This window comes from Ochotona princeps, chromosome 17, assembly GCF_030435755.1.
Source record: "Ochotona princeps isolate mOchPri1 chromosome 17, mOchPri1.hap1, whole genome shotgun sequence".
Lineage (NCBI taxonomy): Eukaryota > Metazoa > Chordata > Mammalia > Lagomorpha > Ochotonidae > Ochotona > Ochotona princeps.
In genome coordinates this window covers 52,450,701-52,704,569 of record NC_080848.1, presented here as the reverse complement: position 1 = coordinate 52,704,569, position 253,869 = coordinate 52,450,701, and the positions used below count along the sequence as shown (strand labels likewise).

The 253,869-nt window shown below is 51.7% G+C and overlaps 2 protein-coding genes across 6 annotated transcripts; one reads left to right on the top strand and one right to left on the bottom strand.

Moving 5' to 3' along the window:
* Positions 1–8,212: 8,212 nt before the first annotated feature.
* Positions 8,213–74,032, bottom strand: PIK3R5 (phosphoinositide-3-kinase regulatory subunit 5). Of its 3 annotated transcripts, none has more exons than XM_058676739.1 (19): positions 73,815–74,032; positions 28,406–28,521; positions 26,646–26,746; positions 23,211–23,279; positions 22,452–22,590; positions 17,853–17,922; positions 15,890–16,064; positions 15,382–15,535; positions 13,728–13,811; positions 12,771–13,518; positions 12,468–12,630; positions 12,111–12,236; positions 11,714–11,839; positions 11,456–11,549; positions 11,182–11,258; positions 10,787–10,880; positions 10,623–10,705; positions 9,895–10,007; positions 8,213–9,765 (listed from the first exon to the last, which is right to left on the bottom strand). In XM_058676739.1, exons 2-19 carry the CDS (start codon positions 28,506–28,508, stop codon positions 9,615–9,617), a joined length of 2,670 nt encoding a protein of 889 aa, XP_058532722.1. In that variant the 5' UTR covers positions 28,509–28,521; positions 73,815–74,032; the 3' UTR covers positions 8,213–9,614. The 3 variants fall into 3 exon arrangements, with proteins under 3 accessions (XP_058532722.1, XP_058532720.1, XP_058532721.1); XM_058676737.1 differs by having other exon boundaries at positions 11,714–11,843; positions 12,112–12,236; XM_058676738.1 differs by lacking the exon at positions 73,815–74,032 and adding an exon at positions 40,268–41,181 and having other exon boundaries at positions 11,714–11,843; positions 12,112–12,236.
* An 18,239-nt stretch (positions 74,033–92,271) lies between these two features.
* On the top strand, positions 92,272–252,517 carry NTN1 (netrin 1). 3 transcript variants are annotated; one of them, XM_058676184.1, is made up of 7 exons: positions 92,272–92,516; positions 108,135–109,211; positions 196,277–196,465; positions 205,709–205,858; positions 208,009–208,062; positions 242,971–243,045; positions 252,173–252,517. In XM_058676184.1, exons 2-7 carry the CDS (start codon positions 108,197–108,199, stop codon positions 252,502–252,504), a joined length of 1,815 nt encoding a protein of 604 aa, XP_058532167.1. In that variant the 5' UTR covers positions 92,272–92,516; positions 108,135–108,196; the 3' UTR covers positions 252,505–252,517. The 3 variants fall into 3 exon arrangements, with proteins under 3 accessions (XP_058532167.1, XP_004594806.2, XP_058532168.1); XM_004594749.2 differs by lacking the exon at positions 92,272–92,516 and adding an exon at positions 107,262–107,606; XM_058676185.1 differs by lacking the exons at positions 92,272–92,516; positions 242,971–243,045; positions 252,173–252,517 and adding exons at positions 107,262–107,606; positions 208,172–208,395.
* Positions 252,518–253,869: the final 1,352 nt, after the last annotated feature.

Below are 253,869 nucleotides of genomic sequence, written 5' to 3'. Positions count from 1 at the left end.
TCCCTCTGCCCCCAGCCAAGCAGATGCAGAAAGAGCTGAGGAAGCTGCTGTGCCTTGTATGTGTTGCACCAACTCCAGATGGCCTAGTCTAATGATAGGAATAATGCCTTCCTTGAGTGACCAATGCCAGACACAAAAGCAGAAGGCTTATCATCTGATACCCCTCCTCCTCCTTCTGCTGCCAAGTGACAGTGCCATCCACTCTCCCCAACCCCACCCGCTTCCCCTCGGGGGACTGATTGGCAAAGATTCTCCCATTGGTCTGTGGCAGCCTGGGCATTTAGAAGCCTGTCCATGCGACTCACCTGCTGCTTCTGGAGTGACAGACCTTTGCTGCAGAGGATTGGTTCTGGTTTTTCTCATTTCTCTTTCCAGAAAAACATGAGCAAAGCCACAGGAAAATGAGACACGCATGTGGCACCATGAGTTCTGGAGGGCAAGGTCCTGGAGTCAAGCAAGAATGGCTCAGTGGCTAAATCCTTGCTTTGCACATGCCAGAATCCCATATGGGCACCAGTTCATGTCCTGGTTATTTCACTTCCCATCCAGCTCCCTGCTTATGGCCTGGGAAAGCAGTGGAGGACAGCCCAAAGCCTTGTGACTCTGCACCCATGTGGGAGACCCGGAAGAAGCTCCTGGTTCCTGGCTTTGGATTGGATCAGCTCTGGTCCTTGCAGGCACCTGGGGGAGTGAACCAATACATGGAAGCTCTGTTTCTCCTTCTCTGTAAATCTGCCTTTCCAAACAAACAAACAAACAACAAACAAACCGATTTGCTTTGGGTACAAGGAAACTCAGGATTCCTGCATCTTACCTTCAGTTCTACCTGCTATTGGGTCTGGGTTCCTCTTACTTCCCCTTGAGATCAAGGCCAACTGGATCCTCCTCCCCTGGCCCAAACCTATGGCTTAAAATTCCCTAACACAGCGGCTTTCCCCCTGGGCAGGTTCTTGCAGGAGCTGTCTGCCCACTTTTGAGTAAAGTGTGCACCAAGGGGTGGGAGTTGTGGCACAGCTGGTTAAATCCATGCTTGAGCTGCCTATATGCCATATTGGAGTGCCTGATCTAAGTTGATCTCCACTTATTCTGCTCCCAGCTAATGTGCCTGAGGTCAACCTGGACATCAGTGAGAAAAGCTCAAAGACCCAACCTAGTGGGCACATGGCTAAGTGGTGGAGATGTAGGTTAAGATGCCTATAATCTGTATCAGAACACCCTGGTTTGAGGCTTGGTCTGGCTCCTAGCTCCAGCTTTCTGCTAATGTAGACAGAGGGAGCTGGGTTCCTGCCATCCTGGTGAGAAAGCTGGATTGAGTTGCCATCTCGATTTCAGCCCAGTTTAGTCTTGGCCACTGAAGGCAGCTGAGGTATAAACCAGTGGATGGGAACATTCTCTTTGTGTGTCACTCAAATAAATATACCTGGATCTTCTTCCCCACTCCCTAGGCGAGGGAGATGCCAACCTTTCTATAAAAATTTCAGCTGTTTGAATCACTCTGTGACTTGAGATGCATGTGTGTTCTGCATTCATTGGGTGAGATACTTGATACATATGACAGGTCAGAAAGAGATTGATGGTGTGGTTTTAGCTTTCTGTATCCTTGCTGGTTTTCCTTCTAGTGGTTCCATCTGCTATTCAGAGCAGAGTTTGGGGATCTGCAGCTAGTTTTGTTGTACTGTCTATTTGTCTTTCAGTGTTGTCCATTTTTGCTTTGTATATGTTAGGGCTTTATTCAACGTGCATACTTTTATAATTATCTTCCTGATATACTATTAGGGTAACGTTCCTCATCATCTTAAGTAATATTTTTCTAAAGATTTATTTATATTGGAAAGGCAGATTTACAGAGAGAAAGAAAGGTCTCTCATCTGCTAGTTCACTCCCCAAGAGGCCACAATGGCCGGAACTGAGCCAATCTGAAGTCAGGAGCCAGGAGCTTCTTCCGGGTCTCCAACATGGGTGCAGAGTCCCAAGGCTTTGGGCTGTCCTCCACCGCTTCCCTAGGCCATAAGCAGGGAGCTGGATGGGAAGTGCAGTAGCTGGGACATGAATTGGTACCCATGTGGGATTCTGGTACATGCCAGGCAAGGATTTAGCCACTGAGCCATTGTGCCAGGCCAACTGATATTTCTGAAAGTCTGTTTTATCTGATGCTAACAGTCATTCTAGCTCTGTGTGTTATCATTTGCATAGTTGATGTTTACCACCCTTGGATTTTCAGCCTTTTTGGGTGTTGGAATCAAAGGTGCAGCTTTGTACACAAGATACAGTTAGATCTCTCACTGTTGAATATTTATTTACATTCAATGCAGCTATGACATGGCTAGATTTACATCAAAATTTTTATTACTGTATTCCATTTTTAGAACTTCATCTTTTTTTGCTTTTTTTTTTAACCGCCTTCTTTGTGTTAGAGGACATTTTAAGAGTATCACTTTGATTCCTCTATTGATTTTGCATTTATATATATTAATTTGCTTTTTAGCACAAAGATTCAGTAACAATTTCTCTCCATCATGCCAGAGGAATAATTATTTTTGATCATTAAACCATATTCTTTTTTAGGCCTAGAATAAATACTATTTGATATATTTTTTAATAAATATAAGTACATAGAGTTGAAGTCAAATACTAAGAATCTTTGTATCTAAGCTTCCGAGAGAGATGGAGAAATTATCTTCTTTTCCAGTGAAACTGTTAGGATGCTTCAACTGGCAGCTGACCTAGGGCTTGATTCGGAGCTCTGAGTGCTGAAGTTCAGGTTCTGACTGCACTCCCAATTCCAGCTTCCTGCTCCTGCACACCCAGAGGGGCAGCAGGTGGATACCCAGGCACTCGAGTTCTTGGAACATACATGGGAGACCTGGGTTCCGTTCTTGCCCGCTGGCTTTGGCTTGGCCCAGCCCTGCCTGGCTGTGAAGATGCTTGGGGAGTGAACCAGTGGATAGGTGTGCTCTGTTTCTCATTTCTTCCTTTTCAAAATAAAAACAAATAAGTAAACAGAAACTCTAAAAGAATGATTTCTTCCCCAAGTACTTGGAGAACATCACTGGGAAATCTGTCTGAGCCTGCAGTTTTCTGTGTGTGGGTACATGGATGTGAGTCTTAGTGAAACAAGGAGTTTGTCTTCCAGTTCTCAGTCCTGCCTGCAAGAGCTTGGTGGCTGACACTCCATTCATACCATGAAAAAAAAATGCAGAATCAACCCCAAATCCTCTACATCCCTTAGCTCCAGCAGAGATCTGCAGAATCAGGATGAATCATCACTTCAGAACTGGATGAGACCCACAGACAGGAATGGAGCCGCACAACACAGCAGAAGAGTAGCCCATGAGTTGACGCCTCCATGGGAGCTAGAGCCAGGGTCACAAAACTCAATGTGGTCATTGATGAGCGTTGGGAGCTCCATGCAGAGAAGCCTGGGCTCACACATCTCAGTGGCACCCCAAGCACCCCGTGGGGTCATGCACAGAGGACAAAATGGAGGGAAGCAGCTGCTCTGAGATCTGCCCAGAGGCCTGCCCGCAGAGTTGCACCAGAGTCTAACCCAATGGGGTCTTACCCAAGACCTTACCACTCTGGGGGAAAGGAAACGCTCAACTTTCATCTCCCTGAGCGATCCTGTGCCACCTCGGGGAGCTCCAAACGCAGCAGCACTCGGGGAGGTCACAGTGCAGCGACACAGGCTATCTGCAAACCTGAGACCCCATCAGTAGATGACAGAGCACTTCCCTTCTCCACACTCCCCACTCAGGTTCCTGGGCAGCAGGCCACCCAACAAGGGACAGCAATGGGAGCCTTGGGCCTCTGACACTGATGGTTCCAGCCAATCTGACTCCCAGCCAGACACACATACTGCCGCATGCTAAACACCCAGCGAATTTCATTTCTTTCAAATATTTCAACAGGCTGCTTACAAGGGCTCCTAAAAGATGTCCTGAGCTTTCCAAATAATAAAAAAAAAAGTATACCAATTTATAAGGGGCTAGAATGAGCATGCAGACCAGGATATGCCAGGAATGTTGGAACAACTGGAGTGGGTCCTTCGAAGAATGAAATGATTATGTTAATGACACCAGATGAACACGTGTTAGGGTAATGCTGGCAGAGATGTGGAAACGGCTTGGAAGAATCAAAATGAAATAAAAACCATTGTAATAGGGCTAAGTGCCATGGCACAGGGGGTTCAGCCACTGCCTGAGACTGGCAGTCCTATACAAGAATGCCATTAAGCAATTTAGCTGCTCCACTTCTGATCCAGCTCTTTGCTAATGCACACAGCAGAAGATGGCCCAAACACTTGAGTCCCTGGAACCCACGTGGGAGACTCGGGTGGTACTCCTGGCTCTCGGCCTCCGCCTGGTTCAGCCCTGGATGTTGTGGCTATCTAGGGAGGGAACCAGTGGATGAAAGAGATATTCTCTCTCTCTTTCTCTACCTCTGCCTTTTAAATAAACCTTTAAGAACAGACAAAAACAATGTGATAGAAATCAAGAATGCCTTTGATAGGCTACTCCCACAGATTGGACATCACCAGGAAAAGAACTTGTGACGTTGAAGAAGTATCAATGAAAACTCCCCAAACGGAAAGGCAAACAGGAAGAAAAAAAAGACTGAACAAAGCAAACATGATACCCCAATCCCGGTGGGGAAACCATGGAAAGTGTTACATGCATGTCATGACACTCCTAGAAGGAGAAGGAGGAGAGAAAGGTACGGAAGAAGCGTGTGAAACAACAGTGACTAAGAATTCCCCAAAATGAGTGACAGACACCCAACCACACACCCAGAAGTTCTGAGTACGCCAAGAACAAACGGCCAAGCATTGGAAGCTGCACACAGTCTCTCCCATTACAGACAATCCTGAAATAAACCCGAGGGGGCAAATGCCTTACCTGCATAGAAGCAAGGCTGAGAATTACTCATAACTTCCATCTCCTCCGTCAGATTAAGCAACTTCTCCATTTTATCCACATTGTCAGATTTCTGTGTGCAGTTACTTGTGACATCCTGTTATCTCTTCAAAGTCTGAAGGGTGAGGGCTTCTGTCTACCTCATGATGCTGGTAATTCCTTCTCCCTCCACCTGCTACTCCCACTTCCCCTGCGTCTCATTTTGCCAGTGGCTTTACCAGTTACTATGCTAGCTTCCTAACTCAATGATTTGGCTCTTGTATTGATTTGCCTTCTTCCAGTTTCCTTGAGTTGATATACCAGAGTCAGCACTGGGGGTGCAGCCAGTTAAGCTGCTGCCTGCGGTGTCAACATCCCTTATGGGCCACCGGTTCAAGTCCCAGCTGCTACACTTCCAATCTAGCTCCCTGCTAATACACCTGGTAAAGCAGTAGAGGATGGCCCAAGTGCTTTGGCACCTGGACCCAGAAGAAGCACCAGGCTCTTGGCTTTGGACTGGCCAAATTCTAGCCACTGCAGACATTTGAAGAGTGAACCAGCAGATGGGAGATGTCTCTTCTCTCATTGAAAATCTGCCTTTCAAATAAAAAATATAATATAAAAATTTATATAGTCTAGTTTCCATTCACACTTGTTTTCTGAGCCTTGGTTTATTTAGAAGTGTAGTGCTTAAGACTGAAAAATGGAGTTGAAAATTTATATCATAGTCAGTGAACACACTGATTCCTATCATTTGAAATATGACATCCTGTTTGCACTTAATGTGAATTCTGCTGCACTTAGGCACAATGTTCTATTCAATGAGAGCAAACTTGCTAACTATGTTGTACAGATTATATCTCTATTGTTTTTTCCTTTCTAGTTATCGACCATCGAGAGAGGTACAATAAAATCTTCCACTATGGCTATATAAAGCTCTAATCATGTCAATTTTGCTTGATATTGTTTAAAACTATGCTGTTTGGTGCACACAATTACTTACTGTTGCACTGGTCCCTGACCCTTCTACAGATGTGTCTGTCCTTTCTAATGCTTTTTAAGTCTTTTGATTAGTATAATGATAGCATTACATGTATATGTTAATATATATTATATATGTGTGTGTTAATCTTTTGGTGGTCTTGGGTTTTTAAAGATTTATTCATTTTTATTGCAAAGTCAGATATACAGAGAGGAGGAGAGACTGGAAGATCTTCCGTCCGATGGTTCACTCCCCAAGTGAACGCAATTGCTGGTGCTGAGTTGATCCGAAGCCAGGAGCCAGGAACCCCTCCAGGTCTCTCACATGGGTGCAGGATTCCAAGGCATTGGGCCATCCTTGACTGCTTTCCCAGGCCACAGGCAGGGAGCTGGATGGGAAGCGGGGCCACTGGGATTATAACCAGTGCCCAAATGGGATCCTGGCACATTCAAGCCAGGACTTTAGCTGCTAGGCCACCACTCTGGGCCTTCGGTGGTCTTGTTTTTAAAGGTCAAATGGCCACCATGACTGGGGCTGAGCCAGGCAGAAGAAGCCAGGAGCCAGGAGCCTCCTCTAGATTTCCCATGTTAGTACAGTGACCCAAGGACTTGGGCCATCCTCCACTGCTTTTCCAAGCATGTTTGCAGGGAGCTGGATAGCAAGTGAAGCAGCTTGGGCTCAAACTGGTACCCAAGAAGATGCTGGTACCGCATGTGGAAGCTTAACCCACTGTACCACAGGATCCATTCCAGGCAGGAGTTTTTAATTAGCACTTTAGAACAAGTCATTTTGTTGTCTTCTGACCTCCATTGTTTGAGAAGTGAGTTCTCAATTCAACTGTTGATACCTTGAAGACAAAGTGATTATTATATTCTTCAGGTTGTCTTTAGGATCCTATTGGAATTTCACTGGTTTTTCCATTAATGGCTTCTTCCTGTTTGAGCATCCAATCCAGGGTGCCACGTGGAATTCATTTTCCTCTAGTAGGCTGTTTCTTAGTCTTTTCCTTGTTTTTTTACAACCCTGACAGTCTCCAGGACTGTTCAGGGTATCTGATAGAATATTTCCTGGTTAGACCATGGTTATGGACAATCAGAGGGCTTTTCTTACTTTATCTGGTATGAGATTTCCTGAGCTTATCAAATCCCTGCGGGTGAGGAGCTTCATTGGTTCGGGCCATGTGAGTACTGGCAGAAGAAACCTTGGTCTATCTCCAGGTCCTAGGCCCAGGAGGCTTCTGATGTCCCTGCTGTCCCCTCCTCTTTTGGCACCCTGGTCCTGCGGTGACAGACCCACAGAGTAGAAAGGAGCCCCACCTACAACTTGGCTCTGAACTTCTTCTTTTTTTTTTTTTAAAGATTCATTTATTTTATTACAAAGTCAGATATACAGAGAGGAGGAGAGACAGAGAGGAAGATCTTCCGTCCGATGATTCACTCCCCAAGTGAGTGCAACAGCCGGTGCTGCACCAATCCGAAGCCGGAAACCAGGAACCTCTTCTGGGTCTCCCATGCGGGTGCAGGGTCCCAAAGCCTTGGGCCATCCTCGACTGCTTTCCCAGGCCACAAGCAGGGAGCTGGATGGTAAGTGGAGCTGCCCGGATTAGAACCGGTGCCCATATGGGATCCCGGGGCGTTCAAGGCGAGGACTTTAGCTACTAGGCCATGCCGCCAGGTCCGAACTTCTTGACATTGTCCAAGATCAGGTGATCCCTCGCTGCCGTGTAGATGCTCAAGCAATCCTAAGTCACCAGAGTTTGTCTACTGAATTACAGGTGTACTGCCAGGTGTGCCCCACGGACTGTGCTGGAGCTAGAGTGGCATCTCCATCCACCCCCATCCTAGGTGGTTCTTCTGCCAGCCACGGACTCACCTTCCTCTCCCAAGTCACAGGCACGCTCGCCACCCCTCCACTTCCTTTCCGCCCCCTCTGCATCATCTGAGTTGCAGAGCAGCCTTGGACCCAGAGGGCCATTGTTGGAGCTCTCATCCTTTCCTCTTAGCTGTGCAGCAGCTCCAGAGTTAGGTCCATCTCGCCCTTGCAACCCCCATCCTTGGGGCTTGGGGCCTAGGTAGCTACTGGATACCGCTCTTAAGTGGAGTTGGTACAGGCAGCCTAACTGTAGAGTCCTTTCGTCCAGGGTGTTTTGCTCTGCGGGTCAGCAGGGTGACACTTCTGCAGAACTACTAGGGAGATGTTAACACAGATACCTTTCCTATTGAGTGCAAAATCACGAAAAGGTCAATCATCTTCCCTCCAAAAGCCTTACTTCTGCTATGTATGAAACAACTTATGTAAATAGTACAACAGGTCACCGTGATATGGAAAAACAACTGTAGGCTGTTAACCAGAGGTCAAATCCATGTTTATTTGACAATCATCTTCCATCCCATCCATCAGGTCCTTGGGTCAGACAACCCACTCACACAGCACAAAGTACTGGAGGTACATAGTTAACCCCCGTTGTTCTGCAGCCTAGAGCAAGAACAGAGGGCTGGGACAGAGAGGCCCCACCCACTCTCCAATACACCTGCACTGTGGGCTGGGATCCTCGGTTCCTCTCAGCCTAGGATAGCAGGACGGGCCAGCAGGAGGTAGGAATGGCCCAGGCAGGACCTAACTTGATGTCTCTGTGTCCATCAGCCCACATTCTGGTCCTGCCATTCGTCTCGTCACCCTCGCCTACATCTGTATCCCGCGACTCAAATCATTCCAACCTTTGACCTCAGGCACTGCCATGTGTTCATTGTGCCCCAGGCAGGAGTCTGTTTTTCTCGAGTTAGGCCCTAAGAGTGTGAGCTCAGCCAATCCACCCTCCATTGCACTGGGCTCTTCTCGGACCACACAGTGCCAGTGAGCTTGGTTGAGATGCAGGAGTCTGCAGAGAGGTGCCCCAGCCCAAAGACTGAGACAGCAAGTGGTAGGCACTGGGGCCAGCTGGATAGCGGGTGGGGCATCTGAGCCACTCGACCCTGACCTTGACCAAGGAGAGGCCTCCCTGGGGAGGCCCCTTTCATAGCCTTCTACCCTGTTCTGTCAGGGTTCTGCTGGGGAACAAGTGACTATGGAGTATTCAAAGAAGTGAGAGGATCCCAAGTGGCTAAAGAAAGACAACATCCATGTTCAGGGGGGTGGGGTGAGGCACTTCTCCCCCAGGAAGGAAGTCTTGTCTCCTTCTCTTCCATTTTAGTGCTGAGGACACAGAAGCTCAACAAAGTTCATGGTCATCCTCAGGTCACTTAGCTACAAGGTAAATGAACTGCTAAGGAATTCAGGCCAGTGATGTGCACCAGGTTCTGCCAGTGGCCAGGCCAGGCTTTAGTGCTGCTTCTCAGGGAATCAGGGAGGAAGTCGGCACGGGGGCAGGATGGTGGTGGAACCAAGGCTCAGGAAGGAAGGAGACGTCAGGCCCACTTCTCCCCACCAAGAAGCTCCATACTCTGAGTTCCCCCTCAACATGTTTAACCGGACAGGGCAAGGGTTGGGAAAGCAGAGCTAAACCAGATCCTGAGCCCACAGCGTCAGATCTTCCTTCTAGGAAGGGTTCCAGACCAGCTCACCCACGCCTCTCTAGCGCAGCAGCTCCACGGCCACGCCTCTTTCTCTACTAAGGCCCATTTCTTTCCCAGATCCCTGAAGCCCCAGAGAAATCATCCACCTCCCGTCCCCCATGCCAGTCACAGGGCCACTCAGAGAGGCTGGCCTCCGGGCTTCCAGTTCAGTCTGTTGCCAGGGCCCCGCTAGGGCAGGGCTCCACTGAAGGTCATGATGGGCAGGCAGAGGAGGGAGCAGAGGTCATGTGTAGTAGCCTGGGACGGCAGGTCAGGGGTCCTCGGGGGTGGGGGGCTCAGGCTGCTCTTTTCCGGCTTGTAGCAGGGAGAAACCTCACACCTGTGGACCATGGCAGGGTGAGGGAGGGCAGGCAGCCCCATCCCTCCAGTTGCTGCCAGATGTAGGAGGTGGGCGAGCGGAGACTGAGCTGCCTCTTTGCCCCCAGGGAGCCTCCGCCCTGCTCCCTACCTGACCACGCTCTGCAGGATCTTCCTCTCGTCCTGATCTAGACACACGGCGAAAGGGCAGCTGCTGGAGCCGATGATCTGCACCTTGTCCACCTTGGTCTGCGACGTGCTAATCTGCAGGGGAGGCCTCACCCACATCAGCCAAGCAGGCCCCAGGGACACAGCAGCAGTTCCCTCCCTCGGAACTGACTGTCTGGGGATGCCAAGGGGGCCGGGGGCAGGAATTAGGCTAGCGGCTCTCTCCAGGGTTAATAACCAGAGCAGGGCCGTGGGGCAGAGGGGGTGGAGGGAGGGAAGGAAATCCTGAATCTTTCGGCAGACCCTGCCTCCTCTCTACCCCTGCCCTTCTCCGAATCTGGAAGAAGCAAGTTGCTCCCTTAAAGCGATTTCCCTGGCCCATCCACCACAGTGAGAGTCCTGGGGCTCCAGGATACAACTCAGGGTCCTCCTAGCACCCATCACACAGCCTTCACGCACAGGGCACCCTCTCTGGTCAACACTGCACCACTCCATACCCACACACATCCCAAATTTCACACCTCACCTTGCTCCGTCTCTCCCTCTATGAGCCCCACTGTGAACACTCCTCTGTGTCTGTCACACACATATGCTAGCCACATACATGCATGTGTGTGTATGACCACACAATGCATACACACACAGGCGTGCACACACACTCTCCCAGGTCCCCTGCAGGGATGGCTTTAGGAAGGTGAGGACAGCCCTCACCTGGTTCAAGCTCTTCTTGGATTTGGGGTTCTGCCTTTTCACCACTTCCGTCAGGTGCAGCGTCAGAGCCTCCATGCTGGAGTCTGATGGGCAAGGTGGGCTCAGGCCATCTCAGCTCTCCTCCCTGCCCCACCCTGCCCCACTCCTCAGCCCACCCGGCTCACCTAGCTCTTCCTGCTTCCGACAGGCCTTGTGGAGATTGACGGAAGTACAGACCTTCTCCAGGTTAATCCAGCGACTCCGTCCACTGATGACCCCCTGTGAAGGCAGCACAGCCTACCTGCTCAGCCCAGCATTGTGCCTGCTGCCTCAATGTGCGTGTGTGTGTGTGTGTGAGTGTGTGTGTGTGTGTGTGTGGAGGGTGGTTCTGGAGCCCAGGGGGCAGAGGTGTCCATTCTGTCCCTCTGCCTCCCTTGCTCAGCACCCAATTGGTGGAGTGGAAGGCAGGGGGAGCCAGGGATCTAAGAAGCCTGTTACAGCCTGCCAGCCTCAGGATGGGGGGTGCAGACGTAAGAGTCCAGGGCTGGTGGAGGAAGGCTGAGCCACGAGGCAGTCTTACCTTGTTGTAACGTATCTGTAGTGTTAGAGGGATGGCTTCCCTGTCGCCATCAATGCCCAGCCGCTTGCTGCCAGGGCCTGTGCCATACAGAGAGCTCCTTCAGTCCTGCCCACAGATGCCATGGCTCCACCTCCGTGTGCCCTGCCTCCCAAGGTCCCTCCTCCCCAGGATCCACTTTCCTAGGCCCCGCCTCCCCCGTAACTCCTCCTCCCAGGCCCCACTTTTTAAGCCCCACCCCCTGCCTTTCTCTGCCTGGGGCTCAGGCAGTACCCACCAGCAGCCTTGATGGCCCGTGTGGCGGCAGAGTGGCCCAGCTCCAGGGAGTGGATAAAGATTTCTGTCATCTTCTCCCCAGTGATGAAGGTCAGCTGGAGAGGTTACCAGGGTGCATCAGGCAGGGGTTGCTGGTTGCATGGTGGGGGTGTAGGGATAGGGGAGTGTGGCTGGCAAGGCCAGCAGGATCCAGGCTGGCACCTGGGCATTGCTGCCCAGGAGCCTGGGGACAAAGGTGGCATGTATGTGTGGGTTATACCTCTGTCTGATACACCTGCAGCAGCACTGGCCGGGCGGCAAAGCGGCAATAGTAGAGCAGCATGTCAGCCAGGATGGGCAGCTGGGTGGGTGAGCCCTCCAGGGGCCGGGGCTCAGCTTTCAGGGACTGCGGTGCCCCGGGATGGTGGCCACAGCGTGGAAAAAAGAGTACATGAGAGGCCGGGGAATACAGAGGCCCGTGGCCTGGCCTCCACACCTCCCTCACCTGGCAGAGCTGGACAAGCCAGGAACTGCAGGGAAATTCCATGTCCTCCACCCTTTCTGAAGGATCCTGCCTCTGGGTCCCTGTCCGGATTCAGGCCCCGTCCTGCTTCTCACACACCCTGCCTGCTCTACTCCCAGAGCTCTTCTACATGAGGCTGCCAGGGGTCACCTACCTGGCATAGGACTTCCGGGGGCAGGTGCATGAGGCCCAGCACGTTGCGTTCGTACCAGGGGTCGAGCATGCCGAGGTAGTGGGAGATGTCATTGGTGCTTTCTTCCCACGAGGCCGGGCCCAGCTCCTGGGGCAGGGGTGAGGGGAGCAGAGTCATTCCTGTTGTTCTTTGCTGAGTCTCTCCCTGCCCTGGGGGAAGTCTGGCAGCTTTCAGTGTGCCACTTTGGACAAGTGTCCCTCCCAAGTGTAGGTGGGGGCAGTGGGAAGTAGCCGCTGCTGATGTCCCCCCAAACCGCCTCCTCTGGGCGGACAGTGGCTAACTTAGGTGCACTCTAGGCCCCAGGGCTTGGGGACATACTGCAGGGTTGGGGTGTCTTGGGCAGTCCATGGGCATGGGGGGTGTCTGGCTCCGAGGGGCTGGACAGGTGCCGGGGCTGGTGGCATGGTTGCGCTTCACGGGCACGTAGAAGAACTGCAGCTTGAAGAACCGTGTAAGGAGTGGGCAGCTGGTCTCCAGCCTCCTGGCGACAAGAAGCAGGTGAGAAGGGAAGGGAGGGACCCTCAGTCCTTGCGTGCACCTGCAGGCTCAGGGCCCTGGCAGCATCCCCGGACCCCGGGGGGGTGGGGGACTACAGAGCCACGCCCAGACCACCACCCTTACCGGAGTTTGCTGTAGGCTCGCGCCACCTTCCCTGAAATGCGATCGGAGCCGAAGACCACGACACGGAGCGTGGAAGCCTTGGGGTCCTCGTCGCCGCTTAGGAAGGGGCGGCGGCGCTGGGGACGTGGGGTGGCAGCGGGGTCCAGGAGCCAGCTGGGCAGCTGAGCGTCGAGCTTGGGCTGGGGCAGGGAGCGAGAGCGCTGGGCTCGGGATGGGGGTGTGGCGGGGCTGTCCAAGGGGTTGCAGAGACTCCCTGCCCTCCGTAGGGGCACGGCTGAGTCCGGGCTGCCCTCCAGGCTCCGGGAGTCCCTTCGTAGCACCAATTGGCTGGTGGTCTTTAAGAACCTGTAGATCGTGTTAAACTTCTGCCCGGGCCTGCGCTGGGTCCGGCGCTGCTGGCTACCACTGGGCCTCCTGGGCCACTCTGAGGAGCTCTCCTCACTGTCCTCCACATAACCGCTGTCCATGCCATCCGAGAGGCCCGACACGAACGAGGTCAGCAGGTGCTGGGACAAGGCTGGCCCTGAGGTCTGGCAGGAGGCCAGGGACAGGGTGGAGTCACGGGAGGCCAAAGAGCTGGTGGACAGCAGAGAGTCCCTTTCAGCACAATGTCTGTCTGCTTTCAGATCCTCCTCTTCCTCCTCCTCCTCTTCCTCCTCCTCTTCCTCTTCTTCCTCCTCTTCGTCGTCCCCCAGGATCCCTGGCTGCAGCAGCTCCTGTTCCTTGAGCAGGATTTCCTGTAGGATGTCTGTGGGAAAGCAAGCGGCAGCAGGGTTTGGGCATCTGGGCCTTTGAGCCTCTCTTGTGCACACCCTTAGCAGGATAACAACCCCCACTAACAGGCTTCTGGAGGTGGGGGAGCAGGAGGGTGGTCAGCCCAGGTCAACACTGGCCTGAGTCTGCAGGTGGCAGGTTCACAGGGGTGGGGTGTTCCCAGGGTCCCGGCCGGCCCCTTACCAAAGCTATCCTGGTTCCAGCTGTAGGTGTAGCACCTGGCAACTGGGAGGGGGATGGTGTGCAGCTTCCCGGCTCTGGGAGTGTCTGTAAGGACAGGAAGAGAAGTAACCCTGATGAAAGGCTGGGTCTGTGCTCCTAGGGGGCTGAGACCAGAGCTGGGAAGGGGCCTGCCCGAGGCCACACAGCAGGGTGGGGGTGGGGTGGGAGGGGGACTTGGTTCCCAGCCAGTAGACCCTGTGGGCACTGTGCCCTTCACCAGCAGGGCAGCTGTGGTCAAGTTCACTTCCTCTGTGCCTCATTTGGGGCCGGGGGGGAAGGGAGAATGGGGGAAACCTGCTCCATTTGCTAAGATTTCTATAAGGAATGCTGCCACGGAGGATTGCTAATTGTTCCTTCAGCTCTGAGCTCCAGAGCTGGTGTTGTGGCACAGGCTGCTGAAGCTGTCACCTGTAGCGTCGGCGTCCTATATGGGCACGAGTTCAAGTCCTGGCTGTTCTACTCCCGATCCAGCTCCCTGCTGATGCAGCTGTGAAGGCAGCAGAGGACGGCCCAGGTGCTCCTCCCGCGGGGGAGACCTGCATCTTGGCTTTAGCATGGCTGTTAGGCCATTTGGGGAGTGGACCAGCAGGTGGAGGTTTCCTGCCTGCTTATCTTTCCCTCAGTTACTCTGCCTTTTAAATAAACAGATATTTAAAAATTCAAAGAAAAAAAAATCATCTGTGCTCCAGTCTGCCAAGGTGGGACAGACACTATGTGGCCATGTCACTCAACTGGATCCCAGGGCGAAGACATGAAATGATGAGTACAGTTTCTGTAGATTTTCTTCCTTCCTTCCTTTCCTTTCTTTCTCTGACCCTCTCTCTTTCTTTTTTTTCCTCCTTTCTCTCTTCCTTCCCTTTTTTTAAAACATGTTTTTAATTATTTGAAAGGCAGAGTTAGAAGACTGAAAGAGATCTTCTACCCAGTGGTTCACTCCTCAAACGGCTGGCATGGCTGGGGGCTGGGCTAGACAGAAGCCAGGAGCTTCTTTGGGGTCCCTGAGGTGGGTACAGAGGCCCAAGTACTTGGGCCATGCACTGCTGCTTTCCCATGCCCTTTAGCAAGGGGCTGGATTGGCCTCACAGGCAGAGGCTTAGCCTGAATCGTCACAACGCCAGCTCACCGGCAGCATCTTAGAAAATATATATATAACTTATTTGAAAGGCAGAGTGACAGAGTCAGAGGGGGAGAGATCTTCCATCTTTGGGTTCATGGTCCCAGACTCCTGCAACAGCCAAAGCTAGGCCAGGCTGAGACCAGAATTCATCCAGGTCTCTGGCTGCAAGTACTTGGGCTATCGTCTGCTGCTGCCTCCCAGATATGTTAGCAGGAAGCAGGGTGGGAAATAAAGGAACTGAGACCAGAACAGGTGTCGCAGCACCTGCCCCTGAAGCTTCTGCAACAAAAACCTCAAGTCCCCCCGGTCTCCAGTGACCCCACAAGCCACCGAACCACCTTAACCCCGTGGATTTGAAGATGTCCCAGGGGATGGAGTGACAAGGGGCTGAAAACTGTGAGAAGTGGAGCTGCCAGGTCAACATGGTCTGCACGCCTTGGAAACAAGAATGGGCAATGGGACAAGTGGGGAGAGGTTCCCTTCCCCCAAGAACCTCACCTAAGACCGCAGGGAAGCCGGCTTTTTCTCCTACTGCCTGCAGCTTGGTCCTGAGCCACTGCCGCGCCTTGGCTGCATCCCCAATGCCAGAGGCCAGCTCCTGTGCCTCCGTGGTCTCCGTGAAGATGTCCTCCAGCTCAGCCAGGGTCTTGGACTGAAACCCCAAGGGAAGATGGGGTCTGCCCTGGTCTCACGGCCCGGCTACTAGCCTTCTCCAGCTCCCAGGGTCTGCCCTGTCCCTGGCTTCATTCCCTTCTCCACTCACAGTTGGTCAGTGAGTCAGGCCCCACTCTGCACCCTTTCTCAGAGATGGCCAGGACAGAAAGGCCTGGAGGCAGAAGTGCAAAGCTTATTCCCATGCGAGTGTGTGACAGGTGCCATATTCTAAGGCCTCAGATCCCAGTACCCTGTCTATGACCCAGGTGCCACTAGAACCTAGCACCGACTCTGCTGTGTTGTTCGGAGTCATGGTACTGACAGAGCTGGCCTGGGGGAGTGGAGTCCCTACCTGCAGGCTCCGGTGCAGGCCTGGGATGTCACAGTGGGCCCCAAAGGTGGCTTGGAAGGCATGCAGGAGCAGGGTGGTGTAGGTGCCATGGGGCGAGTGCCCAGGTGTGCTTAGCTTGTTGGCCACGGCGAGGAACTCAGCCTGTACCTCCACAGGGTTTAGCAACAGCACCGTGCTGGGGGCACAGAGGGTTGGCAATGGATCCCGGGGCTGGCAGCCACACCGCCCTGGCCTGCCCCTATGTGCTCAGTGATCCCCACCCTACCCCATCTCACCCCGAGACTTGTACCACCTTTCCCAGCCTAGGTAGGTATGGCCTGAGTCAGCGTCGGTGCCAGTAAGAGAGCAGCAGGGAAGAGAAGCGGAACCCTTTCTCCAAGGGGGAATATCTGAGTAGACAGCATTTCTCAAAGGGGTTACAGTTTAGGATGCAGTTTAAGTGATGCAGTTCAGGAAGTGGTGGGGAGCAGGGTGACCCATGTGCTGCCAGGCAGGGTGGCCTGGGACTTCACAGTCCCTCATGGTGTGAGGGTGACATGGCAGGGCTGTCTCTGACCTATGCACTCACAGGGGGACATCTTTCCTAGGGACCCCAAGGTTGTCATGACAACCAGCATCCTTACGCAGGGAGGGGTGCACACGTGTGCCTGGCTTCCTCCCTCTCCCTGCTCACCATGTCCGGTTCATGTCATTCAACGTCTACTATGTGATGGCGTTTGGTTTTGTTTTTCCTAGAAGGCACACAAGCAAGGTCGGCTCTGTGGTTGTGGCTGTGAAACAGCCCCTCGGGCCAGGGAAGGGAGGAGCTGAGGCTGAGGGGAGTGCTAAGGGGTGTGTGTCCACAGCTAAGCAGGTGGAAAGCAGGGTCTCCCTGTGTCAGGGCGGAGTGGTGCCCACCACGCAAGTGCTTCTGGGTCTCCTGTGGATCCTCAGCAAGCTGCAGGTATAAGGGGAGTTGCAAGCAGAAAATGGCCTGTGAGTGGAAATTTAGAATAAACTAGACTAGACTAGACTAGAATAGAATTGAATAGGGCTCATCCTGTGGGTAGGGTAAGTTTGGTGTCATGGAACTTGTTCAGCTGTGTGTGTGTGAGTGTGTGAGTGTGTGTTTGTGTGTGTGTGTGTTTCAGGCTGCCATGAACAATGTATTACACCCTGGTTAAAGACACTGCAGAGAGAACATGGCCCTTTGAGGTTCAAGCTCCAACTCTGACACTGACTTGCTGGGTAGCTTCTCTGAGCTCCAGGCGGCTCCTCTGGGAAGGAGGGATGAAGGGGGTCACGGGGACCTGACCCCCAGCAGGACTGACAAAGCCCCATCACCAAGCTGACGAGGGACCCACAGCCCAGAAATACGACCTTCTGCACAAACCACTGCCAGGGCTCCAAGGGTGCCAGATCCCAAGGAAGCCTGGATGGTGGCTTGAGTGATCACTTTGTGTGTGTGTGTGTGTGTTTATGCAGGCGTGCATGTGTGACACGTGTAGCCTGCATACATGTGTATGTATGTAGCATGTGTGGGTGTGTTTCTGCATGTATGCTTGTGATGTATCAGTGTGTGCATGCACACATGTGTTAATGTGTGTTATGTGTTGTGAGTAGCCTGTGTGAATGTTTGTGTTTATATGTGTATATGGGCATGAGTATGTGCATGCATGTACACATACAGCCTTGTGAACGTGTGTTCTTATGTGTGACTGTGTGAATCTGTATGTAGCATGTATGAATCAGTATACGTGTGTGAGCGCTTGAGTCTATATATGTATTGTGTGAATATGTATACGATCACATATATGTGTGATATACGTAGCATTGTGAATGTGTGCACGTATGTATACATGTGTATTACGTTTGCACATGTGTATGTGTGCAGTGGTGGAGTGTATGCTGCATGGGAATCAGGGTGGGGGTGAGGGGAGGGGGTGGAGGTCCTGCCCACTGTGTCCCACCCCAGGGCACTCACACGGTGGAGCTGCGGTGGCTCCTGACAGACAGGCCCTGCTCCGCCCTCACCAGGCGCTGGTAGGAGATTCCTGTGGGCCAAAAACGAAGAAAGAGTTTAGGGTCCACTCTTACAGCAGTTGTGGCGAGCTGGGCCCTAGATGACCAGGCTGAAGTTCCTGTGGTTTATGGGGAGAACCAGGGTCTCCCGGTGCACCTATCACTGTGCTCCGGGGCCCCATCAACTGCTCACTAGGGCTGCTGCCACGCCATGACCTCACCTCCAATTCCCCAAATCGCCCCTTTCCCCCTCTGCCAGGCCCCACCGCATTAAGACAGTAGCGATGACTATCCGGACCTGGGCCACCATCTAGTGGCTGTTCCCATGTATTACAGAGAAAAATTTCCCTTCCTACCCTGAGGAGCTTCCCCAGCATAATTCTGCACTGGATCCAAATTGGACGTCCCTACTGACCCCAGCCTCCCCGATCACAAAACACATGATCAAGAACCATCTGCCATGACCCTTCTCCTGTGCTATCTGCTGTTTCTATTGGGTTTTCCCACACCCCACCGACCTCAATTCATCCTCGATTCTGTCTATTGGCCCAGGACATGAAGCTGGTGACATTCCAGACAGGAAGTCACTCTCGCTCGACGTCTGGTTCTTTCTAAAATGCCCAGCTGTCAGCTACCCATTCCCCTGAATCTGTCCCCAAACATCCCCACCAAAACTTATCAGTATCTTCCCAGTCTCCAAAACTCAGTGTTTCACCCACTGTCCTTAAACTTCTGATATTTGGAATATTTAGTACCATGGGCAGCTTTCTCACTGGAACTGGTGCTTTCTCTCCCTGACAAGGAACATTGTCAAACACCTGAGTATCCCGGGACACCTGAGTATTCTCGCTTGGGGACTGTGGCTGCTTTAGACAAGCCACATGGACTCTGTGACGGTCTGTCTTACTGTGTTGCATTCGTGGGCGACACTTGGGACATCTGACCTCTTGGTACTGCCTGACCTGGAAAGGGTTGTTCTCCAAGCTGATGGGCTCTTGCTGGATTGTCTGAGACCCCAGCAGTCCCCACGCATTGCACAGGTCACCAGAGGACACTCCCTGACCCCACCCTGAAAACCCCAGCATTTCCCCCAGCCCCTTCAGCCTGACATGGTGACGGACTCTGTTGCAAGCCATGGAGTGTGAGGTTTGCTGGAATTAGATGTCAAATAGATGAGATGAATCAGAAAGACGATGCCATGTGGCTGGGCTTGGATCCTAGAAACAGTTGTGCAAACTGTCTGAACCAGGTTTAGAGACTGGATAACTAATGCCACATTGGCAGGTGGGTACTGTGAAGCTGGACACGCCTCTCAACCCGCACAGCTTAGGGACCTTGTTTATCACGGTTACCAGGTGACACCAAGAATGCCACAGCTAAGAGGGATTACTCCAACACAGTCCTTAACTCCTCCCTCCACTCCTGCCCTAGGGAAGCGGCACGCAAGAGGAGGAGGCGCTGTGGGTTAACAGGTGCCTCTTTGTCCCTTTACACTTGGATCACATCTTTCCGTGTCTACCTTAGAGAAGATGGAAATGTTTTGGGATCGTGTCTTAGTCCAGGGTTGCCCAAGAGCTGAAGAGAAGCCTTGCCGCGGGCAAAAAAGGAGTCCCAGCACTAGGTGAGTGTGCAGTAAATACTCCCGGTGAAGCTCAAACTCACTGTCCAAGTATACAAGACCCCTTCGCCACGCAGTCTGGTCTGCCCATCTCAGCCTCCACTGTTTTTTTAAAATTGCCAGTAGAGGGCTCCCTTTGCACGGAATAGCTCATTCTGAAGACCAAAGGTGCATAGCGGTGGCTGCTATCATCCTGCAGGAGTTGGCTCTGGGCGGAAACACTCCCACACATGCCCACGGTGAGGATGCCTGTCCTCTGCTTTGGATGAGGAAACTAAGTCACAGTGTGGCTTCTTGTTGCCTTTCTCACATCTGACATTGTAACGTGGCCAAAGGATACTGAACTGCACTGTGCCTTTCTCTCACATCTGAAGTAGGAATGCCACGGTATTCCCTTCTCCCCTGCAGGACTGCGGTCTGGGGGAGACGTGTGTGCTTTGTAAACTGCAGAGTGACTCACCTGGAAGATGCTCATTGTTCACCGCCTGCCCCCCATGCACCCCCGGAGGGACAGATACAAGCTTGGAAGGTAAGTGCTGCGGTCTGCACAGCTGGGCCAGCCTGGAGTAAATGCTCCATAAACACGTGGGCTGAACCCAGGAGGGCTTCCTGCCTGCCTCCCCCATCCCCCTACCCAGCCAGGGTGCAGACGGTAGGCCACCCTGCTGGAGGCAGAGTCAGGAAGGAGGAGGAGTACCCCCACCCTCTGCATCCTCCAGGCTTGATAACTAGCCCACTTCCTCTGCCACTAGCCACGGTCTCCATGGCAACGGGTCCCTAAGGTTCCACGGGTGGTGGAGGGCCCAGTTCCTTATCATTTTCTCCCTGTTGATTCTTACAGCACGCATCTCTCGGGTTAACAGCACCCCAATGCCCACAGCCTCCAGCCACACCTCCAGTGTGCAGCCTCCAGAACAGCCAGAAGGCAACATGATGAGACTCCCATTTTACAGCCTAGGAGACTGAGGCTGACGGATGTCCAATTTCCTGCTGAAATCTTCCCCCTCCTCCCCAGCAAGGGAGTAGCTGACCCAGGCTCCGAAGGCCCAATGGCCTCAAAGGGTTCCAGCGTCCAGGGCTCCACGTGAGCCCTCTATGTCCCACTGCCCTCCACACCCTAGCCTACACGAGCAGGATCGGGAGCGACTTGGGAGGCAGTATCACCAGCAGTCACATTAAAGCACGACAGGACTCACCCATCCCCAGGTGGCACACAGGCAGGTGATTTTAATTTACATTTTGTAATGATGTGAGATCAGTAAGTTGCTGTGATTTTTGTTTAGTAGAAAAGGTAACCCCAATGGTCCCAGTTCTGTTCCCCTAGCAATATATTTTGCAGCTAACTTTGCAATCTTCGTCAAGAGACTTGAATACATTCTAGCAGCCTCACCCTATAGTTTTATGAGTTTTTTTTAACTGTTTGAAAAATGGCTCCCCAATAGAAGGGTGAACTCACAGTTTCCTATGTGGGTTCTGAACTTCCCTGGCAAAGGAGAGGTCCCTGGCACAAGCAACTAGACCTGCACATCCCTGCCCTTCCCCACAGTCATCAGCATATTGAGGCCTCCCTTGGTCTGGGGTGGCAATGCTGAAGAGAAGCTCTTGGCAGCGAGTGATGGGTTCCCAGGGTCCTCCCTTGCTCTGGAGCCACAGGACCTCACGCCGCGAGTTCATTGCCAGCAGCTGTAGCACCTGCTCTCAGTCCCGGCTTTGCCGTCCCTTCTGTCAGAGCCTGGGCTTCACCATCCAGCTCTGAATTGTAGCTGCCCAGCTGCCCCCCAAAACATCTCCAGGTACAGGGTACACTCAGCCCCACATTTTAAAATCCAGTGTAGATTTTTAGTTGCTGTGGTGAATGGCTACTTTCCTTCTCTTTGCTGTCTTACTGGTTAATGTTGGTGTCTAGGACAAGTCCATGTTACTTGTCCCCTGTCTCTGATGGATCTTCCTTTGAATATGTCACTACATTGTAACAGATACATAATTCTGTGAACTCCAAATAATGAAAATTTCATCTTCAGCAGAAGAGGAACTATTTACTGTTTTGTTTTGCATAGGCAAAATACCTATAACCAAAAAAAAAAAAAAAAAAAGAGGAAGATCACTGGCTGTCATGAATTCAGTAAAGGCCTTAAGCTGCTGCCATGTTAAAAACTGTTCTTTCTGAATGGCTTTCATTTTCTGAGGAGCAGTGACTATCAGGAATGGGTATTTCATGTCTTAGAGGCATCGGTGGAGACACTGGGTGACTGAGCAACTCATGTCATGAATTACAATGAGATTCACTACTCAATAAACCTCGGTTCAAGCAAGTTTTCTCTTGCTCTTCTGTAGTTTTCTCAAACCTCCTTCCCATGACTGTAACAGCCTGTGTCATTTTCCAAGAATGCCCGCTTTTTAGACCCCACCTTATGGAAACTCAATCCCCAAACTCTTGTCCTCATTCCATCATGGCACCATTCACCTGTCAGTTCCCAGCCCCAGCCACCTTCCCCAGACCCCAGAACTGATTCAAACCCATACATGCAATGTCCCATTTACTCCTCAGACAAAAAGAACAAGCGAGGACCTCTTGTCCATTTTCTGCGGGCTTTTCTTTTCTCACCTGGGCAGTCTCAGAGATGCCTGGCTAGCCAAAAAGAGGCACAGCTTACGTGGTGGGAATGCCTTAGTCCTAAAGGCTTCCTCAGTTTCCCTTGCAATCTCCTATCTCCCACTCGAATGGCTCTCCACTTGCGTAGACTCAGCTACCTGATGCTGGGTCCCACCACGACGAACAGCAGACTCCCAACATTTGAACCCAGGACACAGGAAGAGATAGAGTTAAGGCAGCAAGGCAGAGAGGGGTGCCAGCCATGGAGTGGCTGGAGGAATTGGAAGCACTGAGACCGTTCCAGCCCCGTCCACCCCCCTGCTCTGCCAACCAGTGGCCTCACTGTTCACCTGGAGCCTTGAGTTCAGCATCGATGAAGGTGAGTAGCTCCTGGCAGATGCTGCAGTAAGGGACGGGCCAGGTCAGGAACCGGTGGTAGGTGCTGGCCGCCTGCAGAAGGAGGTCAGAGTCTGGTGGGAAGTGTGGTGTCTGGAACAGAACAGGGGTGTAGATGACAGAAAGCTCATGGACATCTCAGAAGAGCTTCTGTTCCTTTTCTGGAATGTTCTACAAAAGACATACACAAGAAGTGTATGGCAAGACAAGGTCAAGAAGACCCAGAGGGAATTATAGGTGGACAAAGAGAACACGGTAGATCCAACAGCTGAGAGAGCCTTGCTATACATGCTACCCTGGCTCCCATCTCCTGAGGCAGGGAAGCCTTCAGGTACTTAAAGTACTGTCACCTTGTTCTGTCACCTTGCTAAAGGCACACAGTACTTCCTGGTGAGTAGCCGGACTCAATGGGCATGGAGCCATCTGGTGGCTCCTGTGGGGTGAACACAGAGGGTGATCACCCCGGATGAAACCAGCCACTGCGGGTCTAAACAACAAGACAGATATCAAATCTCAATGGACTGCCTCTCTTGGCTTGGGACAGGTGGTGGCAGCCACGCGGGACAGCTGGGAATCTCCAAGTTGGCACCTTGGAAACCACCAGAGGGTGGAAGTCTGTGTCAACATGTCCTCCTGTAACAGAGGTGTGCAAATCTGTCGCTCACAGAGCTCACCCCACCCTTCCTGCCCCCACCTGGCTCCCCTGCACTCACACAGAGGACGGTCGAGTAGAACAGCAGGGCCAGTGGCGCCAGGAGGTCATAGGTGCCCTTCTCCTGGACCTGTGAGAGGACAAGAAGAGTGAGGAGATGAATGCAGGCGCCGGGGCCCAGCATGCCGCGGTACCTTCTCATTCTATTCTGTTCCCTCTCTATCTGTGAAGAGCAATGGAAACACAAGGCAAACAATCAGAAAAAGAGAAGGAAGAAAACAAAAACCATTTAAGAGTCGCTCTCCAACCCAAGCACAGCTGATGCTCCCATGCCCTTCGTACATACCCCACTTGCCCCGTGTTCGCCCCCATAAAAATATAATCCAAGGGTGCATTATATAGTATGCTAAAATACATGTCCTATGATAAATACAGTGTGTATAACTTAAGTCACATTACAATCATTGGGGGTCTCTTTTATTCTTTATGTCTTTTATGTGTAATATTACAAGTGAATTTCTGTTGAATTACTGGGCCCCAAAGACCACCTGGTCTTCCTTCCTATTATTCATGCCATATGTTTTCCAGTTTGTTGCTTGTCTTTGAATTTTACAGTTTCTTCTTTTTTATGCACAGAAGTTGAAAGTTAACTTTTCCTTTATTCATTTTTGTTTTTGCATACAAGGGTCACATCAAAGGGCCAGCACTGTGGCACAGTATGTGAAGCCACCACCTGTGGTGCTGATATCCTACATAGACACAGGTTCAAGTCCTGGTTGCTCCACTTCCAATCTGGCTTCCTACTAATGCTCCAGGGAAAGCAGCAGAGGATGGTTCTAGTGCTTGGGACCCTGCAACTATGTGGGAGACCTGGAGGAAGCTCCTGGCTCCTGGCTCCTCCTGGCTTAGATCTGAAGGTTGCAGCAATTTCAAGTAAACCAGTGGATGGACTCTTCCCCGCCCCCTCTCAACTCTGTCTTTCAAATAAAAAAAAATTTTTAAAAAGAAGTACATCAAAATCCATATTTTTTTTCAAAACTTCATATTCTTACAGATAAATCTGGAATCCACCTAGAATTTTACCTGCTATATGTTGTAAGTTGGGTATCTCACTCTATATTTTTCTAAGTGCTTAGTTTCCCCTAAACAATGAAACAATATTACTGATATAATTTTGGCACATAGCAAATTTTGTTTATATGCTAAGGTAATGTCATTTTATTGGCTGCATAAAGCAGCATAGTTCATTTTAGTGTGGACATTTGAGATTATTTTCTTGATTTTTACATAACTCTGCAAGGAACATCACCACGCATTCACTTTCCTATAATTTGGATCATTTATATAGGAGAGATCACAGATTATAAACATGAGAGGTCTCCCAGAACCCAGGTATATTATTTAAAAAAGAATGCATCGCTTTCCATTTTTTGGGTACCAAAATAAATATGCCTTTTAAAAATGTGTGTAATTTCTCATTTATTTTCACTTTACTTGAAAGGTAGAGAAAGAGGGAGAGACATCGCCCACTCCTTGGTTCACTCTCCCAGGTGCCTGCAACAGCTAGTGTTGGGCCAGACTGGAGCCTGGACCCCCAGTGTGGGTCTCCCACTCGAGTAGTTCTAAGGCATCACCTGCAGCCTCCCAGGTCGTGTAAGAACTCGAAGCTGGATCAGACACGGAGAAGCCAGACTGAACCAGGCAGGGGTCACGAGGCGTGACGTCACTACTATGCCCCAAACTGTCCCCAAACCAACTTATCATTAAGTCCCATGAGTTTTCTGAAATAATCTCCCCTTTGAGATATACTTCCAGATCATTTTCCAAAAGGATTTTGCCATTTCTATTATCTTTGTTGTGTACAGTGCCGATTTTACCATGGTCTTCCTGCATTGGTTGGTTATCGCAGGTTTGGGGAGGTTTTTTTTTTTTTTTTTTTGGCTAATTAGCTAGGCAAAGGCTGTCTCTTTATGATTCCCATTTGCATTTATTTTCTTACCATGGAGGCAGTGTTTGTTTTCCTGTTTGTGACTTCCATTTCTCCTTTTATGAGTCTCTTTGATAGAGCCTACCACTTTACATGTGTGCACAGAAAATGGAACTGAAAGATAAGCTTATTTGGGGGCAGAAAATTTTGAAATCAAGGCATGTCAAAAATGTTACTGCACCAAAATAAACTTCTCTGTCAACTTTGTCTATGACCTGTTTTTGTTTAAAATTTTTTAAAAAATGCATTTATTTGAGATGTAGAGAGAGCCAGGAGAGAGGGTACTTCCACCTGCGGGTTCACTCCCCAAATGCCTCCAAGGGCAGGGCCCACAACAGACTAAAGCCAGGGGCCAGCAATGCAAAACTCAACAACTTGAGCCCTCTCCTGCTGCTAGCAGGGAGCTGAAGTCAGGAGCCCAGGCCGGGAGGCCACCACAGGCTCTCCCTGCAGCATGCAGGGGTCCTAACTGGTGTGTCTTAACCACTAGGCTGAACTCTCAGCATGAATGTTGTGAAACACTTTCGCACACACATGTGCATATGTAGTGTCAAATCCTTTGGTCAGAGTGCTGAAGGTCCCCTGGATCTTTCTGGAACTTGTGCAAGTTGGAGGCACAGAGGAAACATCAGCTTTTATTGTACGTGGGAAGACCTCAGCAGGTTCTCTTAGGCCTCTGCCACCCTATGGGAGACCTGTTTGGCGTTCTGGGCTCTTGGTCTCAGCCTTGCCCAGTCTTAGCTGTTGCAAGCATTTGGGGAACGAACTAGCACATGAAAGATGGAACTCTTTCTCCCTCTCTCTCCCCGTGTGTGTGTCTTTCAAATACACACAAACAGTTATTAAAATAATAATAATAATAAAAAAAAGAGCCAGAATTCTCTTTCGGGATTCACAGGTTTTCTGAACGCTCGCCCAGTCAGCATTGAGCATGCTCTTCAGAGGTGGGCATTTTGGCCCAGGAATTCAGCCTCTTGCCTCCTGCATGGGAGGGCTTGGTTTTAACACCTGCCTTTGTTCCTGCCTCCAGCTTCCAGTGTATGTGAGTTCCTAAGCAGCAGCAGACAGTGGGTTCCTGCCGGCTACATGGCAGACCTGCACTGAAGGGTGAGAAGCGGACCAAGAGGTGGGAGCCCTCCCTGAATAAAGAATGAACGAACAAACACATCCCTACTTCCTAAGAATCCGATCAGAGGCAGCCTCAGTTTACCTTTCCAATCCACCTTCTCCGTCGCTGGGGCTGCGGCTCTTGGTGAGGGGAGGAATTTAGGGCAGCTTCCCTCCTGCTTTCTGGCTGAAACCTCAACTCACAATGCCGTGTCCCAGCTCAGAAAGTCACTTAGGACCCTGGCTCGCCTCCTCACTGCACATCCACTTGAAAAAGAATTCATCCCTACCCGGAGACCTACAGGTGCAATCAAAACCCATGTGGCTTCCAGGGCCACAGCCAAGCACCCTTGGGTGGTGCAGAGAGCTCTGGAGCTGGATGCACCCCTGGGGCATAATCACCTCTCGAGTTTTCTGCAGGATTTGTTCCAGCAGGATGAGGAAGTGGCCAGGGTCCCTGCTGACCAGTTCCTGGAGGCTCCAACAGTTCAGACACAGCCCAGCTGCAAAAGGGAATGAAGAAGAGTTAGCTAAAGTCTCTCCTGGCTGCCTTCAATCGTGAAGCGGAGACTGAAGCCAAAATGTTTCTTTCCAAGGTCTGAGCATCTCAGAAGAAAAAAAAAAAAAAGTAGGGTCACCATTCAAAGTCCCAGTAGGACTTCAAGACCTATTTTCTGTTCCTGCAACATGCAGCAGGCTCAAGAAACCCAGGGAGAGCTGCAGATCCAGGCTAGGGTCCCCTTTAGAGGTCAATGAATCGCAGCACTTGCGGCTCCTGCACCTCTGGGGGGCACCCAGTTTGCCCACAGCCTCCCTGGCCCGGGCTTCCTGTAGTGGGCACTGGTGCCTACGCAATGCAGAGGCAGACACAGTTGAAAGAGCAAAGGGATCAAAATCAAGTCCAAGTCTGTGGCAGCTGTAGGGCTTCCCAGGACAGCCCGGCCCGTAACCCAGGAAGGAGAAGGATCTAAGCGTGTTTACCGCTTACTAGCTGCAGGGAGCGCTTCGTCACTCTGTAACTTCCCCAGACTTTCCGAGATCGAAAGTCTCCTTTTCTCTGAAATGGGAGAGGGCAAATCCCTAAAAACTAAAGGTGTGATGAGTGTGTTGTGTGCAAACGTGTGTGAATGCAGCTGCATATGTGTGTGTGTGTGGTGTGAGTACATGTATAAGTGTGTGGGCTTCAGTGTGTGTGTGTGTGTGTGTGTGTGTGTCTAGGGGAACGTATAGTGAGGAGCAAGTGTAGGTTTGATGGAAGTGGGTTGACCATGAATCTCACGAAACTTAAGTTCCAGGGCCCCTCTCGTGTCTGGAACTGTCTGGCTCCTCCCAAGCCCAAGAAGTCCTGAGCAGTGTGCTCCTGTGGTCCTCAGTCCGTAAAATTTGCAAAATCCTTGACATTCTTTTACTTAACGATATCTGCTTCTTCCCAGCTCCATGAACTCTCAGCCCTTCGAAACCCAAGCAGGAGGCAGCAAGGAAAGCTATCACTTGTTGACCATCTCAAGGTGACATTGCAGATTCAGATGAGAAGGAGCCAGCTTGTGCAAAAGCCCAGAGGTAGGAAGGAATGAGGCATGTTCCTGGCACAGAGGGTTTCTAAGCTCACGGCTTTCTTCTGGAGGAAGTGAGAAACAGGATGTGACACATTGTTTCCATCATAAGGAATGACTATGACCAGGTTGGCATCGGCCATCGGAGACATGATGGCCCCAGCTGGCGCACAGCCTGTTTCACCATCCTGGGCAACTTGGGACACTTTCAAGGCCTCTTGTTCCTTGGAGTTGAGGCTGTTGGGGTGTGGGGAGCGGAAGAAACTGGAAGGCATTAAAGAGAAAGATGCTGGGGAGAGCCCCCTGTCAGTCCCCAGTTGCTGTCTTGAACCTGTGGCTGTGCAGTTTCTCAGCAAGTTCAAGAAGCTATTTTTCTAGTTCACACAAGAGAGATGGAAGACTTCCAGAGGGAAGGGAGACCCGGCCACACACACTGAAGTCTTACTGGATACCAGGGGAGGGGCTGGGCTTGGGCGCCCACCCAGGGAGGAATCCAAGTCCTTGCTCAAGTTACCCAAGGTTTGGAGTCATCCCCAGTGCCCAACTGACCCTGGGCTGCCTCCCCAACACTCCTCTCCCCCCACCCACACACACCTCCCGCAGACCTACCCGACCAGGAATTGGAGCGGCAGCCGAGGCTGAGTCCATGCAAGCAGCGTTCCAGGGCATGCTGAATACGGTCCTCTGTGCACGTCGTGGCCCCTGGCTGCATCCTGAGTCATCGCCTGCATGAGGCACAGACACCACCAGTCAGTCTGGGGAGCACCAGGCCCCAGGGTGCACCTGCTTCAATGGCGTAGCAGGTGCTCACAGGCCCCATGGGATTAGTCCTGCTCCAGCTGGGGTTCCGTGGGTGTCTCCGTTCCACCCAGACTGTGCCTGAGCAGCAAGACAGAGCAGCCTTCAGCAGAAAGGCACAGGCTCAGGGATGGGACTCGGGCAGCATAGAGCGAGGCCAAGAGCCCAGGGAGTGCCCAGAAATGCCCAGGGAGGGAGTGGCCAACCTCCAGGGGCCTGGGTAGGAAGACCCCAGTGGGGTGGGGTGGAAACCAGAATCCTTCAGGGGGACTTTGGCTGAATTTCCAGGCATGCATGAGTCAGCTGCCCATGGATGGAGCTGCCGCAGTGTCGCTCCAGCGTGCTGGGAACTGCAGCTCTGAAGCAACAGGGGAGGAGGGGAGTGTGTGCCACAGCCCTCGGCCCTCCTGTCACACGCTCCACTTGGGTGCCCAGCTCCCAGGTACCCATTTCTTGTCGACCCTTGCCCTTCACTCCCATCATTTTTGCTTTCCTTTCCCTGGGGATCGGCCATGTTCTCGGTGATTTCAAGACCCTGCCCAGCTACTCTTCTCCTTCTTAGCAAGAAGAGACTCGAGGCTGCTTAGCCCAGCTTGTGGGAGAGGGTGTGTGGATGTGTGTGGAGTGTTGACTTCCTAAGGGACTGTAGGAGGCTCCTCCTTCTTGATTCTGCATGAGGGTCGCCTGTGGCTCCTCCCACACACTGCCCCACCCCATTCCAGGAAATCACAACATGCATTTTGGCACAGTGATTAGATGCTTGCTCTGGCATTCAACAGACTGGGCTGCAAGTCTGGACTCTGCCATTTGCTATCTTTGCGACTCTGGCAACTTTCTGAATTTTTCTGAACCTCAATTTACTGATCCGTGGAATCGGGTGGTCATGGGACTGAGGGGTGCTGTCATGCTAACAGCCCATGTGGCCATCAATGCTGCCCACAGCTATGTCAACGCTTTCACTGTTTCCAGGCAGACCCTGTCACCAACCAGTCGGGTCAAAGTCATATGGGGGTGCAGGAAGCTGAGCAAGTAGCGGTCTATCAGTCCAGTTGGTCCAGCTCCGTGGATTTGGGGAAGGACCAGGAAACCAGAAGAGGAAGCTAGGAGCACAAGGCTGAGCAATGCAAATGACACGCAAAGAGACAGGAACTCCCAGCTGTAGGGCCAGTGCTTCTGCTCATGGACATCCCCACAGGCAAATTCTCCAGCTCCCCTGGGGCCTGGGAGAGGCCTTCTAGCTACAGCAAAAGTCAGCCCGAGTGAACCTTCAAGCACCCTCTCACAAATGCCCCTGGGAGCCCAGGTGTTATGAAGCTGGAATGATGTGGTGATGGGTGGCATGCAGGCATCCTTTCTGTCACTGATCTATTGATGACCTACTAAATACTAGGCAGTAGGCATACAACAGGTATGGCTAAGACAGACTTGTATAGGTAGGCAGGCCAAGTCCTGGCTATCTGTGCACAGTAAGGTGATAGTAGTCAACAAAATGGTGTCGCATATGGCTAACTAGCTAGACGGGATTTTTGAATGTTTCACTCCAAAGAAATGACAAGTGTCGGGGGTGCAGAGTATGCTAGTTACCTTGATTTGATCCACTATGCACATGTATATCAAATGAAACCCATAAATTCATACAATTATGATCTGTCAATATCAAAAAGAAGAAAAACGGTCAGCATTTGGCTCAGTGGTTTGGCTGCCCACATCCCATAGTGGAACTGTCTGCATTTGCTCCGCTCTTGCTTCTGGCTCATGTATACCCTGGGGGACGGTAGGCAATCACAGCCCAAGTACTGGGATCTCTGCCACCCACACAGGAGGCCTGGCTGGAGCTCCTGGCTCCTGGCTTTGGCCCGCCCCAGCTGTCGTGGGCATCTGGGGGAGTGAACCAGCACAGCGAGTATGCACACATGTTTTCATTCCCCATCTGAAATAAATTAGTAAACAATATTTTTTAAAAGATGTATTTATTTTCATTGGAAAGTCAGATATACATAGAGGAGGAGAGACAGAGAGGAAGATCTTTCGCCCACTGATTCACTCCCCAAGTGGCTGCAACAGCCGGAGCTGCACTATTCCAAAGCAAACAGCCTGGAGCCTCTTACAGGTCTCCCACAGGGTGCAGAGTCCCAAGGCATTGGGCTGTCCTTGACTGCTTTCCCAGGCCACAAGCAGGGAGCTGGCTAGGAAACAGGGCTGCCGGGATTAGAACCAGCGCCCATATGGGATCCCGGCGCATTCAAGGTGAGGACTTCAGCTGCTAGGCTACCGCGCCAGGCCCAGTAAACAATCTTTTAAAATAAATAGATAATCACAGAAGATGATGCATATTAAAACATACGCATATAGAAGCACAGGTGGAAAATCCACTCCAGGTTGTTGTGGAGTTTGGACGCGATTTAGTTTTACTTGGGAGGTGGAGAGAGACTGCCCACCTGCTGGTTCACTTCCCAAATGAGTACAATGGCCTGCACTAGACTAGACCAAAACTGGGAGCCAGAAAACCAAAGCTTTGGGACCCTGCACCCACGTGGGAGACCTGGAGGAGGTTCCTGGTTCCCAGCTTCAGATCGGCGCAGCACCAGCCGTTGCGCTCACTTGGGGAGTGAATCATCAGACGGAGGATCTTCCTATCTCTCCTCCTCTCTGTATATCTGACTTTACAATAAAAATAAATAAATCTTTAAAAAAAGAAAAAGAGTGACACTGGAACATTAACAGCCTGCCTGTTAGCTCACGCAGGAGCAGACAGGCAAGACGTCATCAGTCCACTTTTGTCCTCACAGGTGGAGTTCTCCCTGATCAGTCCCCAGAGCATGGTTCTGGAAGGAGCCCACACATATCCCTGTAAGTCCTTCATTTTACCTAAGCACAATGTCTCATCCACACAGGACTGGGGGGCTCTTCAAGGCAGTCTGGCACGGGACAGCGACTGGGCAGCGTGCCCATCATGGATCAGAGGCAAGTGCATCAAGCAGGACTTTTCTGAGTGCCCAAATTGTGACTGAGGGTCAAGACCAAGGCCAAAGCCGCTTAGTGCCCTGCATTCTAGAATCCTGAGAGTCAAAGCAGGCTGTCAGGGTTGGAGCCTGCCCGTGCTCCAGCGAGCTCAGGTAAAGACATCAGGCCAGAGTCGGTCATGGGCCTGGACAGCCCTCTCCTGACGCACCTGAGATTAGATAAAGGGCTGCTGACCATTCTGGAAGATTCCCCTTTTTTCTCCCAGGCACAGATGGGCAGTGAGAGAATGAATCCCTTACACAGACTGGGCAGCCGGCTCTGTGAGGGTGCCGCTGTTTGGTCCTTAGCTCCCCGGCTAGTCACTCACCTGCCCCTGTGCTACCCCTGAGAGCTGGAGGGCTGAGAGAAGCAGGATGAGCAGCTTGGGCAAGGAAAATAAAACCAACAACAGAAGCATCAGGTCATAGGAGCTGGCTACAATAGGTCTAGACCTTCAGTTGCTAGGGATTTTGAGTTCTAGCACAGCTCTTCCTCCTCCTCCACAGTCGGCCAGAGAAGGGGCACATCCAACAGCGCCGTCCCCGTCTGCACTGGACAATGACAGTGCCGGGACCCAGCTACCTCCAACCTGGACCGTGGCCAGTAACCCCAGAGATGTGGGTTCCATTCTCTCTCTCTTCCTGTATTATTTAAACAATATGAGTGTGCCCACGCCTTGGTTCACTCCTCAAGAACTGGACCAAGCTGAAGCCAGAAACTCCCCTTGGTTCTCCCACTTGGGTAGCAGGGGCCCAAGTACTTGAGATTCACCTGCTGCCTCCCACCTCAGAGCCTAACACTGGGAGTGCAGGTAGGAGCTGGGGGGTTGAAGTTAGGTCCTCCCTTAGGGGACATGGGAGTCTTAACCGTGAGGCCAAACACCTACCCAGGAGCTGAGTTTCAAGACACACCTTCCACCCTGTCATCCCCTGACACACATTGGACTGAGTCACTGCCCCCTGTGGCCTCTGCTCGCACAGATGCAATCGCAAGACGAAAATGCACATTGCCAGTTAACACCACGAGTGTCCTTGGAGGACCCTGAGGGCTCCGTGCTGACCCCAGCACCCCTCGAGTCCCTGCTGCCCATGGCTCCTCCCTCCCTTCTCATGGTCCCAGGAACTTTCCATCTGCTTGCCTCAGTGTGCCCCCATGCAGTAGAGGCATTGTAAAGGAAGGATCTGCTATACTCAGGCCCCAGAGGCATCCTGGTGACATAGAAGGCTTGTTTCAAGTTCCTCTTAAAGGCCAAGACATGCCCCTGGCCTGCACCCTGGGAGCCTGTGACACGTGCCCAAGGTGGAGAAGCGGGGTGGCAGGGACCCTCAGGGGAGCTGACCTGGGAGTGTGCCCAGTATAGACACGGTGCATACCCAGACATACTCTCTTCCATGCCATGAGCCATCAGCCGTTGCTTAACACTTCTCAGGGCTCAGCCCCATCCCCACCCCATAGCTTTGGAGTGGGGTTGAGGGGGATGATGGCAGCATCCTCCCCCAGCTCTCTAGGATGGAGTCCTCCCCGGCTCAGTCCCCATGGCCCAGTTTCCCATCAGCAGCCCCCTCTAGGGCCTTCTGCACCTTGTCCATCCGGAGGAGCTCATGTTGTGAAATCCTGCCTGCTGGTAGGAATGCCCCCCTGCTCCCTGCGGCTGGGTGATGGCGAAATGTCAACAGCAGAGCCTGAGTTCCTCTTCTGAGCCCGCCAGAACCACTTATAGTCCTCACTCAGGAGCCTGGGCAGGGCAGAAAGGCCTGGACTTGGGGCTGGACTGGTAGCATCCACAGCCAGCTTTGTTTTTACCTCCCTGCCCGAATTCCTGTAGTGGTGATACTGTGCTGCAGGAGACCCAGTGGAGGAGGAAGAAGAGTTTTTTCCTTAAGGATCTATTTATTTGAGCACCTGTGCTGTATAGTAGTGGGCTAACCTGCTGTCTGCAGTGCCAGCATTCCAGGTAGGCGCCCATTTGTGTCCCAGCTGCTCTACTTATGAACCAGTTTCCTGCTGGAGTGCTTGCGGAGACAACATAGGATAATCCAAATATTTGAGCCCCTATACCCGTGTGGAAGACCTAGAAGAAAAACCTGGCTCCTGGTTTTGGCCTGGATCAGCCCAGGTTATGGTGGCCATTGTGGGGAATGAACTAATGAATGGAAGAACTCTTTCCTTACTGTAATTATCTGCCTTTTAAATAAAGAAAATATATCTTTAAAAAATATGTGTATTTGGGGCTGGGGCTGCAGTGTAGCAAGTTAAGCAACCCCCTGCAATGCCAACATTCCATATGGGCACCATTCTCACTCACACCAGCCTTCATATGGGTATTGCAGGTGGAGGCTTAGCACGTTGCATCACACCACACTGGCCCCATGGGAGTTTCTTTTCCTGGAATGCTTCTGCAGCAGTGCTGAAGGCTGAACTTATGGGTCCACATCTCATGGGGAGAGAGACATGGGTCTCCAGGCTCTAGTTTACACATTCCTTATGGCTCTTCTATTCTGGAATATTTCAGATTCATGCTCTTAAGCCCCCTGATCCCACAGGTGGCAGGGGACCAAAAAATAGGCTACAAACCACAATCGAATAAGCTAACTGTATTATGCATCAACACAGCCACATGGAAAGGAAGGAAAGACAAAGTCTGACTGGAGTAACTTTGGCATGCAAGGGTCCTTCAAAATGTCATGGGAAAATGCAATCTCAGAATAAGTTTATCTTGGTACAAAACAAATTTGAGGACTGAGAGTTTGGCGTAGCAGCAAAAGCACCATTTGGTGGTGGTGGCGGCGTCTGGGGGAGGGTGTGCATCCCAAACCAGAGTGGCTGACCCCAGACCCCACGCGACTTCCCATCACCTGCTGCCTCTTGTTCACGTACCTCCTACGAGGCAGCAGGTGATGGTTCAAGACGCTGGTCCCTGATACCGACTTGGGAGACCCAAGTGGAGTTCCGGGTGCTCTGGCTAACACAGGCATGTGGGGGAATGAGCCAGTGGGTGGGAGGTCTTTCAGGGTGTGTGTGTGTGTGTGTGTGTGCATGTGTGTGTAAGAGAGACAGAGAGATTCTGCCTTTCAAATAAACAAAGAATACATAAAAAGAAAAATTTTGGAAATGTAAGTTTTTTCCCCCTGTAGAATGCACTTGTCCATGAATGCTTTAGAGAAAATAAAAATCTTACAAAGTCCTATAAGATTGCAAAAAACAAAACAAAAGCAAAAAACAAACCAAAAAAAAAAACAAAAAAACCCAACCCCCCAAAAAGTCCCTATACATAAATACTGTTTTCTAAGAATCAAAGCTATAGGGAGCTTTTGTTCATTTTGCTTGGTTTTAGGCCATTTATACACCGTATCTCACAGGCCACACAAAACCAGCACCTGAACAATCAGCCTGATGTATTGAATTTCAAACCCTACCTGTGACTGCCTTGGCAAGACCAGACCAAATGACATCACGGGCCCTGTATGGCCTACAAGCCAGATGTTCCCCACCCCTGGCCTAGCAGTTTAGCTGCCAGCAGACACACATGGGCCACATCACACTGTCTGGAATCCATACCCAGCTCCAGCTCCCAAGTCCGGCTTCCTGCTAAGACATATCCTGGGTGGCAGCAGGTGGAGGCCCACGTAGCTGGGTCCATGCCACCCACACGGGAGACCTGGCATGAGTTCCCCACTCCTCGCTTCGGCCCTGGCCCAGCCCTGGCTGTTGTGGGCATTTGGGGAGCGAAGGAGTGTGGTGGGTGGGAGGTTCTGTCTCTCTCATTGCCTCAAAAGAAAAAAAAAACCCTATATTTGTAGTTTCCCCTTAACCCCATTCCCTTTATTTTCTTTCTCTCTCCTTTTTTTAAAGATTTATTTATTTTTATAGGGAAGGCAGATCTACAGAGAGGACAGACATAGAGAAAGAAAGCAGCCACAATGCTTAGAGTTGAGCCAATCTAAAGCCAGGAGTCTTGAGCCTCCTCCAAGTCTCCCACACGGTGCAGGGTCCCAAGGCTTTGGGCCATCCTCTACTGCTTTCCCAGGCCACAAGCAGGGGGCTAGATGTGAAGAGGAGCAGCCAGGACACAAATTGGCACCATTACGGGATCCTGGTGCTCGACGGGGGCGGGGATTAGCCAACAGAGCCATTGTGCCAGGCCAAATCCCATCCGCTTTCATTCCTCTCCCTTCCAGCTCCCACATCCCCTAGTGCTAACTAATCTTTCATGTCTGGTATTCCCGTTCCGTATTAGAAATGAGCATTCCAGGTCTAGCACAGCAGCCTAGCAACTAAGGTCCTCGCCTTGAATGCGCCGGGATCCCATATGGGCGCTGGTTCTAATCCCGGCAGCCCTGTTTCCCATCCAGCTCCCTGCTTGTGGCCTGGGGAAGCAGTCAAGGACAGCCCAATGCCTTGGGACTCTGCACCCTGTGGGAAACCTGTAAGAGGCTCCGGGCTCCTTGCTTTGGATTAGTGCAGCTCCGGCTGTTGCAGCCATTTGGGGAGTGAATCATCAGACAGAAGATGTTCCTCTCTGTCTCTCCTCCTCTCTGTATATCTGACTTTCCAATGAAAATGCATAAATATTTACAAAGAAAAAGAAATGAGCATTCCTTTTCCCTTGGGTCACATGTCCTGAGCAGGCAGGAGGAGAGATGTGGGACACAGATGGGCAAACCTTGCAGGATCAGGGAGGGAAGGTGGGCAGGGGTGGGGAGAGGGTCAGCCAGGACAGCGGGCCCTGCCCCTCACTGCATTGGTGTCACCTAGAAGGTGTGTGCTTGGGGATGGAACAGGTCAGGGTCGGGTAAAGCGTGACCTGATACAGGGGAAGGGACTAATCAGATGCACCAAAGGCACTTGTAAATGTTCTCTCAGAGCTGCCCAGTTCAGCCGCCATGGAAATTTGGGCCAAGAAACAGAACATGCCCTTTGTATGCTTGTGGGGCATGACTGGGTTTGGAGAGCAAGGTTCTATGCTACAGGTACCACAGTCCAACTCTCCAATGATGCAGAGAGAACCGAGGTTTGGGGCATCAAAGCAGCTTGCTCATGAAGACAATGGCAAATCTATGCCCGGCATCTGAACACAGAACCCATCGCAACAGTCCTGGGGTCCTCTTTCCCTGATGGTGGCCCTGCACCAAGACCCGGCTCCTTAGAAGATTGATTTCATGTTTATTGGAAGAGTTACAGAGAGAGAAGAACGAGCAAGAGAGAGAGAGAGAGAGAGATCTTTCATCCACTGGTTTCACTCCCCAAATGACTGCAATGGCTGAGACTGAGCTGATCCAAAGCTGGGAGCAAGAAACCTCTCCCAGGTCTCTCACCTGGGTGCAGGGGGCCCAAGGTCTTTAGCCACCCTCCACTGCTTTCACAGACTGGGAAATCCAGCAGGGAAATGGATTGGAAATAGAGCTGCCAGGATTCTAACCAATGCCCATAGGGGATGCCAGCGCGGCAGGTAGAGGATTAGTCAGCTACACCACAGTGCTGGCGCTTCCTCAAGATTATTTTTGGATTAACTTTGCAAATGCCTTGCAGAGCTGTGTGGGTCTACCAAGTATTTGCCTTTACACGTGTCCATTGTGCGAACTTAGATTTTCTGACAACATGGTTCGTACGATGTGTTAGATCAGATCAGGAATTCCCTCATGATGTTCACAATGACTTCTGAATCTGTAGTTTTGGCCTCTTGCAATTCTGTAACATTACATGTTCTTGTAAAAATCTGAAAGTGGCTGATACCATTGTCTGGCATACTGACGTTGGGGTAGGCAGTATAAGAGCAGTTTTCTTGGATGGGGATTCAGATTTGACTCACCTCCCTAACTCGCTGTCTTGTTGGTGTTTGTGCCTTGCCACCCCTGTCTGCGAGTCCCTTAGTTAGGTTCACTTCTGGCTCTGCTCGAGTGCGCTGAGTGATTTCGGGACAGGCGTGTGGGTGGGGTAGTTTTCAAGACTTTCTATGTCACTCAGGGAGGCTCATGAACTACAGCTTTGCTGAGTTGGGATAATTCATAATTTCTCAACCTGAAAATGTATCATAAAGGCCATAAGCAATCCACTGAAGCATGGCTATCACAAACCCCAGAGGTGAGTCAGGCCATCGGGTACACATTAAAAGAGAAATGAATATTACTTAGCTCTAAAAATGAAAAAAAAAATTGTGTTGGGAAAAGCACCACACTTCATAGCATCAAAAAGCTGAAACTTTTTTTTTTTAATCTTAAAAACATGCAATGTTTCAATAAAGAAAACTTCTGGGAGGCACAAATAAAAGGTAAAAGTAGATTTAAAAAATACATATCTTGCTGTTAGATACGAAGATTCAGTATTACAAATAACTCAAAAAAAAAAAAAAATGAAAGGCCTAAACATAACTAATACTGTGAAACTCTTAGGGGAAAGATCCTGGCTACCCTGGACTCACTGGTGACTTCTTGGATTTGACAACAAAATTATAGGCAACAAAAAAAAAAAAAGAAAGAAAAAAAAGAAGTGGGTTCTATCCAGACTAAATCTCTATGCATCAAAAAATCACAATCAACACAGTGAAAAAGCAACCTACAGAAGAAGCTGCTTGGAAGCCATGCATGCTTGATAAGGGGTTAATATCCAGAATATATAAAGAGTTCCCACAATTCAACAATTAAAAAAGCAAACAGCCCAGCTTAAAAACGGGCAAAGGATTTGAATGACTATTTCTCCTTGTAAGACACACAAATAGGCAAGAAACACAAAAAAAGCCACTTTTCAACAAGAATCAGTAGAGAAATGCAAATGAAAACATCCATTAGGTTCCACCTCACACTCATGACAATGACAAACAATTTTAAAAAAGAAAGAAACAAACAAACAAAAACCCCAGAAAATAAGACAGTAAAATGACGGTTGCCCTAGGGCTTTAAGGAAGGGACGCGAAGTTGTTTCCTGGGCACAGAGTTTTAATTTTGCAAGACGAACAGAAGTTTTTAAAGGCTGGTTGCACAGTCATCTGTCCTTCACAGTCCTGCTCCGTGTGCTTCACACGGCAAGGTGTTATCTTATATGGAGGTCACCACAATGTTTACGAGTCAAATAATAAACAATTGACATGTTTGGGATGTTACCTAGGAAAAGCCAGTTCTCTCCAAGTTTCATCTATCCTTTCTAAAGGGAAAGAGGGAGGAAGGCGAGGGCGGGGGGGTAGACGGTCACTGAGAGGTAGCTCTCTATCAGGCACCAGGCTGTGCATTCTCACTTAATTCTCCAGTTTTATGATCATAATAACCCCATGACAGAATGGCAATTATTCACAACTCTGGAGGCTCAGGAAGGTCAAGTGCTATGAACTGAGAGAGCAGAGCAGCAGAAGCTGGCCCAATCCCACGTCCTTTCCTGCACTGTGTTCATCTGCTCTTCCCCAAACCCTGCGAGGCCAGAGTGGGATGAACCTCTGAGCACTAAATTGAGGCTCCCAAAAAGTCATCCTGCACAGCAAGTGCTCCCATTTCCACAACCGCGAGTCACACCCCACGCACCAGAGCTCCCGACTTCCTCTGTTTGGGCCTTTTCTTCAAAAAGTAAGTTTCCTGGAGGGACATGCAGCCATCAAACGAGGCCGTGGGACAGTAGCAGGTGGGTAGCAGAAGGATTCCAGGGCCCAGAGAAGGAGGCAGTGGTGTCAGGGTCTGGGGAGGGAGGAGGATGAGTAGAATTGTGCCCCAAGCAGGACTCTGTAAGAGTCAAGCCAGAGACAAGCCTTTGTCTGCGTCCCAACTTTTCCCAAGCCTTCTTTCCCAAAGCAAGCGTATACGACTGCTCAAGAAGGTCAGGGTTGCCTGGCATGGTAGTCTAGTGGCTTAAGTCCTCGCCTTGCTTCTGCAGGGATCCCATGTGGGCACCGGGTTCATGTCCTGGGCGCTCCACTTCCCATCCAGCTCCCTGCTTGTGGCCTGGGAAGGCAGTAGAGGACGGCCCAAAGCCTTGGGACCCTGCACCGTGTGGGAGAATCGGAGGAAGCTCCTGGTTCCTGCCTTCAGACTGGCTCAGCACTGACCATTGCAGCCACTTGGGGAGTGAACCAGCAGATAGAAGATCTTCGTCTCTCCTCTCTGTAAATTTGACTTTCTAATACAAAAACAAAATCTTAAAAAAAGAAAAGAAAAGAAAAAGAAAAAGAAGAAGACCAAGGAGAAATCGGGTGGGGCAGAAGGCAGGAAGCAGACACATGCCCACAGCACGCTCCTCTGGGCTAAGTACCATACTTTGGGCTTGAAACTATGACCTCATTTATTTGGAGCAAGTCTAGGGCTCTCTGACCACACAAAGGAGAGGGCACGTAGCAGCTGGTGGCCGAGACTCTCAGCTAACAAGTAGCACAGAGAGAATTCAAAGCTAGGACTGCATGATTCTCTTTTACCTATAGTGGGGGATTGAAAACGGGGTGCCAAGATATGGCTTGTGCACCTTGTAATACCACCAGCAGAAGCTCACTGAGGACTTACTACACACCAGGCATTCATCTTTCCTAGGAATTAAATCCCATTATGCAGGCAAGAGACTGAGGCACGGCGCACCCAAACAGTAAGGAATGCTACCCAGGGCAACACAGCCTCTGATGTACATGAACAGGCTATGGCAGAGCCAGAGCTGAGGGCACGCTGAGGACAGGGGAACAAAGGGCAAACAGCAATCACTCACCAAAGTGTAAAATCCAGACAGCAACCCAAGCCTACGGGTCCCTCAGCTGAGCTGTGGGCAGCCGGCACTGGAAGCTGCTGAATTCTGCCCCGTCCCCAGTGCTGAATCTGTCCCACCTGCTAGCAAATGCAGGCAGAGTAATAAAGCAGCAAACGAACACACATGTAAAATTCCACACAGGCCAAGGACATGTTGCTGGGCAGTCTTCTGTGTTTTCTGGATGAGAAGAGGAAATCACAGCTGGGACATATTCCATTCATGACAGGTGTTTCTTTTCCGCAGAGTTGTCTGCAGGGAGCAAGACCCGTGTCACGATTTCACAGCTTGGACCAAGAAGCTGCTCTTTCCAGGGCACGGGGTCTCTTCCTACTTCCACCATCTCTTCCTACTGCGATGGACCCCTTACTGCCCCAACTTCTGGCCAGGGGTATCGCTCTGGGTCATCAGCTCTCCCATCTCCTCCAGCGCCCCCTTGCAGCTCATGCCTGCTGACAAATCTAGCCGTCTCCTTCTGCGTCCCATTCATGAATGAAGCTTATTGGTGTCAGTCAAGCTTCTCTAACAAGAAGAGAAACCAGCAAGGGTTGCGGACGGAACTGAAATCACTCACTCCTCTTTTATACTCGGCCAGGTGTGGCTTTGTTTTTTTTTTTTTTTAACAACTTTTTGTGAAATAGACACTGACTTCAAGAGTCCTGTTTAGCCCAATCTGCAGCTGTGATGCATATACGCTAAACTGGGAAACAAACATGGACAGGCAAGAATCAGGGGTTAACATTGTATCTAAGTCAGATGAAAACGGAGAAAGGAAATGCAGGTTCCTATCCAGGCTACACTTTCCACAGCAGGTAGATGAAAGGAATGGCATTGCACAGCACAGTAGGTCAAGTCATCACTTGTGACGATAGCATCCCATATGGGCGATGGTTCACCATCTTGGCTACCCCGCTTCCAATCCAACTCCCTACTAAGGCACCCGAGAAAGCAGCAGAAGATAGCCCAAGTGCGTGGGCCTCTGCCACCCAGGTGGGAGATCCGGGTAGCGCTCCAGGCTCTTGGCTTTGGTCTGGCCCAACTAGAGGATGGACAACCTCTCTCTCTCTCTCTCTCTCTCTCTCTCTCCCTCTTTCGGATAAACGAATGAATCTCTAAATGCGGAAGGCAGATGGAATGTGGATCGTAGCCCAATGAAGTTATCCCAAGCTGGATGAGCATTTTGTATGGCAATTTGCTCACTTTTCATGTTTTCCTTCAACAAGGACAGATGGGCCACATTCTCCAAGACAGACAAATCTGGGAGGAGAAACAGTTATTTGCCACAACTCTCTCTCCTTCCGACCCCAAAGGAGAGACCTGGGTGATAGTTGTATATTTGCTGGTTTGTATTGTCCAGTGGTGACTGAGGCCCTGAATTGTACAATGTGGTGGGAGGGAGGAGCTCAGGGACTTATGCCCAGGGCACCGCATGCTCAAAGAGCTGCAGGGCAAGGATCAGCAAAAGAAGGGGGTGTGGTCACAGGAAGGGGGCCTGGATTGGGTGACAAGGAGGGGTTGGAGATCACAAAGGCATAGAAGGAGAGGCCTCCATAGCCAGGCAGAGGGGAGAGAGGGAAGGGACTGAGAGATGACCCCCTCCTGCCTGGAGGCACCGGATTTTATGAGCAGCCCCCGTAACCATCTGGTAAACTCCTTACTTTTTTCTTACCTAGTCCAAGTTCACTTCTGATCAAAGGAATCCCAAGATTAAAAATGAAAAAGTTTACATTTACAAAGCTTGATACAGTAACATGCCAGTGTGCTTGCAGTTGTCTCCAAGAGGCAAAATATATATTTTATGCCTTGTCTTTTTAAAATCACACAAACAATAGGCAGTAAGTCTGTAAAAATTAGCATATCGCTCTGGAAAGTGGAGTAGCTGTACTTTGCTCCGTTTGTCCGGGAAACATGGGCTTACAACCCTGGACGTTACACAGTCACACCAGCTGACAGGTGAGGAGAGCGGAGAGCTGCTCGCAACGTGGGCAATAAGGCATGCATGGTGGGGAGTCCGCTGGCTGCTGTTTTAGCTTCAAACATCCCAGAGGTGAGTGAGTTGAAGAGCCAGCAAGTTGGAAAAACTTAGGGGTGCAGATTAAAACACACCTGCTCTCTCTAGCCAGAGGCTGAGGTAGTTCAGCAAGATAGACAACTTTTAGACAATAACCGCTCTATTCTAGCCAGGGAAAGTGAGAAGCCGAGACCCTCACCCTGGCTGGCTAGGTTATAGTGAGGCTCCTGCATTCCCAATCCTGCCATGCCACGGGTAGTACCAGAGAAACCAAGAAAGGAACAGGGTCTTTCATTCCACCCCATGGTGCCAGTGGACACTGGGACTTGGACTTGAGCTCTCACATTCCTACTGTGGAATGATGGCCAGACAAAGTCCCATGGGCATCAGGCTTGCAGCACCGCCCAGAGGTAATGAGGTCATGGCCACTGCTTGTGTTGACAGCAGGGCAGTGAAAAGGCACTCTCACTGCTCCTGGCCAGACAGCAACCAGGAGGCTAGAAGTCCCCCTCCACGTAGGAGGAACTGTTCTCAGTGTCAACCGAGGCTGAGTGTGGAACATGTCCCCCAGCCCCTGCGAGAGAAAATCAGCCAAAACAGAAGGTTTCATTGAGAGGTAAATACGATTAAGAGCGTAAATCCAAAAATGTGCGCATTTCCAGCAAACGTAATGTCACATCGGGAACAAGGAAGATCTCCAATGGAAGACAATCAAGAGATGCCTATACCGAGATGCCAGGTGGCAAGAGTTAGCTAACCCAGATGGTAAAGCAGACATCAGTCAAAAGGCTTCCTTGAGCAGCTGTGAACTCTGGGCAAACCTGAAGAGCAAGAAAACCTCAGCAAAGAAAGGTGACCAAAGCAAGCACCAGATGGAAGTTTTTTAGAAGTGAAAACTAAAATAAAAACTCAATGAAAAATATTCAGCAGCACCCGCGTGGGAGACCTGGAAGAGGTTCCAGGTTCCCGGCATTGGATCGGCGTGCACTGGCCATTGCAGCTCACTTGGGGAGTGAATCATCGGACGGAAGATCTTCCTCTCTGTCTCTCCTCCTCTCTGTACATCCGACTTTGTAATAAAAATAAATCTTTAAAAAAAAAAAGAAAATATTCAGCAGCACCATGCAAGGGGAGACAGAAACACAGGTTGATGAGGCTGAAGAACTAATAAAACTATGAAATCTTAACAATGAAGAGGAAAAATAAACCTAGAGAAATGAACTGAGCAGGGAACTGTGGGGCTGTTGAGAAAGATCTAACCTGCACATCATTTTGTTGTTACCATGTGAGAGGAGACAGAGGTATGCAGGAGAAAAAAAAAGCATTCAAAGAAACAATGTCTGAGCACTTGGAAGATTTGGGAAAACACAGAAAGCTACAGATTAAAGAAGTGGAGTGAGCTTCATTCAGTAAGCCAAAGCCAAGAAATTCACAACGAGCTGACGCGTAGTCAGACGCAGGACAATGAAAGGTAAAGGAAATGTCTTGAAAGCCACATCAGAAATGACAGCCTCACCTAGAGGAAAAAGCCTTTGAGTGACAGTGGCTTTGTCCTTAGCGATCACCCCAGACCAAAGTGAAACGGAAAAAGCTTTCCAATGCTGGACAGAAAGAACCATCAATCTGAAATCCGACGACTCTCCCTGAGGAAGGCAAATGAAGAAAATGGTCAACTATCCTCAGAGAGCAGAAAGGAAAATGTTCTACACAGAGACGGCGGTCCAAGAAAAATACGTTAGGACAACAGGAAGAAAGAATAACGTAGGAATACGTCTAGGTAAATAGAACAGATGTTCCTGTTAGATTCTCTAAACCATGTTTGATGGGTAAATAAAAATGTGTGGCACCAGGGCCGGACAGAGGAAGCCGCCACTTCTGACCACAGCAGTCCTTAGTAGACTGCCAAGTCCCAGCTACTCCACTTGCGATCCAGCTCCCTCTAACGAGTCCAGAAGGCAGCCAAGTGAGAGCCCAAGACTCGGGGGACCAGGATGGAGTTCTTCATTCCTAGCTTCAACTGGCCCGGCCCTGACAATTTGATCAGTTACAGTATGAAACAACAGATGGAAATTTTTGTTCTCTCCTTCATTTTTTATGAGAGAAAGCTTTTTTTTTTTTAATATAACCTTGGCTTTTGTAGTTTAAAAATGTATTTAGATATTTAAGCACATTATTACTAGGGATGTATAAAGAAAAATAAAGGGAGTAGGGCTTCTATATTTCACTAAAACTAGTAACATACCTAAGATTATAATCATTAACACAGATATAATGTCACAGCTAGAATGGCCACTTAAAAAATTTGACAAAAATATGTTCACAAAAACACAGATAAAATCCAAACGGATTCTTAAAAACAGTCAAGTAATTATGGAAAGACAGTAAAACAGAAACTACAAAAAATACAGGTGCACATGTGTAGCCGCACACACAAAAAACAACAAGTAAACAAAAAAACCTAGGACACCAGTAATAGCATGCTTCAGCCCTGGCAGGTCAGTAACTATATCACACTTAAAAGAGGCATATTGGCAGTGAGATACTAAATGAGACCCGGTCACTTCTTGTCTGTCTGAAAGTTACTTCCAATACAATGTTATCAGCAAGATGTAAGTTTAAAAAGTGGGAAAATTGGTATCACGCAAATATTAATCAAAAAAGCAGGAATGACTCGACTACTATTAGATAAAGGAAGAAATTTCAGAGCAAAGAAAACCACTAGAAACAGTAGGGAATTGACAAAGGGTCAATTCACTAAAATCAACAACTACAACAAAAAACACAGCAACCTTGAATGTGTTTGCACGAAACAGGGTTACAAGATATAGGAATTGAAACCCAAAAGGAGACATAGATCACCCCTTAACACACTTGGAGACACTCACTTCCCTCCCTTAATCGTTACTCCAGCTACAACAAGAATTATCAAGGAAACCCAAACATTCAGCCGCACCATCACCTGACTCCACACTCAAACACCCAGGGGACACAGACCAAGGCAGACCGGATCTTGGACCTGAAACTCCACCTCAGCTACCCAGAGCTGAAAGCACAATCATTTCAATTCCTTTTTTTTTAAAAAAAATCACTGGACTCTCACACAGCAAATTCTACGCCCACAAGGAAAGCAAATCAAAAACCAGTACAATTAAATGTACTTCTAAATAAATTAGGGGTCAGAAAGGAAATCTGAAGGGGAAGCCCACAAATTCATTGAAAGCATACAAACGACTACACCATGTGCCAAGATTGGTGGGGCACAGTTAACAGTTCTGAGAAACGTACAGCACTCACAAGGCACACACAAAACAGCCGCACGACCCAGCAACTGCTCAGAGAAATGAAAGGTTACGTCTACACAAAAACCCGCACATAAATGCTTATTTCAGCTTTATTTATAGTAGCCCCAAACTGGAAACAACACATGCGTCCTTCAGTGACTGGTTCAACAAACCAGTTAGGGCTGGTCTTGTAGTGCTGCAAGGGAAGGCGTTCCTTACAACACCAGGATCCCATATTGTAGTGCCAATTTGAGTCCTGCTCTAGGTTCCCATTAATGCACCTGGGAAGGCAGAGGATGATGGCCAACGTGTGTTGGCCCCTACCACCCATATGGGAAACCTGGATGGAGTTCCAGGCTCCTGGCTTCAACCAGAACCAATTCTGGCCACTTTTTTTTTTTAACCTAAAATAACAGAAGCCACATTTGGACAAAAGGACTTGTAGAATAATGTTCCTTGCCGCTTGACTCATAACAGCCTTACACTGGAACCAACATGATCCCCAATAGAGACGGTAAAGTTATTCGGTGTACTCAAATAATGAGTTACTTCTCAGTAAGACAAGGAATATAAAACAACAAACCACTAATGCAGGAGATAGCATGGAAAGGATATTTAAAAAATGTGAATGAAGCTGGACATGACAAAATATAGCTACTCTGTAGTTCCATGAACAAGACATAGAACAGGCAATGCTAATGTACATCGAAGTCAATCGAATCCACAGATACCTTTTGGAAGGTACAGGAAGAGCTTGACCAGGAGGGAGCATGAGAGAACTTTCTGGAAATACTCTACATCCTAATAGCAGTATGAATTTCACGTTTTTATTTTATGTTCTATTTGAGATAAACAGAGCAATCTCCCATCCACTGACCTGTTCTGCAAATGTTGGCAAAGGCTAGGACTGGCTATGTCAAAGCCAGGAGCCAGGAACTTAATCCAGGTCTACATGTAGCAGGGGATGAACCATCTGAGCCCTCAGTGCTGCCTCCTGGGGTCCACATCAGCAGGAACTGAGAACCCCAGCACTCCAACACGGAACACAGACATCTCAGCCAAGGTTCCACCTGTGAGGACAAACACCCACTTCTAGGTCTATATCCCTCCTAACTCCTCAAACCATACAAGGAGATGTGTGTGTGTGTGTGTGTGTGTGTGTGTGTGTGTGTGTGTGTGACTGAACACAAACCATCTTCAAAAGAAACGTCATGTAGTGAGTCTTCCTGCGACAGACATGAAGGTGTTGGGAAAACCTTTGGGATACTTTCCACCGACTTATCTGCCAGTGCTGGTTTCCCCTTTTGAACCCATACATCTTCCCCTCTGTGGGATCTGCTCTTCAACGTGTGTGTACAAGGATTTCAAAATCTTGGGTGAGAAAACCAAAACTGAAAGATTTTGGTGCAAAGAAATTTCAAAATTTATGCAAAATTTTTCCCTAACATGCATTTTCCTTGAGCTCCTCTGAACCCTCTCCTCAACCCAAGCACTATTCTACCTAACCAGGCTCACCGCCTGGGTACTGTTTTATGTAAAGTGGTCCTGAACTAAGCATGTGTGATGACAGTCGGCCCCCCCATATCTGAAAGTTTGCCTCTTTGTATCCCTAACTGCGCAAGGATCAAACACAGGAAGAAAACATTTTTCTTAGGATTATTCCCTGCAGAATACAATATAGCAAATATTTACACAGCAGTTACATAGCACTAGGTATTACAGGTGTTTCAGAGTTCATGTAAAGTATATAGGAAGAAGCTTGTACATTATATACAAACACCATACCATGGTAACAATCTATTTATTTGACAGGCAGAGTTAAGGAGCTGCACTGGTTCACTTCCCAAATGGTCAGGCCAAGCCAAATCAAGCCAAAGCCAGGATCCAGGAACTCCACCCAGGTCTCTCACACAGGGTACAGGGGCACAAGCACTTGGGCAATCCACTGCTGCTTTCCCAGGTGCATTAGCAGAGAGTTGGATTGGAAGTAGAGCTGCTGAACCAGTGCCCATATGGGACACTAGACCATATGGGCCTGCTGCCACATGATACTGGCCCTAACAATACCATTTTATGCAAAAGACTGGAGCAAATATGATCCTTGATTCAGCCCCCTGAAGAATCCACGGGGTGACTGAATGCCATCCCTCCCAGCCCACTTACACTTTTCCAGGGGTTCTTCACCTTGTCTTAATTCACGGCCATAACTGGTTTGGGGATTCACTATTTGTGTTGTACAGTTCTATGGGTTTTGTCAAATGCATGCCATGAGTACATTAGCACAGTACCAGAATATTTTCACTGCCCACTTACACTTCGTAGGACAAAGTTCAGACTCCTGACACATGTGACAGGACCCAGAGGGCCAGCCCCTCCCTGCACTGTCAGTGAACAGTCACCCCTCTCCCTTTCCTCCGAGCACCAAGCTTCCCTGATCCTCACCCTCAAGCTTCCCCTGCTTCTGCTCTCCATCCTGTCACCCGCCTCCAGACCTCCGGAAAATGCCTTCTGACCGCCAGGCTGGGTGGGCCTCCCCAGCCCCAGGCCCCCTCACCTCTGCTCCCAGCTTCTTAGCCTCTATGTTTCCCCGATGCCTGCATCAGAATTTCCCACTTCATCTCCTGGGCTTTTCAGCTGTGATGACACTGACCTATGTACCATGCTCACAGCTCTCACCCCCATTCCTGGCATAGCATCTGAATAGTCTCCCCAGACAGTGACATGAGGGTGCAAACCTCAGTCCCACCCAAATACACACCCATGATGTTAGAAATGCATGAGCAAGAGGGGACATTCCTCGGCCCCAAGGGGAAATCACGTTGAGTATAACAGTCGCATGAGTCAGTCCTGAGAGGTGTTGGTCGCCCTCACTTCTGGCCACCCACAGTGTGAGCAGGTTGCCCTGAGTAATTTGCTTCCTCTTCAGGGTAGGGTGGGGGCAGGAGCAGAGTCTTAGAGAAGCTTCGGGTCAGAAGCAACGTTTCCCAGGAGCAGCTCCTGAGGTCACGAAGTGTGAACTCAGGCCTAGTCCTGATGCCGTATCCTATCACCCATCCCCGTGCTAAGAAGGCAACAGAGATAGAGGGTTTAAAGCAGAGAAGTGAACAATCCTGAGATCATGGCTAGCCAGAGCCTGGAATTCCAAGTCTCCCAGATGAGTGGCAGGTACCCAGATACTTGGGCCATCTTCCATTGTTTTCCCAGGCACATCAGCAAGCAGCTGGATCAGAAGTTGAGCAACTGGGACTGGAATCGACAGTGCTAAGGATGTCAGCATCAGAGGCAACAGCTTAACTCTGCTTTATCTTACAGGAACACTGAACAGAAGCACCGCGTGTGAGAGGGCCTATACACCCCTTCTCCTCCCCCACCCCTGCCCACAGTTTCCTCTATTATTAATATTTTCCATCACTGCAGCACATTTGTTAAAATTGGCGACCCAATATCAACACCTTTGTCTTAATAAACGGTCATAATTGGTTTGGGGATTCACTATTTGTGTTGTACAGTTCTATGGGTTTTGTCAAATGTATGCCATGAGTAACATTAGTACAGTACCAGAATATTTTCATTGTCCTGAAAAAAAAATCCTCCAAACTTCATCTGTTTTCTTCTGTCCTCTGGCATCTACTGTTTTGTTTGTTTATTTTTACTGCAGTTTTCTCTTGTCCAGAGTATCACACAATTGAAAGTATATTGTGGGCCCGGCGGCATGGCCTAGCGGCTAAAGTCCTCGCCTTGAAAGCCCCGGGATCCCACATGGGCGCCGGTTCTAATCCCGGCAGCTCCACTTCCCATCCAGCTCCCTGCTTGTGGCCTGGGAAAGCAGTTGAGGACGGCCCAATGCATTGGGACCCTGCACCCGCGTGGGGGACCCGGAAGAGGTTCCTGGTTCCCGGCTTCGGGTTGGCGCGCACCGGCCCGTTGCGGCTCACTTGGGGAGTGAGTCATCGGATGGAAGTTCTTCCACTCTGTCTCTCCTCCTCTGTGTATATCTGGCTGTAATAAAATGAATAAATCTTTAAAAAAAAAAAAAAAAAAAAAAAAAAAAAGAAAGTATATTGTCTGTAGTCTTTTTAACCTGGCTTTGCTCTCTTAGCAGTATGCGCCAGTAGTTTCCCTTGATCTTTGACTATTATCCCATTGTAAGGATGTCCCCATTGGTCATCCACTCACTTATGGAAAAAACATCTTGAATACTTCCAATGTTTAAAAATTATGAATGAAGCATTCGTGCACGCTTTCTCTGTGGACACAAGTTTTCCATTCATTTGGTTCCAAGTGGCTGAGAGCAGGACTCTGGAGCATACGGCAGAGAAGGCTTAGTTAATTGCATTAAGAAGTTGCCTAATTGCCTTCCAGAGTGGTTGTGCCACTCTGCATTTCCACCAGCAGTGAATGTCACTTCCTGTTGCTGATTTCAGCCAACTCTAGGTGTGTGCTGGATTCTCATGGTTGTCTTAATTTGCAACTCCCGAAGGGTGCAAGAGACTGAGTGTCATCTCACACAGCTTTCCATCTGCCTGTCATCTTTCATGAGTTGGCTGTTCAAAATACTTACTAAAGATGTTTTTTATTATACTTTTGAAAGGTTTATACATTTTTATTGGAAAGGCAGATTTACAGAGAGAAGGAGAAACAGAGAGATCTTCCATCCACTGGTTCACTCTCAAGTGGCTGCAATGGCTAGAGCTGAGCTGATCTGAAGCCAGGAGCCAAGAGCTTCTTCCAAGTCACCCATATAGGTGCAGGGTCCCTCCGCTGCTTTCCCAGGATATAAGCAGGGAGCTGGGTGGGAAGTAGAGCAGCGAGGACACAAACCGGGGCCCATATGAGATCCCAGTGCTTGAAGGGAAAGGATTTGCCAATTGAATGATTGTGCCAGGCCCTTAAGATTTTTTATTTTTATTTTAAAGGTATATTTGCAGAGAGAAGGAGGGACAGAGAAAAAGGTCTTCCATTTCCACTTGCTGGTTCACTCCCCAGATGGCTGCAATGGCCAGAGCTGGGCCTGTCTGAATACAGGATCCTGGAACTTCTTCCAGGTCTCCCACATGGGTATAGGGGGCCCAAGCACTAGGGCCATCTTCCGCTGTTTTCCCAGGTACAACAGCAGAGACATATATCAGATTCAAACTGTTCCTCTGATATAAGATGTCCATGTTGCAGGTGGTGGCTTAACGCACTGTACCACAGCACTGACCCTAGGTATTGTATTTTTGTCTAAAAAAATTTCCCTGCATCTATTAATATTGTCATATAATTTTTCTTCCTTAGCTTATTTATATAATGGACACTGACTTGCAAATGTTGGATCAGTCTTGCCCATCAGAAGAAATGAGTCGCTTGGTTACGATGGATAATTGTTTTGACACATTGCTGGATTCAACCTGACTTTTTTTTGCTGAGGATTTCTGCAACATCATGTAGGAGACATACTGAGCTGTGCTTTTCCTTTCTTGGGACATCTTTGCCTAAATTTGTATCCAGCCATTGTTGACCCCAGAGAATGAGGCACTGAACTAGTCAGTATCATTTTTTTCTTAAATGTTTGGTAAAATTCACCAATGAGGCCGTCTGACACTGATGTTTTCAGTTTTGAGAAGTTATTAATTATTGATTCAATGTCTATAATAGAGTTAGACCTGTTCAGATGACTGAATCCTCCCTGAGTGAATTTTAGTAGAAATAAGGAACTAGGCCTGGCACAAAAGCTCCATCAGCTAAATCCTCCCCTTTCAAGCACTGGGAACTCCTATGTGCGTTGGTTCGTGGCCCAGCTGCTTCACTTTCCACAAGCAACTCCCGGCTGTGGCCTGGGAATGCAGTCAAGGATGGTCCAGGGCCTTGGGACCCTGCACCCTTGTGGAAGAAGCTCCTGGCTCCTGGCTTCTGATCAGCTCAGCTCTGGCCATTGTGGCTGCCTGAGGAGTGAACCAGTGGATTGAAGATCTTTCTGTCTCTCCTTCTCTTTAAATCTGCTTTTCATATATATATGAATCCTTTTAAAAAAAGAAAGAAGGAGCTTGTGTGTTCCATCTAAGTTATCAAATTAGTGGACACAGATCTGCTCATAGTGTTCTATGTTATATCTTTAACATCTACAGAATAGGGGCTGGTGTTGAGGCGTAGCAGGTACCCCGCTGGGTGCCAGTTCATGTACTGACTGCTCCACTGTCAATCCAGCTCTTTTCTGATGTACCTGGGAAAGCAGTGGAAGACAGCCCAAGTACCTGGGCTTTGTAGGAGACCTGGAGTAAGCTCTGGGCTCCTGGCTTTGATCCGGTCCAGCCGTGACCATTTTGGCCACTTGAGGAGTGAACCAGCAGCAGATGGAGACATTCTCTCTTTCCTCCTCTGTAACTCAAATAAATAAAAAAAAATAAAAATAGAAATCATGTTTTTCGAAAGTTTGTATCCATAGAACAGTGAAATTTTTACCCTTTTTATTGAGATATAATTTATGTCACACAAAGTTCCATGTTTTAAAGTGATTTCAACCTTTCAGTGGTTTTCACTCCCCCAGTGTCTGTGACAGCCAGGACTGGGATGAGGTCAGCGCCAAGAACCAGGAGGTTCATCCAGGTCTCCCACAAGGATGGCAAGGACCCAAGCTTTTGGGGCAGCACCTCTGGCCTCCCTGGGTGTACATATGCAGGAAGCTGCAGTCAGGAGCAGGCACTGACTCCATATATCACAATGCAGGATGTTGGTGTCTTAAACATAAGACACCCCCTGCATCTCCATTTGGTACATGAGGATGACAGTTCGGAGAGATCAACTCCCCTTTCCTAGGAACGATTGGCAGACCAAACAAAGATTCTAAGCTCAGGTAAGCCCAACCCCAGGACCCTTTTTAAGCTACCAGGGAACACCTAGAATTCTTTGCCTGATTGCTCCAAGCAATTTTTTTTTAATGCTCTGGGCCCATGTGGTAACCTGTAGAAGTCCGAACACTCCAGAATAAAGTTTTAAAAAGTTAAAGCACCCAGAATCACAAAGGAAATGACACTGAAAGTGGTGAAATGATTTTTTACATTTACAATGTTTAAATTACAAAAACAGTAATACACGTCCTTCTTAGACAGAAGAGAAAAAAACCCAGCAGTAACTCTAGTTGCTTTTCAAGAGCCCAAGTGACATTTGAGGTTCCTACCACCGTGGTAAAGCAATCAGAAAACATCTGGATTTCTGTTAGTGACGAAGTTGCAGGTGCTACTAAGATGACTGGTTTGAAGCCTGTGCACACCATGGAAGAAAACGCTAACCTTCAGTTAGAAGTGAGTGAAAACAATAATGTCACACATTTGTCATCCATGTTTGGGGCCCCATGGCTAAGCATCCCAGCTCCACAGAATCCATGCAACCCAAAGGCATGGGGCTAGGAGCCAGGGCAGGGAAGAGGGAAATCTCTCCCCTTCCCTGGGCCCCCTGCCCTCTCTCCCTGCCCACGCTCATGTCCTGGTCCACAGTTCCTCAAATCTGCTTCTTTCCTAGGCAGCGCCTTCAATACACTGTGCTTTCGATCCTAAGCTGGTCCTCTGGCTCCATGTGGTCTCATACATCCTTTGCAGTTGAATTTCTTTGCAAAACACCCCCGAGAGACACAGAGTTTCTAATCTCTCATCTCATACTTCTCTGGATGACTTCAGAAGGGCATCCCCTCTGTCCTGCTCCCCTGGGACAGTCCCGCCACCCCCTATTGTACACCCCCATCCCCCACCACGACTGAAAACCCAGTGGCAGGGTCCAGCAGGGAGAGGGGTGGAGGGACCTCCATGCAGCTGGCAGCCACTGCCGTTCTCATCCCATGGGGGTCTGTGTGGTGGATGGAGGCCAATGGTTAAACCATGGTAACCTCCCCAGTCCTCAATTTTCTGCAGCCATAAGAGATAAGAAGGTGGACAATTATGAGGTGCAGGGCTGAAGATTGGTGAGGAGCACCCTGACCAACCCCAGATACTCCTAGGGCTCAACAGGAGACCCAGGAAGACCTGTGGAAGGACATCAGGGAGGGGCAGTACCTTCCTGAAGCTCCAGTGCCCACCCTCCCGCCAGCTGTGTTTCCGGGCCCCTAGGAAAGTCAGCCTCAGACTCCTCCCCCCCTGCACCCACTCCCCCAGCTTTCCAGGATTCTCCTGGGACTTGGAATGGGAGGCAGGATTTTCCATCCCAGACACATTGCCCCACCTCACCCCATCCCTGGTCAGTAGCAGGACAGCCAGAACTGCTCCAGCAGGTGCCGTGAAGAGAGACTTTGCTCCCTGTGTCACCACGATGGAGGTGGAGGGCAGAGGGGAGACAGGCAGGTGCCAGGGGCCCAGAATCTCAGAAGCTCATGCCCAGAGTGACACACGTCACATCACTGAGTTTCCATGGTTCCCAGATGAAGTCAGCTCTCCAGAGCAGCGGCAGTGATGCGGGGACCAGGTGGCAGACACGGGGGTGATGGGAGGGGGCAGGAGAGGAGGAGTCTCCACTGGCAAGACTGAGCAGAAACACCCCTCCAGCAACCCCTCAGACCGAGACAGATAAAAGGAGATGAAAAACAAAAAACAAAAACGTCGAAATGTACACCAGCAGCACCAATGTTTCCTGTTTTTCTAACAAATCGTCGATGATTTCCAAGAAAAGCAAGCTGTGCCGCGCTCCGCCCGGGCACAGCCGCAGAATTTGCACATCTGGCCTGTGCTTCGACAGCAGCCGGGGCGCCCAGGGCACAGGATGTGGCAGAGCAGTCGCTGCGGGGGCTGCAACGCGAGAATCCCGAGGCCGGAGCCCTCCGGGGAACCGCGGGGCACCCCTGCAGCCACTTCATCCCACGGTTTCCCCCAGCATGCAAGGCAGGAAGACGTGGGGTAAACAGATGTGTGTAGTTCTGGCCAACTCGCGTGCGTGCAAGGCTTGCCGCGCCCGTGTTGGCTCTGTGGACACCCGAAACTAAGGGTTTCAGGGCAGGTGTGGCCACCAGCTCCCCTCCCATCGGTGGCAGAGGCCCTCCTAGCGACCTGGGCTCTTCCAAATCCCCTCAGAGGATGGGCAGACCCCAGCGGTGGCTGAGAACCAAGTGACCCCAGGACCCCCACCCTTTCTTCTCAGCTCAGGGGCTCCCCAGGAAACCACGCCCTAGGCCTGCCCATGCAGACATACACAAAGACCAGAAGAGCCCTTGCCCCGCCCTCTTCTCCTCCCCCTACTCTGCCCCCTCACCCCTAGCTCAGCCACCTTCAGGCAACCCCTCCCTCCACCCCTCATCCTGGGTGGTGGTGAGAAGGAAGCACCCATCTGCCGACCAAGGCAGCCCGGGACTTCCCTGCACCTGCTCAGGGCACCCAGCCCACAGGCACCCCCAAAGCAAGAAGGCTGGAGGCGGGCTAGGTGGGAGACCCTGGTGGAAGCCAAGGGAAGTTCCTAAACTTGCTTTTAGGCTGGATTCCTGGCACCACTGCCTCCCCAGCTGGGCAGACCCATGCTCAAGTCAGCAACACACACCCATGTGCAAAAATATGTGCACATGAGCTTGCACTAGCACCTGCGTGCACAAATACTCACATATATGCCAATACATGTGCACAATGCTGTGGCTCACATACATGTGCAGACACATACTCAACCATACACATGATTTCACATACATGCACACATGCTGTCGTTTACACAGGTACACACATGCGCAGAGTGCTCTCACGCACATGTATGCGCACTCGCATTCATGTGTTCTCACATTGCGCATGTATGTGCAACACTCTCATCTTCACACACCTGTGCAAAACGCATGCTCTCACACATGGGCATACACATATTCTCATACAAACACATACACTCACGTACACACATGCACATTCTCACATTCACAGATAACTGCTTACACTCACAATCATACACTCCCACGTTCACATGCACACATGCATGCAACTCCCATGTTCACATGCACTGACTCAAACACATGCACACATGCTCATATATACCCACACTTAGTTGAACCAGCTGAAACTAAGCTGCAGGCTGCAGACATTGCACTGCGACACATTGCTCCTAAAAATTAAACTGTGTGATCCAAAGCTCTTCGCAATTTTGCAGAATTTCTTTCTAAAACGTTATGCACATTTCTCCTTTTAAAGTTTTAAGATTAATTTGAAACACATGCAGAGAAAGACCAGAGAGATTTCTCATCTACTGATTCTCCCTTCAAATGTTCCCCTCAGCTGGGGATGAGTTAGGCTGAAGCCAGGAGCCAAGAGTTCCATCCAGGTCTCCTACATGATGCCCAGGACCCAAGTACTTGAACCATCACTCGCTGCCTCCTAGGATGAGCACTGACAGAAAGCCAGAATTGCAGTGGAGCCAGGAAGTGAATCCAGGGACTTTGCTAAGGGGATACAGGTGTCCTGGGCAATGTCCCAACCATGGTGCCAAACACCCACCCCCCCATGTCCCTTAAGGACAAGGATGTCCTCCAACCTGACCATACTACAACAACTAGCGAGCTGCTAACGATTCTGCCAGCTCTTCTGTCTTGCTTAGCGTCCCCCAGACTCTCTCCACAGGGACCTCATCTGGAAATGGGGCAAATTTGCATTCATCTGTAACTACTAAGTCCCCACAGTCACGAAGACCTGGGGTTGTTATTTTGGAATGAGGTGGCACAGCGTTTCCTTCCACGGGCAGTAAGGGGACAGGACATGTATTCACTAATGACAGGGAAACATGGGGCCACTCAAGACCCTATCCTGACTCCCCAAACCTGCCTATGGTCTTCCAAGGCACTGGGCCAGGGCAGGAACTTGGGGGAATCTCACAAGAACCAGGATAAGGAGGTGGTGAGTTTCTACATCTCTTCAAACACAACCCATGCCCCCTCCCGCGCATGTGCGCATCAATCCTGCACCCAGGAGCCTGTCAGAGCAGCACACAGTGAGGACATCCAGAGGCAAAGTGTCTACACTGACACCCTTGTGTGTCAGCTCTACAATCTCCTGTTCCCAGCTGTATAGACAAGCAGCGAATTCACAGCACAGCAGATGGGGGTGGAGGAGGCTCTTCCTCCCCCTGGGGGACAGTGTGATGCTTGGGGCGCAGCCCAGTGAGCCTGCAAACACTCCTCGCCCTGACAAGCCCCAAGAAAAGACCTGGGTCCTGCCCAGTTATAGGAATGCTCACAGGATCAGAAGCTGCTAGATCACTGGACCAGGAAAATCCCAGAGGAAAAAACTACTCAGAAATGGTGCCATCCCCTCCTGTGGGTATGAGGCAAACGCAGTGAGCCCTAGGGAGGAGGGCCCAGGGAGGAGGGCCCAGGGAGGAGGGCCCAGGGAGGAGGGCCCAGGGAGGCATGCTGTTTGCATCCATTCAAAGTAAAAAGCCACAGGGAACTGAATGGTACTGTAGACACCAGGAGTGTGAGTACACTTCCTTCACTCCAGTTGCAGGGCCTGGCAGGTGCCAGCGTGGAAGTCGTCACATCCCGAGCAGCAAAATGATCACAGCAGCACATCAGGAAGGCTCCGGGTCCAACCTGTGCACCTGCTGATCCCTCTGCGCCAAGGACTCTCCTCCCAGATGTCCCCTTGGCTTATTCCTCCTACATACTCTATGTCCAGCGCATGTTAGTTCCCCTCTCTTCCACACCCACTACTGACTGATGCCCTCCACTTCCTTAGGGCACCCATCATTGTCATCTTCATCATCATCATCATCATCAGTGTATGCCTCACTCCCAGCCCCCTTAGGATATGGGCTTCTAAGAGCAACCAGAGCACTGTTGCTGCAGGAATGAGTGAATGGATGAGTTGGAAATAAAGAGGTGTGAATGGAGGCGCACCCACACCCAACCTGGTGCTGTCTTTGTGTGTGTGTGTTTAAGGATGTATTCATTTATTTATTTGAAAGGTAGAGTAACAGAGAGAGAGAGGGGCTGGGAGAGATTTTCCTTGCATGCCCTGGTTCACTCCCCAAACAGACACAACAACCAGGATTGGGTCAGGCTGAAAACAGATGGCAGGGGCTCCATCCAGGTCTTCTATGTGGGTGACAGAAACTCAAACAGAGGTCAATTTCCACTGCTTTTCCAGGAGCATCAGTAGGGAGCTGGAGTGGAAACAGAGCAGCTGTGTCTTGGACCAGCGCCCCAATGTGGATATTGCAAGCAACAGCTCAGTGTGTTGTCCTGTAATGCCTACTTTTCCAATGCTGTTTTTATCACATGGTCAAAAAATTGACCCAGGGCCAAATTGGGGGCATAAGCAGCGGACTTGGGTCACTAGGTTAAATGGGGCCCCTGGGTGAATCCCGCCCTCTTTGGTCCTGTCGGCTCTTGGAGGGTCATGGGAGCCAAGAGGGAATTGCCTCTTCTGCACAAGTGAGAGGAACAAGGAGAAAAACGATAGCATCACCCCAAGGCTCGTAGTAAGCAAAGAAGAAAATGCCCAACACAAATGCCAGTCGGGGAGACCAGGAGTCAGGAATTGGTGACCATGACACCCCGCAGGCGCAGTCCACCACACGAGGGAGAACAGGGGGAGGGGTATGGGAAGGAGCTAGGGGGACTTTCTGGGGTAGGTATGATGACAGAAGCATAATCCTCACACACAAACAGCAACAAATGAGTGAGAGTGAGCCAGTCTCCGGGAGGCAGATCAAGTTCAACAGCAAGGAGCGGCCGCCATCCCTTGCCCTGCTGTGGACATAGGAGGGGGAAAAAATGGAAACATCTGTCTCATCCACCTTCCTCCATACCACCCCACGCTAATCAGAGACCCACGTTGGCGTACATCCCTCTCAACTACATAAACAATACTGAACTATAAAATAAATATTTTTAAAACAGAGAATGAACCAATCCCAAAAGCAAGGTTTGGGAGAAAAAAAAAACTCAAGGCGTGAACAAGGGGCCTGTGAAATTCCACCCAGGAGGCATCCTTCGCCAGCTCAGGGCAGGTGCAGAGGCCAGCAAGAGAGCACAGGCTACCCCGACTCGACCTGTATCATTTTTCTCAAGGACCAAAGGTTGTCTTTCTGGAAAGAACAGATATGTTGACTCACTCAGGGAAGAGACAGAGGTACTCAGGGGTCCTGGGGTCCTGTGACCACCCCAAAGTTCAGAGTCAGGAAAAGAATGGACTCTAAGGGCTTGCCACTCTGGGACAAAAGCTACCAGAACAATATGAAAAAGGCAGCCACCTCCATGGAAGAGTGGGCAAAAGTTTGAGTAGAGGGGCCAGCATTGTGGTGTGTTAAGCCATTACCTGCAGCATCAGCTCCAGTTTGAATCCTGGCTGCTCCACTTCCAATCTAGCTCCCTGTTACTGCACCTAGGAAAGCAGGGGAGGAGGACCCAAGTTCTTGGGCTCCTGCACCCAAACGGGAAGGGATGAAGCTCCCGGCTCCCAGCTTCCGCCTGGCCTGGCCCCAGCCATTGCAGTCATTTTGGGGGATTGAATCACCTGATGGAAATCCCTAACTCCACCTTTAAATAAATAGTATATATCTCTCTTTTTTTTAAAAAGATTTTATTATTGTTATTGGAAAGCCGGATATACAGAGAGGAGGAGAGACAGAGAGGAAGATCTTCCATCCGATGTTTCACTCCCCAAGTGAGCCGCAACGGGCCGGTACGCGCCAATCCGATGCCGGGACCAGGAACCTCTTCCGGGTCTCCCACGCGGGTGCAGGGTCCCAAGGCTTTGGGCCGTCCTTGACTGCTTTCCCAGGCCACAAGCAGGGAGCTGGATGGGAAGTGGAGCTGCCGGGATTAGAACCGGCGCCCATATGGGGTCCCGGGGCGTTCAAGGCGAGGACTTTAGCCGCTAGGCCACGCCAGGCCGTATATATCTCTTTTTTAAAAAATTATTTTATATTTATTGCAAAGGCAGATTTATAGAGAAGGAGATACAAAGAGAAAAATCTTTTGTTCACGGATTCACTCTCCAACTGGTCACAATGGCCAGAGCTGAACCCATCCAAAGTTCGTAGCTAGAAGCTTCTTCCAGGTCTCCCACATTGGTACAGGGTCCCAAGGCTCTGACCCATCCTCTACTGCCTCTCCAGACCACAAGCAGAAATTGGATGGGAACTGGAGCAGCCAAGACACGAACCAATGTCCACATGGGATCCCAGCACATGCAAAGCAAGGATTTAGCCACTAGGCTATCATGCTGGGCCCAATATAAAAAAACAAATGAATGAATAAAATTTATTTAAAGAGAGTTGACACTTCGCAAAACAAGACATCCAAATGGCCAGTGCTGCATGTCAAGGTGCCCAACTGTATTAGTCACCAGTGAAAAGTTAATTTAAACCACAACACCAAACCACAACACACCCATCAGGATGGCTAAGACGACCAAGATGGAAAACAACAAGCATCTGTGAGAGCCCAGGGAAGCTGGGCGAGGAGCCGCAGCTGCCGGTGGCCGTGGACGCCGCTAGAACCGCCTTATGAATGGATAACCACGTAGCAGGTGTCACGACCCAGCACTTCTACACCCACACATGCACCCCAGGGAGATACACCAGGAAGTTCAAAACAACCCTTACAGGAAAAACTCCGAGATGGGTTAGGGGTCCCGGCCAAGGCGAACACGGGCAGGTGCACACCAGCTAGGAGCAAGAACAGCAGCTTACGGCTAAGCAGCTCCCCAGGAGGAAGTTCCCCAGATGAGATCCCTGGGGGGTGGGCAGAGGCCTGAGACAGTCCTCTTGGGGAATGACAGCTGCTCAGCCCTGCCGCTGAAGATTGGTGTGTACCACGGTATACTCTGGGAAGACGCGGGGGTGGTGGACAGTGACCGGTTTCACGTGCTAAGTGCTTTGGGGTTTACCACAGCGCCATATTCAAGGTAGAGGGTTCCCACTTGGGCTTGGGCCATCACACCAGCTATGGGGTAAAAGTTGGTGCTGGAGAGGGGAGGGTCTGAGGTCACATCAGGAGCCCAGCACCTCAGTGTGGCAGGATAAACAGGCCATGGAAGGGAACTGTCCCCCAAGAGTCTTCGGAGAATTGGAGACAAGGAGAGACAGAGATAAACAGACTCATTTGGGGGATGGAAAATGATTGGATCCTGGGAAAGGCGTCTCTAAGCTGCAGGTCCCCGACTAGGGCACTCTCCACACCCAGTTAGGAGGCAGTACACACACGCACACACACACACACACACACACACGCACACACACAAGCCTCAGGGATCCCACCAGCAGCCAGATGGGATGAATGCATTCAGCGATTCCACGGGGAACCAGGGCAGGAGTGGGCGTGCAGCCTAGCAGTGTGTTCCACACTGCAGGACTGGGAACAGACACCTGGCTCCGGCTCCGGCCTCTACCTCCCTGGGAAGCAGCAACGACAGCTCAAGTACTTAGGCTCCTGCCAGCCCGATGGAAGGTCTGGACGGACGGAGTTCCCGGCTCCTGGCTTTGGTTTGCCTGAGCCCTGATCCTCGCAGGCCTTTGGGAGTAAACACTGTTCACAGAGGGGAGTTCTCTCTTTCTACTCCTACCTCTCCAAAGAAATGAAATACAAGCAGGTGATAGAAGAAAATGCCGTCCCAACAGCCTGAGTTTTAGCAAGCCTAGCTGTGATGTCATGACAACGCAAACGGTGGAGCCACATAACAACACAGATGCCTTTATCACTGGCTTCACAGCCACAGCCTCAGCCACCACCCAAGGGTGCTGACTTACCTCCTCCTGCGGAGATGCCTCCCCTAGAACACAGACCCTACCTTGGCTCCTTGCCAAGAGCGTGCCACTGGCCAAATCCACACCCTGTAAGACTGATTACTGTGAACACACACAAGGCATCCATTCTCACCATCCGGCTCCAGAACTTTCTGCATCTTCCCAAACTCAAAGTATCCAACAAAGACAAACTCCCACAGAACTAGCCCCCAACATACACACACACACACACACACACACACACACACACACACACTGGTACCCTCACATCTACTGCCTGTCTCTACTTCAACTCTAGCTGCTTCACCTATGTGGAATTGTACAGAGCGTGTTCTGCTGTATGTGGTTCTTTCGCTTAGCACCAGCGCTTCCACGTGACCAGGGCTGAGCTGATCTGAAGTCAGGAGCTTCTTCTGGGTCTCCCACACGGGTGCAGGGTCCCAAGGCTTTGGTCATCCTCTCATGCTCTCCCAAGCTACAAGCAGGGAGCCAGATAGGAACTGGAACAGCCAGGACATGAACCAGCACCCACGTGGGATCCCGGCAGATGTAAGCTGAGGATTCAATCACTAGGTCACTAGATTTTCCTTTTGTAAAGATTTATTTTTATTTAAAAGGCAGAGTTACAGAAAGAGAATGAAAGAAGCAGAGCAATCCTCCACTCGCTGGCCACAGCTAGCCACTCCAAAGTCAGGAGTTTCCCCTGGGTCTCCCACATGGGTTCAGGGACCATTCTCCACTACCTTCCCAGGCACATTAGCTGGGACTGGGCTGAAAATGCAGCAGCTCTGGGGTCCAGAACGATGGCTCAGTGGCTAAATCCTCGCCCTTGCAAGCACTGGGTTCCCACATGGGTACTGGTTTATGTCCCAGCTGTTCCACTTCCCATCCAGCTCCTTGCTTGTGACCTGGGAAAGCAGTCGAGGACGGCCCAAAGCAACCACTGAGAAGTGAAACAGCATATGGAAGATCTTTCTCTCTGTCTCTCCTTCTCTCTGTAAATCTGCCTTTACAATAAAAATAAGTAAACCTTTAACAACAACAAAAAGAAAAGAAAAGATAAAGAAAGCACAGCATCTGCGACATGGTAAGGAGAGTGAGAGGGTGGAGCTGGCGGGGGCAGGGGTGGAGATACTTGGCCTGTGCGGGCCCAGACGGGAGATAACACTGGTTTAGTGCATGAATGAATCTGAGATCACCATGAGAATAAATCATGAATAACACTAAACTCCTTAAATAAGCGCAAGTTTAAGGAAAAAATCATGTTCCCGGGACCAGTTTGAGTTCTGACTGCTCCACTTCCCATCCAGCTCCCTGATAATGCTCCTAGGAAAGCCGTGGAGGTTAAGTGCCTGGGTCCCTCCACCCACGTGGCAGACCCAGAAGTAGCTCTTAGCTCCTGGCTTCAGCCTGGCCCAGCCCTGGCTCTCACAGTCATCTGGAGAGTGAACTAGTGGATGGAAGATCTCTCTGTCTCTCCTTTTCTCTTTCTGTAACTCTTTCAAATAAATCAATCTCTCTTAAGAAAAAAAAAAACAGTCATGCTCCTACCTTCATCTACGGCGCGGGTATTCGGGGGACGCAGCCAATGAGAAGGTAGAGGATGAAGGCGCAGGGGACTCGGAGGGACCAGATACAAACGACAGCCATGCTCACGATCACGCGCTGACCATGGCCCCAAGCCAAGCCTTTCAACAAGGCTCTAGACAGGAAGTTGGATGGCAGCCCAGCAGCCGGGAGCCACAGTCTGACTCAGTGAGCTCCACTTGTCCCGGTGGACAGCATTGGTGCCACACTGCCCCCCGCCCAGGGTAGTGGGACAAAGAGAAAGGCGACTTGGTGGCATCACCTCTTTGTCCACTGTAGTCAACAGTGCAGTCTTGGGGTCCGGTTTCTCCCTGTTCCTAGGAGTTCTCAATATCTCATTCTGCTAGCTAATTCAGGTTCCTTCCAGAACAATCTCTGGACCTAATCCCCAAATTATCTTGCAAGCTTGAGCCCGGGGACCCTTAGCTTCATGGTCTCAGACTCTCCGGCTCTACCCCTCCTATTCCTTCCTCTCTCCCCCTCCCACTCTCCTTCACATGGCCCACCCACCATGGCTTCAGTTCCTTTCAAGGGTAATAACCTTTTCCCGTTTTCCACTTTTATGATATATGAAAGCCCATCTTAGCGCCTCATGACCACAGGCTAGTGTATATATGGTTGTCACAAGCGCCTGTGTCCCTTGGGCCTATGGCTGGGCAGTTTACCCTCTGCACACTCCGTCCAGTGCGTTCAGGGAAGGGGCTCCCATGGTGTGCCTAAGTCCCATCCCTCGACCACTAATGAGGGAAGGTGGCACCAAGGCAGACTGAAGCCCTTTCCAATATGTGCTCAGTCGCCTGTCCTGGGACCCCCACACAACCAAGGGCTCTGCACACGAGTTCGTGGCCCTGTGAGTGCCAGGAAATGGTGCCAGGCGGGCAGTGGGTGCCCCCAGGGTGCTACAGCCCTCTGAGGAGACAAGGAAGCCAGCAGCCGCCTGCTCAGCCCATTTCTCAGACACATCATGGAGAAAAGCGTTCCTTTCATGAAGGCTCTCACTTCTGGGGAAGCCCTGCCACACTCCCACCCCAAGCAGGCCCTGTCTGCTCCCCAAAGTGCAGCTCCCTTTCAAAAAAGAAGGGGCTGGTGTTGTAGCACAGCCAGCAATGCCAGCACCCCATAGGAGCACCAGTTCCAGCCCCGGCTGCTCCGTTTCCGATCTAGGTTCTTGCTAATGTGCCTGGAAAAGCAGTCCAAAATAGCCCAAGCACTTAGGCCCCCCCCACCACGTGGGAGACCCGGATGGAATTCCAGGCTTCCGACTTCACTGGCCATTATAATCATTTGGGGAATGAACCAGCAGATGGAAGATCTCTCTCTCTCTCTCTCTCTCTCTCTCTCTCTCTCTCTCACTGTGCCTTTCAAATAAATAATATTTTTTAAGAAATAATTAAAAGGGGGCCCGGCGGCGTGGCCTAGCGGCTAAAGTCCTCGCCTTGAAAGCCCCGGGATCCCATATGGGCGCCGGTTCTAATCCCGGCAGCTCCACTTCCCATCCAGCTCCCTGCTTGTGGCCTGGGAAAGCAGTCGAGGACGGCCCAATGCATTGGGACACTGCACCCGCGTGGGAGACCCGGAAGAGGTTCCAGGTTCCCGGCTTCGGATCGGCGCGCATCGGCCCGTTGCGGCTCACTTGGGGAGTGAATCATCGGACGGAAGATCTTCCTCTCTGTCTCTCCTCTGTGTATATCTGGCTGTAATAAAATGAATAAATCTTTAAAAAAAAAAAGAAATAATTAAAAGGAAAAACAAGGGGATAACATTTTGCTTACTCTGACCCATATATCCTGCTCAGGAACAATAAAAGGAGATTTTCCTCTTGCTCTAACAGGATTCACACTTATGGAAAATGCTTGGTATGCCTGCAGGCAATAGAGGACATCATACAAATTCATCGCAAGTATTCCTAATACTCTGAGCCCAACTTAGACGCCTGTTTGTCCAGGGTCAGGGAGGCTGGGCAATCACCGGGGATATCTAAAAATTTCCTCCAAAACTCCCAGCCAGTGCTCCCTTGCCCCCTTAAAAGTCCAGCTCCCCATTGCCCCACAGCCTGTCCAGGAGGCAGGACAGGAAGTCCCCTCCGCTGTCCACCTCCCTCCTCCCCGACCACGTCATGTTGCAAACACTTCCCCAGGCTCCTCTGCAGAGGCTGTGAGGGAAGGGGAAGGCAGCCCAGGGCTTCCCTGGCTGACTCACTCCTCCCCAAACTGGATTGCACTGGAAAGCAGTAAGTGGCTTTCCATGGAGCAGGTCCTCAGCGCATGCAGTCAGCAGTAGAAGACATGTACCTTGTCCCCTACTGATGGCAATGATCCAAGGTGTCAGAAGCCCCTTGAGATGTCCCCTCTAGCATGCCAGCAAAATACTGGTGCATACAGACCCTGGATGGGGGACAAGATGACTGGACCCCATAAATGTCTCAGTTGAAGCGGGTACAGCCCAGCCTGCAGGGTCACCTGACACCCAAGGCTGAAGCTTAGGCCTCTTGCCCTGCTGGCCACTCTACTGGGTCATCATTCATTCATTCATTCGGCAACACCCACAGACGCTTCCAAGGGCACATCCCTTTAACGCACTGGGGAGTCAGCACTAGGTACAGTGGTTGGAGGTTTCTGCATTGGTAGGGATGAGAGAGGCACAGAATGCTTGGGTCTTGGGGGCACAGGAGAGGGGGCAGCCCGGCTGGTTGGGGGAGAGGGTGAGCACGGAGCTCAGACATGCCCTGTGTGCAGGGATGACCTCAGAGGCTTCCAGGGATGGGGACAGAGGGATCTCCATAGGAGGGGCCTCCCGGGGAAGCGAGCAGGTAGCGTGGTCCAAGAGGCCCACCTGCAGGCGGTTAACAGTGAAGAAGGCTGAGGAAGTGAGAGGAAAAACAGGCAGCAGAGAGCTGGCACGCAGTGACCAACACAGACATGACTTGGACCTTGTGCGTGTGGTGTCTGGTGGCAGCGAGGACAGACACAGGGAAACCTTCAGAGGCAGGCTGTACCCTTTGCACACGTAAGCAAGGCATCCCAGTGACGGCCCCATGTGCATCCTCAGGTGCCAGGGAGACAACCTCACTGGGCACAGCAAGAAGAGAAGCAGATGGGGTGTGGCTGTGGGTGCAGATGGCCAGGGCAACACGGGTGACAGCGTTGGGCATCAAGTGCCACAGAACTTCAAAGAGGCAGGTTGGTGAGACACCATTCGGATTTGCCAGAAAAAGGAGCTGACACCCTCAGAGGAAGCCACCCTACAAGGCAGTGTGGGCTGGAAGACAGGTTGCTGTCACTGTGCCCCCAAGAGAAACTTATGGCTGCAAGAGTCCTGGGGGAAAGCAGTAGGTCCCCTCTCCTCTCAGCCATCAGAAGCACTCTAACAAAGCTATATACTCAGAGGGCAGGCTTGGGAAACTCAAGGAGTAGGGGATCCGCATCACTCAGGGCATTTGGTCCAGAGGGCAAGAGGCTCAGGAAATGAGGGTAGGAAGCGGGTACCGGGGCAGCGATCACAGCCCCATGCCCCCTTCTCTCCCCCTACTGCTGCAGCCCCCAGCCCTATTTCTCAAGCACATGCACCAAACAAGCAAAGCTTGCAGCTTCTGGTTGTCTCAAAATCAAACTCTAGTAACACCGGCCCCAAACCCCAAGGATGAGAGGCCCATTTCTCACCAGCTCCACCTGCAGGGGAAGGAGGTTGGTCCTGAGAGCTGACCTGAGATACCCACAGAGGAAGGTGATGGGAAAGTGGAGCTGAACTCACACATTTCTACAAGGGTCCAGAGGAGCCAGGAACCAAAGATGTGGAGAAAAGCCCACACTGCAAGCACAGGATACAAAGGAGAAGCCTGTGTCCAGTAGGAGCTAGTCCAGTAAGCTAGGCCTTACTCTCTCTCTCTCTCTCTCTCTCTCTCTCTCTCTCTTAGCCGTAGCTCCCAGGACAGCTATGGCTCCCCAACAGCTAAGGTGGCCCTGCTCTGGGGAACAGGCTATGTCTGCTTTGGGTATTCAAGGCCATTGCACTTTATTTAAAATTTATTTGGGGCCAGTGCTGTGGTAGAGTGGGTTAAACTCCACCCCATACGGGCATGGGTTTGAGTCTTGGCTGCTTCACACCTGATGCAGCTTTCCTGCACTAGGAAAAGCAGTTGAAGATGGCCAGGTCCTTGGGTCCCAGCACCCACATGGAGACCTGGATGAAGTTCCAGGCTCCTGGCTTTCAATGGACCTAGCCCCAGCCATTGTGGCTGGTCTTTTTAAAAAGAAAGTGTACTCACTTATCTAAAAGGCAGAGACAGAGAAGGGGAGGGGGGGAGAGGGAGAAGTGGAGGAGGAGAGGGGGACAGTGAGAATGAGAGAGAGAGAGAAAGATCTTCTATCCACTGGTTCACTTCCCAGATTGCTGCACTGGCGGGGGCTGAGGCCGTCTGAAGCCAGGAGTCTGATCTGGAATTCCATTCAAGTCTCCTACATGGGTGTTGGAGGCCCAAGCATTTGGACCATCCTCCACTGCTTTCCCAGGCATATTAGCAGGGAAGCTTTGATTGGAAATGAAGCAGCCAATACATGAACTGGTGTTCACCGGAGATGCTGTATCGCAGGTGGCGCTCTATCATACCACCACCTCCTTACGGAACTTCTTACATTGAAGTCACACTTTTGCAATAACCACTTATGTATCCATTCAGACGAAGCCAACCTCCTTCCCCCTCCTTGCTGATTTAGAGAACCAGAGGTGTTTGGGAAAGGGACTGTCTCAACTCTGTCCTCCCAGTTATCATAGCTGACACGGCTTTTACCATTTCCCCCCATCCGGTGCCCCACAGCGGGGAGCTCCCTCCCGCACGGACATGCGTTCCAGTGTTGATCTGCTTTGAATTTTTCCAAGATTGACCCTCCCACCCCCATCTGCTCCACAATGAGCTGAAGTCTATTTCTCCACACTTCCCCTTCAGGAGCCCCTCTTCTACCCTGGGGTGTGGGTAACCCCACAAAGTCTTCAGCTCTTCTAAAAGACGCCGCAAGGTAAACATGTAAAGACACTACTTCACTCCTGCCTTATCTTCTTAGAAACAGCTCCACGTTTTTAATCGTTGAGTAAGATGTCACCACCATCTTGTTCCCTTTCTCTAGGTGTAAGGGAGTTGACAGTCAGGGGGCAGATGTTTGATCTGGCAGTTAAGACACCCACACCCTACACTGGACAGCACACCTCAGTTTCGGATTCGCCTCTGACTCCTGTCCTCAGGTTCCTGCTCATGCATACCCCAGGAGCCATGGTGATGGCTCAAGACCCTGGGTTCCTTCCATCTACAGGGGAGACCTGTGTGTTCCCAGCTCCTGGCTTTGTCATAGACATTTCCTTCTCGCTCTCTTTCTCTCTCTCATTTTCCCCCTCTTCCTATCTCTCTCTCTACATGGCTGCCTTCCAAACAAATCAATCTTGAAGAAAAAATGCTGGTGGCAGCCGCACAGATACATAAAGCAGATAGCCACGGCTTGGGCATAGAACGCCAACATCCTAAAGAAATCACAGCAAACCAAAGCTACCGTGAAAGTAACAGAGTAAAACTTCTGGGCCAAAGGGAGATTATTCTAGAAACATAAGGAGGGTTCAATTCTCAGGCATCGGTGATGGGCTGTGTCACATCCGCCTATGACGACAGAGGCTAAAAAATCCTGGAAAGTGCTTTAGAAAGTGCTAGACAAACTGAGCCTCCATTCATGCTTACCAACACCCTCAGCCAGAGGGGAGTGAAGGGCCCTTCTTCCACGCACTCTGCCTCCAGACAGCGCCCACATCAGAGACACAAAGCCCCAAGTCCGCCACTCCGATCCTTAGCTCCGGTCTGTGTGTGAGCATGGGCAGCAGCACCTGTCCTCTCTCACTCCCAGCCTGTCCTCGAGGACCCCATTTGGGAGGTGGATGTCGGGCAGGGAGTAAGGGGATTCTTGCCAAGACTCCAGCGCTTAAGTTGAGGCCCTTGCGTCATCCTGGAAATGGGCTGAAATCACAAACCGATGAGCAATCCGGAAAGCAAATGCCCACAACTGTGGCTCAGCACATGCCCCCCACTATGCATCACCCCAAGTTCTCATCAATGAGTCACCAGGGCTGTCCTCATTCCCCACCCCCACCCAGGCTCTGACAAACAGCTTCCTCCCACAAGGAGCCCTGCGGGGGTGGTGGCGAGTGAGAGAGGAGGGGGAAATGAGACCAGCATGGAGGAGGTCAGACCTAAAAACTGAGTCATGAGTTGCGGATCAGGGGGCCAGATAGGACATGGGGGACCTCCAAGGCCAGAGCCTTCGGTGGATGGGGACTGCTTTCCTTGGGCACGAATAAAGAGGATCTTGAAATGGGAAGTTGGGGAGAGGGGCTCCCTCCGTAGCAGCATGTCCATCCCAGTGTCCACCAGTAGGACACTGGAGTGTGGGGACGGGGTGAGGAGACAGGCAACGAGTCCCTGAACCACTCCAGGCACTGCATGAGGGATCTGTCCGCAGTTCTGATGTCTAATTCTCACAAAGCTGCAAGTCCATACACCCCACACCCCAACACCCCCCCACACACCCAGAGCTGTGAAAAGATGTGTGACAGCGCACACCCCAAGAGCTTCTAGCATCTGCCATGTTCTTGGGATTCTGACAGGCACAGCTGTTTCCTTTTACTAAGCAGCTCAGCTCAAATATGACTTCGGCGATCGGCACTATGTCTACATGGCTAAATCCTCACCTTGCAACCACCCAGCATCCCATGTCGGCACTGGTTCGTGTCCTGGCTGCTCCACTTCCCATACAGCTCCCGCTTGTGGTCTAGAAAATCAGTCAAGGTTAGCCCAAAGCCTTGGGACCCTGCACCTGTGTGGGAGATCCAAAAGAAGCTCCTGGCTCCTGGCTTCAGATTGGTTCAGCTCCAGCCATTGCAGCCACTTGGGGAGTCAAGATGGATGGAAGATCCAAGAGTCAAGTGGATGGAAGATCTTTCTCTCTGTCTCTCCTTCTCTCTCTGTAAATCTGTTCTGCCTTTCCAATAAAAATAATCAAATCTTTAAGAAAAATATGACTTCATCAGGAAGTCTTTCCTTGACCCTCCCCATCATTCCCCTCCCACAAAGTATATTTTGCTTCCTTTTCCATAATGGCATGACGCCCCATAATTCTCATGTGACAAATAAAAGAATACCTGAGCTCGGTGTCTGGCTCCCCATTCCTACAAAGTGCTGAGCAAACGAGTTGAATGGTAGAGGCTAGGCGGCTAGGCAAGGACTACAGCAAGCATCAATGTTCACACCCACCCGTTCTACAGATGGGAAAACTGACACTCAAAGGGCATATGGTTCATCAAGGTCACGTGGCTGGGAGTGGAGGGGTCGGGCAGAGACAAGCCCTGCTCTTCACCCTTACCCCAACCCTACCCAGCCCCACATTCCTGGACACCTCCCCAGGCCCTGCCCGGGGAAGGAAACCACACAAGCTCATTTGCCTAGGACAACAACTGCACAGCTCATGCTCCCGAGGACATGAAAATGAAAAGCTCACCCCTCCCTCCTTGTCCCCACCCCAGCACAAACCCTCCAACCCCCACTCTCCGCCTAGGGCATCCTGGGTCCAGGGAGCTTCCACCGTTGGTGTGCGTGGGGGTTTCTCGGCAACAGCATGACCCCAAGAGGGCCACAGCTGTGCTGTCGTTGGGTAGTCCCTGTAGGTCAAGGCGACCCACGCTAGGAGCCACAGAAAGGAGCAGACAGTGAGCATGTGCAAAGGCCCAGGGGTCTGCCGGAACTTGAGGCAAGGAGGCAGGAGCTGTGCACCTGGCCAGTCATGCTGATGGGGGACTCAGCTTCACTAGGTTTGTTGATCTCACAGCACCATGACAGTGGGACAGTGGCGGAGCCTACAGGTAGGGGTTCTCCACTAATGCCAAATCCTAAAGCTCAGAGTCTAGTAAAGTCCCTGCTTCAGCCTCCTCCTCCTCCTCCTCCTCCAGGGTGTACCTCACTACAACTCCATCTTACCTATCTGGGAGCCATTTAAGTGATGACCTGAACTCTCCAGAGCCCAGAAGCAAACAGAGCGACACGAAACATACTTCTGTAGAAGCCTCTGACGCCTGCAGATGCCAGCAGGTTGTCGCTAAGCCTTGGCCATCCCTGGTCAAGGGCAGACTTCAGAGCCAGCCTGGTTGTAGCACCTTCCATCCTTGTGCACTCAGCCTGGAGCTTCCTTGCACAGAAAATGAGGGCAGACATAACTGTGCGGCTAAAGGGCATCACATACTTTTAAGCCCAGTACCTGAATCCATGCAGGCATAGTCAAGAGGAAACAAATAAAGGCCAGAAAGAGAGATGGATGATGGGGCCCAGTGTGACGGCTCAATCAGCTAATCCTCACCTTGCAAGTACCGGCATCCTATATGGGCACTGGGTCATGTCCCAGCTGTTCCACTTCCCATCCAACTCCCTGCTGTGGCTGGGGAAGCAAAAGAGGATGATCCAAAGCCTTGGGATCCTGCATCTGTGTGGGAAGAACCTGGGTTCTGGCTTCAGATCAGCTCAGCTCCTGACACTGTAGCCAGGGGTAAACCAGTGGATGGAAGATCTTTGCCTCTCCTCTCTGTAACTCTGTTATTCCCAAAAAAATAAATCTTAGAAAAAGAAAATGATGAATGACAGAGGGAGGACCACAATCCTGTCTCAAGCAGTCCCAGGGTGCACGAGAAAAAGGCATGCCAGAATCACAAACTCTCCAACAAGAGCCTCAGCCGGGGCCTAAGGGCTAACCATGGAAAGGCAGGCAGCATAATCCACCAAGATCTCTCTTACAACGGAATGCAATAGGACACCAGGGAACGGAGTGCAAGCTGGGCAAGATACTGTGTGCGAAGCAGTAGCAGCAGGCTATGCATCCCTCCAGAGCACACCCCTAAATACAAAAGCGTGGAACAGAATCTAAGAGGCCATGTCCCCTAAGGAAGAAAAATGGCTACTACTGACAACTCCCAAGGTCTTAGCACTGACCTTGGGGTCAGCACTGCAAGTAAGGCTTAGGAAAACAACCTATGGCAGAACGGACAGTTGCTGCCCGGGGCATCCATCATTCAGTCTTTCAGCCCAACCAGCTGAGACCAAAAGATGCTTTCTGGCCCACAGGCATCCTACAGAGCCCAGCCCGTGGGGAGGAGTAGGCTCCTTCAACACAAGCAAGTCCCTTCCACTCCCAGGCTCAGTCAAATCCCCTTTCAAGCAGCAACAAGTCCTGGGATCACTGGATACCCTGTGCCTGCAGAAGAGCCTGCACCCCACCCTAAACACGTTCCTCACCCAATAACCTCCAGGGTGTGGGAGGGAGGAAGAGGAGGTGGTCCTGCTTCCCCTGCAGCTTGGGGGAGGGGAGACCACAACCAGCACCCACTGGAGCTGGAAACAAGGGGAGGAGGGCTCCCCCAACCCCAGCACAGACAGCTTTCAAACCTTTCTGTACCCCAAAGCAGGAAGAGGGACGGACCCCTCCTCCTCCCCGCCCCCCATAGGCCCCTAACTGGAGACTCACACCATGGAGGCCACGCTTGGGACGCCCTGGATGTCCGAGTCCTCGTTCTGCAAATAGTCACGGGGCAGCTTCCACACGCACCTGCCTTCATCCCACCTGTTCCCATTTGAACTTCCCACACAGCCCCGTGCGCCAGGTCTCATGTCTCAGCTATGGAGACTGCGGCTCGGACAAGGGCTTGTAAGAGGCTGACGCTCACACAGCCTGCAGCTCAGCTGTCTTTTCCACATCACACATGGGGTTCCCAGGCGGTGGCCCTGGTGTCACCATTTAGAATTCATCCCCCTTAGCCTGGCTGATCTGTGTGTTTATACACACTGACTATGGTCAGCAGTGGGAGCCCAGGACAGGCCAGGAGGTCCTCACAGCAGAGGGAAAACAAAGTGTCCAAACATTTTATGGGACTTGGAATTAAAAGTTGGGTTTGAAGGTTGGTGCCATGGCATAGCGGGTGAAGTTCCCGGTTGTCTGCCTGCCATGCTGGCATCCCACAGGGGCTGCGGTTGGAGTCCCGGCTACTCCATTTCCCATCCAGCTCCCTGCTAATACACCTGGGAAAGCAGCAGAGGCTAGCCCAAGTGCTTGGGTCCCTGCACCCACGTGGGAGACTTGGAAGAGGCTCCGGGCTCCCGACTTCCACATGGTCCAGCTCCTGCTGTTGCAGCCATTTGGGTAGCGAACCAGCTGATGAAACATCTCTTCCTCTTTCTGTAACTCTGTTTTTCAAATAAATAAGTCTTTAAAAGTGGCTGGGCTTGTTTTGGTGCAAAAAAATGGTTGCAGTCCATGCATAGCTTCTTCATAAGCCACCTCCACCAGGACCAAGGGAACCAGAGACCAGCTATGGGAGGGGAGCTCCCAGCCACACTTGGCCTATTTTCAAGCCTTCCTCTCCTCTACCCACCCACCACCATCCCCCTCACTGCAGGAGCCTGCTCACTTCACACCACATCCTGCGGCTTTCATGTCGCCTGCTGTCTCCCATTCAGCAGCCTGTCTTTCTACTACAAACTCCAACTTCTTGGCGGGTGCACCCCCACCCCCGGCGCGCACGCGTACACACACACACGCGCGCGCGCGCACACACACACACACACACACACACAGATATGCCTTCATGCCAGGTCCGAAGATGCAGCCCCGCACCCACGGCAGCCACAGTCCCGGATCGGTTGGCTAGCGAGGGGGCAGGAGGCTCCCTCCAGGGCACACCCAAGACCCCCAACTCCTGGCAACCAAGGGACCCCGGCTGCCAGCGCGCACAGACAGCAGCGCGCGCGAGCTCCCAGCGTCCCAGCGACTTCGTGAGGTACAGTCCCAGGCGGTGGCGTCCTCCTCACAGAGCCCAGAGACGGCCACACCTGTCCAAGGCCACCTCTTGCAGCCGCTCCTCCCCGGCCTGTTCCCGCTCCACACACCTGCAGTCCCCGGCCGGGCACCGAGCCCCTCTCCAGCGGCGACTCCCCGGGGTTCGAGTCGGGACCACCGCGCCCAGGGCTGGAGCGGCGCAAGTCTGCATCAACCGGCCAGCCCCGGGGCTCCCGAGGCTCAGGGGTGGGACGAGGCGCCCGGGGGCGTGGGCAGGCGGGGCCAGGGGCGGGACTGCCTCTCGCCGGCCTCTGGCGCCACCTTGTGGTGGGGGCAGTATCAGCCAGGTACCTGCCCCAGCCGGGATGTTCCAGAAATCCCGCCAAGCGCCCAGAAGGCTTCGAACCCTGGGAAAGTGAAGCCCTGGCAAGATGCGCGGCTGTGGCAAGTGGATTGACCCCAGCGCCAAGCACCGACCAGCGACTCCCCAAGCAACAAAAGTGAGGTTCGGCTGAGGGGGGCGGCAGCGTGGCATCGGGTTGGGGGCAGTGGGTGGAGCAGTGTGTGTTGGGGTGGATGGGGGTGGGCCTGGGGTGGGGGCTTCGGGGAAAGGGGAGAAAGAGGAAGCCCTGAGGAGCTGCTTCCTCCTCGGGCCTAACTCAGAGCCCCACTTCCTCCTCCCACTTCTATTTTCTTCGGGTGCTCTTAACCCTAAAAGTGCCCGCACGCGTGCTGGGCCAAGGGCCCTGGCCCCCCAAACCGCCGCAGTTTCTGGGAAAGCCAATGGGCCCAGAGACTCTGAGCGCTGCTCCCGCAGCCCCTGGTCTGGCCTGGCACCAGGCTCCCTGTCGCTCAGCTGCTGTCCCCCACTTTTTCTGGGCAGTAGGACGCTCTTCTTGCCTCTGCTCCTCCCCAGAGGACCCGGAAACTGTGGTTAACCTCGGAAGGATATCTCAGAAGACAACCCATCCTCCCCCGCCCCCCAATGAAGGTGCTGTGTGGTGCCTCAGTTTCCCCATTCACAAAATGCAGGTATGGCCGCTTCCCCCCAACCCCCAGCCCCCATCCTGCAGTCCCCCGCCGGGGTGGGGGTGATGGGAGACTTTATTTTAGGGCATCCCTTTCCCACTCTGTCAGGCTGTTACCTGTCAGGGGCATCTCAGGCCAGCCTCGAGGTGCTGGACCTGGCCATGGTCCCATGTGAGGCCCTAAGCCCTCCTTCTTGGTTCTGGCTCCCTAAATACCAAGGAGAAGCAACTTCCTTAAACACTGAGATGGATGGAGACCGAGCTCCAGGGGTTGTCCGGCACCCTCCTCCTCCGCGTGCCCCCCCCCCACCTTGCACTCCTGTGCTGGGAGCCGAAGGTGCTGCTGGAGTCTTCCGAGAGGCAGAAAGCAGTCGCTTACTCCAGTGGAGCCCCCTGGGTCCCCTCAGAAATGGAGTCAGGGGACTCGCCTTGCACATGCGTTGTTGCCTTAATCATTTGAGAGGCAGACACATCCCGTCACACACACACACACACACTCACACACACACACACACATACACCGCCACCTCCCCACCTCCCCACCTCCCCACCTCCCCACCTCCCCACCTCCAATGCCAGTAACATCCAGGACTGGGCCCATCTGATGCTAGGAGTTGGGAACCCCAAGCTAGATCTCCCACCTGGGAGGCAGGAACCCGGTTATTTGGGCCATCTTCTGCTATTTCGTTACGTCTGTGTTAAGCAGGATGCTGGCGTCAGCATCCACAGCTGGGCATCAACTCCAGACACTCCAATATGTGGCTGGAGGGTCCTAAGCGGCCTCCTAGGAGCTTGTGTGGTCCTCCTCCCTGGAGCCCAGTTCCACCCAGGACCCCCCCATAGGCACGTGGCACCTGTTGGCCACCTCCTCCCTCTCCCTGCCCCAAGCTGTGTTTGCACTGCTGGGTTGGTCGGGGCGGGCATGGGAGCGGGAAGGCGGGAAGGAGTGAAGGCCTGTCATTCATTCAGACCTGTCTGTGGTTGGACACCTGTTGGGTGCGATCTGCAGCAGAGCGTCCCTTGCTGTGCGCTGATCGTCTGTGATCACACGTCCCTTCCTCCTCCTGATGTTTTCAGACAGGAGTCTACCCCTGTCTCCACTTCCTCATCTTTCTTGCCTCTGCTCCCCAAGGCTGTGAAATAAGGTCACCAGGAAACCCCCAAATGTCCTACCCAGGGTTCTCACTTTCTTACCTCGCCCTGTTGCTTCTGACTCACCTTTCCCTGAAAACGCCCTCCCACCTGCCGCCCGGGGTTTCTGAGCCTTTGCCCCGGTGGACCACCATTTCGGTTTTCTTTTTCTAGTTTTGTTTTCTTCATCTGTGAAATGGCTTGTCTTCTCACTGGACAGCCTCAGCCAGCCCCTCCCAAGTCTGTAACTCAGGCCTTGCTCTTCAACTCCAAGTGCTTTCTGCATGTCTCTTCCCAGGTCATCAACCCACAGGCACTTAACTTTCTCTGTGTCCCAAAATGAACTTCTCGTCTCTCCCCAGTGGACATCTTTACTGCCCACTCAGTTTCATGCTGAAAAACATGCGACATGTCCAGAATAACCAAATAACTCTTACAGACGAATAGAAGTTATGAAGATAAACTGTGCAGTTTTCAAACAGGCATAACTCAGAAGTTCACGGAAGACAGCATCCAGCAAGACAGTAAGCACAGGACAGGCGGCTCAGCATCTTTGCTTAGTGGCAAACATCAGTGGCCAAGGACCAGCAGCACTGGCTACTCTCCACGAATAAAATGAAGTATGGCCAGGGAGAAGGTAGAAGAGGATGAGCTAAAGCTTGGCTTTGACCCCTGCTAGAGGGGTGGGTGGAACACAGGGCTGGCACAACCCTGTGGAACAGAACTCTCTCTACCTCTCTGCCTCTCCGATCAATAAGCAGATACAACTTTGTTTAAAAGAAATGAGGGCCTAGCACAATGGCTGAATTGCCTAATCTTTCCCTGGCAAGCACTGAGATCCCATATAAGGTTCATGTTCCAGTTGCTCCACTTCCAATCCAGCTCCCTGCCCGAGGCCTGGGAAAGCAGTTGAGGATGGCCCAAAGCCTTGGGGTCTTGCACCTGCATGGGAGAGCTGAAAGGAACTCCTGGCTCCTGACTTCAGATCAGCTCAGCTCCAGCCATTGCAGCCATTTGCGGAATGAACCAGCAGATGGAAGATCTTCCTCTCTGTCTCTCCTTCTCTCTGTAAATCTACCTTTCCAATAAAAATGAATAAATCTTTTTTAAAAAGAAAGAAGAAGAAATGACCCACTGAGATGAAGAAGCATCCTTGACTAGCAAGGTGTAAAGCTCCACAGGGGAGCAAGCAGAAGAGTGGGACCTGGAGGAAGCTGAGGGGGTGCGTTAGGGCACCTGCTCAACGGTGCATCCCCCAATTCACAGCAGAGACAATAGAGGATAGAAACCAGGCAATACCAGAGAGGCAGCGGGCACCAGGGGCTGGGGGCAGACCCAGACAGGCACAGTGGAAGTTTCTCAAGACAGGGAGAGGGGCAGCCCAGAATATGTGGCAGATAAAGTTTTCTCTGAACTGAACATACTTCCATGCACTACTCAGAATCTTAGCTTTTTCTTTAAAAAAAAAAAATTTGAAGGGCAGACCTACAAAGAGAGATCACCTGTTCGCTGATTTGCTTGCCATATGTTCGAAACCAGAAGCCAGGAGCTTCTTCTAGGTCTCCCATGTAAGTACAGGGGCCCAAGTACTTGGATCATCTTCCTCTGCTTTCCCAGGTGCATTAGCAGGGAACTGGATTGGAAGTGGAGCAGCCAAAACTCGAACTGATACCCATGTGGGATACTGGCACCGCAAGCAGCAACTTAACTAGTTCAGTACTAGCCCTTAAATCTTAACTTTCTTTGGGAGATGTCAAGGACTTAAGCCTGACTTAAGACACATCTGCGTAAGCCACTGAGCATGGAATTTTATGAGTTATTCAGAAAGGGTCTCTCTTAAAAGTCATCATATCCTGGTGGTTTCATGGATGACTTCAACAAACTTGATAGGACAGAGTTGAACTATGGTTTTAAAAAAGTGACAACAATGAAGAGTAACTTTTGGGTAAGAAAGAGGGACTGTAAGACACATACATGTGGGTCCGGTGCAGTACCCTAATGTCCTTTGCCTTGCAACCGCTGGAATCCCATACGGGTGCTGGTTCGTGTCCTGCCTGCTCCACTTGCTTTCCTTGTACTTGTGTCTTTTAAGGACAGATCCCTTGGTAGAGCCAGCGAAGCAGGTGGCTAGGTGTGTCCTACTTCTAGCTGCTGGAGGAGCCTGGAATGACAACATCCCGCTGGCCAGGAACACTTAGCTCCTAGAGACCCTCCAAGGAAAGGATCCGCTTTGAGAAGTGGCTGGCTGCAAGGGCTGAGTCAGGAAGAGAAAATGCAGCTAGAGCTTCTCATGGCACTGGAAATGGCCAGTGGGCTGGAGGTTGGGGCACAGGAGGTGAAGCCACCGCATGGGGTGCCTACGTCCCCAATCAGAGTGCTTGGTTGGAGTCCCAGCTTCTCTGCTTCCCGTCCAGCTTGCTGTGAATGTTCCTGCAGGGCAGCACATGATGGCCCAAGTCCTTCGGCCCCTACTAACCACATGGGAGACCTGGATAGGGTGTCTGGCTCCTGGCTTCAGCCTGGAACAGCCCCAGCTATTGTGTGTATTCTGCGGTGAACCAGAGGATGGAAAATCTCTCTCTCTCTCTCTCTCTCTCAGCCTTTCAAGTAAACATATGTTTTTAAAGGACTGGGACATGGCACTGGTGATCTAATGTTACAGCCTACATCTCATACCACTATTGGTTCAAGTCCCAGCTGTTCTGCTTCCGATCCAGCTGCCTGATTAATGTGCTAGGGAGGACTCAGATAGCCCCTGCCAGCCATGTGGGAGACCCAGAGGGAGTTCCGTGCTCTTGGTTTTAACCTAGTCAAGCCCCAGCTACTGTACCCATTTGGGATGAAAGATAGCTCGCTCTCTCCCTCTCCCTTTCCCTCTCTCTCTCTGCCTTTCAAATAAATAGATTTTTTTTTAAAAAGACTTTTATTTTATTTTTATTTACAGAAAGACGGAGAGTCAGAAAGAGAGAGGAGAGAGCGTCTACACACTGGTTCACTCCCCAAATGCCTACAATGGCGGGAGCTGAGCCAATTCGAAGCCAGGAGCTTCTTCCAGGTCTCCCACGTGGGTGCAGGAGCCCAAGGATTTGAGCCATCCTCCACTGCCTTCTCGGGCTACAAACAGGAAGTTGGATCGAAAGCGGAGCAGCTGGAACACAAACTGGCACCCATAAGGAATGCCGGTACTTGTAGATGGAAGATCAGCATGATATGCCACCATGCTGGCCCCAAGAAATACTTTTTTTTTAATACAACAAGTCTTGTCAGAAGACACAGGAACCAACTTAAAGGTGCCTGTCCTCCAGAACCCATTGAGGCATCATGTAACTTACAGAATAAATATGCAAGAGTCCATATGGACATAAACATTGAATTAATAAATAAATAGAGAAAAGATCCCCTTCTTTATGGTCGATGTCCAGTGAGTAACTACTGAAGAAATACTATATGGTGAAAATGACCATTTGCCAAACTTCACGGTGATGAAGAATTGTGAACAATGCCGAGTGCAGTGGCCCCGTTGGCATGAAATGAGGGTCTTTGGTCTTAGTGTCTATACTCCGCCCCCATCACCACCACCAAGACCATCATGTCGAGCCCTAGTCTGCAAGGTGGGAGTGTTAGAAGGGGCACGGAGGTATGGGGAGGTGTCTGGGTCTTCAGGGCAGAACGTGAGGTTAGTATCCTTGTAAACGAACCCCTCCACGAGCCATGGTCACCCCTCTCCATGTGAGGGCTCAGGAAGGTACCTGCTAAAACCCCAGGAGGCACTGGCCCTCGCCAGATACCAGGCCAGTCAGCGCCTTGATCACGGGCCTTCTCAGTCCCTGAAATCAGAATCAATACAAATTTCTGGCATGTAAAGCACCAAGTATAAAGTATTTTTGCTCTAGCATCCCAAATAGAGTCAGTCTAATAGGACTCCCCAAATAGCTCCTCCACAAGGTACTTCCCAGTGATTAACAGGAAATGGAAACTGCAGGTGGAAACTGAACAGATACTTCCTTAATCCCGTACACACAGTCCCCACCCTCTCACCATTCACCCTGGGGTGCACACACTGAGCAGGGCACCTTGTGATGTTCTGGCCAGGCACATCCAGCCTTGGCTTAACCTGTGAGCAACCCACCAGCAGTGGTATTCTGCAGGGTCATTAGGGGAACTCAGGCAGAGGGACTCCCCCCAGATGGGCCACGAAATGTTGTCATGAGGCCTTCTGCATTGGAACCTGATGTTAGCAGAGCTATGGACAAGGAGCCAGTGTTGTGGCATAGCGGGCGAAGCCACCGCCTGCCATGCTGCAGCCCCATCTAAGCACCCGTTCGTGTTTCAGTTACTCTGCTTGCTTTCCAGCTCCCTGCTAAGGGCCTGGAACAGTAGTGGAAGATGGCCCAAGTGCTTGGGACCCTGCCCTCCATAAAGGAGACCCCAATGAAACTCCCGGCTTCCTTGCTTTGGCCTGGCCTCAAGTGTTGCTGCCATCGGAGAAGTGAACCTGCACACGAACAATCTCTCTCTCCCTTTCAAAGAAATAAATGTTGAGGCAAAACAAACCAACAAAAACCTCCGATGTCCCAAGGGCCAGGTAGGTCAGTCTCACAGTGGGGACTGGTCCTTGCTACGCTCTGCCTCCTCCTAACAGCTTTATGTAGATTCTATACCACCAAAACAAACCCGACATCTCAGTTCTTTTGTCTTTGCAGATCCACAAAGCTTCCTTGCCCTTCCCAGCTTTTCCATATTCGTCTTGGGCTTTCTTTTCTGGTGGCATCTTCTGATTCTTTCACCAGACACACGCTGCATATTAAACACAAGGGGGAAAGCCTTCTCTTTCGCCATATGTTTCCCCCATTCTTCTGGAAACACACAGCCCCTTGGTCTCTCTTATTTTTTTTTTTCACATTTGCTGGAAACACGATTACAAGAAATCTTTCACTCTCACCCAGTTCTGTTCTAAGAAAAGCGATTGCACATACACACAAAAAAACCGGGCGACTGACCCTTGACCCCAATGTCTTGGGGGACAAAGACGAGTGGAGACAATAAACCCAGGGATGCTAATGAAGGGGGCCCCTGGGGTTCAGGCCAGCCCACAAGGGAGGGGGAGGCAGTGTGGCCGTGCCTCACTGGCGGGGCGGGCGCCTATCTTAGCCATTTTAAAGATGAATCGGAAATACAGAATTCTTATCTGAAATCTCCCCATGTTTTAAATATGGGCGAGTAATTCAAAACAGCATTTGCAAGCCCCTTGCGGGCCAAGCTAGACGTGACCTCCCGGCTTTGGACTGGCGACATCTGTTCTGTGTGACACAGGTGGGAGTGCGTGCCAACGCAACCTGAGTTATTTCTGTTAATGTGAGCTAATCCCCCCGTCCAGGGATGGGAGACCTGGGGCTTACACACAGCAATCGAGGTGAAAAAACAATGTATTAGTGTTGTTTATCACCACGAATGGCCCGCAGGAGGAGAGCTGTCTAATTATCCCAGTCAGATGCCCCCTCCACGCCATCCCAGAGAAGGAGCAGGAATAAAAGGAGATTTTGTCAACGCTAGTAATGATCTCTGTCTCCATGCATCGGATGGCTCCTAGGTGCCAAACAGTGACGTAGTGTGAAGAGCCAAGTGTGCCATGACAAACGCAGGCTGGTTAAAAAAAGAGGAGCAAAATGAAGGATGCTCACCCGGCGAACGCTCCATCAGGACAAGGAAACAAGAGGCCAGTTGAGTTTCTCACCCTTTGCCAAGGGCAGGGTCCACTGCAGGAGAAATCTTCGCGAGCGGACTGAAAAAAAGAAGTTTAGAATCAGAGAGTTCAGTGAAAAAGATCGCTAACATTTCTAACCAGTCAAATGACCGAAGAAATAGAGATGACTTACCCCAGCAATAAAAATGCCCAAGGATGAAAAACTGAAGGGGCCTAGAATACCGACAGCAACCTCAAAAAGAACAAAGCCCTGTGTACCCAAGGATGTGTCCCCCAGACAATGTGCTCCTGCAGACAGGGGAGGCATCCGTGTCCGCGTTTTGAAGTGGCGAGTCCAGAATTGAATCCTCACACTTCTAATTGATTTATTATTATTATTATTATTATTTGAGCAAGGATGCTGGACAAAGGGAAAAGTAGTTGCCTTTTCAATAAATGGTGCTGAGACAACTGGTAAACCACGGACAAGCTGGTCACCTGAGGTCCTGGTTGCAGCACCATCAACGCAGAGGCCAGCTGCTGCTCGGGACTCCTGGGCTACCAACTCCAGAGTCCCGGCTGTTCCGGTTCTGATCCAGCTTCCTGCTGAGGTTCCTGGAAAGGCAGTGGAGGATGGATGGCTCAAGTCATTGGGACCTTGCCACTTCAGCCAGAGAATGGCAAGTCTCTCTTTTTCTCCTCTCTCTCTCACTCTGCCACTCTGCCTTTCAGATAAATCTTAAAACTTGCACATGAATATTCATGTCAACATTATTCATAAGAGCTCAAAAGTGTAAGCGGCACAAATGCCATCAGGTGATTGAGTGAATGAATAAAAGGGAATTGTTCCTAGACAGAGCTAGCATGTGGTCGTGAAGAGACGTGAAGTGCTGGGGCGTGCTGCAGTACGATGAACCTTGAACACATGCCGCAAGGAGGAGCTCAGCCGCCCGGAGCCTCCTGTGGTAGGATTCCATTCACGTTAAGTGCCCCTCTCAGGTGGCTTTCTAGAGACGCAGAAAATGAACTAGTGGATGCCTAGGACTGGGATGCTGGAGGGATTAAAAAAACACTGAAGTGGGCTCATGCATATGCAATTGTTTCTCTCTCTCACTTTTCTTTTTTTGAGAAGCAAGGAGAGAGCCCCCCCCCGTCTCCCCCCAGATGACCAGTACTGGCTCAGTGAGCCACAGCTGGTCCACGGGGCCCCAGGCTTGGAGTCAAGGCTGGGAGTCCGTCCACACCTTCCACCTGCAGGGCTCAGCTGCAGTGTCCTGAGCCCCTGCTTCTGTCTGCCAGCATCTGGGTCAGCAGGAAGCTGCAGTCAGGAGTTGGAGCTGGTCTCAAACCCGGGGATTCCAGAGTCTGGTACAGGTGTCCTAACCACTAGGCCAAATGCCCACGCTTAGGTTTGGGATTTCTTTTGAAGAGATGGGGGTGGAGGATGGGGAAAAGGAAGGTGTGTTGTGGCACAGCACGTTAGGCTGCCCCCTCTAAGGTTAACCCCCCTCCCAAATAGGAGCGTTAGTTCAAGTCCCTGCTGCTTCACTTCCCATCCAGCTCCCTGCAATGTAGCTGGGAAGGCCTTGGAGCATGACCAATGGCGTGGAACACTGCCACCCACATGGGAGACCTGGATGGAGCTCCAGGATCCTGGCTTCAGCCTAGCCTGGCTTAGACCCTTGCTGCCTTTTGGGAAGTAAACCAGCAGATGAGAGATGGCCCTCTCTTTCTCTGTAACTCTGTCTTTCAAATAAATCAATAAGTATTTCACGACAACAGTCTTAGAGATCTGTGGCCATGCCCACTAAAGACCTTCCAAGGCCCTGATCCTTCACCCCTGCTGGTCTGGAAGCTTTGCTCATACAGAGAATATACTGGCTTCAAGAATTTCAGGGAGGGCCCGGCGGCGTGGCCTAGCGGCTAAAGTCCTCGCCTTGAATGCGCCAGGATCCCATGTGGGCACCAGTTCTAATCCCGGCAGCTCCGCTTCCCGAAATCCAGCTCCCTGCTTGTGGCCTGGGAAAGCAGTCAAGGACAGCCCAGTGCTTTGGGATCTTGCACCCGTGTGGGAGACCTGGAGGAGGTTCTTGGTTCCTGGTTCCTGGCTCCAGATCGGCTCAGCACCGGCCGTTGCGCTCACTTGGGGAGTGAATCATTGGACGGAAGATCTTCCTCTCCATCTCTCCTCCTCTCTGTATATCTGACTTTGTAATAAAAATAAATAAATCTTAAAAAAAAAAAAATTTCAGGGAGCCAGTGTGTGGGCTCAATTGGCCAATCTTCCACCTGCAAGTACTGGCATCCCAAATGGATATCGGTTCATGTTACAGCTGCCCCACTTCCCATCCAACTCCCTGCTTGTGGCCTGGGAAAGCAGTCGAGGACGGCCCCAAAGCTTTGGGACCCTGCATCTGGAAGAAACTCCTGACTCCTGGCTTCAGATTGGCTCAGTTCCCACTATTGTGACCACTTGAGGGAGTGAATCTGCGGACAGTAGATCTTTCTCCCTCTCTCCTCTCTGTATATCTGCCTTTCCAATGAAAATAAATAAATCTTTTTAAAAATTTTTCAGGAAAGTTCTATATAATCATTAGCAGGTCACTAAGCTAACTGAACAAACTGGTGCCCATATGGGATCCCGGTAAGGTGAGGATTTAGCCACTGAGCCACTATGCTAGGCCCCTCTCTTTAAACTCTTGAAGGGACTTCTCAGCCAAGCCAGCAGGCCTGGAGTCTTCCTGGTGGTGTTACAACTTTTTTACAGTTTTCTTAAGGTCTAACTGACATGGAGCACACACACAGCAACAGAGAAGTTTCGCTGTACTTTCAGAGCCGCGGGGACGTCTCGCCACAACCATGGTGACAAGCATAGTGGCCGCTCCCTGGAACCTGCCTGTGCCTCTCTGTGGTTCCTTCCCTCCATCCTGTGCCTCCCGTGGACCCCCTACTCTGTCCTGATCTTCATGTTCTAGAGTCTTCTTGATTGCTTTTATTTACTTGCAAGGCTAAAGAGAGAGAAGGAACGAGGTCTTTCATCTACTGGTTCACTCCCCAGATGGCCACACATGGTTGTCATTGAGACCGTCTGAGGGAGTGACCCAGAAGATGGAAGATCTCTCTTTCTCTATGTAGTTCTCTCTCCTCTCTGGCTGTCATTCTGCCTTTCAAATAAATAAATCTTTTTAAAACATATATTATAATTGGCACAGTTGTTCTTAGTTGTTATAATAGAAATTTGCCACTGTCTTCTTGGAAGTAGAAATCTCCCAAAGGAAGAGTTTTTGTTTTGTACAAGAATAGCATTTTATTTTAAGTGTGAAAGGTATTTAAAATTTGAAATGAAAATATAGAAGGAGCATATTTGTATGACATTGGGTTTAACAAGATCTTCTTTTTTTAAAAAAAATTACTTATTTTTCTTATTGGAAAGGCAGATTTACAGAGAGAAGAAGAGACAGAAAGATCTTCTGTCTGCTGGCTCACTCCCCAAGTGACCGCAACGGCCACAGCTCAGCCAACTTAAACCAGGAGCCAGGAGATTCTCTTGGGTCTCCCATGTAGGTGCAGGGTCCCAAAGCTTTGGGCCATCCTCTGCTGCTTTCCCAGGCCACAAGCAGGGAGCTGGATGGGAAGTGGAGTAGCCAGAACATGAACCGGCGCCCATATGGGATGCTGGCGTTTACAAGGTAAAGATTTAGCCACTAGGCCATAGTGCTGGGCCCTAACAAGGGTTTCTTAAACAAGACACACTTTCATCATAAAATTAAATTAGTTTGGACCACCTTAACATTAGGGAACATTAAATTATTTGAACCACCTTAAAATTAATTTCTATGCATTAAAAAATAAAGGGAAATGAGAAGAAACCCTTCCCACTTAGAAGATATCTTTCCGACACTAACATTTAGTCTCTGGAACATGTAAACTACCCTTAGAAATCTATGAGAAACAGAAAATGTGTGAGTTGAAAGTGAGCAAAAGCCTTTACATTTGTTGCTGAGGAAAAAAAATCATAGCCAAGAGCTGTAAGAAAAGATGTACAGTCTCATTCTGGCAAGTAGAGTGATTGGCTTGCTCCCCAAACGCCTGCAAGAACCAATGCCGGACCAGGCTGTCGCTGGGAGCCAGGAGCTGACTCCCAGTCTCCCACGTGGGTGGCAGGCACCCAGCTATTTGACACAAGCACTTGCTAACTCTTAGGGTATGTCATAACGTGATGTAGTGGGCAGATCCAACAGTAACTTCCAAATAGTGACAGGTGGCAGGCAAAATCTCAGTTATCTCCGGCAGCAATACCGTGATATGAAAACGCCCGTTGATTTCGGGTGACAGAAATCACAGGAATTGTTTGTGGACGCCACTGTGACGAGTGTGGAAAACCCTGCGTTTCAGCTGAAGAAGGGAGAACTCGTGGGGATATGTGTTTTTCCCTGCCGAGTTGATGGTTAAGAAGGCTGAGGTGTGAGTGGAGGCTGATATCCACTAGGGGGCGCTATCACACCTCAAATCTCACAGTCCTGCCAGATCTCCCGGCCTCCCTCTGGAGCCCTGGAGGGCTCAGCACTTGGTGGACTGTCCAGAACCCATCCAAAGCACCTGTTGGGTGAGTCACACCTCCCAAACCAAGCACTCAGCGGGGTGAGCCCATCGTGAACTCAGGACTCCCTGGGCCCAGGCCCCTAGCGTAAGGACAATCAGAACAGAAAGAACCCAGGACAATCTCCCCGGCTCCCGTTCCAAGCCGGGCTGGGCCATGCTTCCTGCTCTGCTTAGTGGACAAGTACTGTTCCTGGTGCATTCTGAGGAGGGATGCAGGTCTTCTGGAAAGTTCTTCATGTCCAGAGCCCTTCAGGACAGAACAATGCTATGTAAGTGAACTTGTGGTGGTCAGAGGGGCCTGTGGCTCACAGATCCGTGCAGGAGGAGGAGGAGGGACAGATGTTGATGGTGTTATGGTGCTATGGTGCTGTCCTCGGAAGGCCGCACAGAGGAACCTCCTCCTCCTCGTCATCCCGCTGCTATAGGGGTCAAGCCATGACCATGCTGGGGGGCAGTGTGGTAGAGTGGTCGAGGACGCTAACCCCAAGGCAGGTTCTTGGTCTGTTGGTCATGCCACACCTGGGTTTAATTCCAGGCTCCTGCTAATGCAGACGCCGACGGCAGCTGTGACAACCCCTGCGTCTAGGTTGCTGCCGTCCTCCCATGATTAGCTTCTCAGTCCTTGCTGTTGAAGGCAATCAAGGAGTGAACCGGCGACTGGGGGATGTCTTTCTGTGGGTCTCGCCTTACCTTTTTAAATAAAGCTGAAAAACATTTTTTAAAAAGTTTCTGGACCCAAACTTTCTGGGTCCAAGGGCTGGGTCCTATGCCTGTTTCCCCACTCATACGATGAGGGTGACGGGACCTCAGGCCGTGGCAATGTAGATGTTATAGAAGAACTTGAACAGAAAAGTGGTGGGAGGGCCTGGCGGCCTGGCCTAGTGTTTAAAGTCCTCGCCTGGAACGTTCCGGGATCCCATATGGGTGCTGGCTCTAATCCCAGAGGGATCGGCACAGCACCGGCCGTTGCGCTCACTTGGGGAGTGAATCATTGGATGGAGGATCTTCCTCTGTCTCTCCTCCTCTCTGTGTATCTGATTTTGTAATAAAAATAAGTACATCTTTAAAAAAAAAAGTGGTGGGAGCAGGTGAATGCATAGCAAGCCAGCAGTTGTTGGCTGTGATCAGCTCGGCTGCAGCCAGAAGCTGTCAACTCCATCTCCAGCTTGGGTGGAAGGGACTCACGTGACTGATCTATCACCTGCTACCTCCCAGGCCAGACATTGTTAAGAAACTGCAGGCCCGGTGCAGTAGCCTAGTGGCTAAAGTTCTCACCTTGCATGTGCTAGGATCCCATGTGGGCACTGGTTCTAATCCCAGTGGGCTTGCCTCCCATCCAGTTCCCTGCTTGTGACCTGGGAAAGCAGTTGATGATGGCCCAAAGATTTCGGACCCTGCACCCGCGTGGGAGACCCGGAAGAGGTTCCTGGCTCCTGGTTTCAGATCAGCTCAGTGCCAGCGTTTGTGGCCACTTGGGGAGTGAGCCAGCAGACAGATGATCTGTCTGCTTCTCTCCGTAAATCTAACTTTCCAAAATAAATAAATAAATAAATAAATAAATCTTAAAAAAACAAAAAGAATTTGGCAAGAGAGAAAGAGATCTTGCTTGGCTGACCCAGCTGAATTCCAGGAATACCGGGGAGGGGTTTGGGTCATGTCACACCTGCCTCACAAGACAAACAGGTTGAACGTGGAGAGATGGACAGGCAGGCTCAGCACTGCCCGGAGGAAGGACGAGCCTGAGGCACAGACCCACAAACCCTCATCACAGGTATAGCTGGCCAGAAATCCCGGGGCCTGGAGCTCGAGCCGATGCAAGTTCCTGCATCAAGTCCTCATCCCTAGTGTGGGGCTGGGGAAGAGCTGGCTGGGGAGGAGCTGGCTCTTCCCAGCCCCCACTCCAAAGAAAGCTTGAGAGCAACCTCTCAGACAAACAGACAGCAGGAGACTCTCCTAAGACAAGAGGTTGGTGATCCCAGGGGCTGGCCCCTGTGGCTAAATCAGGGTTTGTTTCCCAGCTGGGTAGCAAGAAAAGGTCACAGAAGGACCACTGGGGGGTGCTGGAGATTGGTGAGCAAGGTGCTCAGAGGCCAGCAGGGCCTCTCTCTGGAACCCTCTCTGAGCCACCACCATCACCAACCACTCATTCCCACCTCAGATGTGAACCTGAGAAAGCCCAATGCTGTCTACGCATTGAACCCTAGGCAGAGCAAGTGCCCACTTGAAATGCCCAACGTGGGGCTAAGAGCTGTGGCATAGCAAGCTAACTGCTTTCAACACCAGCATCCCAGATGGGTGCCGGTTTGCATCCCAGCTGTTCCACTTCAGATCCAACTCCCTGCTAACAAGCCTGGGAACACAGTGGAAGAGGTCCAAGTACTTGAGGCCCTGTGGCCATGTGGGAGACCCGGAAGAAGCTCCTGGCTCCTGGCTCCGGCCATTGCAGCCATTTGTGGGGGGTGACCCAGCAGCTGAAAGATATCTCTCTCTGTGTCTCCTTCTCTAACTCTGCCTTTCAAATAAAAATAAAATTTTTTTTTAAAAAGAGGAACCGTCTAAAGTGATATTGATGCTGGACCAAGTGGTTCTCTGGGATTGGAGGTTTGGGGGTGCTCTGCAGTGCATGGAAGGGATACGATTGTCTCTCTTACTATACAGCTTTTAAAAGTTCCACTCAACACGTTAACAAAACAGCATGTGTGCTCAGAGCCTAACTGTGGTTTTGTTTTCACAATTATAGTATCTGCTAACACCTCCAGGAAGGCGACTCGACCAAGAACTGTTGGCCACTTTGGAAAAATCACATCGGCCCAGGTGTGTGTGTCGGGGGGTGGGAGGGAGGGACAATGTCACTCAAGGCTTTTGAGTCACGCCAGAAGCAGCGTCGTCCCTGGGACAGGTTGCTGGTTTCTGGGTCATTCCACATGCATCGTGCGGTGTTGTGTCCAAGCAAATACATCTGTTAGTCATCTGAAGAAGAAGAAGAAGGAAGAGGAGGAAGAGGAGGAGGAGAAGAAGAAGAAACAACCAAGCATCATGAGGCATCAAGCACCTCAACAGGGCATTTTGATGACATGGCGTGGGGAAGGAGCCGGCAGGTGCTGGATGGCTGGGCCATCTACAAGCTTCATTGCAGGTGTTATTAAGAGGACGATGGTGCTATGGGAGAAATCCATATGCTTGCTTCGACTCCTATGTCCTGAGCCCTTTGGGGGCACTTGCGTGGTCCAGAGGCAGTGCTCAGGTTGGGTAGCCAGGCAATGATTGCTCTGCATAGGAGACATTTTTCTCCACTGGGTAGTATTACTTCAGGACTACAATGAGAAATTTGCTTCCTTACAGGGGAATATGGTTGCATGCAACCCACTGGGGAAAACAGCCACAGCCCTAGCAAGTGATTTGAACTGGTTTTGATTGGAGTCACCAAAGCCCAGGCCAGAGCGCTTACTCTGCACACCACCCAGAGGCCATTTTTGCCGCCTGAGGTGGTGCACCTGCGCCATCTAGTGGACTCAGAGATGGCACCCAGCCTGCGTGATGGGGAAGCCGTGTTGGGCAATAAATTATAGCAAAGAGTCAATCAGCTCATGCCAGTCTCCTATCTCACACACTGGCGTGATGCCTCCCCACCATCATCACTTTAACACAGTAATTCACTTGCTGCTCCCCAAATCCCCAAGTCTTGTTATGTCCGCTTTGCCAAGAGGAAACTGAGGCACGAAGAATGCCCATGAGTAACAGCGAGAAATTGGGCTGGGGGTTGGAGATGGGCTGGGGGTGGAGTGGGCCTGAATCCGACATCACCACTCTGAATCATGCTCCGCAGAGCTGGCAATGGTCTGCACCCATGGAGACGCTGTTCTGAGGGTCCAAGTGCCCACCTTCAGTTACTTGCAGGGTGGTATGACTGGGGAAGTGGAGGCAGAGAGGAACCCTACTCCATTGTTGGTGGGAGTGTAGGCTCGTCCAGCCACTACGGAAGTCAGTATGGAGAACGCTAAGACAACTGAAAATGAATCTACCATGTGACCCGGCTATCCCATTCCTGATAATATATCCAAAGGAGGTGAAATCTGCATCTGAGAAAGTGATCAGCAACCCTATATTTATAGCAGCACAGTTCTTAACGGCAAAGACGTGGAAACAATCCAGATGTCTGTCAAAAGAGAGTGGATAAAGAAACCGGTACATCTACTCCATGGAATACTGTTCAGCCATTAAAAAGAATGATATTTGCTCATTTGCAACAAAATGGTGCCAACTGGAGACCATTACACTCAGTGAAATAAGCCAATCCCAAAAGGATAAATATCATACATTCTCTCTAAGGCAACATTCATGCAAAATACAAAACAAATAGATGTGAGGTAAATATGTGAATATATGATCACAGATGAACTGTATAACGCAGATGAGCACAGCAGAAAGTGAACACATAGTGCAGTGTGCATTTCCGCCACTCCTGAATGAGAGGGCTCCCCATGCTAAACAGACCTTGGCAATAGGATACTAGATTTTCTACCGTTGTCTATACCTACAATGCCACAATACACTACATAGCAGGATGTTGCTGCTGAAGGACTATACTATTGTAATAATATGGGGGGGGGGAATGGGAATGGAGGGAGGGGAGATGGAGGGGGAATCCGTGTATCTATAAAACCACATCATTATCTGCCTGTTTATGGTCAGCCGGCCCCATTGCTATGGTGTGTTCATTTTGGTAGGATTAGCAAAGCTGGATGGGACCTCAATAATCCCGTGGCCCCATTTGTGCATGTTGTGGGGCTAGCATTGAAGGTGGCGGGGAGAAGAGTGCTGGACCAGGGGCACATTTAATAACAGAGGTAGTAGCAGAATCACCCATTTGGGTGGAAACAGAGTAAGGAAAACCAAAGCCGAACCGGAGACTTTTCTGTAACTACGAAACCAGAAGCTAGAGAATCAAGTAAACTCTTTCTTGAGAAACTAAAGTATCAGTAACAAATACTAGTCACTTGATGTTCTCAGAGTTTATGTATTTTGAAAGCAGAGAAAGTAGGATCTTCCATGCACTGGTTTACTCCCCAAATGGTCACAAATGTCAGGTCTGGTCTCCCATGTGGGTGGCAGGGGCCCAAGGGCTTGAGCCATCATCCACTGCTTTCCCAGGCTGTTTGTTAGCAAGGAGCTGGAATAAAGTGGGAGGCGGCTGCTTTACTTTCTAAGCCACAACCATTGCCGGTGGAATAATAGTCAAAAACAGTTACAGTCAGGAAACCTCTTCTAAGTCTCAAGGTAAGCTGCTTACCTCGGTTTCCCCGGGGGGCCAACAGAGATTTGTTGTAAGCACAGAGTTCTGAGCTTGGAACCCTGTGCAGCCAGGGTTTCTGTGCAGGTTCACAGGGACACGCTGAGAAACAGAACACAACCAGGCCCATCCGTTTCTCTCCCCAAGGCTCATTTCAAGCAGCTCTGCTTGGGTGTGAGAAATTCACCAAAATAAGGAACTGAGGAGTGAGGAAGGCTTCCACATGGAAGACCCGGCAACAAATGATGAGCACCGGAAAACACAACTATGAATGAAGGTTGAAATCTCAACGTGGCAAAAGCAAAAAACACCAAAAGTTTGCTTGAAGGACAGAAAAGATAGTGATCATGGACTGTTACTGGAACCCTGGTTCCTGCCAGCAACTCCTGGTTCCTGAGCTCTGCCCAGAACCCAGAGCTCAGAGGAGGAGGGAGGGAGGGGGTGGGCAGGTGGCTGTGCGAAGTGAACTGTCTTCTGGCTTCCCGCGGGTCCGCTTCAACTTTGCTAAGTTTCAGAAGCGTGAATGAGGCACCTCCCTTACCTGACGTGGTGACGCTATCTCTGGCTGTCAGGTGGCAGCCTGTGTCCAGGTAGCAACGGACCTGAGGCTTGCAGCGCGCTAGGGTAAGCAAAGCGCACGAAAGGACCGCCCCCCCCCCCGCCAGGCTTACAACACTCCCCCCACACACACACCTCGCGGTCATACAAACACCCTCCATCCAGCCACAAGATCCCTCCCACTCGCACAGGCCGGAGTGGGCGGGGTGGGTGTCCGCCTGTCCCCAGCTACGTCCATCCCATCCTTCCCCTGCACCCCGCCCCGTTTCTGGTTCGACTGGGCTGGAGCCCGCGCGGCAGGCGAGTGGAGGCTTGGAGAGGCGGTGCCCGCGGCTGGCAGGGAAGTGAGGGGCGGCCCGAGGGGCTCGGGAATCGCCTCGCGAGGGCCGGGTCGGCCTGACACCACCTGGCGGAGTCTCGGGGAAGAGTCTTAAAGGCGCGCTCTTCCGCGCCCGGCGCACTCGAGCCGCAGCCGCCTAGAACTCGACTCCCTCTACCGCCCTGTGCTTGCCTGGGGGAGGTAAGTGCTACCCGCGGGTTGTGAGTCGTCACCCGGCAGGGGCGACCGCGGCTGCCCCGCTGCTCCCCAGAAGCTCCGACCCGGGGGGGACTGCAATCGTAGGGCCAAGTTTTTTTTTTTTTTTCTCAAGCCCGCGGTGGGGACAGCTGAGGGCTAGGAAGCGGGGTATAGGGTAGTCGCCCCGGGGCAGCTCTCCCGGGCTGTACATCCAACATAGGCACCCGTGCGCAGCGCGCGGCGCACGCCCCAACCAACGCCGAGTCTCGCACGCGCCCCTTAAGCACTTGGCGCGCTCTGGTCCGCAGCCTCCGGCGAACCTCGAGGCTGCTGCAGCCCGCGACCCTCCCCGCCCTGCGCTTTCCTGCCTGCGGGGTCCCTTGCCGATCCTCCCGGCGATCATTCACGGTCTGGCAGTCAGGTTGCGCTCGGCGGCCGGCCAAGCCCGCCCCTGGCCCCGCAGCGCCCGCGCCCTGGCCACCGCGCCCGGCCCTCTCGGCTTTGCGCCCCTCGCCTTCTCCATCTTCAGGCGCTCGCTATTTTCACAGCCCCCAGTGCCCCGGCCCCGGCGCCCTGATTCAGTGCTTAGTAATTAATTTGGCGTTTCAGAATGGTCAGCGGGCTGGATAATGGGCGCATTCATCCCGCGGGGCTAATCTCAACAGAGGTGGGAAGAAAGGCTTTCACAGACAGAAAATGCCATTCGCCGAGCGCTCAAAGGGGCTGTCAGTCCCGGAATAAATCGCTGCCGCGCCCGGCGGCTCCTCGGGCCATTTCCATACCAGCCCTGGCCAGTGCCGGGGACCCGCCGGCCTCGCTCTCGGCTCCCGGGGAATCCCTCACTTGGGTGCCTCCGACGGGGAAGTCTGGGCGAGAGGGGCTGGGGTATGGGGGGGTGGAGAAACCGGGAGTCGGTGCTCGGGGTTCAGGCCGCAGGGGACAAAGAGATGGATTTGGAAAATACCAGGCTCAACTAAGAAGGAAGCGCAGCTGCCTCCGGGCGCGCACGGACGGTGGCGCCGGGGCTCACTTGCGACCTCTGTCCGAAACCCGGCGGTGTGCCTAAGGGGTTCCCGCGTGGTCCCGCAGGCTCCCGGGACTGCGCCTGGGATTCACGCACTCAGCGCGGACCCGAGCTGTGCCGGGCCGACCTGCACCTGACTTGCGACTGTTTCGCGCCCCGGGGGTGCGCATAGCGTTCTTGGCGCCGGTGGTGGGTTCCTTCTGGTACCTAGACCCTAGGATCTATCTGGGGGACATCGGCTGAGAGGGCGCGACAGCAGTTTACGGTTGTCCGCGATTTCCTGGAGCGTGGGGTACTGGGGGAGAGGTGTTGTCTTAAGTCCGGGGCCTTCTCCCCACCCCCATGGCGACTGCCGCCACCACCGCTCTTCGGCGGAACCAGGCTGGGCGCACCTGCTGCAGCCGTCGTCCAGCCTGCAGCGCCCAAACAGCGACAGTGGGACGCTGGCTCGGAGTTTCCTTGGCATCGAGGTTCTATGTGGATGTTCCGCGTGAGCCCTGGGACCTTGTGCACCCTGGGCGGTGGGGAGCTGGGGCACTCTGCCGTGGGGGACTCTCTTCCAGGACCGTGCCGACTGCAGAAGGGAAGTGGCCAGGGTGGAAGAGCCGCTTGGGGACCCGCCTCGTGAGTGCACAGGGTGTATCAGGCGGGTGGATTCCCGTGCCCCGCATCGGCTTCTGAGGGGAAGTCGCTCCTCCCTTAGGAGTCCTGGATTCTTCATCTGTAGGACAAGGACAGATTGCGAACCCACGTGGTCTTGGGAGTCAGGTACCCTCAGTAGAAGGAGTCCCCCACGCTTGGGGCCAGGAGCCCTCCTTAGAAGGAGGCCGGGTATCACTCACATCTCTAATCCCTGGCATCGCTCTGCTATTCTTCCTTCTACTCAGGACTTCTAAACCCATCCACACTTTTCTCTTTTAAGATGTATTTATTTTGATTTATTTGAAAGTCAGGGTTACAGAGAGAAAGGGAGAGAGAGAGAGCGATCCTTCACCAACTGGTTCACTTCCCCACGTGGCCCCAGTGGTCAGGGCTGGGCTTCACCAAAGCCCGGGAGCCTGGGAACCTCACGTGTCTGGGTCTCCCACGTGTTCAGCCCCTTCCCCGCTGCTTTGCCTCGCTTTAGCTGGATCGGAAGCGGAGCAGCCTGGACTCAGGCTGTGGAAGGCCAGTGTGGCTGGCCTGGGCGCCTGGAAGCCATGCTTTCCAGGGGCCTGGAACAGCCTCTTGAAACTCCTAGAGCTTTGGCAGAGGGAAGGGGTTCACAGATGGCACCCAGCTCCTGGGGGTGTCTGGTGGCCTTCGTAGTTTGAGCATGGCCAGGCTTGGGGAGGGCCGGGGAGGCTGCATCTTGGACAAGTTCGGCTGAGGGCTTTGATACCCGGTTATGCAGGCAGCCTATTTAGGGAAGTTCAACCTTAAACGGGGCTCTTTGCCCAGCCGCTCCTTCCCTCTCAGCTTCAGCTCTTGGTCTCCAGGACTCCCAGCTAAGCAGCGCCCTCCCCAGGTTGCAGGCTAGGGATTGCCTGGGGACCCCCTAGAGTGTGCAGCCAGCAGGGGGCAGCGGCTCTGGAGTGGCCTGCGGGGCCCCAACCCAGGGGCTTATCAGCTTGCCTCGTCAACTGCCGGACCTGACACAGCATCCTGCAGGCCCCTACGCAAACGGCACAGACCTGCCCAAAGGCCCTCCTCCTTAGCAAAGTAAACCTGTCCCTGCCAAGGACAAACCAGCCAGCCTTAGAAGCACCTGCAGGAACCCAGGTGCCAGCTGTGGTCTGGAATACCCAGCACTTGCCTTTCTCACCCTAGAGGGGCTTGAAAGAAGGTTTGAAGGTGGGGGTCAGACCGGGAGAAAACTGGAAGAGCTGGGGAGAAAACCCGAAAGCTGATAGGGGGCGGAGACGCTGTTGTGTGAAGGAGAGAAAGAGAAAGGGGGCAGGAAGGAGCGGGGCTGAGTCCCTATTTATGCAAGCCATTTGTAGCTGCGGACTGTAAAACTGGGCAGGAGCCTCTGGAGTAATTCATAGTGTTTGGACAAGACAAACATTGTTCTGCTTTAAACAAACCTCCAGAAAGGTCAGCTTGGTTCATCCCTTTGCTGCGAGTCGCTGAGACAATCCAGATGATGAGAAAATCAGATCGTAGTGGCAGGAGCCCAGCCAGGAGGCAGCCGTGGTCTCCCAGAGGCACCCCCCCCCAGGAGGCTGGGCGAGGATGCCCAGTGCCAGGGCCAGGGAGGGTGTGTGGCTCCCTTGGAAAAGGCCTGGTGCCCATTCGGCAGTCAGAGACCGGATGCATGGTGTGCACATGACTGATAAGGAAACGTGACCATTGTCAAGCCTGACACGGCTGGCAATGTGTGTCTTCTCTGATGACAAGTGACAGTTTATGGATGCTGCACCCTGTCTCGCGCCTTGCCCACCAAGGCCTGGGTACCCTCAAGGGCTGGCTGGCATGTCCCCTGCAAGGGCAGGTTTGCTTTGCTAAGGGAGGAGGACCACCTGCTGTGGCCATGGAACCAATGGTGTCTTGCTTGCCCACCCAGGTGCCATGCTCTGTGCTAGGTGTTGGGATGCAACAATGACAAGAAGGATGTTGGCAGCCACCATGGTGATGATGAAGATGATGATGGTGTCTGTGAACATGAGACTCCACTTGGGAGGGAGGTACCAGACGCTTAGCTAAAGCAGATACTTCCTGTTGATATTTATGCTGCAGACACAGCGTTGTTTGATGCCTGTTGAAACCAAAGCTCTGGGCCCCTGGGGTCTGACTGACACCCACGCCTATATGATCTCCAGTGGCCCAGTGCAGTTTAGCAGCTTCTCCCTAGATTCTCCCTGCAGCTGACCTTGGAATAGGGGAGTAGCACTGGGAAACTCATGCAGGGCTGTGGGCACACCAGGGTCTTCTGTAGTTTTTTTCTCTGTACTCCTGGGGTCTCAAGAAGGGAAGGGAAGGGAAAGAAAGGGAAGGAGGAAAGCAGAGCATAGATGGCTTTTTCCAAAAAGGATGTAGATGCTGCTGGCCAGCAGCCATGGCGGAGATGTGAAGGGGCAAGACCAAACAATCGCACTGCAGCACCACCCTGCTGACCACCCAAGGAGCTGGTGCAAACAGGGCTTCAGTTCCCTGGGAGACCCCATAAACCAGGTGCTTGGCCAGAGGCTAGGAAGTGGCACCCTGGGCTCGGCCATGGCTCTCGGCCGGCCCTGTGTGTGGTTTCTGGGGGCTGGCATGGCGGTGCTTCTGGCCTGACGTCATCTCCCCTCTCCCCTCCCCGCCCGGTTTCCTTTGACACCTTGTTATGGCTGGGTAATCCCCGCGCTTACCCAATGTGCTTGGAATCAACGACCCAGGTCTGTTTTCATCCCATGCCACCTCCCGGGGTTAATGTCCTCCTCATTTCCTCCTGGTGTGCTGGATAGGCCAACAAGGCCTCGTTTTACTGATGTCTGGGGGAGAAGAAGCTGTTCCACCTAATTGATTTTTGCAGTGAACAGAAGTTTAGTTCTTGGAGTACAGGCATTTTTTGGGCTTAGTCATTGTTTTAGGAAAAAAATTTTTTTTTTCATAAACATTAGGGCTTTTTTTCTTTCCACCTAAGTTAACAGAACCAGGTGTAGCAGGTGTCTTCTGGGTGCGGCCCAGTGGTGACCCATGAGCCAACTCCATGGCTCACAATCATCTTTGGGATCTGGGCCTCTCTGGTGTCAGCTTCCTGGCTTGTCATCTGGGAGGTTGAGGCATCAGATGAGAACTTTTTTTTTTAAAGATTTATTTATTTTTATTGGAAAGTCAGATATACTCTCCTCTCTAGGAGGAGAGACAGAGAGGAAGATCTGTCATTTGTTGGTTCACTCCCCAGTTGGCCATAACGGCCAGAGCTGAGCTGATCTGAAGCCAGGAGTCATGAGCTTCTTCTAAGGTCTCCCATGCAGGTGCAGGATCCCAAGGCTTTGGGTCATTTTCTACTGCTTTTCCGAGCCACAGCATGGACTTGGACGCGAAGCGGGGCCACGTGGATACGAACTGGCATCCATGTGGGATGCTGGTGGGTGCAAGGCGAGGACTACTGTGCCAGACCCAGATGAAAACTTTTTAGAGGCCCTGCTGTGGCCTAGCATCATTCCCCACCCCCACCCTTGATCAAGGCTGTTCATCGGTGGCTCTCTGTTCCCCTGGAGGAACAGACAATTCCAGAGCCTCTGGAAACCTGAACTTGCCTGAGACTGTGGCTCTGGCCCGAGACACGATGACTCCCTTAGTTCAGGGCTGTGTTCTAGACTGGAAAGGGTGTGGCAGGCTTGGCCTTCAGCGGAAGGCCTTAGCACCCACAGCAAGCGCTAGGCAAGCTTTGAGCTAGGCAGCGCTAAGCTCAGTGTTGTGGCATGCAAAGGACGGTAGCATGCGGTCACTGCCCAAAGTAAGACTTCAGGGAACACTTGTGGTTTCTTTTTGGGTTCCTTTCAGGAACCCCCAAACTTGCCTTTAAAAATAATTTATTTCAAAGGTAGAGTTATAGAGAGAGGCTGATCTTCCATCTGTCGTTTCACCCCCTGCCCCGCCCCCAGATGGCCACAGCAACCAGTGCTAGGCCAGACCAAGGCCAGAAGCTTCATCTGGGTCTCCCCTGTGAGTAGCAGGGACTCAGCTACTTGGGCCAGCATCCTTTTTGTCCAGGGAGCAAGTAGGATTTGAACCTGTCCTCATCTGGAACATAGACGTTGCAAGTGCCGTCTGAACCTGTCACATCTCCAATTGATCCCTCAAATGTGCCTTTTAAAGATTTAAGCAGGAGCGTGTTAATTCTGGTATTTGCAGGTGGATAGGTCCTTCTGGCTGTTGTCACACATTTGCACACCCTTGGTGCTATTCTTACAGGTCGAGGCCCAGCTCTGCATCCCTGACTTGTGCCCAGAGGCTGGGCATCCTCCCGAGACTGCGGGGGGAATCTGTCTCCTGAAGGCGCTGTTTCTCTGACCTCATGTGGTCCCACTGTCTCCTGTCCGCCCTGTGAGTTCTGCCTCTGCCTCACTTAAAATGGCAGTCGGGTTCGCCTGTAGGCCCCCTGCCAATCACCTGCCGTGGTCCCCTCATCTGAAGACCCTGAGCGGCACCCCATCATCTACCAGGATCGCTTTTTGCCATATAAGGTCACGTTCACTAGCCACAGGGATTAGGATGTGAATATCTTTCGGGAGGCACGTTCCAGCCAACCACAGCTGCCCCCCAACCCCCGCAACCTCCCACTGTCTTTGTCACCGCTGCCTTGGCTCATGGGCTGTGTGCCCAACTTTCACATCCCAGGTAGGCTGGAAGACATGGAAGATCTGGAGGGGCCAGACCAATGCCACCCTCCAGGAGCTCGCAATGAGTCAGAAGACAGGATGAGCTGAAGGAGCTAAGGGAAAGGCCAGCCTTGGAAGCCTGGAGGTGCCCAGGGTAGAGCTGGCCAAGGTCAAAAGCCTGATCCCAGCGGACAAGGTGCTGCATGTCTAGCTCCTGCCCTCTTCCCTCTGCCTGTTCAGGTCTCTCCCCAGGTCCCACCATGGCAGCCTGTTCCTTACAGCACCAAACTCTGGGTCTTGGCCTGCCATTCCCTCTCCTGAAATGCCATGCTTTTCCCACCTACTCACTGTCCTTTTGGCTCCCTTCCGGCTTCCATTCACTCTGCCATTCACATCCTTCTTTGAAGGATCTAGAAGCCCCTCGAGTGTCCTGCTGAGAAGGTGCCTTCCCTCTGGCCACTCTCTGCTGCCGTCTTAGCATCCATGTGTGTTCCAGGCACACTTCAGTGGAGTTACCTTGACCTTGGGCCATTTGCCTGTTTACATGCATCTTGAGGTGGGACAGCTAGAACCTGCTAGAAACCCTTAAATACATTGCTCAGTCCATTTGCTGTTGCTGGAACAGAATGCCTGGACTGTCAACTGTTGAAAAGAGAGGTTACTTCTTATTCCAGGTCCTAGCGGCCTAAGAGGAAGTGCTGTCATCCTCTTGGTGTCTGGTGAGGGCCTCATGGTGGAAGAGCTCATGGGAAGAGAGGCAGGGGCAAAGGCTTTGTAACACCCTATTCTCATTCTCTTGGAAGTGACTTTAATCCCTCTTAATAACCTAGCATTCAACCCAGTCAAGTTGGCCACCAAGTTTTGACATGAGTTTTGGTGGGAACAAACCACACTAAGACCGTGCCATGATTCCCTGTTTTGTTTCTAAACATCTTCTCTCTTTCCACTCTTTCTTTGCCTAGGAGCACACTGAGATAAATTTCATTTTTAAAAAAGATTTATTTATTTTTATTACAAAGTCAGATATACAGAGAGGAGGAGAGACAGAGAGGAAGATCCTCCGACTGATGATTCACTCCCCAAGTGAGCGCAACGGCCGGTGCTGCTCCGATCCGAAGCTGGGAACCAGGAACCTCCTCCAGGTCTCCCACGTGGGTGCAGGGTCCCAAAGCCTTGGGCCGTCCTCGACTGCTTTCCCAGGCCACAAGCAGGGAGCTGGATGGGAAGTGGAGCAGCTAAGATAAGAACCGGCGCCCATATGGGATCCCGGTGCGTGCAAGGCGAGGACTTTAGCTGCTAGGCCACTGTGCAGGGCCCCAGATTTCAAATGGATCATAATGGGAGTCGAAGGTGCCATTTACAAATGGGAAGAGGACGCTTTTTTAAAGTACAACATTTAAAAAATCTCTATTTGAAAGGCAAATACGCACACACACATACCTACACACACACCTCTACACCACCTCCCCCCCCACACACACACAATTTCCCACCTACTGATTCACTCCTCAAGGGCCCACTACAGCCAGGTCACAGCCAAGAACTTGATCTGGGTTTCCCTTGTGCTTGGCAGAAACCTATCTCCCAGGGCGTAGATGCCCAGGGTAGAGCTGGACTGGAAGTGGAGTAGCCAGGACTTGAACCAGGCACTCAGACAAAAGAATGCAAAGGATCCCAGGGGTGTCTTAACTGCGTTGCCAGAGGCCCTCCGTGAAATCCCTTTTTTGATGGTCATAAGCTTAGGTGTGGAGAGTGGGATTGGAACCCCCTGGCAGTTAAGGGCCAGGGACCTGCTCCGTGGTAGACAGGACTATCCTGCCCTGTCCTGCCCAGGGAAGCGCCTTTCTGCCCCAGATGCCACTAACACCTCTGTGGAAAAAAAGCTCTCTTTGGGAAACACTTTGAGTTGGAGGCCTAAAATAACAATTTTCCACTCTCCACTGATTACCTTTCGTGGTAGGAGACTATTTCAGGGGTGGATGTGGGGTGGTCAAATCAGCACTTGGGATGCCTGTATTCCATATCAGAATGCCTGGGTTCTAGTCCTGCCTTTGCTTCTGATGTAGCCTCTTGTTCCCCAGGGAGGTAGCGGGCGAGGGTCCCTGCCACCCACATGCGAGACCTGTGACCCCAGCCTGGTCCAGTCCTGACTGATGTTTGCATTTGGGAATGTGAAGCAGCAGGTGGGAGATCTCCTTGTCTGATTCTGTGTGTCTCTGCCTTTCAAATAACATAGAAAAGAATTTTTTAAAAAATCCAGCCACCTAAAGTGACAGCGTAGAAAGACTTAATAAAGAACAGGGTGAGAGCAATCAAAAAAAAATTTTTTTTTGGAGCATTTCAAGTTGTTCTCTCCCTAAATACATCACCTACTAAAGCACTCTATGTCCCTGGCTCACCTCTGCGAGACCCTCTGAGTCATCTTCTTGGCCTCACTCCAGGGTCATGGCCAGACCTGGAGCCCTCACCCAGAGCACTCCCTCCTCTGCAAGTGTTAAGTGAGCCTGGCTCCCCCAACCACACCCCACAACTCAGAGCTCAGAGCACCCCACTATTACCTACTTTCCTTGGCACCTTCGCTTTGCTCTGTGCCTCAAGGCCGCTCTACTCATGACAGACTCCCCACTGGGGGATCCATTTTCTTGATTCTAAAAGCATCTGCCATAATGGGACCTTGTGGAAAGAATTCTGCTGATACAGACCAATCAAATCAAAGTCCAGGGGCTGCCCTCCTTTCTCCACAGGCATTTTTCCCCACTCCTTCAAAGGACCCTAGTAGAAGAAAGGATTTGGGCTTTGTAGGGACTTCTAGGCCCAACTCCTAGACCCTCAGCCAAGCCTGCAAAGGGGGAGTCCTGAGCTGAAGAAGCAACCGTGCAACACCAGGATGGTGCATCTGAGCATTAGTAGTGATTACACACACACACACACACATACACACACACACACAATTTTTCAATCTTGGTGTCTTCCAGAAGTTCACAGAAGATCCCTATCAAGAAAAACACACTATGCATGGGTCTCAGAATTTTTTGTGCACCCAAAGAAATTTAGTTTTCCATTCTAGTCTTCCCTAATTAAAACACTTCTTTTAAAAATTTTCATCTTCTTGGGGCTGCAGTACTGGCATCTCATAAGGGTGCTGGTTTGAATTCCAGCTTCTCTGCTTCTGATCTTGTTAATGTGCCAGCAAGGCAGTGCAGGAGGGCCCAAGTACAACCCAAGTGGTAGACCTGGATGGATTCAGGCTGTTTCTGCCACTTGGGGAATGAATCAGTGGGCAGAAGATTGGTCTCTTTCTCTTCCTCTCTCTCTCTCAAGTGAGAAGAAAAGTCAATCTTTTCAAAAGTAAAATAAATAATAACAAGTAAATCCTTTGATCATCACCTCCACGACGAAGGTCACGCAGGTCAGCTCATTTCATTTAAGCCCTTAATCTCTTCTGGCCTCCTTCCAAGCGGAATGCAGAACATTGTTGGATTGGACCTGGTGATGCGGTACGGTGGGTTAAGCCTTCGCTTGTGTTGCTGGCATCTCATAGTAGTATTCTCAGGCCTGGCTGCTGTACTTCCGATCCAACTCTCTGTTCACGCACCTGGGAAAGCAATGGGGATGGCCCAAGTGCTTGGGTCTGAACCACTAGAGCACAAGCCGACTTCTTTGAAATCCTGTAGGCTGCGAACTTGGGGCCACTGGTCCCGCGGGCAGCAGCATGGCTTTCTCCATGTCCTCCTCTCACCCTTGTCCTGGTCTCCTGCTTGGTCTCGCCTCTTGAAAGACACCCTCCCCTCTAGCATAATCTCGATCTCTCTCTCTGTCTAGGACCACATGTGGGCCGCTGGGTGCTGGGGACAGGACAGGGTATGTCCCATGGACCTGTTGGCCACCGCTATTTCTCACAGGCAGTCATCTACCTTGATAGGATCTGGTGTTCTGCCTAGCAAGCATGCTCCTCTTCTCGGTACTGGCCACACCAAGGCCTCCCTTCTTTCTGCAAACCTCCAGGCCTCCTGGTTTCCTCACCCTGCTCTTGGCAGACCTTGTCACTTCCTAGTTCATGGAGACCAGAGGCCTGCCAAATAGGTGGTTTTTAATCTGTTTTCAGCCCCTCTGGCTCCCTACTCCCTCCACTGCCAGCTCCTTCCTAGCATGTTCAAATACCCTTATCTTGTACACAGCAATAAAAAAAAAATACCCCTGCCTTCCCTCCATCCTGTGTCACCTTCCAGCTGGCCTCTCTCTTTCCTGCCACTTGTATTCACACTTCTTGGAAGCTGTCTGCACTTGCTGTCTCCACTTTCTCACCTCCCTGGCACTCCACAGCCCCGGGGCAGTCTGACTTCTGTCCCCCGCCATCCTTCTCTGCTCTGACTGGTCAAGGTCGCCTCCTGACTTTTCGGTGGTTTAATCCCAAGGACTCTTGGCAGATCTTATCTTGACCTTTAAAGGTGTGTGACGCTGCTTCCGGCCCCTCCTTCCTGGACAAGTTCTTGTTTCTGGGACACCTGAGTCTCTTAGTCCTCCTCTTCCTCCTCTGGCTTCTCTAGCATCAAATCCACCCACTGCTCTGCTAGGCTGATCCCTCTGGCTTCACAGGTAAGACTGTGTGCCGGCCACTGCCCCCTCCTCAGGCATTCCTTCTAGGGAACACCTGCATAGACTTTTTGTGCCCACCATGGCTGTGTTTGGAACTCCCAGTTTGTCCACGGATTCTGCTGCTCCGAGCCTGACCCCGCCTTGCAGGGTGTGTATTTATAACCCCTGGCTCCGAGGCACTCTCGTGACACTTACACATCTGTTTTTTTCATTTTGTCTCTTCCAAAGGCAGCGGGTGCTCAGCCAGGGACACTGACAAATGAGAGGGCCCTGGGAGAGGCGGCAGAGAGCTCAGAAAAATCATGTCCCGAGAGAGATCCGTCAAGGAACCGGGAATATCTGGGGCCTGGAAGAGCTAACACGGGGATGACAGAGGTCTGGCGTCCCAAAATAGGAAGAAGGCAGACAACATCCATCTGACCTGCATGGTCAGGTTGGAACGGGACCAACTGTGGAAGGGATTGAGAGTGTTTGGTTTTTGCATGGAGGTAGAGAAGGTCTCTGGTGTTCCAGAAGTTTCTGGACTGCCCTGCCCAGCGGGAGCTACTGAAGGTGACAGGCTTAGACCTACATGAAAAGTAGAAGCTGCATCTCTCCTGCCCTCTAAGGTTGGTTGGCTCCAGAGAGAGCAATTGCAAATTGGCTGCCAGACTGGATCCACCAAACGTTCAGTAGACAGAAAGCAGGCCACGCGGCAGGGGGAAGGCTCAGATAGCACTTGGCTATCTGAGTGCTGGAGATGCTTCCAAGGCACTGCAGGCCAGGTGGGCAGAGGGCTGGGCACCTGTTTGCCTCCTTCCAACCCCACCTGGCCACAGTGGCCTTCCTCGCTTGGTCTCTGCTACTGGGATGTTTCCCTGGGAGATTGTTAGGGATGGATGGGTGCTCATGACCTCACACTATGGGGGAACCTCATCCCCCACCTCTAGAAGAAATTCCTGTCTGATTGTAGCACTAAGACTAGTCAGGATTCTCTTGAGCAATGGGTCTTTTGGATGAACTGTGTAAGGGATGTGGTGGCCTTTCATTTGGGGGACAATTCTGTACCCCACAACAGGAAGAGGTGATTGGGCATTCCAGGGTGCAATGGACGTTTTTTTAAACCCCCATGTCCATGTTTTCTTTTATCCTGGCCTTTTCTCACCTCTCCTTCCTGCCTCACTTTACAATAGTTAGGATGCCCAAGCCAAAGTGCATACAATCCACCTGTCACCTCAGTATCCGGAGAGAACCATTGTAACAATGTTGGCTCCTGATGCACACTTTAAAAATATACATAAAAATGAAATTTTCCTATGCATGTTTTTTATTTGCTTTATTCCTTTTTGTGATATGGTGTGAGCAAGTTTTCGCATGATTCCAAGTTCTTTCAATGATTTCAAATGTTTATAATACTGGTCACAGGGGCTGGCATGGTGGTATAGTGAGTTATACCACTGCCAGCAGTGCTGGCATCCCATATGAAAGCAGTGGTTTGAGTCCCTGCTGCTCCACTTCTGATCGAACTTCCTGCTAATGTGCCTGGGAAAGCATCCGAAGATGGGACAGAATGCTTGGGCTCCTGTACCCAAGGAGGAGACCAGGCTGGCCTTGTGGCCATTTGAGGGGAGTGAACCAGTGGATGGAACATATCTCTGTCTCTTCTCTATTTCTAACGCTGTCTTTCACATAAACTCCTAAAAAAGACTTTTCATTCACATTTCTATGTCTGCTTACTACATGAGTGGCTTCATGAATATTTACACATGCAAGGAATCTTCAAAAAGCTCACGAAACACGTGTATTATAGGAACATGTTGCATGGGTTTCACAACTTTTTACACCACTATGTGTTTATCTGCCATGCCATTTTCACAAGCTTTTTACATGCAGTCACATTCTTACTGCATGCCGTAAGACTGACATGTGCCCATTCAGCTGATGCTCACAGTGAGGTGGGTGTGACTATCACCCTAATACAGATGAGAAAACGGAGGGTCAGGAAGATGCTGTCACCTGCTGGAGCCCCACATGACCCCGGCAAAGTCTGAGCCCAGGCACACTGAGTCCATGCTATGTGCTCTGCTGCTTGTCCGTGGACTTGACTGGGATCCTGCCATGCACAGTGTCTTCCCTCTCCTTGTAATTTATGTTATTTTGCCATATTTTAAGTACCCTTGTAAGTCACCTGAAATCCTCCCTGCCACAAGGCAAGGTATAAATAAACAGATCAGGGAGTGGAAATGGGGGTGGGGGTGTGGGGGTGGACAGGAGAAAGCAAAGCTGGGAGAGCTCCCGGTTGGACAGCTTGAGTCTAGGCTGCTCTGCAAAGGAAGGCGGATTTATTTCCCTGGGCTTTGGTGAGCATCCCCGCTCCCGGGGAAGAGCTGGCCTGGGTGGCCCGTTCTTGGATGGAGGGTGTGCCTCCAGGGAGCCGGAGCTGGGCCAGACTAGCTTTGGAGCCCCTTGGTAGTTTCTTAGGCTTTATAAAAATTCCAATAAGGCAGAAGAAGACACTTAAAGGGTTTGAGGCATGGAGGGGATGGGGGTGGCAGCGAGGCAGCCTGCTGGGCCGGATCCAGAACCTGGGGCTTCTCACCCTGCTCTAGCGCTGAATCACACATTTAAAGGAATAAGTAATGGGTAGAAGTTAGGTGCCAAACTTCCAGCCAAGGGCTATTCTTGTCCCAAAGCTCTTGGGTGGTGGCAACAGCTGCTGGGAGATGGTCACAGGAGGTTTGTGCCACTGTCCTCAGGCCTTTTGTGAAGGTGACACGGAGGGAGGTGACGGTTCTGTGTATGCCCTGGGAAGCTCTACCTGGGTGTGGCTGATGCTGAGAGAGGTGCACAGGCTTCCAGCCCGGAATGGGATGGCTACTGGCTGGGACACTAGGGGCAAGTTTCTTCAACCTTCCTCAGCTGCCAGATGCAGCCAGGAGCTCCTTTGCACAGCGGTTGTTGGGGGTCCTATGAGACACTGTAGCGTGCAGTACTCTTGAAATAGGTGAGGAAGCACCCGAAAACCCCCGGATCCTGGGGCCACCCAACGACTCACCGCTGGGGATTTGTGCCCATCCCAGCTCCCTGCCAGCAAGAAGGAGTATTCTCTCCTGGCAGCGCTGCCCCCTAAACTCCCCTTCCACCCTCCCTCACCACCGCTCCCCGGCATGGCAAGGGGACAGTCCCCTTCCTTGTCAGGTCTGCTCAGGAGTTTCGGGCCAGGGGAGAGGGAACAGGCCGAGGTCAGTCTTTCTCACGCGGCCCCGGGCTGCGTGCCCAACAGGGGCACGGCCCTACGCGCGGTGCCACCGAGGCCAGCCGCCTGGGTTAGAGGAAGGCCCGACCTCGGCGGCGCAGCAAAGAAAACAAACACAGATGTGTTTGGAGGGGACCAGGAACCGGCAAACCGTCCCCTCCTCCTCTGCCCGCCTACCTACACGCTCCTCGGGGGGCGCGGGGGTTCCCCGGGGGGAGCTCGGAGCGCTCAGGGGAGAAAGCTGACAGTCCCCGCGCCCCTCCTCTCCTGCTCGGGGTGCGCCACCCCCATCCCCAACCTCACCCATCCTCCTCCTCCGGGGTTTCCCCCCGGGCGCTCCCGTCGCTCTTTCTTTGTTTCTGCTGCTCCTCCTCGGGCTGCCTCCCCCCCACCCCACACACACACCCGGGTGCCACCCTCTCGCGTTCCCGCAGGGCCGGTTCCCTTTAACTTTTCCTCTTTCCCGGGGTTCCAACTTGGCCGGCGAGCGGGCGTCCTGCTCGCCGACGTTATTGGCCGGCGCCCCGCCCGGTGCCCCGCCCCCCGCCCCCGCGCTCCCCTCCGCCCCCCAACTCCCGGGCGCGAGTGGCGGCGGCGGCGGCGGCGGAGCAGCCTTCGGGGGCGTGCGCGCGCGTGTGTGAGTGCGCGCCAGCGGGCGGGAGTGCGTGTGTGTGTGTGTGTGTGTCCGTGTGTCTGTGTGTGCGCGCGCGCTCCGAGCGCCGGCAGGGCGGCGGAAAGCCTGGCGGCCGCGGCGTCGTCTCTCGCGCGGCCCAGAGAGGCGGCGGCCGGGACCCGGGCAGCGGCAGCGGCGGCGGCCGCGCGGGGCATGGGGCTGGCAAGCCCGCGCTGAGGCAGGACGCGCCTGCGAGCAGCCAGCGAGCGAGAGGCTCTCTGGCTCCACGGCCGCGTCAGCCTTAACTTTTCTTTCTCTTTTGCCCTCACCAGAGGTAAAGTCCTCCGGGCAGACTCCTCCTGGCCGGGATGCGGTCTTGGGGCTGGGAGGGAACTCCGGGTAGTGGGAGAAAGGGGACGTGGAACTGTGTGTGTGTTTTTTTTCGGGTGGGGGGGAGTTGAGGGTGGGGTGACCGACGCTCTCTCTTACGCCCAAGACTTGGGGTGCGAGGCTGGCTGGCTGGCAGCAGCCGAGCGGCCGGCCGGGCACCGGCAAGGTCCTTGAGGAGCGCGGAGGCGGCGGTGGCGGGGTAGCCGAGCGTACGCCCGCTAGCGCCCCGGCTCGCCGCCCGACCCGGGAGCGAGGGAGCGCCTGTGGTGCGGGCCAAGACGCTGCTAGAGTCCCTCATCCCTGAAATTCTTAGGGGGAGCTAAGGGGGTATTCGGCTCGCGGGGTTTGGTGTCCGGGAAAGAAGCTCGGCGGGTGTTGGTGGCCCGCGCCCACCCTCGGATCGCCACCCCGGCGAGGGCCCGGAGGACGCGGGGCAGATGGGCTGAGCGTGGCTGCCTTCTTTCCTCCGCAGGCGTTTTCTGTGGCGGACGGACAGACTCCTTGTCGGCGCCGGGCCAGGCTGGACGCAGCAAGATGCGCACCGTGTGGGAGGCGCTGGTGGCGCTTGCAGCCTTGGTGTGCCTGGTGGGCGCGGTGCGCAACGTGCCCGGGCTCAGCATGTTCGCTGGCCAGACGGCGCTGCCGGACCCCTGCACGGACGAGAACGGCCACCCGCGCCGCTGCATCCCGGACTTTGTAAACGCGGCCTTCGGCAAGGAAGTGCGCGTGTCCAGCACCTGCGGCCGGCCCCCGGCGCGCTACTGCGTGGTGAGCGAGCGCGGCGAGGAGCGGTTGCGGTCGTGCCACCTCTGCAACGCATCCGACCCCAAAAAGGCGCATCCGCCCGCCTTCCTCACCGATCTGAACAACCCGCACAACCTGACGTGCTGGCAGTCCGAAAACTACCAGCAGTTCCCGCACAACGTCACGCTCACGCTGTCTCTCGGCAAGAAGTTCGAGGTGACCTACGTGAGCTTGCAGTTCTGCTCGCCGCGGCCCGAGTCTATGGCTATCTACAAGTCCATGGACTATGGGCGCACGTGGGTGCCCTTCCAGTTCTACTCCACGCAGTGCCGCAAGATGTACAACCGGCCGCACCGCGCGCCCATCACCAAGCAGAACGAACAGGAGGCGGTGTGCACCGACTCGCACACCGACATGCGCCCGCTCGCCGGCGGCCTCATCGCCTTCAGCACGCTGGACGGGCGGCCCTCGGCGCACGATTTCGACAACTCGCCCGTGCTGCAGGACTGGGTCACGGCCACCGACATCCGCGTGACCTTCAGTCGCCTGCACACGTTCGGCGACGAGAACGAGGACGACTCGGAGCTGGCGCGCGACTCGTACTTCTACGCTGTGTCCGACCTGCAGGTGGGCGGCCGCTGCAAATGCAACGGCCACGCTGCGCGCTGTGTGCGCGACCGCGACGACAACCTGGTGTGCGAATGCAGGCACAATACGGCCGGCCCCGAGTGCGACCGCTGCAAGCCCTTCCACTACGACCGGCCCTGGCAGCGCGCCACGGCCCGCGAGGCCAACGAGTGCGTGGGTGAGTGGGGGACCGCGCGCGCAAAATGCGTGCAGGGTCGGGAGATGTGTGTGTGTGTGGGGGGGGGGTGGATGTAGTCTGCCTCCGAGACTCGCGGGCCGTGGGACGGTGCTTGTGCGGGGAGGCTGGGGAGTGGGTGCGCGTCCCGTGCCCTGCACTCCGCCTCGGGGAGAATCCAGAGCGGGTTGGCTCGCCCTTGCTGCAAGTTTGCTGCGCCCTGGGCTGCCCAGAAACAGCGGGAGAAGGGCCGGTGGGAGGGGGAGGACGCGGGGTCGGGGGGCGCGGGTGACGGCTCGGGCTGGGGCCAGGGCTAGGTGGGGGTAGGGGGTGTGGGGGAGTAGGGAGCTCCCCTGCTGAGCATTTGCGGCTCCGAATCTCTCCCTTGCTCCGACCCAAACGCCAGGATTCACTTCCCGGCTCTGCGCAAGACTACAGCCGGCGCGCGATTGGAAATCCCGGCTCCAGTCCCGCCAAATCCCCGCCACCCCCACCCCCAGTCCCTTGGGAGGCGACAAAGAACTATTTGCGATTTACACCCAGCCTGGTTCCCGAGGAATATCACTGCTGAGTGCTCTGCTAAGTCATTTTCCGGCTTTGGGGCGAGGTGGAGGGATGGGGTCGGGGGAGGCGATTGATTTTTCCTTCTCCTTTGAAGGGTGTTTGTGTTTGTATGAGCAAAAAGAAGTGATGTGATTTCAATGACTTTCTTTCTACAGGTGACAAAGCAGAGTTCAGGAACTGTTTTAAAACTAATTCAGTCTGGCTCTAAGTAACAACACCAGATGGGTGGCAGTGGTGGTGGTGGTTAGCTCTTGAAGATTTGGCGAATTGAAACAGTTTGGAGTTCGCCAAGGGCCTGGCTTCTCTTAATGGAGTTTTAATTCGTGGGAGAGAGAAATCTGGCAAAAGCTGGTGTTGGTGAAAAGGCCCTGGATGAGAAATGAGGCTTAGCAAGAAAAAAAAAGGAAAAAGCGGGGTGGAGGGAGCAGGGAAGAGGGGAGGGCTAGGTAGGTTCTACTTGTAAATTGCTCAACTTTATGTTGCCAGGCCGGCAGCAGGTCAGTGTATTGGAGGTCTTCTTCAGAGATGTGGTGTGCACACCAGACTCTGGTGCCTGTGAGAACAATCTGAAGCTGATGCACCCACCGTAAGCTGTATCTCTTTTGTGAACTCAGGAGCCGCTTATGTTCCCCTGCTCCCCCATCCGTAGAGCAGCCTCTGTGTGTGTGTGTGTGTGTGTGTGTGTGTGTGTGTGTGTGTGTGAGGGGGTGTCTCTTCAGTGGAACATTGCAACGTTGGCTGGTCCTCACAGACACACGTGTTGCGGTCTGGTTCTGATTAATTGTGTCGTGTTGTTGTCGGATACTTTGTGCCTCATGACTTGGGGATGCAGGCTTTGGAGCGAGCGAATGGAAAACATGTCTTGGAGGCCCACGCAGGCGCCCTGGGCTGCAGGCGCCTCCTGTGGCGTGGCGGCGGGGCCTCCATTTTCACACTCAACTTGTCCCTCTCTCTTGCAGACCTGGTTGTTCAGCTCCTTTCCTTCCAGGGCCACGAGGGGTTTTCAGTCCCCGGAGATTCCTCAAGGTCCTGCGCTCCCCCACCCCCACCCCCTCCCCTCACTCCTGCCACCCCCCCAGAGAGGCAAGTTACACCCAGATGTAGTGGCCTTCGGGATAAAATTCCTTTGATCTGCTGCATGGCCTCCGAAATGTTGGTTTTTCCCATCTCTTCTCTTTTCCCCCCTTCCTCTTTTCTTTTCTTCCTTTTGTGCGTAAAAACCCTTTATCGACATTTAAAGGGCTTCCCAGGGTTTTGCTATCAGTTTTCGTTTGTACGTGCAAAGAAAAGATGACTTTGTGTTGTCCCTGGCCTGGTCTAATTGGACAAACACAAGTGAGCACATTGAGGCGAATCAACTTGCTGGGGTGTACAGCTCCGCGGCTGGAGGATCTGTCCCCGCGTGGTATTGTTCAGATTCACACTTTGCATGTGGCCAAGTAACTTGCATTTTTTCAAAAGATGGTCGTGCACTTGAAATAATCTCGCCAGTTTAGGATTTGTCTTTTGACCAAAAGCATTTGCCGTGCACACAAATTGGGTTGGCTTTTTTTTTTTTCTGGGTTGGTTGTTCTGTTTTTTGGCCAAATTGAGCAATCAACATATTAACTAATGTAATTAGTAAGCTTTCTCTCTCTCTCTCTCTTTTTTGGTTCAGAAAGTTTAATTAGGCCTAATAAGTACATAATCTACATGACAAATGGTTGGCTAACAATATTTTTTTCTGGTTTCTTTTTTTTTTTTCAACTGAAGTTATTTTAATTCTCCATTGTTAAGTCTCTTTAAATCTTGCCAATTATTCAGTCATCTCAGAAAAGCAAAGCCAATTCAACGAGGTTGAAGTTATTTATAGTTTCCTTTCTGAATAGGTGTTCTAATACCTCATAGATATAACTAGAAACATCAAGTTGATGTTGCCATAAAGTCTTAATTGAAGTCCTAGTGATTTTTCCATCATTCTGTAAAGGAGAAAACCAGCATGGACAGTTTAGGACTGATTTACAACGAAAGGTCAGACGTTTATGAAAAGGCCTCATCGTGCAGATATGTGAGTGAATTAGTATTTAACAGGTGTTTGCAGATCCTGTGGGGCACTGGGCTAGGGAAACGTACTAATAAATCCTTCACACCCTAACTTTGTGCTATCTGGGACTCGGATTGTTCCCCGACATAATCCTATCTTGTGAATTTCACACTGTTGACATGAAGTCAGGCTACCAATAGTACTCACAAGTAAGGCATGGAGAAGAGATTTTTTTTTTCTTATTCCAAAATCCAGTCTGTTGTTCTTCCTGTGTCATTCTGTCTTTTCCATTATAAGATCATAAGACGTGATTTATAACAGAAGAAAAAAGTCACACTGCCTTAGGGGAAGCCCTACTCTCCCTTTCCCCCAATGACCAAAAAAAAAAAAAAAAAAAAAAAAACCCACCACCACCACCAACAACAACCAAAAACCTCCAAAAAAAGTAAAAATGTGTGAATAATGTTTGACCCGGAACCGTCACTTCCAGAAAAGGCCGGAGTGTATCCAGACGGGAGAGAAATGTTCAGCTTCCGTGTGCTCTCTTTCCGGTCTTGTCTCAAAGACAAGCTCTATACAGAGAAACGTGGACTTTAGAAAAGTGCAGTTTTATTTGAAATGTAATTTTTGGATTTTTTTCTTGGGGGAAAATATCCTCCAAGCAATATGAAAGACAAGAGTATGTATAATGTTACACAGTCTCAACAGTTCTCCAGGGAATGACTAAACACTTTGTTCCGCCTGCGTGTATCGGCCGAGTTCGTGTGTTTTGACACACGTGTGCCTTGAGATGCACGGTGCAAAGAAGCACCCATGCGTGATGTGGAGGTCATAGAAAGAGAAAATGCATGAACAGTTTTCTACCGCCTGGGTCGGTGGGCCCCTTTCCCTCCTAACTTTTTTTTCTCAAAAGCTCATCTGAAGACCATACTGTGTTTCATAAATTATTGACATCACTTTTAATCAGTGTCCCCCTGACATGGGAGCTGTGTTAGTATTTAGTGCCTGACGAAGCATGCTGTTTAATCTTACTGTGCGAGTGTCGGTGTGAGCTGCTGCCTGCTCTGTGACAGGTCCAGCTTATGAAAACTTGTTTTGCGACTTGCATTGCCCAGCTGTAACCCAAAACCCCCATAAAAAATGCCTCTGCAGGGTGAATGCAGTGCCTAGCATACCTCCAACCAACGGTACCTGCGACATAATGTTCATAATTGTTTAAACATGGCTTTGCGGAGCTCAGGCATGGCTCTGGGGGTGAGGCCCACCCTCAGTATAGAGAAGGAGAAAAAGACCAGAGGGTGTGCCGAGATATTGTCCTGAGAAATCCAATGCCCCAATAAAGACCCCTGTAAAACCAGAGGGCTAACGTTATTTGCTGCCTAGTCCAGAATCTAGTCTACATGGGTGGGGACAAGTGGATGTTTTCAATAGTCATGGTAATTAGAATAATTCTTGTCATTAGGATGATTAACCCTTGAGGGCTTTTCCTGTGCCAAGCACTCACATTAATTTAATCATCGTGACTGTGCTAAAGTCATGGGCACTGTTATTGCTCTTATTTAGGAGGCTGGGGAAAAAATATAGACTAAGGGCATCAAGTGGTTTATCCAGAGCCACAAGTTTGTGGTGGAGCTGGGATGGCAGTGCGAGTGTGCTTTGTTTTATTCTGTTTTATCTGTTTTATATTGTTTTATCTGTTCTGTGGTGCAGCAGAACAGATAGATGGGAGGGTGGGTGGATGGGAACATGGTTGGCTGAATGGATGGATACATTCTCCTACAGGAATAAAACTGAGACAATGTGTTACCTCTTACTAGAGCTGGAGGCAGTTTCCTACTCGAGTTGCCCGTTACTGACGTTACATAGTGTTGCTATATTGATACTTGGTTAAACATGAGGCTGTGAGGGCCAATGTTGTGGTACAGTGGGTTCAGTTAGGCTGCCGCATGCTATGCCCTATCTCATGTCAGAGTGCTGGTTTGCGTCCCAGCTTTTCCTCTTTTGATCCAGCTTCCTGCCAATGAAGCCCCCGGCTCCAGGTTACTGTCCAACTCCTCAGCTGGTATGGATATTTGAGGAGTGAACCAGCAGATAGAAGATCTTTCTCTGACTGCCTTTCAGATAAATGGAAATTAAAACTTTAAAATGTGTATTAAAAATATGAAGTGTACCTGGCAGTGGGAATGAAGCTGTGAGGAGGGTTTATTATTTTATAAAAATACTTGTTTTATCTAAAAGGCAAGAGGGAGAATGAATGAATGAATCTTCCATGTCTTCCGTGTGTTGACTGACTTCCTAAATGGCAGCGATGGGTGAGGCTGATTCGGCCAAACAGGGGAACTGGAACTCCATTCTGGTCTCCCACATGGATGGCAGAGACCAGGCACTTGAGGCATCCTGCTCTGCTGCTTTCCCAGGCGCCTTAGCTAGCAGAAAGCTGGATGGGAACTGGAGCAGCTGGCTCCTGAACTGGTGCTTTGCTGTTACAGTTAGTGGCTTAGCCCGCTGGGTCACAACATCAGCCTATGAATTGTAAGTGTACACAAGTGTGACTGATGCCAGGCTTTCCTTTCAGCACTGTGGTCACTCTCACAGGTGGTCAAGTTGAACTGAGAATCCCCTTTAAGGAGTTCTCTTTCCACCCTAGGGTCACCCTCCCACCGCTTCCCTAGAATATATTGGAAAAAGTCAGGAAGTGGCTAGAAGTGTCTCTGCAGAAAGAGGAGCTTGCTGGGGTGCGACCCGTTCTCTGGTGTTGCCATTGGCATTGGCTCTCCGAGGTGCAGCTGGCATGAGTCAGCAGACTGGGCCTGGTCTGTGTGTCTGTTGGCCCGCGGGAGGGTCTCCGCTGGGATCCTCATGAGCACTTGGTGGGGACGAGGAGGCCAGCCTGGGAGGTCACACCTCTTCCTGGAGGTGGGGGTGTGCTCCATGCCTCTCCAGGCACTGCCCGGCTCTCCCTTCGCCATGGCCAACCTTCTCCCTGACTTCCTTCTCCTGTTGAGAAATGAGATCCTCGGAAAAGTATTTGAGACTTTTATGTCCAGAGTAAATATTGGAAAGGCACCGGATTGGAATTCAGATGTTCCCTGGAAGGAGTCCCCTCATTTTCTGCTCACAGCTGGGGTGGATATTTCCTCCTGGACATGAGTTGTGCTTTTCATTAAGTAAATTATTTGTGTGTGTGTGTGTGTGTGTGTGTGTCCATCTTGGGATTAAACTAACATTGTCTGCTTAATAGACTTTTATGTTTACACTTAAGATGTCCACTAGGCTGCGATGCGTGTTATCTTGATGACTCCTATAGTGTCTGCTCTGCATACTGACCTTGAAAGAAAGAACAGGCCCCCTGGGGAAGCGGCTTGTCACACCGACTTAGCTGTGGATGTACAGAGATGGAGGTTTTGCGGGTTCGGATTTTTGCCTTGCTTGTGGGAGGGCTCCCCTGGGCTTTTGGAACCCCCCAGGCCTTGCAGCTTGTAGCTGTGGAGTGGCCCGGGTGGCAGGGAACAGCTGCGTTTCAGACATCAGTTCAGGGTAGTTGTCAGGTGTTATCGTGATGTCAGACCACGACACCCTTCAGAGTGCCAGGGGCAGTTCTGGGTGCTTCTGATGTGTTCATTTCCTTGCATCAGAAGACTACAGGAAGTGATGTTGCTTTGCAAACACAGAGGTCTTTGCCATCTCAGGGCAGGTTTGACACACAGCCCTAAACAAGGACAGCTGATTATTATTTTTTTAGAGGTTTACTTGTGTAGAAGACAGAGGTATTGAGAGAGAGAAAGATTGAGAGAGATTTTTCTTCTTCTGATTCACTTTCCAAATGGCCACAATGGTCAGGACTGAGCGATGCCAAAGCCAGGAGCCAGGAATTCCTTCGGGATCTCCCATGTGGGTGGCAGGGACCCAGGTGGTTGACCCGCCTTGTGGAGCCTTCCCAGGGCATGAGCAGGGATCTGACCCTGCTGCATCCCAATGCTGGATGTTATTGAAAGGGGCAGCTTTTCAGGGAGTAAGTAAATTTGTGGAGTGACAATCTTGAAAGGCAGAAAATAATACCATAGCTCACTCTATTTTTTTTTTTTTTTTACGATTTATTTATTTGAAAGGCAGCTTTACAGAGGGAGAAGTAGAGACAGATTTTCCATTCACTGGTTCACTCCCCAAATGGCAGCAATGCCGGAGCTAAGCCAGGCTGAAGTCAGCAGCCAGGAACTTTGGTGAGTTCAAGGGCCCCAGCACTTGAGCCAACTTCCACTGCTTTCCCAGGGCCATTAGCAGGGAGCTTGAGTGGAAATGGAGCAGCCCTGGTGGGATGTCCCGGGGCCACCCCTGCCCAGGTCACTACTCACTCAGCAAGGCTGAGAGGAAGGTATTGGAGCCGTGTTTCCCTGGAAGCGTCAGCGTTGGCCCATAGGAGGTCTCAGCTGTCTGTGTACATGCTTGACTCAGGGCCCATCTGTTTTCCCTGCCAGCAGGTGCTGTTGCTAGATTTTCCAGATTTTCCTGTGGGTCCTTTTACCTCTGATAAGGGAGAAGATTGGCCATGGAGTCTGATTTTCACACATTCCAAGGGCTCCACACTTAAGTTAGACAACCTGTAAGGACCCCAGGAACCTTTAAAGGGGATAATGTTGGATAACCAAGGACCAGATAAGGAAACGAGGCCGACTCTGTGGGCTTCCCGAAGACCTCTGTGTTGTGCTACATTCCACACTGAGAGTCCCAAGGTGGTAGACACTTCTTGTCTGTTTCCGTTATCATGGTCAGGGCTTCTGGTTTTGTCTGTCCCTGCTTTAAGTGGCGCTGAATTTGGAGTGTGCTGGCCCCAAACATGATTTTTCCTTCCTGCGTATGTGTGTCTATTGATGAAGTTTAGAAATCAGCTTCCATAAGAGAACGTGGTTCTAATAGTCACGTAGAGCAGATTGTACCAGAACTCAGGTGACTGTGCCGTCTTCTCTCTCCATATCGCCTGTTGTCTGTGGCTTTTAGCAGCCTGAGCTTTCTCCTCCCTTTCCTTCATTTGAGAACTTTCCCTTTGTGATTCGGAGGGAGCCTTCTACTTCTGTGTATCTGTTCCAAGCGTCTCACCACTCCTGTGCCTTGTGGCTGTTGATACTTGTGCCCTAGCATTGCCATACCCTGCTTGCCTACCAGTTGCTGAGAGGGTGACTGGGCGACTAGGCGAGCAGTTAGCCTGTACAGTGTGGAGTCATGTCCAGGGGTTGGGGTTGGGGTGGGCGACAGAACCTAATGGCGTGAGTAACATGCTTCTCAGACGAGGGCCCAATTTCAAACTTAAGAATTGCTTCTTTCTGGGGGTTTCCATTGATTCTTTTTCTGGGTAACTGAAACTGTAGAAGCCAAAAGGGCAGGTAAGGCAGGACTCCTGCACCCAGCAATTGTATCACCACACCCCCACCATAATTCTGAAACCAGGGCAGACATTACTAATGGAGCTCAGCATGCTGCCAAGGTCCAGAAATGATCCGACTGCGTTAGGATCCGTTTCAATATCCTTGTCATCCCTCAGGCAGAAGACGCTTGTGAGATGCAAGTCCGTTCAGAAAGAAGAGCCAGCCCTTTACCCTTCCCCCAGTCTGCAGACAAAGAAGTACCTTGTAAGAGGGCATTTCTAGACCGTTCACCACACAGGTGGCTCTGTCAAGAAGTAGGAAGCAGGTGCCTGGATGGGCAGGTGGAATGTGCTTCTGCATGTGTATGAAGAGGTGAATGGTGTATGCACCTGTGTTGCCCCTTGCACAGGGAGGGGCCCCAGTGTTGGGGACACAGGAGAGGGTAAAGGCGTGTCCCATTGGACTCCTGTACCGAGGAAAGATTGGGTTTTGGCTCAGGACACAGCTCTGCCTGCGTAGGTCCATTCGTAGTATTTTCATTTTCCTCCACGCCCACCCTTAGGCAGTTCCCTAGAAGGAGTGTTTACTGCAGGGTTCCCTGGGCAGGTTTCCTGCGCAGAGCTGCCTGGGATGTTGAGACAAAAGCTTAGCTCGGTCCCAGCCTGGGTCAGGGGACCCCGGGAGGCCCAAGGCTCCCTAGGGCTTCTCCTCCTCTTGGGAAGGTTGTTCCCTGGACTCTACACTGCAGCTGTCCGTGTGGCACGGAGCCCCAGCTGCTCTGCTTACTTTGGGGCCAGCACAGAAAGTGCAGGGTAGAACAATAACGGCCCCCATCCCAGCGTGGAAAAGGAAACACATTGTGTGTCCAGATACAGAATTTGGCGTCCCAGAACATCAAAGGACCTTGGGTTGGGCAGCCGCAGGGCAGAGCCCTTGGACACCGGCCCCCTCTCCTGCCGCCCTCAGCTCTGCGGCCAACTTGTTTTCCTCTTCCCTGAGCCAAAAACCTCAGAGGTGGGCAGGTTGGCCTCAGCCAGGGCTTTCTTCCCAGCCCTAGCCCCAGCTCACTTTGTGGCTCAGGCTGGGAGAAAATTCACGGTGAGAAAGTGTTTGGCTTTCCCAGCTGCCGTGAGGAAGGAAACAGCGTCTTGCTCCAACCCACAGAAATCAAGCTTTCTGAAACCACATGTTTGGGCAGAGCTGCCTTCGTGGGACCCAGAAATGCTGCGCGTTCCTCTGTTTCTCTCACCCCCTGGTTTATTGTTGGAGCTGGGTGTGGCAAGCTGCCGGTATATGTTTTTGTTTTAATCAAAGATGCGTGTGGTGGAATATTATTGACATGTAAATGAGAAGAGCTAGTTCTGCTTTTCCTGACTGTACCATCTCAACTGAGATCGGAGGGTACAGTCTTTCATTCCATAAGGTAGGGGTTGTCATGACAGCACCCCTTTCTGAATTCAGGGGCCTGGGCTGGCTCGTTTATGCCCTTGTTTCTATTTATTTGAAAGACAGAGGGACAGAGCGCACATCTCTCTACTGGCTCACCCCCTGCCCCCGCCACCCCAGATGAGAGAGCTGGGCCAGGCTGAAAGACAGGAGCCAGGACACCCCTCAGGACTCCTGTGTGGGCGGCAAGGACCCAAATACTTCAGCCATCCTGGCTGAGACAGGAGACAAGGGAGCTGGCATTGTGGTATGGCTCATCCCATATGGGCACCAGTTCGAGTCCCAGCTGTTCCACTTCCTATCCTACTCCCTGTTAATGAGCCTGGGAAAGCAGCTAAGATGGCTCAGGTGGCTGAGCCTCTACACCCACGTGGAAGATCCTGGTGAGCGTCTGGCTCCGGCTTGGCCCCGTGCCAGTCGTTGTGGCCATTTGGGAAGTGAACCAGTGGATGGAAGCCTCTGTCTCTCCCCCACCTCTCTGTAACTGTGCCCTTCAGATAAATAGATTAAATAGATCTTTTTGCAAAATGAAATTGAGAAAATGAGATTGGGGTGGGCATTTGGCCCAGTGATGAAGACATCCATCCCACCCCCACTCCTCCTATTGCAGTGAGTGGGTTTGATACCCAGCTTGACTCTCGGCTCCAGCCTTTTGCCAGCGCAGACTCTGGGAGGTAGTGCTAATCACCCAAGCAACTGGGCTCCTGCCACCCACATGGGAGGTCTGGATTACATTCCCAGATCCTTGGCACTGCCCGGCTCCGACCATGGTGGGCATTTAGGGAGTAAACCATTGGATGGGATCTCTCTGTGTCTGTTATTGTCTTTCTGCCTCTCAAATAATTTTTGTTTCAAAGCATGAGTTTATTCTGGTGCAAAAAAAAAAAGTTTTCCGCCGTATGTGGAAAGTGTTTATGATGAAAAAAAATATGCCCGAATTAAAAAAAATGCACCAAAATAAATTCATACTTGGAATTTCATTTTCCATGAATTTTTTGAATTGCCCTTGTATGCTGGTGTGGGTTATTTACTTAGTATGAATGGAATCACCTTCTGGCTTCTTTCACTCCATGCTTGGTGTGTGATATTGATCTGCGCGTAACATCAGCTTGCTAGTGCCAGCTGCTGTCCAGCGTTCAGGAATGTCAGAGCCACACGGTGCCTATGTGCATTCCTGGGGTAGCAAAGTTTCGTGAATTTCCACGCTTGGGCTCTCCGTGCGTCTGGAGTTCCTCTGGTAGTCAGTGTGTGTGACCTGTTTCAGAGACGAGTTCCCTGCAGTGTCCCTCTGTCCTCATGTCCTGGAAGTTTTGCTGTTTTTCTTTAATCTCAAGAATGTGTGGAGCACTCATGCCTCACCAGTCAAAATGTACAGTTAAGAGTTCTTCTGCTTGGAATATTCATGTCATGAATTGCCTGATTGATTTCTGAGATATAACTCATGTTCAATTTACCCATGGGAAATAGATAATTCAGCGGTTTGGGCTGTGCTCATAGGCGGTCCAGTCATCACTAAAATTAACTTGACGTTAAAATTAACATTTTTGTCATTCCCCCGAAATAACTCTGTATCCATTGGTCGTCATTTCCCATCTTCCACCCTCACCCCCGCTGGAGGCCATTAGCCTACTTGTGATCTCTCTAGATTGGCCTTTTCTGCAAAATTCACCCGAATGAAATCGTAGACCACAATGTAGTTGAACACAGTATGAGGCCTTTGTGAAGGACTTCTTCCAATCAGCATAGTATTTTTGTAGTTTATGTCAGTAACACATCTCAGTTTTCCACTCCACTGTGTGGCTGACTAATACCCCATGGGATGGACATACCCATTCCATGCCTGCATTCCTCAGTGGGTGGGTGTGGGAGCTGCCTGCACTCTGGGGCTGTTCTGTGTGATGTTGCTATGAGCATCGGTGCACAGGTTTGCCTCCGTTTCTCCTGTATGGAGAAACGTGTATGGAGGCGTGGGATGTAGTGAGGATAGTGCTGGGAGCTCATGCTGAGCCACAGGGTGATGCTTTGCTGAGAGCTGTGTGAGCAGCTGCCTGCATGCGGTCCAAGCCGTTGCACCATTTTATGTCTCCACCAGCAACACGTGAGGATTCTAGTCTCTCTTCATCAACCTGTCCTCTTAGCATTTTGATGGTAACCATTTTGGTGTGTGTTTTATGATTTTCTAAATCTGGAACTCTTTTCCTGTTTGTCATTCTTAGAATAAAGTCTGTTTAGTGATGTACTAGTTATTCTGTGCTTGCATTTTATTTCAGATTTTTCAAAAATATTTATTTGAAAGGCAGAATTATAGAAGAGAGAGGTAGAGAGAAAGAGACAGAGAGAATCTTCCGTCTGTTGGTTCACTCCTCAAATGGTTGCAACAGGTGGGGGTGGGCTGATCTGAAGCCAGGAGATTCTTCCGGGTCTCCCATGTGAGTGCAGAGGCTGTCCTCCACTTCTTTTCAGGAGCATTAGCAGGGAGTTGGATGGGAAGTGGAGCAACCGAAGCTTGATCTGGAACCCATATGGGATGCCAATATCACAGGCAGAGGCTTTTCACTATGCCACAGTGCCAGACCCATATTTCAGATTTCTGTATCTGCTCAAGGGGGAGATATTTGTCTGGAGTCTCTGCTCTCTGTCACTTTGGTGTCAGGGCTGTTCTGCCTCATAAAATTGCGTGGGAAGTTTCCGTGATCTGTGCTCTGAGTGAGTGACAGTAGCTGATGCTTGAAGCTCTGCTGGATTAGCCCATCTAGGCCCGGTGTCATTTTAGAAGGAGTTATTTGCTAACCATTTCAATTTCTTCCATGCTTATATGTCGATTCAGGAATTTTTCAGCCACTTCTTGAGTTAAATCTGGCAATTCATTTTCTAAGAAAATAATCATCTATTTGGGCTTTCCTTTTAAAGCATAGCATTGTATAGGGTAAGCACTTAAAACATTTTTTAACAATTCCCAAATGTGGCTGTGTGACCTTTCTGATTTTTAATAGCGACCTTTGTGTTTTCCCACCCTCTCTTTTCTGAGGTTCGACTTGCTTCCTCGACATTTGTGATTGTGATAATAATGACCTTGGTCGGATTTGTTGAGTACTTGCCGTGTCCTGGCCCTGTGCTCAGTGCTTCACAGCAGGCTCTAGTTTCACAGCATGTTAACAACTTTGTGAGTTGAGAATCACAATTCCCATTTTATAGATGGCTGAGAAGTGAAGAAATGTGGCTTGGGGCTGATGCTGTGGTGTGGCAGGCTACAGCTCTGCCTGCTGTGCCGGCATTCCCTATGAACGCTGGTTTGTGTCCTCACTGCCTCGTTTCTGATCCAGCTCCCTGCTTGTGGCTTGGGAAAGCAGTGGAGGATGGCCCAACTCCTTGGGCCCCTGAATCCATGTGGGAACTCCAGATCTACTCAGCTCCGGCCATTGCAGCCATGTAGGGAGTAAGCCAGTGGCTGGAAGAACCCTCCTCTCTCTAACTCTGCCTTTCAAATAAAAATAAATCCTTAAAAAAAAAAAAAGGAGAGGAAGAGGAAGAAAAGAAATGTGGTTTGCTACCAGATCCATTTGCTCCTAAGGGTGTCTTTTTGTTTTGTTTTATTTTTTTAAAAAAGATTTATTTATTTTTATTGGAAAGTCAGATTTACATAAAGAAGGAGACACAGAGAGAAAGATCTTCTATCTGCTGGTTTACTACCCAAGAAGCTACAATAGCTGGAGCTCAGCTGATTTGAAACCAGGAGCCAGGAGCTTCTTCCGGGTCTCCCACGTGGGTGCAGGTTTCAAGGGTTTGGCCATCCTTTACTGTTTTCCCTGGCCACACGCAGGGAGCTGGATGGAAGTAGAGCAGCCGGAATATGGACTTAGACCTACATGGGATCCCGGTGCTTGCAAGACAAGAATGTAGCCACTAGGCTATCCTGCCGGGCCCTCCTATGGGTGTTCTTATCCATGTGCCTGGGTTCCTCCTTATTTTAGAATGCTTTTATTGTTTTGTAATTCTCTGATTTTTACCTTTGTTCATTTCTTAGTTGTGGTGGCCCCTCACTTTTTTTTTTTTTAGTTGAATGGTCAGTTAACTGGAATTTTTTCCCCATTCTTGCTTAGCAATAGCACATTTAAAGCCATGTTTTCCCTCTCTCTAGAGCACTTGGACCACTTCCCATAACTGTTGATTTATACTCTTCTCATTGTCACGGAGTTACAGAAGGACCTGGGCCGGGACGGGGAGTAGGAACAGGGATCTTCCATCTGTTCATCTTCTCTCCACATGACCACAGTGGCCAGGACTGGACCAGGATGAAGCCGGGAGTTAGCGGCTCCATCCATGTCTCCCACACGGGTGTTAAGGTTCCACGCACTTGGGCCATCCTCTTCTGCTTTCCAAGGTGCATTAGCAGGAGCTGGATCAGAAGTAAAGCAGCCACACTCACAGGGATCTTGACGTCACAGGTGGTGTTCTTCAGGTGCTGTGTATCCCTGTTTTTGTTTTTTTTTTTTTTCTGTTGAAGGTAAAACCAGTCTGTTGCTGGAAGCTGGTAATCCGTTACTCTCCCTCTTTGACCAGCTGAATCACCACGTTTTCTAATCTTTCAAGGATGCAGAAAAGCAGGTAAGGCAAGAACACAAAGAAATTACAAAACTTTGCCCAGAAAGATGCATACAGAGCTGGTGGTTATTTGACACGGATGCCAGGAACAATGCAGTTTCCTGAATTTGAACCTGTGATCTGGGCCTTAGTCTCTCTGCCTCCGGTGGGGACAAAGAGGTGCTCTCTTCCCCAGGTCCTGTTCAGCTGATGCTTTGGAGAGGGGTGGGTTCACTAGCAGGGAGGGCCAGGGACGAAGTTAATTGGGAAGGAGGATTAGAATCAAAAGAGCAGGAGGCTTCAGAGCCCGAAGCTGGAACCGTTCGAGCCGACAGCTGGGGCTGAGTTTATTGCTTTGGCTCCTTCCCCCTCTTGACAGGAGCTTCTGCCCTCTTGCCTTCTGGCCTGGCAAAGGAGATATGCTGAGACTGCAGTCAGCTTGCTAGGACAAGATGGGGAGCCCACTGGGCCACCTGCTGCGGGTGCCACCTCTGGCGGTCAGTGGGGAACCCCCGTGGCTGGGTTTGACTCTGGATCGTCCCACCCCTTCACCTGCCAGTGCTTCTGTGTTCCTCTGAGACAGGTTCCGAGAGGGGCAGGCAAGCTGCCCAGCTCCATGCCTGCCTTTGTAGCCCCTCATCCTCCTGCCAAGCGGTGATGAGTCTGTGGAGGAAAGAGGAGATGCTGTGCAATGTCTCAGAGGGCACTGAGGTCACAGGGAAGGCTGAGAGGAGTGTGCCAAGGATTTAATCTAGGAAATCAGGAAAAAATTTAAAAAGCTGGACAAAAGAAGCCAGAAGAAAAAAAAAGAGGAGGTGGGTAGCAGTGAGGCAGGAGAGATAATAATAAGAGCAGAACTGAACTGCTGTGAACTGGGGATGAGCCCAAGCCGAGGGAGCAGTGAGTTGTAAGGACAGGATGGATACAAATAAACAAGTGTCTGGATAGAGTGTTCAAGGCAAACCAAGGGGGTGACTACAAGGTATCAGTATGGAGAATGCAAAAGAGAGATGACTGGAGATCCGGAGACTAAAATATAAAATCAACTGTGGTCATACTGTGAACCACTTTATTCTTGTACATTCAGAAAGTGCACCTGCCATGCATATCAGATGTGTAGAGAATTTCTCATAGAGCCATCATGCACTATCTGCGTCAACATCTGGTGTGGAAACCAAATTAAAGCAGATAGATTTCATCAATGTTTAAAACACATGTGTCTGGGGCCAGTGCTGTGGTACATATAGCCAGTTAAATGGCTCTCTGTGATGCTGGTATCCCCTATGGACAACAATTCATGTCCCAGTGTTCCACTTCCAATCCAGCTGCTTGCTAATGTGTCTTGGGAGGCAGCAGAAGATGGCCCTTGGTCCCTGCATCCGTGTGGGAGACTTGCAGGAAGATCCTGGCTCCTGACCTCAATCTAGCCCAGCTCTGGCAATTGTGGCCATGTGGGGAGTGAACCAGTGGATGGAAGATCTATCTGTCTGTCTTTGTAATTCTGACTTTCAGACAAAATTAAGTAAATCTCTTAAAAAAAAAAAAAAGCCATGGCCTGTAGCATCAGTCCTGGTTGCCCTACCTCTGACCCAGCTTGCTGCTAATGCTCTGGAAAGCAGTGAAGATGGCTCAACTCTTGGGCCCCTGTCCCATGTGGAGTTCCAGGCTCCTGGCTTTGGTCAATCCCGGCTCTGCCCATTGCAGCCATTTGGGAGTGAACCAGCAGATGGAAGATCTCTCTCTCTGTATGTATGTGCAACCCTGCCTTTCAAATAAGTAAATCTTTAAAATAAAACCTCTTGCTTGAAAGGACAGTCCCAAGAAAATGAAAGACAGTCCATAGAGTGGACGAGAATATTGGGAAATAGTTTCTGATAAGAGCAAACAAACGTTAGAACTCAACAACAAAGGAACAAGTCCATTTCAAAACAGAGGAGGACTTGAAGAGGTCTGCCTCTCAGCATATAGACAGATGAGGGCCGTTGTTGTACAGGTGCAAGTCCTGGAGACCCCCTTCCTGTCCAGCTTCCTGCTAATGCCCATGGGAAGCAATAGATGATAACTCAAGTGCTTCAGCTGGACTCTGGTCTCTGGCCTGTGCCGGCTAGATCTGGCACTTCCTGGCCTCAGTTTTCTCAACTGTGAAATGGGTGTCTTTGTGGCTATGTCCCAGGATTGTTGGAGGGGCCAATTAAGCCACACGTGGGATGTGTAGAGAGTGCAGAGCCAGGATCCCACATGCCCAGGAAATGCCTGCCTGCCTGCCCCAGCAGCTCAGGTCTCAGCTCTTGCTCCCCCTCCTGCCTTGGGATGAGGATATTAGGCTCCTAGGCACCCTGACCTGGCTGAGAAGAGGTGCCTGATGGGAAAGGAGGACTGCTGGAGGCTGGGCTGGACAATGGTCCTGGCAGGCACAGGGAATGTTCTCTGGCCCCCCGGGAAAGTGGTCTGGCCTGGGAGCTTTTCTCACAGGCTCTCCTTGGCAGGCCGCGGACAGTCACAGCGACTTCAAACACAAAGTGATTCCAGACACAAAAGCAGGCTCAACCTGGCCGCTGCCAGGCCTGGCTTGGCATCTGAGCTCAGATGCCCTGCTCCTCCTCAGAACTCTCAGACCCTCCCTGGAGCTCTTGGGCCCCCACTGCAGGAATGCTGGAGCTGCGGTGGGGCACTCCTCACTGACCCTGGGTCTATTCATCAGGAGAGAATCTAAGCCAGCAACCCAGGGAGCTGGCCCTGCTGACGGCCAAAGCCAGGCACCAGGCCCAGGGCCCGGGATCCTTGCACCTGTCTGCAATCCCAGCCTGTGTCCACTATGCAAGTGTTGGGGGAATGTGCTGGGGTGGTCTCTTCATTGGCTCCTTTAGTTCCCCTCACCAGCTTCGCCAGCTTTATTGAGGTATAATTGATAAGCATGTTAGTTTTTTTGTGATATACATACATCTTGATTTTTTTTCCTTGAAAGGCAAAAATACACAGAGATTCACGCCTCGAATACCTTCAACGGCCAGAGCTGGGCCACGATGAAGCCAGGAGTCAGGAGCTCTGTCCAGATTCCCCACGTAGGTGCAGGTGCCCAAGCACTTGGGCCATCCTCTAATATGCTTTTCCAGGCATATAAACCAGGAGCTGGATTGGAAGTGGAGCAGCCGGGACTTGAACTAGGCATGTGGGATGCTGGCATCTCAGGTGGAGGTTGAACCTGCTGTGCCCACGGCATGGGCCCCCATCACGACGTCTTGATCAGCGCTATCTAAGCATAGTTCTGCATCTGTGAAGTCGTAGCTTTTGAGAAGAAAACTGCATCTGAACTAACCGTGCACAGATTTTTCCTCCTGTCATCATTCTGTGAACAATATAACACCAATTCACACAGCATTTAGGCTACATTAGGTACTGTTAATCATTTGTGGTGTAAGTATGTAATCGGGCATACATAAGAATAACATATAACATGGGGCCCATTCCTTCATGGCTTCCTTAGGGCCAGGTTGTAAATTGTGAAATGGTTACCGCATTAAAGCGAATGAACATGGCTTCTCTGGTGTGCATAGTGGGCATGTTTGAGATCCACACTCCCAGCGGCTTTCAGGTGTGCAGTATGTCACTGCTAGCTGTCCGTTGGCATACCAGAATGGAATCCTGTCTGGCAGGTGACTTTGTGCCCTTTGTCTTGTCATTTGCTTCCCCTGATTTTTTATTACTTTTTAAGATTTTTTATTATTCTTTTTGTGAAAGGCAGTTACAGAAAGGACAGACAGTGAACTGGTGGTTCATTCTCCAAATGGCTGCAATGGTTAGAGCTGATCTGATCTGAAGCCAGTAGCCAGGAGCTTCTTCCAGGTCTCCCATGTGAGTGCAGTGGCCCAAGTACTTCAGCTGTCCTCCACTGCTTTCTCAGGACACAAGCAGGGAGCTGGCTCAGAAGTAGAACGGCTAGGACATGAACTGGCTTAGCCTACTGTGCCATAGTGCTGCCCCTTCCCCCGATTATTTTACAGTGAAACAAAATAGGGATTGATGTGATGGCATGGTGGGTTAGGCAGCCATTTGCAATGCCTGCGTCCCATCTTGGAATAGCGGTTCAAGTCCTGACTGCTCTGCTTTGGATCCAGCTCCCTGTTGATGCTCCTGGGAGGCGAATGGTGATGGTTTAAATACCTGGGCCCTTGCCGATCACATTAGGAACCTGGATGGAGTTTCTGTCTATTGGTGTCACCCTAGTCCAGTTCTGACTGTTGTGGCCATTTGAAGAGTGAACCAATGGGTGGGGGGAAAAAGCTCTCCCTCTTTATTGCTCTGCCCTGCAAATACATAAATAAACAAGTCTTTTAAAAAGTTACACAATAAAACAAAACAGCACAAGTAGTTACAGCATGTTGTCAGTCCCTATTTTATGTAGTACCTCCCTCTTCCCCTGCTGTGGCCATGAACTGTGACTCAGGTCTCCAGGATTGGGAAGAGGGTGAGCCAGCCTTATGGCCGTTGTCGTAGGATGCTGGTGTGTCCAAGTGCTTGTTAAGTGTGTGCTGTCTGTGTTGCCCAGTGACTCTGCCTCTGAATGCCGTGCCTGGAGAAATGCATGCATGCCAGACTGAGTAGGTGGTAGATCCATTTGTCTGTGTCTCCAATAACTGACTGTCAATCTGGCACTGTTGGCTGGCACATGTGTCTGTCTGTACTACATATACACACATATATATGTATACACACACACACACGAGAGTAAGAGAGAATGCCCTCATTTTTTAACACTAAGAAAATGGCCTAAGAAACCACTGTAGTTACACCCTAGACTCCAATGCTTAAGTGTGCTCGTGGATGGAACCCTGGCACAGCTACAGTGTAAAGCCAGCTGTGTCCTCGCGTGGAAGGACAAGGGCAGGAAGACTTGTCCTGGTCACCTCCCAGCTCCCATCAGCTCTGGCCCATCCTGGACCCTCCACAGCTGTATTGGCAATGGCTTTGGTTTCAGGAAATCCTTGGCTTCACTCTGTTTGTCATTATCACTGGCTTGTTCATGTAATTCATTTGGTGTACGAAGAGGGGGACCCTCTGCTGTTTCATGTTCAGGGCTAAACTGGAGGACCATGTTCTTGGCAAGCTGCAACCCTGGGCCTGGGGCCCACCCGCCGCCTGTCTGTGTTTGTGGATCTTCTCTTACTGGAAGCCGACCACGCCCTTCTGTTTACACGCTTGCTGTCTGTGGCTGCTTACGCCACTAGAGCTAAACTCAGGGGTGGCAACCGAGACCCTGTGGCCCGCAAACCCTAAAACCAATTAGGATCTAGCCTCTTTCCAGAAAACTCTTGTTGACCTCTGACCTTTGTCCTCAGCCCTTCTTTCCCAACGATGCCCTTCCCTCTCCTCAGCCTTGCTGCTGCTGCTGCGTGGCTCAGTGGAGGTTTGGAGGAGCTGCTTGCACAAGCCGGCCTTCATGGTGGCTTTGTTAGGAGCATCAGTGCATCTCCTGACTTCTGCAACACACAGCTAGATCCTTGCAGAGGTCCTCGGTGGGCAGCAGCCGTGGAACTTCCAGCAGAGGACCCCCCAGTCTCCTCTACTCCATGGAACACAGGTTCCCTGATGCTGTTGTCCTGTGTCCTTCGAGGGTGGCAGGATGGTGTCACCAGTGTGTGCAGGGTGGATCAGGGCATCGATGAAATGCACATGGTGTTATGACAACGGTGAAGAGCCTAGAAAGCAGTCCTTTCTGTCTCCTCCCCCCCAGGCAGCCTATTTGGAAACAACTCGCTAGAAATGATGGACATCTGTTAACCCAAAGGACGTGCATGACCAATTGTCCACCACCTGGCAAATGGCTCACGGGAATAATGGCTTCAAGGGTGGAAAAGGGAGTTCTTGGCCTCCTCATAGCCAAAGGGCTCATGAAGTCCTTCTCCAACCCCAGCTCCAGGCACCTCTGAGGGTGCTTCCAGATGTTTGTGGCGAATGGGATTAAAAGATAAGGGGTTTTTTGGTGCCTAAATTTTTTTTTTATTTGGACATATGTGGGATCTTCAAAAAGTTTGTGGAAAATATGTTTCATGGGAAAAAAAGAAACACAACTGGGTGAATTTCAAAACTTGTGAGCACCAAAGTGAACTTTATTTGTTTGAAAGACACACACACACACAGGGGTGTTCCATTCACCAGCTCATTTCCCAAATGACTGCAACAGCCAGCGCTGGACCAGGTTGAAGCCAGGAGCCAGGAACCTCATGCGTGGCAGGGACCCATTAGCAGGAAGCTGGGTCAGAAGAGGAACCTGGACTGTATTGCACACTCCCACATGGGATGCCAACATTGCATGTGTCAGCTTACCCGGCTGCACCATCATGCTGACCTGAGCGTCTCCTTTCCTTCCAGTTTTCTGTGAACTTTGAGCAGTGCCCTTGTGTGTCTGTGTCCTTCAGAGTTGTCATGACTCCTGTCCCAGGGGCAGGCATTTGGCGCAGGGGTTAAGACACTGGTTGGAAAATGGTCCCAACTGGAGGCCGTTATGCTCAGTGAAATAAGCCAATCCCAAAAGAACAGATATATGATGTGTCTGATATAAGGCAATCTCCATGCAAAATACATAGTATAGATATGTAGGTAAACATATATATATATTTATAGATAATATATTCTCATAAATGAACTATATAAAGGAGACTAGCATACTGGGGAATGAAGGTAATGTTGCACTATGTACCTCTACTCCTGAATAAAAGGAGAACTCTCAATGAAACGGTTAAATATAGGATACTATATTTAACAATAGGATACTAGGTTTTCTACCATTGTCTATACCTACAATGCCACAATACACTAAACAGCTGGATGCTGGACTTGGGACTGTTGTTGAAGGACTATACTATTGTAATAATATGGGGGGAAACAGTAGAATGGAGGGAGGGGAGATGGAGGGGGAATCCGTGTATCTATAAAACCATATCATTATCCGCCTGTTTATGGTCAGCCGGCCCTGTTTTTGCTATGGTGTGTTCATTTTGGTAGGACTAGTTGCTTTAGGATTAGCGAAGTTGGATGGGACCTCAGCAATTCCGTGGCCCCATTTGTGCATTTTATGGGGCCACTGATGATACCAGACAGGCAGCTCCAAGCAGGTGCACTGTGTGGAGGAGGGATGGGCTGCTGCTGTGATAAGCAGAGGAAGAGAAGCCAAAGGACTGGAAGAAGTGGGTGGGCTTTCATGGGATTTGAGGCTGAGCTGGTAGTGAGGATGCAGAGACCCAGCGAGACATCGTAAAGAGAATGCCCTTTACACCTGTTGTGTGCCCCTCTCAGCTATGTCGAGACCCCGCAGTGACATTATCAGGGTTGCCCTTTTACCCTACCTCCTTTCCAAAGTTTTTTTTTTTTTAATTGGAGTTGGCACTGTAACATATCAGGTAAAGCTGCCACTGTTCAAGTCCCAACTGCTCCACTTCTAATCTAGCTCCCTGCTAATGTGCCTGGGAAGAACCGCAGAAGGTGGTCCAAGTGCTTGGGCAACTGCCACCTATATGAGAGACCTGGATGAAGCACCTGACTCCATTGTGACTTTCTAGGGAATAAGTCAGCAGAAGACTCTCTCCGTCTCTCCCTCTCTCTTTATTTTTAAGCCATCCTCTGCCGCTTCCCCAGGTACATTAGCAGGGAGCTGGCTCACAAGTACAGCAGCTGGGACTTGAGTTGGCATATATATGGGATGGTGATTCTCTCTCTCTTATAAAAAATAAGAAAGAGAGAGACTAAGAGCAAGAACGAATGAGTTTCCATTCACCCAGTTCATTCCCCAGATATCTGCAGGCAACCAAGTCAGGGCCAGCCCAAAGCTGGGAACTCAATCTAGGAATCCCATGTGGGTGCCAGGAACCTTCACTGGTGACTCGAACATTCACTGATGCCTCAGTGGGTCTGTGTTATTAGGAAGCCAGAATTGGGAGCTGGATGTGGGCATCATGCCTAGATATCCTGATGTGGGTATTTAAACTTGGATCTCAAGGGTGGTTTCTACTGCAAATGTCTCACTTTTCCCCCATTGTTAAGAGGGAAAACACATCAAACCACTGTGAGTTGGGGAGAGTCTGTATTTTCAAGCCTAAGAGGGTCATGTCAGGACGACAGGAATGACAGCTGTCAGAGGAAAGTGGACACACAGCACACTGTGCATGTATGCAGATGTGTGTGTGTGTGTAATACAAAGCGCTGGGTGCTCAGGTTAGGGTAGACTATAAGGACAGAAGCATAGAGAAGAGAGCTAGCAGTCCAGGGCGGGCCCTTTAACAGCTGTGTGTGTGTTACCAGCTGTGGGCTTGGGAACACACGTAGCAAGGAAAACATAAAGCTTTTGTGCAAAACACGATGTGGTCTCTCTGCTTTGTTACATAGCACTCCAAGTGGAATGGCAAAGAGAAGGCAAGAAAAACTTTATAAAAGGGGCTGGTATTGTGCTACACTGGGTAAACTGCTGCTTGCTCCACTTCAGCCCAGCTCCCTGCTCGTGTACCTGGGAAAGCAGCAGAGGATGCCCCAAGTGCCTAGGCCTGAGCACCCATGTGGGAGATCCGTATGAAATTCCTGGCTCCTGGCTTTGGCCTGGACCAGCCCTGGCTGTTGAGGCCTTTTGTGGAGTCAGTCAGCAAGTTGGAAGATCTCTTTTGCTCCCTCCCTCTCTTTCTACTTCTGCCTTTCAAATAAATAAATAATAAATCTTTTTTAAGCATAAAAGGAAGAAAATGAACTTCTCACTGTGACAGCAGGTGAGTCACCGATGCTGTTATCTTGAAGCTAAAGAAAGATTGCGTGTTCTCTTGGAATAGGACAATCTTGGGTCCAGCTCAGAGCCCTGCTGTTCCCAGGGAGATGGGGAAAGCCTGGTGGGGTCGGGGAGGGGTTAGTTTGAGGAAATCTTTCCTCAAAATGGAAGATGTGAGTGGCCATAGAAGAATGGGGTGGTGTAGGGAACAGATCCCAGGCGGGTGAATGGAACGAGTGGCAACGGACCGAAAGAAAGGGGGCCACCAGTCAGTGAGGCTACCTGGCTAAGACCTGGAGTTTCCAATGGGAGAGTAGAGGCAGGTAGAGCAGGTGGCATGGGCAAGGTGACCACCAGGCCGCAGCAGGTGTGATGGATCTGTGTGAGTGGTTGTCTCATGTTGGCTTGTGTCAGGGTCACATGGCTGGGCCTATCCTTAGAGATTGGTGTTCTGGGGTGAGCCCAAGCGTTTGCTCCTCTGACAGGTTTCCAGCTGGTCTGGGAACCACACTGAGAAGAACTGATGGGCAATGGGCGTAGTTTTTAAAGTAGGAGATAAGCCCGGTAAAATGCAAGGTGGGCACAGAAATAATTTTAAGAACGCTGGCTTGTAGGGCCCGGAGGCGTGGCCTAGCGGCCAAAGTCCTCACCTTGAACACCCTGGGATCCCATATGGGCGCCGGTTCTAATCCCGGCAGCTACACTTCCCATTCAGCTCTCTGCTTGTGGCCTGGGAAAGCAGTCGAGGACGGCCCAATGCATTGGGACCCTGCACCCGCGTGGGAGACCTGGAAGAGGTTCCTGGTTCCTGGCCTAGGATCGGCACATCACCGGCCATTGCGCTCACTTGGGGAGTGAATCATCGGACGGAAGATCTTCCTCTCTGTCTCTCTTCCTCTCTGTATATCTGACTTTGTAATGAAAAATAAATAAATCTTAAAAAAAAAAAAAAAGAGCACTGGCTCGTGAAACAGGTGGTTTAGTTGCCGAATCCATCTCATGCCTCAGCAGAATTTTTTTTTTTTAAGATTTATTTTTCTCAGAAAGTCAGATTTACAGAGAGAAAGATCTTCCATCTACTAATTCATTCCTCAAATGGCTGCAATGTCCAGAAACTGAGGCAATCTGAAGCCAGGAGCCAGGAGCTTATTCTGGGTCTCCTGCACAGGTACAGGGTCCCAAGGCCTTGGGCCACCCTCGACTGCTTTCCCAGGCCATAAGCAGGGAGCTGGAAGGGAAGTGGAGTAGCCAGCATCAGAACTGGCGCCCATATGGGATTCTGGCACGTGAAAGGCAAGGACTTTAGCTACTAGGCTACCACGCCCAGCCCATCTCAGTAGATTTTTTTTTTTAGCTCCTGATGTCAGTTTGTTAACAAAAACAGTAAAATTAAGTTTTAGAGGAATTTTTTTAGTCCTTTGCAAGATAGAGTTTCAGAGTGAGAACGAGAGAGCTTATTCACTCCCCAAATGGCCACGATCACTGGAGTGGGCCGGTCAGAAGCCATAGGCTGAGAGCCTCCTCTGAGGGTGCAGGGGCTTAAGTACTGGAGCAGTCTTCTGTTGATTTCCCAGGCTGTAAGCAGGGAGCTGGATGGGAAGCAGAGCTGCCAGGACTGGAACCGGCGCCCATACGGGGATGCCTGCACATCAGTTGGCAGCTTATGTGTTCTGCTACAGGGGAGGGGGAGCCTCCAACAATAAAGAAATCTTGCAGGTTGTTAGGTTTTGATGCACATAGACTTTCTTGGAAAGAAATTCTCTCAACACCAAATTAGGGAATAACAAAGATTTCTATTTCCCTTCCTGGACTGGAGATGCCATCCAGGAAAGCGTTATTTTTGTACCTAGCATGCTGGGATTTGCAGCGTTGTTTTTCGTGAATTATGGGAGCATCAAGCAGAACGTTTGAACTTAGACCCTTTCTGGAAATTTGAGGCCATTGATTCGGAATTACTTTTCAAGCTTGTGGACACCTGTTTTTTTTTTTTTTAAGATCCCTCTGCAGCATTGCTATCCAGAACTGTGACGACTCCAGGTGCGCCTGTAGCACTTGCCTCATTCAGTAGCAATCTGAGCCTTTGGAGGAAGGGATGAAGCCCTCCCACCCGGGGTTTCAAAAGGTTTTGAAATGCTAATTCACAGCCAAGAGAGATCCTGACAGGCTGGAATGCTATTCAGGGCAATCAGGCACCTTGATGATTACGGCAGTGTGAAGGGTAAATTGCTCTATACCCAAGAAGTCAGCGGCGTTTCAGGAGAAAGCTTGGGGGAAAAATAGCACCATACATGATGTTTGCGGGGGGGGATTACTTTTCTCAGCAGCGTAGGATGGGGGCAATCTGACACCCGTTGTATCTGCAGGTGTGACAACGTCAACGTGTAGTAAAAATCAAACAGCCTTCCCTAACATCACGCTCAGGGAAGACAAAAAAGAAAGAGAGGTAGAGGCAAGCATTTTCAGACCTCGCTGTGTGTGCCTGTCTAAATCCTGAAGGCACATTTTCCTCAACTGCCTTTCCCATTTTCTGCTGAGAAATCCCATCCCAGAGATAATCAATACTTTTTTCTTTAAAGACATCTTTTCCATCCATCCCATAGTGTCTTATGGGTATTGTCATGCCTGACTTTTAACGCTTTGTCATATCTTTGCCTCAGCACGTCATGGTGTTTTTCCGTGGCCCAAATGCGAAGGCAAGGTTGAATGCCAGCTATAGAAGAGGTTAGTACAGGTTTAACCAGAGCCTCACACATGCTTGGGGAAGCAGCTGATGTCATAACTCCTTGCTTACGGGAGAGAAAGGGACACCCATGCCTTTCACTTGTCCATCCAGAAAGGTGTGTTAATTATTGTGTTTTCCAGAATGGTGTGTTAATTATTTCCCTCGTTGGATCCTGGCTGCTCCACTTCCAATCCAGCTCCTTGCTAATGCGCTTGGGAAAGCCGTGGAAGGTGGCCTAGGTGCTTGTGGGCCAGCCCTGGCCGTTGTGGCTATGTGGGTATAGTGAACCAGTGGATGCAAGATCTCTCTTTCTCTGTCACTCTGCCTTTCAAATGAATAAATCAGTGTTAATTTTTTTTTTAAACCAAAGTGCAAAATATCTTAGTTCTAGAGTTCTCTCCAGAAAGTCTCCCTGTTGCTTGCTCAAGGTTGAATGGGCAGGAGTTGCCAGTTGCCCTCCTTGGAGGAATGGGACAGAGGGGGTGATATTCAGTAGGTGAATGAGGACCAGACAGGCAACGGGGAGGAGAACAAGAGTGCTGGGTCAGCTGTCTTGTGGATGATGAGAAATCGGTTGAGGCTGTTTGCACGTCAGCCCCATCAGGCCTGCTTGCCTGCCTCCATCCCTTGGTCCCTACCTTCTCGCTGCTGGTTGCTTGTCCTCTGTGCAGTAGCTCACCTCCGGCTTCTCCCCAGTCTACTTTGTACACCTGCGCTCTGCAGACATCCTGCGTGTTCTCGTGGAGCCACAGAAAGCCAGCAAAACCTCTGTTTGACCTCTGCAGCCTTGGCCTCGCCTCTGAACTACAGACTCCCAACTCACTTCCGTTTCTCATTTCCGCTTGGATGTCTGATAGGCAGCCTGCCCTGCTAGGGCCAAGTACTGGCAAGAATCAGCCTGAAAACCTCTTTTTTTTTTTTTTTTTCTTTTTTTGTTATTATGTCTTCCCCCAGCCCCTGCCCCATCAGTGTGCATGTATCTCAAGCATGATCAGTAATATTACCCACTCCTGTCAACATCTGGCCACCTGGAACGGCAGTGGGAACTGCCTTTTTGGTCCCTGCTGTATGTGTCCTGTTTTGGCCCATTTTTGCCCATCCATCCTAGGACAAAAGCAGCCCTGCCTACTGTTCAGCCATGAGCAGGTGCTGAGTGGTAGGTGCAGCAGCGAGGACACTATTAGAGATGCTCCACATCACCAGGTGTTAGAGTACCTGGGTTTGAGTCCTGTCTGCTGCTTTCTGCTCATCACGCTCACCCCGGGAGGCAAGGCAACAAGTGATGACTCGGGGACTTGGGTCCCTGCCACTGACCTGGGAGACCCGGGTTGGAGTACTAAGCTCCTGGCTTTGGCCTCACCTGGCTTTGGCAGTTTACAGGCATTTGGAAAATAAACCAGCCTTGGAAGATCCCTGTCTGTGTTTTTGAAATAAATACATTGAAGAGAAAAAATGCCCAGTGGCTTCCATTACAGTGTGTAGTAGACCCCCTTCCCCGCTGAGCTGGCCCCAGCCTGCTCGTTCCTGTGTCCTGCTCACAGTACCCTCCTGTTCTTCTCGCTTACTGTTCATCCCTCCTCCTTTGCCTGGTCCAGGTTCCTTCCCCAGGCTTTGGCCATGGTCTGTGACTTTCACAGTTGGCTGTTGGCCCATTTGTGTTTCACCCAGTGAATGTCTGCCTGTCTCCCTTCCCTAGAGTGTAAACTGCAGGAGGGCAGGCACTGAGTCTGTTTTGTGGTTACTGTCGCCGGTCCCCCTGGCACAGCTCTGGGGTGCGGGTGGGAGCTTAGTCACCATTCTGTAGGGACGTATGGACAGCCAGGAACAGGACATGTGGCTTAGCGCCATGGCCTCGCCCCCTGTGGATATGTTTCAATGGAAGGGAAAGAAGTGGAAATGTGAACACTTTACTGTCTGCTGGCAAGGTCTGAGGAAACAGGAGAGCTTAATGTAAACCAGTTAGTCTAATTAGCAGGTCTGACCATATAGTACGCAAACGCCTCATTTATCATTTTCATCCTAGCTTTTCTGTTAGACTGTCTACTATCAGCCTGAGATGATACATTCTGGTGTGTGTTTGAAAAAAATCTATAAAATATGTATGTACAATGTATACACATAGAGAATGCAATAGAATGGATACTGCAAGGGGATGTATTAGTAAGATGATAAAAACACTGATAAAATGCTCTAACAGATATTACTGGTTGCGATGATCACCAGCTTTGTGATAGTTTTGCCTTGTTTGTTTCTATGCGAGTCAAACAGAAGAAATTTGCTAGCAGATATGTAGAATGGTAGGATTAAACCTGTGGGTCACCTGAGAAGTTTAGAAGGGTGATACATGACTTTTTTTTTATATTCAAAAGAGTGACGGAGAAAGAAATATTCCATCTACTGGTTCACTTTCCAAATGGCAGAAGCAGTTGGGGCTCTAGGTTGAAACTAGGAGCCAGGAACTCCAGCCAGGGTTTCCACATGGGTATCAGAGGGCCCAAGTACTTGGGTTGTCTTCCCCTGCCTTTCAAGGGACATTAGCAGGGAATTGGATCTAAGTTGGGCAGCCAGGACCTGAACCGGTGTTCTGTTATGGGATGCATGTGTCACAGACTTCAATTTAATGTGCTGCGCTACAATGCCAACAACAACAAACAACTCTTAAAGATTATTGAATACTGGAAGGGATGCATTTCAGAGTAAGCCCTAGGAGATAATGAACACTCGGGTCTTAGTTCATTGAGCCTCCAGCCACCACAGGAGAATGGTTTTCTTTGTATTTAATGCATTTATTAGTGGCATAAGGTCCATTCATTTGAATGTGCTGTGGCTGCATTCATTCACACCCCCTGGCACATTGGCGCAAGGCCACCAGAGCTGTCATCCTTGTCTCTGCAGAGCTTGTCTGGGTCTACCTCAAGGCACCCGTCTTTCAAACCCATTTAGTTGCCCTCTTGAGTCCCATTCTGTTTGTCCTGCACAAGTTCCATTGGGCTTGGGTCTGGAGTTCTTCCAGGCATCACCATCTGTCCATCCCTTCAACAGGTGAGATGGACAGAAGCTCTCCAGGCTTGAGGGACAAGTGCCAAGGCATCTCTCATCAGCCGGGAGACCACCCTCCCTGCTCAGGTGCCGAGTCTTCTGGCTCCAATCCACTGCATCTTTGCCTCTGCCTCATAGAGTGTCCAGCTCACTGGAAGCATATCACAGATGTGTCGAGGGCTGTGTGAAGGAATAAACCACTGGGATCGATGAGGTTAGGGAAGTTATCGTCTCTTGGATGTTCTTTCTTCTCAGAGGCTGTTCTTTCTTCATGGGGTCTTGTTTCGGAAGGAACATGGTGTCAGCCTCCGATTTCCAAAGCAGGGACCTAAGACACAGGAAAAGGAGCAGCAGGCTTCCAAACCGCAGGGCAACGGTCCATGCTGACCCTCACCTCCCTTCCTGGCTGGACACTCCTCCACCCTTCCGTAACTACAGGGATAAGTTCATCTGCTCCCCGGAGGAGGAAACCGGATTTTCCTATTCTTGCAAATTAGCCTCTGGCTTCCCTGCCTGGTGTCCTCCACTGTTTATGAAGGTGCAGGACCGAGTGCATGGCATTGAGGAGCCTTGAAATCCTGTAGAGCCAGTGGGTGAGCTGCTAAAACACATTTCTCAGCTGCTCAATTGGAACCTCTGAGACACCAAGGTCTCACTTCCCCTTCCAGGAATTTTCCTATTAAAATGTTTGGAAGATCTCCTCATCTCATTTATAGTTATGGGAATTTTAAAAAAAAGGAGTGGAAATGAAGTTTTAGGGGTGTTTCTTTTTCTTTAATAATCAGTTTAATTTCCACTTTATTGGCTTTCTGTTATTCCAAAGCAGAAGAATGAAGTTAAGTTTTTTTTTTTCCCTTTTCCTATGTCGTAATTAGGAAACCTCAGCAGACTGTGTGGAAGCTATTTTGGTTGTCCACGGATTAATCACTTTCACTGTGTGAAAAACAAATTCCTGGGGCCAAGAAGGCCATTTCCTTCCCAAGAGAAGTGAGAGTTGGCTGATCTGAGTTCTCTCTGGAAGGCATTTGGCTTCTCCTCACAGGTCTCCCCTGGTCTGCATCTCAGGGACTGGGTTGCTTGTTCTGCTTGTCCCCAGGTGGGATGTGGGAAGTTAGAATGGGAGGAGCCCAAGGAGTGGCATTGCACTGAAGCTTCTGGTTGATCTCAAGACTGGTGAGAGATGGACTGTGTGCTAACTAACCATGGGTTGGAAGATTTGATCTCTGTGGCTCTGTTGCAGCCCACCATTGCCTGCTCGGTGAATGGACCAGGAAGAGGCCTGGTGGTCCTGCTGCAGCTCATCCTCCTGGGAGGGGCTTGGCCATTACCCAGGGGCAGGTGGGTAGGCAGCCTTCAAGAGGAAAGGATGAGCTTACCCAGTGACACTCCTATGTCCTATGTAGCAGGTGAAGGAAGACTTGGAGTTCAACCTTGTGTCTTATCAGGCAGGTGTCTTGGCCATGTGGGTGTTTCTTCCTGTTAGAAGTGATTATTTTAAAAGGTGAGCATCATGCTTATCATCCCAGTGGTGTTATCATGCCTCTCTGCAAGGTTGCTGTTGGAGGACTTCATCCCAGTGCTGGAAATGCTGTTGGGTTTGTAGCAGGTGCTTGGTGCAAGTTGGCTGGGACAGCTTACCTGTGCATGTTTCTGACTTCATGTGACTTGTATCTACGCGCAGCTCACCATGGAGAGTTGACACAGGAATGACACACAGTGGCACAGGAAGCAGATACAGGGCGGTCAGGCTGTGCTCTTCAAGTCCAACCCCCTTGAGACAAGTGGGAGTGAGATGAGGAGGCTGAATCAGAACCTCCGTCTCCTGCTTCCTGGAACGCACCTTTAAGGCACTACCTCTGTGGGGTCAAGCTCTAAGAGTCTTGAGCATCAGGGGGCTGGACCCGCAGTTTACCCTTCCCAGACCCAGTAGGAGATGTTAACCTAGACTCTTCCTCTCCTGTGTGCCAATCACGTGACTTCCTGCCAAAGCCTTTCTGTCAACCTAGCTCTCCCCATCTCCTGCAGATCTCATCCTCCCACCCCTTTCTAGAACTTTCCGTATGGAGAGAAGGGCCACAGTGCTTGAAGACTGCATTGCGGGGGTCCGGGGCAGGTGGTGGCTTCTTTCAGCCCTGTTGGCTGCCAGGGGTGGGGGCAGAAGAGCTGTTCTCTCTGGGGACACTGTTTTTGATGCAGCACGGATCGGCTGGGCGCTGATACCCTGGGATGGAGAGATTGTCTTTAGCCTTTCTCCAGCTTTGAAAGGGCAGCCTGTGGAACCACCGCATTAAGCTGCTGCTATGGTCCAAGACTTGCTAAGCCCATTTTGATCACTTTTCTAATATCATGATATTTCTTCGCATTCTCAGTAATTAGACTCCTTAATCCCTTCATTCTACTCGGTTTGACCTTTATCTGAAGTTAAATTTTTTTTTTTTTTAAATAGGAAGGTTAAAAAACAAACACCTCCTCCTGCCACAAAAATGTGCTTGGGAGGAAAAAAAATGACGTATTCCAACGAATGACAATTTCTAAGTCCTGGACTGTTACACCTCATGGAGGCTGGAGAATTTGACTCAGACCCAACTCTGGGGTGTGTGCTCCAGCAGTAGGTCAAGGGACTGCTCACCTGCCTGTTCGGACCTAGGGAGGCCCTTTCCATCTGCCCTGCAGCCACCAGCCTTAGATGGCAGCCCTGGGGGTGGGGGTGGGGAGTTTGTAGTGACTGATGACTCTTGGGTAGGTTTCTCTTAACTCCACAAAACGGACAACAGCGGTCAGATGTACCTCTACAGCCATGTCCAGGGACTGTTTCTCTCCAGAATTCTTAAGGCTTTGATCTCTGAGTGCGTGCTGGGTTCTGCCCAGGGGTGCGAGCAGTTGCCTTGTATGGTGTCACAGTGCCTGGCAGGTGCTGCAGCTCCACTCTCCCTGAGGAAGGATCTTCACAGCATCTGAACAGCCAGGCAGCCCCCAGTACACGAGAGTGGAAGCTGGGTTGGGAACCCAAGCCGAGTTCTGGCCAAGGCACTTCTAGGGCTGGAACCCTGTGTATGTGTGTCGGGGCTGGGGGCACCTTTCCTGTGTGCCTCATCATGTCCTAGGGGGTCCCCCATGAAGTCCCACAGTATTTCTCAGCCTCACTGGAGCCCATCCCTGGTGGCCCTGGAGCCTGGGTTATTTGCTTTTTTTTTTTTTTTTTTTTTTGAGCAAGCACCACACCCTTGCACTGTCTGCCAAGAAGGACCATTGTTCGTGAGAATTTCTCCCTGGCTCCAGCTCACCCAGCGATGCACTTTCTCTGTGGCCTGAACGATTCCTTTTGCTTTTCAACCCCACCCTCACGTTGCACATTCACCGCCACCCCCCACCCTGTCACTATTTCTGCCTCTTCTCTCTCCACCCGGGGCTTCTTAATTCTCTCGCCCAGAGAGCTTTGCGAGGTGGGCAGGAAATCTGAGAGTAGCTGGCCACTTGACCTAATCTCCAGGTCTGCATCCTGGCTGCAGCAGGGGTCACCCAAGTTTGGGGAGGGGGCAGCGATGGGGACAACCCAAGTCGACTGTATTTGGGGAGGGCAGCGTGGGATGCAGCCACCATGGGAAGTGGGGTGGGAGGTGGGGGGGCGGGGTGGGAAGGAGAGGGAGGGGAAGGTAGGGTAAGGAATGCAAACTGATCTCTCTGCCCCCACAACTGAGCTGATTAACCTGCAGACGCCGGGGGCCCTGCCAAGCCCGATTTCCTTGTTTCCAGAACCCTTGGCACAGCGAGGCCCTGTGTCTGGCAGAGGCCGTCCTCATCAGGGGAACTGTTGGAGCAGCTGCTGTGACGTTGCTTTTCCTCTCTCTCCTCTCTCTCTCTGTCTCTCTTTGGCAGTCCCGAATGAGGCTGTTTACTTTCTTCTTTCCCTTTCCTTCCCCACCCTCCCGTAGCAGGGAGTTGGTTCTGGTTAATGTTGAAGATCATAACATGATTACCCCAAAGTCTCATGAAATTAAATCACTTTGCTTCAAAGAGCAAGGGGGTGGGGGCAGCGTCTGGCTGGTAGGCCGGCGAGAGACAAGGGCGGGTAATGAAAGCAGGCTGGCAGCTGCACTTGACTTTGCACAGCGGAGAAGGCCAGAAGGTTGGGGGTTTGCAAACAGTGGCTCCCTGGATGAGGAGGAAGAAGAGGAGGAGGAGTGGGAGGGCTCCCACCTGGGACCACAGACACCTGTCTCTTGTGTACAAGGACTTGGTGGGGTGAGGGGTGGCTAGGAAATGGGAGTCAGAGTTGGAGTAAAGGGGGTAGATGCAGAGAGTTGAACCTGATCATGAGTAGGCTGGGAAGAACTTGAACTCTTGGAGCAAGCCCCTGGAAGAGAAATCTGCATCACCTCCCACCGTGGGAGCACATTGCCTCCAGGAGCGGAACATCCATACCCTGGCCACGCCAGCTCTTGGAGAAGGATTCTGGGAAAGACACCTGTGCGTCCTTAAGTGGTGCCTGCCAGGGATGTAAAGTAAGGAGCAGGTGTCAAGCTCAGGGAAGGGACTGGCTTTCTCTATGGCCAGGGTGTGCTTTCTCCGGTGGGTCGGTTCTGAGTTTTTGTTGCCTAGGGCCATGCACCATTCTTGTCCCCAAGGGTTCTAGGACCCTGGGGCTCTTGGTTTGGGGACAATGACCAGCCCAAGAAGTTTCTAGAATCAGTGATCTGTTGAGTGAAGACTTTAGAGGGGATTTATCTGTTAGTGTAGAAACCCAGCAAAAAAAAAAAAAAAAAAAAAAAAAGCATCTAAGAGGAGGCACTGGGATTGGCCACTTGTGATGTAGAACTCCAGCTAGTGCAGAAAGCAAGTGTGATGTTGTTGCGGTAGCGTACCTCAGGACCATGCAGGGTAAGTTCTGCGGCTACATTTTTCTCAGGGATCAGGGATGGGACCCGGCCAGCTTGCTCTGGTTGGAGTGTGGTGCTATGACTCATGCTCCTTCAAGGGTCACCGAGCGTCTTCTCTACGCGTGGCCTTGGGCTGAACCCCTCACCTGGCTGGCCTTCTCGAAAATGTGTGTCATGCCTTGAGAGGCAGAGCTGTGGAGAGGGCGTGCGAGGGTGCAGATCAGTGGAAACTCATCTCCACTGCTGGAAAAACAGCCCCCAGGTTCATGGGTTTCAGAGGTGTGCCAGGGAAGGATGGAACCGGCTTCTCTGTTTTTCTCTCCAAACAGACTCAAGGGGGCAGATCCAGAGGGGCATCCTGCCCACTTTTGTAGCCTCCTGGAGACAGCGCATTTCTTCCAGAGGCCCCTTCTCCAGACCCCTGGGAGAGGAAGGGGAAAGTCAATCTTGTTACTCTACAACCACAGTCAATTTTGACCCAATGCAACATCACCCAAGCTTGACCCTTCCCCACCCCATGGGGCTTTTTGCCAGATTTGACACCCAAGATTCGGGACTGGCTGTAGAAGTCCTATTTGGGTCCATGGTGGGAGGAGGTGGCCCCATCTGCGATACTCAGATGTCCCTGAGGGCAGTTCTCAGAGACTGGAAGGTTTGGGACAGTGGTGTTGTTGGTGGTGGAATCAGCAAGCAATATTTCTCACTTGGCCTATTTCCCAACTCCCAAGGGAGCTAATCAAAGGTGTGTGTGTGTGTGTGTGTGTGTGTGTGTGTACAGGGATGTGGGCTGTTCTGGCTCATGCAAAAGTCTACCTTACTGTGTATGTATTCAGGTTTGATTGATTTGCATGCCAGAGGCAGAGACTAGAGCCAGAGGTCTGAGTTCAAGGCCCAGCTCTACCACTTAGAAATGGCCTCAGGACATTTTTCTGCTCCTCAATGTTACCATCTTAAAAACTGGCCTCTAGGGGAGTGTGTGTATTAGCTAACTTTTTGCTTACTATAAGAAACTGCCTAAGACAGGCTACTGAGGAAATTCTTCTGGAGGTTCAATGTAGATGAGACCAAGTGGACCCCCTCAGTCTGGCCAGCTGGTGGGACTGGGGGTTGGCCGTGGAGGGGCGGGTACAGAAAACCCTCCCATGGCAAGCCAGAAGGCAGTTTCATCTTTCGCTTGTAGAATCAAACTTCACAGAACTACACATGAACCTCCCATGGGACCAACCTCCTACACACCATACTTAGATCAGACCTCCAGTCTCCCAAGACCGTGAACACAGGCCTTCAGGGATTCAATGTTGGCATGAGTTGGGGAGGCTAGTCATGCTTCAGCCATAGCGGAATGAAGCCTGTAGGTAAGGGAGAGGGCCTATGTTTCACTGCTCACTGTCATTGTTCCCTTGAGAGTTGGGGTCCTTGAGAAGCTCAGGGACTTTCCTGGGTGGCCTCAGCGGAGGGCTCTGTGTAGCCTCACTGCCACCAAGCCTGGAGGGGCAGCAATGGGGGGCCAGTGCTGTTGTAGCAATGGGGGAAGAGTCAGGGAAAAGAAGCTAGGGTTCCCTGGATTGGGGGTTGGGGACATTTAGAGCTGCTCAGTGATTGGCAGTTTCTCTTTCAGCTGAGAAAATCTGGTTTGGCCCCTGCAACAAGAAAACATAGTTGCTTGGGTTGAAGTTAAGGGAGGCCTTTTGGGCTAACCCACCCTTGAACATCAGGATGGCTTTTATGGTGAGGTCATCATGTCCTGGGCCCACTTGGCATATTTTTGAAAGAATTTATTTTTATTTAAAAGGCAGATTTACAGAAAGAGAAGGAGAGATAGACAAAGAGAGATCTTCTACCTGCTGGTTCAATCCCAAAATAGTCTCAGTGGCAGGAGGTGGGCCAGTCTGAAGCCAGGAGCTTCTTTTGGGTTTCCCATATGGGTAAAGGGGTCCAGGGGCTTGACCCATCCTCTGCTGTTTTCCCAGGTCACAGTCAGGGAGCTGAATCTGATGTGGAGCATCTGGGACTTGGACTAGCAACCTGTTTGGGATGCTGGTGGCACAGGCAGAGGCTTAACGTATTGCACCATGGCACTGACCCTGACATTTTTTTGTTTTAATTGCTGATTAGAAGTTCCCTAAGGTCACTCAGCTGCACTTTATGGGAGCTGATCTGAGCCTGAACCTCATGCAAGACGCACAGCCCTACTGCTACCCTTAATCCTCGTTATAGCCACAGCCTTTGCCTGGACAGGGGCCAGGCCGGGGAAGGGAGGTTTCTCTCAGCAGGAAAGCCGAGGTAGATCCAAGGTCATTGTCCCAAATGCTGGCAATCTGGAGTGCCTGGATTGCTGGCTTGGAGACACATCTCAGGGTGGGAGGAGTTGCATGTTTGAAGTTAAAACCCTAGCCCTGGGCACGGTGCAGTGGCCTGGCAGCTAGAGTCGTCACCTTGAGCTGGGAACCCATATAGGTGCTTGTTTTGATCCCGGCAGCCCTGCTTCCCATCTGGCTCCTTGCTTGTGGCCTGGGAAGGCAGTCGAGGGCAGCCCAAAGCCTTGGGACCCTGCACCTGTGTGGGAGACCTGGAGGAGGTTCTTGGTTCCTGGCTTCGGATTGGCACAGAGACTGGCCATTGCGGTCACTTGGGGAGTGAATCATCAGATGGAAGATCTTCCTCTCTGTCTCTCCTCCTCTTTGTATATCTGACTTTGCAATAAAAATAAATAAATTTTCTAAAAAAAAAAAAAAAGAACTCTAGCTCTGCAGCCACTCTGGCTGGCTTTTGCTGGAAATATCCCACCCTGTTCAGTCGCAGGTGATGGATGGTCAGACAGCGACATGCACATCAGGCTGTCCATGTGTTTGTGTCTCTTTCCTGTTGGGAGCATCTTGGAATTAGCAGTGGAAAGAACTGATAGCGGCTGGAGATACAGGGTCTCTGAAACGTGGGCCACCTCTCCCACTGGAAATGGCAAGGTTCAAAAGAGAAAAGGGGAAAGACAAGGCGTGGAAGCAGTGATGTAGGTTTTGGCCAGCAAGAGGGACAGAGTTTGGGGCTGTGGAGCCCAGGAGGACAGAAGTTCAGATAAATGGGAGGTGAGGCGGAGGCCATCCAGAAGTAACAGGACGTAAGAGGTGGGGCAGTGGGTGGGGAGGCTGAGGCAGGATTTCTAATCCAGGCTGGCTTTGCTCTTGGAGCGAGTCACACCATCCCCCTGGGCCTTGCCTCCGTGTCTTCCTGGCTTCCTCACAATGTGGCAGAGGCCTAGGGAGCTGGGGGCAAGTTCTACACAAAGTAATAGCCACAATACTCATCAGTGTGAAATATCTGTTAGAAGATGAACTCTCACTGCTAATAAAATAGCCAGGGAGACTGGATAGAGAGTAGAGAGGCAATTGGAGGCCATTGAAGGCAGAATAAATGACGTACAAACCAGTCATCATTTTATTTTTAAATTTTACCTTTATGGGACCCAGCATGATAGCCTAGTGGCCAAAGTCCTTACCTTACATGTGTCAGGATCCCATATGGGCACTGGTTCATGTCCCAGCTGTTCCACTTCCCATCCGCTCCTTGCTTGTAGCCTGGAAAAGCAGTTGGGGATGGCCCAAAGCCTTGGGACCCTGGAGTTGGGGACCGGGAAGAAGCTCCTGGCTCCCAGCTTCAGATTAGCTCAGCTCTGGCCATTGCGGCCACTTGGGGAGTGAGCCAGTGGATGGAAGGTCTTTCTTTATCTCCTTCTCTCTGTAAATATGCCTTTGCAATAAAAAAAAAACTTACCTTTATTACCTTTTTAAAAAAGATTTATTTCAGAGGCAGGGAGAGAGGGACAAAGAGAGATCTTTCAAAAGGTCCCAAGAGCCAGGACTTGGCCAGGCTGAAGCCAGGAGCCATTGAGCTCTCCCACATGGGTGACAGGAGTCCAAGCCCTTGGAGACCTTTCCAAGCCACAGGAACAGGAAGCTGGATTGGAAGCAGAGCACTCGAGAGTCAAACTGGCACCGAGAGGGGTATTGCTAGACAAAATGTGTAAAGCCCCAGCATGCAGGGGAGCTCAGAGTCCCCCAGAGGATGTTGGCAGGGCTGATGCTCAGTGAACACCCGCTGGGCAACAGGGTTGGAGTAGGCTCCATGTTGGGAGTATGGAGGTCATTCCAAGGAAAGTTTTTTTTTTTTTAAACCACTGCTCAACTTTCTGTGTTCTCATCCACAGGTGGCAGTTAAGCACTTCCTCTCAACAGGACTCTGCTTATCCTTCTATCCATCCATCCATCCATCCATCCATCCCCCTATCCACTCATCTTCAACCCATTCATCCACCCACCCACCTATCGATCTATCCAGCTGTCTATCCCCCTACCCCAGCTCCCACCTACTTGTCTTCAACCCATCCATTCACCCACCCTTCCGTTCATCTACCCAGTCTCTGCCCACTCATCTTTAGTTTATTCAGCCATACATCTCATCACCCATTCATCCAGCTGTCCATCTATCCATCTACCCACCCATCTGTCCAACTGTGCCGTCACAAATACTGCATCTTGACTCCACTGTGCTTGGGTGATGGAACCCAGGGTCCCTGTGTTCATGGGGCTTGTGGTTTAGTGTGGAACTAGGTAACTAGACAAACTGGTGACACAACAGGGAAGCACAGGTTGCTATGCAAATGCCAGGCAGCAGTCCCCTGGGGTGTGGGGGGGTAGGGGTAGTTAAAGCAAGTCTCTGAGAGGAAGGATGAGGAGTTGGCCAAGTGAAAGGGGCCTGTTGGTACAGAGATCCAGAGGTGAGAAGGTTGGTCCAGCTCAGAACAGGTGGGGGATATAACACCAGCATCTCTGGCTCCCAGTTGCAATTTCAGGAAGACAGAGAAGTCCTTAAATCCTGCCAGAAGCTTTTTAAACTTCAGCCTTACCACCCTGCAGAAAAGCTTCTCTTCTTTTGTTCTCCTCCCCCACCAATGATGTATTTGTTTGAAAAGCAGAGCAACACAGAGACTGTGGGTGGGTTAAGAGATCTCTCATCCATTGGTTCAATCCCAAGATGGCCACAATGGATGGAGCTAGTGCAGGTTGAAGCCTGGAGCCTGGAACTCCATCTAGGGCTCCCATATGGGTTTCAAGGACCCAAGGACTTGAGCAGTGTTCTGTTGCTTTCCGAAGGTGCATTAACAGGGATCTGGGAAAGAGAAGCAGAGCATCTGGGACTCATACCAGCATTCTCTTATAGGATGCCAGGGTTGCAAGCTAGCAGCTTAGCTTATTTTGTCACATTGCTGATCCTGGAAGCTTCCTTTCTTAACTCTTCCTTATGGCTTAAGTTTCATGCTGTAGACACAACTTCCCCAAGGTCTCCGTCTCTAGAGCTCATCTGGGCTTCACCCCAGGGCAACTTGCAGGAATCAATAGGATAGAAAGCTGAGATCCTGTGGGATTGTGGGGTGGATAGACCTCCCCTGGCATGTGCCCAAAGACAACTTGATCCCCTGAGTCACTCTTTTGAACTCAGAGAAGTGCCCAACTACCTGGCGTATCATCCATGATCCTCCAAGGCAGGCGCACTGCATGGCCTGAGGACTTTGGGATTGGGGATGTGTGGCTGGGAATCCCAGCTTTTCCAGTTACTAGGCAGGAGACAGGGAAGGTTTACCTGTCTCAGCCCTGTTGACACATCCACAGGATCTTTGCATACCAGACCTCCCGCCTTCCTAGCTGGTCTTCCCAGTGCCCAAATCCACCTGCTCTGTGGATCTTTGCTTGCTGCTTTCTGTCATGGCATATCAATTGGGCAGTGCACCTGCTGGACTAGAAAAAATTCCGGTTTCAGGCCTGACTGCCTCAGTGTGTGTGCTGCTTTGGGAGGAGGTTGCTGGCAGGCTGGTGAGGCTGTGAATGGCAGGAAGCTGGTGGTGTATGGGGTGTGGAGTAGCTGTAGAGGAAGCTCTTTAATGTTCCACAGTGGAAGGCAGTGGTTGGCTGGATAATCACAAAAGTCAGGTAAATATTTAAATCCTCAATTTCTAACTGTAGATCAGGAAACATACCTCTAAGTTGTCAAGCTTTTGATGCAAGGCCAAGGCATTTTCTTTGAGTCTTGGGGCTGGCTGGGTTCTGGGTTGTCAGCTGGCATCAACCTTGCCCACGTCACGATGTCTGGAGCCTCATGTTTGTTTTGTAAGACTGAAGCAATTGGTCGTAGCAGCCCCGGAAGTTCCTGGAGTTTCCAGTCTTCTGTGTCATTGCAATAATTCCCTAAAGTCTTTCTCAGGGAGCTCCCATGCCTGCATCTCAAGGGACGTTGCTGGTTTTGGAGCAATGTCTGTTGCGAGACTTCAAGAAGGACTGGTGGTAGAAAGCAGAAAGAAACAGAGAAGAGAATGTGGGCACAGGGCGCATAATGTTGGAGCTGGGGTCACTGGGGTCAGTGGGGTCAGTGGAGGATCCTAAGGGGCCATGTGTGGCTGGAGTGTGGTGTGTGAGCAGAGAGGTGGGTCTGACCCGTACCCTGTTGTTGAGCTTGTCTTATACTTCACCTTGACGTAGGCTGGAGCAGGAGAGGACAGGGTTTAAATAGGAGGGGCCATGTTGAGAGTCATCCTGGCTGGTCAGTGGACCACAGAGCTGAGGAGGGAGAGACCAAGGCAAGGAGAGAGCAGTTGGGAGGGGTGTGGACTGTGGTCTCAGTCATCCACTACTTTCCCCCTCCACCCCAGCACAGAGAGCTGAGCCCTCCTTTGGGTTCCCTCCAGGTGTTCTTCCCCCCTCCCCAATGTCCAGAGGATGTACTCCAGCTGGTGGTGGGGCAGGGAGATGAGGGTGGAGGTGGGCAGAATTCACAACTGCCCTCCATCCGGGGGCACCCCTGAGCCTGTGCCAATGTGTTTAGTAGCTTTTGAGAAACACATTTGCCTACAGCCAGGTACCCCTGGTGGAAGGCTGTGTGACCTAGGCAGATCACAGGGCGGAAGGGTTGAGAAGTCAAATCCTCGCTGGAGTGATCTGAGTGGGGGTCTGGGCTGCAGGAAGAATGTGTGCCTCTGGGTCCCTCCTACAGTGGAGGATCCAAGGACCGGTGCAGTGGCATAGTGGGCTTATTCTCCACCTGCGGTGCTGGTATCCCATATGGACACTGGTTCATATCCCAGCTATTCAACTTCCCATTCAGCTCCCTGCTTATGGCCTGGGAAAGCATCAGAGGATGGTCAAGTGCTTGGGCCCTTGCACCCAAGTGGGAGACCCAGAAGAGGCTCCTGGCTTTGGATGAGCTCAGCTCAGGTTGTTCAAGCCATTTGGGAAGTGACCCAGCAGATGAAAGATCTCTCTGTCTCTTTCTGTCCCACTCTCTATTACTCAGACTTCCAAGTAAAGTCAACAAATCCTTCAAGTGGAGGTTTCAGCCCCAAGGCCCAGGCCAACAAAGCTGGCTCAGAATGGCATTGTCCCTAGCCAGCTTACAGTCCATTCCAGGACAGAAGGATGAGGATTCTTCAAAAAGTTCTTGGAAAACTTATCTTGTGGGTAATAACAAAACAAAACAAAAAAATCACATAGGCTTTGAAGGATTTTGGTGGCTCCATTTGCCATGAAGTTTCTGAAGTAGCCTTGGGGAAGTCCCAGCTCTGCCTGGAGGCTGAATGAAGAAGCCACTTGGTCTGAGGCTCCCTGCTGCTTTCTTTCGTCTCTCGAGGTGGCCATGTGGCTGTCAGTGAAGCTCACGTCTGTGCATCTGTGCACTGCTGTGTTGAAGGAGGCCAAGACCCCTGTTCTAACAGCAGAGGCAGCAGAAAAAGGGGCCCAACACCCCAAGGCCGTGCTGAGGGGCTTTGTGGGGTGCCTGGGTGCTTCAGGGGGGTCTTTGGGTATTCTATTGGATAACTTGTGTCTCCCTGCCACCCACTTTGGATGATTTCCAGGGATTTGAATGGGTTGGGATCAGGAATTCTGTGTTGTGGGCCAGCTCCCGAGATCACCTTAGGCCAGGGCCTTCTTGTTTCTGGACTTTTTTGTCTCCTTGCTTGCTGCCCTCACTCAGTAGACCTAGCACCCCCAGGAACGAGTACTCAGTCAACCTTGCAGGGAGAAGGTTGGAAGGAACCCCATGCATGACCTCCACGCCGTTTCCTCAAGGAGGCTGTGAATTTGAGGTCTGAGGCCTGGGGGACAGCCCCAGAAGCCTGGAATACATTCAGACATCGCAGATGGAAGTTTTTTCTGCTTCAGCAATCTCTTTTAGCAGGTTTAGGGATTTTCAGACAGGCACTGCAGCTTGGCTGAGCCACAGTAACCATTTCTGAGTTGGCTGGCAGCATTGAGTGGAGGAGGTCCTCAGGGTGGGAAATCTGTCCTACTCCTTCCAGGACCGAGAGTTCTGGATGATTCCAGGCACAGAGAGTGGGGGATGCTGTCTCTGAGTTCCTTCCGGCTGACGGTCATGTGCCTTTCCACCTGTTCACCCTGCAAGGCGGGATGTGTCTGAGCCATGTAAGTGGTTGAGTTTACTGCCTAATTGCTCTCCAGCCTCCTGCCTGGGTATTGGGAGCCTGCCGTCCACAAGGGGCTGACAGATGCGGGGTCTGTGTCCCTGGGGCAGAGAACAGCCGCCCCACACTTGTATCCCTCCTCTGTGTTGTGGAGAAACCGGGAGCCAGGCACAAGGGCATTCTGTGGCATGTACTTTGCTATTCAATGAGCAACATATATTGTGGCTTCTCTCCAGTTTCTGCTTTTTTTTCCCCCCCACTGTGATAAACACGGTAGAGCAAGATCCGGGATGGCAAGGATCGCTTGTTAATCATGCACGAGGTTGGCTCAGATCACCCCCATGCTGGCTGCTGGCAGAACATCCGTGTTAACTCTGAGAAACTCTGCTTTGTACCTCCCCTTCCTGCTCTGGAACTTTTCACGCTTGCTGTCCCCACACACCACATCCCTGATGATGCAGCTTCTGTGTTCACAGCTGCAGCCACTTGCTTGTCCATGATGGTCTTTTTCCAGCCCCGAGGTTTCACATCGCTTGGACAAGCTGGGGCTCCAGCCCTGCCATTCCTGGCACTGACTTGACACAGCGACCAGTGTCCATGCACGTGTTGGATGAGAACGTTAGCAAAGTGGTCTGGACCCAACCCAAAATGCACCTTGATGCCAAGGACTCAGGCAGGCCACGGCTGAGTGGGCAGAGGACGGTGGTGGCACCTGTTTCCCTGCTGGTTTCCTATGTCAATCACCATTGTGGTAGGAACCAGACTCTTAAGCCGTGACCTTTTCTCCCTTTGCAAAAAGAGCAAGTGGTTCAGTGCCTTTTGCCCTGGAAGAGCAGAAAGCAGTACAGACTTATTGACATTGCCTGGGGTAGCTGTTCAGGAGACCTGGCTGTGGTTGGCTCTTTGCTGCCTGCCTACTCTTGGCTTGGGTAGGGAAACCAGGCCGAGTGCCTGAGGGAACATTTAGCTTTTTGTTGCGAATAGGGGAGAATTAGAAAGTCAAATGTCCTGCACCAGGAGCCAAGAGAAGGGAGGCAGGGAGGCGGAGGACCTTGAGGGGGCCCAGCCGCACTTGGGGTGCTAGCCCATCCTGAGATTGCTGTCTTTTCCCTGGGCTCTCCAGCTGTGGAACCCCTAGACTCAGGCTGGCTTGGGGAGCATGGGTTATGCGTGAGAAGCTGGCCCAAGGAAGAAGAGTGGAGAGAGAGCTGGCCTGAACAGGACGCGGAGTGCTAGGTGAAGGGGTGGCACTGGTTGTGTCCCAGTTCTGCGGTGATCCCTCCTTCCCTTGGCATCGAGCTGCTGCCCTCCATGACTTTTCTAAAGAACTGGTGTTCCTCCCCCATCCCTTGCAAAAAGCTGAGCCGTTCTGTGTGTGAAACTTTTCTAAATTATTGTTCTTAAGTTATTTATTTGAAAGGCAGAGTGACACAGAAGGCGGGACACAGAGGCACACACACACGTAGAGATGACATCCACTGGTTTACTCTCCAAATGGTCCCAATGGCCGGAGCTGGGAACCAGGAGCTCCAGCCGCCTCTCCCGCCTGTGTGGCAGGGGGTCCAAACACTTGGGCTGCTTGCCTGCTCTCCCAGATGTGTTTACTAGAGAGCTGGATTGGAGGTGAGCAAGCAGGGCACAAAGCAGCGCTCATGTGGGATGCCAGTGTTGCAGGTGGTGGCTCTGCTTGTTGTGCTATGACTCCAGCCCTTATGATTTGTAATTGTGGTGAAATGCATGCAGAATCCGCTGTCTTCACCCTTCTTAGATGCACAATTCAGCGGCCTTCGAGTCCAGCCCTGTGGATAGGCCACCATCCTCGCTCCTGCCAGTGCCGGAGCTGTGGCATTTTCTCCCAGCTCTGCTCACCCCACCCTACTTTCTGCACCTGTGAAACTGATGATCACAGAGCTGTGGAGTCAGAGCACGTGTCCTTTGGCCATGGACTGTTTTGCTTGGCCTCGTGTCTTTGTGGCTCATCTGTGTCATAGCAGGTGTCCCAGCAGGCTCAGTGAATGCTGTTCCCTGTGTGACTGATCAGCATTCATATCCATGGACACCTGGCCTGCTTCCCTCCTTGCGTTTTGGGAAAAATGTTAAGATAGGTCTAAGGTTTAGTTTTTTTTTTTTTTTTAAGATTTATTTATTTATTTTTACTTGGAAAGTCAGATATACAGAGAGGAGAGGAGAGGAAGATCTTTCGTCTGCTGGTTCACTCCCCAAGTGACCACAGCACCCGGAGCTGCACAGATCCGAAGCCAGGAGCCAGGAGCTTCTTCCGGGTCTCCCAGGTCTCCAAGTGGGTGTATTTATGAAATAAGAAAAACAATGTTTGAAAGTTTCTTTGTATAAACCAAGCCTTACCTGGTACAGTAGCCTAATGGCTGAAGTCCTCTCCTTCAACGCGCCGGAATCCCGTATGGACACTGATTCTAATCCCGGCGGCTCTGCTTTTCGTCTGGCTCCCTGCTTGTGACCTGGGAAAGCAGGTGAGGATGGCCCAGTGCCTCCTTGTGACCCTGTTCCTGGCTCCTGGCTTCAGCCATTGCGGTCACTTGGGGAGTGAATCAATCATTGGACGGAACATCTTCCTCTCTGTATATCTGACTTTGCAATAAAAATAAAATACATCTTAAAAAGAAGTGCAGGTTTCAGAAGTAAATGTTTGGCGCACTGGTCAGTGCTCTGCTTGGGACACCCGATTCCCATAGCCAGTGCTTGGTTCAAATTCCAGCTCTGCTTCTAGTTCCAACTTCCTACTGATGTACTGGGAGGCAGTAGGTCACGTTCTTGGGCCCCTGCCACTCCTGTGGGCCATCTGGGTGTGCTTCTGGGCTCCTGGCTTTGGTCTGTCCTACCCCTGGCTGTTGTGGGCATTTAGGGAATAAACCAGCAGATGGAAATTTTTTTCTTTGTCTGTCTCTCTGCCTTTTAAATAAATAAATAAAAATACTAAAACAATATTTCTGTAAGTATGCATTTCCTTTCAAGTTTTTTTTTTTTAATGTGTCTGTAAGCCATTTGTGTTCCTTCGTTTTGGAATGGCTTATGTGTGACCTCTGCGTATTTTTTCCACGGAGGGATGGATATTTTGTTATTCACTTGTGAAAATTCTCTGCATATCAAAGATGTAAGTGATTTGTTACCTCACCTGCTAGCAATTTCCCCCAATTTGTCTTTTGCCTCTCAACTTTGCTTCCAGTTCTTGTGGGTGTAAAAATTTTTATTTTTATGGACTGAATGTGTTCTTTTTTTTTTGTTTAAAATTATTCATTTATTTGAGAGACAGAGCTCCTATCCACTGGCTCAAACCCCAAGTGCTGGTAACGACTTGCAGGTGGGAGCTGGGAACCCAGTCCAGGTCTCCCATGTAGATGGCAGCAACCCAGTTACTTGAGCCATAACTTCTGCCTCTCAGGCAATAGCAGGAAGCTGGGGACAGGGACTGGCTGTGGGCAGTGGAGCCTGAGTGCTTAGATATGGGGTAAGGACATCATTGCTGGTGAGCTGGATACCTGGCCCAATGGTTCCTTTGGACTATCTGCCTGTAGTGGCATTCTTAACCTTGGCTTTACTTTGGGCATTTAAGTTTATTCTAACACTTGGTGTTACATCATTTGTGTGTGTGTGCTGAAATCTTGAAGCCAATCCCATGTAAGGTGAAGAATATACCCTGCATTTTCCAAAAATGGTCTGCTCCTTTCCTCCTGGCTGGAGATGTCTTGCTTGTCACGTGTGAATTCTCAGATAGTCTTGGGCCTGGTTCTGCAGATTTCTCTGCCCAATGATATGGATCTGTGTTCTGTTGCCAGTGCCACACTGTTTTCATATTTTAATAGTTTTTAGGGCATGAATCCCATGATTACAAAATTTCTTGGCTGGTCTCTTGCATTTTGTTTCCAAATGAACTTCTAGAATGATTTGGTCAACTTATGAGTGAAATTGCCTGATGTTTATAGTTGAGTGCAGAGGGAATTGGAATATTTTTATTGCAATGTTGTCACCTGGAGCTGTGGTGTGTCTGCCTGTGGTGTGTCTGCGAGGCTTTCTCAGGATGATCCTTGAGTATTGCTTAAGTTGAAATGTGGGCAGTTTTCATTGTTTGCAGCTGTGAGGACTGGGTCTGGCTCCCTGGCGTTGTTTTCTGCTTGCTGGCAGTATGTAGGGAGGAAATGGATTTTCCTGTGTTTACTCAGTAAAGATTCTGCTACCTGAACTCAGGAGCTGTCCCTCTGGGTTTGATGGAAAGACTGTTACAACCTCAACAGTGATGCTTCCATATCTCCTTGCTAGCATTCCTGCTGCTTACTCTTTTTTTCTTGTCTTGTTGCGTTGGCTACACCATCTAGAGCAGATATTTATTTGAAAGAGTGAGCGAGATCTTGTAGATGGGGGAGGAGGGGAGTATATCTCTCCAATGGCTGCAGTGGCTGGGGCTGGGTCAGGCACAAGCCAGGAGTCTAGAACTCCATCCAGGTCAACTCATGTATGTGACAGGAGCCCAAGTACATGGGCCGTTACCTGCACCTTCCCAGGTCTGGTAGCTGGGAGCGGGGTCGGTAGTGGTGTAGCCACGATGTTAATATTAGATGCTGGCATCACAAGGCATAATCCCCTTGATTACAATGTCAGCACTACCTTCTGCAACGCATTCTAGAATTTTATTTATTTGTTTCTTTAAAGGGTGGTTAGGGAGAGAGTGTGAGCGCTTTTCTATGCTGGTGACTCCTTAGAAGCCCACAGTCAGTGGGACTGGGCCCAGCTGAAGCTGGGAACTTCATCCAGGTCTCCCACCTGGGTGGCCGGACCCCCATCACTTGAGCCATCCGCACTGCCTCTCAGGGTCTGTGTTAGGAGTCAGTATCAGGCATGGAATCCAAGTTCCTGGTGGCAGACCTTGGGCATCCCGTCTTAACCACTAGGCTACAATCTGTCCCCTGAACCATCTGAAGTCGTGGGGATGAGAGCCGGTGTCCTTGCCTTAATTCTCCAGTCTTTCAGCTCTCCTTGCCTAGAGAGTGTTCAATGCAGCTTAATCTGGTTGAGGGTGTTGCTGAGGCATTGTTGAAATGTAATTTAAATGATTCTACTTACAGTCAAATGGTTGGGCTTCAGTGGGGCTTCTCTATTTGCCTTCTCTTTGTCTTCCACCCTCCTTTCTCCTTGCAGTATAGACCTCATGCAGCCTTTCTTGTAGCTCTTCCCTTGCCCCCAAATTGTCTGCTATCAATTACTTCTGCTTCCAAAAGTAATTTTTCTCCCCCCCTTTTTTTTTTTTGATAAGCCATTGATTTAATTGAAGCCATCATTCATGGATGTGGACAACATGGCAAACACTAAAAGAGTGAAAGTCCAAAAGCCAGTAATTGGAACTCTGCTGGAAGATGTGTTTCCTCCTACACAGCTGATCCCAGAAAAGGTGAAGGCTCTGCGTCCTTGCCAATAGGCCAGATGCACCTGCAGGACAGGTGTGATGATGGACATGGGGGCCTCACACAGCTCATGATAATGTGTTAGAAAAACTGTAAGGGATCAGCCTTGTAGAGCAGCAAATTAAGCTGTCACCTGCAACACCAGCATCCCAACTGGGCACTGGTTCAAGTCCTGGATACTCCAGTTCCCTGCAAATGCACAGGGAAGGATGACCCAAGCACTTGGACCCCTGCCATCCATGTGGAAAATCAGGTGGTGTTCTAGCTTTGTGGCTTTGATCTGGCCGAAGCCTGGCGATTGTGGCTATTTGTGGAGTGAACCAACAGATGGAAGATGTCTCGCCCACCATCTCTCAATCTCCCTGCCTTTAATATAAATAAAATAAATCTTAGAAAAATTACACATGTATTTCAAAATATTTTGACCCCCAAATGGATATCTTTTAATGCCTTTTCCCATAAATTAATTTATTTTAAATTAATTAATTAATTTATTTGAAAGGCAGAGTTACAGGGAAAGAGAGAGAAATACAGAGAGGTTTTTCCATCCGCTGATTTATTCCTCAAAGCAGCTGGGCCAGTCTGAAGTCAGGAGCCAGGAGCTTTTTCTGGGTTTCTCTTGTGGGTACAGAGCCAGACCAAGCACTTGGGCCATTGTGACTGTTTTCCCAGGCATGTTAGCAGGGAACTGGATTGGAAGTAGAGCAGTGGGACTCAAACTGGCGCTGCAGGTGCCACTTAACGCACCACACCACAGTGCTGACCCCCATTTTCCATGAACTTTTAAAAGTACTCTAGTGTCTTTTTTTCCCCATACAAATATGGAGGTCCACTTTTCATAAATTAGGTGTTTTTCAGTTTAACGTGTCTCCCTAAATCAGCAAGTGTCATTTCCTGAGTGTGCCCTTGAATGCATGCAACATCATTGAAACAGCTCCCTAAGTGTTAGGTTGTCCAGTGTTTCCCAGCTGTAGTGACTATCTATATAACTAGGATGACTCTGCTTAAGTTCTTGCCTTCGTTAGCTTACTGCGGTCTGAAAGCGGAGAGACTGGTGAATGTGAACTGAGAATCAGTCGATTCTTGACAAGGACTTGACATTGTTGGTTAAGACTGCAAGAGTGGACATGTTGTTCACTCCTTTGTCCTAATCTGACGCCATTGACTTCTGAGGGTGCTGTACAGGCTCCTTCCCACCCCCAGTCCCAGACCCAGCAAGAAGGTTGATGCCACATGCCCTTGTGACCTCACTCAGCATGGTAGCTCGGCTGTGAGGAATGCCCAGCTGTGCCTGCAGCTGCGGTGCCTACGAAAGGGTGGGGGATAGCCAATCCGTCTGGGGGAATGTTCATTCCGAATGAGTGGACTGCGAGCTATGGGATACATACAGGTGAATGTCTCCAGGAGCCTGCAGCCGGGGAGTCCTTGCAGTGAGGCCTTTCCTGAGCAACAGGTGGAAACAGTGAGACTAATGGGGCCACAATGCCAGGCACGACCCTCACCTGCAAGGGTGCTGTGGTACTCAGAGCAGATGGGCAGGTAGAGTGGAGGATGTGGTGTCACCAGGCACACCTGCACCACCCTTTGTACCTGGGACATGTGGTAGAGAGGTTGGGCAGTTATAGCAGCTGCTGTGGCTTTTGCATGCAGAGCAGAGCAGGCTGGTTTTTTTTTTTTTGTTTTTGTTTGTTTGTTTGTTTGTTTTAACCTTGCCTTGGCGGAGCCAGGCAGTTTGGGTGTTCAACCCCCAACCTACATCTTCTCTCTGATGCTAAAAGGAATGTGTGCTAATTTCAGACACCTTAAAAATACAGAAAAAGACGAAGAATAATCTGAACTGTTGCCCTCAAGAGAAAGTATTGGCACAGTCTTGGATTCTTTTCTCCTGTTCCTTCGCACATGAGTTGTTAAACAAAATGGAATTATCTACATTGTGTCGTAACATGAGCTGTCTTTGGCTCTACTGAAAACACCTTCTCTGCATTACGCAATATTCTTTAACAGTATTTCAGTGGTTTTCTATCATAGGATACTTTATTTAACCCACTGTCTGTTGGTGAGAACATGAACTGTCTCTTTTGCTGTCTCCTCCCAGTCCCCCTTTGGTTACTACAAAGTCTACAGAAGGGACCAACCTTGTGGAACAGCAGGCAAGGTTGCAGCTTAGGATGGCAACCCCATATGGAAGCGCCAGTTCCAGTCTGGGCTGTTCTGCTTTCCATTCAGGTTCCTGCGGTTGTACTTGAGGAGGTAACAGACGATAACCCAAGTGTGTGGGCCTCTGGCACCCATTGTGGGTAATCCACGTAGAGTTCCTGCTTCCAACCTGGCTCTGACTTCAATCAGGTATTTGGGTTCATTGGAAGGAGTGGACCAGTAGATGGAAGACTTTATCTCTGTCTGTTGTTCTGGCTTTCATATAGAAAAAGACAAATAAATAAATACACTTAAAAAAAAGAAGTCTACAGTAAACATTCCAGATGTATGTTTGTGTAAATTCAGAGTCCCTTGGAATAACTTCTGGGTCTGAGCATATTTTAAATGTAAATTTATTTTCTTCCAATATGACTAAAGGAATCCTAAAAGCAGCCTTTGTTTACGAAGTGACTGTTATCAAAGCATCTTTGCTTATGAAATACCTGCGTCACTTTTAAAATAGGGAGTCTTTTTTAGTGAGCTGAAAGCCACGTTTGTTAAACTAACAACATAAAAAAAAAGGCATAAAGAAGAAAAAAAGTCTTCAAGCAATCACTTTGCCCTAGAAATAATCCCTGTTCCTGTTTTGGTGAAGGCCTTTCCTGACATCTTATGCTAGGCATAATTTCGTGTGCGTTTTACTCAATGTTGTTTACGAACCTGCTTTTTCTGCTCCACAGCCTGTCATGAATCTGTCCTCTGGGCAGAGAGTAGCGCTACATTATGATTTTGTGGATTGCTACAATTTAGGCAAACCATCTCCTTCACTTTACCTGATGATGGCAAACTTTTTTTTCCCCAGGGTGGTGTTTACCTTCTAATTATGTTTGTGGCTTCTCTCACTCTCTCTTTTTCATCTAATTTTTTTTTTTTAATTTAGAGGTTCATTTGTTTTCCCTTATTTCCATTAGTATCTCGGTCTTTACTTACTTTGTTCTTCCTAAGGCTGAAGCTCTCTCCAGCTATCCTCCTCTCTGCTAGCCTCTGTTCTAGCTCACTCTGTACCCTCTCTCTAGAAGGCCCACCCTCACAGTCTGTACTCTCCTCCCAAATTCCTCTTCCTCCAGGAAGCCTTCTTGATTCTCTCTGATCTGAGATTTTCTGTTCACTGGCCTTCCTTGCACCTGCTGGAATCGTTCTCTGGTGTGTGAGCTCTAAGCTGCTGAGGGCCGGACTCAGACACAAACACCTTCTGTGTCTGCGACCAGAGTATCATTCAGCTGAAGACCTGGCCCAGAGGAAGGCGTACAGCCAGCTTGAATAGATTGGAGTTTGGCTCCAATGTCAGATGGCAAGACTCTGGGTTCCTCCTGGTTCCTTCTCTGAATGTTAAACTCTTGGTGTCCGTGGTGTGTCCCAAAGACAAGCTTGTGGTTCCCAAGAATGGCACACCCTGTATTTATGGCATGGCTGGTGTTCTGCCTCAGTTGTTGCTGACCAGTGCCATTGGCACAAGGCCTGATCCTTGGGACACAGTTATGAGCAAACACAGTGACTGAGGAGCGGGCCAGCCAAGTCTCATCTGGCCCAGGGCCCTGACAATGACCCAGCCAGGTGAGGGGAGCATTTAGCCGTATCTCGTGCGCCACAAGCCAGGATTTCAGCATGCATCCTGGCTAGGCAGGAGGCCTGGGGAAACTCAGGCATGTAGGAGGTTGAGAGCATTGCTTTGCCTTCTTGGTGAGACCTGAGGCCTGTGCCTAGGATATCATAGGAGATAAGAAGGGTGTTTGGTGCCGTGATGAAATGCCCCTGGGGATACTGACATACTCTAGCAGAGTACCTGGGACCAGGTCTTGACTGTGTCCCTGTCTCCAGCCTCCTGCTCTGTGCACGCTTGGAGGCAACAGGTGATGGCTCAAGTCGTTGGCAGCACTGTTTACAACAGTGACAGATGTAAGCAACCCAGAGGACCAGGGATGAGTGGTGCCTTGGCAAAACGTGGTCGATGTTCACAGTCAGAGAAAGCAGACAGTTCAGTTCCTATACCTGCTATACCTTGAGGATATTCTGCTAAGTCAAATAAGCAAGGTGCAAGCAAATAGTGTCCGTTCGCACTCAGAGGAGGTCCCTGGAAGAGAGAGAGAGAGAGAGAGAGGAGACTGGAGGGCAGGCAGACAGGAATGGGTTAGTGCAGAATGGAAGAGAGTTCTGGAGGTGAGTGGTGCTGATGGTTGTGTGAGATGTGGATGTGCTTACGGCACTGGAAGATGGAGTTGAGTTTTCTGATCATAAAACAGCATACATCTGCAGGTGCACTGGGCCTTGAAGCCCAGCAGGGGTGCTTTGGCAGAAGAGTGATGTGGAAAGGACCCTGTGAAACCTTGGAGGTAGCTGTAGGGTCAGATCTGACCCTGCCAGGCACATGGGGTGGCACAGGGGACCCAGCATATTGCAGGGGGCTCATGACAGCCAGAAAACAGCTGACTTGGCTGGCAGAACTGACTGGCCGCTCAGTCTCATGGCTCCCTGGGTCTGGCTGCTGTTTGAACTCGCACAGAATGCCCACCAGATCATACAGGTTTTTGCCCCCCACAGAAGGGAGGGATCGCCCTGGTGGTGTTCAGTCTGTGAAGGACGAGAAGAGACCACAGTCATGGCTGGACAGCCAGGGACCTGCTGTCCGTGGAACACTCAGGGGTCACATTCCTCAACTCTCACATGAGGCATTTCTGTGCCTCTGAGTGGTGTGGGGAGGGGCTGGGGTGACCTATGACTGGATCTCACCATGACAATGAATGTTGTGGTGACTGCCTGATGCCAGCAGGTGTCTGAATGAGAAGGTGGGGTGTGCCCACTGGCCTCCCAGAAGGGGACGATACTGGAGAATCCATGGCTTTGAGGGGAGTGCCTTCTGGAAGGTGCTGCCCCTGGGCCTGGGCTTCTAGGGTCACAGTCCATGGCGTCGGATCAGGCTACCCTGAGCTGCTGCCCCAAGGGATCTTCCTTCTCCATCACCTGACTCCTCCCTGCCTCCTTCTGTAGACCAGTGTGTGTGTGTGTGTGTGTGTGTCAGCCTTGGAAGACTTTTAGAACATTCTGGGGCCACGAAAAGAAGGCAGCAGCCAGCAGGTGAGAGTAGGCAGTATTCATGAATCCAGATAGATTTCTCCTGCTGAGGTGGGTTTTGTTATAAATCTTGTTGGATGTGGGAGTCTTTCCCACTGTCTGTGGTATTATCTTTAGCTTCCGGGGGGAGAACGCGAGTGGGCACAAGGGCTCTGTGGATTCAGAGGCAGAATTTATTTCTAAAAGGTGCTTAATGCTTAGCTCCTGGCAATCTGCACCCTCACCCCCACCTCACCCACACGCACATGCACACTCACACTCTCTGTTAGCACTGGGTCTACCCCAACTGTGGGAATCCCCCCCCTGTCCCACACTGGTGGGGAAGAAGAGCAGGCAGGTCAAAGACAGATGAGGGGAGTGGGCTGAAGAGGAGGTGAGTGGGAGGTGGATGTGCCCTGGTGACCTGAACACAGAGTGGGGGAACCAAGAAGTTACTCTCTTGTGGTTCCTGGAAGAGCAGCCCCAGCATCACCAGGGAACTTGTTCAGGATGCAGACTCTTGGAGACCCTCCCTCAGCCTCCTAGACCTCCAGTGCAAGCACCTGCGGTTTCACAGGATTCTGTTCCACAGGTTATTTTGCAAGTGCATGTGCCAGCATGAGCTGCACTCCGTGGTCCAGAGGTGGAGAATGGCTTGTCTGTGGTTGCACCTTCTGTGCAGGGCAGATGAGGCGGATCCATACCCAAGGGCAGGACCCTTGGCCCTGGGTCAACCCCTTTGCATTTTGTCCTGTGGGGGTGGGGTTTCTGTGGAAGTTGTTATGGAGCTGTCCCAGGGTGAGCATGCAGAGCTGAGTGCCTGCAATGCTGTGGCTCTTGTCCTGACCCTGGATCTGACACTTGCTTACAGCAGCAGCAGCCTCATCCTCAGCCTCATCTTTATCTTCATTTTCTCAGCGCTGACCCTCATGGATGCTTAGTCACGCAGTGGAATCCCAGCTCTGGGTGAAGCGTTGAGGTCATTTCCTGTGTCACACCAGCTATATCCTTGGCACGGGGAAAGCTGGGAAAGCTGCGAAAGCCAGAGCTCAGAAAGATCAGGAACACGGAGCCAGAGTTCGGTGCAGTGGTTTAGACACTGCCTGGAACTCCTGCATCCGTGTGGGTTCTGTTTCCGGCTCTGCTTCAATTCCAACTTCCAGCTAAATGCTGGGGGACACTGGGTGATGGGCCAAGTATTGGGTCTATGCCACCCTTGTAGGAGACCCAGATGGAATACTTTCCATCTCCTGGCCTTGGCCTGTCCCAGCCCTGACTGTTGTGGGCATTTGGGGAGTGAGCCAGAGGATGGGAGATCTCCCCAGTCTTATCTGTGTGCTTCTGTCTGCCGTTCAAGTAAAAAATAAAGTTGACAGTTTAGTGTTTAAAAAATTTGCACGTGCTTTAACACAGAAAGATGGATAGCATGATCTTGGTTCCTCATCGGCTGGATAAACAAAAAAATGGCATCTGGACTCCAGCAGCAGGCTTATGGGGGGGCACGGGGAGGGGGTGGGGCGGCGGGGAGAGGTTGGGCCGAGTTGTGGTACATTTGTGTTTGTGACACTCTGCAGATTCTGGAAGTTGCCCTCTACGTGCCAAATTTATTTAGCTATTATGACCATATGCCAGAGTGTTTTAAGACATTCTGTAACACAATCACAAATGTCTGGACCGGTTTAAGTTCCCACATGCATTTTAATAGTCTTTTAATTAAAGACTGAAATGGAAATTTTGTGCATCTCAGCCTGGTTAGAGGAAGGACTCTTAGACGCTCAGATAAAATGCTGGTTTCTCCTGGTGCGAAACATACGAGAGACATGTGGGCACTCATCCCCAGGTAGAACTGTTTCCAGATCCTTACAGCTCAGGAGAAAGAGAAAAGTGGAGGGCGTGTGTGTGTGTGTGTGTGTGTGTGTGTGTGTGTGTGTGCCCTCTGTGAGCCCTTGGCCCTTCAGCTGGGGAGGGACTGTCGATTCCCGCAGCACACAGATGGCTCCAGAGTTTCCCTTAGCCTGGCATCATCTTGCTTCTTGGTTCATTGCATTTTTTTAGCCTTTTGTGGACCGTGGTTTGTAAACTCTGGTCCAAGGGCAGCATGGACCACCTGTTTGGGTAAATAAGGTTTTACTGCCAGAGAACACGCGTTACAGCTATACTAGTGTACAGTGGTGAGGTTGGATTGCTGGGACAAAAAATCTGTGGCCAGCCAAGCTGAGCGTGTTCCCTGTCTGGTCCAAGCCCTGGGCCTGATACCACCTTTGTGGATGAGGTTTACTAAATCTCTTTTTAGTTGTAGGTTGTAAAGGTTTGAAGCTCATTTACTCACTGGCTCACTCATCTTCCAATGTCGGGTGGTCATGGTGGTAAGAACCTTAGCTCAGGGGTTCTGTGGGCTCACAATTAAAACAAAAAACAAAACAAAAGCTTCATGAAATTTGTGTATGTTGGGTTCTTGACTAAGCGATGGAATTCACTGACTCAAGGAGAAAGTGTTTTATGAAAGTTAATATTTTCAAAAGATTTATTTAATTTATTTGAAATGCATAGTGATGGCAGGAAAGAGAGGGAGATGAGAGGGATGGGGAGTTAAGGAGGGAGAGAAAGAGAATGAATCTTCCATGTTGTGGTTCACATTCCAATGGTTGTAAAGACTGGGTTGAACCAGGCAGGAGCCAGGATCCCAAAGTCTCCCACGTGGGTGGCAGGGCCCCAAGCACTTGGACCATATTCTGCTGCCTTCTCAGGAATATAAGGAGCTATATCGGAAGTGGAGTAATTGGCACAGGAACCAATATGGGATGCAGCATCGCATATGGCAGCCTAACGTGCTACACCACAACACCGACCCCATTGACTTTCTTTCTTAAAGTCATTTTTGCTCATTGCTGGTCATTTTGATGTAACTGTCATTCTCAGGTTGTATTCCATTGCTCTCCTCCCAGAAGCAAACTATAGTCAACCGCTTGTTTTCCATTTTCCCCCAGCTGGGGGAATGCCAGCACAACACAGCATGTTACTTTGTAAGTTCGTCTGTGTCCAAAAGCTTGGCTACCCCGCCTAGCCTTGTATTTCTTGCTGTTTCTGGTTGGAATCTGTGAGACTCCAGAGAACGCTGGCTCCCCTTCATTCATCCTGAGGGTTAGGAGGTTTGCTGGGGAATAAATAAGATACAATGTATCAATTCACTTCCTTTTGTTGGCCATTCGACCTTTCCCCCAGTTTTTCCCCTCTCTCTTATTAGCAGCATTGCTGCCAGGAGGAGCCCCCTTTGAGTCTCCTGGGGTCATGTGTGGGATGTCTGCGGGAAGACGCTAAGAAGTCTAATTGTTTGGTGGTTTCCAGCTTGACTGGGTCCTGTCACATTGTTGTCCCAGGCAATTGCACCAATTCCCACCAGCTGTACACGGAAGCTTTCATTTCCCCATATTTCAACTAACACTTGGTATTGTCAGACTTGTGTATTTTTTTTGCCAGTCTGATGGGTGTGTTGTTCAAATTTGCATTGGCATTGTTGTTTCAATTTGCATATGACTATTGGTGAGGTTAAGCATCTTTTCATATGTTTATTGGCTGTTTAAGTTTCCTTTTCTGTGACATGCATATTCATAGCTTGGGCGTGTGTGTGTGTGTGTGTGTGTGTGTGTGTGTGTGTGTGTTCTATTGGGTTGTCTTTTTCTTATTTATTTATTGTAGTCCTTTGTATGTTCTGGATACAAAGTCTCGCTTCTCTACCCAGTTGTTATTTTCTCTCCCTCTCTGACCTTTGTCTTGTCTGGCCTGGTTTTTGCTTTGGTGCACATGCTTGAGTGAGACCAGAAGGATGCTCCTCCAGCAGGTGCGACCTGATGTCAGAGCCTCAGACTCCGTGTCCATGAGACTACCCCGAGATTCCTTTAGATGCTGTCCTGTGAGGTGGGAGCACCCACCTCTCCCAGTCTTCTCATCAAGGTGGGTTGGCCTCCTGGGATGGTCAGGACAGATTGTTACAGATGGGGAAGCTTAAAACAAAGACATTTATTTTCTCACAGTTCAGGAGGCCAGTGCCCCAACATCAAAGTGTTGGCAGGGGCAGGTGTCTTCAAGAAGGTGATTTCCTCTCTCCCAGCTTCTGCTAGCTAGCAGCCAGCTTCCCCTTGCATCTCCCGGGCTTGTCTTGTCGCTTGACTTGGCTGTCTCTGCCTCAGGCTTTATGTGGCCTTCCCCTCTCTGCATCCCTGTGTCTTCTTGATATAGCTCACCTCAAAACTGATTGGAGGAGTTTGCTAGAGAACCTCCAGAAAACCAGAGTCACTTTTCCAACGTGCAGAAATCTGATCACTGCCACATGAATGGTGGACGAAGGCAGGGGTTTCCAATGGCAAGGGTCGGAGCAAGGAGCTGGACAGCCTGAACTGATGCTCCCAGGCTTTCTGAGCCGTTGTTGGGGGAAAGGTTCTTAGACACTGACGTTGGGGCCAAGAGGTTCATGTGCAGCTTCCGCAAGCTCCTGGTTGGTCTGCTGTCCTCCTTCAGTTGGTCAGCCAAATCATGCTCTTTAGGGAACTTTGGTGATGACCATGAGTGCTTTAGTCAGTCTGTGGGCCATGGAAGGTGGGGGTTACTTTTTCTTTCCTGGCTTGCTTTTCCTGGAAGAGCCACAGTTAGCAGGAAACTGAGACTGGAAATACGGCAGCCAGGGACTAGACTGGCATGCTAATAAGGGAGGCTGGTGTTGCAAATGGCGGCTTAACCTGATGTGCCACAAGGCCAGTCTGGAAATATGCATTCTGAGAGAGTCAGCATGTCCCAGCCATGCCCGTACATCACGATCATAGTAGTATTTCGTATTTTTCATTATTTACTTGGAGTCCCTAAAAAGCGCACAGTGAGAGTGGAGTGACGATGGCTCCCTAAGTGAACTACAGGAGCCAGCCACACCTGGCTGTGCCCATCCACATGTCCTGTGTAGGTGGGTGGTCCTGCAGCTCTGTGGACTGCAGGGCAGGCAGTGGCTGCTAACAGACACCTTGTGCAGGTCCTGCCTGAGTAGGGCTAAGAAAAACAGAATGGAGGACAGAGTTAGCCCCGGGGACTTTGTACTGGTGGGTTCTTTCTGCGTGAGTTCACCTGCTTGCTAACAAATAAAGCCTCATGGCAGTCTCGCCGTTGTTCCTGACAAGCACAGAGGAGTGAAATCTTTGAGGCCCAGCGGAGATACAAGTAGGACAGGCTCTTGTGGTTCTTGTCAGAAATAAGTGTTCTCTTCATGATCTCCAAGGTATCACATTAAAAAAAAAAATATTTTGTTATCTTTGGCAGAGAGGGGCTTGATGTTTTGATTTAAAATGTCCTCCAAGTTCAGGCTGATGTAACCTCTGAGTGTCCCTAAGGGCAAGAAGGTTGTGTGTGATGTGTCTTACAGAGAAAATAACAGGTCAGATGCACCTCATTCTGGCACTGGTTACAGGGCTTGCTGTTAAGCCACGAGTTCAATGCTAATGCATCAGTAATATACATGGAAGCTTCGAAGAGCTGAGGGAGGGGCCCAGTACAATGGCTCAGTGGCTAAATCCTCACTTTGTATCTACTGGGATCCCACACAGGCGCCGATTCATGTCCTGGCTGCTCTGCTACTCCTCCGACTTCCTGCTCGTGGCCTGGGAAAGCAGTAGAGGACAACCCAAAGTCTTGGGACCCTGCATCTGCATGGGAGAACCTGGAGGAGGCACCTCACTTTGGATCGGCTCAGTGCTGACCATTGCTGCCACTTGGAGAGTGAACCAGTAGATGGAAGATATCTCTCTGTTTGTCCTTCTCTCTGTAAATTTGACTTTCCAATGAAAAGAAATAAATCTTAAAAAAAAAAAAAAAAAAAAGAGCTTTTGGGCCTGGCACAGTTGCCTAGCAGCTAAAGTCCTCACCTTGAATGCACCAGTATCCCATATGGGCACTGGTTCTAATTCCATCGGCCCTGCTTCCCCTCCTGCTCCTTGCTTGTGGCCTAGGAAAGCAGTCGACAATGGCCCAATGCCTTGGGAACCTGCACCCATATGGGAGACCTGGAGGAGGCTTCAGGCTCCTGACTTTGGATTGATGCAGCTCCAGTCATTACGACCACTTGGGGAGTGAATCAGTGGATGGAAGATCTTTAAAAATTTAAAAATCTTTTTAAAGAGCTGTTGGAAAATGAAATTAAAATAGAAATGTACTTGAATCCAAAAAGATGGATATCTGGTTTTCTCATAACGTATGTTTTCCATGGACTTTTTGAAGACCCCTTGTAGGCAATGAATTTCAGACTTCTGCACAAAATAAATTTACCTTTTCATTCCTGTTTTTTTTTTTCTTTTCACGAACTGTAGGAAATGCCCTCATATATTAATGAATTCTGGAACATTTATTTATTTCTTTGAAAGGCAGCTTTATAAAGAGAAATGAGGACAGATAACATACAGAGGAAAGGTGGGGAGAGAGAGAGAGAGATCTCCTTTTCATTGGTTCAGTCCCCAGATGCTTGCAATACCTAGGGCTGGGTCGGATCTGTGTAACAGGTAGTGGCTTTTATTAAGGGAGGTGTCTTTAATTAGAAACACTCACAGACCAATGCTCTGCTTTGATTGGTTTGGGAAACTGTTGTTGCCAAAGGTTTGCAAAGATTTAGCTTTCTCTTTGCCCAGGAGCATGGCTACAGGACTCCCTGAGTGTTTGTGGCAACAATGTCCCCAGTGTTTGGGGGCACCCTGCTGCCTTTTCTTCTCAAAGCTCCATGTCAGAAAAAGCCAGGTTGCGGGTGGGCTTGGTGTCCCTGTCTGCCTGAGGATTCTGGAGTCGGACAGAGCCTGACTGAAGTCTGGTTGGAGGAGGATCTGATCGATGCTCTTGGGATACCCACGATGGCTGTTGCTGCTGCTGTGGTGGCATTGCAAACCAGCTGCCCCATCTGGTGTCCGCAGAGGGCAGACAGAGTGGACAGGAGCCGAGCCCTGACTCCTCCAGCCAGCCAGGGCGCTGATGAGGCAAAACTGTGACATTTCCCAAGGCCACAGCTCCCCTGGGGGCAAAGAATAGACCAAGGGCCTAGGCCCCACCAGGGATGGAGCCTGCCTTGCTGCTCCTGACCACCCAGGGGCAGCCTGGAAGAGTCTGCAAAGGGCGGATGTTGAGAACTGAAGACCTTTCCTCCTGAGCCTGCAGGAAGCGGACTGCGTGTCTCCTGTGCATGAACAGCCAGACACTTCTTTTGTAAACTAAACCAATGTGAAGTCAAGGAGTGCAGGCCTGGTGGCTGTCTCTTGCAACCTGCCAACGTTTGTTTCTCCTGGGGGCAGATGGTGGCCTGTGGGCCTCTTCATCTTGTTTGGTTAAAGGAGTGCCTGGCCTCTCAGTGCCCAGCAGCCCTGTTGTCCTCACAAGGGAGACTGGGAGCCGTTTAGATCCTTGGGGCAGCCATGGCAGCCCACCTATCCACCCTCCAGCCAGCTGTGGCATTTTTTTCCTTGCCTGGCATTAGCTCCGCCCACCTTTTTGCTCTGTCTTGCGGGGTCTCTCCCAGCTATGTGATTCTGTGAATAAATGTGGGGAACTGCTGTGACAGTGGGGCGCTTTCCTTCCAAAGTCCTTTCCTATCTGCTTCGTTTTCTGCCTTCCTCCATATCTTGGCTTTTCCCGTTGCCTTTACAAAGCTTTGCATGGAGCGCGGGGCCAGTCAATACCCCCTTTCCTAGTTGTCATGTCCTCAGTGTCACTCAGGGAGGCCCCAGGAAGTCAGCATCTCATCTGCCCCTCAGAAAGGGCTGCTTCATGTTGCTTGGGGAACTCCTGCAAGATTCTTGCACTCTTCAGTGGAGGTATTTGGAAGGTTGACCAGAAGTAGGAGGTAGAAGCCTTATCCCATTCCACTTTGTGGCTGATGAACCAGATTGGCTGTGTATATTCTGACACCTGCCCCCAAATGGGGACTGGGATGGACCCCCACCCCACTCCCTGAGCAAAGTAGCTGGGGGTTGGGAGGGGGCGTGACACCCAGGGAAGTCATGCGACCAAAAAGGATGCTTTTAGGAAAGTCTGAGACAGATGTGATCTTATAGGAGGGAGAAAAAAAAAAAAAAAACCAGCACAGCATCTGAGGCTGTCACATGTGCCCAGAGAGAAAGCCTGGGAGAAATAGATAGGGTGGCAGAGGCCACACAACTACAGGGTGGCCAGGGTGGCTAGCTGGCAGGATCCCTTTTGAGTGAGGAGTGAAGGGATGGCTAGTAACCGTGGTGCCTTGGAGTGCAAAAAGTTCTGTGATGGAGCTGTCAGCCCTGGGTCTATTAGGAGAAGCCCATGCCCTCTCTGCCACAGTAGAGTCTGTAGTAGGAAAGAGAGCCACCTTGCCCAAGCCACGTCCCCACCCGATGCAGACACACACACACACTGGAAAAGGCTGCTCCTGTTTTGCTCCCTCCATGCTGGGCTACAGAGCCTTAAGCTCTGGCTGTTCTGCTTTCAGACTGTGTGACCTTGGGCAGGTAGGCCAGTCCCCACCTGGCCGTCTTTGGGGATGACTTCAGTGGTGTATGATATCTGGGCTCTGTTCATGCACGAGCGCCCCCAAGAAGCCACAGGTGGGAGTGTCTGTTGATGCACGCACAGGTGCTGTGTCCTCAGGACGCCCTGCCCTCCATGGCATCGCAGTGATGTCTGCCTGGGCTCGCTGCGCGGGCATCGTTCCCGTATTACTTTGCACCAGCTGCTTGCTGCGCAGGTGGCGCTTGGGCTACCTCTCCCCTTCATTCTCGTTCATTGATTCACAGCTGGAGAATGCTCCAGTGCGACCAGGAGGGAGTGTGGGGCTCTTGCTGGGATTGAGGACCTTGCGCTTTGAGGAGGGCAGGTGAGGCAAAGAACTGGAGGATGTCATAACCCCCTGACAGCTGGCCTGGCCTGTGTGTGTCCCCCCTGATTGTGCTAAAACTCCCATTTCTTCCCAAGGGACAGTGCTGTTCTTTTCACAGAGGCCAATAATATTGTGAATGCAGTCTCTGCGGCTCTCACATCTCCTACTTTGAACAACCTTTGCCTGGCCCCTGCCTCTGTTTCTCCCCAAGATATAAAACCTGCCAATTGGACCCCCTCCTATTTTGGCTCTCACTTCCTAAGGCATGCTTCCTCTGTGCCTCCTTGCTCTCTCTCTCTCTCTCTCTCTCTCTCTCTCTCTGGACCTGTTAGCAGTGCCATGCATACCTGGAATGATTCTGACTTTGCTGTGTGTGCTTTTGCTCACGGGTGCTTGGTGGAAGTCCTGCTACCTCCCTCACCCTGCCCTTTCTGTGTGTCTGAGCCGTCCAGCTCCCCCACCAAACACACCACCACCTCCTTATGGAATGTGGTCTCCCAAGTGGTCCCTCCCCTCCCCAGCTGGCCAACCCCACCCAGCCTGGAGGGAGGTGACAGCTCTGGTCACTGGCACCTTTTACCCTGGGTGGAGCTGCCTGGGGGCCCGTCCACCGGCCCCCGCCACCACCACTACTAGGTGATAGATCTCACACCTGCTTTCTTCCAGGCCTGTCTGTGTCGCAGTCACCTCCCCTGACACCCTCCAATTTGTCACTGCTCCTCTGGCTATGAGAATATGATCCAGTCAGTGCAAGGGGGATAATCCCTGTCTCATGTATTTGGGGGTCACTTTCAGAATTACAGGGTTTTTTTCTTCTAGGCAGCAATATTTTCCCCAAGCCCTGAAGTGCCCTACTGTCTAGCCCTCAGCCACTTGGAGGGGAGACTTTGAGGCAGGACAGTGGCCTTTATGCCTTTATTTCCCAGGGGTACTCCTGTGTCACATGCAAGAGGTACTACGAAGTCTGACCTGCAGGAGAGGCCTGGAGGGGCTGTTCAATAACAAGGCATAGAAGTCATCAAGGCGTAATCCCAGCCATCAGCCTTGGGTTTCTGTTTCTGATTAAATGAGGGTATGGTTCATTTTTCATATTGCAAAAGCAACGCCTGTTCGATGCAGAAAAATTAGGGAGATAAAGATTAGGGGGGGCGGAAAGGAAGAAGCAAATGCCATGGTTTACTCCACCAGCCAGCATGAGTGCTGGCACCTGGCGGGTCTCTGGCCTAGGGGCTGGTTCCTGTGTGTTGTGTGTCTGTTTCTGTCCTTTGCAGTCCTGCTGTTTTCTTAATACAGGGTTGCTGTTCTGTGTTCTTCAGTAGCCTTCCTCTCTGTAGCTTCGTGTAGCTGCCTAGGACTGCATCTCAGGCTGTAGACTGACTGTTGACTTAACATTTTAACGTAGGCATTTGGGGTCTTTTCAGACTTTTTTTTGCTTATTTTTTTGTACTCTAACATTTGCAGTTGATTCTCCGTTAGTCTTTTTTTTTTTTTTTTTAAGATTTATTTATTTATTTATTTATTTATTTATTTATTTATTTATTTATTTATTTATTTATTGGAAAGGCGGATATACAGAGAGGAGGAGAGACAGAGAGGAAGACCTTGTGTCTGATGCTGCATCCCCCCAAGTGACCACAATGGCCGGAGCTGAGCTGGTCCGAAGCCAGGAGCCAGGAGCTCTTTGGGGTCTCCTAGCCATTGTAAGGCACTGGGGAGTGAACCAGTAGATGGAAAAAGCTCTCTCCCTCCTCTTCTCTTTCTGTCATTCTGCTTGTCAAATAAATAAAATGTGCGTGTGTTTAAAAGGATAATGTGGGGGGTGCGCTTTTGGCCTGGTTGTGAAGCTCTTAGTTGAGACACCTGGACTGACCCATATTGAAGTCCGTAGGTTCAAATCCTGGCTCCAACAGCTCTGATGGCTCACGCAAGTGAGTTCTGCCACTCACATAGAAGACTTGGATTGTATCCCCAGCTCCTAGATTCCACCTGGTCTAGCCACGGAGCGAATCAGTGGATGGGAGCATGTGAGAAAGCTTTGTCTCTGTCTCTCTATGCTTTCCTATGAGCATTGAAAAACCTCCTCATCTGTTAAATTTTCTTCCAGTAATTTCTGCAGTTTTACCTTTTTTTGTGAAAACATCTTGGCACCAGGCATGGAGTGAGTGGAGTCTTCACTCTTACTCTTCAGCAGTTGGACAGTCCCACTGCACCACCGATAACCCCATCTGTCATTTTCTCCCAGTTATATCTCATTTGCTATCCCACAAAGGAATCTTTTTCAGCTGTCTGATTATGTTTTCTCTTTCCTTGTCACACTGGTTTTAAATTCTTGTTCTATATTTTAAGAATCCATTGGGGCTGGTATTGTGGTATTCCATCTTTAGCCACCATCTGCTATGCCAGCATCTCTTAAGGAGTCCCGGTCACTCCACTTCTGAACTGGCCCCCTGTTCATGGGCCTGGGAGAGCAGCAGCAGTTGACCCAAGTGCTTGAACTTCTGCACTCACACGGCGGATCTGCAAGAAGCCCTTGGTTCCTGGCTGTTGTGGTTGTTGTGGCCATTTGGAAAGTAAAACCACAGACTAGAACTCTTCATCAGGCTTCTGAAGGCTTTGTGGATAATAAGAACACTGTGAAAAACCTGCAAGAAATCATGCATCCTTTTTCAGGCTGCTCTTGCCCCCACCTCCCCGACACTGAGCACAGCAATTTTTATCTTAGGATAAAAGCCTTGCTCAGGTCTCATTGACAGGGTTGCACCTTGAGCCTCGTCCCAGACCTGGCACCCAGGAGAGCCCGGGTCCAACTCCACCAGGGTCCCTGGGTTGCCTGACCGCATCTCATCCTCATATCCGCTTTTCTTCAAAGTCAGCAGCCACACTCCACTGCTGACTCATGCTCCCTGACGCCGGGACACTCAGCTTCTATGGCAGGGTGTGCCCGGCACACTCCTTGTTTTTTTTTCCCCTGTCCCAAGGTGGGAAGCCAAGGATGGAAATGTGGTAGAGAACACGGAGAGCCGGCTGGGGCAGGGCTGCTGGGAGGGCACCGCTTCTCTACTTAGGCCCCGGCTGTTGCCATGGCAGTGGGTTAGACACTGGCATGGCTGGCCAGGAAGCCCTGCTCCTCACACCCCGTTTCCCCCTCCCCCCCAGCTCCGCCCCCGGCTTGGAGCTAGCCTGAGAGTGCTTGTGGGTGGGGAGCCTGCTGGGTGGTCTACCCAGACTTGCAGCAGTCCTGAGCCACACCCGGCTGGATGAGGATGGTGACAGTGACGACAATGACAACGAGGCAGTGTTGGGATGACGACTGACTGGCAAACCCTGTAGGGGCCTCCTGCTCAGAACTCAAAGGGCTGAGCTTTCTCGGTGTTCTGCAGGGAGCCAGGTGCTGTGGGTGCTTTACAGGAACCTGCTTGTGCAATGCCTGATCTGTTGGCCAGGGTGGTAGAGTCAGGTAGCTAAACTTCATGTACCCTGGGACCCAAGACAGTGTTTGCTGTGTTTGTCTGATCTCTGGCTTTGACCTGCTAGCATACCGTGACGAATTCCTTAACTTCTTGGGGCCTTGGTTTTTCCATCTGTAGGATGGGGAAGAGTGCTTTGTGGGGTGGTGTGAAGCAGAAAAGAGTCTGTTTGGCAATGCCAGGCACATCTGTGTGCTTGCGGTTAAGTCACAACTGCTATGGTCGTGGCTGTGTCTTTTGTGTAGTTCTTACACTTGTTTGTTTCCATCATTCCCATCTTCTTAATTTTTAAAAGATTTTATTTATTTATTTATTTATTTATTGGAAAGGCAGTTAGAGAGAGGGAGAGACAGAAACAGAGAGATAGAGAAGAGAGAATCTTCCATCTACTGCTTCACACCTCAAATGGCCATAAGAACCAGCATTGCACAGGTGGAAACCAGGGGCCAGGAGCTCCATCTGGGTCTCCCACGGGAGTGGCAGGGTTCCAAGCTCTTGGGCCATCTTTTGCTAGTTTCAGAGGTGCATTATCAGGGATTTGGATTGCAAGTGGAGTAACTGGGACTCAAACCAGCGCCTGTATGGGATGCTGGCACTGTAGGCAGTAGCTTAATTTGCTGCGCCCCAATACCAGCCCTTCTGCAGTCTGATTGTAGGTTCCCTATCTAGGAAAGTATAATCCTAACATGAATTACTACCGTCGCCTACCGTGTGGGGTTGCTCTTCAAGTGTTGCTTGTGATTTACTTGCCCCGCAAGGCCTTTAAACCAGACACTAAGGACCTTGTGACAGGGAAGGCATCCTCCTTGGCCAGTCGGCCTGCAAAGTCCAGTGGGCATGAAGTTGAAGAGGATCCAGGGGAATGGAGGAAGGTATCAGAGTTGCCTCCTATGCCATTGGGTTGTTAGAGACATAAGAGAGATGTGTGGGGTGCGATGGAAAGTGATTGGCAGATGGAAGGGACTTAAGCAACCAGTGTGGGCCCTCCGGGCTGGTACCTTTTGCCTGGCTCCCACTGTCCTGGCTTTGGGCAGCTGGGGCCGACTGGGAGAAGGCTCCAGGAAGGTAAGAAATACTTGGAGTTGGGCACTGATGACTGGCAGGGGCTGGAGAGCTGTGATCAAGCACAGATGGGAAGCAGGTACACCGTGTGTATGGGAGCCACAACCTCAAGAGAGCATTGATGTGTGGAGACAGTGCTGTCAGTTAGCAGGGCTTGTGGTTGGCCAGCCTAGCCTTGGGATGTGGATTACTTTTTACCTTTGGAAATAAATCTGTGTCCCATGTGCATCCTGGGCGAGACCCTCTAGAGAGTGGCCATGCACAGAGCGGGGTAGGCACAAGGGGGCCTAAGGAAGAGGGCCTGGGAGCAGCTGGCATGGCTGTGGTGGGGCGAAGACAGGTAGGCACTTTGAAATCCAATCGGCACAGAAAAGGAAGCTAAGGGTGGGTGTTCAGCTGAGGAGTAACATATTTAATAAGGTTTAACAAGATTACCCTGGCTGGGACCTGGCATTGTGGCACTATGGGTTAAACTGTCACTCGTGATGCTGGCATCGCATTTGGGGACTGGTTAGTGTCCCAGCTACTGCACTTCCCATCCAGATCCCTGCTAATGGTTCTGAGAAAGCAGTGGGAAGATGACCCAAGGGCTTGTGCCCCTGCACCCGTGTGGGATATGTGGATGGCACTCCTGGCTCCTAACTTTGTCCTGGTCCTGGGAAGACGATTGTTCTGGCTACCCCGGTAGGGACAGGGGCGGAGGCTGTGGGCATTTCATGGTAAGGTGGTGGTGGTGTGGGCACACTGGGGACCCACATGGGAGGTGATGCCCCCAGGACTAAGCATGTTGCTGAGAACAAAAGGAAAGAGGGCAGTTACCCATGAGCCTGTTCCAGGCATGAGTGCCCCTGGAGATCCAGCATGATGGCTACTTTTTTGGCTGTTTGTGGCACTGGGTAGTGCTGAGGGTGGCAGGTGCAGAGGAGAAGAGAGCAGACTTTGTTGATCTCAGCCTCTGCCGGGTGTGCGTGGCACAGGTGGATGGAAGTAAGGGGCCAGACAGCTCGGCCTAGGGACCAGAAGTCCTCTGTGAAGACACATGCCACCACCCAAGATTCTACAATTTACTGAATTCAGTGGCTCAGCATGGGGGAGAGCTAGGGTTCAGGAGCAGATAGCTCAGGTTCTTTGAAGGCTACTCTAGGCTGGTCCCAGAGGCAGAGGAGGGAGGAGGATGGTGCCACCTGTGGCCATTGGAAGCGCTTTTCTCCCACATCTGCTCCCCCCCACACGTTACCATTTGGGGGCTCATTTTCTCTACCTAAACCTAAAGCAACACCTGGTTGTTTTCCTTGAATCTAAATCATGAAGAGAGGAAAACTTGGCAAGCCAGGTCCTTGTGTTCTTCCACGAGGTTCCTGTCCCCGAGTAAGCTCCCTCCTGGCCCCATTCTCAGAGCCATGTGGCTGCTGTTCACCTGACCAAGTACAGAGTGGTGACAAGTATCAGCATCTCCCGAGGATGCCCAGGCTCTGCGAGAACACAAGGAAATGGTCCCCAGAGTGCCACAAAAAGCCCATTTGCTGCTACTTCTCGTGAGCGCTATGTAACAGAAGGAGAGTTTGCTAGTGAGCTGGGGGCCTGCTGTGTGTGATGCAGGGGCAGGGCCTGCCTTGCTTCATGCATGCAGCATTCAGAGCTTGCCTCTCTGATCCCTGAGTCCTCCTCTGGGGTAACACTATCCCATACAGTGCTCGCTCTCCCTGCCTCATCCAGCAGAAGGAGCGGGCTGGGATTCACGCCCTCTGCCCTCCTCCGTTCTGTCTCCTGCACAACTCAGCCCTCCTGGAAATGCGAGGGACACCTGAGCCAGCATATGACTGGGTTTCCAGCAAGTTCACTTGCTTACTTGCTCATTTTTTCCCGGGATTGATTGATTGATATTTGAAAGGCAGAGTCACAGAGACAGAAAGAGAGACAGAGAGGAAGATCTTCCATCTCTTGGTTCATTTCCCCAGATGGCCACCACAGTTGGAGCTGGGCTGGTCCAAAGCCAGGAGCCAGGGGCTGTTCTAGGTCTCCCATGTGGGTGCAGGGGCCCAAGGCTTTGGACTGTCCTCTACTGCTGCCTTTCTAGGCCATAACCAGGGAGTTGGAACAGAAGTGGAGCAACTGGGACCCAAACCGGCACCCATATAGCATGCCAGCACTTTAAGGCAATGGCTTAATGCATAAGCCATGGTGCCAGTCCCCTCGCTCATTATTTTCACTCTTCTGATTGCTTTTCCTCTCTGGAAGGCAGCTATCTCTTCCAGCCCCAGCACCATGTGCCATGGATTGAGTCTCAAACCACCTAAACTTCTGTGCAGGTATGTGCCATGGTCCCATGGAACCTAGAAGTGGGTTCGGCTGCCGCCTGGCTATCTGTGTATGCCTGCCTCCCCCCACCTCCCACGCAGCCCCTGACCCTGCTGTGCCCCAGGCCAGCCTTCCCGCCCAGCCAGGCTGCTGGCTGCTTCTAGCCTCTGAGCCTGTGCACGGCCCGCCCCCTGTTCTTGGAAGACTTGGCTTGGTCCCCAGTAGTCGCTGATTAGCCAAGCTCGCCTGCAGGAGCCAGGACTTAGTCGTTCTCCATCATCAGATCCTCTTAGGACCTAACCCCTTCCCACCCACACCTCCTACCCTGCAACCCTCTCTGCAACCAGGCAGAGGATTTAGCTAGAGGCTCATGCCCCTGGGGGCTGCTCCATTCTCTCTGGAGGTACATCCAAGCTGGGTTCTGAGAACACTGGAGAAGCCCTGCGTCTGCAGCAGCATCGGGCTGGAGCTATTGTCTCCTTCCCAGAACAGGACCCTGCCACAGACACAGTGGCTCCTTACTCCTGTTCCTGGTCTCCCTTACTAAATTTTAGCAGGCGGTTGCACCCTCAGCTCCCTCCCCTGCCTTCTCTACCCAACTCATCCCTGCCCCCTAGCCTCACTTGTGGCTGAGACAGAGGAAGCTCAACAGTCATTCCCAAACTCTGGCATGTGCCAGCAGCAATGTGAGGTACACACAAGATAAATAAAGGGACTCCTTTTGCAGGTTGCCTTCTAGGTCTCGAGGCTTGGGAGAGGGGCCCTTGATATAGAGGCTTGGGAGAGGGGCCCTTGATATAGTGGCTCTTTTATCTGCCCAGAATCTCACTCTCTTCGCTCCACCCTCTGGTTCTTCACACCAGGCTCTGCTCTGACCTTCAAAGCCTGGCTCAGATGTCACCTTCTCTGTGAAGGCTTCCTGGCTTGCCTCTGCATTCTCTCTCCCCCATGATCGGTACGTGGGATCTAGGTTTTGTCCAGGCTCCGGGTCTCTCTCTGCACGACCTTGTGATCATGGTATCTCCTGGCCTTTATGCAACCCCACATTGCCAGGAGGATGTGTGCTGCAGGAATATTGTTTCTGATTACGTCCCCAGCATGCAATGGATAAATGGATGGACAAACATGTGTCTCTGTAGTAGGAACAGGTGGACATCTCCAGTCTTCCCTCTGGCTGGACTGAAAGCTTCCCTGTGTCTGATTTGGGGATTAAGGTGGGCATTTCAGGATACCTTGGGCAGGGAATCACATCCTTGCCATGAGTCTGGGGTGGGCTCCCTTCAGGTCAGCTGTATCAGTTCATGGGCAACTGGCCTCGGCCCACATCCCCTCCCCAGCCTGACTTCTCTGCCCTCCCTCTATCCCCCATCCCCGCCGTGAGGCCCGCTGGTTTGCATGAGTTCTAATGATTATTATTAGTAGTATTACTATTATTTTCCCAGCGAGTGACTTGCAATCATCCTTTAAATGATTGCTCAATATGAGAGCCGCTCCAGGCGGGTGTCTGGTGCGGTTTGGATGCAGCTCAGCACTTCATTCCTGTCCCCAAATTGCTCATTGTTGCATTTGCCCAAGTTTTAGTGGCAAGATCCTTCCCTGGGGCCTAGGAAGCTCGGCTAGACCTCTTTATGGGGCCGCAGGGACCCATGATGGGATTCCCTCCCCTGCCTCGTCTCGCCCAAACGCGTGCATCTACAGTTTTCTCAGACGCTGCCCTCAACAAGAGTGTGCCCTGCAGGAGGATGAGAATGTGTTGTGGTCAGAAGGCCTGTGTCCATCGGAGCCTTAGCGACTGGACTGCAGACTTTGCCTCTCTCTCTCTTTCTTTGACCTCGGTCTGGGACATCTCTCACTCTGCACGTTGTCACTGGTGGCCCTTGGAGAGCAGGAGACAGAGCCCAGGGGGTCTTCCTCTCTTCCACCTGGTTCTGGCATCTCTGTTGTGTCAATCAATCCATCTACACCTGCTCATTGGGCAAGGCCTCTAAACTGACAGTTGAGGGCTGGGTGTAGGCTGGGGCAGGGGTGGGTGGACAGAGCCAGGAGACATAGGAGATAAGGCGAGGCAGCTGTGTCAGGTGCCTGACCAGGGGATGGCAGTCCAAGCTGAGGACCACGAACTAATGACAGGAGCAGAAAGAGGGTCTTAGAGGTTGGCTGGGAGCTGTCTGCAGCTGAGCAGCTTCCCAAGGGATGCTCTAGGTCGCAGGTGTGCCTCGGCCTTAGGGGCAGCTGGGCAGGGTTTGGGGAAGATATCTCTAGAAACTGCCTTTGGTTGTACCTGAGTATGTGTCTGTGGGCCTGGGGTATGATGGAGAAAGCCAGGCAGGCTGACCAAGGGGTACTTGAGAGGATACCATGGAGGAAGGTTCTTGGGCATGATGTTGGCTGGCACAAGGGGTTGGGGAGGCTGTGAAGAGCCTCAATGCCAGGCTAAGGCATCAGTACTTGTGTTTGAGGTGGTGTGGGGCCAGGTTACAGTCAGGCAAAGGGGCCTCTTAACTTAGACCCTTTGATTGGGCAGTGCAATGGGCTTAGGAAGAAAGGGCAGGACAGGAGCTCACGCCTGAAATTTGGTGCAAAAAGTGCATAGACTGAGGGTACTCGCCCCATCAGCATCAGTCTCCTCACGAGGCCATGCATGCACTGTGGGAAACTCTGCTGGCCTGAATCTGGGCAGGGTCAGAGCAGGGGCTGCGGACAGTGCTGACTCTGCCTTCACCTGATCCCATGCTGTGACCTGGCAGGAGAAAGGGCTCCTGCCCCCCGCCCCCAACTGCTGACCAGGGCTTCGGTTCCTGTGATCCCCTCACTGTCTCCAGAAAGTCAGGCCAGCCCCTCCTAGTGTTGCCACGAGGCTCCTAGTGGCCCAGCAGGCTTCTGTGTCTGGAAGAGAACAGGAGAGAAAGTCCAACATGGCCCTCGTCCTCAGGCAGTCAGTCACCCAGCTGCATGTGGTTTTGGTCTAGGACCCATGCTAAGGATGTATGTGCCACTCTGAATCATGACCCACTCTGCCAGCTTGCCCATCTATCAGTATCTCATCTGCCCATCCAGCCAGTCATCACTCTGGGTATGTATCCATTCACTCATCCATCTGTCAGTCATTTCTGTCTATCCATTTGCATCCATCCATCCATCATCTAGTTCATCCATCCATCCATCCATCATCTAGTCATCCATCCATCCATCCATCATCTAGTTCATCCATCCATCCATCCATCATCTATTTATCCATCCATCTATTCACCCATTGGCATCGATTCATCCATCCATCTATCCATTCATCCATCCTCCATTAATCATATAGTGTTCCATTCATTTTTCCATCCAATCTACCTATCATCCATCTAGCATCCATCTACTTGTCTATTTGTTCATTCACCCATCTGTATCTGTCCATCTCTCTATCATCCACTTGTCCATCCATATACTCTTGTATATCCATCTGTTCATCTATCTATTCATTCTTCAGTCATGTACCTATCTATCCATTAGGCCACATCCATCTATCCATCTTATCTATCTCTTCATCCATCAATCATCTGTTTACCTACCTATCCATCTATTCACCCATCTCGGTCCATCCATTCATCTGTCCACCCATATATCATTCATTTTTCCACCCATCTTGTCTGTCTATGTATGTATGTATGCGTGTACGCATCTATCTGTCTGAAACAAAAGCATAATGAATTCTTACTATATGTAGTCCACCCTCATACTTCCTATTTGCTTCTGTTTTTTTAGTTGCACCCATGATTCCCTGAATGGGTCTCATGACCAGCAGCTGTCCTACATGTAGTTTGGTAGGCGCTGGCCACACTGGAGATTGGAAACCAACACTCACTAGTTAGCAGGTGGCCTGGAAGAGCTGTGTGTTACTGACAAGGACTTTGTGTGCTGTGGGCCACCAGAGACTGTCATGTAGACCCAGGAGTTTGGGAGCCGGGGTGGCCCTGCATTCCCAGTCCTTGCTGGGTGTTGAAGAGGATGTGTGGCCTCCGCAAATAGCAGAAATAAGAGTTAGGCGGAACTGCCTGAGACATAAGAATTGCTCTCTTGAGCTGGCATTGGTGGGTGTTCCCATGGTTAAAGTGGTGATCACAGAGTGTAGGGTAGTGGTGATCACCACTGTGCTTGAGGGTGTAGCTCAAGCCCTCGTCCCCTGAGGGAGCTTGGGGGACAGGCAGAGGCAGGGGTCCCCCAGAGAGGTAAGTCTAATGGGAGATGGCTGCAGGAGGCTTGCACCCTAACAGATGAGATTCTGGCTTCCAGGGCCAGTGAAAAATGGACTTGCTTTGCTCAGGTAGAGATGGGAAGAGGCTGGTGGACTTTCACATCTCAGATTCTATAACCATTAGCCAGTCCTCACACCTGCAACCCCTGTGCCAATCCAGGCCACTGCTGATTTGAACCAGGAGAGAAGCAGAAAGATTTGGGAATGAGATGTAAAAAGGGTCCGGCCTTAGATCAGGTGGAGTGCGGTTGCAAGATGAACTCTTGGGTTTCCAGTTAGCATGCAAGGGGTGGTTGAACGGGTCATCTCCCAGTGGCAAGACTGAGTTTGGAAGGAAGTACCGCAACTTTGATCTTGACCCCCACAAAGAATGGAAAGTGCCTTTGAGTGGTCGGAGATGTAGATTAAATAGCTGGAGGTACTTGTCAGGAGCCCAGAGGAGCTTTCTGCACCGGAGATAGAAGTTTGGGAGTCATCACATCCTGAAAAGAGCCAAATTGAACTGGAGGAGATGACCAAGAGAGATAGTAGACCAAGGGAGGGGGGTGGGGGAAGAGGAGAGAAGGCTTCTCCTGGAAGAACTCCGGATTTAATTAAGGGGTGGAGAAGGTCAAGGGCGGGAGGGAGAGAAAAGCCAGACATGTGTGCTGCTAGGGAAATCAAAGGAAGAGAGAGCAGCCGTCCCTGAGTTTATACTGGGCTTGGTTCCTGGACCTAGAGCAGACACCAGAAGTCCTCTACATAAAGTGGTGGAGAGGTAGGCATTGTGCCCAGTGGTTAGATGTCACATTCCATGTGAGCACCTGGATTTGAGTTTTGGCTTACTCCACATTTCAGCTTTCTGCTAATGTACACCTTGGGAGGCAGAAGGAGATGGCCCAAGAGATGTCAAGAGATGGCTGTGTGTAAGGGATGAGCGAATATAACCAGCCAGACTGCCAAAGTAGGTAGCATACAAGCAGGTGATGAAATAAACAAGATCGCATGTAAAGTGCCCACGTGCTAGTGGATGACATCATGATGTCAGTGGGTAATAGACGTGTGTGCTCTGAGATCATAGGTGCTATGGGAAAGCAAGCGCAGGGTAGAAATCCCAGGGAGGGCTAGGGTGGTAGGATAGGGGTTTTAAAGCGTATTCATTTATTTGAAAGGAAGAGTGACACACACACAGATGTATCTGCTGGTTCACTCACCAAATGCCCAAAACAGCTGGGGCTGTGCCAGGGCAAAAACAGAAGCCAGGAGCTCCTTTTGGGTCTTGCATTTGGACTGTCCTCCACTGCTTTCCCAAGTGCATTAGCAGGGAGTGGAAAGTGGAAGGGAGGTCGGGTTTGACACAGACATCCTGCCTGGTAACTTCACCTGCTTGGTTGTATGTGCAACACCTGTCCCTGACTGGAGGATTTTTTTTAAAGATTTCTATATTTGAAAAAGTTACACAGAGAGAAAGAGAGATCTTCCAACCACTGGTTCACTCCCTTCGTGGTCGCTACAGCAGCCAGGGCTGGGCCAGGCCAAAGCCAGGAGCCAGGAACTTCTTCCATAGGGGTTGCAGGGACCTAAGCACTTGGGCCATCCTCCAGTGCTTTCCCAAGCTGTTAGCAGGGAGCTGGATTAAAAGTGGGGCAGCTGGGACTTGAACTGGTGCCCATAGGGAGTGCTGATATTGCAGGTAGAGGCTTTTCTAGCTACACCACAGAGCTGGCCTCTATCAATTGAGTGGTCAGGACAGGCCTCTGAGCCAGGGCTCGGGAGTGATGAGTGGGTGAGCAGAGCAGCTGGGGAGAAGAGCAGCCATGGGCTTATGGCCGTGTCCTTCTCCCTGGGCTGTGACTCTCGGTGTGGATGGGAGTAGGGGAGGGAAGTGAAGGTCATGGCGACAGAGAGGCCAGGGACCTGAGAGCCAAGCCCTTGGCTTGTGCCGCATGTGTGTGCTGGTGTGACCCAGGATGGTGTAAATCTGTGGCTGGAGAGTCAGGAAGAGGTGGCCTAGTCTGGGAGCTCAGGGCGTCGGGCACACAACACCACCTGTGAGGACCCTGCGAATGTCCAGCGGCAGAGACCACCGAGGCAGGCTGGCCAGCTCACCTCTCCTCTGGAGCCCTCCCATCGCTGTGCTGTTTGGGGTCTCAACGTTACCTGTTGTGTCTTTTCCAGCTTGTGCCGTAGGAGCCCTCCCCCCTTGCTGTGCTAGAGCTGTGCAGTGGAGAGAGAACATCTGGGGAAGGGGCCTCTTGGGCCAGCTCTTCTGAGAGATGGTTCCCTTCTGTGTTGCTCTCGATGGTGTCCCAGAGAGGAGGCTCGGGAGACCATTCTGACATGGTACCTGTGATCCCAATCAAAGCATTTCAGATCAGAGGTGTGGGCATGCCCCATGCCAGGCCAGTGTTGGAATAGTTGCACCTCAATTTGCACAGGCTCTTAGGGGTGCACCAGCCTCACTTCCTCAGGGAATGGGGCTCCCCTTGAGTGGCACAGACACTGCAGAGTACCCATCTCACCTGCACACTGTGACATGAACCCAGCCAGTGACTGGCCCACCTCAGAGCCAAGCCGGTGCCACTGGCATCCAGTAGATGGACCACCAGGAGACCCAGAGAGTCACAGATACACCAAAGCCACGGGCACTGCACTGGCCCAGGGCCAGATGGGATCCTAGCTCATGCACACTCGCAGCCTCCCCTCCAAGTTGTAATGAGGCTGAAAGTGAGGCTGCCACCAGGGCCTGAGTGTTTTATGAGCCTTATCTCATCTGATAGCAGGGGTGCTTGCAATTACTCTTTTGTTATTGACCAGGAAGGGGAGCCAGGAGAGATCAGGTGACAGGCAGCACAGGTGAAAGATTAGACCTAACCAGGCTGCGGGGTCTCTCAGTGCCCAGCTCTCTGCCTTGGTGGCATGTTGCCTGGTGAAGAAGCCAAGTGCCCGGAGGAAGACCATTCCTGCTCAGGATCTTGCTGTCGCATGCAGCTTGCTTGCATTTATTAAGTGAATTCCCTCTCCAGACAGAACCACAGACCAATGTGTCCCTGCCTCCGCAGGAGTGTGTCCCCCACCCCTCCCGCGGGGTCCTGTCTGTCCTCTTCTCCCCCCTACAGCTATTTCTCCAAATCCAGGCCAAAAAGGACCAGTTAAGGGGGTGAGGGGAGGCGAAGGGGCCTGCGGCTGGCCAGGTCCAGGACTATGGAAGGGAGGGTGTGGCGGGCACATGAAAACCAAACACTGGAGGAAAATTTACTGCACAATAAAGAAAGAATGGGCCGCTTTGGGGACAATTAAAGCCACATTACTGTGGAATTACAGAGGACGCCTGGGGAATGAGCCCCATCCAAGGCAGCCAGAAGCTCCAGGGCCAAGAAATGTGGGGCATTCGTGTGCGGCTGGGCCAGGAAGCTGTCTGGTTCCCAAGCCCCCTTAGTTGGAGGGCAAGAAGCAACATTTGCAGGGATTACCTGCCAGGAGACAGGGTCGTAGCATACCTTCTTCCAGCCCGGCCCAGCCTAACCCAGCCCGGCCCAGCCTAACCCAGCCCAGCCCAAGCCAACCCAGCTGGAGTGTCTTCTGGAGTCTCAAGACCAAGCAGGTCTCTGAGGATGCAGGTCAGGGGGAGAGTGCTGGGTGAGAGAAAAGCATGTGTCCCTTCCGGTGCCCTCGGAGGCTGTGTGAGTTCGTCCTGGGCCTCAGCATGCTCCCTTGTGAAGTGGGGAGATTTCAAAGCAGAGAAGTTGTGTCGCTGTGGCTTTTCCATCAAAGGCTTTCCTGGTGCACCTGAATGGGAAGACTGAGACTGTGCTAAGAACAGGGCGGGAGGTTCTGGAAGCTTCCCAGGCAGGTGATGAAGGCTCGTGGCCCTTAGAGGGCTGACTCTTCCCCCGCAACAGCCAATGAAATGCCAGTGGCAGGTGCTGCCACTCCACTTGCTTCAACTCCCATCTCCTCCTTGCCTGTCACCCCCTACAACCTCGAGCCAGGTGTGCTGTTTGCCCTCTGCTTTTTCTTCCTTAGGGCTTGGGCACACCATGCTGCTAGTGTAGAAGCTGCTGCCCACTCGGCTGGTGGGAACAGCTTTTCTTATGAGCACCTTGGGCCTCAGGCCCAAAATGAGAGGCCAAAATTTGATTATCTTTCCTTGGACTGCTAGGATGAAGGGATCTCTGTCACCCCTCTTACCACCAACCATGGTTCCCTGGATGCAGGGATCAAGCTGGGTGGCAGAATTCCTTGTGATGCACATTGGCCAGTGTGCTAGGTGTTAGTACCCAAAACTATTTAGGGGAGGAAGGTGAGGGCTTGTACCCACACACGGTTTTTACCTAGGGCCTTCAGTGTGATGGAGTCAGTGAGTTGCTGGGATGGTGGTCTGCAGCTCCTGGGGAGATGTTCAACATCCTCAATAGCTGATGCCTGGTGGCATCAACCCAGCAGACCGGACCGCTGTGAGCTTTGGAAACGCTTGGAGAGCAGCTGGATTACAGCTGAGCCATGGTACCCCACCCCCCGCTACCCCCACTGCCATTGCCCTGTCCCCAAGGGCCTGCTCAGATGTCCAGCTGGAGAGCCACCAGGAAGAATTTGCAGCGGCCCAGGCCCCGGGCTGTTTTCCGCTATAACCAGTAACTTAGGACATCCTTCCCGAAGGACCGTTTGGATTGGATTTCCAGGAAGAAATCCCCCGTGTTGGCCCACAGGCTAGCTCTGCTGCTGTCTCCTTGCTGAGCAGTCCTCCTCCAGCTCCTCTGGAAGAGTGGGAACAGGGCTGTGGGTCCTAACCTTACCCTGGGGCTCCATCTCCCTGTCTAAAGCCTGCATCAGGACCCCTCCAAGGCCCTGTGTGTAAGCCACCTGCATTCTTCAGTAATGTAGGTTTTACCTAGTCATAGTTTTATTTGAACGGCACAGAGAGAGATTATCTCTCATCCACCAGCTCACTGTACACATGCCTGCGACAGCTCAGGTTGAGCCATAGCTAGGACCCAAGAACTCAGCCTGGATCTCCGCAGGCAGGTGGCAGTATCCTGAGCATTTGAGTTATTCCCTGCTGCCTCCCAGACTGCTCATTGGCTAGAAGCCGGATGGGAAGTGGAGTAGTTGGGATGTGAAACCCAGGTACTCCAACAGGGAATGTGGTAATGGTGAAGATCCCAGGCGGCATCTGAACTGCTTTCTGCCGCAAGCCTGCCTGGTGATAGGAGATTTAGTGAAGTCTTTAGCTGCGTTCTCGTGCTTTCTCCAAGTGCTTATGAATTGCCCCTACTGGTTTGATTAGAGTAACTGGATTCAGGTTTGGAGTTCAGAGTTTGATCTGTTCCCACACAGAGCAGGTCCTGATGAAAATGACTTTTCTTTGGGTGAAGGTTTGGGGTCTCTCATGTTTGTTCTCCTTACTGCTCCTGGCACAGCAGTGTGGTCCCACGGGGACATCTGTGTGTGCCAGATGGGGTCTGCCCCGGGATAACAGGGCCTGGGGTGGAGGCAGCAGAGAGTGGCCATCTGCCCACCCAGCATTGATGGGGATGCTATGCATCCACCCAGGAGATATTTTTTGGGTCATCCAACAAGCTCTTCCCATTTTCGCACATCTCCACATGGTCCCTGGCATGGGGTTCCTCTTCTGGGTTAGCAGGTCTAGAAGCAGAAGAGGCTGATATCCCCTCAGCCCGCCGTGGCCCCAGGGCTGCTGCTTGGGGTGGGGCCCTGTGCAGGGGACACAGCCGAGGAAGAGGAGGAAAAGTCAGCAGGAGTGAGGAATAATGGCAAGATGCAGGAGGCGGGTGGAGACGAGGTAGGGGAGTCACCCCGCAAGGAGGAGAGAGACAGAACCAGGCTGTAACACCGGGGGCCTCTGCCTGGGGCTCAGATCCTGCTCTTGGCAGAGACCTGCCAGGATTTGAGTTCATGCGTCTGCTTGGAGGAGACAGTCTCTCTCCCACCCTCCCTCAACACTTGAGCCTTATCTTGCCACCACTACCCCCAACCTGATCCCAAGAGGGTCTGGCAGGTGGGGGCGGAGCTTCGGCAGCTCTTTTGTCTGGATGGAGGCTGCAGGTGTGAAGGACTTGCGACAGTAGTGTTTGCTCAGCCCTGTTAGGGGCCTGAAGGACTGTTGACAGAGGGTCCCTTTGTGTTCAGACTTGGCTAAAGCGTTGTGAGCCCTGGACAAACACAGGCCACTTCCCTCAGAGTGGGGGTGGGGTGGGGGGGAACTCTGTCAGAGGCCACCGAGAGGCTGGTCTTGGCCAGGCCTGGAACTCCAACCCCAACATCCACCCCTTTACCTCTCCCATGTCCCCTGTCCCCTGACTCCCGCTTCCTGCACCTTAATGGGCTCCATCCATTGTTTCTGGGGGCAGAGATAAAGCACAGGTGGGGTGGAGGCAGATTCACGCTTCTTAAAAAAAAATTATTATTATTATTTTTTTTGATTACTGGCATTTTATTTTATTTTTTTTTTTTAATTATTTATTATTTAACTTCAGTAATTACATTGTATTATGTGACACAGTTACATAGATACTTGGGTTCTCCCCACCCCTCCCCAAACCCTCCCACCATGGTGGATTCCTCCACCTTGTTGCATAACCACAGCTCAAGTTCAGTTGAGATTTCCCCATTGCAAGCGTATACCAAACATAGAGTCCAGCATCTTATTGTCCCGTCAAGTTCAACGGCTTCTTAGGTATACCCTCTCTGGTCTGATGACAGAGCCAGCAGAGTATCATCCCAGTCAATTGAAAGCTCCAACATACCATCAGCAAAAATTTACATCATTATGGAATTATTGGAAAGGCAGATTTATAGAGAAAAAGAGAGAGACAGAAATATCTTCCATCTGCTGATTCATTCCCCAAATGGCTGATCCAAAGCTAGAACCTGGAGCTTCTTCTGAGTCTCCCATGTGGGTGCAGGGTTCCAAGACTTTGAACCATCCTCTGCCTTCCCAGGTCATAAGCAGGGAGCTGGATGGGAAGTGGGGCGGCTGTGACACAAACCGGCACCCATATGGGACCCTGGCACATATCAGGCGAGAACTTTTTAGCCACTAGACTTCTACACCTGGCCCTGTCAATGGGTTTTTGCCATCCATGTGATTGGATTAGAACTCGCGGCTCAGGTCAAGGAGGAGGGGGCAGGTGTAGCCATGTCCACCCTGCACCAGCCATGCTTTTCACCCCTGAGCCCAGCACTGCCCATCAGTGAGTGACTAAGCATAGAGGCCACCGAGCACTACAACAGGAGCCAGTTCTGCCCCTATTTCCTAGCCACAGATAGCACATCTTCCCTCCCACGGGGTCCTGTGCATGGCACACACTCCTGTCACCTGGACCCTCCCGTGCCCCAGCATGGAGGGAATCACTGCCTGCTAATTCCTTGCTTTTAGACAAGAGAGTCCTCCGTTCCCATGACCCTGTCTAGAGGAATGCTTGTTCGTGTTTTTGTTTTGTTTTTTAAGAAATCAAAGTTGAAATGGCTAATGTTGTGGCACAATGAGTTTAGCCACTGCTTGTGACATAGACTTCTCATGTCAGAGTGTTGGTTCGAATCCTGGCTGCTCCAATTCAGCTTCTGGGGAAGAAAGTGGGTGATGCCTCAAGTGCTTGGGCCCCTGCCGCCCACAAAGGAGACTCAGATGGAGTTCCAGGCTCCTGACTTCAGCCTGGCCTAGCCCTGCTGGTCATGGCCATTTGAGGGGGTGAACCAGCGGATAGACAATCTCTCCCTCTTACACTCTCTTTCTCTCTGTGACCTTGCCTCTCAAACAAATAAATCTTGAAAGTTGAGTAAGGTGCTCCAAATGATTGCAAACTTTGGAACTCTTAACTAGACTGGAACTGCCCCCATGCCATGTCCCCTTGGGCTGGTCATCCTTGTGTTGGGTCTGGCCAGGTGCTGTCTCTAGGTTTAAACCATGTGTTTGGGAGTTGGTGCTGGGCCGTACACCACAGTGGCAGCCTCCTCCAAACTTCCAGTATATCCAGGTAGCTCCCAGATAGGTCCCTTTCAGGCCAGGGACCATGAGACCTTCCCAGCTTCTGGGATGGAGGAGATGCCCAGTAAGTATTTCATGGCTCCGGGGACATCAGTTGGTGCTTCTCTCTAGATCAGCAGCTGTGGCATCACCTGGGAGCCTACATTTCCTGCAGCCCGATCTTCACCTTCTTGTTCCCAGAGGACCCAGTAGAGCAGCTTCTGTGACCATTAGGTCCGGTGGTGCTGGTCATGGTTGCACGTTCCAAGTCCATCTTGAGGTTGCTAGACAACCACTTATCTTCTCCTCTGACAATGGCAGTGCCCTGGGAGTAGAACTCTGTCTTGGATGACATGGTACCCTGAATTCACACCAGCATCTGGTTTTTCAAAGCCTGTCATGGAGCATTTGTGGCAGGGCCAGAGACTAGCGCTAAAGAGGCCACTACTGAGAACAGAGGGGAATGAAAACCTACATAGCCCAGGAGCAGGGGTGGTTACCATCAAACCCAAGACTTTGGCAGCTGGGGCTGAACTCTCTGTCGTAGGAGCTGCCCTCGGCTGGGTCTTGGCAGGGTATTTGGCAGCCACTCCTTTCCCTCCAGCTGTGATAACCAAAAAATACCTGTGGGCAGTGCCTCAGGTCCACTGTCCCTGTCCTTCCCTCCTTCCATCCCTCCCTGTGTCGGAATACTTTGTGCATGTTGAGCAGCTGCTCTGGTCTTTCTTCAACAGCCAGGGAACTGCACAGGGAAGAAGCAGCAATTATATTCCCCCTGCTCTGGGACCTGGACATGTACAAATGCCCAGCTGCTAGCCATTGCCAGGTCCCAGAGAAGTTGTGCCCAGATGTTGCAGGATGGGAGGTACGACTTTCTTGTGTGCAAAGTGCCTAGCCTGCCCAGAGTATATGTGTGGGTTGGTTGGGTCAGTTCCGCTGCAGACACTTAGGTCCAGTCTTCCATGGGATAACTGCTCTTAGAGGGAGGACAGAGAAGGGGCCCTGGGCTCAAGACCCCTGGCCAAATGGCCTTCTCATTACACTGAGTTCCCCCCACCCCAACAGGACCATGTGGCATTTGGAGGTCCCAGGGTCAGAGTCCCTAAGAGATTGGGCCAGGATGTAGCTGCTCCTCTCTGGGCCTGGGATAGTCCTGGCAGATTGGGGGTTTCATTTATGAGCCTTTTGGTAAGCCAACTCAGAGCTGCAGACATGGGCTTCCATGCAGTATCCTGGTGGGGGCAGGGGAGATGGAAATCCAGGACAAAACACTGCAGTCTATTTGAGTGGATGGGAGCTCAACTGAAACGTTAAAGCAACAACCTGAAAGGCATTCAGAGCAACAATGAAGAAATGCCACAGGGTTGCATCTTGTCAGAGCATGGTCCAGGCAGTGACTCTTCTGTCTTTCCTGCTTATCTGCCTACTTAGATAATTTCCCTTTATCCACCCATCCATTGTCCACTCCATCATCCATCCATCCACCCCCATCATTCACCCACCATTTGCTTCCTCGGTCCACTCTCTCATCTACTTACCTATCCACTCCCCATCCATCCATCCACCCCATCCATCTTTTTCCCCATCCACTCATCCAAACACCACTAACTCTTTACACTTATCTATCCATCCGCCCTCTGCTTCGCTTCCCACTCCATTCATCATCCATCCATCCATTCCGGCATCTACTTACCCATCCACCGATTCTACCCACCCATCCACGCTCTTCTTTCTCTCATTTGTACAACAAAAGATGCTGAGGAGGACATACGAGCCAATACTGTCCCTGTTCTCTGTGAATCAGTTGATGGGAGCATTTGTTTCCTTTGATCAAGTAGCATGTGGATTTGAATGTTTGTCCCCAGGAGCACAGCCCAGAGTGTATTCTCTAGCTTCATATCCTGCAGAGCCATGGGTAGAACTGCACATAGCTAGAGCACTCAGAATTTGTGTTGCATTGAGCTGTGCTGGGTGGTGGTAGTCATTCTGAGGGATGTCCGGAGCTAAGAAGTGGTCCCATGCTTGGATTAAAGTAGTATTTTCTAGTGGAAAGCCACTCTCTCTTAGGCCCTTCTTTCTGTTTGGTCTGGTTGAGTGGTAGACAGAGGACCTTCTGCAGCTGGGGCCACCTTCTCTCTGGCCCTCAAAATGGTCTGGACCTACAAGGTGTCATGCATCCTTGGTGGTCTCCAGGTGGTTAGCAGAGTGAGGCTCAGAGCAAAAGCAGAGCCCCCCCTTGGCTGGGCTGGATCCCTGACTGGGCAGGATGCGCCATCCTGGTCATGCTGGTGGTGGCTTGGGCTGTCTGTTCTACTCCCTCCCCTCCCAGGCTGACCTCTCTTCTCACAAAGCTGCCCTTTCCTTCCCTCCTTGAAATCTGATCATGAAACTAATACCCCATATTTTTGCCTGCGAGAGAAGCAGGAGATAAACAGGAAGGCATGAGGGATTAAGGTGCCTTTCTGAGGAAGGGGCCGGGGACAAGCCGGGCATTGGGTGACACCTCTGTGGAGCCTGGGGAATCCAGATGTGAGCTGTTTTGCCCAGTGCATTCCCTCCCCACCCCCCCATTTGTGTAGAGAAAATAAAACAAAAGGAGAAGAAACAAGCTGTAAAACACTTTGCACAAGTCTGAGCGTGGGCAGTTATCATTTGATGTGTCCCTGACAGCCAGGGGAGCCCAGCCTTTTGATGTTGGGCCTTGGGGTTTTCTTTTGTGTGACCAGTTGTTTGAGAGGCACCTTTTGTTGGTGTCAGGTACATATGGGAGACAGATCCCAGCCTGCGGGAGGCAGGGGGCTAGAGGGGATGCTGAGCTCCCTGGAGGGGCTTGGAGGCCAGGCCCAGGTTTGGGGATGTGGGACAGATAGTGGATGGAGGTTATTTCCAAAGGGGGACACAGGATTAGCATCTGCCATTGAGAAGAACCGGCAGATGCTATTATCAAGTTTCCTGTGATACAAGGAAAGCCTGACACAGTGGGACCTGTGCTTGTGAGCAGGCTCTGTGATGGCTGTGCTTGCAGGAGGGACCCAAGGAACCTCTATAACTGGGAGACACAGGCCTGGGCCTCCACTGACTGGGTCTGAGGTCCTGGACTGGCTGCTCACTCCCTGTCAAGGAGCAGCTCCTGACACCCTTGTCTGGTCCAGTCCAAGAAAACGGTGAAGGTGAAGCAGATGTGACAGTTGTACGTGTGGACGGCGGCGTGCAGAAGAGGCTTTCTTCTTTGTACCTGGTTGAGCTCAGTCCTTGGGACTCCTCTGTACAGCCTCTGCTGGCATTTTCTGGTCTGATTTGGCTTCGAGCTGCTCCCAGGCTTCAGGGCGTGACCCGAACCACTTCAGTGCCTCCTCCAGAGCCTTGTCCATTTCCACTTGTAACTGAGTGACTCATGGGAGAGTCATTTGGAGGGTGACTCTAAAAGAACATTTAATGAAGCTTATCATAACAGCAGAGAGAAAAATTAAACATGCAGATCTTTTAAAAATCACAAATAAGAGTAATGTATGAGTAAGAAAATCAGGAGTGCTCCTTGCATCTTGTAGGGTGGAAAAGACAAATGTTTTTTAAGCCATTGTAAGAGCACTAGCCAGCACGAGGAGGAGGGAAGAGGGAGGCGGGGAACCCGCTCTGGAAACTGAGCAAATGGCGTGAACAGGCAATGCACAAAGGAGAAATATAAATAGGAAAATACATGGAGAAGTCATTTGGCCTCCTTCATCATCAAAAGACATGCAAATTAAAATCATGTGCATGCTTCTCCTCCAGACAGATTGGCAAAGGCTTAGTAACAAAGAATGCTGATACCAAGTGCGTGTTGTTATTCTTTGCAAGGGTGTGGCACGTCCGTGGAGCTTTCATATCCTGCTGGTGGGAGGCGCAGCTAAAACAGACTTTCTGGAGGGCACTTGGGATGCCAAGTGCAAAACATGTGGATGCAAGATTTAACCCAGCAGTTCTGTCTTGAGGAATCTGCACAGCAGCCATCAAAAATAGAGTGCAGATGGGCCTGTTTGAAGACAGTCCAAATAGGGTTCAAGGTGGGAACCACAGTGTCTAAAGGTGTCACCTGATCTGTGGTTCATAAATGGGAAGCAGCCCAACTGCCCAGCCCTGGGAGGAGACCCTACTTTTAGCATTATTTTTGAAGATTTACTTTGTTTACTCGAAAGGCAGAGTTACAGAGACACAGAGAGAACCTTTCTGTGAGGGCATGCAGACAGGAGGGAGAAAGAGGGGCACAGCCTAAGGTCAGCTATAAAAGGCACAGGGAATGCTCTAGATACTGCAGCTGAAGTCTCACCAACAGGAGGTGGATTAGCTGAGCCATAGGCAGCATGGGAGGCAGGAGCGGTCCTGAGGGCTGGGTACAATGATGGCAACTTCAGCACCATGGACGCCCTTTCCTTAGAGCCTGGAATTCCTACTCTGGCTAAGGTCATCCCCTCAGTGTGGCCGTAGGGGATTGGTTCCAGGCCTGCCATGTATGTACATGGACCTGATCCAATGCACCTGCTACGTAAGGAGTTGTTGGACTCATTGTTTTGGGGGATAATGATAAAGACAAAATTCTGTACGTGTTCAGTTCAGATGCAGTTTGGGGAATGATCCTATCTACCTGTGATTGGTTGGATCTGCTGATGTGGGCGGGTGGACATAAGGGGCCTACTGCATGGTGTGGAGGGCAGCCTGCGAGCCTCCGGCCAGAGCGAGCAGATGTGGGGGAGGTACTCTGGGCCCCAGCCAGAAGCTGGAGACAAGAGGCTGCTTCCTAAAGTCTGCAGAAAAGGGAGTTAGAAGATGAGTTTGGTGCTTCAAGTTCGGAAATCCATGCATGTCACTATTTTAAAATGGAATAAAAAAAAGTGTTTATTTGAAAGCCAGAGTTACAAAGAGAAAGGGAGAGACAGAAGAGAGAGAATGTTGCATTCATTGATTTACTCTTTATTTTTATTACAAAGTCAGATATACACAGAGGAGGAGAGACAGAGACAAAGATCTTCCGTCCGATGATTCACTCCCCAAGTGACTGCAATGGCCGGTGCTGCGCCAATCCGAAGCCGGGAACGAGGAACCTCTTCCGGGTCTCCCACGTGGGTGCAGGGTCCCAAAGCCTTGGGCCGTCCTCGACTGCTTTCCCAGGCCGCAAGCAGGGAGCTGGATGGGAAGTGGAGCTGCCGGGATTAGAACCAGCGCCCATATGGGATCCTGGCGCATTCAAGGCGAGGACTTTAGCTGCTAGGCCACGCCGCCGGGCCCTATTGATTTACTTCTTAAATGATTGTAACAGCCAGGGTTACGCCAGACTGAAGTCAGGAAGCTGGAATTCCATCCAGTTCTCCCACACTGATGCAGTGTCCCAAGCACTTGAATCATCTTTTGCTGTCTTCCCAAGTGTATTAGCAAGCAGCTGGATAGGAAGTGGAGCGTCTTGGAATGGAACTAGTGCTCATAATGGATGCTGGCCTCACAGGTGGTGTCTTAGCCCACTGCACCATGGACCTGTGTGTGTCAAATGCCTACTATTTGATGTGTGTTATGTCATGAACTTTGTTAAAATCCCCTTCTATGTATGCATGTATTTCAAAACTTTTTACACCAAAAATAAACTTGTCTTTTCACTCAATGTTCGTGAAGTTTTGTAAGTCCCCTTTATTAAGGTTGAGAGTCAGGATTCCGGGATGGGGAGGGAGTGCCAGAGACAGATCCCAGAGAGAGACATCAGGATGGCTGGGGTGGGGCGGTGGATGCTGAGTCCTGAGGCACTTACACAGGCAGGAGACAGGTGGAAGGAAGCAAGGCTGGGAGAGGACACAGAGGAGCGTCCAGGGCAGGACAGGGTGGGACCTCCACGGGACTCACCCAACCACGCTGGCTGTGGGAGAAAGGTGGTGCATCTAACCCCAGAGCCCGAGGGTAGGGGGAGTGTGCAGGCTGACGCCAGGGGTCTCGAGGGCAGCTGTGTGATGGTCTGCTCAGCCGCTGTGGCAGGCACCCGGGATTTAGGGGTGGGGGAAGTGTGAGGAGGGGTGGTGGTCCTTACACGCCAGACTCTTCTTACCCTGCCAAGCAGGGGCAGGAAGACTTGATCCAGCCAAGGGCCATTAGGGTATTTACAATGTTGTTCGCAGGCCACACACAATTATCAACCTAGAAATTAGCCTGCTGTCTTAGGTTTATGGAATTTCAAGTCCCGCTTGCAAGTTGCCTTGGCAGAAGGGCCAGACCAAATGAGTGCTTGTCCCCGTGGGCCGGATATTCCCCACCCCTGCTCTAGAGGCTGGCAATTCAAGATGAAGGTGTGGACTGGGTTGCTGCCTCCTGAGGCCTTGGTGGCTGCCTTGTCTCTCTGTCCTTGTGTGGATTTTTTCACTTGGTCACTTCTTTAGCCACCATGTCTCCCAATGCAAATATTTTCTGAGGTACTGGGGGGTTTGAATGTCAACGTGCAAATTTGGGGGGCTATACGCCAAGGGATGCTGAAGGAGGAACCAGGGGACGGCTCCTGGAGCCAGCGATCGCCCTCTCCCCCATCCAGCGGTGGAGAAGAGAGGCAGGGATTGTGTATGCATGTGGATTGCTGGGGAGCAACATCGCTTCCTCCAGGTTCCTTCTGGTGCCGGTCCTGCCAGTACCGCAGGTTGAGTGCTTCTCCCTGTCTTCCTCCACAGCCTGCAACTGTAACCTGCACGCCCGCCGCTGCCGCTTCAACATGGAGCTCTACAAGCTTTCCGGGCGCAAGAGTGGGGGTGTCTGCCTCAACTGCCGCCACAACACCGCCGGCCGCCACTGCCATTACTGCAAGGAGGGCTATTACCGCGACATGAGCAAGGCCATCACCCACCGCAAGGCCTGCAGAGGTAGGCAGGGCTGGTGTGGCCACACACACTGCTCCTCCCTCCTTCCCTCCCTTCCCCTGCCCTTCACCTGGCTGCTTTTCTCTTTCTAGAACCACCCCCCACCCCAACACAATCCTCCTTTCCCTCATCCCCCACCCTATAACTTGAGTGGAGATTGAGATCATCTGTGTCTCTTACACACACACACATACACACACACACACACTCGCTGGTATTTGGAGGTGTCAGCCCAAACAAAGGGGCGAGGGAGACATGGCTCAGGGGGGAAGAAAGGATAAGGTGTGATTCCCCTGGGAGGGGGCCCCGGACTCCCCACCTGCCCCGCCCCCTCCCAGCTTCTCCACACAGGTGTGCCGCATACCACAGGGACGCGCTGGAGTCCTGTTCGCCAGGCTTAAGGTAGGGGACAAAGGACTCTCTTTTCCCCAGCCCACGCGGTCAGTCTTGCTTCTTTGGAGGTGGGCCCCCGCTGCCCCAGCCCCGGCACACACAGGAATGGCGTCTCTGACGGAACATATAATCCACCTGCAGAGTTCTACTTTGAAAAAAAAAAATACGGAGAATCTCTTTCTGTTCACTGAAGCAAGTGCGTTGTAACTCTGGACTTTTTTATTTTTTGTCTTTTATCTCCCGCCAATAAAAGAGGAAGCCAGAGCCAGCTGACTTAGGCGCCGATGAAATGCCAGGATGCAGTAGGTTGAGGGATGCTGGGGGCGGGTGGTGAGATATAGGGTTCCCCCCCAACACACATCCCCTCCCTTTCAATTTTGGGAATTCTGGGAACCAGGGTACTTGGCTTCCCAAGAACACAAGCTTTTCTAAGGGGGTCAGCATACAGGGTTGGGGGACGTTACCTGGATGCCACAGACCCTGATCCAGGAGGGTGGTAAAGCTGTGGGCAGACTGAGGCCTGGGTGCTAATCTGCAGGAGGGATGCCCTCCCGGGCCACTGCTCAGCCGACGGAGGAAGGGAAGGCATTACTTTCCTCACAGGTGCTTCACCACGTGTCACAGTTGTGTATAGGACTGATAGTGTGGTCTGCAGGAGGCTGTGCATTCCAGAATCATGAAGAACTTCCTGAGCAGCGACAGGAAGACTTGAGCCGGGCCTGGGGCCCATGAACCGGCCCTGCACACAAATACCCCTCACCCCAGGCTCTCGGTCTGCCTCCTCCAGGGGAGCTGTCAGTCTCAAAGGCACAACAGGGATGAGAAGTGTGGCTCCCAGAACAGCAAGCAGGCTCTTGGTTGCAACTGCTGATGGCTGCCTCTGGTGGTTACCGAGCGAGAACTGAGTGGAAGGATGGCCCGAGCTGTTTCCCCACCCAAGCTGACCAGCGGCAACTTCAGGTGAGAATCTCTCAGCAGGCAAAGAGCCGGAACAGAGAATGGGAAAGGCGGCCCGCAAGACAACGCTTCATGGAACCTGTCTTCTGATTGGTGAGGAAACGCGCTACTTCAAGGACCCTAGCTTCTGATTGGTGGGAAAAGATACTGCTACTTCGAGGACCCTGCCTTCTGATGGGCGAGAAAAGAGCGCCTTAAGGATTCCGACTCGTGGTTGGTGAAGAAGAGCCCTTGATTGTAAGGCCATGTGCCGCAGGTGTGCTCTGACTGGGCAGCTGTTCTCTGTTCCCCTCTTCTCTGGAGTCACCCTCTTAGGGGAGGTGAAGACTCCCCCTGAGGGATGCCTCCCACCCAAGAGAGACCTGAGACCTTGCCGGGAATTGGATTTAGGGGGCATTGGGATGCCATTGGGGCAGAGTATCCATCTCCACTTGAGACCTTCCCACGGGGGGCTCGGGATTGCCTGCACCTCCATCCCTGCCTTGTCTTCCCAAGCCTTAGGGAAGTAAACACACTTTGGTCCTAGCATCTTGCTCTTGAAGTCTGGGCTCTGTGTAGAGACTCCTCACCCCAAGCCTTAGGGAGCTCTCCTCTCCCCCCACCAACTTCCCAGCCATCCTAGACCCTTTGGGGGCTGGCAGGGGAAGCTACACCTTCCTCTCTTTGCTTCCCAGGAAAGAGCTGGGACAACTTAGACTCCCAAGTTGGCGTGGGAGTGGCCATGATGCCCTGTGGGCTCCCTTATGTCTCAGGGCCTGGGAGGGGCTCTGGGCAGGGGGCCGAGGCCACCCATACACTGCTGGCGATTGGCTGCTGGGGGCCTTGTTCATGGTCAAGCAGGGGTGGACCCAGACAAGGCCAGCTTGGAGCAAGGGCGTTTGGTTGCAAGGGTGATTATGCCGTCCCTCATTTGGGAAGTTTCACAGCAACAAATTTGTTGGGTTTCTTTCTCCCCTCCCCTAGTTTCTGAAGCAAACTGGGGCTGGCAAGGCCGGTGCATACAAAGACCCGTAATAAACATGCCCAGGGAACAGGCGGCTGCACTCTCCGGCTATTCAGGGCGATTTCACAGCACTGGGAAGGCCTCATTATGGTGTGGGCTGTTGTCCCATACAAAGTCAGATGAGATAGATTTCTCCCTTTGCTCCGTGAAGGCTCTGTGAATGATACTTGCCTTGGAATCTGTCACAAGATAGGAGGTTTTGTTAACCATTTGTCTCCTTTGTGGACTTGGGGGAGACGCTCTTTCTTTCCAGAGGGGCGCAAAGAAGATGTTGGGCCATTGCACCATTTCAGCGGCCGAGTCCTTTGATAGCGATATTAATTTATCATCTTCCCAAACCGTCTGTGATGGATAAAGACATTCTGGGGGAGTCTCCCGTGAGCCGAATCGCGATGAGAATGAAGAAATTGACCGGCGCTTCCAGGCTTCCCGGACAAAGGACTGGCGTTCCATATCGCTGAGCAGCTCTCGCTAGGTCGGCTCTCTCGTGGCCCTGCCCCCTGCGAGTGTGAAGTAATGGCGAGCTGGAAGGAAAGCTGCCGAGGAGGAGGAAGGTGTCTGCGTCCTCAGACGAGGAGTCATTAGCCAGGCCCAAGCGCGTGGTAGCCCTTGCAGCCTTTTCCCTGTGTTCCTTCAGTTTCCAGCCACCGCTCATTCCTCCCCATAGCTTTGCCATGAGTAGCAAAGGGGAGGGGAGGAAATAAGTGCCTCGGTGCTGTGCCCATGACTCCCAGGGCCACTCTGTGCTCATGTCACTCTCATGATTCTTCTCCTCCTTCAGAGAGAGTCACGTAGTGGTGGTGGTGGTGGTGGTGATGGTGGGGAGATCTTCCATTCACTGGTTCACTCCCCAAATAGCCACAATGGCCGGAACTGGACCAGGCCAAAGCCAGGAGCCTCCTCTAGGTCTCCCACATGGGAGCAGGGGACTGGCCACTTGGACCATCTTCCACTGATTTCCTAGGCACATTAATTAGCCTCTCTAACTGGAAGGACCCAGCCCTGGCTGGTGTAGACTTGGCGGCCCATTCCCACACAACAAGTCGGGACACTGAGGGTTTGCCCTAATGTTGTTGTGTGCTCTAAGGACCTATGCATGTCAGGAGCTAAAGGGACAAACAAGATGTAGGAGCTCAAGCCTAGCAGCTGGATCATGGTTAAACACCTGCATCCCACAGTGGGGTGCCTGGTTTTGGAGCTGGCACTCTGGCATGGTGGGTAAGGCTACCACCTAAGGCACTGGCATCCCCTATGGGCACTGGTTCGAGTCCTGGCTGGACTACTTCCAATCCAGTTCCCTGGTAATGTGCCTGGGAAAGCAGTGGAGATTGCCCAAGTGCTTGGGCTTGCACCCATGTGGGAGACCTGAAAGAAACTCCTGGCTTCCAACCATGCCAGCCTAGATCGATGTGGCCATGTGGGAAGTGAACCAGCAGATGGAAGATATCTCTCTTTGTCCTCTCTCTATTGGTTACTCTGAATTCTAAACAAGTAAATAAATCTTAAAAAAAAGAAAAAGAGAGAGAGAATACCTGGTGTGTGACCCTGGGAGGCAGCAGTGATGGCCCGAGTGAGCCACACACATGGGAGAGCTGCATTGAGTTTCTGAATCCCAGCTTTGGCCTGGCCCTGGCTGTTTCAGGCATCTGGAGAGTGAACCAGTAGGTGAATTTTCTCTCTCTCTGACTTTCAAGTTAGTAGTCAGGCTGGACACACCCACACAGGGTTCTGAAGATGCCAGGTGACATCCGAGGAGCTCCGTGCCCTAGCTGGACTTGGATCCAGATGGAGTCTTGAGGAGGCCCAAGCTCCAGCCCCTGCTTGCCTCAGGCCTGTGGATGTAGACACACGTGCACACATGTACAAACACACACACACACACTTGCTGGGAATGATTCAGCTCTGCAACAGGTGCAGGAAGCCTCTGGCTAATTAGATCACCAGGAGTCAAATCACCCAGTTTAGGATTGACAGATTCTTCCACCCACCTGCACTACCACCACACACCCTTGCTGTTCTCCATACCATAATGAGAGGGACAGGGGGCAGGCAATTTGAAATATGCATTCCTTTGAACCCCATTAGCAACTGCTGTGGGAAGGCAGGCCTGGTTGGGGAGGAGGATGATACTGATAGTTCAAGTGTGGAGTCTGGGGATGATGGTGAATTTTGGCAATCTTTACTCCTCCTTAGCATGGATAACGCAAGCGTGGAGATTGTGGCTGCTGAGCTCAGATATGTGGGGTTACAGGGCCTGATTGCCCCCTGCTTCTGTCCTGTAGGTGTGCAGGTTCAGGGGGCAGCAGCTTGAGCTTAAGCTGCGAGCCCATTGGGTACGAGTCTTGTCTTTGAGTCCCCAGATGTTTGTCAAGCACCCAGTACCTCTTGGACCCTGGGTTGCTATGGTAACCAGGAAAGACACAGTCGCTTGGCTCTCTGATGGAGGTATGATAATCCACTAGAGAGAGAATGCTAGAAGGCAGTGAGCGAAAGCATAACGGGGATCAGCAGGATGCTGCTCACCCTTGTGGCTGTGGAGCAGCTCTCGGAGGCCAAGATATTTGGGAGAAGACCTGGGGTGTGAGGTGAGAACAGCCAGGAGGAAGTGGGAAAGAGGAACACTTTCCAGAAAGTACTGGAAAGGCTAGAAGCAGAAAGGGTTTGGGGGAGGGGAGCTTTAGGAGGAGGGGGGCAGAGCTAGCTCACAGGGGTCTGGAGAGGAGGTGGCATGCTGAGAAGGCTTGCAGCCCTCCGAGGCTTGACAGGGAAGAGTGACTGGAGGGTGCGCCTGACTCACCTTTTCCTCCTGTCAGAGTAGTCACAGGAAACACTGGGACCATCCCATGGGGGATGTGCATCCAGACTATACTACCAAAAACAGCAGAGAACCAAAACAGCAACAACTCTCTCAACTCAAAAGAAAACAAACAACCCAATTAAAGATGGGTGAAATAGGAAGATTCTTCAAAAAGTTTATGGAGAATGGAATGAGAAGATAAGTTTATTTTGGCACAAAAACTTTAAAAAAAGGTACAAACTTTAAACAAATTATTTGAAAGGCAGAAACAAAGAAAGAGAGAAGGGGGAGAGAGAGAGAGATCTTCCAACCACTGGTTCACTCTCCAAATGGCTGTGACAGCCAGAACTGGGCCGCTTCGAAGCCAGGAGTCAGGAGCTTCTTCCAGATCTTCCATGTGGGCGAAAGGGCCCAAAGCTTTAGGCCATCCTCTGCTGCTTTCCCACGGGAAATGGAGCAGCCAGGCTGCCAGTGCTGTAGGCGGAGGATCAGCTAAGATTTTGCCCATCACCCTGGGCCAGGTAAGAGGCAGGGTGGGGTTTATGGCCCTGGGGACTGGTGCCATGGCGGTTTTGCCTCGCTGGGCTTCAGAGAGGTTGGTAGCATGCTGGCTTCCTGTTCCAACACAAGCAGTTGCCCCTAGATTGCTACCGTGTTAGGGTCCGGTCACCCGCACAGGCTGCAGAGCTAGAGCCTTCAGGGAATGGTGTGAAGGGGCAGTGGTAGGAGACAGCCTCGGGCCTGCAGCTCTCCCAGCACTAAGAAGCTGCCACATGGGCACAGGAGCAGGAGGCAGTACCAGCTGCCTCTTAGGTCAGCTTTGCTTGAGGCTCTCAGAAGCCCCCTGAACAGTCTTCTGAAACCAAACAATCCAGTCTCAACAGGGAAATTCTAGCAGAAGGCGGGCAGAAGCTCTGGGGCTGGGCTGGGCAGGGCTATCAGGATGTGCATGCAGGAGCCGGGGGTGCCCTGTTTCCTGCCCTTGTGGCTGGATACTGCAATACATGAGTGACAGTGCTGGCCGCAGGCAGCAACGCCCCGCAAAGCTGTGGACTGTGAGGTTGGAAGGGACATCAGTGGGGGTGCTGGCCTCTGTCCCTCCACATGAGCCACCTGCTGCCGTCTGCAGAGAGCAAGGTCCACAGGCAGATCGCCAGGCCTGAGTCCCCTCAGCTGTTCCCGTGTGACCACCTTGAGCCAGGCCAGTCTGGGTTCCCTGCCTCACGGGGAGGCTCGTGGGAAATCCACTCCTGGTGCCTTCTCAGGGACTTGGGCTTCCGCCTGGTCTTGCCCTCCGCTTGATGGAAAAGACCTCAGGGAGGTGATTTCCCATGGTCAGGTGCTGCCTGCTCCGGGCACACAGGGTGACCTACCCCCCGTGGTGGGGTTTGACCCTTATCAGAAAAACGTGGCTGACTTCCAGAGACCTGGAAGTCATCAATGGGCTCGCTTGCAAAAAACACAGGCTATGCTGTGTTCTCTGACTCAGGCCATGCCCACAGAGGAGCTGGGAGACTGTTCCCTTTGCCAGAGCCCCTTGCAAATGGAGAGACCCCCACCTGCCTCACTTCCATATTTCCCCATTCCCTCAGCCTGCCAGCTCCCTGCCCGGGTCTGTGTGTTTTTGTGTGTGAGGCAGTGGGAATCTATACATTGCATGCATATGTGTGTGCACTGTGGGCAGAATGAGGCCTGATGATGCTCACGCCACCCTGGAATGACTCAAACAAAACTTCTGTGACCCCCACCTTGTTCTTGGGGACCCTGATGACTTCTTCTCCTACAAGGATTTGATAACTCTGCTGGGTCAGGTTCTTTGGGAAAACTTTGCAGAAAAATGTTTAAACGCATTGGGCAGGCTGGGCTCACATTTGATGAGGGGAGGGGCCCAGAGGAAGTATCTGTCGCACAGAACAGATGCAGAGGGACCTCTGCTGTGCCCAGAGCTGGTTCTTGGGTCTGGCAAACCTCAGCTGGCACCTGACTCTTCCCGGCAGTGAGCCAGCTTAGGCAGCTGGGAAGGCCTCCACCCGGGAGAGTTTGCTCTGGGCCAGCTCCTGGACTGGTGGTGCTGTCATGGACTGGTGGGCTCTGAAACCCCAGCTGCTGATGCTGTTGCCTCTCCTGACCCTGCTCTAGCCCCGTCTGAGGATCCAGAAGTTAAGAGTGCACAGCTGTGTTCTGTCACCACCCAGGGGAGGATGCTCTGGCATGGATGTTGGGGTGACCAGAAGGTCAAAGGAACTCAATTGGCCTGGACCCCAGGACCTGCTTGTAGGGGCTGGACAAGGCAACCTATGCAGTCATCCTTACATCATTGTGAAAGATCTTGGAGACCACAAGCAGGTGGCAAAGACCCTCTCCAGCCATCTCCACTGTATCACCAATGTTCTCAATGTGTCCCCGTGGACCACCAAAGCTGGATCTTCTCTTTGATTAAGTAAAACAGCAACAACAACAACAACAACAGGGGCGGGGTTGTGGCCACCACTTGAGATGCCCACATCCCATGTGCTGGTTCAAGTCCTGGCTACTCTGCTTCTGATCTGGCTCCTTGCTAATGTGCCTGGGAAGGTAGTGGGAGATGGGCAAATCATCTACCAGGTGGAAACTACGCTCGCGCTCTCTGCCTTTCAAGAAGATGAAAATAAGCCAACATCAAAATATGTGTATTCTGGTACATTCAGCAAGACATAATGGGGCAAGAATTTGAGTGTATGACAGCTTTAAGGGGTCAGGTTTCCCATCTGTAAGGGACGAGATTGGCACAACCCTACTTATCTTACTGTTTCCTCAAATGGTGTCCCCTGTCTTCCTGTAACCGCAGGGTCATCCATAGCCAGGACCCTCTCCCTGTTTCTAGGAACATTTGCTCATGTAGACACAACTGTCACAAACAAGTCCATTCCTGCTCCTCTTTCCTCCTTTTCCTCGATCTTCTGATTGTCCGCTCCTTTCACCTGCAGCCCCACTCCCTTACCCAGAGCTGGACTTGCTGGAAAAATTCTATTTTAACTCTTTTTAGGATCTCTGCTCTCATGGACTTTCCTGGATCTTCTTGTCTGGTCGGGAGTGAAAACACACTGGGATTTGCAGTGTTGATTGAAGTTGCTATACAAATTCTTCCTACAGCAGCGTCCCACCTCTCCTGAACTCCTCCATCCTGTCTGCTCCCTGCCCAGGCCCAGATGGAGGCCACTGCCTGGGCTGGGGGCAGGTGCAGCTGGGTACCTGCTGGAGTAGCTTGTCCTGCCCAGAACATCATGGTTGTTGATGGAGCTGGCCCCTAAGGACTTTCCCTCTCCTGGGGTTGGGTCCTCTGCAGACAGCAAGGGGCCTTCAGGATGAAACAGGATGAGGTGGGCCACCCCAACTCTCCATTTCTTTCAGAACCAGGGGAGGACCTGCAACTCCTTGATTGACTGTTGCCTTCCTGGGAGGTTCCCTGGGCCTCTCTGGCCTTTGTCTATTTAGTATAGTTTTATTGTATCACTGTATCCTTTTCTGGTGCTGAAGGTCATGCATAGGTTTTCTGCTCCCTAAGCCTGGGCCTTGGATCACTGGGCTTACCAGGCAGGGTTGAGGGCAGCAAGGGCAGAGAGGAGTGCACACCTTCCTGGGCCACCCTCTGACCTTTCAGACCCTGAAAAGGGGGACTTCAGTGGCCCCAAACCCCATTTCTCCACCCAGAGGGTCAGCAAGGAAATCCGGGGTTGGGGAGTGAGCTGAGTGCAGAGTTTGAGATGCACAGATTTACCCTGTGTGTTGGGGGAGGGGCAGGTGCCTCTCCACATCCTGAATCCCCCACTCAGGCACACTCAGGGCTGCAGGCAGACACACCTGAAGGTAAGCTTTCTGCTGAGACTTGGCCTGGGCTCCCCAGCTTCACCTCCTGGCTGTAGCCAAAACCAACCCCCAGTTGGTCCAGGCAGGTGGGTGGCCATCATCTGAGCTTCTGGAATGCATGTGGGCTTGGCCGGGCCTGCCCTCCACACCTCTGCCTTCACCTTCATCTCATCCCTGCTCATCCCCTCGGGAAAGTGGTCCACAGGCCTCTTCTGGCTTTCCTGACCCTCCTGTTGTGTTTCCTTCACAGCCTGTGATTGCCACCCTGTGGGCGCCGCCGGCAAAACTTGCAACCAGACCACGGGTCAGTGCCCCTGCAAGGATGGTGTGACAGGCATCACCTGCAACCGCTGCGCCAAGGGCTACCAGCAGAGCCGCTCCCCCATCGCCCCCTGCATCAGTACGTGCTGACCCCGCACTCCCGTGTGTCTGTCCTGGATGGGGGTCGGGGAGCCCCTTGCTAATACTCGTTCCTGACATCCATTGTGGACTTAGCACTCAATGCCAACCATCTCAGTCCAGTGTTTGCTGCTCAGTAACATCCCCCAACATCGTGGGGGACTCTCAGCCTAGGGGCTCCATGCAGAGCTAGTTGGGGACCCTGTCTTGTTGGTAGGTCTCTGTTCTGGCAAACAACATGTGTCATTCTACTCCCTGTATTCCACCTTGACCCCAGACTCAGAGTGGGCCAGTGGCTGTCAGTGCTGCTGCTGCTGCAGGAATTCCAGTAGCACCCTTGGATTTGGTGGGTTCAGAACAGAAAAGATTGGAAGCCCAAGGCTGTTTTGGAGAGAGGCCAGGCAGGAAACCCCACACATAGCACCCAAGGTCCTCATGAAGGATGTGGCATGCTCTGAGGGTCCTAGGAATGCCTCCCTTCCCCCCGGCCAAGTACATTGGGAATTTGTTAACCCCAGAGTTGCTGGGATATGGGAAGCGTGAGCAAGATGGCAGAAGCTTTTCGGAGACCTTGGAGCAGAGGGTTTAAATATGTCAAGATTGGCAGGGACATGCTGAAAAGCCAGGAGTATCTGGAGAATTAGCTCAGGGTGGAAAGTCTAGCCCAGCCAAGAGGTGCCTCCTTAGCCTTGGCCTCATTGATTCCTTGCAATGGAGCTGAGCTAAAGCAAGAGAGAGGGGTGGGAGAAGAGGGTAAATCTTAACAAATGAGGTTGCAAAGGGACACTCTGCCACAGTACATGGCTAGTGCAGGGGGCTCCCAAAACAGAGCTGGGCTTACACCCCCTCTACCAGCAATGGCCACCAGGGGGGTCCTTGGGATATCTTCTTGCTTCTTCTCTGCTAGGCAGCGGCCTGAGGTGGAGCACTGATTAGGTGTGGCCTTCACCTCTGGACCATCTGGGCTGCGTCACCAGGCCTTTTCCTCTGATGATCACGAACCTCTGCTGAGGAGCCCCAGCTCCAGGCACCTACAGAGTGCCCAGGCGTTAGGCTGTCTGTGCCCATCTGTGAGCCAGGACTGTGTCCAGGCCGAGGCCCAGTGCTCCATGTGGCTCCAGGACTCTTGGCATTACCCTTACTCGTGAACTTGCAGCCAGAGGCATTCTCATCCTGCCTCTAGAAAGTTCTTACTGGGACTAGATGTCTTTTAGGGTTAAGGACAGGCCTGGTACAAGGCCTGGCACTCTAGGGAGTCCCTGGGGGTGATAAGTGATAAAAACGCCCACCAGCAAGATCAAGCTCCATGCTAGATTCTGTGGATCCCTGGCCAATCTTCCAAAAGCCCTCGTTGGGACTCCCAGATTAGCTCCCCAACCCAAGGGGTTCAACCCCATCCACCAGGCTTAGGCCCTAGCCAACCTAGGATCTGGGGGGAGGACAGGATCAGAGGGAAGTGTTACCCCCAAGGAGCTAGTGAATTTCAAGGTCTCTGTCCCCTGAGGACTTGTGGCAAATGGTAAGGCTGTACCTAGTGTTGGTGCCTAGCGGCTGGCTTGAGGTGCAATAGGAAGTACAGGGTCAGGTCCAGCCGGTAGCTGGAATGAATTGCTCTCTCAAGCAGAAAGAGACTAAGCCAAGTAAACCACCTGCTTGTATCAGAGCCTTTCACCCTCTTCTCCTGTATCCCATGTGCCCACTAAGTAAATACCTTCAGTAGGGAGAGGCACACCATGGTGTGAGAAACCTATTCCTGGGACCAGAAAGGCCAGGAGGAATCCCCTGTCTGCCATCCCCTCCCTGAGTTGATGACCCTGTGCATGTAAAAGGTGGGCACCAGGCCTTGAGAGCAAGGTCAAGGCCCCAGGGCCACCAGCTCACTCCCACCTTCTTGCCACTCTGCTGCAGCCATGACCTTCCTGCCAGGTGTGGGAAAGGACAGCTTTCCGAGGGTGCCCAGCTCCCCTCCCACCATACCCCTAGGACCTGACCCAGGCTCTTCTTCTCCCTTTCCTGAGCCACGGGAGAGGACCAGAGAGAACGGGGCCCAGGAAGGTTGGAAAGAGCCCAGGCTGGGCCTATTGCCTTTCCCAGCTCAAAAGTAATGTCTTGCCTTGCCTTCTCTCCCTCTCTGTTCTGACCCTACCAAAGAGATCCCCGTGGCCCCGCCAACCACCACGGCCAGCACTGTGGAGGTGCCTGAAGGTAAGCCAGCCTGGAGCTTCCCGGTTCTTCCGTCTGCTCTGGGGTGGGGTGGGAAGGGTTCGAGGTGAAAGGGGCAGTAGAAGACCTAGTTGCCCCCTGCACCCACCAGCAGGCATTGCGTGGGCTGCAAGGAAGAGGATGAAGGCAGTGTCTTTGAGGCTCCTAAGAATGATACTGAACTCTAATCGTGGAAAACAAAAAGAGCGGTCCTCAAAGCCCAGAAGCTTCCATCGCAGCCAAGTAACTGTCGTCAGCGACAGTGGCATGGTCGTCGGTAGGAGTCACAGCAATGTTCGCGTCGCGTTGTCGGTGGTGTAGACCTCGCATTCTGAATGTTTGTGATGACTTCAAAATTAGTTACTACACCTGCTGCTGGATCCTGATGTATAACCGTCGGGAAGAGAAGCAGAGGTTGAGTGTTTGGCCTAGTGGTGGTGGTTGGGATACCTGTGCCCCTCACAGCTCTGGCTCCTAACTCCCGCTGCCTTTCAGTGCACACCCTGAGAGGCAGCGTGTGATGGCTCCAGTAGTCTGGTTCCAACCATCCATGTGGGAGATGCAGCTTCAGCCTGGGCCACCCCCAGCCTTTGTGAACCTTTAAGCTCTTTGTATATGAGAGGACGTCGGTGTTGCTTGGTCTTTGTTGTAGCCCTGGGTAGGTGGAATGACATCTTGATAAAGCCATCGTGGGTTGAAAATGCCGTGAGTCAAGATGGCTGGTATACACATCCTAGCCCAGCAATGCAGGTAGTGTTGATGGGTGCCACCCAGCATGGCCAGAGATGGTGGTGCTGCCTCTTGCCAGCCCAGGAAAGGGCCAACATTGGGCTTTGCAAGTGTGGTTGTTACCGAACGTGTATCACTCTTGCGTCGTGGGCACACTGAAAAATTGTGAAGCGCTGCCATTGTAAGTTGGGGACCACTGGTATTTATTCTGGCATCAGAACTATCCTAGGGGGTTGGGGAAGGGTGTGTCCCTGGGATTTGGCAGTCCTTAATGCAAGAATAGTTGTGCAGCCCTCGCTTTGGGCATGCAGTGAGCACAGAGCCCTATTGGTGGGTTGGGGAGGGGGTGCCCAGTTGAGAGCAGTCCAGGCCAGTACCCAGAGCCCTGGTCCTGGGGTTCTCCCATAAGTTCATATGGGAGCCCCAGCATGAACACCTGTGTCCACTCTGGGGACCCCGCCCTCTGCAGATAGCACCATCAGGAGGCGTGGGGGAGCCTGCAACGCCGGGAGGTGGCCTGAGTGTTTCAGAATGAAGTCCCTGCACATGGAGGAAACAGATTCAGAATGCATCCGTTCCTAGGCTGTCCACTGCCTGCAGCCGGGAGGGGACAGGATGCCTTTTGGTCTTAGATTGTTTTCCAAGTTGGCCGGTACCTTTTAATCTCCTGCATGTCAGATCTTAGCACGCGCGGTCTTTCTTGCCACCCCCTCACTGCCTCACCTCCTCACTGCATCACCTCCGCACTGCCTCACCTCCTCACCTCCTTACCTCCTCACTGCCTCACCTCCCAACACATTCCTCCAATCTCCCCAGGCCCCACAGCTTCAATTTAGGTTTCTTGCAGAGATGGTTGACATTTTTCCTTCCAAGTAAGAAATGGACAGATGAGGGGGCGGGAATAAAACATACATGCACACACACACACACACACACACACAAAGTGCGGAACTTCTAAGATTTTGACACAGGCCACAAAAACCGATAGCAAACCTGGTGGCTTTGCATTCTGTACCAGGCCCAAGATTGCCAAGTAACTGTTTACCAACACCTGTTGCATCGGCCTGCGAGGTGTATCCCTTGGCAGACCTTGGCTGGTTCATTTACTTTTCTGACCCCTTTAGATTTGGCTGCTGTTTATTTTTCTTTCAGGGTCTTTTTTTTTTTTTTTTTTTAATATATGCTTTCAGCCACAGCAAGCAGCAGACATACCCCGTGATGTAGAGCATTGCCCACAGAGAGACTGAGTGAGGTTTGAAGCTGACAGCAATGTCTGTGGCTTTGGCAGCCCCCAGATACCTCTGCTTGCTCGTTGTCTCTCTCTGGGAACTGTGGGCATCCCTAGGGACCAAGCACTGGCCTGGGGTGGGAGGAGATGAGGGGTTCCCGCTGCAGTCTGGCTGGCTAGCCGGAGGTATGGGCAGGAGACAAGGTCCCTCGTCCAACCCCCAATTCCCAGCAAAGCAGGAGGACCTAGACACTCAGTTCCTGCAAACCTGCCGGCTCTTGCTGTTGTTTAAATAGGGAAGGCCCCTGAGCCAGGCTGCCTGAGAAAGGCTTGTTTACTTTTGCCTGTGCAACAGAAGGGAGAGATTAATAAGCCAGGAATGTTGTCCTGAAAGTTGATGGACATAACCTCACCCTGAACTCGTCCCCTTGAAGGGCCAGCTCATTTGGGGAATGCTCCTCACCTGCCTGGTCATGGCTTGGGGGTCAGCAGGGGTGGGGGAGAGGCAGCCAGGAACATAGCACTGGGTGGGACAGAGCTCCCTTCCTTCCCCTGGCACACCTGAGGCTACAAGACGGACAGCCGCCCTCCTTGACCTTGGCTGCTACTCCAAGAGAAGATCTTGACTTGCAGATTGGTGATGTGCAGCCGCTTGCAGCACTTGATTTGGAGCCAGGACATGTGAGGTTGATTGCTCATAGCCCCAGCACTTGGGTAACGCTAATTCTTCTCGAACTTTCTGTTTCTCCCCCCAAACCCTGTCCCCTCTGCCCCTGGCGGCCCTCTGTGCCTAGACTCCCAGCTCAGGAAAGGAAGCTTCCCCTGCTGCTGGGGTGTCAGTCCTCAAAAATGTCCACTTGTCCTCCTTCCCCTGACCTCACCCAGTGGATTGGTGTCTCTCGTGTGATCTGTTGCAGATGGGGGCCGGTGCGCAGGTAAATATTTAACACCTGAGTTGGGAGCGGGCAGTGAGAGCCAGACATGCAGCACCTGTTGCTTGTTTTTGGAATGAGCATTGCTCTGTTGCTGCTTTGGGGCTGCCCATGCTGAAATGGAGAATAGTGTAGGAAGAGCCATGCTCGCAAGGGGCTCTCGGGACCCACCTGGGCTGGCTCCACCCCTGCACTGCATGGGGTGGGGTTTCTGACCCGGAAGTGGAACGAGTATAACTGGAAGAAGGAAGGGTGGTACCTTTGCTGGCGTCCTCGAATTGGCAGGGGGTGCAGGTGCCTTTACGAGAAGGAGCGGAACTCAGGGCTGAGGTTTGAGAAGTGAGGAGCCGGCCAACTCCTGGGCACTCCCACCTCCCCCACTGGAGTCCTGAGTCCTGTCTCCCTGCCATGTGTCCTGTTATACCCACCATGTTTGGGGTTCTTTAGTGGTGTGCCTTTTGGCTAACCGCTCCCACAGCCTAGGGATCCTGGCAGCCCTTGAGGACTCGGTGGAACCTACTGGAAGAACTCCCAGCCCAGGTACTACCAGGTGTGGGAGGGTGGGGTTGGGGATGGGGGTGGAGAAGGCTTCAGAGAGGTTGGATCTGGTGGCTTCTCGGCCGCTCTGCGTTTTCCCCTGAAGGAAGTTGGCTTTGGATAGACCCGGTTGCATCTTGAATTGTTCGCTTATACACTTTGATTACCTGGAAAGGGAATGAAGTTGGGGAGAATGCGCTGATGAGTGTTGAGTGCGTCTTTCGTGAGGTGTTGGGGAAAAGTGCTGGGGGAAGAAAAGACGCTGAAATGAGAAGCCTGAACTTCTGTGAAATGGTGTTAACTGTCCCTGCTTCATAGAGCTGTTGGAGAACTAAGTGGAGTGATCCAAGTCAAGTCTTTGATCCGGTGATGGATGTGTTTTAAATGCATAGTAAGAAATCGGACAGGACCTCTTGAAATGGATACCACAGGATCAGGGTGGTTGAGGCAAGCCATGGTTTTGCTGCAGCTGCTTCCAATCCAGGCAGGAGGCAGTTAGGTGTGGACAGGTGTGGGGAGTCTGCTGGAAGGAGGACTTGGTGAATAACAAGCTGGGCTGCATAAGGCTCAGAGCCACCCAGCTGGCTGCTTCCCGCAGGGTGATGTCAGACCCTGAATCGGGCAGAATGGTAAGGACTAGAATTCAAGGCCAAGTACTTCATGATAGCCCAAAGGTGGAAATGGCCCAAGTGTCATAGGTGGATGAACAGGCCCACACCATGAGATGTTGTTCGGCCACAGTAAGGAGCGGCGGACTGGCGACAAAAAATACACCATGGTATGTTTTTGGGTGTGTGTGGGAGTGCACCTCAAAACCATTGTGTCAAATGAACAAAGCCAAACACCAAAGCTATGTAGTGTGTGTTTCCATTTGTAGGAAACGTTGCGTATTGGCACATGCGGAAAAAGTGGATGTGAGGGTAGGGGAGAGTGGCTGTTGGATGAAATGATGTGCTGTCCAGTACTGTGAGTGGACGTCACACTACTGGACTGCATACTTGACAATGTTAATCTTATGGTTATTTTGTGACAGTTGAAAAAAACAACTCAAAGTGTTCCAGGTCTGCGTCTCTGAATCCGGCTGCTCCAGGACTGGGGAGCATGGAATCCAGGTTTTGAGATGAGACTCTGGGCGCCAACACTGGTGGAGATGTTCCTCTCCTGTGGCCTCACTCACATCTGTGTCCACTTTTGAGGGCAGGAGCATATCTTAGCCCCCGCTATCTAAGCGGGACTAGATGAGTAAATGTGTTGGGAATGGAGGCCAGAACCCGTTGCCTTCCAGCTGCATACACTAGATTAGGGAGTGGGTTGGGGGAGGTTACTGCTTCAACTGCAGAACCTGCAACCGCTCTCTCCTCTCCTAGCCCTCTGATGAAGGTCGCTCTCTGGGTCTCTAGGGAGGGACACACACACCTCACCCCCACTCCACAGTGGTGGGAGGTGGGGTCTCTGTAGGCAGCTCAGGTTACTGGGAAAGGAAGTGTACAATGGACGGGGGCACTGGTTTGGAGCAGGGTGTTTTGCTGTCTGGAATTGGCTTTTGTGGTAAATGACCAATGAGGCCATCGACTTCATCAAGAGCAGATTCAGGATCAAAGGTAAATAGAGGGGCAGGTGTTTGGTGTAATGGTTCAGCCTCGACTCGGGACACCTGCATTCCCTGTCAGAGTGCCTGGGTTCTAAATCAGCTTTGCTTCTGTTTCCAGCTTCCTGCTAATGTGCACCCTAGGAGGCAGCAGGTGATGGCTCAAATATTTGGGTTTCTGCCGCCCACCTGGGAGATACAGATGGAGTTCTTGGCTTCTGGCTTCAGTGCTAGATGAAGCTAGGTGGCTTTTGGAGTGTGAACTAGCGAGATGATCTTTCTTTCAGTTAAAAATTTAGTTTTAAACAGATAAATGGATTCTGGCTATAGAACAAAGAATGGTCAGTGTGTCCATAAAGCTCACCCTAATGGGCACGAGTCTTCATGCTTTACATTATTGGCCATTTAATGACTCTCTTCTGCCCATGTGTAGTGGGTTATTATTCCCCAGTCCCCCTTTTAAATGGGAAGAAACATGAGCAAGCAGCCTGTCTGGGATTCCTGCCAAGGTCAGCTGGCTTCTCAGTGATGTTATTGGTTGAGCTTAAAAAAATCATCATGATTATCTTTGCCTATATGTACTATGACATCCTATGAGGAGATAAGACCATTGTGGTATCTGCTTGGAGTTAAAACCCCAAAGTTTTTGCAGGTATCAGAAGGGGCTCTTTGGAGTGTGGTGGTTTTAGTGCATTGGTAAGACTGGGAGGACAGTCAGCAGAATTCTGTCCCTTCAGTCATAGACATCTGGAGTAGAGACGGGCAGAGGAGTCAGCTAGCAGAAAATGAACGGTGCTCTGGGCTCCGGTCTAGAACAGCGCCAGCCATGTGGGCATCTGGAGAGTGAAGCAACAGATGAAAGATCTGTTTGTCTCTTTCGTCCCCTCTGTAAATCTACCTTTCAAATAAATACATCTTCTGAAAGTGGGTGGGCATCATTAAAAGTAGCAAGGATGGGGGCAGGGGGCACATTTTAGCCCCATATTTAAGACTCCTGTTAAGGTGCTCACATCCTAAGTCAGCGTGTCTGGATCTGATACCTAGCTCCAGCATCAAATTTTAGCTTCCTGCTAATGAGGATGCAGGGAGGCACTGTTGATGGATCAAGTTGTTGGGCTCCAGCTACCCATGTGGGATACCTGGATTGCGTTCCTGGCGCCAGCTTTGGCCTGGCTCAGCCCAGGCCTTGGTGGGTATTTGGGAAGAGAACCAATGAATGGACTTTCCATATCTTTTTTTTTTTTAAAGATTTATTTTTATTACAAAGTCAGATATACAGAGAGGAGGAGAGACAGAGAGGAAGATCTTCCGTCCGATGATTCACTCCCCAAGTGAGCCGCAATGGGCCGGTGCGCGCCGATCTGATGCCGGGAACCAGGAACCTCTTCCAGGTCTCCCACGCGGGTGCAGGGTCCCAATGCATTGGGCTGTCCTCGGCTGCTTTCCCAGGCCACAAGCAGGGAGCTGGATGGGAAGTGGAGCTGCCGGGATTAGAACCGGCGCCCATATGGGATCCCGGGGCGTTCAAGGCGAGGACTTTAGCTGTTCGGCCACGGCGCCGGGCCCTCCGTATCTCTTAAACAAAAATCTAATGGCTGAGAATCAACTGAAAACTGTCAGATCTGAAAGTTGTCACACCTCAAGGTCGCTTGCTTTTCCTGTGTCAGCAATAACTAGTTACAAGACTGTCACGTTTAGTGCATGATGCACAGTGAGGTGTTTGACCTACAGCACATGCTCAATGAATGCATGTCATTTTAGGATAACAAATAGCAAAACACACACCCACACACCCACACAATCCACCCCACCACACACACACCAAAAACCTGCAACTCCTCAATTAGAATAGCACATAGAAATCAACACAGCAATAGAAGTTCAGAGAGTACTTGAAGTAAACGACAAGGCCTTTCTAGGGAAACTAAGCAAGACCAGCAGAAACAGGGCTTCTAGTTGTGTTCCTGGAGGGCAAGACTCGAAATTCTGCAAGGATCGGTTTTCCCAGAAGTAATCTGTAAATGTAGCAGAATTCCAGTCAAAATACCAGTTGGGTGGGATGTGATTTTTAAAGTTCAGCTAGAAAATAAATGTATGAGAATAGCCAAGAAATTTTCTTTTTGAAAGATTAATGAAGGGTGATTTTTTCCCCCTACCAGATATTTAAAAGTATTGTAAACAGGCTGTTTAAATTAGTGTGTTACTGGCACAGGAACAGAGATCACTGGGGCTGGGTAGAAAATCCAGAACCACACTCCAGTGTAAACTCCAGCCCTGACTAGTTGTAAAGCTGTGACTGTTAATCAGGGAGGAAAAGGTTGCATCCTTCAGTAAGTGGGGCTGGGAACATGACTTAAAAACCATAGCAGAATTCAATTTCTACTTCATGCTGTGTGCCACGAGTGGTTCAACAATTTCTGTGTCTTTATCGAGTCCTTAAAAGCTCCAGAATAAGAATCATGTGCTGGCATGAGGGTGATTTTCTTTTTTAATTCATTAATTACATTGTATTATGTGACACAGTTTCATAGGTACTGGAAATTCTCCCCACACCCTCCCCCCATGGTGGATTACTCCACCTTGTTGCATAACCACAGTTCGAGTTCAGTTGAGATTCATGAGGGTGATTTTCTAAGACGTGAGGCAAAAACAAGAAATCATAAAGGGAAAGGTTGTGAGTAGGTACAAATGGGAAAAAGTGTGGGGCAGAAATCTCCGGAGGCAGGACCAGAGGTGGATTAAAAGCTGGGAAGACTGGTGGTGGCTTGTCTGAGCAAAAATGAAGACACCTCAACAAAGAAAGAGCTTTTACAATTATTAAAGAGAAAGTTCTTGGGGCTGGTGCGGTGACTCAACAGGCTGGCCATCAAGCACTGGCATCCCATATGAGCACTGGTTCAAGTCCCGGATGCTCCACTTTCAATCTAGCTCTCTTCCCATGGCTTGGGAAAGCAGTAGAGGATGGACCAAGTCCTTGGGACCCTGTACCTTTGTGGGAGACCCAGAGGAAGCGCCTGGCTCCTGACTTTGGATCACCTCAGCTTAGTCTGTTGTGGCCATTTGTGGAGTGAACCAGGAGGTGGAAAATCTTTTTTCTTGTCTCCCCTTCTCTCATTAAATTTGCTTTCAAGTAAAAATAGCAATCTTTTTAAAAAGATTTATTTTTATTATGAAGTCAGATATACAGAGAGAAGGAGAGACAGAGAAAGATCTTCCATCCAATGATTCACTTTTTTTTTTAAGATTTATTTTATTTTTATTACAAAGTCAGATATACTGAGAGGAGGAGAGAGGAAGTGGAGCTGCCGGGATTAGAACCAGCAGCCATATGGGATCAAGGCGAGGACCTTAGCCACTAGGCCACGCCACCAAGCCCTCAATGATTCACTTTTAAAGTGAGTGCAACGGCCGGTACTGTGCCAATCCGCAGCCAGGAGCCAGGAGCTCCTCCGGGTATCCCACATGGGTGCAAGGTCTCAAGGCTTTAGGCCGTCCTTGACTGCTTTCCCAGGCCACAAGCAGGGAGCTGGATGGGAAGCGGGGCAGCCTGGATTAGAGCCGGCAACCATATGGGATCCCGGTGTGTTCAAGGCAAGGACTTTAGCCACTAGGCCATGGCGCCGGGCCCACAATCTTTGAAGATTTATTTATTTTTATTAAAGATGGATATAGAGAGAGGAGGAGAGACAGAGAGGAAGATCTTCCGTCTGATGGTTCACTCCCCAAGTGACCGCAGTGGCTGGAGCTGAGCCAATCCGAAGCCAGGAGCACTTCTGGGTCTCCCACACGGGTGCAGGGTCCCAAGGCTTTGGGCTGTCCTCTGCTGCTTTCCCAGGCCACAAGCAGGGAGCTGGATGGGAAGCAGGGCCGCCGGGATTAGAACCGGCGACCATATGGGATCCCGGCGCGTGCAAGGCCGGGACCTTAACCACTACGCTATTGTGCCAGGCCCAATCTTTTAAGACAGAAAGCCCCTAACACAAATTGGACTGAGAAAGTAAGCCAGCAATTCAGAGAATCAGAACATATGGCAATGAACTTATGAAATATCACACTAGTCCTTAAGAAACAATGTTAGCAAGAGCACCACTGAAAACTGGGTACTATTTAGCAAGTATGGAATTGTCAGTGTTGAAGAAAGTTGTGGGGATGGGTTACACAGCAGCTGTGGTGTTGGTGGGGTATCTCACTGTTGTCTGATGAAGGGTGATTTGTAGAATTTAGTCTACGGAGGTGCATCCTGACATAGCACTGACGGCTATGATGAGCTGTACGTCTTTCATTGCACTTCTACTTACTCATTTATAGCACATTCATAGAATTATGTTGTAGGGGAAGATTGACATGGCAAGATACCGTTACTGCTAAGTGATAAAATCAATTGACCCAGGAGAGAGTCAACTTTTTATTACTCTTGCTTGAAAGCAAAGTTAGAGGTAGAATTGGAGAGGTCTTCCATCTGCTTTTTCATTCTACAGATGGCCACAGTGGCCAGGGCTGGGTCGAACCTGAGCCAGTAGCTATTCAGGTCTCTCACATGGGTTCAGAGGGCCAAACACGTCAACCACCCTCCTCTGCTTTCCCAGGTGCGTTAGCAGGGAGCTGGATGGGAACTGGAGTAGCCAGGACTCAAACTGGTGTCCATATGGGATGCTGCAAGCTCACCTGTTTCATCACTGTGTGAGGGTCACCTTTGCTGGGCAGAAAGACTGTTGTACGGGGCATTCCAAATACATTCACTAAGTTCATGGGAAGACACTTCAAAAAGCTCATGGAGAATGAACATATCTATTCTGGTGCCAAAAGTTTTTGGAGTCCACGCACAGTATGCTCATGATACACATTTGCTACTAACTTTTTGAAAAACCAGCATAGATGTCCAATTTTTCCAATTATTTTACAGCAAAATACATCTCTGCTTTCCACAAACTTGTTGAATTATCCTTGGATAGTTTGACAATTCCCTACCAGGAGAACTGTGCAGTCCCCAGTTGGTGTTTGCGGCGGGGTCCTCATGGGAGAGGTTTTCGATTTATCACAAGCGGAGGAGGGGAGCCGTGGGCATGTCATGGGCAGAGACTGGGTGAGGTTGAAGGGTTGGCTGCAGAACATCTTGCACTGCTTGAGACGGCCCTGATGACAAGCCGTTGTCAAGCCCTGAATACCCGTCAGACCGAGGCTGAGAAATCCTGATGTGTGTTATATAGAAGTCCGTGTGCTCCCTCTGAAAGTATTTAAGAGGGCTGCTGTGGCGTTGACAGATAGGTGTGACTTATCACTGGCCTTGTGTAATGATGAAGTGGAAGCAACTGGGGCCGCAAGAGGCTGTGTTGCGCCTTGAACATGTCTAACCATTGGTTTGCTTGGACCTTCTTCCCTGATACTGCTTAGCTCAACCTAAAATGAAATTCATCACCGTTTTTGCACAAATTAGTACGAGGGGACTTCAAAAAGATCATAGACACATTAGAATGTAAAAATGCTTGATGCAAAGACTTCTGAGCTTGATGCAATTTTTCAAGATACACATTTCCTGTCAACTTTGAGAACTTCTTGTACATTAAGGAGTTTGACTCATTGTTAACTCTTTTGGTTGAGAATTCCAGAAGCACCAAGAGTGGTAGACAGCCACGTTTCCATCACCAAGACTTAATGGTTCACGGTTTCCATGGCTTGCTTTAACAGACTTTTTTTGCATAAGTCATCTTATAAGTGTAGATGTGATGACATTTCACCCCTATGTATTTTAGAGCATCCGAGGTGACGCCTGCTCAAATCAGCAGTAAATTCTTTAATGGCCTATACTAGCCCAAATTCTGTGTTCTGGAATGCCTTAGTATGTTCACTGACAGGCAATGCATCTTTAGGGACTCATCTGGAGGCCCCAGTTCGGGGCCATTTCTGAGAGTGATACAACCTGGAACGGGTGTGGGAAAACCAGCCACGTGGCCCATGCTGTTGTCATGAACCTCACACGCCCTCCAAGAGGAGGCTGTACCCACATCTGCTCATGCGGCTGAGGTACAGCCTGTGACTGTTGCAGGGTGGGAGCTCGGGGCTTCCCACAGGTGAGGGTGGGCAATCAGACCATCTTCATTCCTTGCCACACTTCGCCATGGTGAAAGCCAAGGTGTTCAGTTAAGGGAGGCATATAAAGCAAGGCTCATGGACCTCAGGGTGCGAGAGTTTGCCGTGGTGGGACCTGCAACCACAGCCTCCCGCATTGCATGTCAGCGCCCAGCCTATCCAGTGTTCCTGGGGTATAAGAGCCACTGGTGGGGAACCATTGAGTTAAACTAAGGTGTCGTCAGCCCAGCTTGCTGGGGCTGCCTGTCCGGGAAAGGGCACTGGGGACCCAGCGAGTAGGGCAGGGCCCACTCACTCCGTCCTGGGATGAGCTGAGAGCAAGCCATAGGTGGGGCTGTGTGGAGCTGCTGATGTATCTGACCACTCGGAACCCCCAGAAATGGCACCTGTGTGTGGTCCAGCTCCATGTGCGCATCCCCTGGGCCTGGAGACCTTGATTCTGGCCAGCCTGAACAACTCCCTTCTTTGTTTTTATTTCTTGTGTATCTCTCTCCACTACCTCCTTGTTCCCTCACTTTTCCTGGCTGCCTTTTCCTCTCTCTCTTCCTCTCTTTCTTTTTGGTGCTTGGACAAAGGGCAAGGGCAGAGGGCAGAGTAGCTGTAAGGGGGGACAGGAGGAGGGCAGGAGAGCCCCTGCCCACCCTGCCCCTCACAGCCAGTTGTTTCGTCACCCCCAGGGGCACGAAGGAAGCCCTTTGCGGCATGGGTCTCGGGACCTATTGTTTGTTTGGCAGGTGGAGTGGAGCAGCTCAAGCAGGATAAAAAAATGAGTTGAGAGGCCAGAGGGACAAGTGGGAATGGAATACTTAGCCCTTCTTGGGAGCTCTCCCCACCGGGGCTGTGAGGGGTGAGAGGACAGTGAATGAAATGAGCGCACGTGATAGGTGTCAGGAGGACAGAGGCATGGCATTTCTCAAATCCCCACCCCTGTGGCACACCGCACTCACAGCAACCTTGCTGGCTGAGACAAGTGGGGAGGGGTGCAGGCCACACAGCTCCTCCCCAATGTGCAGCCCGCCCCCTTCCCTGCTTTGGAGATTCCTCAGGTCTTGGGATGCTCTGTGGTGAGGGTGTGCAGTGACCCCACTGGTCCACGTACTCTGGCCAGGCCTTTAGCAGCTAGTCCCTTTATGGCCCTTAAACTGTCCGACTCATCTGGTGGGATATCCCTCCCCCCACCACCCACCCACCCACACACACACATAGCTGTTGAGCTGGGGAGAGCAAAGCTTATTCACCCCAGAGCCCATGGCTTGGGCAATACCCACGGGAGTCTCTGTGACGGCTGCTGGATCTCAAGCACTGAAAGTGACGAGAAAACAGTAATAATGACAGCAGAGTCAGTCCTTAAAGAGCTTGAACTGTGCATTTTACCATGCCCTGCGAGCCCCCATAGCCCTAGGCCCAGTCTTCTCAGGAGACGAGACTGAGGCTGAAGGAGCCATCTGGTTTCCTCTCAGACCAGAATCCATGGGCACCAGCCAGGAGCTCCAGCAGGACCAGTCCAGCACCGAGGTGGGACAGCAGGGGGTGGAAGGCACCAGCCTCCTCTCCCCTAGTCTCCCGCCCCTGCGGTTCCCCTGCTCTCTCACCCCCACCCACCCTCCTCTCTGCTCTTCAGACTCTGAGTGTGGTGGCCCCAGCAAGCGAGTCCCCTACCTCTGCCCAAGTCATTCGGAAACGGGGACTGCAAAGATGTTGGATCCGGGGATGAGCAGCGATGGACATGTCGGTAGGGCAATGGGTACCACCTCTTCCTGTGCTCCCGCTCTGGGCAGCCAGCATCTCCCTGGGAACAAGTTGGTGACAAGTGTGTGTTGCAACTGTTCGGTGCCCACATGCTGTGGGATGGAGGAAAGGAGAAAGCCTTTTCTTTGCCTACATCCCAGGGGCACCAGGAGTCGGAAATGCTTTATGCCTCCTTCATTGGCAAATTGTTGCCAATGTTACAAATAAAGAGTGTCTTTTTCTTGCCCAGGCTCTAGTTGTTAAATATTGCCCAGCACGGTGTTATCTGAACAGCTTCCCTAGAGGGTGATTCTGAGTTGTCCTGCCGGGCTCAGCCCATAGATAGGTTATCCAGCCTGGCCTCTGTGGCCAACAGGTGCAGAGCCTGCAGTCTGGGACCCCCGGGAGGTGACAGGCAGATGGGAGGTCTCTGGTTTACTGCAGTACTTGGAGCAGGCTAGCAGTCTGTGCTGGAGAGAGGCTAGAGAAGGACACCTGCTGTTACATGAGAAGTTTGTGGAACGTTGGGGGCAGTGGGCTTAAGGTCATTGTAAGGCCACTGATCCAGCACATGGGATGTCATCCTGGTTTCCTGCTGGGTGTTCCTTCTGTCCCATGAAGGACAGTCCTAGGTCAGGAGGTCCTGCAGTAACATATAACATCTCCCTTCTACCTGTGCTGGGGCTGCTGTCTCCTGCAGGTGGAGGAGGTGCAATACTTCTGGGCCCAATAGCCCAGGATTGCAGAGACCTTCTGTTCTCCTTGCTCTCCGTGGCCCATTGGCTGTCCCGCTGTTGCCTTGGCTTGGGTCTCCCAGGCAGGAGGCCCAAGTCAAGGAGTCCCATGCAGGTGATCTGTGGAGGAAAGTGCCATGTGAGTACCAGTGAGGGGTAAGGGATGCAAGAGCATGCAGCAGAGGAGGCTGGGAGCATCATGTGACTTCCAGAGAAGGTTGCTTTCCATCCAATGCTATGCGAGCTGTGTGTTCACGCCGTGCCCAGGTACTGTCCAACTTAAAGGCAGGAGTGCTGAGCAGGTACCTTGCCCCTGGTCTTCTCCCCATTCCCCCTTGGCTGCGGGCCACCCTCGGGAAGGGATATGTGTCATTTGCCAATTGTTTTCAAGCCAAGCTGTGCCCATCAGCCAAGTGCAGGCTATTGGAGAACGCAGCAAGGGTCAGCCATTAGCAACCAGCACTTGCAGTAGCTGGGGATGATGGGTATGCTAGGCCAGGAAAGGGTCTGACTGCAGTACCCGCCCCCAGTATCTCCATACAAGGTTCTATGTGGGGTCGTCAGCCATGGATAGAAATATGTATTTTCAGTCTAATGCTCTCCCAACTGAGCTACTTCGGCAGCTAGAAATACATATTTTTAAAAACTGTCTATACTAAAGACATGCAGATTTTGTTTGTTGTTCCTTAAACTACCCAGTAAAACTACTATGTCCATTGCATCAATGTCATCATAGGAATTAAAAGTCTTCAACCAGCTTTGTAACGCAATGGGTCAGGCCACTAGCTATGACACCATTATCCCATATTGGAGTGTTGGTTTGAGTTCCGGTTGCTCCACTTCCGATCCAGCTCCCTGCTAATGTTCCTGCGAGGGCAGAGGAAGATGGTCCAAGTCGCTGGACCCTCTGCTACCTGGGTGGAAGACCTGGAAGAGTCTCCTGGCCCCTGGTTGTTGCCTGTCTCAGCTCTGATGGTTGCTGTTGTTTGATAAACCAGCAGATATGAAAGATTTCTCTCTCTCTCTCTTCTCTATCTCCACCTTTTTCTCTGCTTGTCAAATAGGTGTTTTTTTTCTGAACTAGTTAATTTATACAATCCTCTTGTAGACTTTAAATGTGCAAATATTGTCTCATTTCACTTAAGGGACTTGTACATCCAGTGGATCCTGCTGTCCTCAAGGATCCTGAACCTGACCCTCCCTAGATTCTAATGGGTGCCCATATTTAATGATACAATATGGAGGGAGAGTGTGTTGGAATCCAGGGTTGTCTGTGGCTTTCTGTCATGTCGTGTCTGTTCTCTAAGTGTGTGATACTATAGGAAAATCCAGTGGTCACCTTGGGCTTCATGTTCTCCTCCCCTCAACTACCTGGTCACTCAATAGTGAGAACTCCACTAACCCCTCTCATCTCACTGCTTCTGCCCCAACTCACACTCCTTTCTTCCCATAATCAGGGCAGGCTATACCTGCAGCAGACATCCCCAGCTACCTGCCCTTGGTCATTGACCGAGCAGACATCACAGGTGTTGCTGGTTGGGTAGCTCCTTTCCCACCACCCAATCCTTCTGTCATGTGGCCCTGTCCCCTTCCAGGGCAGGGCTAGGGCACCTTTGTTGTGCTAAGGGGCCGTTTGAGTGTTTATAACATAGTTTGCGGGCCATACATGAATATCATTCTAAAAGCCAGCCTACCATCAAGTTATTGGATTTCAAGTCCCACCTGTGGTCGCCTCAGCTGGGCCAGCCCAAGTGGGCTTGTTGTCCCCCAGCCCTTCTCGGGCTTCGGAGTTTCTCCGTGTCTACCTGCAGACAGAAAACAACTTGGGCAGCACGTGAGAGACGTTCATGGGCTGGACCAGAAAGTGGTAGGGATCACTGGTACCCACGCCCCATGGACCAAAACTTAGGCCTGTGACCATAACATGCTGCAAGGGGTCCTGGGTAATGTCCCCAGAAGAAAAGGAAATGGTGCTTGGTAACCACATTCAGGGTTTGCCATGGGTCATTTTTTTTCTTTTCTTTCTTTCCTCCATCCTTTCTTCCCAACAAAAATAAATATTTTAAAAAAAGGCAGATCTACAGAAAGGAGAGACAGAGAAAAATATCCTCCATCTCCTGGTTCACTCCCCATGTGGCCACAACGACTGAAGCTGAAGTAATCTGAAGCTCCGAGCCAGGAGCTTCTTGTGGGTCTCTCACGTGGGTGCAGGTCCCAAGGCTTTGGGCTGTCCTCTGCTGCTTTCCCAGGTCACAAGCAGGGAGCTGGATGGGAGTGGAGCAGCTGGGACAGGAACTGGTGCCCATAGAGAATACTGGTGCTTGCAAGGGGAGGATTTAGTCACGAGCCATCGGGCTAGGCCCCATGGGTCATTTCTGAGTACTCTGCCGACTTTAGGAACATCTGAGGCCACCTATCCATATGGTGCCTCAGTTGCTGGCAGCAGGCAGTGCTGGTGAGCCTGAAGCCCTCTTTCCTGTACAGGAAGCAGGTTAGCCCAAGTCTTGGTCCTAGAGCTGCTGTCAGTTTGGGGTGTCAGCAAGCTCAACCAAGCCAGCCCCTGGAGTTTCCAAGGCATGACCTCATCAGGCTGGACTTAACCAGCTGAGCCAGCCAGCTGCGGGTAGGGGGAGGCGGGAGTGCTCCAGGGCTGCAGGCATCCTTGTCTTTCACGACCTTCCCAGGGAGTCCCGGCTTAGCCTGGCTGACAGCGCTGACAGCCATTCCAGACTGTTGGCTCTCGCCAGAGGCACGCAGAGAGCTCCAACTGGATCCCCGTGGGACAGCTTTGTTTTCCCTGCTGAACACAAAATCCCCTGTTCACTGGGAGAGCTGACAAGGGGACCCCGTAGGGCTGGCCCGCTGGGAGCAGATCCCGGTGAATGCAGCGCCCGAATGGCTTCAGTTTATTAAAGGGGGCTACACGGGCTGACTCTGCCCGCCGAGTGGGAGGCAGAATGGAGGGCGCAGAGCTGTTATAGCGGATTAGCAGCCGCCAACGGACTGAGGCAGGTGCAGCCCTTGCCGCGGTTTGGAAGGGTTTATGGCGTACTGATCTGTGTTCTCTAAGCCCTGCCCTGGGCTGCCTCTGGGCTCCAGCCTGAGAATAGGGAATTGCTTGATGGTGTAGCTCTCGGCACTTCTGCTGTCCAGCCTTGTTCTCGAGAATTCCGGAGGAGTTCCGCTCTGAGGGTTTGTGCGCTTGTTTATTGGTTTGCTTTCATCTGGGTGCTGGGGTGACAGAACTACTGGGTAAATGTAAGGTTTGTTTTCAGGGGATTTGGGGTGTCCCAAGAGTACTTCAAAAAGGTTATAGAGAATGCTAATTACCAAAAAAATCTGTGCCTAGATTTTGAATTTTTTTTTGCACCAGAATAATTCATTTTCAAATAGCTTTAAAACAAAATATTTATTTGAAAGAGAGGGGCAGAGAGATGTTTTCGTGTGCCGATTCACTCCTCACATGCCTGCAACAAGCCTTAGCTGGGTTGGAACTCGGTCTGTCTCCCACTTGGGTAGCAGAGACCCAAGAACTTGAGTCAGCACCTGCTACCCAACAGGTAGCTATCACTTGCAGGTAGGTGGGACCTAGGAGCAGAACCCGGGGCTTCAGCACAGTCATCCTGATACAGGATGCTGGCCTCATAAGTGACACTTTGACCACTGATCCAGCCTCCAGCCTCGTGTTTTCCACAGAGTTTATGAAGTACCCTGGTGCATGAGAAAGATGGCTAGATCATTTTAATTCACACTGGTGAAGGTTAGCTGTGTCCAGGATAGCCATCTACAGGCCTGACTTGGTGGCAGGCATAGCCAAGCACCTGGATGTTCTGCTGCTCGACTCAAGCTGCAGGTCCAAAGTGACTTGCTGCCCTTCCAGTTGGACTGTTTCCTCACAGAGCGGGGAGGCGGGGGGCTGGGGAGCAGATGGAATGAGACTCAGAACAAGCCAGAGGACTAGCCCGATGGGCTTTTCAAGCAGAAGCTCTCCAAGTCTCCTCTGGGGTGGCAGAAATTGCAGCTTGGGGAAGACCCAGAAAGGATACTTGCTGGCAGGTGTGTCTCTGCCTCTGGTACAGATGTGGTCTTCACATCTCTCCCTCTGACAGATCAGGTGGGGGTGAGGGTGGCGGCCCCTCCCCAGCTCCTGCAACCTGTCACCCCGCATCCAGTAGTCTCACCTCTTTGGGCAAAAAAATTGACCTATCCCATGGCTCCAGATTTTAGTGAACTCTCCATGTTCACTGATCTCAGGGGCCAAGGTTCCCTAGCTTCTAACAGGAGCTGGTGCCCACGAGTACTAAGGCTCGAGTTACCTGATGTCTCCCACACCTTAGGCCTCCCTTGGAGGTGAAAGGTCCGGAGTGCCTTGTCCACCAGCGTTGTTCCAGAAGTTGCTCTGGGAGGCCATTTTCCAATGGCAGCACTGGGGATCTGGGATGCATAGCAATGCCTAAACTCCCATACTCCTCCGTTCTCATATCCCAAGTCCCTGTGCATAGTAAGGAACCTGGGAAATAGTCTCTAGAGAAGCCCTCCAATGTTAAGGAACCAATAAGGGAGCAGCGATTGAAGTCCTGGATCTGGGAGGTTCTTGGAGAAAGCTGGTTGAGTAACGGAAGATTGCTGTAAGACGAACTCGGTGTTGTGTTAGTGCAGGATGTGTCCAGGTGAGAAGGGCAGGCAGGGATAGAGTGCAGGACATCTGCTGGTCTCCTGGTCTCTAGATGCCTCACCCTGAGATGTCCCTGAGGGCAGGGAACTCTCCCCTTGGCTCTTTATGAAGGAAGCCAGTACCTTCTGCAGGGGCTATTTGGGCTCTCCGGTCACCTGGAGTATATTGAGAGTTCTTGGCTTCCCTAATCCAAACATCCCAAGTAACTTTTTTGGGTGCCAACTGGGTGCAACCGGGCAGTTCCATTCCTGATCTCCAAGGGAGATCTGGGTTAAGTTTCAGGCCCCTGGCTGCTGAGGGCCTTTGAGAGATGAACCAGTGAGTGGAAGACTTCTCTGTGTATCTTTCTCTGTCCCTCTGACTTTCAAGAAAATAAGTACACAGTGGTTTTAATAAAGAACAGGGGTGTAGCAACTGTGGGGGCCCAGGCGCTTTATCCCAGAGCCTTGAGGGCTGTTCTGTTGTCTTGCTAATAGCACCTGGGAATGTCATGCACTTGGCATTCTGGAAGATGGGACTAGGGTTACAGGCGAGGCTCTGCCAAGGGTAGTCCTGTCTTACGTAGCCCTAGCCCAGGTAGTGAGGGTGGAGATGTTTCAGCTGTGTCAGGTGTAATGATGAATAGCCGATAACAGAATGGATCAATAAAGCAGCCCAGAGCATCTTGGTGTATACAGGGCTCCTTGGGGTGATGCGGTTGGTTGATGATGTCTAACATAAGGCTGGATGGGGGTGCTGGGAGCCAGCATGCTGGTGTGTTCTTCCCTGGCGTTCTGTCTGCAACCTAGGAACATTGAGCGTCATACTTGGTTCTCTTTGTCCCCTTCCCCAGGTGACTGTTTGCTGCTAAGGGCCACAAGTCCCCTGCTGTTCTGATGTGCACATGGCTTTGTTTCCTAAAGGCTTGGTTTGGTGGCAGGAGAGTTGCAGGCATTGTGGGGCAAGAAGGGGCATGACTTAGGGAGGGGGCAGGAGCTGCCCCCCGGGTTGTGCTTGAAGACAGGAGTGCGGAAGGAAAACTCCCTCGACAAGTAGCAGCCTGCATAGTGAGGGCCAGAGCTCAGGGCTCCTGAAGTTGCCCGTGGACTTGGGGGTCTAAGGCCGACGTGGCCTTGTGCTGGGGGAAGGACAGCTGGTGTTAGGTGCTCCCGGGGGCTGGTGGCCTCTGACTCTGCACATTTGGGGTCCCCAATCTCTCATGTATATAAGCGACATGGCAGTCCTGATACTGCCTCCTCCTGGGGCACTGTACGAGTCACAGGGAGTGGAGGGTGGGACACCGTGCAGGTATTCTACAGGTGGAGAACAGAGGGCCGCCTAGGTCTGGGACTGGTGTCAGGGCAGAGTCTGGAGCCATCTTCATACTGGCTAGGGAGGGCTAGGGCGGGCCAGCCAAGGGTCAAGAGAAAATTCTAGATGTCCAGGAGTTGGCGTGAGCCACTGAGGTCTTCCTGCCTGTGGCTGGGAGGCCTCGCTGCAGCCCCACAGGCTCTGGGCAAGAGACTTTAATCTAATTACATGCTTTATTGGAGCCAATTTGTCTTCCAATCCATCTTGTTCAGTAAGAAAAAAGAGCATGCTGGGGACTCATTTGCACCCTCTTGTTCCAAGACGGAGCAGAGGGGCTGCCCCCCATCCCCTGGCTCACGTGGTCAGTGCCCCCACCCCCCAACTCCCTGAAGCCAGCCTGCAGTCTGCCCTGTCCTGCCTTTAGCCAAGAGAGCCCAACCCTTCATGGGTCCCGGTGCACCAAGTAGGGCCAAGGCCTGACAAAGTTGCTTCGCCCACAAGGCCACCCTGCTAGAGATGCTGACCTATCAGTGTGGGAGCGTGGTGTTTTGAATTCATTGGTATTTGAGGATTTAGGACCTGCGTGTGAGTCATGCCCAGAGCCCACCCAACCTCCCCCCACTCTCCAGGGCTCCACTCCCTTTCCCCCTGTGAGGAGCTACCTTCCCCCATTGCAAGTTTGTTTTTTGCCCCTTGAGCATTTCTGATTTGCCCTTTTGCCCACCCTTGGGGACCCTGCCTTGGGCTGCCTCTTTGCAGTTGCTTTTGCAGACTTGGTTACTCTCACCCCTTAGATGAGGACAGAGCCAGGAGTTGCTAGAGCTTGGGGGTCACTTGGCTGGCCAAGCCACTCAGTGGGGGTGGGTGGGTGATGGCAGCTGAGGTTGCTTGTGTTTAAGTCATCGGCTAAATGGTTGTGAGAACCATTGTGAGAACCTGGTGGGTGTCCTGGGCCTGGGGACTAAGCAGGAGGAAGCTCCCGACTTCAGGGAAGGGACTCCACGAAGGGAGCTGACGTCAAGAGGGGACAAGTGTCCAGTGGGCAGGTGGGGAGCTGCATCTGCTGAGTGGATCTGTCTTGTAGACTCGCCAGAGGCCACCAGAGGTTCATAGCTGACTCGGGGCCATACTGGAGCGAGAAATAGCTGTGGGTTTAAAAAAGAGTAATTGCTTATGCTGGCAATATCATGAGATGAGTTTCCTGTCCCAGAGCCAACATGAGAATAACATGTACTCCAGAGCTCAGCTTGCTAGAACTACGGAAGATTCGGGCTCTTGCTCCCACCTGAGGAGTGTTGGTGGAGAACTGCAGTGCCAGGCGTGCCCAGCGATACATAACCAGTATCCTGCCTGCACCCTGTGCTGCAGGCTTCTTCCCTCCGTGCACCCTGCAGGTCCACTGGTGTGGTCAGTCCTCCTGTCCCCACTGCAGGTGCAAGGGCTCCTGTGCTGGGTTGTCGGCACAGGTAATCTGTCCAGTGGCCACTGAGCTGAGGCCTGCGAACAGGCCCCCCAGGTGCCAAGGTCAGGGTGCTGCTGTCAGATACCACCAGCTGTACCTGCTGACGTGTGAGGGTGCTATGCCCAGTTCAGAGCAACGTTTATTAGGGGGCCAGAAGCCTGTACCTGGTTTCATGAGGGGGTGTGTTTTTCTGTAGACTTTTTGAAAATTCCTCATACACATGGATTTCAACGATTTTGGGGCGCCCCAAAGAAATGTAGCTTTTCTTGCTATTTCTTCCTGAGCTTTAGGAAACACCTCCCTTGTAGGTATCCCACAGCCTCTCAGTTTCACATGAGCCCTCTCTAATCCAGCTTGGGCCCTCTGTGGCATCAGAGCCCAGCAGGTTTTAAAAGATGCCTAGAACTCCTCACCCCAGCTCTCTCTCGCAGGCATCGCCAGGATAAGGGAGTCTATTGGTCAGGGCAACCTTCTATGTCTTCCTGAGACAACTACAGTCAGCTGGTCACCTGGGAGGTAGCGGTGACTCATCCTGTATTAGGTGCCGGGACCCTGAGGTCTGACTGGCTGTGGGTGGGGTTGGGGAGCAAACAGATCATTCTGGCCTGTGGAATGGGCACCAAGAGCAGAGGGTACCCACCTCCGCTCAGGAGTGTGAGGAAGGTGCACAGGCAAGTGGCATGGGGATGGGTTCCGCCAGGGGACCAAGGTGTAACGTCTGAGCCTGTGCGTGGCTGTTCACCATGTGTCTCCAGCTTCTCCCACAGCTAAAGGCTCAGGTGCTATTCCTCCTAGCTACTCGGCCAGAACCTGGAAAAGGGGAATGGGATGGTGTAGGGACCCCAGGTGGAAGATAGGGTGCTGGCTGAGAACCTGGTGGGTTGGCTAAGCCCAGCCCTCCAGGCTGTGGGCCTGAAGCTGTGGGCTAAGGAAATAGACATCACTCCTGTTGCCACATAGGACTCCATTGCATAGATTTCTGAATCTGTGCCTACTGGGCTTTGTCTGCTGAGGCCAAGGCCAGGTCTCTCCATCTTAGAGCTAAGCTGGCTTCAGGAGCATCCTTCTCTGCCCATGCTCTATACCACCTTTCCTCAATGCAGGTCTTGGCCAGCCCCCAGGCTCTTCAGTGCCTTTCCTCATTCAGCCTGTGCATGGCAACCCAAGTTCTCTGCAGTCCCTGGGCTAAGTCAGGGTTGTTGATCCCTGCTCAGGGCCTTGGTCCTTTCCTTCCTCAGCTCTTCTGGTCTTTTGCAAAGATGTATTTATTTATTTGCAAAGCAGAGGGAGAGAAAGATTGTTCCATCTGCTGATTCACACCCCAAGTAGCTGCAGTGGCAGGGACTGGGATGGACCAAAGTCGGGAGCTGAAGCCATCCAGGGCTTCCCCGTGGGTGGCAGGGGCCAGGCCCTCTGGCCATGTTTCGCTGCTTTCCCGGGTACATTAGCAGGTTGCCTGATGGGAAATGGAGCAGCTGGGATTTGAACCAGAACTTACATATGTTGGCATCATATCTCATGTAACTCAATGGATCACAGCACTCATTCTTAACCTAGTTTTAAAAGATTTATTTTTATTGGAAACTTAGATTTACAGAGAGGGAGGCAGACCGAGAGGAAGATCTTCCGTCTGCTGGTTCACACAGCCACTTGCAGAAACGATCAGAGCTGAGCTGATATGAGCCGAAGCCCCGAGCCAGGAGCTTCTTCTGAATCTCCCATGTGGGTGCAGGGTCCCAAGGTTTTGGGCTGTTCTCTACTGCTTTCCCAGGCCACAGGCAGGGAGCTGGATGGGAAGTGGGGCCGCTGGGGTATGGACCAGGGTGCATATGGGATCCTGGTGCATGCAAGACGAGGATTTAGCCACTAAGCTGTTGTGCTGGGCCTGATCTGTTTTTGTTTTGTTTTGTTTTTGTTTTTTAAGCACAAGAATTTTATCTTCATTACAAAGTTGAAAAGAACAGGCAACGCAGCAAAGGGAGAGTATCAAAATGAGCCATGGTCCCTGCATATTGCATGCTTTTGGAATGAACTCAGGCCTGTGTTGTGGTTGACATCCCCCTGGGGGTCCCCTGTGACCCACCCAACTCCTTCTCAGTACCCACCCCCACCCCTGCAATCCTCTGGCTGCACTCTTTCCCCCACATCCCTCAGTTCTAGTCCTCTTTGGGTTCCTCACAGCTGCCCGGCACTGTCTTGCACTGGGGCTTGTGTACCTGTTGAGGCCTTGACTGCCCCTTTCTGTGCCCCACAGGGCTGATGGCTTGCCATCTTCAAAGTCATCGCCTCCAAGGGGCCTTCCTGTCCTTCCCTGGGAGAGCTGCATGCACACACACACACCCCGGGGCTTTGACGTGGGGATGCCACCAACTCTGGGTAGCACCCCAGCCACGCTGGATACAAGTGTGCGTTGCTTGGGTGGTGAGCCAAGGCGGCTGTATTCCCGTCTGCTGAATTTTTGTTGATCTTTCAAGATTGAGCATCCCATTGTTCCACTTCCTTATCCATGTTTGTTTCCTTGTTTATGAGTTACCTATCCCTTTCCTTTGAGTTTTGTCTCCCTGGGTTTTTTTCCCCCTTATTGATTCAGAGAGCCCTTTATATGGTAAAGACTTCTGCTGTGGATGTTGCATACATTTGGGGGGCTTTCTTGTAACCACTGGCCCATAAGTTGAAGGCACATGGAGTTGTTTCAGTAGTCCACTATGAGAAGTCACCTGGCTGGTGGGGGTCCTTGGCCTCCACTACCCTAGGGACCCAGTAGGAAGTGAGCATTTTGCTGTTGTGTCAGGACTTCTGGGGTGATGGAGCAGGTGTGAGAGACCAGCTTGGGCTTGGAGAAATGAGAACTACTGAGAGCCTGTGATACCAGATTTCCCAGACAGGTGCCCATAAGGCTTGTAAGGAGCTTGTCAGAGGCTGACTTACCTAAGCCATCAAGTCATCTGCAACAGACCCAAGGGGTGGGAGCTGGCCTGCTGGAAAGTGTCTCTGGCTCTCTCCACATCCCATCCTGAGGGCCAAGGCAAGGCCCATGGACATGTGCAGCCCCTGTGGAGGTTTCTCTGACTTCATACCTGCATGGAGTGGGGTCTGAACTCTGGGCAAGCCAACCTCACCTGCTGTAGAAGGGCAGGCTGCAAACGACCCAGGGTCCCTGCTGGCCCAAGCCCCTGTTCCCTTGAGCTCTTTCTCCCAGCCCAGAAGGCCGGAGGCAGTGAGTCGGTCGGGGGCTCCAGCAAGCAAGACCTCTGCCAGCACCCCGCCATGCTCCAGGGGGAGGTGCCAGATGCGGGGCCGCTGGCTCCCACCACGGGCTGCTGGGCCCTGCCTGCCATATGCTCAAGCCGGCGAGCAGGCCTGCCCCCGCAGGATTTGGCACCTGAGACCCTGGAGGTGGAGGAGGAGGTGGGAGGGGCTAGGCCATGGGGAGGGGGTCCATGGGGCCACCTCTTGGCTTTTGGCTGTGAGTGGGTCAGGGGAGCAGGTGGGAGGAATGGGACTGAGGCAGAGCTGCTCCCAGGAGCAGCCAGGATGCCAGCCAGCCAGGATGAGCCTGCTGCGAGTTGGGCAGATGGTGGCCTCCAGGCCTCAGCAGCTCTCCCAGGACGAAGCTCGTGCAAGTGGGGAGTCAGGCAGCCTCCCGTTTCTTGTGGGGCAAGGTGGAAGGGATCCCTGGTGGATCTGCCAGTGTTCGCCTGGGTTTCCGAGGCTTCCCCGAGAATGGAGGTGACGGGCATCTTACCCACCAGCACTCCAGATGCCAGGGTGGGATAGGATGGGCACCTTTGGGGCACAGGGTGCTGGTCTCTGATGGTGCCTAGGCTGGATAGTTGGCCCAGAAGGTCTGTGCATGTGTCGAGCTATGCCAGCTTCTGCAATGAGGTCAAGCTGTGCACTGCGGGCCCTGGAAACACGTTGGGGTGGCATGTCCTGGTCGCACTCTGTCTCTCTATGTCCCTGTGTCTGATGACCATGGGGATGGCTTGGGGCACAAGTGTCTCGCCACTGTCCCTTCAGGTCTGCTCAGCCATTCATGTTTCCCCAAATAGGTTGGTTTTCACTCATGTTGCCAGGATTCGAACCTAACATTCTGCCTGTATTTTTTTCTCATCTCTGCCTGTATGCTTTATTTTTTTTTGACACTTAGAAGGCTTTAAAGAATCATTTCTTGGCTATATTTATAATTTTGAAGTTTTTCTCCTGTTTATTTCTCCTTCTGTTATTAATTCTTCCCTCCTTTCCTTGGGCTCTGTCTTGCTCATTTTTTTAAACTTCTAGAACAGAACACACTTCATTTATTTCCACTCTTTCTCCCTTAATAACAAATAATATTTATTCCATTGTGGTCAGGAAATGAGGCCTGTGCAATTCCAGCTTGTTGGAATTAACATTTTTTTCACTATTTATGGGTTCCGGTGTCTTTCAGTATTTGTCAGTTTTTGCTTAATATATTTTGATTGGATTTTTTTTATACAAATTCATTCTTTAAATTAGTAAGTCATATTCATCCAATTTAAACATGTTTACTCTGCATTCTTTTTAAAAATATCATTTGTTTGAAAGAGCAACAGAAAAGGACTAGGGACAAAGGCCCTTCATCTACTGATTCACTCCTCAGATGGCTGTGAAGCCACAGACCGAGCCAAGTGTCAGGAATTCCATGAAGGTCTCCCATGTAGATGGCAGGGGGCCAGGCACTCGGAGCATCTTCCACTGCTCTTCCAGGTGCATTAGCAGGCAGCTGGGCCTGCAGCGGAGCAGAAGGGACTCAAACTGGTGCTGCACCATGGGATGCTAACATCTTACTAGCATTTGTACCTCTTGGTTTTGCTTTTGCTTTCCTTACTTCCATTTGATAGGACACCTATGCCCTCTTCCTAAGTTGTAACTGTTTTCAACATCTCTGCATTTGGTGAGATTCCTCTTACACAGCAATGTAATGTTTTAAATCAGTTTTTCAGTAGTGGAGGATAGTCCATTTACCTCCAATGGCTTTAGATAGTTGCTCGTCTGGGCTTATTTATCTGAAAGGTAAGGAAATAGGGGAAGATGGACAGAGATCTGTTACATCACTCCACAATTGTGCGTGATGCTTAGCTCTGGACCAGGCAAAGCCAGGAGCCTAGAGCTCTATCCTGGCCTCCCAGGTCTGCACTGGCAGGACACAGGAATCAGAGATGGAGCCTGGGACTTGAACACAGGCATTCTGAGATGGGGTGTGGATGTCCAAGTGACAACCATCACACCACACACCTGCTGCTTTCTGTAATCTTCATTTGTCAAAATTGTTTTATTTTTAATATGGTCCACTTTTCCCCCATTTCATCTTTTGGCATATTACATATATTTCCTCTTTCCCCCAGTAATTGTTATCTCTGAGTCTTTCGAAAGCATGATGTAAGCTGGTAACCTTTTGTCATCTCCGAAAGCAAATGTATTTATTCCAAAGGCAGAGTGGCTGTGAGTGAGCATGAGGCTGATGGAAACATCTTTCATTGGCTGGATTCACTCCCAAATGGCTCCAGCAGCTGGGTCTGGGCCAGGCTGAAGCCAGGAGCTTGGAACTCCTTCTGGTTCTCCCACGTGGATGTCAGGGATCCATGTCCTTGGGTCATCCTCCATGCCTTCCTGTGCATAGGTGCAGACAGTGGAGCAACCGACACTCACATGGGATGCCAGCCTCACAGGTGGCAGCTTAAATCGCTGCAACACAACTCCAGCCCCCCAAATTGCATCTTTCACATTGTTCCCCTAAGTCATACTACACTTCTCAGTCTTTGCAAACTTGCCCTAAAGTTTGAAAGTAAACTTCTGATTATTTAGATAGACTTATCTGTGGTCTGATGTTCCTTTTTAAACGGTTAAAAGATACTCTTTGCATCCAGTTTGAGAACCAAATTTGAAATCTCTTTGGACTTCCACCTTGGAAAAAAATTCTTCAGTATTACTTTTTCAGGAGGATATGTGATTGGAATATTGTATGAGCCACGGTGCACTTGAGAACATATTTAATTGTGGCCTGCAGACATGGAAGGCAGTCTAGCTAGGTATAAAATTCCCAAGTAAATATTACCCCTCGCAAAACCTTCTAGAGATTCATGCATGATTGTCTGGCCAGCTTGCTGTTCTAAAATGTGTGTATAGTTTTTCTTGTCCTGGTGTCTCTTACGACTTACACAGATGTGTCTGTGCCTTGGTTTGTTTTTCTTGTGATTTGAAAAACAACCAGCAGGCCCTTTCCTTACATGTCCCTACTCCATCTGGCTCTTGCTACAATCCCCTCTGATCATATCTCATCCTTCCACTTGCCTACAGCCTGACGTTTTTCCACGTCTTTATCTCTTCTTCTAAATTCCATGAGGTTCTCCAATTTGTTCTTCATATTTCTACACCAGCATTCCCCTAGGCTGCTTCCAAAGTGAACATCGGTTGCACTCCTGGGCTTCTAGAGTTTTGTCTTTGCTTCTCCTGCCCCTCCTTCACTTCTCAGCCATTTGCCTGGCATCTCAACATGGCCTTTGCCAGCTGGGTGGCATCCCACACAATGGCTATCTCCTCTCTCACACAGTCCATGTCTTTTTGCCTGCCAGGCCTGTCCAACTGCGTACTCTCTATGGGTGTTTGGATTAGAGTGACAGTGTTGAATGGCCCTCTAAGAGTTAGATGTTCACAGAGAATGCTTGGCAGTGGGTCTGGGAGCTGGTGAGACCGCTGGGCTCCCGTCTCTGACCCAACGTAGGTGGCTGGGAGAATGCCTGGCCTTACCTCCAGTCCTGGTCCCCCTACCCAACTCCTGCCCTTGACCTGCATTGACCTCACTTCTGTTCTGTGGAGCCATGCCCCTCTCTCACCTCCACTGCCTGGCTCTTTGACTTCAAGAAAATAAAAGCCCAGATTCTACCGTGGCTGCTGCCCTTGTAGATCCTATCCTTGCTCAATGCCCCTGTCCCTGGAGAAAGGGTGGCACCAGCTTTCTGCCTCCCACCTTGCTTCCTGGCCATTTGTCCTCTGATCACTGTCTCATTCTCTCTCTGGTCCTTGTTTTTTGGATCTTTCTGTTTCACCAAAAAGCTGTGTCCTGAGGTAAAACCCGGACAGGTTTTGCTTATTCCATCACCATCTGCCTTTAATTACTAGAGATTGCTCCCAGATCCCAGTGCTGGGTCATCTATCAGCTTCTTTCTTGGCATTGGCCGGAGTTTTCATGATTGTGTTGTCCTTTTTTGGCTGTTTTGGAACCAAACAAGGGGAGGCCCCATGTGTGGCTGCCAAGTCAGTGCCATGTTGGAGAAGGTGTCAGGGCTGCCTGGGGTTTGTTGGGGTCTGTCCTGAAGCTGTCTACAGCTCTGTGTCCCTTGTAGGGGAAGCAAAGGCAGGGATGCGTGCATACCCGTGGATTGCTTGCTCAGTGACCTTGGCTGTCTGGACCACATTCCAGATGAAGAGCCAGCTCCAGATGCCATGGCAATGGCCACACCCTGTCGCCAGCCAGCTTCCCCCAAAGGAGAGCATGCAGCTTCCTCTGCCATGCCAGTTATTTGTGTTTTATGTCTTCCTTTCTCTTAAAGAATTTATTTGATTTATTTGAAAGGCAGAGTTACAGAGGGGAGGGTAGAAATAGAGATTTTCCATTTGCTGGTTTACTCCCTAAATGACTCAACTGCCTGGATTGGGCTAGGCCAAAGCCAGGAGCTGGCACTTCATCCAAGTCTCCTGTAGGGTATAGGAACTCAAGTATCTGGACCATCTTCTGCTGCCTTCCCAGGAGTATTAGCAGGGAGCTTGATGGGAAGCAGAGCAGCTGGGACTCAGACCAGCACTCTGACATTAAATGCCAGTGTCACAGGTAGTGGCTTAACCCACTACATCACTCAGCACCAGCCTCTACAGTTCTAACACACTTGGTCTCCTTAGCGCAGACCTACATGAGAACCAGCTCCTCTGAACTGAGTAGGGAATACTTCCCAGCAAGCCCACTGACCTGACAAAAAATGCCAGCATGGAGAAAGATCTAGAACCCACCAAAATAGGTGAAGACACAAATAGCAACGTTCCAAGGCTGGCTAGGAGAATGGCTGCTCCAGCATGAAGCAAGCTTTTCCCCTCCGACACTGGGAGCTGTGTGCCCACCATAGGTTTAGGGACCTCCCAGACCCACAGCCCCCAAATGACTCAGTCATGCTGACCCCCAACTGAACATTGGGATCCTCCTGGGTCACCACTGTGGCACAGCAAGTTGTCTCCACTTGCAATGCCAGCATTCTCTATCAGAACGCCTGTTTGAGTCCCGGCTGCTCTGCTTCCGATCCAACTTCCTGCAAATGCAGCAGGAGATGGCCTGAGTATCTGGACCCCTGCCACCCACATGGGAAACCTGGATGGAGTTTCAGGCTCTTGGATTCAGCCTGGTCCAGCCCCAGTTGACGTCGCTGTTGGGGAAGGAACAAGTGTATGGATGATCTGTTTGTCTCTCCCTCTCTTGCTCATATCGCCTTTCAGATAAGTACCACTTTAATTTAAAACATAAAAGTAGACTTTCATACTACTCCATACACCCCACAGAACCTCTTGGGCATAAGACTGGGAGCATTAGTGTTTTTCAAGCTTCTGGCAGATTCCACCTGTAGCTGGGATTGAAAACCAGGGCTGAGGAGCCGGAGTTCGGGGGACCCGTGACCTTGGCTGATGCGAAGGGGGTTTGGTCCCAGGTCTTAAGAGGTGCTTGTGAGACTCACCCTGGTGCCCTGGGAGTTACCACTGTGCCGAGAACAGACGCCTGGTACTCATGGTCAGGACTGCCATGTGACTGGGCGGTGTGGGCCGTCATGCTGCAGGGAGGGTCTTTCCCTGGTAGGTCCTTGGCTCTGGAGAGAAAAGCTGTGGATGGCAGTGGCTGGGCAGAGTGGCCCTGGAGGCCCAGACGCGTCTGCCTCCCTTACTCCCACCTGTCCACTGTGGTCAGGCTCACCTTCCACCACCCAGGTACCTCTTTTTTTTTTTTTTAATTTTATTTTAAATTCATTAATTACATTGTATTATGTGACACAGTTTCATAGGTACTGGGATTCTCCCCACCCCTCCCCAAACCCTCCCACCATGGTGGATTCCTCCACCTTGTTGCATAACCACAGTTCAAGTTCAGTTGAGATTCCCCCATTGCAAGCATATACCAAACATAGAGTCCAGCATCTTATTGTCTAGTCAAGTTCAACGGCTTCTTAGGTATACCCTCTCTGGTCTGAAGACAGAGCCAGCAGAGTATCATCCCAGTCAATTAAAAGCTCCAACATACCATCAGCAAAAATTTACATCATTATGGAATTAATTGACATAGTAATGAGTAACCAATATGGTAAAAGTAAATGCAATTTCTTATCCACCTTCTGTGACCACCTCATTGACATTTCAATTTTGGTTTATACACAACATATAACATTCATAACATAACTTGTTATACATAACATCATATCAAATTAAGGCAAACATGTGGTATTTAACCTTTTGGGATTGGCTCATTTCCCTTAGCATTATGGTTTCCAGTTTGGCCCATTTGGCCACAAAGAACTGCATTTTGTTTTTTTTAATAGCTGAGTAGTATTCCATGGAGTAGATGAACCATAGCTTTCTTATCCAATCCTCTGTTGATGGGCATTTTGGCTGCTTCCATGTTTTTGCAATTACTGATTGTGCTGCTATGAACATAGGAGTGCATGTTGGTTTCTCATAAAACAAGTGTTCTGGATATATTCCTAGGAGTGCTATTGCTGGGTCATACGGTATGTTGTATTTGAGTTGTTTGAATGTTCTCCATACTGATTTCCATAGAGGCTGTACCAGCCTGCAGCCCCACCAGCAGTGGAGTAGGGTTCCCTTTTCCCCGCAACCTCGCCAACAAGTGTTGTTGGTGCTTTTATTCATGTGGGCCAGTCTTACTGGCGTTAGGTGGTACCTCATTGATGTTTTAATTTGGATTTCCCTTATTGCCAGGGAACTTGAGCATTTTTTCATATGTTTATTTGCCATTTGGGTTTGTTCCTTTGTGAAGTGTTTGCCCATTTCCCGTGCCCATTTCTTGAGTGGCTTGTTTGTTTTGACATTTTGGTTGTTTTGTAGCTCTTTGTATATTCTGGAGATCAGCCCTCTATCACCTAAGTCGTGTGCGAAGATCTTCTCCCATTCTGTGGGTTGCCTTTTTACTTTGTTGATTGTTTCTCTAGCTGTACAGAAGCTTCTTAGTTTGATGAGGTCCCACTTGTTTATTTTGGTCTTGATTTCTACTGCATTTGGAGTCTTTTTTAGGAAGTGAGGGCCTACCCCTAAGTGTTCCAGTGTGTTTCCAACATTTTCTTCCAAAAGTTTGAAGGTTTCTGGATGTAGGTTTAAATCTTTTATCCATTTGGATTTGATCTTAGTATATGGTGAGAGATGTGGGTCTATCTTTTTGTTTCTGCAGGCTATCAACCAGTTGTCCCAACAGCATTTATTGAACAGACCTTCCCATTTGCCTGGGTTGTCGTTTGTCTTTTTGTCAAAGATTATTTGGCTGTATTTGTGTGGGTTCCCATCTGGTGTTTCTATTCTGCTCCATTGATCTTCTTCTCTGTTTTTTTGCCAGTACCAGGCTGTTTTGATAACCACTGCCCTATAGTATGTCCAGAGGTCTGGGACTGTGATTCCCCCTGCTAACTTCCTGTTCTTGAGAATGGTTCTAGCTATTCGTGGTTTTTTGTGTTTCCAGATGAACCTTTGAATCATTGTTTCCAGATCTGTGAAGAATGTTTTGGGCAATTTGATTGGGATTGCGTTGAATGTATATATTGCCTTTGGCAGTATAGACATTTTAATGATATTGATTTTACCTATCCAGGAGCATGGGATGTTACTCCATCTTTCTAGATCTTGTTCAATTTCTTTTTTAAGTAGTTTGTAGTTTTCCTCAAATAGGTCTCCAACATTTTTGGTTAGGTTAATTCCCAGATACTTCATGCTTTCCTTTGTTACTTTGAATGGTATCTTGCTGGTTAGATCTTTTTCCAACTTGGGGCTGTTAGCATACACTATGGCTGTTGATTTTTGTTCATTAATTTTGTACCCTGCCACTCTACCGAACTCTCGTATAAGTTCTAGTAGTCTCTGTGTTGAGCCTTTTGGCTCTTCCATATAAAGAATCATGTCATCTGCATATAGTGAAAGCTTGACTTCTTCATTTCCCATTTGGATTCCTTTGATTTCTTTTTCTTGTCTTATGGCCTCAGCGAGTACCTCTAGAACTATGTTGAATAGCAGCGGAGAAAGCGGACATCCCTGTCTTGTTCCAGATCTCAGTGGGAAGGGTTCCAGTTTTTCTCCATTCAGTCACCCAGGTACCTCTTACAGCCCTGGTTTCCTCGTCATTTTATGATAAAGATTTTCCCAACAGCAGGGACTTGGCCAGGGCTGAAGCCAGGAGTCAGGAACTCAATCCAGGTCTCCCACGGGGGTGGCAGGGACCCAAACACCAGAGCCATTACTGTTGCCTTCCAGGGTCTGCACCGGCAGGAGGCTGGTATCAGATGCTGAACCCAGGCAACCCCTCTGTGGGACAAGGACATCTTAACCACTAGGCTAAAGGCCAGCCCCAGGTGCCCTCACCCTGCCGCTGGGCACGGCATCCTTCCCTCAGAACCTGCCAAGAGGCTCCAAAGGGCTGGTGCACTTGACCCCTGCCGATCAAGGTAGAGATACAGAGGTGCCTGGACCCATGCAGAGGAGGCAGGGTGGCAGAAGTACCTTGCTCCTGGTGACAGGTGGAAGTGCTGGTATGGGCCCACTCGCAGCTTCCACCAACGTCACAAGAAGGCCAAGAGGGTGAGTCCGAGGTGGCCCGGTGGTGACGACAACTTGGACATGGAGAGATCCGCAGTAGCCTTGGCCATAGCCCTGGCTTGGCAGCCCTGTGGTGTGGCATGGGAGGGGGGTGGTGGTGCAGTTGACCTGTGTGTGAGGACTGCCAGCAGCTGTCGTCTCAACTGCTCAGACTTGGTAGGGTGAAAGCCTGCTGGCTAACCCAGTCCATCACTGTCCACCCAGAGGGAGTTCTCCTGAGGGTGCTCCCAGCACAGTACATGGCCCCAGAGGAGCAGGGAAGCCTGTCCCTGCCTGGGGATGCTGAGGGGCTGCCCAGGAGGGAGTGGGGGTTGGGGTGGGACACTGGATCTCTGGCTGCCAAGGCAATGGGATGGAGCTGTTTTCACTTGGATGGAGAGCCCTGGGCCATGCATCCTGCTTTCCATGTGGCCAGGGCCAGGCATTGGGGCAGATGTTCCTACAGTTGTCAGCGTGGGCTGGAGACAGGTGGCACTGCAGGGGCCTGCCTTCCTGCCCCCACCTACGTCACTACTCACTCTCCTTGGCCTAGGGTTTCCCTCTCTGTGGCTCTTGTGCTTGGGGTAGTTGCTTATGTGTGTTCATGTATGTGCACACACGTGTGTTCAGCTTTTTTATTTACTTTGTTGAAAGAGCAATAGGGAGGGAGGGAAGGTGAGACAGACAACAAGCTTCCATGCACTGGTTCAGTTCCCAAATACTTGCATGCATTAAGTCTGGGCCACGCCAAAACCAGAAATTCCATGTGGGTGGCAAGGACCCAAGCATGTGGGTCATCTTCTGCTTTCCCAGGTACTTCAGCAGGGAGCTGGATGAGAAGTGAGGTAGCTGGGACCTGGACCGGTGTCCCAAGCAGTGGCTTCCCCTTCTGTGGCACAAACCTGGGGTGTGTGTGGCGGTAGGGAGAGACATTCACTTTGCTGGTCCCTGGTTCTCCCTCCCTCAGCATACCTGACCCCCAAGTGCCAGTCAAGGCCAGCGCTTTGGTTGATCGCCAGTCTGGGAATTTCTAAACCACAGGGCACCCCTCATCCCAACTCAGAGTTTCACTCTCACACAGTTGGTGCCCCTGGAGACACAGCCTGGCACGAGCTGGGATGGTGATCTTGGTACCCAGAACCCCAGGTCAGGGACCTGCCTGTGTTGCGACGAGCAGGTGGCTCACCCTTCTTGGGCCTCAGTTTTGGGGTCTGCAGGATGGGAAGGGCACCCACGTGTTAGAACAAATTGCGATTGGGTGTGTCTAGTACTGAGGGCCAAATGTGCGGGGGAGACCTTGGGCCTTTGACAGGCTCGGCTGTGGTGCTTACGGCAACACGTGATGATTTTGCAAAGGAATTGTGTCTCCTGGTCCAGGAAACAGAAATGGCTGGGGGCAGGGAAGAGGAGCCAGCGTGGGTGGGCTGGCTTGGGAGTTGACAGGACCACCCCTGGGAGCAGCAGGTCCATCGGTTGGCAGACCTGTGCATCCCCCGCCAGGTTGGCCCTGGGGGTTGGGGCGCCCCGCCCCCAGTGGTACCAGCAGCCCCACCTCTCAGTGGTGGGGCCCAACAGGACAGTCCTGCTCATTTGCACACTCCAGCAGAGTGGACACCAAAGGGGCTTTCCGATGCTTCACGGGCTGCTAATTTCCCCCTGCGACCCTCTTTTGTCTCCGCCTGACCCCAGCCAGAGGCTCCACGCCTTGAAAGCCAGTGCCTACCACAGACCCCGGCTGTGGGGTGACAAGGAGGCCTCTGTTGGCTTGAATCAGACTCCAGTTGGGGCCTAAAAACAGGGCGGTCATTCGTGGGCGTGGTCTCTGGAGCCCAGGGCAGGGAGCACGAGATACAAGAGCCTCCTCTCCCAGTCTCCTCCTGGAAGCTGAGGCGGCTACATGGGACCAGAGAAGGGGGGCTCAGGCTCCGGCCCCTTTGTCCCCAGGGCCTCTTGGGAAGGCTGGGCGTGCCCTGAGCACTTGGCCAGCCGGGTGCTGGGCATCACCAGGCCTCCCCGGCCTATTCATCACATGCCTAATTGGTCTGTGTCTGTGCTCTGCCCCCGCCCCCTGCAGACTGTGACTCCTACTGCAAAGCCTCCAAAGGGAAGCTGAAGATTAACATGAAAAAGTACTGCAAGAAGGACTATGGTGAGTGGCGGGGGTGGGGGGAGGGCGGGGGGCGGGGGGCGGGCCCGGGAGGGGGTGTGGTCAGGAGCAGGGCTGGCCTTGCAGGTGGGTGTCCATCACAGAAGCCGTGTGACTGACAGATCCCACGCCCCTCCCTGCCACCTCTGCCCTCAGGCACAAGGGTGTATGAGGGGCCAGGCAGGCCCAGATTCTACCCCCACCTCGTCCTGCAGCGCGGTGGCCAGGCTGGGATTCCCAGGCTGGCCTTTGGTCTTTGGCGCTGCTGCCAGTGCATGGTCATTTGGCCTCTCTGGGCTTGTGTGTTCCTATATGTACCCCCAGGCTCGTGACCCATGTTTGTGTGGCTGAGAGTAGACAGTGGACGGGCATCAGAAAGGGAGGCAGGAGTTTAGGGGGTGTGTGTGAGAGAGAGAGAGAGAATATGGAACCCCCCCGCCCCCAGGCTGTGCCTAACCTGGGAATCTGCGTCTTGCCCAGCTCTCATGACTAATAACCTCCACAGGGAACCCCCTCTGAGGCCTTTCTCAGTTGGCAACCCTGGGGGCCACCTGTAGAGATTGCCTGGCACCCATGTCCTCACCTGGCACTCATGCCCTCAGGCACTCTTCCACAGGGAAGGGGGTCCTATGACCCCCCCCCCCCGTCACCTGCTCTCACTGTGTGTCTGTTCCAGCCACTCCACTCCCCTGGGAGATGAGCTGACATGGTGATGTCTGGGCCCTGAGTGTGTGTCTGACTGGAGGCCGTTCCTGCTGCAGGGTCAAAGTCGGCGGGGCTGGAGGGACCTAGAGAACCTGTGGGGCTCAGCAGGGGGGGTGTAAGAGCTGAGGGGTGGGTGGGGCTGGAGAACAAGGCAGGGGGCACAACAGAAGCCCTGAGGTCCTGGGCGTCAGCGTTGGCTGGGCACTGCCTAGTGGGTCCTCCTGCCAGCTGGGACTTGAGCAGGGGCCCTGAGGCATTCAGGGAGTTCCCTGTGAGCTGAGGGCCAGCGGGGTCCAGGTTGCCCTACCTCTGTCCCTCTGTCCTTTGTCCTGTAGGGGCTGCGGTGGCCCCGCAGGGAGGTGGGAGGGAATGCCAGGGGAGATGGATTGATTGGGACTTCATGTTGGAGGGGTCCTTTCAATTGTTCCAGGGAGGAAAAGGGGCCAAGGTGTCTTTCTGGAAGGTACGGAGCTAGTTCCCACTCCCATCTTTCAGGTGTAAACAGCAGATCCCAGGAGTTGGGAGGTTTTAAGGGGTTCCAGTTTTCCCCCTGACTGGAGGGGGAGGGGCCTTTGAAAAGTTGGCAGAACATGCAGCTGATGAAAACAGTGCTGCCTAGCTTTGACAATCACCTTGCATCACAACAAGTTTATCTTAAAAAAAAAAAAAATTCGGAAGGTACCGTCACAACGAGAGACAGATCTTCCATCTCCTGGCTCACTCCACAGGTGGCCTCAATGGCCAGGGCTCCTTCAGGCCAAATACAGGAGCCAGAAACTCTGTCTGGGTCTCCCATCTGGGTAGCAGGGGCCCCAGCACTTGGGCCCATCCTTGGCTGCTTTCCTAGGCATGTTAGCAGGGAGCTGGATTGGAAGCAGAGCAGCCAGAGATTGAATTGGAATCCCGGCGCGTTGCTGACAACAGCTTAACCACCATGCCACAAGGCTCCTCCCAAAGCTTTACTTCTCTTCCTTGTGGGTCCTGGGGACACTTGGATTCCCTCTCCATCTTTGCCGAACTCCTTCTCAGACAGGCACACCCTGAAGCCTCCTGGATCACCAGGCCAAAGATCTTGGCGTGTGAGGAGGGGACACAACCCCACAACTTGGCTCTCCGTCCACCTGACCCCACCTGTCACCCTCCTCGTGGCAGGTGTTAGAAGTGGGGGCTCTGTTCCACGCAGATCACATGGTGGGCACTGGCCCAGCATGGGAGCCTCACCTACTACCCATGGGTCCTTTAAAGGGCAAGACTCAAGCAGCAGGGGGTTGTAGGGGAACCCTATAGGGTACCCCAGTGGGGCCATTTTAACCATGCTGCCCCCCAGGACTGCTGATGCCTGTCTTAGTCCTTTTGCTGCTGCTGTCACAGTGCCCGACACAGTGGGTTATGAAGGAAAGAGGCAGCTCTGGGCATCCACCTGCATGGCACTGGCATGGCTCAGCCTCTAGGGAGGGCCTCGTGCTACTGCGACTCCAGGGGAGTACAGAAGGGAGGCAGGTGTGTGTGAGAGGGGGGCACTGAGGGGACAATGGTCTCTGATGTCCTGCTGCGGGTCCCAGCCCCTCGCAATACCCAGACACTGTGGGGTCCTAGCCTCAGCCCAAGGCTTGGCTGGGGACCAACTACCTTCCGATTGAACACAGCTGGAGTTTGGGTTCCAGTCCTTCCTAGAAAGCAGGTGCACTGAAGTGTTTCGGGGGGCTAGGCCTCCAGCTCACCATCCAGGGGTGTGTGTGTGTGTGTTTACATGCAGTGGGGAGCAGGAGCAGACAAGCTTCCCCAGGGACTTGCAGGGGCTCCTGGGAGGCTCAGGGGAGCCCCAGGGGATGGGGTAAGCAGTCAGCCGGGCACAGGCCTTGCTCTGGGCCTTTGGCAAGTCTTTCGTGCCAGTGACTGGGCCCCAGGCCCCCTGGCTGGAGCAGCAGGACAGGCGGGAACTGGCTTGGGGGTGATCAGAGGGCAGGGCAGTGCAGCTGAGGGCATTGAGCAGGCCAGGCGGGGCTGGCTGAGAGCTGGCTCCGAGTTTGTAATCCCCGGGTTCTCTGGCTGACACCCGGCGGGGGGCCAATTAGGAAACACATTTCCTTCCCTTGCAGGGCACTTGGATGCTCCTGAAGCTGCTAATTAGAACCTCGGGTTTGCTGCCCCTGCTGGGGAAAGGCCCAGCCGCCTACCCTCATCTCCTTCCTCCTCCAGGCCAGCTTAGGACAGACTTGCCTTGGGAGCCAGGGAGAGTGCCCATCTAGGGCTCTGTTGACCCTGTGTTGAGGAGCGGTGTTGCAGGGGGGGCGGAGGTTGGCGCATGGGAGGTGGTATAGGGCTGCTTGGGATGGGCACTGTGCCAGGCAAGAAGGAATCAGGTTGGGCCGGGCAGGGGGATGAGGCCTCAGTGCCCGGGCCTGGGCCTGCCTACTTCTCATGTCCAGTCAACCCCTGTGGTCTGTGGGCACTTTGGCCAGGAAGCTCTCCCAGGGCCTTTTTTTTCCCCTAATGTTCCCAATAGGGAAGAGGTGCCAGGAGGGAAATGTGGTGTCCACCCCCGCCCTCACTCTCTGGCAAGCAGTGGTGGTGGTCCTGCCACACCAGGTACCATGTCCAGGGTAGGACTGGCTCCCCACACCTGTTCCAGGCACCTGTTCCCAGCACCTGCTCCTGGCACCTGCTCCTGGATCTCCTGGGGCCACCTCAGTCCTCTGTTGCCCTCTAGGGGATTCTAGCTCACCTTGCAAATGCAGGGCCCTGTTGGAGGGTGGAGTTGGGGGTGGAGTAAGCCAGGGAGAAGGGCCAATGAGCGGGTCAGCCAGTCTTCTGGGAGAGGTGTGCCTACGAGAGGGGATGCCCTGGGCACAGGTGTGTGTGTGCATGTATATGGGTTACGACCCTGCTGGAGCTCCCTTCTTGGGCACCTATATCTGGATGCAGGACTCATGAGAGTGGAGGCTCTTCCCTGGCTGGTTTCCTAGTCTTCTTGCCTCCTGTGTCCCCTCCCCTCTTCCTCCTTCCAAGGCCATCTCAGCCCTGCTCGCTCTGAGTGCCCAGCTCACACATCAACAAGGACTTAGCCTTGGCCTTCAGGAGTTTTTGGTTAAAGAGTGGAGCAAGACACTCAGACCAGAACCACAGAAGGTAGACCTGTGGCCTGGTTACAACCTGTACTGCCCCTGTGCCTTGCAGAGGGTGGGAAGGAAGGCTTCCTAGAGGAGGCAACCACAGGAGCCCATAGGCACCATGCACCACAGAGACCCCAGTTGGGAAAGAGAGGCTGCAGACACAGGAGCTGGGGACAGGCTAGCCAGGGAGGTTGGGGATGAGGCCAGCATTCACGCATCAACCCATCCACTGTCCATCCCACCACTGCTGCCTCGGGTGGCCTGGGAGCTGCCACTAGCTAGCCCCTTACCCCAGGACCCCAAGAGGTGGCGGGTGGGAGGCAGGGATGGCCTCTTGGCTGGAAGGTGAGATCATTTCACTTGTGCCAGTTCTTGGAAAAAAAGATTCATTCCCAGAAATGTTGATTAGTCACGCCTTTTGTTGAAAGACATTTTGGCATCACCACATGGAAAAAACCAGGATGCTTCTCCCCGGGAGGACTTGTTGTCCCAGTCCTCCTCCTGGGCTCCCAGCATGACGGTTGCAGACGAGTGGGCCCAGGGGCACCACTGCTGGCATCACTGCTGGCATCACTGGGCAGACATGGGGATAACTGGGAGTGTGTGTGTGTGTGCGCGCACACGCACTCAGGTGGGAGGGATGGTCCAGATGACAGGAATGGGGGCGGGCAGAGGTAGAGTTGGCATCTCTGTCCCCATGCTGGGCATCATCGGGTCCCATGGGCATGGAGAAGAGGGGAGTGGGCAGTGGCTGTGACACCTTGTGGGAGGTGAGGCCCTGCTGGGCTTGGCCCTGGAATCAAGTCACTCAGCTTGGGGCCTGCCCTTGACCTTGCGGTCGACAGCTACTCCAGAGGAGACTTAGTCCCTTCAGGCTCCCAGCACAGGGATGGAGCTGCCGCGTGGAGTGGCGTTGGGTCTTGGATGTGGGCGCGGGAGTCACAGCATGGCTCTGCCATGGCTGCTGCAGGGGCTGCCTTCCCCCCACCTCCCTGGGGCCGGAGAACAGCACGTGGCCTGGTGTTGCGGAGGCTTGCTGACCCACCCCTGGTGTCGGCGGCCCCCTGCAGAGCCTCCAAGGCCCCAAGCCAGATGTGACCTGCCCTCCCTGGGGGCCAGCCCCATATGGAGCCCAGATGTGGCGCTAGGGGCTGCATGAGTCAACCCGAGGTCATGTGGTGTGGGTGACCACCAGGTCGTGCAGAAAACCCCCTGAGCCCACAGGAAGCTCGCCCACCCCAAGAGCTGGGATTCGGGGGTGGGGGGTGGAAGTGGATCCGTCCTAGGTGCCTGTGCGGGGGGTTCTGGGTCCGCCCTCTGGACTGTGTGGCCATGTGGAAACTGGGCATGGTAGACCAGGTATCCCCGCCTTTGGGTTTGTGTCTTGCATGCCACTGACTTGACCCCTTCACTGCCCCAGGGGTCTCTTCAGTGGCATTCATGGCTGCCTCAGGACCTGCCCCATAGTCCCCCCGCCACTGCCAGCTCCCAGCTCTGCCAGCAGACACCACTTCCTTCCCAGAGCCAAGCCTTGCCCGCCCCCCGCCCCCCGCCCCGCCCCTGCTCCGTGGCCTGCTTTGGTTTCCTGTTTTAGATTTTGCCCAGAGAAGCATGTTTTGAGAAGGTTTGACTATGGGCCTTCAGAGCTGAAAGCTGGTTATAGGTGGTGCCTGATGCCCCTCCTACCTGGTGGGAAGGGGCAGTGCTGGGCTCCCATGCAGCTCCCAGCAGGGGGTGTGGCAGGTTGGGGGTGAGCTCAGCCCTGGTCGGGGTGTGGAGTAAGGCTGGGTTGGGGAGGCTGGCCTTTGCCACCTGCACAGGAGCTGCTTGCAAGGGCATAGGTCTGGGCGGGTGGGGGACACTCACTAACCCATCTTCCCATTGGGGGAGTGGGCACACCTCCCTGGGGGTGGGGTCAGCCAGGGAGTGGGCCACAGGGCTTGAGGGCAGCTCATGGGCCTCATTCACTCTGAGGTCGACCCATGGCAGCTGTGTGGTGGTAGATCCAGCCTCAGCTGAAGGTTAGGGGGAGGGGCTACTTGAGCACTGAATTAGGGGGCAGCTGGGTAGGCTCAGGAGGGGAGGAGCCCTTGGCTGCCACCCTCTCCCCAGCCACAGGCTGTCTCACAGGCTGCTGTGTGCAAGACACCAGGGCCCCTCTCCTAGTTGAGCCTCTGGCAAAGCTGTGACCTTGCTCGTGAGCCTGCAGGCATAGAGGGACAAGATGGGCTAAGCACATCTCCAGGGCATAGGACCATTAGCTGTCCTCATCTCCTTACACCTTCTCTGGGGAGGGCCAGGAAGCCAGATGGCCACTCATTAAACCCCTCTCCCTTCCCAACTACAGAGCCCAGGCACGAGGGGAAACTGAGGCAGCTGAGAGGCACAGGTGCACTGTGGAGGGGGGCCTTCAGCCAGCCCCTCGGTGGCATTGTTAGTGTATCCAAGGTCAGTGTGGCCAGAAGTGGCACCCAGGATCGCCGAGGGTCCCTGGGGCAGCTGGTGGGGGCAGGGTTTGGCGAGGCTCCAGCCCTTGCCTCACCTGATGGAAGCCCAGCAGGGCCGCTCTGTCCCTGCCCTGTATCGGGGGTGTGGGTCCTGGGCAGATCAGCGTTCACGAGCATAAATCAAGACTTGGCTGCAGTCTGGGAGGCATGTGGTCAGAGCCACATTTCTCGAAGGCAGCTGCCAGCTCCCGCCGTGCTTTTTCTGCCGGCGGATTTATGGGACGCGTGGTTTCAATGGTCGCTGTGGGTCAAGCATCCCTCCCGTCTGTCCTCTCTGAGGCAGACGGATGACAAGCCTTCCTAGCCGGACAGGCCCAACTGGAAAGTATGGTGGGTAGGGGGAAGCAGGGGGTGACCACCCAAGCTCCCTTGGGAGGATTCCTTCCCAGAGCCAGCTCATCCACCGAGAGACCTCCAGGAGGCCCAACAACCCACAGGGGTGTCCCCACGTGCAGGGGACCTGCCCCGTCCCGCCCAGCAGGGCCCTTCCCTGCTGCAGCAACACCCACAGCAAGCAGATGAAGGAGGAGCCAACAGCTTTCCTCCAGCCAGACACAAGAGGTTTGTTTGTTAAAGACTCATTTTTATTAGAAAGATTTACAGAGATAAAGATCTTCCATCCACTGGTTCCCACCCCAAGGGGTCGCAATAGCTGGAACTGAGCTGATCTGAAGCCAGGAGCCTGGAGCTTCTTTGTGTCTCCCATACAGGTGCAGGGTCCCAAGGCTTTGGGCCATCTTCTACTGCTTTCCAGGGCCACAAGCAGGGAGCTGGAAGGGAAGTGGAGCAGTTAGGACATGAACTGGCATTTATATGGGATCCTGTTGCATGCAAAGCAAGGATTTAGCCACTAGGCCATCAGGCCAGACCCAAGGGGGAGGGGAGCTTTGATCCCAGGGGAGTTGTGGGGTTCTCCACTCTGCTCCCAGCCTCCTCCTGTCACTGATTTCCCAGGGTGGGAGGGATGCTGATCACAGGCTGGGTGGCTCATGGCCAAGGCTGCGCTGGGGGCACTGGAGCACCCATTCAGGCGGCCCCCACCTTGATGGCCAATGTTGGGACTGCAGTGGAAGGGCGAGGGCACCCGTGTTATCCCACCCAAGGCCCTACCTTTTAATCCTGACACAACCCCTGCAGGCTGGGGCGGGAGGGGTGGGAAGGTGTCCTCAAGTTCCATAGTCCTGCGAGGGGCAGCCTCCTGCTCCAGTGACGTCACGGGCACGTCTGGCTCCTGGTGACAGGTATGTGCAGAAACAGGTCACCATCAGGACGTTGTATGGTGAATGTTCTCAGCCGTATGTGCGCAGTGGAGGCTGCACATACTTGGTGGGTTGTGTAACGGGGAGAGGCCTTGCCAAGTGCAGCAGAAACGGGGGGTTGTGCCCAACACGGTGCCCTGACTCTTGGGCCCACCCTCCCCTGCCCTCGCCCAGTCCCGCCCTGGCGCCCGCTGGGGTGCGGAAGGGAGATGGGGCCAGATGCTCTGTCGTGGGCAACAAGGTGTCATCTTCTGCCCGGACGGGGAGAGGCGGCTGTTCAGCTGTCCCACCTGGGTTCCTGGGGCCTTCGCTTTGGGGAGGGGCTGCCCGACCCTCTGCAGGGAGTGGGGTGATCTCCATGGGCACAGCTGGACCAAGCTTGGACCTTGCCCTCCCCTCTTAGCGCCCTCCCCCCAACCCCCGCTCCGGAGAGATGGCACCGGGCCTGTCCTTTGGTGCTGAGCTGGGGCCCAAGTGCCCGAGGCCCCTGGCACAAGATGGTCTGGGCTCAGGGTAGGTGCAGGCAGTCCTCCCAAGGAGCTTGGTTGTACTGGTGGCAGATGTCTGCCTCGTGGCAGTGTGTCTGCACCCTCACAAGGACCACCCTGTCGGTTAGGGCCCACCCTCATGATGTCATGTCAGGGGCTCTCTGTGAACCCAATCTGCAGCTACACTTACGCTCTCCAGGGCAGGGCCTGAGCATACGCCCTTGCCAGCGGCGGGTGGGGGAGTGTGGGAGGGCGTGAAGAGATGCCCGGGCCGCGAGGTTCATTGTGCATTCCGCTCAGTCCTGGGGAGAGGAAACCGGGGCTCTCATGGTGGCCGGGGTGGGGGGCTCCCCCTCTCGGTTGCCACGGTGACCTCGGTCTGCAGTCAGATACACATGGCCCAGCCACTTCTCCAGAGTGCCCCCTCCTCCCGCCAGGAGTTCACACTGAGTGTTGAGTCCCTTGGTGACAAAAACATGGAAACGGTTGCCATGGCAGCCATTCTTTGGAGCCCTCCGACTGGAGTGCAAAGTTCAGGATGCCCAGGAACAGCTGAAATGAGAAAATCCACCCTTTCCCCCTTGCCTCACTATGGAGGAGGCATCCTGTGCACCGTGGGCCTGGGCCGTGGGTGGGTGCAGGGGGTGTCCCCTGGGACTGAAGGTGTCCTGGAGAAGAGTTAGCCAGCAGGGAAGGCGGGCAAAGCTGTGTGTGCACCCACTCACTGTGTGGACTGGTAGGCGCCAGGTTCTGAGACCATGATTGGGGTCTTAGGAGAAGTGGGTGCCTGTAGCATGCTGGGGACTAGGTCAGTTGTAGGCGTTGCCTGGCAGTCCAGGACCTTGGCAGTGGCAGAGGGGGCTGGTCCCCACAGGCAGCACTGGTGGCCCCTTCCATGGGGAGGGGTCGGGCTGCCTGGAGCAGGGCTGATTCAGGGAGGGCCTGCCCACCCCACCTGGTCCCCAGGCGGTGCCCGCGGTGGCTTTGGGGGTCTCCTGGCCCCCTGCTGGGTTCCTCTGTTCTGTGCTTACCCACCCCGTGCCCACGTTTCCTTGCAGCCGTGCAGATCCATGTCCTGAAGGCAGACAAGGGCACGGACTGGTGGAAATTCACCGTGAACGTCATCTCCGTGTACAAGCAAGGCGTGAGCCGCATCCGCCGCGGCGAACAGAGCCTGTGGATCCGCTCGCGAGACGTGACCTGTAGGTGCCCCAGGATCAAGACCCTCAAGAAGTACCTGCTGCTGGGCAACACCGAGGACTCGCCCCCCGACCAGGGCGGCCTCGTGGCGGACAAGAGCAGCCTGGTGATCCAGTGGCGGGACACGTGGGCGCGGCGGCTGCGGAAGTTCCAGCAGCGTGAGAAGAAGGGCAGGTGTAAGAAGGCCTAGCCTGGAGGCGGCGGCGGCGCGCCCGGGGCCCCCTCTCAACCCGCGGGGCGGGCCACCGAGGCTGCTGCGTGGACTTGACCCTTGAGGGCTGGCCCGGGGAGGGGGAGGGGGCGGGGCCCTCGGCGGCCCCACCCTGCACGCCCCATCCCTGTGCTTGCGAGCAGGTGCAGGGCAGGGAGCGCCGCAGGCCCTGGAGCAATGAGGGCGAGACTTAGCTACCTCACGGGGCTCCTCACAGAGCTGAGACGCGCATTCACGCTTTGGGGGGGGGGGGGGCGGGCTGGGGGGAGGCTAGGCGGGGTTGCGGGGGAGGCGGCTGGTCCAGACGCAGGTCACTGATAGGTTCCTGAGGAAGAGAGGGGAGGAGAACTGTGAATTCCAGCCCGGCAGAGGCGCTCCGCCCACCCCTTGGCCTTTTTCGCTCGAGGAATCCACACGGGACCCCTGGCCATGGGGACCCTCTGAAGGGGGAGTGGGGTGACGGACAGCCTATCCATGTGGCCTCTTGTCTGCATGGCTTCCCACTGTCCTGGTTTTCCAAGGAAGGGTCCTGGGATTTAATGGGGGAGTCACCCTCAGTGGGGAGAAGAAGGGGGACCCCTACTGGGTGCCTGCCCCTGCCAGCTGGGGGCTAGCCCCGGGTTCTGGCTCTGCCACACGAAGGGCACGGGCCCAAGGACAGCCCGGAGAAGGCCCAGCCGGGTGGTCACTGCCTCGCACCAGGGCCGCCTGCCGCTCTGCAAAGGCAAAAAACCTCCCACAGAGTTTCCTTTCTGGAAACTTGGACCTGGCCTGCTTTATGACATTTTTCCAGGGGAGGGGGCGGGAACACTGTTTGTGGAATGACGTCGGCTCCCACAAGGTCCCTGGAGCAGTGTGGAAGCTGGAAGGGGCTGGCATGGGCACAGAAAGCGGGCTGCAGATCTGGTGGGGGCCTGGCTGGGAGAGAGGAGGGGGATGGCAGGCAGGGCTGGGGATGGCCGGGTTCCTGGCGGCAGCCAAGGGAGCCACAACCACTTCCTCTTGCGGCCCTCCCGCGGGAGGGCAAAGGGGAGGGTTGCTGGTTCTGCCAGCTGTCTCACTATAGCCTGGGCTGTCCGTAGCACACTCAATTCTGGCTCTCAGGCTGTCCACCATCCCACCTTTGTCTTGCAAAGCCATGAGGAGACACTACCCTGGGGAGGGGGAAGGCAGCCCCCCAGGGTGGGAGGACCCGGCTTCTGCAGGTGCCTGGCTCCTGTCTGGAGTCTGGTTGCCCCACAGGGACACGTCGGGAGGGCTGCTCAGCCCCGCGGTCTCAGCCCCCCGTACTGAGCCCTTCCATCCTGCCACGTCCCCACTGCCACTGAGCCCCTGCTGCATGCC

What these genes read in the sequence shown, in the direction of transcription:
- PIK3R5 (XM_058676737.1), bottom strand. Translation starts at nt 28,508, where the DNA reads ATGCAGCCAGGGGCCACGACGTGCACAGAGGACCGTATTCAGCATGCC. An exon ending in GCCTGCACCGGAGCCTGCAG is followed by an intron (nt 15,536 to 15,889) that starts GTAGGGACTCCA and finishes TTGGGGTTTCAG; the next exon opens with TCCAAGACCCTGGCTGAGCT. An exon ending in ATCCTGCAGAGCGTGGTCAG is followed by an intron (nt 9,766 to 9,894) that starts GTAGGGAGCAGG and finishes CATGGTCCACAG; the next exon opens with GTGTGAGGTTTCTCCCTGCT.
- NTN1 (XM_058676184.1), top strand. Translation starts at nt 108,197, where the DNA reads ATGCGCACCGTGTGGGAGGCGCTGGTGGCGCTTGCAGCCTTGGTGTGC. An exon ending in CGAGGCCAACGAGTGCGTGG is followed by an intron (nt 109,212 to 196,276) that starts GTGAGTGGGGGA and finishes CTTCCTCCACAG; the next exon opens with CCTGCAACTGTAACCTGCAC. An exon ending in CCCCATCGCCCCCTGCATCA is followed by an intron (nt 205,859 to 208,008) that starts GTACGTGCTGAC and finishes ACCCTACCAAAG; the next exon opens with AGATCCCCGTGGCCCCGCCA.